Source organism: Microcebus murinus, chromosome 6 (assembly GCF_040939455.1).
Source record: "Microcebus murinus isolate Inina chromosome 6, M.murinus_Inina_mat1.0, whole genome shotgun sequence".
NCBI classification, from domain to species: Eukaryota; Metazoa; Chordata; class Mammalia; order Primates; family Cheirogaleidae; genus Microcebus; species Microcebus murinus.
In genome coordinates, this window is record NC_134109.1 from 4,460,788 (window position 1) to 4,749,145 (window position 288,358).

The 288,358-nt window shown below is 43.4% G+C and overlaps 1 protein-coding gene and 1 pseudogene across 8 annotated transcripts; one reads left to right on the forward strand and one right to left on the reverse strand.

Moving 5' to 3' along the window:
- Positions 1-3,521: 3,521 nt before the first annotated feature.
- On the reverse strand, positions 3,522-149,683 carry PPP2R5C (protein phosphatase 2 regulatory subunit B'gamma). Of its 8 annotated transcripts, XM_012746331.2 has the most exons (17): positions 149,503-149,679; positions 148,421-148,486; positions 128,549-128,714; positions 66,424-66,623; positions 43,411-43,521; positions 42,268-42,360; positions 42,052-42,182; positions 37,077-37,136; positions 34,884-34,992; positions 33,580-33,633; positions 26,564-26,734; positions 23,541-23,668; positions 21,165-21,266; positions 19,070-19,142; positions 13,490-13,606; positions 8,905-8,976; positions 6,195-6,329 (listed from the first exon to the last, which is right to left on the reverse strand). In XM_012746331.2, exons 1-16 carry the CDS (start codon positions 149,527-149,529, stop codon positions 8,929-8,931), a joined length of 1,656 nt encoding a protein of 551 aa, XP_012601785.1. In that variant the 5' UTR covers positions 149,530-149,679; the 3' UTR covers positions 6,195-6,329; positions 8,905-8,928. The 8 variants fall into 8 exon arrangements, with proteins under 8 accessions (XP_012601782.1, XP_075859827.1, XP_012601787.1 ...); XM_012746328.2 differs by lacking the exon at positions 8,905-8,976 and having other exon boundaries at positions 3,522-6,329; positions 149,503-149,681; XM_076003712.1 differs by lacking the exons at positions 8,905-8,976; positions 42,268-42,360 and having other exon boundaries at positions 3,522-6,329; positions 149,503-149,683.
- A 43,128-nt stretch (positions 149,684-192,811) lies between these two features.
- Positions 192,812-193,411, forward strand: LOC105861061 (suppressor of cytokine signaling 2 pseudogene; annotated as a pseudogene).
- The last annotated feature ends 94,947 nt before the right edge of the window (positions 193,412-288,358 follow it).

Here is a 288,358-nt window from a genome sequence, read left to right on the forward strand (position 1 = left end):
AATTAATTGGCCAACTAAAAATACATATAGAAAATTAGCCGGGCATGGTGGCGCATAGCTAGATGGGAGGCCGAGGCAGGAGGATCACTTGAGCCCAGGGGTTTGAGGTTGCTGTGAGCTAGGCTGACGCCGCAGCACTCTAGCCCGGGCAACAGAGTGACTCTGTCTAAGAAACAAAATCAACTGAAACCAAGGGATTAAAACTTTGCTGGAGGCCTAAGCGTTGCAAGGTACAGCCATAGTTAACAACTACCCAGCTCTGTCCCTGGCCTGCTTCCCTGTAATTTCTCACTGTAGGAGTCTGGCCACAGGCGTATAACATCCCTTAATGGCTTCTATAGATAACACCTCTATTGTGGAGCCTAAGGCTTCCCGTTAAGATGCTTTCCAGACCCTGCATCCCTGTGGGCCGCTGCCGCAGACCGGGTCAGTGACCCTTGCCCTCGACTGACTCAATCGGGCCTCTGGCCCCCGAGGAGGAACCAACACAGCGCATGAGCGCAGGTCCACAGCCCCGTGATTTCGCCCTGACCCAGCCAATCAGCAGTGCCAATGCCCTAGCCCCCTGCCCCCTAAAACCCATAAACCGCAGCCCGCAGCTTCTGGGGGAGGCAGATTTGAGAAATCTCTCCCGCTTCCATGTTCTGCTGCCAGATGACTGTTCTCTGCTGTCTCGGCGTGTTGTCTCTTTTCTACACAGTGGGGGGAAAAGGACCCAGTGGGTTGACAGCCTTAAAACGATGTCTGTGATGGCAACACTTACTAGACAAGTTACCGCATGCTTTCGGCTCAAGACCAGCCCCTCGACGCAGCCCTGGGCGGCCGGGACCTGCGCTGCCCGGCTTGGCTTGCACGAGGCTCCAGCCCGTTTCGAAGGAGGCGACCCTGCTCGGGCTGCCATCCTTGGGCAGGCGCGCTCACTCTCAGGGTCACTCCTTGACTGAGGACCCACTTTCATAAGCACCTAAACACCCTCTAACTAGAAATCTGGGGAGAACAGGTTCCACGAGTCCATTGTCTGCCTCCCATTAGTTAGTTAGCTTCGGCTCACAACCCCCCCTGGGCCTCGGGCTCCGGCAGAGAACCCTGTAGAAGATCCAGCAGGAGCCGAGCACGGGGCCAGCGAACGAGGCGCAGTCACCGGCTAGAGGGGCCCTAAACTTACAACCGGAGGCAGATTTTCTCACGATGCATCTTGGAGACGGAAATGAAGACTGATGAGGCCACACACCCCAGCACCAGGACCCGCCCTGCTTCACCGCACGCCCCTCTCCTCCACTCCACGTGTGTGTGTGTGTGTGTGTGTGTGTGAGAGAGAGAGAGAGAGAGAATCAAACCCTGCTGGGATGCAGGTCCCCACGAGGAGCTATCCCGCATGTCATCACAGGGCCCCCCAGGTGTAACCCTCATTCCTCCTCTGCTGCTGTCTTCCAACCACAGCCCGCTGAATGTTCACCAAAAGTTTGTTACTGGCTGCTTTTATGGGTATTAAGAGGATGGGTCAAAAAATTCCTGGTCTAATAATCAGTTTACTATCCATCATCCTATAAAAGTACACAAATCATAAAGCCCAGTTCAGAGTTCAGCCCCAGCTTTTGTTTAACTATGTATTTCTAAAAGCCCCGCAAGAGGAAAGTAGGCTGAGCTGGATGTGATCAGGTAAACCTGGGGGTAGAAAAAGATGAATTATCGGTTTTTTTAAATTCCCCCCCAAAGTTCTGTGGGATTTACTTAATGCTTCTGTAAGTGAAAGACTTCAGAGAGACAGAATGGGGGCTGGCGGAGGACTTAGCTTCAAACCAGTTTGGGCCCAGTCTTTTTACCTCTGGGACTAATTTCTTCTCTAAAAAAAAAGAGTTAAATTAAGCTTAGTGGATTTCAGAGTTTTTGGTAGTGGAACCTATTTGTTTCTAAAGAAAATCTTATGTAAAACCACATATTAAATACGGGCTGAATTTTGAAAATTTTATAGGTTAATATTAGCAACATAAATTTAATGAGAACAGAGGCTAACGTGTTGGTGGTCTCCAAAGCGCTGAATTTGGCATGGCCGTTTTAAAAAGTTAAAAGTAGTATAAAATCTAAATTTACATAAAAACAACAGCTTCTGAGGACGGTGACTTCTGAGGTTCTGTGTCGGTCTCCACTTGGCAACAGTGGGTTAGAGGGGACCTGGGCCCGTCGCGTGCTCACGGTCGCCCGGTGCCTGAGGGCCGGGTCTTCCCATGGCCCGCGAGGCAGCGAGCACGCGCTCGGCTTGTGCCCAGGGTCGTCGGGGACGCTGCCTGCGGAGAAGCGCGCGGAGAAGGCGCTTCTGCCGCGCAACCTGGTGGTGGGGTTCTGGGATCTCGGACCTCACTGCTTGTGGCGAAGCCTGGCTCCACTCTGCACCTGTATGACCTTGGGCAAGTGACTTAACCTTTGTGTGCCTCAGTTTCCTTATTTGTGAATGAGGATCATCATGGCAAGTATTTTGGTGGGTTGTGGGAATTAATTAGCCCAGGGACTCGAGACACCCCCAACAGTCCCTGGCTTAAAGGTAGTGGTAAGAAATATTGGTTCTAGCCATCATTCCGGCTATAGGGTGACACCAATTCTCATAGAAGGAGACACAAAGCCAGTTTAGTTTTTTTTTTTTTTTTGCCAGTTTAGTTTTGCTTTTAGGCCTCTTGCTGTCCAAAAATAAGAGCAGCATGTAGCTGGATTTAAATCGTAGCATGCTTCTATTTAGTAAGTTCTTTCAAGGATTCTTGTACTGTCGGAAGTCCCTAGACACTACAGCTTCACCAACTGCAATATGGGAGACCAGGAATGCAGAGGTCCAGTTGGAGGAAACAGCGATCTGAGTAGCTGTGGTTCTTAAAAATATCCAAAGTTACCAGACACTTAGGTGAGACACCCCAGCTGTCTGCCTGGAGCTCCGACAAGTGGCTCCTGCGTTTCTGAGTGTGAAGGGGTGTCAGAGACCACCCAGAGCTTACCCGCGCACACCTGCTGGCACGGCGATCAAGTGCAACAGTGCGAGGGCGAGGTGTGCAATGACGACCAGAGGAAACACAACTTTAGCCTATTTTCGTGGACTTTTCGGTGGCAGCACCAGTGAGGATAATGATCTCTCCATGAAGGAGGTGGATTAACCAGGACCCCAAATTCATATTCTCAGCAATTCTACTCTATTTTCAAGATGTTAATCTCTCTTTAAGAATTTTTAAAAACATAATTGGGGGTCAAATAATTCAATTTCTATAAATTGTATTCTGACTCACAAGTGCTTACTCAGAAAACCAAAAAATGAGAGGTGGTCTATAAAAAGTCCCTTCTGCTTTTTCCACTAAAGTAAAAAATTAGCTTACAGAATTAGCTTTGAGAAGCGTGACTAGCAGCTGACACACACGGGCATGCAAGGTGGCCGGCCGAGGGTCACCTGCGTCCGTCCTCAGCCCAGTGACCTCACGGTGACCTGAGAAAGTCGGAACCAGCTTGCCCAACTCCATGGCTAAATTTAGTTTCATGATGAGCAATAAAATCCACACATTCTTTATTTAGTCCATATAATACACCATTTTGTAGAGTTTTTTTTAAATTAGATAAAAGAGCATATTAAATGGCAAGTGTATGAAGTTTCTCTTCATAAACAATGTCAAAACAAAAAGTTTTGAATTACAAAATGTTAAAAAATATGTAGGTACTTAACATTTCACTGAAGCATAAAGTTACAGATATTTTCTAAAGAAAAATAATTGTGCCACTTACCTATTTTTGCTGTTTCTATGAACTTTTTTATTCTGTACATAGGACATTTTGTACAAAATATGAAGTCTACATTTTTATTACTTATTACCATAAAACAAAGATACAATGTATGTACAATATTAAAAGGAAGCCATACTAAAGCCACACTAAAAAGACACTCGGAATTGTGACATTTCTGATGTACAGATACATTTTGGAAAGAGTAAAGATGCCAAACGAAGAACTTTATGAAGAAAAACAGTCACCAGTTTATTTTCAATGTAGTACTTTTGAAATCAGTTTGGTACAGAATAAACAGTATATCTATATCATAACACATAAGTTGAACAATTAGCACAGGGAATCCGAGTACTAACTAGGGAAACTTTAATAGGCCAAAATATTAAGTAATACTCTTGCCAAAGAAAATTTGTTTCTCTCAAAACTTTTTTTTTCCTTTTTGGTGAGTGTTTGTCTTCAATAAAGAGCAGAAATAAAACCTAGACAAAAAGATGTTCTTATACATTGAGCTTTACACAATCACCCAAACATTGATATTTTGCTTCTTCCCGAGGGCAAAAAGAGAGTCTTCCCAGAAACCTCTCTCACAAACATACTGAACATCCAAAACCTAGGATATCTGAGAATCTATCAGCTAAAGACGGAAGTTCAAACAATGGTATATATCAAAATACATAAGACGCTGCTTTATACAATAAAAAGCACCCTTTTTCCCTCAAGAGGAGAAGGCATCTAAACATTTTTTTTAAATTATAGATTTCATAATGGTAAATGGATACTTGTCAAGTTTCTCAGGAAGTGTTCTTCTCACAAAGTGGACGTGTCCACTTCTGCCGGGGCCACCTGTAACTGAGGACTAGCCTTGTCCTTAACACAAGAAACCCCTCCCCCCCGATTTTCCTCCAAGACACAAGGAAATAAACATTGCCAATGGACGCAAATGACACCAATGGGCAGCAGGCACCACAGCTGCACAAGGAACAATGTCTGCTTTTCACAATCTTTTAATGGATACCCGAGACCTTGATTAAAAACGAGATTCTAAAAGAAGCCACATTTTGTCTTTATGCATCAAGACACTTAACATTAAGTTATATAATCTTATGCCAGAGACGAAAGAAACTAGAATCACTGGTTTAGAATAGCAGTACACATCTCAAGTAACTTTCAAGCAGGATAAATAAGTCAAAATACTGGCCACCCTGAGAGAAATAAAGAATAGACAAAGCACTAAGTTTAAAGGTTTTTCTCCTCGTGCTATTCCATCTAAAACAAAAGCTCAGTACATGCAAGGAAGTCTGTGAATATATAGCAGCATTTGAAGACTGATGAAAACTCAGACACTGTATTTTCCTTACGAGGTGCTGATAACGTGTGCTCTTTTCCACAGAAAGAGATTCACTTCACATCACCCTCATTGGTGCTTCCTCTAAGCTCTCAGAACCACATAACAGCAGTAAGCACAGGCAGTGGCAGTGCCCGGCAAGTACAATGTCATTTCTGTTACTTTATGCCCAAAGGCAGCTGCAGTCTGCATTACGCCAAGAACTGCCTTAGCTCAAAATGATCTCATTCTAACTTTCTACAGAATGTGGAATTTTTAGAGACTATAATTTCATTAATTCAAAAGTCTTATTGAAGGGTAACAATGTATAAACAGATGAAAAAAATCCCCAAATAAAAATATCAACACATAATTTTTAGATTCCAATTTCAGTTAAGGTAGACGGAGAAAGCTCTTTTAAAATAAATTTGTTCTATGAGCTCCCTCCTGGAAACCTGGTGCTGTGCCACAGTCTTGGAAATATGGCTTTAGGTACACATAAGAAGGAGACATGGTACACATGTCGTCAATCAAAGTAAAGAAACACCTTAGAAGATACCAGCGGCCGAGGATTGTCATGTCACTTTTCCCAGTACGTGTGTTAGAACATGAAAGGAAAGAGCCATTTTAGTGAGATTAAAAAAACAAACAAACAAAACCTGCTGGCGTAACAATCACGTGGAAACAATTTCAAAAGTTGTAAAATCTTAAAAAATAGGTAATATTTTTTAAAGTGTTCCTTTGATTTGAAAAACATTGATATTATCATAGAACCACCTATTTTAAAGGACCACAAATTCCATCTGGGTAGAAGATGAAGATGAGGAGCAGGGTGCTTTCCTATAGCTCTGATTCTGAGCAACAGTCTTGTTTACGACTACGCTGGGTGGTGGCGACACTGTGAGGACACCATCATCAGCCCACGGCTCTGCCAGCAGGGTCTGAGAAGTCACCATTGTTTGAACTCCTAATCTCGAGCTGAGGCGGACGCACGTTATTGCCTACAACGGGGTCGAAGAAAGCTTTGACTTTGAGTGTAACTGATTGGTATGGCACAAAAAGTATGTTTTCTACAGAATCCAGAGAGGAAGTGGCGGCCAGCCGGGAGGCGCTCCGGAGGCTAGCGTCCGTCCGGGGAGACCAGCTCGTCGGCTCTGCAGTGAGCTTCCAAGGCTTTCTTGGTGTGGGGATCCTGAGGCAGCTCGGACTTGCGGCGTGCAAGAGGACGGTCCTTCTTCGGATCTTTCTGTGCCTGGAATTAAAAAGGCAATGGAATTGGCTACAAACTAAGCGATCTGAAAAGCAAGCTCACTTCTATGTTAGAAGTCAAAGCAGAATTATGAGGCAGACGTGCATCGCCCACATGCTGATGCTTCACTGGCCGCCAGGGAAGGGCATGTTTCTTATTGTGGTAATTCCCCAAAAATACCTTGTCTCTTAAAAACCATCAATTAGTGCGAAGGACTGTGTGTGCAATATTGGCATTTTGGTCTTCTAGACTGTGTAGTGCTTGCACAGTACTCAGTACCTCTCTTTTGCAGAATTTACTTTCAGCAAATCTCAAAAATAACCTATTTCATAAAATGTTACCAAAGCCATTTTCTGGCCTTATCTATTACAGAAACATTTCAGAAGGTAGACATTTCCTTTGGAGGTAAATAAAAAGAATGGATGAAAAACACTTAGACTGGATTTAAAACCAGCAAGAAATCTAAAACTTGTATCAAATTAAAAAAAAAAAGATACTTCTTTCTCTAATCCATTGTCTTCCTGAAGTTCTAGAAAATTTGGTTTTACTTAAAAAAAAAAATTAAGTGAGTACCACTTTTGCAGGAGAATTTAGACAATCGTGTCTGCAACAAAAGGTAAACGTGGTATGGGGAGTTGACATACCAAAAGCATCCACTTCTATGAATAGTAGTATAACTCAGTTTTAAACTAGACCCATTGTGTTAACACCAGTGTTCTGAAAGAAAACAAACTATTTAAATCATCCAGAAGACTGTATATACCAGAAGATTGCCAATTAGTTAGAAACTTTTTTTTTTTTTTTTTTTTTTTTTTGAGACAGAGTCTCACTTTGTTGTCCAGGCTAGAGTGAGTGCCGTGGCGTCAGCCTAGCTCACAGCAACCTCAAACTCCTGGGCTCGAGTGATCCTTCTGCCTCAGCCTCCCGAGTAGCTGGGACTACAGGCATGTGCCACTATGCCCGGCTAATTTTTTATATATATATATCAGTTGGCCAATTAATTTCTTTCTGTTTATAGTAGAGACGGGGTCTCGCTCTTGCTTAGGCTGGTTTTGAACTCCTGACCTTGAGCAATCCGCCCGCCTCGGCCTCCCAAGAGCTAGGATTACAGGCGTGAGCCACAGCGCCCGGCCAGTTAGAAACTTTTTGAATAAAATTTCCTTAACCAGAATCAAGTCTTCCTTTCTGTTTGTTCAGTGTCTCCATCAAAAAGAAGACAGTATTAAAAGAGAGTAAATTACTTTTGTGGTTACATTTACCAGAGAAAATTTGTTTTAAGTTAATCATTTGACAACAAAAAGAACATAAGTGTAACAACTTCTCAGTTTCCAGATGCCTGATTTCAGTACAATATGTAAAATACACTTTTCTTTGCTTTGATGAAAAATTCAAGGACCTGCGGAAGACATAAATGAAAAGTTTTGCAGAGCTAAGTATTTCTTAGCAATGTTCTTTGTACATTTATCTATGAAAAAACATCAATAATGTCAAGGTTTAAAAAGAATTTTGTGTGATATCATTTTAGGATTATTTCTAGAAATGTTATTTGAATATTAACATTCACTCATGGTAAATGCAGGACTTTTTGATTTTTTTCTCCTGGAAACCAGTGTAAGATGGCTTTAGGAGAGCCACCCACATTTGGAGATAGTAAAGGTCACAGTCCCCTAGGGACTGTCGGTCACCAGTCACAGTACTTGTAAGGATGCGTTAGCACGCAAAGCACGTCTGCTTTCAACCCATGAGAAACTCAGAGGGGAAATTCTGCCCTGAATTTTATGCCCATTTTACATTGATCTGTAAAACAAAACAAAGCAAAGTAAGACCAAGATTTTTATATACTTGAAATATATGTAACTATTGCTGAAACAGGCACTCTAAAGAGAAGAAACATTTTAATAGAAAAAAAGCAATAGCAAAACATTGGAGCTAGAACCAGTGAATGCAAATTGAGAACACAAACATGACCCGAAGACTTCTGAAAGGACAGAAAACTGGTGGGCATATCTGGGCCTTTCTGCTTAGGTGTTTTAAACCAGAGTGTAAAGCAGAGGACAATTTTACAAACCACAAGGGGAAAAAAATGAGAAAACCAGGAGGCAAGGCAGGAAAGAGAATGAGACGTCATGCTGACGGAGCCCCAGCTGAGCGATGCGTGGGGCGAGGCCGTGCGGGCGCACATGCGGGCGTGGCGGTCAGGCGGGAAGGTGGACAAGCGCCGCTGCAGGCGTCCCTGTGCAGACGCGAGCTGGGAGACGGGCCTGTGTTCCGCAGCTCAGCGGCAGGCTGGGAGGCTAAATATAAGCATGAATGCTAAATAAAAGAACACCAGGGACTGGGCATACGTGACTGCAAGTTTTCCTCTGATAAAGGCAGAAATTCAAACTTTACTACTTAATTTGGGACAGAAATAACCAACATTTCTTAAGGGACCAAATTTCTTTAACTTTGTCTTGTCCATCATAAGCTGGAATGACATGGAAAAAAGGAAAATACTTCATGTACACACGTTCACTTGTTGATTCTTTTCCTAGAGAAGAGAGCCTTCTGTACGTGCTACACGGCGAATAACGAATACCTGCACTGCCCACCTTCCGTCTCTCTACACCTTCCTTACTTGCACGGCTGACACTGCTTTTCTCCCGACCAACTGTTAAAAATGAGAATTGTAAACATTTTAAATGTCTCTGACATAAACGTTATTCACGTGTAATTTACTAGTTTTCTTTGCATGTTCTATATAGGGTTATACCAGTTTCTCAAGATACCCAAATAATGGTTCTGACAGGTAAATACACAGTTGAATTTCTCCACACAAATCCAGCCCACTACATCCATCAGATCAGGGTCTCCTCCTGCTCTTCTCCTGCCATCATCTGCCTCTCACACCTCTCCCCTGACCCAACATTGAAATAATTTTCAAGAAATATAAAATTATTTTGGAAAAATAAAGTTAGCTGAAAATAAAATTAAAGGGGCACTGAAACTATTCAAATGACTAAATATAAAAACCAAAAGCTTATTTTTTAGCTATAACTTATGTCAATTTGGTCACCAAATTGTGCTCATACATTTTTCCTGCATCTTGGTACCTTCTTTTTGCTTTAACAACAGTGTTTTTAGGAATTTGAGGAAAATTCCAAACATTTTCAAATTAAGAGTCTATCCTTTCAAATATTACTCCTAAGAGACTACACTTCATAGATACCTTCATCTAGATAGGTTGAGAATCAACTGAATTCAACTATTTCAATGACATTTGATTGATGCACAGAAATCTATAACTCTTGAAATTGGGTAGTGTTGTTAAGTCTTCCAACTTTTCTTTCTTTCAGAGTTGTTTTGGCTATTCTAGGTCCTCAGCCTTTACATATAAATTTTAGAAACAGCTTGTCAACTTCTTGAGGAAAAAAGAGCTTGCTGGGATTTTAATTGAGATTTTGCTAATTTGAACTCACATCCTAATAGCATTGTCCTCCCCCACAGGAACGTGAGCCATAGAAATCTAAAGGTAAGGAGAGGGAATGACTGTTAAGCCAATTACACAGGAAACTCAGTAATAGAACCTAATTTCAAGAATCGTGAAGACAAACAAGGAAGCAAACATGCTGTAGGAGTTCTCTAAGAACTATCCTATCTACCAGTGCATTTAGAACTAACTGCGCAGACGACTACAGGACTGACTCCTCCCATCACTACACAGGTGATCGGGGAGGGGACTGGCCCCTTTCTAAGGGCAGTGGACAGATCAGCCAGTTGGGAGGGCTCTGTGGCACTGGGTAGCATACAAACACTGGCGCTGACTTTCAAAGGCAGCTTTACTCAAAAGGAGAATGTTACTTTGGTTTGTGTTCTTGATCAAGTTCTTGATCTACAAAGTATGTCCTAAATTGTAAGTATGTCCATAAGCTTCGGGTTCATTACATTTTGGGCATAGTTTATTCTTTTCCTAGCTTTAATTCTGACCTAGTCAAAGGAAATATTAAAAAAGAAAAATTCCCCAACCCTAAAATATTTAATGTGTAAGAATTACCTTGTAAACCATCAACTTCCTTTTCAATTTTGTGTGGCCTAATGCCTTTTTAAAAAAAATTGTTTTTAAAATTTTAATTTTTTTTGAGATAGGGTCACTCCTTGTTATCCAGTCTGGAGTTCAGTGGTGTGATGGTGTGATCACAGCTCACTGCAGCCTGGAACTCCTGTTCAAGTGATCTGGAACTCCTGTTTAGATCCTGCTCAAGTGATCTGCCTGCCTCAGCTTCCTGAGTATCTGAGACTATAGGCATGCACCATCATGCCTGGCTAATTTCTTAATTTTTTTGTAGAAATGGGGCTCTCACTATGTTGCCTATGTTGGTCTTGAACTCCTGGTCTCATGCAATCTTCCCACACTGGCCTCCCAAAGTACTGGGATTACAGGCCACTGTGCCCAGGCTGGCCTAATATCTTAAAAATGAATGTGTACTAACAAATTCCAAGGCAGGCTTCCTCACAACAGAGATGCTGATTTTGACTTCCTTCTGACTGTTTGCAGCACGGAGGCCAGCTCACATGTCTTTAGCAAATTTGAAGCCATAATATCAAAACTGTAATCAAAAAGGTAACCTTAAATTCCTAAATTCAAAAAATACCTAGGAGGAATGTTAACACCCTCACAAACAGAGACAAATATATGAATTTTCATATTTTTGATGAAATCTACTCATTGCTAAGAATATTGTGAAGAAAGTATGGAACTAGACAGAAAATTAGTTATTGATGTTCACCAAGTGTTCACTGAACTTTTCCACTATATTTTTAGTATTTTCAGGCTTTGATGAACTAAAAGATGTATTCATTCACATTTTTCATCTTCACCTAAGTTGAGGAACCAGCTAAGTGGGCAGGAAGAGGCAGATAAATACAGTTAACAATGGCCAGGCATGGTGGCTCACACCTGTAATACCGGCACTCTGGGAGGCAGAGGCGGAAGGATTGCTTGAGCTCAGGAGTTCGAGACCAGCCTGAGCAAAAGCGAGACCCCGTCTCTACTAAAAACAGAAAAATTAGCAGGGCATGGTGGTGCATGCCTGTAGTCCCAGCTGGTTGGGAGGCTGAGGCAGAATGATCGCTTGAGCCCAGGAGTTTGAGGTTGCTGTGAGCTAGGCTGATGCCACAGCACTCTAGCCTGGGCAACAGAGTGAGACTCTGTCTCAAAAAAAAAAAAAAAAAAAAAAAAGCCACCACAGGTGCTGGCACCCAGAGCCCTTTCCTTGCACAAAACACAATGCCAGCCATGATGTAATTCCAAATTTTCTAGTGTTCACATCAAAAAAGTTAAAACAGGCCGGGCGCTGTGGCTCACGCCTGTAATCCTAGCTCTTGGGAGGCCGAGGCGGGCGGATTGCTCAAGGTCAGGAGTTCAAAACCAGCCTGAGCAAGAGCGAGACCCCGTCTCTACTATAAATAGAAAGAAATTAATTGGCCAACTGATATATATATAAAAAAAAAAAATTAGCCGGGCATGGTGGCGCATGCCTGTAGTCCCAGCTACCCGGGAGGCTGAGGCAGAAGGATCACTCGAGCCCAGGAGTTTGAGGTTGCTGTGAGTTAGGACGCCACGGCACTCACTCTAGCCTGGGCAACAAAGCGAGACTCTGTCTCAAAAAAAAAAAAAAAAAAAAAGTTAAAACAAATGGGGGCCATTCATTTTAACAATATATTTTAATCCAATACAGGTTAATCCAAAAATTTAAAATTCAACATGCTCCAAAATCCGGAAGTTTTTGAGTGCTAACATGATGCTCAAAGGAAATGTTCACTGGAACATTTTATATTTCAAATTTTTGGATCAGAGATTCTCAGACTAGTAAGTGTACATATGCAAATATTCCAAAATCTGTAAAAACCTGAATTCCAAAACACTGCTGGTCCCAAGCATTTTAGATAAGGGCTACTGAACCTGCATTCCCAAAAGGTGATTATTTTGACATGTAATCAATACTGTTGAAATCAAACGAATGAGAAGTTTTTACATTCTTCTCTTCATACTAAGTCCTGAATGCTCGTGGGCATTCTACTCTGACAGCACAGCCCAATTCCCATGTGCTCCACATCAAGTGCTCTGTAGCCAAGTGTGGCTTGTGGCTGCCCGGGGGACAGCGTGGCTTGTGCTCTTGGTAACGTCTCATCAGGTGGGGATAGGATTTACTTGAATCACACTCAAATAGATTTAAAAAAACCCTCTCTGTGTCACTGAGCCCCAAATGGCACTAGAATCATAAACCATCTGCATACAGCATGCAGTGTGCAATGACAGGGTAATTTCAGCCTCTCTCATTTTCTGCACATCAGGATTCTGGAGCGGGATGTCTTTAGGAATTCCCTCACTGGTCAAAGGGGATTACAATTTCTAAGTGACAAAGGACAATGTCCCCACACCCACTTGGGACTACGTCTGTTTACATGTTATTTGAAATAGGGAATATACATTCCCAGTTTAGTAAAAAGAGGAACAGGAGGCTCTCTTTAACAGTGGTGACTAAATATTTATTTCCACAATAATGGAAACAGAACCACTGGAGCACTAGAGGTGTTGGGACAGAGCCTGGCCCTGCAACAGAGGCACAGAAAGACAGTGGGGGTGGGGTGGGGGGGGAGGGAGAGGAAGAGGAGGAGGAGGACGACGACCACCACCACCACCACCACCACCACCACCACCACCACCACCACCACGAGGAGGACAACCACAACAATGAAGACAAGGACAAGGCCTCTCTATCTGGTGTCCTGGGGAGGGGGATCATTAGTACTTGCTGCGAAAAGCTAAAAGGGACATCTCTGGGCCAGAGCAAAAGTCAGAGGGATGCGAAGGGAAAAGCTAGTGGTAAGATACTGCTGCGAAGCTTCTGATTTTGCTCAAGTTAACATTTAAAGAATAGTTAAGAATTGGGATTATTACTGTTAAAGTAAACGAAACAAATTCCAGGCACATACTTAACCCTTAAAATTATTCCTAGTAATTGATCACTAAGCTCTACAGACAACATGTTTCCTATATGATTATCAAAATTTAATTTTTAGTTTTAGCTTAAACAGAAGGCACAGAGACATAGCACGTCTCCTGCTAGAACTGTAAGCGAATCTATAAGGAGCGCACCCGGCTGAGCTCTGTGCGCTTTTACCTGACGAGCCTCGTCGGTCACTGTCTTTCTCAGCATCTGCACATCTTCAAATAAAGGCCCATCTGTCTCCATTGCAACCGGAAGGCTCATGCCGCTCGCTTGACTATGCAATGAGTACTGCAATGCAAAGTGTGCAATCACTCTCTGTTAGGCGCTCAGGTTGTGAACTCCGAGGGTGCTCGCCCTGGCCAGGGGACATGTCTCCCCTGTCGCCCTCCCCCAGAACCTCCTCCAGCCTGAAGCCCACTTGATGGGGAACACTCGACTACAACTGCAGCCCTGTTGGCCCTGCCATCTTCTGAAACCAGAAAGCTGTGTCCTCTGCAATCCTGGTTGCACTCTGGCCTTCTGCCGGCCCAGAGGTTGCTTCCAGGCCCTCCCGGGTCCCCTAGTACCTGACGCACGGTCAGCTCGCGCCAGGCCTGGAAGTCTCTGATGCTCTGACTCCACACAAGCAACCACACGCAAGGGGTTAGGCCATGGGATTGGTCACTGGGATCGGTTTCACTGCTGGAACCTTCACCTGTAACCTCCCATTCTTTGCATACAACCTGCTAACTTTGAGGGTGATTTCCCTTCACATCATCTTCCTCATCGAGGCACTGCCCCCACTCCATTTATCCCATTTTCTCAGCATTTTCCTAACTTGCTCACACCCTTTCATCCCATCCCCAAAGTCTTTGTTCTCTACCAAACGAGCACAGCCTGGGTTAGTGTGACAGCTCCATCTCCACTCCACCCACCCCTGCTGGCGCTGCTGGGAATGGCAGGTGCTCCCATATGCAGGATCTTCCGTGGCGGTAGGACCCCTGGCATACCCACGTGCCGCCCCCCCTCCCTGTCCAGTTCCCTGCAGGGTGGCCCTGTGACTTGTCCACTCCCCTTGTGCCCAGGCCAGGTAGGCTGTGGTTTGAACTGCAGAGGGCTCAGCAGTTCCTTGGCCCTGCTGACTTTCTGTTTCCGAGTGTAGCAGGGGTAAGACCACCTTGGAGGGTTGCCGTGATGGCCAAACAAGACAGCCTGATTGTGAGTGTCCAGTGTGTGCTCTGTGGGGGGAGGACGATGGGAGGGAGAAGCATCTGTGTCTATTGTGAACTGGGGACCACGCTAAGTGCCTCATTCTCCTTGCAGCAGACAGACACGTGTGTACCGCCACTACCATGTGGCTAATGGGGGAACTGAGGCACGAAGAGGTTGGGTAATTTGCTCAATGTCTCAGAGCACCTAAGGGGGCAGCTGGGTTCAGAGTCCCTTGCCCTGCAGCCTCTCCCCACCCCAGAATTCTCAGCCGTGGGCCACATGGTTGGCTTCGGCTCGCACCTCTCCAGCGGGGCAATGGCACCGGGGTTGTCAGAAACCTCCTGGCATCTGAGCCATTCTTTACTTTTGCCTTATCCGACCTCCCCCTGGAAGATGTACTTGAACACAGCCATCCCAAACCTCCCCCTGTCTCTGCAGCACCGGCCTTCTTTGGTCTTTCTCCTCCCTCCAGGGCCACCTAGGTTCCTATTTCCTCTGCGGTCTCTGGCCCTTTTACACACTTCCTGGCGGGCTCCCACCTCTTGCCCGTGACCCCTCCTTGTGCATGTGTGGCTTCCCCACCTCCCCGCTCAGCCCTCAACTCCAGGCCCACCCGCCTCCTTCCTCCCTCTCACGCAGCTGGAGCCACACCCTCCACCTGGCTCCTTCCTCCGGCAGGTCTGTCCTGCGCCACCTCCACACGTTTCTACAGAGCCCCCACCCCGCCAGCCCCTTCCAGCCATGCTGCCGCCAGAAGCGCTTTTGAAAATGTAAGTCTGACCAGGTCATTTTGCCCTTTCTGGCTCTTTAATATCTGCTCACATCTTTGGGGATAAAGGCCAAACTTGTCCCACCCTCTCCAGCTTCATCTTTCATGCAGACCACACCCAGACCATGCCTGCTGATGGCCCAGGCTCAGGCTGGCGGCCTCTTCACTCTTCTCTATCTCAGCCTCGGGCACCTTCCCCAAATTCCTACTGCCATGTCTGCACAGTCAGACTTCAAGAGGCCCAGCAAGGCCCCTGGTGCCCTGGGCACCTCTCCGCTGTGGCCGTCGCATGCCCACACCATTTCTTTCTAAAAACATGAACAAGCTGTTCACTGCACCTCTAGTGTAGTACCTGGGGCTGTGTTACCACTGCGCTACCTGAACTGAGCTCTCTCTGGCCCCTCTGCTCCCTCACGGGTCCTGAGCTCCTTGAGGCTGAGGGCTGTGGTCTTGTTCTTATCTTTGTACCTCTGGAAATTTCCACGATTCGGGACACACACAGTGCCTCGTACTCGAGGAGGTTCCCAGTCAGGTGGGAAGATACAGAAACATAAATGACTGCAGTGCTCATGAGATGGTGCAGGGGACTATTTAAAACCAGTATTTCAGCTTTTGACTGCTCAAAATAAAACAATCAAAAACCAAACCAAAACAAAACAAAACAAACTAAACTGCAGTGCTTTCCGCAGAACCCATCAAACAGCCTGTACTTAGAGCACAGCTCCCTGGCACTCAGGGCAAAGGACAGTCCCCTTAAGCAGGAGGAAATGAATGTCTCACAGCAGGTACCAGCAGGAAAGGATCCTTACTAGGAATAAAAACCTTCACTGAGGCTGAAGTTTGTAATAGGGTAGAAGAATACACATTTCCTTGTCTAAGCTCATCTCTCAAAGCAAAGGCAGATGCACAGCGCAGAGCCCAGGGTGCTGCGGCATCGTTCTGGTCATTGCAAAGGAAAGAAACGCCGAGGCACATCGACGCGTAAGGTTCACGTGAACAGTGACGTCATCTCACGTGACTCCCACGAAAGCCGGGGGAACCAGCAGTAAAATGGTATATGGCCTCTTCTGGAGCATCAGGAGAAACACATTTACGTTAGAAATCTTCAACATTTCATGATTTAAAAAAAATTAAATCATGTGACAGTAAAAGAACCCAATGAAGATGCCACAACTGCTAAAACAGACAAGACAGAATGCTGAAGGCACAAAAGCTTTCCCAAATCCCCAACTGCCTCACTCGACAGGCATCCTTGTCTGAGACTAGACGAAATACTTGGCCTGTAAAAAACAACGGCAGCATCAGGAGGACTTCTAAGTAGACATCAGTGAACTACTGTGAGTCACTTTAAAAAAACAAAGCCAGTAAATCCATTCTCTCTCTGTCTTTCTCTTTCTTATTTTTTGAGACAGGGTCTTGCCATAATCGCCCAGGCTGGTCTCAAACTCCTTGGCTCATGCGATCCTCTCGCGTCAGCCTCTTGAGCACCTGGGATTATAGGCGTGTGCCACCGGGCCCACCCAGTAAGTTGATTCTCAAAAAGGCAAATTTGAGATGGAAAACCAAGCTTCAAAAACCCAACTATTTTGATTATGAAAATACGCAGCAAAGTGTATTATCCACCAAATGGTTTACTTTCTGAAATGGCAAGCAGTGATCAGTATTTAGAAAAGATTTTCTCTCGAGAGAATGAAAAGCAAGTACTGAGGCCATAGTTTCCAGCTCTGAGTACTGACCCATGAAGTATTTTCCATTTGAGAGACACTGTACCATGGACCTGGAGTGTGTGGACAGGACCGTGGGGACTGAGTCACAGATGGCACAACACAGACACGAGGGCTCAGGACAGCACTAAGATCGCAGCATCACAGGAGGTCACCAAAGCTCCAATGCAAACCCACTATATGTTTATGTTATCATCATAGATGATTTTAAAGAAACCAACTAAAAAGAATTTCAAAAGTCACTTGAGAAAACTCAGAATAAGTGCAGAAAAAGGGAAAAGAGAACAATATATATTTCAGAAGGAACATTGCTTACAATACAGTAGTGAAACCAGGCCATTGTCTGTCAAAACGAACGAGCTCTTCTTCAATTGTAATTTAAAAGTTTTATGCATTTTTGATAGGTGGTGCCTATATTCTAAGTAAATAACTCAGACCCTCCGAGATCCATCTATATATATATATATCCATCTATATATATATATATATGTATATATGCTTCCCGAGGCTGTTGATATTGGTAGTGCTGGGGCCCTTGACAATGTCATTAGGGATGCCTGTCGCACTCCATCTGCACGTGGCCCTTCAAAACAAAGCAAGACATCCAGGGGCAATGTTAGGCAGGGCTGAGCCATCTAAACCTGCCCTAGATTCAAGCTTCTACTATGTTTTAAAACAAATATCAGTACTTTAACGTCACTTTTAACATAAATCCTATTCATTAAATTATAATACTTATAGCTATCTACCTCAATTAAATATTATACAGTTTCAGATAATAATCTTAAAACAGCATTTCTATGTAAGAATATGAATAAGTACTGTTAGAAAAGTGCTGGTTACTTGTTTTAGGTAGACTCGAGGACATATGATTAAGAATGTCATTCAATTTTCCTATAGTTCATGTTTCTTTTTTTTTTTTTTTTTAAAAAGTAGAGACGGGGTCTCGCTCTTGCTCAGGCTGGTTTTGAACTCCTGACCTTGAGCAATCCGCCCGCCTCGGCCTCCCAAGAGCTAGGATTACAGGCGTGAGCCACAGCGCCCGGCCTAGTTCATGTTTCTTGATTATAGTTTTATCAAAGGGAATACAGATCAATATGTTGTTATATAGGTAAAATATATACTTTAAACTTTATATTCATACATCACTTTTTATTAATTGTCAGGGAAATTTAAAAAACCTACATATTTACATAATTATTTATGCATACCTCTCACTAAAAGAAATATATACATTGTTTAGTAAAATAATTTCTTTTCTGGGGATTTGAGGAAAGCCTGAGAATTCTTAGTGTGGCAGATTCAGGCAAATGATTTTCATTATGAGATACTGTTATAACCAGACAGGCACACAGAACAAAAAGAAACTTTTGTAAGGATAATGCTCTAATCATTTAGATCAGTGCACACAAAACCAAAAGACCACGACTACGAAACTCTCCCAGGCCACCGCAGACCTGGCTGCTGGAACTGCCGGCAGCTCCAGAAGGTGCGAGCACTGTGCCCACTTGCTGGCGCACACTGGCACCTGCTGGCTAGGGTCGGGAGAAGGACCGGTCAATCACTAATATGGCAGAATTAATCCTTAGCAGTAAAAGGCTGAGCCTATAAAACCTAAGACTAGGAAAAAGGATATCAACTACATACTTAATCTATTTGAAATCAAATTTCCTTTCTTTTGGGATTAATTTGATATTAAAAAGAAAGAGAAATAGCGTTTGAGCTACAGCATCTATGACATTTGAGAGAGAAAGCAAAGTATAGTTTTGGTCCAAAATAGAGGTTACATTTTTTTTTTTTTTTGCCACAGTATATTTATAAGATTCATATCTTATTTAAAAAGCAGAGGAAAAAAGTCAATTCTGTGGTAAAAACATCATGGGGCAAAATAAGTACTTGTACAAGAGGAGGGTTACAAAGTTGAAAAGTATTTTTTATTGCAGACATTTTCATATACAATGTTAGTGAAACTGATTTCCCACCTCCCATGATGAAGACATATTCCTATTTTAGAAAACCATTCAAGTAATACCCTGGACATTTTCATATTACTCTCTTTTTTAGTACCTGGGGATTGGCTTTGGCTAGATTTTCTATTTTAACCCATGCTTCTTCTCGTTCTTTCATTTTTAGCTTCTCTCTGAAAAATAGTAAAATGTCATTTGTATTAGAGACATGACTCATAGTCAAGAAAATGTTAAAGGTGAAAAAGCACAGATATGTCCAGCAACATAAACACCTGTTTGTCCTTTGTTACTTTCTGGTCTCATTCCATAAACTTCATAGTGTTGATCGCAATGTACATAACATGAAAAATGAAATTAAAAACCAACTATGATTTAGAGGTAAAGATTTAAAAAAAACTAATGAAAAGGCTAAAAATTTATCATCTCTAAGATTTTAATTCTTAAAAAAATCTTACTCAAGTAAATCTTATGTTTCCAACCTTCTTCCCTGGGTTAGCTGCTTCTTTATAGGACCTACATATCTTTAAAAAAATTTTTTTTTCTTTATTTGGGGGGGTAGAGCCAAGAGTCTCACTATGTTGCCCAGGCTGGTCTCAAACTCTTGGCCTCAAGCCATCCTCCCAACTCAGCCTCCCAAAGTGCTGGGATTACAGGTGTGAGACACTGCACTTGGCCAAGACCTATATAATTTCGATGAAAAGCTTTATATATCCCCTGACAAATGAGACTATACCACACCATAAAGGAACAAGGTAAAAAGAGCCAGCATTCCAATTCTGACAACATTAAAAGGGAGCAGCCTTACAAGCAGGAGACCTGGGCTGCTGATTCTACCATTAGAGTTACATGACCTTCCGTAAATCCCTTAACTTGGATCTGATTTTTGGATTCATAAAGTACCTTTGGAGCTAGAAAATGTACTACATGATCTCCAAGGTCCCTTTTAGAAAGCCACGGTATTCTATGGGAGGAGGATCTGCCATGAGAAAAGCCCTGGTGCTCATGTGTTTCAAATTTGAACACTGTGTTGAGCTCTGAGATGAGGACCACACAGCTTGCAGGCCTAAAGAAACAGCTGGCCCATCTTGCTGTGGCCCTTTGCTACATTTTTTATGTTTTATTCATTGCTGTAATGCCAGAACCTAAAATAGGGCCTGGCATATAGGTATACACATATTTGTGTAAAAAAATTAATGACAGTTTTATGTGTGTGTATATATATTATATATACTGTATTTTGAGTTACAGTCATTCAGAACTTATCTTTGCCAGCTTTTTTATTTTTATTTTTTGAGACAGAGTCTCACTGTCACCCTGTGTAGAGTGCCGTAGCGTCATCATAGCTCACAGCAACCTCAAACTCCTGGGCTCAAGCGATCCTCCTGCCTCAGCCTCCTGAGGAGTTGGGACTATAGATGCATGCCATGATGCGTGGCTAATTTTTCTATTTTTAGTAGAGATGGGGTCTTGCTATTGTTCAGGCTGGTCTTGAACTCCTGAGCTCAAGCGATCCTCCCAGAGTGCTAGGATTACAGGCATGAGCCACTGGGCCTGGCCTATCTTAGCTAGTTTTAAGTGATAAGCAAAGGATAAAATCTGCCAACAGTCCACACTCAACTCTTCAAAGTGACTTTTGATAACTTAATCATATTATTACTTACATAGTCTAGGGACAGAGCACCTTGTCACCTAGACCATCCATGGACAGATGTGGGCTCTAAAGTCCTCAAAGGCATGAGAGCAGGATCCTGATTTTGCAAAGGACAGACTAGATTCCAGAGAATGCCCACATTCATGGAGATCCTTAAATTAGAATAAAGCTACACTGAAATGAAGACTCTTGCTCTCTCATAATTCAAATTCCCGCCTTACAAACAAGAAAAATTACTACACATTATAGTCTGTCAGTATCCCCTGAGAAAAGAAGAAATTCAGAATGTTAAATTCTTGACTTCACATGCACTTTTTGCAAAGAGGGTTAAACCAGTAATATAAGGGAGAGAATAGCTAACTTTAAACACGTGTTCTGTAATAAGTTATTATCATAGTTTTAACATGCTTTCTAAGTATAAGACGACTGGTTTTGCTTTAAAGTGAAAAATTCACTTTTTAGGACAAAACAGTGGAAGAGGTTTATTCAGGATTAAGGGAAAAAACCCTCCTGGAAACAGTAACTTGCGAAAGGAGCAACTTACTTCAGTTTCTCTGCTTTAAACTGTTGAGTGCAGTCATCAAATAGTTTTTGGTTCATCTCCATGAAGAGTTTCAGAGCATTGTATATCAAGCCATGTATCGTCCTATAAAGAAAACTTCACAGTGAAACTTGGGGTCCCCTCCCCACCTCTGCCGCAGCCCCACATTCCACTAGCTCCCGAGCCTCCAAATGAGAAGCCTGTTAGCTGTGATTCGTTCACTTTCGTTCCTTAGAGTCAGCGCACAGACCTGTGGGCGCTCCCCTCTCGCTGGCCGTCACACCAGCACAGCAGGCTGCCTGGCCTATAGCCTGGCTGACAGTAGCCAGGTGCCACCTTGCTTGGAAGTTGGATAAAAATGTTGAAACTTGAACAAATATAATTAAGACAAAATTATGAAGAGGACAGTAAGAGGATAACTATTTTCTATAAATGTCAGTTTCCTCTCAATCTTAATTCACTGAGAACAGAAAAATTAATTTTAATAATGCCGAATTAGAGCTTTGAAAGGTAGAAAATAAAATTAGCATGGGACAGTTTAGTCAGAACTTAGCTGTGGGGCCCTGACATACATGGAGAGGGAGAGAGGCCGAACTGTCCCAGCTGAGCCTATGGACGTCTCTGGTCCCAGATGCCACCTGATTGCAATGCTTAAGAGCCCCCAAGGGAGATAAGCAGAAAAACTGCCCAGCAGAGCCTGGTCAACCCACAGAATTGTGAGCAACAATACAACAGAGTTAAAAACAAAAAACAAATAGCTTAACTCTCAAATCACAACCACTTCTTAATCCATTTTATAATAAAACCTAAATTGTATTTAGAAAACACTTAAAAGAATACTCTTTGTCTTTGCAAAGGGTATGAAATGAAAGTCAGTTACTAACTGTGCTGGCTTTCATGTCATACTAAGTGATTCACAGGACATACAGTGAAACCCTGGGGGCCTTTGTTATCATCTGTTCTGTGCAATAAAAAAAAAAAGACTGTTACAAAGAAAAGGTTGTTGAAAGTGGCAATACTGTGCTAACAGCCATGACTGCTGTACTATTGCTATGATGGTCCCAGCTGCCGCTGCTGCCGCCCCCAAGAGCAGCACCACTGCTAGTCCTGCAGTCACAGAGCAATGGCAAACACGTACTCAATGTTTGCTTCAAGGCCGGGCGCGGTGGCTCACGCCTGTAATCCTAGCTCTCTAGGAGGCCGAGGCAGGTGGATCGTTTGAGCTCAGGAGTTCAAAACCAGCCTGAGCAAGAGCGAGACCCCGTCTCTACTATAAATAGAAAGAAATTAATTGGCCAACTAATATATATAGAAAAAAATTAGCTGGGCATGGTGGCACATGCCTGTAGTTCCAGCTATTCGGGAGGCTGAGGCAGCAGGATTGTTTTAGCCCAGGAGATTGAGGTTGCTGTGAGCTAGGCTGACATCACAGCACTCACTCTAGCCTGGGCAACAAAGTGAGACTCTGTCTCAAAAAAAAAAAAAAAAAAGTTTGCTTCAAGCATGTGCCAGGTACTTTATATATATTAACTCTACCTTAATCTGCACAACCAGGTGAAGGTTGCTGCAAAGAAAAGCAATTTATTTTCTCTATTTTTCAGATGAGAAAACTGGCTGAGAAAGACCTAGAGCTCACTTGCCTAGGTCCAGACAGACGGTTAGCCGTGGAGCGAGAACGTGAAGCAAAGTCAGGCTGGCTGTGGTCTGTCTGCCATTCTTTAGTCACCTCCTGGATGGCCAACGCCCAGAGTTCTGTGTGCTCCTGGCCTGGCTCAGTGCTCCAGGGCTCTAGGCAGGCTAATACCTGTCTGGCTGCTGCCTTGTGGCTTGCTTCTGAGGCGGGGCAGCACCCCTGCAACCTTGAGCAGGCAGGATGGGTGCACAGAGGGCTAGCCCGCGGTAGCAGGGGCGCTGGAACCAGAGAGCCGCTCACCAGTTCAGGTGGGCTCCTTGTTCCCTCCAAGAATCACTGTGCTTTTCACTTATTTTCGATAAAATAAGGGAGCAGGACTAGATATCATAGTAGCTCTGCTCTGCCTGCTTTAAATTCTGAGTTATGAGTATAATATACAAAGGAAAAAAATGAAAGAAGATGGAGAAACAAAAACTGCTACTCATATTTATATAAATAACAGGAGTATTAAATTCAGTACTAAAAAATATGGCACCCACATTGCATTGGCAATTTTCTTTTAAAGTTTCGAAAGTGTTGCTTAGTAAATTGATTTATTCATCCTCCTTAAGTAAAAATACAAAGGAATCAATATTTTTGTTTTGTAACTGATATTTAAAATTTAGATTTTCATTCTAATTGAACCATTAGCAAAATAGGCAACATTTAAAAGTGACTAGAAAAGATGAGAGCCAGCTCGTTCTTACTTGTTCCAATGGGTCTTCGAGTTGCGGTACAAGGACGGGAACATGATAGGCAGAATCTTGGCTGCGTTGTCACTGATCAAACTCATGATGTACTCGTTATTCCAATAATACAGTGCCCGCTCCGCCACCTGGAAGACAGAAGTGCATGCCTGATGCTGGTGATGACTATGCTTAGAAACGTTAGGCAGGGGTCCTTACTGTCAAACCTACAAAGAGAATAACTAATCATACTGGATCAGAAAGTTACGATTATTTCCATAAATTCAAAATATTCTAGATTATAACCTTGAAGAGCTGTCAACAAAGCAGATAATTTCTTGATGATCAAGAAATCAAGAACACTCACTTATTTCTCTATTTATTCAATAAACATTTGTGCTAGACACTGAGCTAGACCCTGAGGACCCAATCAAAGGAGTTTGTTCCATCCCGCTAGCACCCCACTCCCTCCGTCACTGCCCCATGTTTCTTAGGTCTCCAGGTGTGAGACGTGCTTCTGTACTGAGCACTTAGCAGTGAAACCAAGGCAGAAATCCTTGCCTTCACGAAGCTTCTGTTCTAGCAGGGAGGAGGACAGATGATGGATGATTCTTTAATATACTAGACATGAAAAGTTGTGCAGTGAAAGGCAGCAGGGCGGGGGATGAGCAGTGGTGGTGTGCGTGGGGAGCTGTGGCTTCAACGTAGAGGAGTTGACATCTGAGCAGGGACCAGAGGGAGGTCCTGAGATGCCAGCATGGTGGCTGAGGACCAATGGGGAAGATAGCGGGGCAGTGAATGAGTAAGGCGGGTACAGGAGGAACTGAGGTCACTGAGGCTTATCAGGAGCCCGGGCCTGCTGGCCCTGACTCATGGGAAGGCATTGGAGGGTTCCCCATATTTATTATTAAAACTTTCACACATATACAAAGCTGAAAGGCTAGTATGATGAGTGTGCACCTCCCTCCACCCAGATCCAGCAATAGTTCACACCTATTTGCTGTCTCCATAATCAACAAGCACATACGTGCACGTTCTGCAGAACCATCTGAGAGTTGGGGGCAGCCCCAGGGCACCTGGCTGGTCCCAGTCACAGTATACACTTCCCTGATAAGAGGAGCTTCTTCTACATAACCACATGCTGTCATCACACCTACATTTGCACAGATCTGACAGCAGCACTCAGACGCTCTGAGCAGAGGGGGCTGACATTTCTGCTGCCAGAAGCCTACAGCCTAGAGATTCTGAGATCGTGGCGCCATGTGTGCGGGTGGGATGCAGAGAGAATGGCGGGTGAAACTGTGCCAAGCTCAAGAATCAGGGAAGATTTCTCAGAGGCAGTGAGCTGGGATGAACTCTGTAAAACAGGAGTGAATTAGCTGAAGTGGGAAGGATGGACATATACAAGAACACAGAGTGTGAATCAAAAAAAAAGGTCACGATCACAGCTGGTAAACTAATTCTTATTTAAGAGTTCCATTCCCTGTATTTAAAAAGGCATCTCTCTATCTATCCTCAATATTTTAAGCCTGAATTAGAAAACAGAAGCTTAATATGGTTGATGGTTTAAGTTTTGAAATTTTTTTCAGTTTTTACCACCAGCAATTTTTTTTTTTTTGATAAAAAAATTCTAAAAGTTAAGAATGAACTGGGCTCACGTATGTGTGTCTGGAAAGATTATGGAAAGGACTCTGCTGATCTGAAGCAGAAGCCAGGATGGGCTCAGCCTCCGTGGGGACAGAGATGAGACAGTCAGGGGCTGGGGAGGGGAGCCTCCAGTTGATGGCTGCAGGGAGTCCTGGTGCCAGTCTCACCCTCAGGCGTCACGGTCTGCCTTGGTGTCCCCTCACACTCTGTGCTCGGCTGGGGTGGCCCGTGGGAGGCAAGGCCTCCGCACACGTGGGACGGCAGCCCCATCCCCTGGCTCCTTGCAGTTGCACAGCCTCTCACACTGTCTGCCCCACCTGGAATTCTCTTCCTTGTGTTCCTGTCACATGCTTTTATTCAAAATGACACATGACGATTTCATTCGCCTCTGTCTTCTCTTGGAAGTGTAATGTTACCTATGTAAATAGTTATTTCTGCACTTGGGGAAGGGGTTCAGGTTTCAGGAAGCTTCCAAAGACCCCTAGTCTCTTCTTGGTGCTCCAGTACCAGGTGCTCTGGCCCGTGCCCTGCGGTGCTGACGCTATAGCTTCTAGGACACCTTATTCCTCTCTGCAAACTGCTCACACTGTAAGTTTTGACAACCACTATTTTCCTTTCCTAAGTCCTCATGTGAGAACTTGCAGAAATTTCTAAAATAAGAACAACTCCATTATCTGCCGTGGAAGAGACTCCCTTCTCTGACCCCAACTCAGCCCTCATCCCTTCACAACTGCCACCCACGCTCCAGGCAGACTTCTTAGTTGTTACTTACTGTGCTTTCTTGTCTGAATTTTGTTGGTTTCAATGACCCCTTCATAACCATCCTGAAAGGCTCACTGTGGAAGACCCCTTACCTTTGTGGCCTTTTGCTGGTCACCCAGGCTCGGGGAGGTAACTCTGATGTGTTCCCCAAATCCACCCAACCCTTGCTACACAGCCCTCGCCTTCCACTGTATCACCCACTCCCCGGACAGTGCGAGGTCTTGCTCATTTTGAACCTAGATTTTTGCCTTGTTTATGACGAGTACACAATAAATGTCGCTCAACAATGCAAAAGGATGGGTGGCAGATGGAGGCAGACAGGCTGACGAGGCCCCTGGGGATGACAGCCTCCGAGAGCTGGAGAGCTGAGGCTCGCTTAAGGGTTAAGAAGGAACTTGGGAGAAGAAAGTGGAAGGCAGCTCTGGCTAATGCAGCCTTCTCACTCTGGACTTCGGTAGTGACAAAAATCAGAACTATAAATCTCTTTTAAAGGGTACGGGGAGACAAGTTTATACAATGCCAGAAATGAAGAGCTTATGAAGGGAGAGAATTTCAGAGCTAAAGGCTTCTACCACCAGACTACCTAAATGAAGATCCTGAAAGAGTGCAATTCTCTGTCCCCAGGTCCCACATACCTGGAAGTGTGGGCTGGAGACACACTTGGCTAACTGCCGGAAAAGAGGCTCCATGATCTTCACAAATTCCGATGGCTCAATTACATCTAAAATCTCTTCTAATTCGTTTAAGAACATTACTTCTTTTGGACTGTGAGTCTTTGGCCAGTATTTGAGAAGTGCCATCACCACCTACAAGAGAAAGGACACATGGAATGATGCCCATGAAGTGACAAGGTAAGAGACAGTGACCCGTGAACTCAGGAGTTAGTAAATGGTTCTTTGTAATTAGAGAAATAGGTACAATTTTATAATATATGCTTTCCTTCTGTCTCAGCCTCTGAAGTAGCTGGGACTACAGGTATGTGCCACTGCACCCAGCTTAATTCTATATACTTTAGAATCATAATTTTAATTTATGTGACCCACTCTTTCTGATTAAATAATCATTTCAGTAAGAGTTAATTGCATTAGGCCGGGCGCGGTGGCTCACGCCTGTAATCCTAGCACTCTGGGAGGCCGAGGCGGGCGGATGGCTCAAGGTCAGGAGTTCGAAACCAGCCTGAGCAAGACCCCGTCTCTACCAAAAATAGAAATAAATTAATTGACCAACTAAAAATATATATACAAAAAATTAGCCGGGCATGGTGGCGCATGCCTGTAGTCCCAGCTACTCGGGAGGCTGAGGCAGTAGGATCGCTGAGCCCTGGAGATTGAGGTTGCTGTGAGCCAGGCTGACGCCACGGCACTCACTCTAGCCTGGGCAACAAAGTGAGACTCTGTCTCAAAAAAAAAAAAAAAAAAAAAAAAAAAAAAAGAGTTAATTGCATTATAAAAAAAGACTAAAAAATAAGCAGTTAGGAGAGCATACCAGCACAAAATATTGAATTTGACTCAGTGCAGATTAATAATATCTCTAGAGTTTAGCTATCTTAGTTTTAAAGAGCACAAAAATACACAATAGGCATTTTACATGTAAGTGCATATATAGCATACACACTGGCCACACAGCACTGTACAAGTGCAACCTATTACCCTAAAGCAGCTCTCTGGCCTAGTCACAGCTGCCACACTGGGACCAAGACTGCTCTGGAATCACTGTAAGTGTCAGTTTTGGTACTGGCTGGTTGTTTTCACTCACTAGTCACACCAACTCACTGCTTAGCAAGCCGGCCTTTTAATCATTACAGTTGTTAAAAAACAAGGTGGGCATTTAAAAAACATTGATTTATAACAATTTTGTTTTGCTGCTTTGACAGTTGGGCTCCTGGACAATTTTTTACGATATAATTATAAAATTACAAAATTTATAAAAAAAGAAAGTGCTCCTAGTTTTGAAGTCTCGTAAAAATCTACAACACAACTATGTTTAAAAGGTATTATTTCTGGGCCGAGTGTGGTGGCTCATGCCTGTAATCCTAGCACTCTGGGAGGCTGAGGCGGGAGGATGGCTCCAAGTCAGGAGTTCGAAACCATCCTGAGCAAGAGCGAGACCCCATCTCTACTAAAAAAATAGAAAGAAATTAATTGGCCAACTAAAAATATATATAGAAAAAATTAGCCAGGCATGGTGGTACATTCCTGTAGTCCCAGCTACTTGGGAGGCTGAGGCAGGAGGATTGCTTGAGCCCAGGAGTTTGAGGTTGCTGTGAGCTAGGCTGACACCATGGCACTCTAGCCCAGGGAACATAGTGAAACTCTGTCTCAAAAAAAAAAAAAAGGTAGTATTTTTAAAATGCATCATTTAATGATTTTCCTCCTACTTCTAGCTCAAAATTATTTAACAGACATTTATTGCATTCCTAGTATACTACTGTATTGGAACCACTATTAAGGATATAGCAGGTGCAAATCACTTCATAAATCTACCATTCCTTATCAAGAGGAATTTTATTAGGAGAAATACAAGGGGCTATACAACACAGTGGATTTGGCTATTTCATTTCTTTGGAAAAGGTATTATATCTGGAATCAGATTCACAAACTGGATTTACTTTTCACACCACTGGAACAATTTGTGATCAATACCCAGCTATTTCAGCTGCTTTAGAGTAGGACAGTGTTTTGCGAGGAGGGTGTCTGCTCAGGGAATGCTAATCCCACGCAACAATGGCTCTTCGCTGCTGGATGCATTCCAAGGACCCAGCTTTCCTTAAGAAACTCAGGGCCTGCTGGCTCCCTGGAGAGGGTTAGCAGCCAGGGTGGGCCTGCCAGCAGCCCAGCCTCCAGTCCTGGGGGCCCATTCTCCCATCCTGGCACATTACGGAGAAAGCAGAGTTGCTTAAAACTCAATTAGCCTAAAGGCAAGCGAATGAAAACGGACAAAATGTCACTTCCCTAAGTTATCTGATGAGCCTCTACTCTTCTCACGACAACAGTGAATGTGTTTAATGTGCTTAGAAAGCTTTTGAGTACTGTGCACACAAATTTGCAAAATGAAAAATATTAATTACAAATTACAAATGGGGGCAAAAAATATCCTTTATTTCTTAGTCTTTTTAGAGGATCAGACTTCAGTGAATTCCCGAGCCTAGACAGACACACCATGACTTTAGGAGTCCCTCTGGCGTGGGCCTGAGAGACGCACGATTACACCAAGTGTCCTCAAAGCTACCAAGTGCACACCTTCATAGAGTCTACACTCTCACCTTACCATCAGCATGCTTTCGATGCTGAAGGAAGACAAAATGGCCTTTGTGTTTTCATAAAATAAGATTTTCAAAGGAAGAAATTTACTAAGATGAGGGTCTGAATGTTTTTAACATACGGAAAACAAAATCTGCTTTCTGAAGCCAGGATAGTACCATTATCTATCTGCACAGCAGGAGACAAGGCATGTAGTGATTCTAGGTGGAAAGGACGGGGACCGAACACATGGGGGCTGCACAGCTGCACGCTACACTGACGAGGAAGGACCCAAGTGACGCCGGCATACTGTCTCTTGCCTCTTTCAGACAACTGCAATTAAGAGCTCTCACTCTTGCAAATTTCTATTTGCTTTATTATTTACCATGTTAGTGGGAATTAAAAATAATCACAAACTTTATCCTCTTTCACATTACTTCTGGATGGAAAGGGGAATGGGGTGAAGCCCACTCGCTGAGCTCTCAATGGAACAGGATTAGGGCTCAGGCTTGGACAGACAGTGGACAGTGGGACAGAGATGCCATGGGCAGTGGCTCCGTGGGAGAAGCCTCCATCTGTGGTAAACACAGCATGGCACGTGGTGAGCTCTTCAGCCACTACAGGAGAATGAGAAACATGCACAAAGAAAAAGCATAATACAAGACTTTGCATACTTTCTCTCTCCTTCCATATATCTTTCTTTCTTTTTTTTTTGAGACAGAGTCTCACTCTGTTGCCAGGGCTAGAGTGTCATAGCATTAGCCTCGCTCACAGCAACCTCAAACTCCTGGGCTCAAGTGATCCTCCTGCCTCAGCCTCCTGAGTAGCTGAGACTACAGGCATGCGCCACCATGCCCGGCTAATTTTTTCTATATATTTTTAGTTGGTCAATTAATTTTTTTCTATTTTATAGTAGTGATGGGGTCTCGCTCTTGCTCAGGCTGGTTTCGAACTCCTGAGCTTGAGCGATCCTCTCGCCTCGGCCTCCCAGAGTGCTAGGATTACAGGCGTGAGCCACCGCGCCTGGCCTCATGTATCTTTCTTTTCCTTTTATTTTTGAATAGAAAAAGGTTGGAGGAGGGATAGATGGAATTTTTTACATATTACTTTTTCTAGTACTTTTCCCAGCTCTCACCCTTTAGTTTGGAGAAGACCTCAAACACAGGCAGAGGAATAAGGGTGTGTACCCACAAGAGGAAATACAGTAAAAAAAAAAAATTCCCAAAGGGCTCCTGCCTCAGCCTCCCCAGTAGCTGGGACTAGAGGCACACGTCACCACACCTGGCTACTTTTTTCTTCTTTTAGTTGCCCAGCTAATTTCTTTCTATTTTTAGTAGAGACAAGGTCTCACTCTTGCTGACGCTAGTCTCAAACTCTTGACCTCAAGTGATCCTCCCACCTTGGCCTCCCAGAATGTTAGGATTACAGGCGTGAGCCACCGCGCCCGGCCTCCAGTGAGCTTTTTTATTATTAACTCTGACTCATTTTTCTTTTCCCTACCTAAACATGTCTTTAGTCAGCTGAGGATAAAAATAACATATCCTAACTCAAAATTGAAGTAAGACCCTGGACTATGCTTGATGCTGAGGTGTGGTAACATTTGGCATATTTCCTTGGGAGCGTCCAGAATCTAACACAGAATTGTGACAGGTGTTTGGGGGGCTGAGGGGTCAGCGCAGGGATGTGGCGCTCTATGAGGGTTGGCGGGTGGGGAAGGCTGGGCACATGGCTCCCTGGATAGTAATCCGCAGGATGAGAGCTTTTCCTGAATTTTCGGGTGAGACAGGGGGAGTCTCCACATAGAATTCAAAAGTTTCAACGAAAGCAGAACCCAGAAGCAAGTTTAACTCAGGAATTCAGGATTAAGAATGTCCCAGGTAATTTCACTATACAAATCACAATCTCATAAGAAAACTGCGAAAGACAGCTGATGGCACATAAGGACTTGGAAGTGAGCAGCCCTGCCTCTTCTGTCCTGACAGTGACTTTTAAAAGAGCACTCAAACATTTAAACTGGCACCTAACAACACTTCTTTTGTTGTTACTCAATTAAAAAAACATTGAAAAATGGGAAAAGAAACAGACATTTCTCCAAAGAAGATATACAAATGGTCAATGTGAACATGAAAAGATGCTGAACATCACTAGTCATTAGGGAAATGCAAATCAAAACCACAATAAGATACTACTTCACACCACTAAGAAGACTCTAAATTTAAGAAAAAGGAAAATAACAAGCATTGGTGAAGATCTAGAGAAACTAGAACCTTTGTACATAGCTGGTGGGAATGTAAAACTGTGCAGTAATATAGTGGTTCTTCTAAAAGCTAAACATGGCTGGGCGAGGTGGCTCACACTTTTAATCTTAGCACTCTGGGAGGCCAAGGCAGGTGGATCGTTTGAACTCAGGAGTTGGAGACCAGACTGAGCAAGAGTGAGACCCTGTCTCTATTAAAAAAATAGAAAGAAATTAGCTGGACAACTAAAAGTATATATATAAAAATTAGCCAGGCATGGTGGCACATGCCTGTAGTCTCAGCTACTCGGGAGGCTGAGGCAGAAGGATGGCTGGAGCCCAGGAGTTTGAGGTTGCTGTGAGCTAGGCTGATGCCATGGCACTCTAGCCCAGACAAGAGAGTGAGACTCTGTCTCAAAAAAAAAGCTAAATATACAATACATAGAATTCAGAAATTTCACTTCTGGGTATATACCCAAAGGAACTAAAAGCAGGGACTTGAACAGATGTACAGCAACATATCAATAACAGCATTATTCACAATAGCTAAAAGGTAGGAACAACTCAAGTGTCCACTGACGAATAAATAGGTAAACAAATTGTGTTCTATCCATATGATGGAATATTATTCAACCATAATAAGAAATGAAGTTCTGATACACAATACAACATAGATGAATCTTGCAAGGCATGCTAAATGAAATAAATCAAACACAAAGGACAAATATTTTATGATTCTACTTATATGAGGTTCCTAGAGCAGTCAAATTCATAGAGACAGAAAGCAAATTACAGGTTAGCAAGGGCCAGGGGAAGGAGGAATGAGGAATTATTATTTAATGGGTAGAATTTTTGTTTGGGATGGTGACAAAGTTTTGGAAACAATGGTGATGGTTGTACTACATTATAAATGTAATTAATACCACTGAATTATACACTTAAAGTGGTTAAAATAATAAATTTTACCACAATTAAGAAATAATCCTATATAATATACAAAAACCCTTTAAATTGTATACTTTAAATGGATAAATTATATGGCATATGAATTTTTTTTTTTTTTTTGAGACAGAGTCTCACTTTGTTGCCCAGGCTAGAGTGAGTGCCATGGCGTCAGCCTAGCTCACAGCAACCTCAAGCTCCTGGGCTCAAGCAATCCTTCTGCTTCAGCCTCCCAAATAGCTGGGACTACAAGCATGCACCACCATGCCCGGCTAATTTTTTCTATATATATTAGTCGGCCAATTAATTTCTTTCCAGTTATAGTAGAGACGGGGTCTCACTCTTGTTCAGGCTGGTTTCGAACTCCTGACCTCGAGCGATCTGTCCCCCTTGGCCTCCCAGAGTGCTAGGATTACAGGTGTAAGCCACCACGCCCGGCCATGGTATATGAATTATATCTCAATAAAGTTGTTCAAAAAAGTTTATTCAAATACTTAAACTGGCAAATGACATGTCTGACTTTGTTAACCATGGCTACAACAGTATTTATAGATAGACTGATTGGTAGGCTCTCCCTCTATCATCCAGGGAGTGTCATGGTGTGATCACAGCTCACCGCAGCCTCGAACTCTTGGGCTCAAGCTATCCTCCTCGCTCGAGACTTGGCCTCCCAAAGTTCTGGGATAACAGGCATGAGCCACTGTGCCCAGCTGGCCTTTTCACTTTTAATAAAGATAAATGTTAAGAAAATTACAACCCCAAACATGGAATGGTAGCAATCTAACGTTTACTTGTGACTCAGGATCATAAAACAGTAACACTCACGGAAAGAATTTTCAAGTTAGTAAAACCTCTTTAGTATAACGAGTATTTCAAACCCTTACTATAATTTCTCTAACCGAAGTCAGTTCAATATGTTATCGAATCAAGCCATGATTTAGTGGCTACAACTATTCAATGCTTTGTACTCAAAGGAGTGCAATGAGGAATAAACTGGCAATCTCATTACATAAAATAATCACTGCATTAAGGGAACCTGCAATTAAAATGACTATACTCTGAAAACCTGTAACAAACGAATGAAATGGGTCTGTTTATGAGTATTGCAACTAAAGGTGAAAAAGCTGTCTGAGCAGTAATTTGGTGAAGTAGACACTGTGATATTTACATTTAGTGAAATATACACATCTTACAAGATGCCAGCAACAGAATGAAGGGCAGAGAGTAAACTTACTGGTTCAGTGAGGGTGCTGTCCTTTTCTAAAAACTGCACTACACAGTACGCCAGCTACAAAGTAAAAGGAGAGTGTTAACATTTCAACATGGCAATGCTGCCGTGCTTCTTCTAGAACCGCTGTTAAACACCTTCTTATGGCACGACAAGGCCTGTGGTACAAAAGCCTGGTGTGACGGAGGAGCTGCCCCCAGGTGTGCCGTCCACCCTCACAGTAGGCTCTGAGTGGGGCTCTCAGGGGGGAACCCCAGCACCTATGCACGAATCCTTTCCCTATTAATTGGTGATAGATCAGAAAGCTAAAAAACAAAAAAATCTAGCAAACAGTCTTTTAGACTAACACCACCACCAAGTCAACAAGGTGTGATGGGAATTTTTCTTGTGGTTCTTTTGGAGATTATGATGAAGCATAATCTAATAGCTGGGAAAAATCAAATTAAAATCTGGTTCCATTAAATATCTGAACTATTAACTTCTTTTATACAATTCATATGATAAACTGGCTAGATATAAAGATATTACCAGTTAATAGCAATCACAGAAAATAAGTAAAGTATTTCACAGGAAGCCACCATCATGAGAATCCATTAAAGAATGCACTGTCCGTAATTTATCCCATGCTGCCAACCGCCCAAGTGGGGCCTGTTGGAAAGGAGGCTCCTGCCTTCCCGAGCATGTGCTATGGGCGGACTACTTGGTGCCAGGCCTGCGACAGCTACAAGTGAATAAACATATCACCTGCAGCTCAAGGTGGGAGTTTTTCTGAAATAAATTGTCAATGTGTTGCAATCGGCATAGCTTTAGTTGTCTACACATAAGGGTGAAGGAAAACCAAATCTAAGTCAATCCAGTCCACTAACCAGTTAGCAAGCACTTACTGACCAATGTTTCAGTATATCTGTAGTTATATTCTGTCAGTTTTAAAAATCCATAGCTTTTTCTTTTTAAAAACTTTTTCATAGGCCATTTCATTGGCCACGGACCCACAGACTTTTTTTTTAAGGTACTGGATTTTAGATTACACTGCAGAAAACCTTCCTCTTGACTTCTTTCAGAGTTACTTCCTTCTCTATGCTTAAAACTAATTTTAAATTCTGTATTCTAAATATTTCTCTGAATTTCTTAAAAAAAATCTTTCTTTACACCTTTACTCTTTGAATTATTGCCAGAACCTTGTTACTGAAGTCACTAAAATGATATAAAAAGGAAAACACTCTTGGTTAAAGGCTGGATTCACTGTCTTGAGTTCCATCCTGCTCAAATAACAATGGCTGTGCCCGCCAGCACTTCCCTTACCCCCTTACCTGGGGATGGTAGACACTCAGAGATTTCACTTTGTGCAAAGGTAGTAACACCTTCAATAAGAAAATCTTGTGCTCTTCTTTTAGTGGTAAGGCAAATCCATTAATTATACTGGAAAAAGAAAATTTATTTGGCTTGAATATTTATACATTCTACATTTTAAGCAAATAACCTTGTTGTTTTTCTTTCAGTTTTTGTTTTCAGCATGAAAACCCAGTAGGCAAAATATATGTAAGCCAGGAGCCTATAGTCCCAGCTACTCAGGAGGCTGGGGAGGAAGGATGACTTGGGCCCGGGAGTTTGAGGCTACAGTGAGCTAAGACTGTACCACTGTACTCTAGCCTGGACAACATAGTGAGACTCTGGCTCTTAAAAAAAAAAAAAATATATATATATATATATATGTATATATATATATATGTTTGTGTGTGTGTGTGTGTTTCAAGAAAGAGAGGTTATTAGCAGAAATCTAAATAAAATTAAATGCCTTCAAAAGGAAGCACAGTCATTTTTATCTTTATAACTACAAGATAATTTTAAAAATCTGGGCTTATAGGGCATTGCCCAGAACAGTAGGAAGCCAGCTCAGCAGCAAGGGCAAAATCTTTTGCTCAAACAGAGCCAGGAAGACTGGACAGCTCAGGTGGGACCCCCCAGCTCCAGGTGCTCCCACACCCAGCACCTTCCATCATCTATCTTTAGAAAGTCATGCATCCCTAGAGTAATTCAGGCTCATTACTCTAGTGTTAGCAACAGAGTCCGGGTGTATATAGAACAGGTGTGTTGGTTAAAAATCAATCAGAAAGGTGTTCTCTTCTGCAAGGGAAGGCGGTCCTACTTAGAGCCTCCAAACTGAAGTTTTTGTCTCAGACACCCACTAGTTTATTTACTTAGTTCTATAATTAGGCAAACACAAATAGATGATACAGAGAGCCGTGGAAGCAGACAGATTTCTAACGTGGTCCTCCACTGTTCTCTCAGCACAGGGCACTGGGTAATGCAGGACGCGATCTGGAGTGGTCCTTTTAGGATGGTCTGCTCATTCACACGGGGAAGCCCTCAAGGCAAAATCCCTCTTCTAAAAGAAGAAAAATAAGCCTAGCAGTGGTGGCTGCACAGTGGCCCTTACCCACGCGATGTGGCAGGCTGTGCCGAACACCTTACATAGCTTAACCCCTCCTTGTAAGCATCTGGGAGGGAAAATCAATTATTTTTCTCATTTTATAGAATTAACTTGCCCAAGGTCATACAACTGGTAGGGGGCAGCCTCTTAACCACTCCCTACACTACGCTATACTGAGAGAGAAACCCCAGCCGAGCCTGTTGAAACTAATCAAAACAAAATTTTCAATAAGGACTAATGTTTTTTTCAAATTACATCTTAAACAGCAAGGACAGTTTTTCTCAGAACTACCATGCAGGACCATATTCCGCAGATAATAATAGCATTTCATGGGAAAAGACTCCTTTGTTCAAATGCTGTAGGGAATCACTAGGTTTAACAAGAGCACTGAGTTTCCGCATTGCAGGTTTCCGCAGAAGCCTGAGGGGCTGAGGTACACTAGAGCCCTGGAGAGAGGCAGAGGCGAAAAGCATTTTTCCAGGCTATTTGCCATGGAGCCCTGAGGTACCCTGTTTGGGAAACAATGGGTTAGGAGGTCTAATGTAAAATCTATGCATTATCAATTTAAAAATATAATAGCAGGCAAAAATTTTACTCAGATTAAGATGATGAAAGTTTTGAAATGTTAATTATCTTATAAGATACATATAAAAATTCATAAAATCAAGGACATTTGACAAATTAGCATTTACTCAATACCCCAAATGTACCATCTATTCTTTTTATAAAGTGTCTAATGTAAACCTTCTTATGTAACTATTTTTAACATTACTCTTCAGGAAATAATTTAAATTATGTTTCCATAGTAATGATACTGAGGCATACGAAGTAGATCTACAAATGGAAACATAAAAATGGGAGAATCTGTCCTTTGGCGTGCTCTAATCCACGAGCTCACCAACCCCTCTGAGCTCACCAACCCTCCGTAAGCGAAGTCTCGTTTACGTGACTTTCAAGAATGGCTTCAGTTGCCTCACTTTGGGGCGTGGGGCAGTTGAACCAAATGAACTGGATCATTCTGGCATAAGTTCCATCCACGGTCACTTGATGCCACTAACACAGATTTACTTACCTTCCCAATATTTCCAGTAATTCTGCTATGCCATTGTGATGCTCTGTTTCATAAATAAACCTAGAAAAAACAATTTGTCAATCAGAATTAGACACTGAAATAACAACTGGAAAGACTAAACTCCCCTGAATAAGAAAACAATGCTTGTAGGAGACAGTCACATAGCCGGGCAACAATGAGCATGTCTATTTGTGAAAACCTTCATGGGGCCTAGGCAGCTGCTCACTGTTACCAGGTGAACCAAAGACACTCCTCAAAACCTGCAGATATAAATGCCTTCAGAACAGCGAGCTTGGTCTTACTGATTTCTTCTCAATATTTTATTTTGAAAAATTTCAAGCATCCAGTAAAGTTGAAAGAATTTTACAGCAAACACCCGTATTTGAACCACCCAGATTCAGCGATTACCAATGTACTCTATTAGCTTGGTCACATGTACATCTGTCTATTCACCCCTCTACCCATCCATTAACTCATTTTATTTTTTCACTGCATTTCAACATAAGTGTATGTCTTACTCCATTTTAAAGCCTACCATATTTGCACAGTCCCTGCAAAGGGTAAAAGTGATTTCCTGAACACCTCCCTGGACCATCCTGCCTACTGACACTCCTATGCTTCCTCTCCACTGCCTCAGGTGCAATGTTTCTGGAACAACAGTCTGCCCTGGTTCCCTTCCCCAGAGCAGCCTCTGCCCAGAGTGCCCGCTTCTAGAGGAGCTCCTGGGCCATGTACCCCACCCCTTGTATCGACCTGTCTCCCTCCAGATGGGATCACTTCTCATTACTGTGTTCCCAGGGCTAGGACCAAGCCAGGCATCTGTTTGATTCTTAACCACGTCTGCTGAACAAACTGGGGACAGAGAGAGGGAACAGGACATGTCCTCTCCCAAGGGTTCCCGTAGAAACAAGCCACTCCTGCCTGTGGCCTTGATTGCCTTGCACTGGTCTGAACCAATACACGCAGAGTATTCTGCAGGAAGTAAGAGAGAAGTCTGAAAAAGGTTCCTGCCTGTCAGATGAAAACTATTTGCTTAAAAACAGCTCCAAGCCAAAAATAAATCAGTAAAGTTTAAAAAATTTTCATTGTAGGTCAGGTGTGGTGGCTCATGCTTGTAATTCCAGCACTTTGGGAGGCTAAGGTAGGAGGACTGCTTAAGGCCAGGACTTTGAGACCAGCCTGAGCAAGAGTGAGACCCCATCTCTATTTAAAAAAAAAAACCAAAAAACAAAACTAGCTGGGTGTGGTGATGTGTGCCTGTAGTCTCAGCTACTTGGGAAGCTGAGGCGGGAGTTGGAGGTTGCCGTGAGCTGTGATGATGCCACTGCACTCCAGGCTGGGCAACAGAGTGTGACCCTGTCTCTAAACAAATCTTTTTCATGGTGGTTTGAAACAATTAGAATAGTGGCCTTAAGGTAAAGAACAAGCCAAATTTCCACAGATGTGAAATAATTCTCAAAAATGGCCTTAACATGTCTATATTCCCAAATGACCAAAATTTACTCAGTCATGGGTGTTTTAATTGGGCCCTGTAGGAGGATTTTGACAGATTTTAAAAAATGGTTGTATGGAGCGGGGAAGAACCTGTTTGGCTGGAACGAAGGTCTGCGACACGGAGCAGCGGGGCGGGGAGGTGGGCGTGAGGCCGGACAGTGAAATGAAGTAGCAAAAAATGAATTTGGCTTTGGCCTGAAAGTGAGCAGGGAAGTTACCATGATAGAATGTGGCAACCTGGGTGTCAAGAATGCCGGTGGTGCGAATACACAGAATGCAAAGTGTTCTTGTCCCACATCCTCCTGATCACACCTGCCCTGAGAGCTTGGAAGCTGTAACTAAGCCTAAGCCCTCTGTGGTGTGTCTCCATTCAGAAGCACTTTAATTTGGGAAACCCACCCTGAAGGCTACCTTTGTAGACGGTACGGCCCCCCAACTTCAGTCTTCTGGTCCCCCTCACACGTATCCTGGAGAGCTGTGCAGCCAGCAGGTCACTGAGGCTCCCAAGGAGCCTGGGTGGTCACCTCTGGGCCTCCCAGGACAAAGATGCCTGAATCCCTTCGCATTGTTTCTATCTCCACCAGCTTTGACATGCACGTGAGGATGGGTTTTAGCTAAAAGTCATTTCATTTTCCTCAATCAACATGATTACATTCTTACTGATAAATTCTTACTTTCTAATTATTTTAACCTGATTTAAAGTAGGTATAAGAAAGAATAAGGATAGTTCTTCTCCTTACTTTTCCAGAGGAAGATAAAACAGGAAGGTGCAAAATGGGAGAGAAGCCATAAAGATCTGTTCAGAGCAGGGTGGAGTGTTTTTCACTCTTTCAGCAAAAAAGGAATTAGACACTCTAAAAACTGAGCTGGAACCTGCTTGTCGTAGAAGTTTCTCAAATCGATGTCATCAATTCCTTTCCTTCCTGCGTAATGTGTTCTGTGCCCTCCCTCTGAATCCGGGCTGTCCTAATGACCTGCTTTGACCAACATAAAGGGTGAAGTCACTTTGTCCTGTCTGGGCCAAACTCTTAAGAGGACTGGCAGCTCCTGCCTCTTCCTTCTGAGAAGCAGTGAAGGCCCTGTGCAGAGGGGGAGCCTGAGCAGGCCACAGCAGACCACATGGGGGAAGAAATCACTGTGGACATTCCAGCCCTCACAGACATCATGCAGAGCAGAAGAACTGTCCAGCTGAGCCCAGCAGCGGTGACAGAATGTGAGGATGGTAGACCGTGGCTGACTGAAGCCACTAAGCTGTGGGAGGCTGGGTACGCAGCAAGAGAGGAGGAGCTGCTGCCCACCTTCCCACCTCTTCTTCCATCCCACTGCTGGCCAAAGCGGCATCAGGGGGTATCTAAAGCACTGTTTGGCTCACGACTAAACAAAGCTGACTAGGATGAGAAACTACAGAAAGAAGCAGGAACTTTATATTAACATTTTCAGTAAGTTGAACCAAATACATGCAAAATATTTTTTCTTACACGACATAGCTGTACTGCATAGAACTTTGATGAGCTGAACACATCTCTCAATATCTTTCTCCTTATTCTACCCTCACATGAAATGAGGAGGGAGCAGTATTGACAATGAGGACCCAAACCAGTTATGGAATCTAGGTAACATTCTTGCTTTTGGTTGCATGTATCAAGATAATTATAGAGGAGATTACTAAAACATACATACACAAATACCACCCTCTAGCATCAAGCCTTTAGTGAGAACTGAATTAAATTATGTGTAATAACTTTTAAATAATAATCTATTAAAGTATTCCTGTTTTTAAATTAAAGTTTTTTAGGATACAAAACATTTTCTATTTCTTTAATACAGGCGTTCAATAGATTCGTGATTCTGCTATTTGAACAAAACTTATTGATACTAAGAAAACAAAAACACTTTAGGTAGAGCTTTAATTCTGGGCCCCAAAGACTGGAATTTAAATTGTACCTGTTTTGTGTTTCAATAATGTATATTTATTTTGATAGGTAAGTACATCAGCCAAGTAACGATCTTATTAAAAAGGAAGCATGATACCAAGAAACATAAAATAGAAGCCTAACACTCCTGATGATGATGTCACTCACTGATTATAGTTGGTGAGCCAGCGCCCCGGGCTCCATCATACAAATGGGACATGGGGAACCTACAAGGAGGTGAGAGGAATGCCACGCACAGAATGAGAGGCTCTAACATCGAAGGGCCCTATCAGGGGTGAGCATCAGGGCGGGGGCCAGAGCCTCTGGCTGCAGAGAGGCAGGCGAGGGAGCTGAGCACAGGGCTGTGCAGCGGCTGGGGCACGAGGCTGGAGCTCAGCTGCTGCCCGCCTGTCTGTCTTGGCTGGCCCTCTTATTTTCCCTTAGTCAGTCACCAGGACTAAGAAATGACCCAGGCCTAGGGTTGTCACAGTGGACACCTGGCCCTTCTCCAGCAATGGTGTGTGCTTCATCCTCACTGAGGCCCTGCAGCTAGGCGGCAGGAAACCTATCCATGTTCTTATCTCACATAGGGACACCTTCACACTGCTTCTGTCACTGCTAGTATCTGTCGCCACCTCATACCACCCTCCGGTGCCTTGGAGAGGCAAGCCAACCTGAGAAGCCAAAGTGTGTAGAATAAACTGCTCATTTAGGAAGCTTTCCAGGGACAGAGAAGAAAAACACGAACTGTTTCTTCTATCAACATTTACTTGATGACACCACAAGCTGGGGCATGTGACAAATCAGCCCACATGGTGGCTGCCCTTGTGGGGGACCAGATGCATGTGCCTACTCAGGTGGGTACATCCCTGGGGGAGGGACGTTTCTGGAAGCCTGGAAGGCTGAGAGAAGGGCCAGTGGAAAAGGGCACCCAGGCAGGGGGAACACCGGCTGCACATCCCTGGTCTGGCAGGGGCCTGGGGCCAAGCAGAGGTAGGCTAGGAAGAGGGCGGCCTCGGGGCTGCTACAGGCCTCTGCCATCACTACAGTCCCATGGCCAAGAGGTGGGCTCGATGTCAGAAGCTATCCTCCCCAACTTGCTGCTTCCAGCAGGATTCCCTTCCCCGGGCGCACAGTGGGAATCTCAGCACTTCTAATCTAGGCTCACAGATCTGCTGTTTCCTAAAAACTAATCACATCACTCCTCACCCCTTCCTCCTCTCCTAAGATTCTGTGGGGAAGAATGCACAGGTGGGAGGCAAAGGTTGGCTTGGACGGAATCAATTCATCCGTATTTCTGGGTGACTGGAAATCTCAGCAGAAGCTGAAACAGGAGGCGTGCGAGGCGAGGCACCAGGAATGTGGGGAGCAGGCGGAGGGCAGGGCAGGACAGGAGGGGGCAAGTCCAGCCGCACACGGGGTCCACCTGCACATGAAAACAGGCCGCTTGAGAGCCAGCTCCCTGGCCTCAGTCCCCTGTCAAAGGAAATGCCAGGGCAGGAGGGGGATCGAGTGTGGGAATGAACATCACCGTGCACAAAGAGAATGTCAGCCACATACAGACTTACCTATAAAATATATTATTTATCTGTTTTCTGATGTATGCTCTCAAGCCTAAGAACTTCCCATAGATTCTGTGAAGGGTGGTTTTAAGAAAATCTCTCTCCCGAGGATCTTCACTGTCAAACAGCTCTAAAAGCTTCAAGGAGAAAAACACACTTAGTGACGTGGTGTTACCGCTCTGTAGGTTAGGGCTTTGTAGTTTCAGCTGATTTGCACCTTACCTGCAATACAAACTTCTGATCAATATATTTCTTCGCTATATTAGGCTGGAAATCTGGAGACTCTAAAAATCTTAAGAAAAATTCATAAACAAGCTAGGAGGAAAAAAACAACAATGAGTCAAATAACATGGCATTTTACTAAATGGATATTAAAATACACCATGAGTTGAATCTTTATTTGCCTGGAAATATTAGCCTTTAAAAAAAGCCACACATCTACAGAATCAGCGCTAAATGACATGGCTTAATTTAATTATAACTGGCGATGGTAATTATTTTGTTTAGTAACAACCACAGACCCTTAAATGACATTTAAACAAAATGATTTCTATGGCCAACGTCACCAACACCTAAACTACACTGCCCAGAGACCGGGCACAGCTGTCATGAGCCAGGCCACGGCCACGCTCCAGGGTGGGATGTGCAGCCTGTCGCCTGTGAGCGTCCTGCGGTGCTCAAGCAGAGCCAAGGGGACCGTGAGCGGAGACGGTGCTTCCCACTCGGTCAGGCAGCGTGGCCTGCTGCCAGGAGTCCCAAGTGGAGCCCGGATGCTGCGAGTGGGCACCATGTGGCTACTGAGCCACCTGCCTTCCTGTAGGCTGCTGGTTTAGCCCCACCCCCTTCAGGCCTCATTTCCCCATCGTGCTCGGCTCGGCCCTCTCATTGGCACCTCTGGCAGGTGCTCTGCTCACTCTGTCCCCAGACCTCCTCACCAAACACCTTCCACCTTACAAATGTGCTGGAGAAGGGCAGTCACCAGCACAGGAGCCTGGGGAGCCTGGTGGGCACACATTAAATCTTAGTCCTGAAAACTGGGAAAATGTCAGCCTGAGTCCTCTAGGCCTGAATTCAATAGCTATCCACAAAGCGGTCATTTCCATTGAACACATACTGACAATTCTACAGCTTTGTCATTTGTGTAGTGTCCAAACATATATACAAGTTAACTTTTCTCTGTTCTACTGAAATATTTTCCTTGTGTTTACAGGTTTGCGAGGCCTATGGCACTGAAGATGAGAGTTCTATCTGCCACCAGCTGAAGCGAGGCCTCCGGCCAGTGCAGCTGCTCCATGGAATCCCAGGAACACCCCCACTTGTAGCTCATGCCCTCTGACCCTGTGCTGCTCTCCCAGAGCCCATTACCTGTAGATGAGGCCAGGCTGCTTCTAACGTTGGTTCATCCTCCTCTGGGTCAAATTCTGCTCCCGTAGGATTGGAGGAAGGTGGTAATGTTCGAAACATGTTAACTGCAAACTAAAATCCACATGTTCTATAATTACAACCAGGATATTTGACATATTTGCAGAGTAAATTTTAAAAAGTCTTAAATAATTCTAAGGATAGCTGTTTCCCATTCTCAAAACACAGAAGCAGCATGGGTCCCCTAAGAGAGCCTGAGCCAAAACTTTAGCAGGAGATATAGCACCTCAGACAGGTGACCACCAAAGTTGTTTTGGCTCTTAACTGTCAAACTTTAAAAGATAACCAATACTGACAAATGCTGATGGCATGGCAATGACTTCTGAGGTCTTACATCCACTGAGTACACGTGTAAGCAAGGAGAATGTTCCAAGTGACAGCAAGAAAAGGGTGAGATGGTGAAGGCAACAGCAGAGACCATGCAACTGAAAACGGTGAGAAAGCAGCACGTGCCTCATGGCACCGAGATGACCCATGTGAGAATGCGCCCGACATTCTCTGCAATCAGCAATGATGAGAAAAGCCAGAGTCAAGGTGGGGCAACTTTTGCGTGGGTGGCAAGGATCATTTCCAGGGAAGGACTGCTCAGCACGGAGAGAACCATCGGAAGATGGCCTGGCTGTGCCTCCAGGCACTGTGGCTGCGTTTCTCCGTGTCTGTTTGGATTTGTACAATATATACTGACGTATCAATGACATAAACTTAAAAGTTTAGTTTTTCCATTATCATCAATATATAACCTGTTTTTCTTTTGTGCCAGGTCTAAATTTGATCAGTTACCTTATGAAATCTTTGAACCCATCACATGCCAGTTACAGAACTGGGCTCTGGTGAACAGGTCTGACAGATGACCACAAAAGCCCCTGTCCCACCACTCTCAAAGCAAAAGATCAAAACATCTGACATGAAAGATTAAATCCAACACCACTGCAACAATGAGAAGATATCTACAGAGAGTTCAGGGAAACCTTGGCCATTCAGATACCCAGTCTTGTAAAGACCAAGCTAATACTCAGTGTTACTCCTTTTGTTCCTTTCTTTACTGTTATTAATACTGAACTCCAACTCTTAACATCATTTTCATGAAGCCATCAGCTATAAAAGCTCTGAGCACCAAACGTTTACTCTCTGCACCGGGTGAGAAAGGGCCTGATGCACATAGCAACTGCAATGGATGCAGATGAACAGGAGAGGAAAGATGAAAGGGGGCTGATAATGCAGGAACAATTAATGAAACAAAAGTTCTCAGTAAAAATATGAGTAATTGTTCCAAAGACATAAGGAGAAAGAAAAAATTTGGAATCTAAAACCCTGAGTGTCAACCTGGCTCTCACTGGTGTATAATCTCTGGAATTTTTGCTCTCTGGGGCTCAGTCCTCTCCTCTGGTATATGTCCAGGGCCCTGTCAGAGGCCTCTCACACAACAGGTAGTTCACAGGTAGATGGCCCTTCCTCAGTTGCTGGCCCTCGGAATAGACAGGGGACCAGGGAAGTGAGGAGACTGTTCTTCGCGGCCTGATCCCAAAGCCCACAGAGGAGAACAGAAGATGCTATGGGCCCGACCACTAAGGAAAGGCCACCACGGCTTTGAGTGGGCCACTATTTCCTCCCAGAGTTTGCAGACAGGCAACAGAACTGGCCCTGTCATCGCCAGCCATCACCCTGTGCTCTCCACAACTTCTGGGGATAAAAGCATGGGAGGAAGAAAGTCTGAATTGTCTTCAGCCTTTATGGGGAACGTAACATTCATGAACTGGGGATTTCTATTTTCTTCCTCAAAGCCAAATGATCAGGGCTGGGGGTGGTTTCCAATCACCCAGAGGCTAGGGTCACCTTCAAGAAAGATGATTTTAGTGGGTTAGGGCCACAGGCTCCATTTGGTGCCGACGGGAGCAGAGTGCAGCGTAGGAGGGCAGAGCCCGGGCATGGACTCTGGGTGGCAGAGGTGTCTGTGAGCACAGGCCACGCCTGGTAGGAGACTTCCAGAGAAGCCTGTGACATCAGGGCCCTCAGGAACTGTGGTGCAGCATACCTGGAAGGAAGCCACAGGTCACTGCCACTGAGGTTCCTGATGCTGCACGTCAGGGACACAGAGGCCAGGGAGGGAGCCGTGGGGCCACCCAGGAAACTGCCAAAGGAGGGGCCAGCTCTTCCAGACAGGAGGCTGGAGGTGTGGGGGAAGGGGAGATGGCTGCCGCTGGGAAAGGATCTTCAGTGAAGCTGAACACTGTGCAAAAGTCACAGACATACCATAGAAGAGGCTGCCACACTGTAGAGGCTGCAGGTAGCACCATAGCAGGCACACAGGCAGTGCCCCTGCCTCTGGTCTGGCTTTCTTTTTTTTGAGATAGAGTCTTACTCTGTCGCCCAGGCTAGAGTGTTATAGCATCAGCCTAGCTCACAGCAACCTCAAACTCCTGGGCTCAAGCAATCCTCCTGCCTCAGCCTCCCGAGTAGGTGGGACTACAGGCGTATACCACGATGTCTGGCTAATTTTTCTATTTTTAGTAGAGACAGTGTCTTGCTCTTGCTCAGGCTGGTCTCAAACTCCTGAGCTCAAGCGATCCTCCTTTCTCGGCCTCCCAGAGTGCTAGGATTACAGGCGTGAGCCAGTGTGCCTGGCCTTGCTCTGGGTTCTGCTCAAAGCCCGAGAGGAGGGCGGGCAAGAGGTGTTCGGAGCCATCCCTGCTTCCCCTCCTTTCTCACTTCAAGTCCCTCACTGGCCAGGTGCCTTCAGGGAGAGGTGCAGATGCCGCTCGGAGAGAGCCTGAGGTTAAAGCTTTAAACCAGATTGGGCTTCTATAACCACAGATGTTTAAAAAGTTAAGCAGTTTCGTCCAAGATGTATTTAGGGGTGCAAAGTGTGATTTCATAGATCATGGTTAAAGGCAATAGCTGAAACAAATACAAGGTACCCTCAGTGTGATGGCTAGTCTTATGGGCCAACTTATTGAAGCCACAGCATCCAGCTTTCATCCAACTCTGATATGAGTGCTCCGCAAAGGTATCTGGTAGATGTGGTTAACATCAATTATGAATTGACTTTAAGTAAAGATTACCCTGGCTAATGTGGGCGGGCCTCATTCAATCGGCTGAAATCCCTGCAGATTCCCGGAGGAAGAAGAGCTTCCCCCTGCACTGTGGCGCCAGCACCGGCTGAGTCTCCCACCTGCTGCCTGTCCTATGGAGTGCAGACTTGTTCAGCTGGACCCACAACTACATAAGCAATGCCTTGAAATCCCAAATCCCTCTTCTGCTGTTTCTCTGGTAGAACCTGGACTGATACACCCAGTTAGTTGAGATTTCTTAATGAACTGGTTCTTTCTGCCAGTAGTGAAGTTAGGGATTATGGTTTCAGGCTGCAGCCCCACTGCACAGGGCGAGCAGCCTCGGCCCATTAGCTATGACCACCTTGGACACCTGCACAGTCACTGACTCCTACGTGCCAAGGCAGGAGCCTGAAAGGTGACTTACGCCACCTTGCTCTAAATGAAAAAGTCCTCTTTTCAGGATCTGTTAGGGACTAGCTGTGCTTCCCCCTAAGTTCATATGTCACCCTGTGTGGCTGTATTTGGAGATGTGGCCTCAAAGGAAGTAATTAAGGTTAAATGAAGTCAGAAGGGCAGAGCCCTGTTCCCACAGGATTAGGGTCCTTAGAGAGACACCAGAGCGGAAGCTCTTTCTCTCTCTCCCTGTGCACGTGCTCAGGGGAAAGGCCACCTGAGGACAAAGCTGCCATCTGAAAGCCAGGAAGAGAGCCCTTGTCGGGAATCAAACCTGCCCGAACCTTGGTCTTAGACTTTCCAGCCTCTAGAACTGACAGAAAATAAATTTCTGTGGTTAGGCCTCCCAGCCTGTGATATTTGTTACAGCCAGCCCAAGGTGACTAAGATGATATCCTTGACCAATGACTGGCTTAGATCCAGGAAGTTTCTTTAATGGCCAACTTTAACCAATTATAAGTTATTTCTTACATGTAAGAAAAAAATCTTGCACTTATAACTTCACTGACATTTCTTTTTTTTTTTTTGAGACAGAGTCTTGCTCTGTCACCCGGGCTAGAGTGCCGTGGTGTCAGCCTAGCTCACAGTAACCTCAAACTCCTGGGCTCAAGCGATCCTCCTTCCTCAGCCTCCCAAGTAGCTGGGACTACAGGCATGCGTCACTGTGCCCGGCTAATTTTTTTTTCTACATATTTTTAGATGTCCAGCTAATTTCTTTCTATTTTTAGTAGAGAGGGGTCTCGCTCTTGCTCAGGCTGGTCTCCAATTCCTGAGCTCAAACGATCCGCCCGCCTCAGCCTCCCAAAGTGCGAGGATTACAAGCTTGAACCACCATGCCCGGCCACTTCACCGACATTACTTAACACATTACATTATAATAATTTAGTGCTCATCTCTAGAAGAGGTTAAATATATTAAAAACTAGTATTTGGGGCCGGGCCTGGTGGCTCACGCCTGTAATCCTAGCACTCTGGGAGGCCGAGGCGGGCGGATTGCTCGAGGTCAGGAGTTCGAAACCAGCCTGAGCTTGAGCGAGATCCCGTCTCTACTATAAATAGAAAGAAATTAATTGGCCAACTAATATATATATAGAAAAAATTAGCCGGGCATGGTGGCGCATGCCTGTAGTCCCAGCTACTCGGGAGGCTGAGGCAGGAGGATTGCCTGAGCCCAGGAGATTGAGGTTGCTGTGAGCTAGGCTGATGCCACGGCACTTACTCTACCCTGGGCAACAAAAGCGAGACTCTGTCTCAAAAAACAAAAACAAAGACAAAAAAAACAAAAACAAAAAAACTTGGGAAAAAAGAGGATGAGAAGGCAAACAATCTGACAGCTCAAACTACTCTTCATTTCTAACCTGGCCAACATTTCTTAGCACAAAAGCTTCAGGGGCCAAATTAGGGGCGGGAGCTGCAGGTACAGAACTGCGCAGCGCTAATGTTAGTGTACAAATGTCAGCTCCGCACTACCTGGATGTGTGGGGTCCAGTGTGAGGAAGCCACAGAAGATGATCTCTGTCCACATCATGCCATGAATGCCAAAGGGAGTCTGAGGTCTAAAAGTCTTAGGTCTCATTTGGATCACACAGATTCATCACAATCATAATAATCTCTTAGCTGAAACATACCAGTCTCGAGCACACACACTGGGGCACAGACACAGAGAAAAGAACCATGTTACACGGAGAGAGGTGGCATGGCATAGCGGGAGCAGAGTCACACTACGTCTTCCTCCTCTTCTTTTTTCAAGAGATGGGGTCTTACTGTGTTGCCCAGGCTGGCCTCAAACCCTAGCCTCACGTGATAATCCCACCTCAGCCTCCCGAGTAGCTGGGACTACAGGTGTGCACTGTGCCTATTTCCCCTACGTCCTCTTCTTACCTAGAAGCAGGACCCGATACTGAGGAGCCTACCCGACTCTCGATTTTCTAATCTGCTGACAAGAGTAAATCCTTTTTTAGCACTGGGCTGTTGTGAGGATCACATAAAATGCACATAAAAGCACTTGCATAAGCAGACTGTCACCCAGCATCTTCCACGTTTGTTGTTTCTCTGACCTCCTCAGGATGACGATAGCATGCACAAAAGCACACACATATGTGTGCACGTGATTCATGCAGCCCCATCTGTGCTATGGACTGACTCTGTGTAACATTAGGATACACCTGCTTTTACAGCTTTCTTGACATTTCCACTTTCAGTACTTTAGTCAGCCCTGCAGATGTTCCCCAAATTGCTAAATTTATTGAATTAGATGCAAACCAAATGGCCTGAGAAGCAACTTTATGGAAAATTCTTACAATTCAGCAAGATCATGCAGCCTTTCTATACCTGTATTATTCATTACTAATGGGTGAGGTAATAAAATATTTATGCTGTGACATAACTGCAGCACAGTGTAATATATAAAGATTTTGAAGATATGAAGGGATACGCTAAAAAAAAAGAACACCGATAATCCATTAATAATTTTGAAGGCAAAAGGAAAGAAAGGTTTGATTATTCGCAGTTCTCTGTTTGAAACCAGAGGGGCTGTTCTACTGTTATTTATTATCTCAATTTTATTCATGTGAATAGGATTTATAGCAGGTGGATCCACCAAAGGCAAAATTACGTTACTGCTGAACACTCTTCCTCCTATGATAGAAATTTTAAGTTCTAACATTTCTGGAAAGGGTGAGACAAGTCCCTTCATCTTATTTTATTTTAAATACAAAATTATCATTTGTTTGCAAATGATGTATCTGGAAAACAAACAAAGGCAACAGACCATCACAGCTAGGCAGCCAGATGAAAAAAGCAAAAATAAAAAACTAACAGCAAGGACATCTCCATCAACAATAAGCAACCAAAAAATATAACAGATAGGAAGACTGCACATATACAGGCACAAAAACCATCAAGTGCCTAGGAATTAAATAACAGCCTAGTTATAAGGCCTTAATGGAGAAAGCATAAAACTTCTAACCAAGGGCACCGAACACGGACCTAGTGGAGGAAACGTGCGTTCTCCAGTGCGGGGTGACACCATGTTACAAAGACGTAACTTCACAGAGCAATTTATACGTTGAAGGCAATCTTAAACCTAACTGAAGTTTTGATGAACTCAGTGACTTAATTTAACATTTAGGGGGAATAGTAAGAATCCTGGCAGCAATCTCAGGAGGAAAAACTGTCCTCTTCCTCATTTGTAAAGGGAGTTCAAGTAGCTTTCATGTTACCAGAACTCAGCTGTCATCCTGGGGAAGTTAAGCCTGCATTTTGCATATCGCTGAATCCCAGCACCTACCACAGTGCCTGGCGCCTAGTGGGTCCTCAAAAACTTGCTGAGATCTTCTGGGAAAAGCACATAGCAGTCACTTTATTAACTGTAACACCATATAATTATCTGAAAACTGTCTGATTAAACTTTTAGGTCTCAGCTGCAATGCAATTACAGTCCTAATTGGGTCCTAAATTTTAAGCTCTTCTATGATTTCGTACATTTTCTTTGGAGTATTTATCTCACATATAACTAGGTGGCTGGGGAATTCTTGGCCTAATGTGTTCCTCCACACCCCAGGACCCGGCACCCTGCCTGGCACAGAATGGGCACCAGCACGTACGTGTGGTGCGAGCAGAGCCTGCTTTTCCGCAGACCTGTGCTGCCACTTTCTCCATGGCAAAGGCTGCTTTCAAAGAATGCAATTTTACCTCCAAACAGATGCCAGAATGAAGATTTAAGAAAAGAACTACATTTAAAATTCTTATTTTGAACAACTTGCTATTTTTACAATCTATTTAAGTACGTTCTTAAACAACAGTTAAAGATACCATGAAATAAAGCCTATGAATCTTTGTAGAATACTTAACAAAGGAAATTTATTCTCAACTTTTCAAACAATGTATGTTTTAATTTTTATGACTATTTCACAACTAAATGTACATTACCACTTTACTTCAGATAAACATAAAAATATAATGGTCGTTTATAATGTGTACGAGTTTACTTTTTAATTTTTGTTTTGAAGAAAATTTATTTATACACGATAAGCAATAATTTGTCATACTTATAATTCAATTCAATTAGTGTCAGTTAAAGATAACACTGCATTTGGCAGTTTCTCTTAAGTTATTTTCTCTGGGCCAAAGTTTATTTTATATGGATTCTGAAAAATGTATTCCCCATATTTTATTATGAAAATTTCAATGCACAAAAGTCAAAAGAATATTATATTGAATAGCTAAGGAGGCAGTATTGAACAGAACACAAAAAGACTAGCTATCACCTAGATTTGACCATTAACGTTCTATATATTTGCTTTATCACATATTCCTTTTTTTTTTTTTTTTTTTTTGAGACAGACTCTCACTCTGTTTGTTGCTCGGGTTAGAGTGCCATGGCATCAGCCTAGCTCACAGCAACCTCAAACTCCTGGGCTCAAGCAATCCTTCTGCTTCAGCCTCTTGAGTAGCTGGGACTACAGGCATGCACCACCATGCCTGGCTAATTTTTTGTATATATTTTTAGTTAGTCAATTAATTTCTTTCTATTTTTAGTAGAGATGGTCTTGCTCTTGCTCAGGCTGGTTTCAAACTCCTGACCTTGAGCGATCCTCCTGCCTCAGCCTCCCAGAGTGCTAGGGTTACAGGCATGAGCCACCATGCCCGGCCGCTTTATCACATATTCTGATTTAAATTTATTTTGCAGTAAAGTATGAAAAAATTTAGGAATGCTGTAGAACAGTAAAACAATATACTCTGCATCTTACATGATATAAATAAATTGAGAAGGGAAGTTTCAGAGTTTCCCTTATTGCTTCCCAGTCATGTATGTACGAACAACCATTTTCATGCCATGTCCCCCAACCACCAACTGAAGTTGAAAATTACAGCATTATAAATTATGCAAATTATCTGTGATCACTACATTTTTTATAATCGTTGCTGGATCATGTGAATAGACAGAGTGAAATGTTTATTTATTATCTATCATAAATGAAGCAGAGGCTTAGGCTTCTAAACAAGATGGATACCAGAAATAGAGTTTACCCTACTGCCTGAAACAACTGAAAACCTGGACAAAAATATATAAAATGATGGTCTTCAAGATACTGGATTCCAGGCAATGAAGGATAAAGAGAGATGGGAACAAATGAGGAGAACCCTACAAGCCCCAGCTTGCTGCCTTGATAGATTTCCAGGTTGCAGTACAGGGAGAAAGAACTCAAGTGGAGCCCAGCAGTCAAAGGTGGTCAGTATTTCCAAGGCAGAGTCCCACAGAGGAGAGAGCTGCACACAGGGAGAACTCCAGAGATTTGTAGTAGTCCCTCTCAACTATTCAGCAGAGTATGGATCAGCATATTTGTGAGAGAAAACCATCAGAGGTTGGGAAAAGAACTACCTGAAAAGGATTAGCAGTAGTTGCTCAGTGCTGGGAACAGTGACTTGTTCCACTAACCAGACTGGAAAAATTCATAATTCATGGGGCAGTGGATTCATAATCAGAAAAATCTTATCTCAGTAGTGGGGAATAATTAGCCCTGTAATTAATATGACTTTAGTCTTGCCTAAAATATTTTAAAAGACAAGAACTAAATGGATCAAACTGTTTCCAAGTAACTTAATTGCAGCCCCAAGAATTCTCAAGAATATTAGTACAAATATGTAACTCAACAAGGCAAAATTTGCAATGTCAGACATCCTATTAAAAATTACCAGACATGTAAAGACGTAGGAAAATATGATTTATAATAAGAAAAAAACCAATAATTTGAACTGACCTGGAACCAAGACACATATTAGAATTAGCAAATAAGGATATTAAAATGGTATTCTATATATGTGTCCAAAAAGTTAAGTGGAGACATGGAAGCTATCATAAAAAGACACAAATCAAACCGCTAGAGATGACAACAACATCTGACCCAAAGGCCAGCTGTTTACTTGCTTAAGTAAACCTGATTACTTACTTAATAAAGAAAAACTACTCTGGGAGGCCAAGGCGGGCGGATTGGTCAAGGTCAGGAGTTCGAAACCAGCCTGAGCAAGAGCGAGACCTCGTCTCTACTATAAATAGAAAGAAATTAATTGGCCAACTAAGATATATATAGAAAAAATTAGCTGAGTATGGTGGTGCATGCCTGTAGTCCCAGCTACTCGGGAGGGTGAGGCAAGAGGATCACTTGAGCCCAGAAGTTTGAGGTTGCTGTGAGCTAGGCTGATGCCACGGCACTCTAGCCCAGGCAAGAGAGTGAGACTCTGTTTTGGAAAAAAAAAAGAAAAAAGAAAGAAGAACAGGGTTGGAAGATACACACAACATGATCTTGAAATTTACTATACAGTAACAGTAATGAAGACAGTATGGTATTGGCGGCCACACAGATCCATAGATGCAAATGTAACAGAATAAAGGCTTATAAACAGACTCACAAAACTGGTCAATTTGTATTATTATTATTGTAGAGATGGGGTCTTGCTGTGTTGCCCAGGCTGGTCCTCAAACTTCTGGCCTTCCTAAGTGCTACGATTACAGGCATGAGCCACTGTGCCCAGTCAAAACTGATTAATTAAATTTGGACAAAAGCAGTTCAATGGAGACTGGTCAGTCTATTTAACAAATGGTTTTCAACAAATAGAACACATAGATATCCATATGCCAAAAATGAAACCTCAGTCAAAATGAATCATAGACCTAAATATAAAATATAAAACTATGAAGAAAATATAAGAGAAAATCTTTGTGAGCTTGAGTTAGACAAAGACTTCTTAGATATGACACCAAAAGCACCACTGATAAAAGATACAAGCTACAGACTGAGAGAAAATATTTGCAAATCATATATCCAGCAAAGACCAGAGTCTGTATCCAGATACGTAAAGAAGTCTCAAAACTCAATTTAAAAAACCCCCTTAATTAAAAAATGGGCAAATTGTAACCCACCTGAACAGCTAGTTTTTTAAAAAATACAAAAAGAAAAAAAATTAAAAAAAAATGGGCAAAAGATATGAACAGACACTTCACCAAAGAAGATATACAAATGACAAGCACAGAAAAAAATGCTTAGCATCATTAGTCATTAGGGGAATGCACACTAAAATGACACAAAAGGACTGACAACACCAAATGTTGTCAAGATGTGGAGCAACTAGAACTCTTCATACACTGCTGGTGGGAGTGCAAAAATGCTGCAGCCACCTTGGAAAACAGTTTGGCAGTTTCTTAGAAAGTTAAACATACACATACCGTAAGACCTAGTAATCCCAGTCTTATGTTTACCCAAGTTATATAGAAGACTATGTCCAAAACTTGTATATAAATATTTATAGCAGCTTTATTGCCCCAAACTGGAGACAGCCCAAATATCTCTCAACTAGGTAATGGATAAAACTGTGGTACTTCTACATAATGAGATAACACTGAACAATAGTAACAAACTTTTGATACATGCAACAACATGGATGAGTCTCAAACGCCCTATGCTAAGTGAAAGAAGCCAGACTCAAAGGCTACATACTGTCTGAATCCACTTACATGACATTCTGGAAAAGACACAATGATGGGCTAGAAAACAGATTAGTGCCAGCCAGAGAGTAAGGGGAAAGCTCTGACTACAAATGTGGGACATAAAGCCATATTTTGGGAGGATAAAGAAACTGCTGCATATCTTGATTGCAGTGGGGGTTATGTGACTATATGCATTTATCAACACTCGGAGAAATGCAAATGAGCATGCATTTCTTTTATAATTTAACAACATCAAAGGAAAATCTTCTCAAAATATAAGAACAAATCTCTAAAAAATGGCTTACTGATATTTAAGGTAGAAAAAATCATTCTCTGGGTTTCATAAAGTGCTTTATTTTTTAACCCACTTGTAGCTTGTCATCAATATCAGTTCTCTGACCTATGTTATTGAAACTTTGGCAAAACAACTACTAAGTGAAAAGGGGAATATATGATTTAAATCCTCACTCGAAATAAATCTGTAGACTATTTGAAAATCCATTGGTTAACATGCTATCCTGTTTAATTCAAAACATTCTTTCCTCTCCTATTTTCAAACTATCATCGCCCTTATAACAAGTAATACTTTCCAGAACATGCTGTAAATATCAGACATAAAAATAGAAGAAGGAAAGTGTCCAGTATCAGTCCTTAAGTGAAGCACAAGACAACCCTCCTGGGGATCCAGGGTTTGAAACCTTCCCCAAGGACCCAGACAAAAGATCCTAAGAAAAACTCTCACACCAATAAAACTTGCAAGTCAATGTCTAATCATCTGCAGATGGTACAGCCTAAAATAAAGTGATGAACTCATTTTCCTTGGAAACCCTACATAAGCCCTGATAAGACCAGTACTACTATTACATACAGACAGTTTGGGGTTCTTTTTGTTTTTAGAAAGAAAAACATAACTTTATTGATTTCTGATGATGACAAATGTGGTATATGATCATTATTAAAATTTTCAAAAATTTCAATAAATCAGTCTATGGTGTGAATGATACCATAGAGTTGCGTAACTGTACAGTGTATAGTATTTCACAACTTGCTCTCTCCTGAAGTTTGATTTTATTTTTATGAATTTATTTATATGTTACAAACATGATACATTTCAGACCATGTATTTTTAATCCGCCAATCACTATTTAAACTAATCTAATCAACTCTCTGTGAAGTAGTTCCACACCATGATAACTTTCTAAATAAGCAAGCAGAGAAGTTAAGTAACTTCAAGGTATCCCGGGCCAGGAGCAAGAATTAGAACTAAGACCTATACTGATATGAAGGAAGGAGGATGCATTTAGGCATCCAGTGGGTAAATGTTCTAGAAAAGCTTGGATGCTGTCCTTTCTCACTTCTGAGAAAGGACAGCATCCTTTCTCCGGCTCACTTCTGAGGGCACTGAGAGGAGAAGGGAGAGGATACTTGAATGACAACTTTGTCATGGGGGCTATCCAGCTTCCATGTGCTTTCTCTTTCATCCTAACTGCTCTGCAAGGCAGAAGGCATTACAGCCATCTGTCTACTGCACTAATTGAAGCTTGCAGAACCAAGTCACTTGCCCATAATAACACAATGGCACATGGAAAGCTGGTATAGACACAACTGTTTCCTCTGCCCAGAAGAGTACATCTTCCCCCTTCTCTTGGGGAATTCTTTCTCCCCAACACCATGTGGCTTCGTAGGCACACGACCCAGCCTGGGCCATAGTCACAGTACTCCACCTCCCTACTTATGGCAATGAGCTCGAGGATAGGCAGGTGACACATTGGCATCACGTGTTCTGGCAAGTGCCAGCAAGGGCCACTCTTTCCTCTGTGGCTGGAAGCCACCATCATAGACGCCCGGGAGAAGTAAGGTTGCACACAGAGGGCAGGACACATGGAACATGAAGAGAGAAGCTGTCCCTGTAAGTGTGGGGATTGAGTCTAAGAGCTACCCCAGTGTCTGCCCAATTAATTTCCCTGTGAATGTGAACAATAGTGAATTCAGTGTCTGCCACTTGTAACCCAAAGAACTCTGAATAATAGATAAGATCCAAACCTAGGACTGACTTACACCAAGGCCCATGCTCTTTTCCCTAGTCAACACTGCCCTTGCCAAAGTCTGAAACCTGGGTCTTGGCTCCTCTCCCCAGATACCTCAATCAAATCTACCACCAAATCTCGTTTGTACCTTCTCACCGTGACTCGCCTTTGCCTATTTCTCTCGCCCTCACAGACACTTGGCTCATTCCACCACTGCTCCCCTGAAATGCTACAGCAGCCACCAAACCAGTCCCTTCACACCTTTTTTTTTTCTTTAAGACAGAGTCTCCCTCTGTCACCCCAGCTAGAGTGCAGTGGCGTCATCGTAGCTCAATGCAACCTCCAACTCCTGGGCTCAGGGGAGCCTTCTGCCTCAGCCCCCTGTGTAGCTGGGACCATGCCCAGCTAATTTTTCTATTTTTTGTAGAGACAGGGTCACACTCTTGCTCAGGCTGGTCTTGAACTTCTGACCCCAAGTGATACTCCTGCTTCAGCCTCCCAGAGTGCTAAGATGACAGGCATGAGCCACCTCACTGTGCCTGACCTTACACCTCCATTTTTATATCCCTTCCCAGCCATTCTTCACACCGCAGCCAGAACAAAGAGGGTGGCCCCAGCCCTCCAGGCACAATCTCAATTCCTCAGGTTTCCTCAAGCTCCCCAGAATCTGGACTCCCCATCCAACAGGGAGCTCTAAGCCTTGCTCAAACGCAAACACACCTTACTTTTCCCGGTCTCTGGGCTTTGGAGGGGCTGTTCTGTCTGCTAGGAACACTCTCCTCTCCACCTCTATTTTGCTTTCACTGAGCCAGTGAGTCCTGGAGCCTTGGCTGCCAGTGTAGATACCAATTCTCTGGGGTGCCCCAACAATGGGTTAGGGTTCCCATGCATTTGCTCTCCCCAAACCCTAGGTTGACCGCCATTGCAGCACGTGGCCCTCTGTAATGTACCTGCCTGCTGTCTCGTATCATCTCTCAAACAGTGAGGGTGGACTCTGTAAGGGTAGGGACTATAGTATTAATATCTTGCCCCCTATTTCCTAGAGGTGGCATGGTGCCTGGAATCCAGTACACAGGCAATATTAATACACATTTTTTTTATTGCGGCATATTATGGGGGAACAGATTTTAACGTTTCAATAAATGCCCCCCCCACAAGTCTGAGTTTCCAGCATGACCATCCCCCAGATGGTGCACATCTCACTCCTTATGTATATATATACCCACCCTCCTCCCCCCTCCCACCTGCCCAATACCCTATTACTGTAGTACCTATGTGTCCACTTAGGTGCTACTCAGTTAATACCAGTTTGCTGGAGAATATATCTGGTGCTTGTTTTTCCATTCTTGGGATACTTCACTTAGTAGTATGGGTTCCAGCTCTAACCAGGAAAATATAAGATGTGCTATATCACTGTTGTTTCTTAGAGCTGAATAGTACTCCATGGTATACATATACCACATTTTATTAATCCATTCTTGGATTGATGGGCACTTGGGCTGTTTCCACAGCCTTGCGATTATGAATTGTGCTGCTATAAACATTCGAGTGCAGGTGTCTTTTTTGTAGAGTGTCATTGGATCATTTGGGTAGATGCCCAGCAATGGGATTGCTGGATCAAATGGTAGATTCACTTGTATTGCTTTAAGGTATCTCCATATTGCTTTCCACAGAGGTTGAACTAGTTTGCAGTCCCACCAGCAGTGTAGGAGTGTTCCTCTCTCTCCGCATCCACGCCAGCATTTGTTATTTGGAGACTTTTTGATAAAGGCCATTCTCACTGGAGTTAAGTGATATCTCGTTGTAGTTTTGATTTGTATTTCCCTGATGATTAGAGATGATGAGCACTTTTTCATGTTTGTTGGCCATTCTTCTGTCTTCTTTAGAAAAGTTTCTGTTCAAGTCCTTTGCCCACTTTTTAATAGGGTTATTTGATTTTTTCTTGCTGATTTTTGTGAGTTCTAAGTATATTCTAGTTATCAGCCCTTTATCGGATGCGTAGGATGCAAAAATTTTCTCCCATTCTGTAGGTTGTCTGTTTACTTTCATGACTATTTCTTTGGCTGTGCAGACGCTTTGTAGTTTCATCATGTCCCATTTGTTTATTTTTGTTGCTGCTTTGATTGCCTTTGGGGACTTCTTCATAAACTCTTTGCCTAGGCCGATGTCTAGGAGAGTGTTTCCAACATTTTCCTCTAGAATTCTAATAGTTTCATACCTTAGGTTTAAGTCTGTTATCCAGCATGAGTTGATTTTTGTGAGAGGTGAAAGGTGTGGGTCCTGCTTTAGCCTTCTACAAGTGGCTATCCAGTTTTCCCAGCACCATTTATTGAAAAGGGATTCTTTTCCCCAGCGTTAATATACATTTTTTGAATGATTTAGTGAGTATACCAGGCTGCCTTCTTAGTATTATAATCTAGCACAACAGGCTTGGGTAATTCTAGAGAGGTCTATTTTGATGTGAAGTACCCCTGAGCCATTCAACTCATTCAACTGTTGATTTAACCAATTCCTTTTCTGATCTTCAGGTTATATTCGTCTGTGACTATTAAGACTAGTCTTAATGCCCAAGAGTATGCAGAAAACTCCTTATCAAATGAACATTTATTGAGCCTAGGAAAAGGCATTGTGTTAACTACATTCAGTAGAAGAAATGCAAGAGCATAATGTTTTTCTCTCAGGGAGCTGACAATCTGAAAATGAGGCAATGTAGGAAGATTATTCAAAACTGTTATTCTTAAATTTTTGGCATGCTTAAGAATGACCTGGAGAATATGTGAAAACACAGAGCACTGCAGCCCTTCCCCCAGAGTGATTCAGTAGGTGTGGGTGGGACCCAAGAACCTACATTTCTAACAAGCTTCCAGGGCTGAGGCTACAGGTTTTGAGTGGCACCATTCCAGAAGAGTAGTCCTCGAACTTTTTTGGCCTCAGGACCCCATTAAATGCCTAAATATCACTGAGGACTCTAATGAGCTTTTATTTATGAAGTTGTATCTATTGATACAGACTATATTAGAAATTAAACCAGAGAAATTAAAAAAATACTAAATCGATTATGTCTTAATATAAATAACACACATTTGTGAAAAATAACTATACTTTTTTTCTGTTTTTGTTGCAAGCTTGAAAATGAGGTTTATTGAGGAGAGAAAGATAGGATTATAGGGCAAGAGCAAGATATAGGTTTACAGAGCACGATACATACGCCACATTGATACATACGACCACACCCATTGTCACAGCAAAGGGAGAGCAAAAGGAAGGGTGCAAAAGGGCAAAAAAACCTATATTTCCGGGCCGGGCGCGGTGGCTCTCGCCTGTAATCCTAGCACTCTGGGAGGCCGAGGCGGGCGGATTGCTCAAGGTCAGGAGTTCAAAACCAGCCTGAGCGAGACCCCGTCTCTACCATAAAAAAATAGAAAGAAATTAATTGGCCAACTAATATATATAAAAATCAGCCGGGCATGGTGGCTCATGCCTGTAGTCCCAGCTACTCGGGAGGCTGAGGCAGGAGGATCGCTTGAGCCCAGGAGTTTGAGGTTGCTGTGAGCCAGGCTGACGCCACGGCACTCACTCTAGCCTGGGCAACAAAGTGAGACTCTGTCTCAAAAAAAAAAAAAAAAAAAAAAAAAAGAAAAACCTATATTTCCCAAAACAAAAACAAATTGAGAAGAGTGGCACTGTTTTACACTTTTGCAAATCTCTTTAATGTGTGGTTTAATAGAAAGCAGCTGGATTGTCACAGCTGCTTCTGTGTTCAGAACAGTGTTTAGTGGAAATATAGGAAGAACTCTGGTCTCACACAGACATGCAGTTGAAAAGGGAGGAGTATTTAATAGCCCTTTCAGATATCTGTGGACTTTGATACTACACCAAAACTTGACCAGTGTAGTTTATTAAAGGTGAGCTCCTGTGTGGATGCTATAACCTTATCAACGAGGGTCTGTACTCTCTCACATTCCAATCCAGTCGTGGGTCTTGCACTCTGAATGGCTCTCTTGCCCACAAAGGATTTTGAAACATCATTAATTGGTCATTTGGAAAATACTGGATCACTGAATTACACGGCTCTTCTAAGTCATGACTCGCTTTATCCTATTTATTAAAAAATCTGATGTATACACATCACCACAGAGCTCAGTAGTGGGTGCTCAGTCTGCAGCACTGGGAAGCTGAAGCTCACCCTGGTGGATAAAAATTTTCCAAAATTCAAAATGTTCCTAGAAAGTTGAAATTTTATCACTGACAACAAATATTGTCATTATTTTCCTTAAAGTGACACTCTCATTTTGCTTATTTTTTGGAGAAAATTCAGACTTAAATATTCAAGTCTGAATAACCCGGTTTGTCTGTCATTTTTCAGGTAAAAACAGTGTTCCATGAAAAAAGTGGCACGTTCAGCATGCTACCTACTTGCAAAGTGTTTTTCCTCCTGACAGCCATGTGAGCATGCAGCCGAAGTGCTTTATGTAAACTTCACATTGCATCGTACGGAGTAGTAAAAGGATGTGTGCCCAAGGGTTGTGATATAATAAAAATCAATATATTCTATTGCTTAACCTAAACTAGCAGTCCCCAACCTTTTTGGCACCAGGGACTGGTTTCATGGAAGACAATTTTTCCGTGGTCTTGGACCGGTACTGGGCTGTGGACTGGGGATTGGGGACTGCTGATCTAAACCAGTAAGTGCAAATGCCCCTTTGTGTTTTCTACTGTGGGTATGTGGTTGTGAACACACTAGGTCAGTTTGGTGCCACCACCTTGCTTCTTGCTAAGGTGCCAGAAATTATAGCTACTACTGATTTTGCATCATCAGTACAAATGTCAACACAGTGAAAAAGTCCAATAAAGTCTCAGTATTATTATGAAAGTAGTTTTGACTTCACAGACCCTCTGAAAGGGACCAGGAATCTGAGATCCACTGATTTGGATGAGAACACTGATTTAGAAGATAAGAGAATCTATAGTTCTTAATTTAGGGGTCTACTCTTATGGGCTCCAAGGGACGTGAATCCTATGAAATCATATGTAAAAATTGGTACATATGTTCATTTCAGATTTTGAAAGGGTCTGACCCCAAAACTTAATTCCTTAAAGACTGTTAACAAAGCAGTTCTTCTCCCCCCCTCCCACTTTTATGAGAAATGGTCTGTCACCTGAGCTAGAGTGCAGTGGCATCATCTCATAGCTCACTGTGACCTCACATTCCTGGGCTCAAGCAATCCTCCTACCTCAACCTATTGAGTAGCTCGGATTACAGGTGTGTGCTACCATGCCCGATGAATTTTGCTATTTTTTGTAGAGACAGCATCTCGTTCTTGCTCAGGTTGGTCCATGAACTCCTCGTCTCAAGCAATCCTCCTGCCTTGGCCTCCCAGAGTGCTAGATTTACAGGTGTGAGCCACTGCACCTGGCCAAGTTTTACTTTTACTATTTTGAATTTCTTAGGAGGCAGCTGAATTTCTTAACAGTTGATTTTTTTTTTTTTTCAGACAGAGTCTTTCTCTATCACCTGGACTAGAGTGCCGTGGCATCAGCCTAGCTCACACAACCTCAAACTCCTGGGCTCAAGTGATCCTCTAGCCTCAGTCTCCCGAGTAGCTGGGACTATAGGCGTGTGCCACCACGCCTGGCTAATTTTTTCTGTTTTTAGTTGTCTGGCTAATTTCTTTCTAGTTTTAGTAGAGACGGGGTCTCACTCTTGCTGAGGCTGGTCTTGAACTTCTGACCTCAAGCAATCCTCCTGCCTCAGCCTCCCAGAGTGCTAGGATTACAGGCGTGAGCCACCGTGCCCAGCCAGTTGGCTGATTTTGCTATCACTATTCTATTAGAAAAATGTCCATGCCTGAGAAGCAGACTAACTGGATAATTTTAAAAAGTTGGCTGGTTGTATTTAAAATATGTCTGAAAGATTTTATGTAATTTAGGCCTGAGAAACTAAATGCCAAGAATTATCCCCCCTGGGTATTGCTCCTTTTTACCTTCTTTTCTCTGAAGCATTATTTTTAATCTAGAAAAGAAAAGGATCAGGCTAGATGATCTGTAAGGTTCTGTTAAATTCTAGGTCTAAAGTCTATGATGTGTAAAAATAAACAGCACATGTGAAAAGATGCTCAACATAATTAGTTGTCAGGGAAATGCAAATCAAAACCACAGTGAGATACACTTCACACCTGCTAGAATGGCTATAATAAAAATGACAAACAATAACAAGTGTTGAAAACATGAAGAAATTAGAACCTCCATAAACAGCTGATAGGAATGTAAGGTGGATGGTACATCCACTTGAAAACGGCCTGGCACTTCTTCAAAATGTTAAAATTACCATTTGACCCAGCAACTCCACTCCTGTATATATACTTCAGAGAAATGAAAACATATGTCTGTCTACACAGACACTTGTATGTGAATGTTCACAGCAGCATTATTCTTAACAGCCCCAAAAATGGAAATAACCCAATGTCTATCAATAGATGAATGGATAAGTAAAATGTGGCATATAAAAAACAATGAAATACTGATACAGGCTACATCATGGACGAACCTTGAAAACATTATGCTAAGTCAAAGAAGCCAGACGCAGAAGACTACATATTATATAATTCCATTTATAGGAAATCTCCAGAATAGGCAAATCTATAGAGACATAAAGTATATCAGTGGTTGCTTAGGGTTTTGGGGGAGGGGTGTGGGGCAAGGGTAAGGATGTAGGGAAGAATGACAGTGACATTGTCTTAAAGGAGTATGAAAGTGTTCTAAAATTAGATGTGATAATGGTTGCACAATCCTATATTCATATTAAAAACCATTTAATTATACATTTCAAATAGGTGAATTGTAAGGTATGTGGTAATATCTCAAGAAATCTGTTAAAAAACCATATAGCAGTCGAGTCAAACAGGCAAGATACTTAAAAGTAGCGGCAGGAGGAGTACAACATCTGTAGAGCTTTGAATTCTTCACAATAAATGTAAATTAATGTCTCTAAGAATACTATGGCCAAATTACACATAACCCTCCCCCTCCCCCCAAGGAAACAAACAAAAGAGCAGGCAATACTTCAAGCAGGACGGCCAACTGCTGCTTAAGTGGGTGAGCCTACTGGGGGCTCGGAGCTGCAGAGCTTCTCACCAGAATGGAACGAGGCCCAGGGCTTTTCTGCCTATCACACCGGGTCCAGGCACTGCTTGGCACAGAGGTCCTCTACTGGTTGCCTGATTTCCCTAACATTCTACATCTGAGAGGGTCACAAACCATGGCCAAGTACCGCTGCCACCACATACTCCCTTTCTTCTTTTTTTATACCTTTCATCAATGCCCTCTGACTCTAAAACAAAACACAAATAAAACAAAAATTCCAATCTGTTCCTGCCCTCAATTCTACCCCCGAAGCTCCAGACAAATAAGAGACAGGGAAAGGCTGTGTTCTCTTCTGCACTTATCTCAAATCAGAGCAGAAAGGAGAGAGTGACTGTCCTTTGCTCTCTCAGTGACTACAGAAAAGCATCTCATGGGCACTTATTTTCATGGGACAACCTAATTCATCACACAGAAGTTTTCTCTCTGCACCTTTTTCCTGCCCACATGCGCACAGTCTTGCAACTCTATCTACTTAGCCTGGATTACTTTTCTTTACAGTATTACCATAAGCTAAAATGATGTGTTATTGGTTGGTTAATTTTATGCTTGTCTCCCACATGAAAATGAAAGCTCTAGAAGTGAGAAATCTTGTTCACTATTCTTATTTCCTCACCTAAAAAAGTGCCTGGCCCGTAGTGGATGCTCAGTAAGTATCTGTTAAATGCTTGAGAGCGCTCTGGGCAACACTCTTAGGGCTGGCCTGATGTTCAGGAATGGGAAGCAAAGTTAAGACAGCAGAAGGAGAGTCTAGTTAGGAAACAATTATAACAGAGAGGAGAAGCAATGCTTATTTAACCTAAAAAAATAGTCTCAAGGGCTTTTAAGTACCCTAAGTGGTGCGGTGATGCACACTGCCACAGTGAAATACAATGAGATGAGTTGAGCAGTTGGTTCAAGGGTGGGCATTTGACCCAAACCAGGCCAACTGAAGTTCTCTGCAGGCTCTGCCCTCTCAGGTTAAAGAGTGGGAATCAGAGACTGCTGGCAGCCAAGATTCCTTAAAAATAAAGATTTCCATACATGTAAATTTAATATATAATAAATTTATATACTTATAAATTTAATATATACTAAGAAATAAAAATTTAACTTAAAGAGAAAATAAAATTAACACATAATAAGAAGCATTTTAAATCAAGGGGGGAATGGAATTCAATACATCATGTAGGGACAAAACATTTTTCAACGATTTTAGAAAACAATTTAAAAAAAATGAAGTTCTAGTCCCAACCTATACCAGGAAAAAAAAAGGCTTCAAGAGGATTATAAAATGTAATGTGAAGAACAAAATTATGAAAGTACTAGAATATATTAGAGATTTTTCTTTATGATTCTGGGCCTGGGGTGGCCTTCCAAAGTAATTGAGACTTGAAATTAAGGAAAGGAGAAAAGATTACCCATGTACCCTTAGTCTGAATGGCTAAGGTTTTAGGGTATTTATTTTCTGCTCAGTTAGCACCTGTAACTATCCAGACACAAGTCTGGGGAGATTAACCCACGTGGCCCTCGCCGTCACAGTAGCCACACAGATAAATTACAGTCTTTAAGGGTTAACAACAATAAATTAAAACAATCAAATTGATTTCAACTTCTGAAACAGGGAACTGAACTACAAAAAAGAACATTACTGTCATCTTCTTTTTCCAAAGCAAACATACTAAAGTAAGAAATAAAGTATCTTATGTCAACAAGTTTAGTCAATTCTGAAACACATAGCTTTGGAAAAAAAATCAGTAACTTAAGAAAGAGTTCAATGAAAATCAGGATTTAAAATGTTACATTAAACAATGACTCCCCAAATAAGTGAAGTGTACTACTTTCAAAGACAGATAAAATATCAACAATTCAAAAAAACTCAACAGAAAACTAGAGTTCAGTGTCAAACAGTAAGAGTTTTGGAAACAGCATTGCATGAAATGTTTCCAGGTGGTACTGACTGGGGTCACGATGAGATACAGTAATAACAGCTGCCAATGACCTGGGAATAGGCTGTAAAGTATGAGACTTCAGAGGGCTGATATTTCAGGGCTGAATAAAACAAAATGCAGGATGACAGACTGTCTCAGCCAATCAGGACATCCTGTCCTGACACCAGCACTGACAGACGGAGGCCACTCCAGCCAATTAGCATGGACTGTTCTGACATCAGCTTGGTCCCATCAATATTTTAACTCCACCCCATCCTTAGAATTTTCCTGAACACATAGGAACAAAATGTTTACTTCTAAACTGTATAAGGGCACTATTATATTAATGTTTAATATGTTACAAAAAGAAGCTTAAAGAGGATAAAATAAATACAAGTTTTAACATTTTTACCATGTAGGGTAATTTGTGAGGATTAAATGAGTTGATAAATGTAAAGCACTTAGACTGGTCCCCAGATGGCAACTGAGTTCCCTTACTTATATTATCCATCATTATAATCCAGGTGATTACAAAGTAAACTTTTATTCTTCAGGGTACAAGCACAGATTTTGGAACAGAAGGATGTTTATCCTGGGTAGTGTTACGTTAGGCTCAGCTGTCTCAGCTTGTCCCAAGAATATCAGAGACCTGTTTGTAAATCAGTGTTGGAACATGTTAGTTAAACTGTAATCACTAAAGGATGGGTGTGGTGGTACATGCCTGTAATCCCAGCACGAGGGAGGCCAAGGTGAGAGGATCACTGGAGCCTAGGAGTTTGAGGTTGCAGTGAGCTACGACTGCACTACTGCACTGCAGCCTGGTCAAAAAGATCAAGACCCTGTCACAGAAACAAAACAAAACAAAACAAACAAACAACTGTAATGACTTACCATATGGACTACTTCTGGGTAAATAGGCTCTGTGATCACATTCCGATTATGGGTGATATATTCTACCATTTCACTTAAAGCAGCTCGTTTTACTTCCTTCCACTTTAGGTCACTTAGTGGATCAGAAACAAAGTCAAAGAGGACACAACACTGACGTAACTTCTGGATAAAAAGCTTCTCTTGATCAGCAGGAGGAACATCTGAAAAGCAGGAAGCAAAGTATATTGATTACAAAAATGCTTAATCCAAAGTTACCATGAAATACTTTTAAGCTTTATTCTATTTTTATTTTGAATTAATAGAGATTCAAGAAAAAAGAGATGGGGTTGGGTGAATAGAGGTTAAACATTACTTGAAGAAAATGAAAAGAAAAAAAATAGCTAGCTGCTGCTTGGATCATATGTTTAATATGATGAAGTTTCTAAGCTTTTTAACTCTTTCAAACCATATTGCAAGTACTGTTCAAAATAAATTCCCTCTAACAAGTATTGAGCACCAACAATCACATACCAGGCACTGTGTCGGGCAATGGAACAAGAGCTAGACAATGAGGCCCCAGGCTGGGGTTAAGGATATATGGGCACATTTGCACCATGTGATAACTGCAGAAGGTAGGTGCAGGCCAAGGTAAAAAAGACCAGAGGGAAGAATCCTGCCTTTTGGCTCTAGACTTACAACGGGGAAAGGGCACAGGGGTCGTCCACTCTGGTCAGCTGATAAGCACTGAGCAACTGGCATTAGTCTGAAGATCGTGAAAACTAACTGTTCCTTGCAAACATTCAAAAAGAGTCACCATGTCAGTGTTCCACCAAGCACATTTCCTTCCTTTCTTATTTATAGTCAACGCATATTGCATATGATGACTAATGATGTTAATGATGATAGGAGTTTAGAAATAGCAATAATAACAATAACTATTATTCAGTGAGTGCTTACCCGGGCCAGATATCATCCTAAAAACTTCATAAATATCAAGACTCTCCCACCCCCATTTAGTCTTTATAATAACAACAGAAATAAAGAAATAGATTTAGATAATCATAGCAGGGTAGCAAGTGACGAGACTGAACTCAAAGCTCTGTATGACTATCCAATATTCCAGGAAGTTTGGAAAACCTTTATCTGCCTGTATGAACTTGACAGCTTTCTCGGCTGAAGATGAGATCAGTGGTGATGTTAATGAATGGGATTTATTGATAATACTGAAATGTGCTGAAGATTTGCAAAATGTCTTAGGAGATTTGCAAAACTCAGTGAGCCAGTATTTTCCAAATGATTGACAAATGGTGTTACAAAACCATTCAACTGCAAAAGAGCCATTCAAAGTGCAAGGTGGACTACTGGATTTTCATGGAATAAAATGTACAGAAAGCTCTCACTGATAGGGTTTCAGAGTCCACATTGCACATTCCTTTAAGAAATTGTTAAGTTTTGGAGAAATAGCAAAGCAAATGTCCACAACTGTCTGAAAGACTGTTAAAATACTCCTCCCTTTCCCAACCATGTCTTCCTGCATTTCAACTACAGCACCATATGGCAACAGACCGAATGCAAAGCACACAAGAGAGTTCAATGATCTCTTATTAAGCTGGACATTACACAGATCTGTAAAAACACAAAATAATGGCACTCTTCTTGCAAAATTATTTAGTTTTAGAAAATATGGCTATTTTCATAAAAATCTGTTATTTCTCTTAACATGTAACATGTAAATTCTAATGAATTTAATAAACATACGCTTAAAAATTTTCTGTGCCTTAAGTTCAAATATGGTCAATATCTATAGCTATACTCACATAAACAGAAGCTCTCTGGGATCCTATGTAATTTTTAGGAGTGTTAGGGGTCCCGAGACCTGCTGCCCCCACCAGCCTCACTCCAGCGAGTGGCCGGCTGGCCCCTGGTTTTCCTTTCCTTCTGCTCCTGCTGTCTCCCTGCTCCTCTAGTCCTTTCCTAGCCCTACTAATTGTCAACTTCCTGCTTAGGTTTGTTCTACAAGGCCTCTCCTGACTTCCTAGTTAGACAAGATTCCTCACTCTGACCAAGTCATCTGGCACTTCCCATTGCTGTAAACAGTTAGCTATCTGCTTAGTGTTTCTTACTCCTTCAACTAGATGCTTTTGGAGAAAAGCTACCACGTGATTTTATCTTTTAGTTCTCTGTGTCCCCTAAGGCCCAGCATCAAGCCTTGCAAGTAGCAGGCATACAGACAGACATTGCTATTTGAATTGACCCATTTCGTGGGATACTATGGTTTCTCGATTTCTTACACTGCATGCAGAGATAAGCAGCACACAAGCAGAGTTATGGGAGTGAGTTTACTGCTTATAGGATACTTACAAGACCATGAGAGCAAAAATTTGATTACTAAACACTCTGAGTACTCAGTGACTATTCAATCATTTGAGATGAGCAATCCTCATTACAAATGTTCGGGACTCTTAACGTTCAAATACCCAGCCTTTTCCAATGAAAAGGTTAATTTTCTGAATTACCTCCTTGCTTGCCTTCAATTCTCATCAATTCTACACCTTTGTTCATACTCTAATTTGCAAGGATTACCTTAAATGAGGCTCTTATTTGCAGTCATAGCCTGTATATTTGGAACTGTTTGGCATTCTCACACTCTTGACATTACAGAGACTAAGAACCACCCTGAAACCCCTAATTCAGGACCTACTCACAGCTTGGCTTCTAAGAAGTGGCTGGTTAAATCCTTTAAGAACATGTCCTCACTGAATTCTCCTAACGGCACTATCAAGCTGGTACTGTTACACTCATCTGGAGGTAAGGACACAGACACTGCAATCCTACCACCATGGCTTCCCAATGTGTTAGGATTACAGGCATGAGCCACTGCACCTGGCCTCAAGATAAATTCTTAATTAATACCAGGAGCAAAATGTATGAACATACTCATGCAAAACCTGTAGGGGGAGAGAAGTGGAGGACAGGGCACCCATAACTGAAAGAAGGTGGAGATAAGAATGTATTATTCTTTTAAAAACTTATTTACTAAAGGGAAGCCTATTATTAATCAGTGATAAGATGCTTAACAAAGGTTACCTTTAAAGTAGGATGGGAGCACCCCATTTCTAGCTTTATACATGTCCCTGGTCCTGAGAGTGGGAGAGGGTGGCATTTTTACATTGCATGGCACCAGAGTTACAAAGGAAGTGGACCTGTTCCACTGATCACGATCTTTAGAGTTGGGGATGAACCCCTGGGGTTACTCAAGATGAACCACTAGGATGTAGGAAGAAAACAGCAGAGTGTCTACTTATATTTTTCTTCTTCTACAAAGGACAAGACATATTAATATTTAAGACACAAATTTATACACAGTGGAGGTATGTGCTTGAGACTGTTTTATTGCTGTGCAGGTGTGAACAAGAGTTTGGAGACCACTTCTAGGCAGTGAGAAGCCAGTGTAGGCTTTATAAATGAGCCCCAAATGACTAATAATATCTTAGCCAATTTCACAGATGTTGCTAGCAATGTGTGTCTCAATTACAGAAGGGACTGAGAGTTGTGACATATACATTTGGCCACCAAACCATAGAATATGATGTGATAAGGCTAAATCACCAAATTGTCACTGTGTGCTGAGAGGCATCATGTGAAGTCTGTAGGTAGGAAAATGATTTTTAAAAAAGGCCAGTCCACATGGCACATCTCGATGATTAAAAGAAACGCTTCAAGACACAAAAAAATGACCAACTTTCAGCATGGCAGCTGCAGAAAGACAGCAGAACCAGGACTTTTTGGTATACAGATCATGGCTTCTTCCAAACAAATGTTGCCCCAATGGAACAATGACACAGAGCTGAAAAACTAACAGCCTAGAGAGTGATAACTCAAAAGATGCCTCCAAAGGTGCAAGCACACGAGGGTGGCAACCACTTCCTGGTCACTCACAGAATGTTCACTAAGCAAAAAGTGGCCCAACTTGCAAACACTGAGGCCACCCCATGACACAGGCCAAGCATACTGCTCTCAGGGTCCCATGAGGGTCCGTGCAGGTCGTGAGCCCTTATGCAAAACAGAAACAAACGAGCAAACTCTCCAAAGGTAAGAGTCAGTCCTTAGCTATGGAGCCGTCTTGTCTTTCGAATATTCTTATTCTTAGTACAAAATGAGTGGGAACAAAGTTGAATTCAAGTACTAGCAATCTGGAGCAAATTTAGGATCCTTCATTAATATGTACTAAATTCTGCTTGGCTCTATGTCCCATAATAGGAAACTTAGCAGATGACAAGTTTCTCCTACTAAGAAAACAAAAACTCGGCAGTATCATTTTGTTTTTTAAAGAGAAAATTCACATGCCATTTTTAGATGTGACCATCTCCCCCACCGCTTCCACTGTTTCCTATGTCGTAGATGTGTGTCTGTGCAGGTCGGCTCTCCCTTCTGTCAGCACTGTGCAGCCTGAGTTCCTAGAGACCTGGAAGCCTTACCATCTAATTACGATTCCTTCACTGTTTCCTTTTCATGTTTTGTCTATTCATGGCTCCCAATGTATCCCATACAGACTGGGGAGAACTGAAGTCTCTGTGATACTGAGTCTTCCAATCCACACTCATGGAATAGTTCTCCTTATATGTCTCTCAATAAACTCTTCTAATTTTCTTCTTAATATGTGCTAAACATTTTTAGATTTATTCTTAGGTATTTGCTATATTTTCACACTACTGTAAATGGTTCTTGAAGAAGATTTAATTTTCTAACTGTTGTTACAATACAGAAAAAAAGATTTTGGGGTATGATTTTTATATTTAGCTACCTTGCTTAACTCCTATGAATTCTGATAATGTATCTGTAAATCCCTTTGGTCTTTCTTTCATCTGCGCAGGTCCTGACCGGAGCAGGAGGGCAGCCCCTTTGCCTCTTATCTCAGGCGGAGCTGTCACAGCTCCTACAGACTGTGATGCTTGCTCTGGGAGTCTGTGGATAACATCTACCCAAGTAAGACATGGCCCATAGATTCCATGCTCTCCTAATCCATATCCCAAGAGACACTTTTGTGGAACTGGATAAGTGGATTCTAAAACATGTGTGGAATGCAAAGGACCAACACTACCCAAGACACCCTTAGAGAGGAACGGGGTGGGAGGACTTGCTGTTCCAGAAATTAAGACTTCGCATAAAGCTTCATTAATGAAAACAGCCAAGCTCTGTGTCACCACAGAGAAGAGAGCCCAGAGATAGGCTTGTGCATATATGGACACCGGATTTGTGACAGAAATAGACTACAGAACAGGGAAGAAAGGCCAGCCTTTCAACATGTGGTGCTGCATACACTCTATTGTTCATAAAAAAATGAACAAGAATACACAATAAACAGTAGAGTCCTGGTGGGTTTCAGAGTTAAATCTGAAAGGCAAAACTCTAATGCCTTTAAAAAATAATATGGAATAAAGTCTTACATAGGGAAAGAAATAGAGAAGGATTTTTTTTTTGAGACAGAGTCTCACTCTGTTGTCTGGGCTAGAGTGCCATGGAGTCAGCCTAGTTCACAGCAACCTCAAACTCCTGGGCTCAGGTGATCTTCCTGCCTCAGCCTCCTGAGTAGCTGGGACTACAGGCATGCACCACCTTGCCCTGCTAATATTTTCTATGTTTTTAGTTGTTTGGCTAATTTCTTTCTATTTTTTTTTTTTTAGTAGAGACGGGGTCTCGCTCTTGCTCAGGCTGGTCTCAACTCCTGAGCTCAAACGATCCACCTGCCTCAGCCTCCCACTGTGCTAGGATTATAGGCGTGAGCCACCACATCTGGCCAGAGAAGGACTTTTTTAGACATAAAAAACAATAATCATTAAAGACTGATCAATTAATCCATATTAAAATCAAACATTTTTGGCCGGGCGCTGTGGCTCACGCCTGTAATCCTAGCTCTTGGGAGGCCGAGGCGGGCGGATTGCTCAAGGTCAGGAGTTCAAAACCAGCCTGAGCAAGAGCGAGACCCCGTCTCTACTATAAATAGAAAGAAATTAATTGGCCAACTAATATATATATAAAAAAATTAGCCGGGCATGGTGGCGCATGCCTGTAGTCCCAGCTACCCGGGAGGCTGAGGCAGAAGGATCGCTCGAGCCCAGGAGTTTGAGGTTGCTGTGAGCTAGGCTGACGCCACGGCACTCACTCTAGCCTGTGCAACAAAGCGAGACTCTGTCTCAAAAAAAAAAAAAAAAAAAAAAAAAAATCAAACATTTTTCTTTAGCAAGACACCACCAAGAATGAAAAGGCAAGTCAGAAATAAAACTATTGGAATAAATATAATCAACAGACTCATATTCAGAATAAACATTTCCAATAAATCAGTATGAAAACTTTAGAATACCAATAGAAAGACAGGCAAAAGACAGGTTCTATATGAAATACATCCAAATTGCTACTCCCATATGAAAGGACTGTCACTCTCATTAATAACCAGAGAAATGCAAATTAAACCCACAACAAGACACCATTAGACACCTAAGAGCCTGCCCAACCTTAAACTGCTGCGAGAAACTGTGCTGTGGCTGGACTGCACTTGCCACTTATGGGCCGAGGGGCTGTGCATTATCAAGTGGCATTCAAGACACAGGTGCCAGACCTGCACTCCTGGGCACACCAGCTCATGAAACTCACACACATGTGCACCACAACAGAGGTAAAAGAATGTCTGAAGCAGCACTGTCTTAACAGTCTAAACTGCAAACAACCCAAATGTCCATCAGTAGTGGATTAGATAAATACACTGCAGCATGTATAATATCCCAAAACTAGGGAGATGAAATATAGCTACATAATATGGATAAGACTTAAAAAAAATAATGTTGCATGAAAGGGATTTATTCAATATGATTGCATTCATATACAGTACAGAAATAGGCATCTCTAAAATTAGAAAGGACCTCCAGGAGGCTTTTTAGGGTGCCTGGCCTGGGTGGTGGTTACATGGATATTTGCTTTATAATCATGCACTACACATTACATTTGATCCATATTCTTCTGTGGGTGTTATAATTCAAATAAAAAAGGCTAGATACATACATATGGCAAAAAAAGAAAAATTAAAAGCACATAGTGGCTGGGTACAGTGGCATACACCTGTAATCCTAGCACTCTGGGAGGCTGAGGCAGGAAGAGTGCTTGAGCTCAGGAGTTTGAGAACAGCATGAGCAAGGCGAGATCCCGTCTCTACTAAAAATAGAAAAATTAGCTGGGAGTCATGGTGTATGTCTGTAGTCCCAGCTACTCGGAAGGATGAGGCAGGAGAATGGCTTGAGCCCAGGAGTTTGAGGTTGCAGTGAGCTATGATGATACCACTGCACTCTAGCAAGGGTGAAAGAGTGAGACTTGGTCTCAAAAAAAAAAAAAAACAAAAAAAACCATGAGTCTCCCTCCTCCACACCCTCCACCTCTTCTCCCCACTAGTGACCACTGTTGTTAGCTGGGGAGCTCCCCCAGGGCCACTCCAGGTGTGCAATCCAGGTGTGCACACGTTGCTTCCAGTCCAGCTTTATATGGGTCAAAACTGACAACCTCCAAACCAACCCAGGTCTACCTGGGACCAGAAAACACATGCACATACACAAAATCCCAACATGTTTTCTAACATTCTTCTATGTTATATTTCATGTTGAAGAATTTATGCTCTGAATATCTTTTATTGAAAAATTTTCCCAATCAAGATGTAAGTGATCTCTAATTTTTTTCCTATTATATAAATATTCTCTCTCATTCTCTTTCTCTTAAAGATCAGCAATCATGATGCCAAGTGTATAAACCAAAAACTGCAGTATGACTTGTTTAACAGATCTTAAGCATCTGTGTGAGTGATTGGGACATAAGAACTAAGGTCTCAGAGTGGGCCCCAACCTTGAGGACACAGCCTGTGTCACTAGGAAATCATGGTAAAATGTATCCAACACATATGTGCCAGGCACTGGACTAGGCATTGACAATAGAGATACATTAAAACACAACACTTGATCTAAAAGAAACATGACTAAAATATGGGAGAAGTGAGAAGTGCTATAACAGAGACACCATGGGGAGGCAGAGGAGGAGGTGACTGATTCTGTCAGGGGAAGAAGGCCCAGGGAAATAGGAGCTGCACAGTTAAGGAGGCTGATGCCCGAGGTGGAGGCACAGAAGGGCCCTTTTCGTCGGGAAGAGTCTCCAGAGGTGCTCACTTCTCAAATCAGAGGGCCCTGATGTTAACAGGACAGATTAACCAGGGTGCATTCTCCTGGAAAATAAATTTTCCTCAAAAAGATAGCACCTTGGCCGGGCGCGGTGGCTCACGCCTGTAATCCTAGCTCTTGGGAGGCCGAGGCGGGCGGATTGCTCAAGGTCAGGAGTTCAAAACCAGCCTGAGCAAGAGCGAGACCCCGTCTCTACTATAAATAGAAAGAAATTAATTGGCCAACTGATATATATATAAAAAAAAAAAAATTAGCTGGGCATGGTGGCGCATGCCTGTAGTCCCAGCTACTCGGGAGGCTGAGGCAGAAGGATCGCTCGAGCCCAGGAGTTTGAGGTTGCTGTGAGCTAGGCTGACGCCACGGCACTCACTCTAGCCTGGACAACAAACCGAGACTCTGTCTCAAAAAAAAAAAAAAAAAAAAAGATAGCACCTTGAATGAGGATAATATTTGATTACATTTTACATACCCTAAATTAATCACACTAGACACTTCATTATAAATTTTCATAAAGGGAGACTTTGTCTTGTTCACCGTTTTATCCTCAGCATCTAAAACTGGCTAACAAATAGTGGGACCTCAGATATTTGCTGAATGAACACATCAATCTGAGGGAAATAAATTCAGGTAATTTAACTTAGGAGTACCATAAATTCAAACATATTTATATCAAAGTTATGTATCAGAGTAGAATATAATCTACATAAAACCCAGGTCCTCAGAGAAACCCTCTTCTCTTAATAAGCATTTCTCCTCTCTGGAATCCCTGTAGTCAGAGGTACCTTGACAGAAAAATCTGAAAGTACTGAGATTTGAATCATAGAGGATTTTTAAGCAGATGAGTGATACATCTTGATCTGGGAATTAAAAAGATCTGTTCAGGGCCGGGCATGGTGGCTCATGCCTGTAATCCTAGCACTCTGGGAGGCCGAGGCGGGAGGATCGTTTGAGCTCAGGAGTTCAAGACAAGCCGGGGCAAGAGCAAGACCCCTTCTCTACTAAAAAAATAGAAAGAAATTAGCTGGATATCTAAAATATATATAAAAAATTAGCTGGGCATGGTGGTGCACACCTATAGCCCCAGCTACTCGGGAGGCTGAGGCAGCAGGATTGCTTGAGCCCAGGAATTTGAGGTTGCTGTGAGCTAGGCTGACGCCACGGCACTCTAACCAGGGCAGCAGAGTGAGACTTTGTCTCTAACTAAAATAAAATAAATAGATAGATAGATAGAAAAATCTGTTTGGAAGATGCACAGATTAACTGAAATTAAGATGCCAGAAGCAGGCAGATCTACTTCGAAAGAGAAGGGCCTGAGCTACAGCCTACACGACCAGTCCTCAGTCCTCTCCTGAGGCAATCGCCTACCCAAGCTCTGCTTTCTTGGGCGCTGGCCTGGCAGGCAGCCACCCCGAGTAACAATTATCTTACTCTATGAACCCAAACTGATACCACTTGAAAGCATGGTAAACATAACAATGAAATATTCACCTTTATATATGTGAAATGACAAGACTAACTTCTATCCTGACCCTTAGCACCTACATAATTTCAAAATCGAATTAATCCTCTTAAATTGTTCTTAACTTGATGACTTTTGAAATTTACAACAAATCTTCCTTAATTTCAAAGTGCAAGTACCAGATTTCACCCATTCTAATACATACATTTTCCATATTAATGTCCTTAATATCAAATTACATCTTTCACTTTTTCTTTCTTGATAATTCTTAAAAAATAGCTTGACTTACAATCAATAGTGTCTTAGATTTTATGAGATACGTTCATTTAACTTCATTATACATATTGTGTCTCTGCTCAAGTTTCTAAATGGATATTATTTCTTTCAAATACAGCCAATCTCTCCCACCTCCCTTCATGTTCTGTCTGTACTACTATATAAAGTTGAAGTAACCACCTGGTCATACGAAGCAGACAAGACTTTGAATGGTGATGTCCCTAGCCTAAGTGTTCATTGCTTTAAGCATGCTGTCTACCTGCTGTTTTGTCTGGTGGTGTTCTATGAGAAACCACCAGTGAGCAGCCTTTCCTGTCACTAGGATATTGAAACCGTCCTTCTTCCATTCCCTGTAGGTGGAATTTGGGCAAAATGAAAGTACTGCCGGCTAAACTATAAATCTGGTAAAGTGAGGCTGGCCTGTGGTGTCTACATTGATATTCTTGTTTAACACACATTTGGAGAGAAACCTGTAGCTTACAATCCACTATGAATGTTCCCTTTACAGATTCCAAATCTGTGGTTTCCTCAGCTTTGCTACATGTATTTACCAAGTTTATATCCTCCTTCTCATAGAAAAAGATCTGCTAACCACAGGGCACAGTCAGGGGTTCCTCCCAAATATGAGCTGCTACTACCTTAACACATATGGGTTCGTTCCTCTCTTTGGGCTTTTCCGGTTGCTTAGCCTGCCTTTACTTGCATATGAAGAAAGCGGTCATATTCACTTTCTTTACAGCTTTCTACCATGGACCCCAATCATCACCCCTTTCTCATGAAATTACAGTGTCATTTAATAAGGCAGCTGTTTTCATTTCAAAAAGTAGTGGCTGAAGCCAAGTTCTAGTTCATTCATGTTTTTTGCCTATGAGAACTGGCAGCCTCTGCCAGGGAACGGGTGGGGAAGGGCAGGGTGGGGTAGGGGACCGCCCAGATGGAGCCAGGTCAGACTGAGATAAGAGGCCAGGAGAGACTGGTTTCCTCAGCTATTAAGGTAAGTGGATTTTTCAGTGAAGGAAGTCACATGGAAGAAACTTGACTTCTAATCTAGACTCTGCCAAATCAGAACATGGTAAAGCATGAAATCGTTTTAACACTCAGTTTCCTTAAGCTATAAAATCTCTTGTGGACACACATATATATTCAGAAATGTGTGCCTACTCCTGGTACAGGCAATACATAAAAGAAATTCAATAGATACTAGCTAAATTAGAAGATTTGGCTTTTACAAAGGGGAAGATTAAGACAGGTCAAACAACTCATTGGAATGAAGATCTCAATCCAACACAGCAGTATTTGTTGATACAGGCCACATTCCCTACTTAAGAGCCTAGTTCTAGATAGCCTCCTGGGAAACAGAGGTGGACACTCAGAGCACAAATCAGTGAAGGTTCGACACCTTTGGTGTAGCCCATACCACTTCATCTTCCATTTATGCTAGCATTTTTTGTGAAATATTAAATCTTACTGCACTAGTGGCCAACAGCTCCAGCAACTTAGCAGCTCATTTACCTAAAGAACAAGAACAGGTACCACTTCAGGAAAAGCAACAGCTGTTATTACCTTTGATAAAAAGAGACTGCCAAAGAAGATTCCAGAACTTTCAATATCTTTATCAGTGGACAAAACAGTATAGAGTTGTGAAAGAGATACACCTTTTATTTTTCAGTTTTTGTTTTACATTCTCTACCTCCTTTCTCTGTGTCTCAAATGTTATTAACAGGTTATTAAGTGTGGAATATCTGATATCCTTAAGTACTAAGTCTGACAGTTGTATCTCTGACATTTCACTTTGACACTGCTTGTTTTATGTTTACCGTGAAGGCACATCCTTGGTCTTTCAAACACACATTTTGGCTTGTGATTATCCTTCAAATTCTTTTAGAGCAATTTTTGTGAAACCAGGGGTAAGTCAAAAATTTGTGTTATTTTTTAATATGAATTCTGTGGTGGAACCAATGCAGTGCAGAGCTTGAAATATCAACCAAATGTTTGGGAAAGATGTGGTTAATGAAGGCACAGTATATTGATGGTTTGAGAAGTTCCATTCCAGTGATTTTTTTTTTTTTTTTTTTGATACAGAGTCTCATTCTGTAGCCTGGGCTAGAGTGCTGTGGTGTCAGCCTAACTCACAGCAACTTCACACTCCTGGGCTCAGGTGATCCTCCTGCCTCAGCCTCCCGAGTAGCTGGGACTACAGACATGCACCACCATGCCTGGCTCAACAACTGTGTCACGTGAACTCATGTTGCTGAGGCCACCACCACTGCAGGTGCTCACAACCCACGATCTCCACGTGGAGCAGCCTGCTTCCTGTTGAGAAGCCGACTGGAGCTGTGGGGCATCCCCTGTAGGATGGGTACTCTTCCTAGACAGGGACCCTCAGGTTGGGTGGCAGGTGCCACCCCTGGGATGGGATCCCTAGTGTGGAGGGGTAAGAAAAAATTCTGAAGCATTAAATATATGGAAAACTAAATCCCACATTTCTTAAGCCTGTTATGTTACTATCTGAAGTGATAAATTATTAATATAAAGATTAACTGTTTGATATCTTAAGATACACTGAGAAAAACTAGAAGGTTCCTCCTACAGGGACCTGGACTGAGGTAGGTCTGTCCACCTGGGCCAGGTGTGAGCAGGTGCCACAGCACCACTTCTCCAGGACATTGAAACTTCCCTGGGTGAGGGGTGGACATACCTCTGCAACCTGGAGGATAATTCTGGGATAGAAAATAAGCAGGCTGCCACGCAGTGCCATGTGTACTCCATGCCAGGTGTGCCCTCGGATGGTAATTAGAGGTGACACACAGCTCCCCAATACAACACTCCCCCATTTCCTTGTCACTAGCGGGTCCAGATAGGTCCACTGATGAGAGCACACAGGTACACCACTGGGGGCCAAAATCCGGGCTGCTTCCATTTCTTCAGAAAACTACAGTAGCAGTTCACCAACCAGGAGAGCAGATCAGAAACCCGCACCTGTTGGAACCCTGCCCTGTCGTTCCTTGTCAATGCGGGCGCACGTACTAACAAACTCTGGTGACTACACATGCCATTCACCACTTTCCAAAAGCATCGTGCTCCTTAAATCACACAGCTGTAATATAGTTAGTGAGTTATTCAAGAAGTTGGCTAGAAGGTTCATTTTTCCACTAGAGAAGAATGTCACCTAAATATCTGAAATTTTTATTATTGGTTAAAATGAGAAATATTCTAGTGTTAGGTAAGTGTTGAAAGACATTTAGCCAATTCTTTTCTATGCATTTGACCCCAAATTGCACAGTAAACTGAGATTATGCTTAGTATCATATATAAATACACTTCCATTTAATCTCTGTTTTCTTGATGCAGCAGGGTTTGGCAAGAGGGAAACCTGCTGGTATAATGAGGGCCTCTGTGTGCTGTCCCTGCACCTGGGAAGAAAAGCCAGACTCTCTAGGAGGAATGGCAAGAGGGGGCATACTGCAGGCAGAGCTGACTTCCAAGGAATGCCAAGCACTGCCAGGAAGCCTGGAGGGGGAGCTGTGATCTCAGCGGTCTCTGAAGGAGTGTGCTCCTTCTTCCAGACTAAGCCTGCCTGGCTTGTGGGGGCCTGCACGCTGTCAGCCTCCTGCTGTCCACCCACCCCGGCCTGGCCCCACTGCCCCAGTTGGCCTCAAAGGGGCCCCCTTGACAGGCCTCCCAAGAACCATGGGCAATCCTTTGCGTTCCTCTCTGCTGTTCTTAGTTGAGACCTGAAGGTTTATTATAAAAAAACCACCATGTTAGCCATGGGCAACCCGGTCCTCTCACCCTACTTCCTCAGGTGAGGTCTGACCATTTGTGGTGAGCTTGGGTGTCCAGAGGCACAGTATGGGGAGTGTCTGGATATCAGGGAGCTGCCCCTGCATCCTCCAGTGCTGAATGAAGCCTCAAATCGCAGATGAATTTGGTGATCTGAGGTGGTGCCATTTGGGGAAACCTCCCTCTGTAGTCCTCTAAATTCTATGTTTCTGTACACGGTACTTCTTGTTCTTTGTGGTCCAAGTTTATAGTTAAAACAATGTAAGGTCCTGGCACTTTGGGTCCATCATGAAGCACAGTCGCCCCTTCATTTTGTTAAGCTTCTAAGACAGGAGGCAGCAGAACAAAGGCAGGAAGAACTTGGGTGGAAAGCTGAAACGTGCGGGTTGGATCCCAGCTCCACCCTTTACTATAATACCTTACTGATCCTGGACAGAAAGTTGGGCTTTTGGGGCCTTAGTTTCAGCTGGAAAATTGTGCCCACTGGGGCTGTAAATTAAGAGATGTGCTCAGAGGTAACCCCTGAAATAGAGTGTCCTCAGTAAATGCTAGTTGCTTTTGTTCTTTGTTAATCATGAGCTGAGTGACTTTCTAGCAACCACCACTCAATCTTGTTACTCTCCTGTCCTTCAAAAATGTAACGGAAGCAACATTTTTCATCCTCTCCAGGCATTTCCAAGCAGGCCACTAATGTACTGCACTAAGTAACTAAATTTGTACCTAATGAAAGGCAGAATCTCAATTTGATGGTGTCTGGTTCTACATAACACAATTATGTGACTGTCCTGACAAAGCACAGCAACAGGAGCTATTCGAGTGTTGGCTGAAAGGGGCGGAATGAAACCCAACTCCAATTATTACGCGTGCACCCAATAGGTCACGGGGTTGGGGGGCAGTCTCCTTGACAAGTTCGTTAACACCTCAGCATTGTCAGTTTGTGGCATAACTAGATTTGAATGGAGAAATACCCTTAAAGTTTGATAGGTTTATAAAGGATTGTGGTGGAGCTGGGGGTTTTTTTTTTGGGGGGGGGGAGGGCAGGTGGTGCTGAAAGCTCACATAGTTAAGAAGAGAAATAAAAACCAGAAGTGGCAAACAGACTAGGGCAGCAGGGATGCTATTAATCAGTAGTGACCAGCTGCTTGAGCTTTTGGGCCTAAGTTTCTACCTTTGAAAAAATAAAGTTCTTTCTGTCTCTATGAGACTGTGAAAACATGCTTCTTTCAGGAACTGAAGCCAGTAGCAAATCCTACAAAGGAGGAAAAATGAAAACATAACAGGGTCTCGAAACAGAAACAGACGAAAGAACAGTGTGATATATATATTTTTAAATCCAGGAAAATAACTTACAAGGTGGGTACTAGAGGGAGAAACAAAAACCTAAGGGCTTGCACCAATAAATGAAATCTTTCTCTCTGGTCTTTAAATGAAACTGCAACTTAGTATTCAATTGTTAACATATGATATAAATATGTTCACTTATTTTTGAAAAATTTTGTCTTTAGAATAATACATGTTCCCTATAAAACAAAAAGAATCCAAATATTAGTATATGCAAGAACAACCGTTTCCCTGCTGGCACTGTGCTGCAAACCTGCCCGGGGTCCCTCTGTGCACGCAGGTGCGCCGGATCCCACGAACACATCACTGAGAGTCAAGCTTTACATGCTTGTCTGTTCTCGGTCTCACTCCCTCCTATGTCCAGGATGTCTTTCACAGCAGTACACAGATCAACATCCTTTTTAGTTGTCTGAAATTTCACTGTACATATGTGCTACAACTCAATAAATCCACCAGTCTCATGGTGTTCTTTATAAAAAATTACATCTCAAAAATGCCTTACTTTATGGTTACAGATGGAGGATGGAATACATTGATCTAGTCTACTCCCTCCTAAAACCTCTCTAAAGAGATAGCGAACTGTGTAAAGGGCATACACCCGACAATGGGATCTTCAAGCTGGAGAGCAAGTGGGGAGAGTGGCTGGCCAGGCACCCAGGAGAGAGGGATGGCAGGACACCGGTGTGGCTGTGGGAAGGAGAGGTAACCTGGCGTGTGCTGGCGAAGCCCTCCAGGCTCAGATGAGGGTGGTCACAGGTGCTGGGGTGCCAGGGGGCCAAGAGGAGGAAGACTGGTGGGAAGTCACTCAAGGGCTGTCCTCCAGGCCCCTTTGCCACCTAAGATCACTAACTAGAGGGCTCCACTCAGGAAAGTGGGTTTTCTGTACTACCAGAGACTTTGTTTCTGGTAATGGCAGAGTATGTTACAGCCAATCCTCCCACTGGGGCAAATAAGAAAGGCTTCAGAAAGTATTCTTTTAAAAAAATCTTTTCAGAGGTATCAATGAACTCGAAAAACAGTGAAGACTTATAAGACCAAGAAGAAAGAATGACAGAAACCCAAAGGGAGAAGCTCTGCATCTGGGGCTGCCTTCTCCTTTCCCCAGGGCTCTGTCTGCTCTGGAGCGCCTGGCGATGGGAAGCACGGCGGCTCTCTCTTCCGGAGGGAGGAAAACGCACAAACCAACCAAGTAGCTCAGGGCCCTGAGGGTGGGGAGGGCCTGGTAAAACCCCCATGCTTATGACAACATAAATATACGCAGTGTATGAGAGAAATGACAGCAAACATGGCAAAATGTTGACAAGTGGGTGAAATCTCAATAAAGAAATTCTTTATACCATTCTTGCAACTTTTCCATAATTTTGAAATTATTTCAAAAAGCTAAAAAAAAAAAAAAAAACACAAATCAAGAATGGAAGTTGAATTTTACCAAATGTTATCCACGGATTTATTGAGATGCTCATATTTATTTTCCTTTGAGTTATTACTACTTATTACGTACCGTGATTTCTCTCCCTTTTCTCACTAGGCTGCTGACAGGTCTACCTATTTTATCTTTTCTTCTCCCCCTTACTCTGCCGCCTGCCCTACTTTCAAAACTAGCTCTTGGGTTTCATTCTTCCTCCCCCCCCCCAATTGATTCAGTTCTGCTTTGTCTTTAAAGACTACTGTAGCTAAGGACCGTAATTCTTCAATTTATTTTGGTCTTTTTCTGTATCTTTTTATTATTTAAATAACTTCTTTTCATTCTTATTTATTTATTTTTGAGAATTGAGATTTTTTTTATTGTGGTAAAGTACACATAACATAAAATTTACCATTTTAACCATTTTGTAATTTTTTTTATTTCAGCATATTATGGGGGTACAAATGTTTAGGTTACATATATTGGCTTTGCCCCACCCGAGTCGAGCTTCCAGCATGTCCACTCGCCAGAGACATTCTTATTTAATAATGATGTTTATACATTAACTCTGTAAGCCATCACCTTATTTTATTTTTTCATTCATTGGTACGCAACGGTGGTTCTATATAAGAGAGCACAGGCCAAGTCAGACAGCCTGGGCTCAAACCTCAGTCTTCCTACCTGCCGGCTGTCAATTCTGGGGCAAGTTACTGAGTCTATGCCCCAGGATGCTCCCATCTGTGAAAGGGGACGGTGACAGCACCTTGCTCAAAGGGGAGGGGGCAGTCAGGAGTGAGATAATGAATGTACAGTGCTTAGAATGGCTTAGAAAGGTGCCTGTGACACATTATTATTGTTATTATCACTGTTATTCTTTTAACGATATCTGTTCAAAGTCTACAAGTGCTAGTATTCTAGATGTTGAGAATAAAGCTTTCAACAAAACAAATTACTGTCCCTGCTTTTATGGACATTTCACCTGAGCGGGGAAGATAAGTAAAACAAAAACAAATAAATAAAAAAATTATCAATAAACAAAATAATTTCAGGAAAGAAAAAAAACCAGAGTGTGGTGCCTGAATGAATGGTTGCAGGCTGCTTTAGATTTCTGTAGGGACAACTCAGGGATGAACAGTGGATGCGAAGAAAGAAAGAAGGAACCAACAGAGCCAGCAGCCTGGCCATCGGCAACTCCCTTTGCCCAGACGGCCTCCTGGGGATGGCTGGTCGCTACCTGTGTGTTTATTTCTATTTTTATTGCATTATAATGAGAATGTGTTTTCTACCTATTTCAACTTTTTGGTAATTAGAGCAATTTTCTCTGTAAACTATTATATATTAAATTTAAAAACTTATACTGTGAGTACATATTTCCTAGCGATCAAACTTAAAAGTCTCCACTGGGTCATAGCAATAACCTGCATCCACCACATGGCCTGTCAAGGGCCGAGAAGTCGGGCACATCTCCCATCAGCACCGTGTTTATCGATTTTATCTTATATTCTCTGTACTTCTTGGGATGTTTTGATGCTAAATCATTGAGGCCACATAAGTCCATGACAGTTATGTCATGCTACGGACCATCTGCTTCAGCATGATGAAGTAATCCTATTTCATTTATTGTTTCTGTGCCTTGAATTCCACACTGCCCAGTGTTAACGTCATGACCCCTGCTTTTCTTTTGCATCTGCCTAACATCTTTACTGCCTGTTTCTTTTTAATACTCTTTTATATGATACCCACCCCCTTTTATGATTTAAAGCTGAAGTGAGAAGAACCATGTTTAATTTGTTATACACAGTAATACATACATAAAAGTAAATGTAACTTTTAAAATTACGGAAATAATCTTTAAGTTTTGCTAGCCTAGAAAAATGCATGCAAAACCCCAGATGTTTAAAACTGAGATATTATATTTAAAGAAATTCATTTAGCCTAAACAGTATTTTGAAAAAGAACCATCTTCAGATTTTGGCATAAAATATAAATTTCCAAAATAAGAGAACGACTCATTTACAATAAAAAAAAAAAAAAAAAAACAACTAGCTGTAACAGTGTGTGTGATTCCAGTGGCCATGATTTTAGTCTGAAGGTTGGCAGATCGGGAGTAGAGAAAGGAGGGAGGGAGGGGGAGCAAGGCTGGCAGCTTCGCTCAGGCTCTGGGGGCTGCTGTGTTGCGGCCTGAGTGCCAGCTCGCTCTCCCGCCTCTCCCTCGGTGGCCGTCACTGAAAGTCAGGGACTCCCAGCCTCAGCTCGGCCGAAACCCTGTCCAGCTTCACAGCCTTTACTTCAGTACTTTAGTTGCCAGGAAGCCTAAGTTTCTTATTTATTGTTGCTTGCCAACTGAGGAATTTCCTTAAATAATTAAAAACATTCAATTTCCCATTGTATTTTATCTTACTAATCTTTCCTACTATTTTCACTTTTAATTCTTTTAAGGAATAATAGCTCACCATTATTGAGTATTTTCTACATACTAGGTGTTATGGTAACTTTCTACACCTATTACTCCTCCAACAATGAGCTGAGGGGCCATGATCGACCCCATTACACAAATTAGGAAAGAGATCCACAGAGGTTAAGGTGACATGGCTCAGAAGTGACAGAGCTGGTGCCTGCGCCCAGGCAGGGTAGCTTCAGAGTCTCCTGGTGACCTGTGGGAACAAGCAGCACCCTGTGAGGGGACAGCTGCTGCCTCTGCCCTGGCACTGTCAAACTGGCAGGGCGGTCCACCAGCTACCTGCTGCATACAGGGAGAAGAGGGGTCTCACATTCCTGGTCAAGATGAAGACTCTCTCTGTCCCCCAGGTGACCTCAGAATACGTAGCAAAAATATTTCTTCTAAGACCATTAAATTCCTTAATGGCAAAATCTGAATTGAAATCAATGGTTACTAATATCACTTTGACATGGGCCAGAGTCCCCTTAGCCCATATCACAGATGAGCAGGCAGGCTGGCAAACATCCAGGGTATTGCCTTAACTGCAAGTCTGACTGAGTAACACTGTCACCAACCAAGCACCCAAGTCATCACCAACTTTTCCCACTACTTAATTCTCTCTTTTTTTTTTTTTTTTTTTTTTTTTGGAGACAGAGTCTCGCTTTGTTGCCCAGGCTAGAGTGAGTGCCGTGGCGTCAGCCTAGCTCACAGCAACCTCAAACTCCTGGGCTCCAGTGATCCTTCTGCCTCAGCCTCCCGGGTAGCTGGGACTACAGGCATGCGCCACCATGCCCGGCTAATTTTTTATATATATATCAGTTGGCCAATTAATTTCTTTCTATTTATAGTAGAGACGGGGTCTCGCTCTTGCTCAGGCTGGTTTTGAACTCCTGACCTTGAGCAATCCGCCCGCCTCGGCCTCCCAAGAGCTAGGATTACAGGCGTGAGCCACAGCGCCCGGCCTTACTTAATTCTCTTGACTACTCAGGAAGTGAATGTGGAATTCAGGCTGTGCCAGTTCCTTGGCATAACTCACCTCCCGGCTCTCCACCAGCACCCCCTAAGCTGCCCTCGCCCACCTCCTCCCATGCTGCGGCCACAGAGGGCTCCCAGCTTCGCTTCCTTAGACTGCCCTGGCCAGGGGAACAGCCCAACGCCCAGCCCGCCAGTGCTGCGCTGTCAGGTGGTCAAGGGGCTGCAACCAGACTCAACCCCCACAGGCACAGGCTGCCCTTCTCCCTCACTGCCAATGTGCTTTGAATACACTCCTGGGAGTGAGAAGCGCAGAAGAGGAAGCAAAGCAGAAGATCCAGTCAGACCTAACTTTTCCTTGAGGCTTTATTTATCATCACAGGCTCACAAGTGAGCTGGATGCAACAAAGGCAATCTTCAAGATTTGAGGCCTTTTTCTCACAGCTTTTTGGCAAAGTCATCCTGGGCGAGGAAAGAGTAGTGGCAGTCAATTAGAGGGCTGAGTTCTCATTTTCCCAGCATATAATGAAGGTTCGCTTCTCTCATCCCCACCTAGAATCTATGGGGATGAGATCTATCTAATCTTTGATCTGATAAGACCAAATTAATATTTTAATGCATAAATCCTTAGTATGAATGTCCTCGAGCAACTTGACAGCCCTCGAGCCTCAAGCACACATGACCTCATAATTTAAAAAGACTCGGATGCCAAGACTGGCGATGGGCCTGGGAGTTTCACCTCCAGACACTGAGTCTGGGAGAACTTCCTGAGCCATTTCTGCCCAAAAAGCCCCCATGCTGAAGAGGAAAATGCCTGCCCCAGTTAACGTGCTGGCGGCCTGTGGGATAACTCAGCGGCTTAGATGCCAAATCAAGGGGATCATTTGATGTCCGTTTTTTTTTTTTTTTGAGACAGAGTCTCGCTTTGTTGTCCAGGCTAGAGTGAGTGCCGTGGCGTCAGCCTAGCTCACAGCAACCTCAAACTCCTGGGCTCAAGTGATCCTTCTGCCTCAGCCTCCCGAGTAGCTGGGACTACAGGCATGCGCCACCATGCCTGGTTAATTTTTTATATATATATCAGTTGGCCAATTAATTTCTTTCTATTTATAGTAGAGACGGGGTCTCGCTCTTGCTCAGGCTGGTTTTGAACTCCTGACCTTGAGCAATCCGCCCGCCTCGGCCTCCCAAGAGCTAGGATTACAGGCGTGAGCCACAGTGCCCAGCCTGTTTTTTGAGAAGGCTTTTTGTTTAGCTTGAGAAGCCGCTTCCTCCTGAAGCTGATCCTCAGTACGGCCATCACTGCTTCTAACCTCACACATGGCCCCAGTGGCCTGTGCGTGGAGACAGGAGGACTGGCCCAAGTAAAGGGCTTCTCAGTTCCACCAACATGTGTCTGGGGTCCAAGTAACCACAGAGTACCCTGCTCAAATTCTCAAGGTGACTCTCCACACAGGATATAATCTGTCCTGGCTAGACCACATTTGGTTACCAGAGAAACAGACCATGTTAAAACTTCTGATTCAATAAAGACAAGTGGGAAGTAAAAACTCCTAGCCATATTAGAAAATTTCACATTGCTTGATTCTTACAACGCTGTGAGAAAAGTTTTGAACAGTCAATTGGGTTGGTGATTAGGAGAGGAGAGGTAGAATCCAAACTCAGGTCCTCATCCTCCACTATGTCCTCTCAAAAAGAGACTGAGTGGCCGGGCGCAGTGGCTCACGCTTGTAATCCTAGCACTCTGGGAGGCCGAGGCGGGCGGATTGCTCAAGGTCAGGAGTTCAAAACCAGCCTGAGCGAGACCCCATCTCTACTATAAAAATAGAAAGAAATTAATTGGCCAACTAATACATATATAAAAAATTAGCCGGGCATGGCTGTAGTCCCAGCGACTCGGGAGGCCGAGGCAGTAGGATTGCTTAAGCCCAGGAGTTTGAGGTTGCTGTGAGCTAGGCTGACGCCACGGCACTCACTCTAGCCTAGGCAAGAAAGCGAGACTCTGTCTCAAAAAAAAATAAAAGAGACTGAGTGAAATGCATCCTTTGCAAAACTCCAAAGGAAGGGCTTTTGAGTCTAGATGATTAGAAGCAGGACTGAATGCAAAATTAAGAACAGTGGCTCATCCAAGGTGGTAGCTGCCAAAGAATTATCAAACCACTAATTAAATCAGTCATTTTAGGCAACTTTGTGATCCTCTAACAACTTCCGCCAAACTTAGAGTCTAGGACTCTTCAGTAACTCTATCTTCTTAAAACATCTGACCAAATCAGACTGAGCTGGCCAACACATATTGGGCAAGACTCCTCCTTACCGGGATGGCAGAGGAGCTCCACCTCCTTGCTTACTCGAATTAAAACCCTGGCATTGGTCGTGTTAACAGCAGCACCCAGTGCCCACTGGCCACAGCTGGCCAAGGGGCAGACCTAGGTGCCTATGTTTTTAACACCTGGACCCCACTCCCAGGTAGCTTAGAGCAAGAATAAACAACTTGATAGACAGCAATGCTTTGGTCAAGTCTTAAGTTTTTCTCCTGAAAACTGAAGCTACCGACAACCAGTTTTCACTAATTGGAATATGAACATGGAAACATGGGAAGAACCAGGCACATCTAATCACCGTCTGTGCTAACATTATTGGTTTAGTACGTTCCAGATCCTGTGCCAAGTGCTCACATTCCCAATCGCATTGAATATCCACCGCTATGCTGTGAGGGAGAAACTGCTACTCTTTCCATTTTACAAATGAAGAACAGTTACTCAACAGGTAAGTAACTTGCTTGAGGTCACACAACTGGTCAATGCACTGTGCCACCCAGCAAAAGCACAGAGATGTGCAGAGAAATCACATAACAAGTGGGGGCTGGGGGCAGTGTGAGCAGTCGAGCCCACGGTGGCGTCCCTCAGGCCACCGATGTCCTATCACTCTGGCTTCTCTGCCTGGAGACACTCCTTTGCTGCATTCACCTAGCAAGCATGAGTGAGTCTCTGCTGCTGTAACCCTGGGGAAGAGTCTGGAAGGTGTGTTTAGAACAGTCTCTTGGAATGAACCCAGTCATGCACAAACACCTGCAAGACTTTCACCAATCTGTGCGTAAGTTGTGCCATTCTTTATTTGGTGTTTTGCTTTAAATGATATGCTTTTTATTAAGCTCCGTCCTAAGCAATAATAGCCCGAGAAATCACAGATTTGGGGAGCTAATTCAGAATTTTCAGATTCATCAATACATAATGATTAAAATGAAATAATGTTCAACTCAGAATCAATTAAAATCATCTTTTGCGCCATGAGCAGTGTTGGGCACTCACCACACTTGGAGGAATCCTGGGCTATCCCATAGTATAAAGGAAAGAATGACACAAGAAATCTTCTATTTTGCCTAATTTATAGATTTCTATGTTGGCTGTTACTTCTCCACAAAGTGCAGGATTTGAAATCTCTTAAGTATTATCCTGAGTGAGGAGCAGGAAAATCATTTTACCTCTGCTGTTCTGTTCCTTCTCATAGAGAGGACAGACCACTCTCTCTGCCTTGGCTAATTCCCTGCCAGTCTTTGGTTTTATAAATGAAATACTATTTAAGAGTCTAGTGTTAAGACTCTCTCTACAATCCCAGGCTATCAACTGATGCTTTTAAGTTTTGCCTTCAAATCCACATCATAATATTGCTGCTAAAATAAAAATGTCTTTGGACAAATTAAACTCAACTTTAGCCAGTGTAAAAACGGATATACAGTATACTTGGATATTACAGTATACTTGGGGACTGGTCCCAGGACTCTCATGTATACCCTAACCTGTGTGTACTCAATTCCTAAAGGAGGCCCTGAAGAACATGTGTATCTGAAGGGTCAGCCCTCTGGATATGCAGGTTTCACATCTTGTGTATTTGGTTGAAAAAAATTCACATATAAGTGGACGCTTGCAGTTCATACCTATGCTGTTCAAAGGTCAACTGTAATTCTTATACTTACTAAAGGAGTGTACTACCATGAGGTGGTGTGTCCATCAAACACATAGGCATCTTCCTTTAGGCATCTGTAATGGTTTTAGCACCACAAACTATTATAGAAGGAAGCTTAAAAAAGATACTACGCCCATTGGCCAATTCGTAGTGTAAAAAATTTTTCTGAAACTGCTGAGTAGCTCCATTCAAAAGTTGAATTCGTCCTCCTAACTGGCTTCTAGTTACTTTTTTCCCTTTAGTATATTGTTGCAAGTGTCTCCAGTAGTTTAAGCTATATCAAATTATTTTCTGGAAATAGCCAAAAAGTGTCATATAAAAGTGTAAGCATGTTTTATACATTAAGATATCAATGGTGACATATCATAGATACAAATGTATCAAGAAGGATCACATTTCATTTATGGTAAAACAAAAACAAAAACAAAACACAATAAGAACAAAGCAGAAAACCCCAAAAACCAACATACCTCTTTCCTCCCCAAGTACACTGTTAACATCTCTGCACAGCTGCTATTCCTGCATGTGACGCACGATGTTATCTGCATGTGGATTATTAGTTTATATTTTTCACTGGTGTATGACAAAATTGGACACAAAAGTGCTCGGAAATGTTTGCTGAATGAAAACACAATAAGGCCCCAACTCTTGCACACGCTATGCTGACAGTGACACTTATTTATCACTCTCTAACTGGCGGCAGTCTCTTCATCCCCTCACCCCTGCAGCACCATGGACCTCTAGTGGCACTTTGGTTTTACTTATTATTATAGATAATTATGTTCTTTTAGTCTGCAGACTCCCTGAGGGCAGGCTTTCTTGCTTCTCTTTATTATTTCTTGCTACACAGAATTGAACTTTCCCTTTATACCTTTAAACTGAAGTATATTTGACCCACCTTAATAGATGCTGCAAGATTCTTTTACTAGAATGACACACTCATATTAAATTGTAACTATGTATCATTGTTAGAATGGTACTTAGCATGGTCCATGACACATTTCACAGAGGTATGTTTAGAGCAGAGATCAAATCAGTCTCAGTATCTCTTCAGGTGCAGACGGGACCTGCTGTCCACAGCCCGTCCCATCCTACCAGATGCTATACCTTGGGTGAATTTTGTGTTGTTCTGATTTATACGATTTGGACCAATCCTTGCTGCTGTTAGCCTCAAAGTGGGACTGAGTCAGGTCACAACTATCAAAGCCACAACTTAGAATCTGTTTACAATTCTGAGATAGATCATCCTTTGTTAGTTTAAGTGAAACCCTGTGTCTTGTTTGGAGACAGCAGTGTATAGTTCTTAAATCCTACAAAATTCTACCTGTGATAACTGAAGCTTTCACTGAAATATAACTTTATAAGGGATGTAAAATAAGAGTTGGTAACAGGAACCTGAATTAATGAACTTGGAAATTCTCTCTCCCCTATTGACTGGAGCATATTGAGTCTTGAAGAACAAGTGGGAGAACACTTTGGCATTTTTAAGAATTATACTTCAGTTTTCCTTTGAGGCATAAAGTTATCTAAGTAAGAACTTCTGTCTTGAACAGAGGCTTATAAATCAGATGTTTTCCTTACAAAAACAATATTTCACACAATGTGGGGTTCAGAAAATACCATCCATGTCCTGATTTCACTTCTAGTTCTTACTAGTAAAAAAAGCTAAGCAATTAACTTTGGTAACAGAGGAATAAATATATACAATTTCTGAAAACTTTTTTTTTATTTGCCACTATGGACACTAAAAAACAGTGTTCAGTTTCTAGGAGTAACTGCAAAAAATACTGCAAAAAAAGAAAACCAACAACAGAAACAACCAAAGTGGGACAAAGTGGCTCACTCAAAGAAACACAATTTAAAGGCACCACTTAAGGATGCCTTGGGAGCAGGCAATGCCACCATGCTGAATTAGATGCCTCGTTCCTTTTCTGCATGATCAAGTGCTTCAGACTGCCTGTTCCCTCTGTGATCGGGATCAATGGGTGGAAACGATATGAACACTGACAAAACAACACATTTACAAGCACAGAGTCAAGGTTAAGGGGAAAAATTATCTTCCTTAAAAAACATCCAACTTCATGGACCATTATTTTGAATTACTGATCTTAATGTTCAGTTAAAAGTAAAGCACAATTAGTACTTTAACTGAAGTTAAGGCAACAAGCTCTATTATCTCAGGAAACTAAGAAACTGGAACAGTAATGAGTGCTCAGGTTGCCCCAGAACAGTGGGTCTAGGGGGGCCTTAAGACTGCCTTTACAGGTTGTCATTTCCTTCTGCAGGCCTGGAGATCAAAGGAGGCAGCAGGAGAGAAAGAAAGTGTGAAAACAATGTTGGGCTCAGAACTCACAATAAGGATGCTTACCTAAAAATAATGCAGAATTTTTTTCCTTTCTTTCTTGCGGGGGCGGGGTGGGGAGGAAAGGAGAAGAGGAGGAGGCAAGTCCCATGCTCCGATTTCAAGTTCACAGACAGAGCTCAGCTGCACTGGACTCAAAGTAAGGGACACTTTATTCAGATCTATCCTGAGGGTATTTCCGACACTCCAACTTTTCAGTGTGAACGGTTGAAAAAAATTATTGCTGAGGTGAAATAAAGAATATCTTTCAGTCCCAGTTGAACGTTAAACCTTTCTGCTGTCCAGAAAGAACAGCAGAAGAAAAGTTCTTCCCAAAGCAGAAGAAAAGTCTGCTACCTAATTAGCTCTTAACAATCACACTTAGAGACACAAAGGAATAACATATTCGTATACATGCACACGTATGCATGTGTGTGTGTGAGCACACACAGAGCGCTCACCTGGATTTGCATCATCTGAATAAAGCACTCCCCCACACCTTCCAGTCTTCTTATGTACCATTACACCATTGAATAAAATAGGCTTTCCCAAAAAACTGAGGTAAAATTCATATAAGGAACCATTTTAAAGTGTACAGTTTAGTGGCATTCAGTATATTCACAATGTTGTGCAACCCCCATTCCCCCAGTTTCAAAACTTTTTCATCATCCCAGAAGAACACCTGCACCTGTAAGTAGTCGCTCCCTATTCGTCTTTCCCCTCAACCCCAGCAATCTCTCATCTGCTTTCTGTCTCTATGGATCTGCCTACTCTGAGTATTTCACATGAAAGGAATAAAAGATGGGTTTTTAAGTTACATAAATCATTTGAAATATTATGTGGTAACTCCAAATGTAAACGGTAAAAATCTGGGATTTGTGGTCTAAAACGATGTTCTGGAGTTAAGATTTCACAGACTAGCAACATTTCACAAGGAATCTCAAGGACTGACACGGGGTTTTCACCCTGACAAATAAGGCCATTAAAAGAAAAAAAAAATCAAAACAGAAAAGACATTTTAATACCAAAAAGGACAATCTTAAAATAAAGGATGGTCCTGTAAATTGAATAAATTTAGCTTTATGGAAAACCCACATGACATCAACCTTATTTTTGCCTTGGACAGGTAAAAGTCTTAAAGCAGCACAGGTGTTTGGAAATGACTGATGCTGTAAACCACCACCTCTAGTACAACTGAGTGTGGCCAAGAACTTGATTTCCCAAAAAAGATAACTGAGGGTATAGAATGGATTTCATTCTGTCAGAGTTAAATCTTTTTGATGGCCAAGATTGATGAAATCCAAATTTATCCCATGAATCAATAGGAAAGACAGTAGTTCTCCAAGAGAAAGCAACATATGTGAGTCAGGTAAGGCCACCTTGCCCTCACCAGGGGGACATGGCAGCAGACAAACACTGTCCCTCCCACTTTAGTTCTGCTTGGCTTGTCAGGAGAGGTCAGATGGCAGACAGCTAGGAAAACCACTTCACAAACACGAGAACTCTAATAGGCAGATTTCTCCCCAAGTTGGCCTTATAAGCCGGGGTATGCATTCTGAAGGGTGCATAAAGCCATAGGATAAACTCACTTCCTAGAATATCAGCTTCCCATGTAGTTAAATAATGTTAAACATTTTTATACTAAAGTGTAAAAATTATGAAACAGAATACTAAATTCAAATAGCTTTTAATGATAAAACCTGAAACTTTAGAAATTTAAACATTTAAGGAGTTCTTAGTCAACCATTTCAGGCTAAGGCCCAGACTGTTGAGAGGATGGGTTCTCTCCTCACCCTCACAGAGCTGCTGGGGAAATGCTAGGTGGCTATGGAATTAGGGGAAACAAGAGCATTGGTAAGCTGATCCTAAAGTTCATATGGAAATGCAAGAGATTCAAAATACTAAAGCAATTTTGAAAAACAAAATTGGAGAACTCATACTTCCTGATTTCAAAGTTTACAACAAAGCTACAGTGATCAATACAGTGTGACACAGACATAAGGACAGACATATCCAATATACACCAAATAGAAAAGAATAGAAAATCCAGACATAAACCCTTCTATTTATGGTCCACTGATTTTTGACAAATGTGCCAAGTCTACTCAATGGGGGAAAGAACAGTTTTTTAAACAAATGGTGCTGGGAAAAGTGGATATTCACATGCAAATGAAGTCAGACCCTTATATCAAACCACATACAAAAACTAACTCAAAATGGATCAAAAACTTAAATGTGAGAGCTAATATTATAAAACTCTTCAATCTTCGGATGTGACAATGGTTTCTTAGATATGACATCAAAAACAGAGGTGTCAGATAAATTGGTCTTCAGCCAAATTACAAACATTTTGTTGCAAATGACACTATCAAGATAGTGAAAAAGGGCCTGGTGGGGTGGCTCACACTTGTAATCCTAGCACTCTGGGAGGCCAAGGCAGGCGGATTGCTCAAGGTCAGGAGTTTGAAAGCAGCCTGAGCAAGAGCGAGACCCTGTCTCTACTATAAATGGAAAGAAATTAATTGGCCAACTAATATATATAGAAAAAATTAGCCGGGCATGGTGGCGCATGTCTGTAGTCCCAGCTACTTGGGAGGTTGAGGCAGCAGGATTGCTTGAGCCCAGGAATTTGAGGTTGTTGTGAACTAGGCTGACGCCAAGGCACTCACTCTAGCCTGGGCAACAAAACGAGACTCTGTCTCAAAAAAAAAAAAAAAAAAAAAAAAAAAGTAGTGAAAAAGACAATCCACAGAATGGGAAAAATATTTGCAAAGCACACATGTGATAAGGGCCTGGTAACCAGAGTACACAAGGCTTCTGCTGTGACAGGCATGATCATCACCTCTGACCACACCTTTTGGGCCACCCCACCCCTTCACCAATCTTCCTTCTTCATGCTTCCCAGCTTCCCAGTCATGCTTCTCCCTCAAATCACCACAGAGGCCTCCTCTCTTGTGCCACCAGGAAAACCAAAGCCATGAGGCACTTCCTTCTTAAATTACCCTTCCTGTCCCAGAAATTTCTGATAACCTTCTCTGCTGAAGTTGACACTGAACATTCTGGTTTTCAGCAGATCTGGTTTTGACAGCCTTACCACTCACCTACAAAAAATGAACATGGCTAACCACACTGTGACAATATCTGAAACACAGCAAAACTGGTTCATTCAACTAAATGAAATGCAAAAAGGAAAGGTCAGTAAAACCAGAACAATATAATCTGAATGAGGAGCTGGTTAGGAAGTTGAGTGGTGACTGACCTGCATAATCCACCTACATTCTTGTGCTCTCTTGCCTTCAAGAATGAGGGTGTGCACTTCCAACAGGCTGGGCAGAGGCTGAGAGTGTGTACTCTATAAGGACTAGGAAAGTTACCTTTTGGCCCAGTCTCAAATCTAAATTCATGATCTTGGCCTTTTAAAACTGTGTTCTAGCCAGTTAACTGGCCGAAATCATAGCAATGACTTCTGAGACACAGAACGATAGTAACACCCTGATGCAATCACCAGTGTATGTGCCCACTTTTAATGCTATGCATTCTTCAAATTTAGTTTTTTTGAATAGGTAATACATTCACACAATTGACACATATATACACACTCAAACACAAACACATGGGGAAAACCCTTCTATCCTATTGCCTGCCCCACCAAAGATATCACTTTCTGTTTCTTCTTTATATTTGGGTTTCATCCTGGGACCATAATAGGTCTTCTCAGCCCAACTTCTCCTTGTGTGATGACAAGGGTGGCACGCCACACAACATCCTGCCTTCCATTTATCTGCTCTGTGCCACTCTCCTTCTGTTGGTCCACGCAGGCCCTTTCCCAAGATTTCTCTCACCACATAGCCACGTCCATCCTCAACATACCCCCCCAAGGTGGGCTGAGTCACCCCATCTCCCCAACTGCATTCTGAGGCCACCAGTTAGTTTATTTAGCTTCTGCTGAAGTATTTTGCTGAGCTCCAGGAAGCTTCCCTCTTCTCCTGAAGCCAGCACAGGCATGCATCTACACACCTGTGACACATGACAGATCCTTAGCACCAAGCACAGGCCAACACCAAGCTCGTGAATCAAAACCTTTAGGTGGACATAAGACAGAAAGTCAAAACTAAATTTTGTTCTTCTTTCTGTGTTAGGTATATTTCATTAAGTTTTCTTTCTGTTTGAAATGAATTCAGTTAACTAAAATTTTTTAGTCTTAATTTTAACCTTATTTGGCACAATAAAGGACATAGGGTTGCTATACCACCAACGTTTAAATTAACACCACAAACACAGAATATTTAAAAGCAAAGAATGAGGAAGGAAATATTTGCAAAATCGGGAACATGAGCTCATAGGTTTTTTTTTTTTACTACAATGTAAATATCACCCCAATTGTATACATCAAGAAATATTTCTCCTTTACAACTGTTTCCCTTAGACAAATGCCTATCCTAAAACAGAATCAGTTTTCAGATAAACAATGCCTCTCCCCCTACCCTCCCAAGAGCTCCATGCTATATCACTACCAATAGAAAGAATATATCTAATTTTACATCAAATTCTAAGAATTACTCATTAAGACTCTTTACCAATAGTAAGTTTATGTTTAGCACTAAAATACTCGCGGCAGCTATGTTTAAAATGCAGCTTGAATATGAATCTCTCAGGATGTGCGAGATTCTTAAATCAGGTGGAAAGCCAGTCACAGAGTCTATGTTCAACAGCAGCGTACAGGCTACACTAAGGAGCAGGTGGACACTGTGCCTAGCTAGATAACTTAAGGCTCAGCTGAGTTAATTTCACCCATAACCACAAACCCCCAAGGTACAGCCTTACCTTCACGACCCAGAATCTGCATCTCTTGTTTTTCTAGATGACACCATAAGATCAACTAACCTGGTTTCAGCTGCAGGGCACTCTACACCACTATAAAAAACTTAGAGCAGAAAGAGTGATAAGGAAACCTGCAATAGCAGGCTCCGATGCACATTCAGAGAGTGAGCCCAGAACAGTGAGTCAGAAAACTCAAGTGCTTGTCCTGTTTCTGTCACCAACTGCCAGGACTTCAGGCAAGTTGGGGAACTTCTCTGCTTCGGTTTCCACAACTATAAAAATGGGACCAATAATACTTGTTTACTACCTCATAGGAAAGAGAATGATGGTTAATGAACCCTTGCAAGGAGCTTTGAAGATTAAAAAGGTTCCTGGGTGCTAATGACAAACAATAACAGCCTACCCATTCTCACTTGAGTATCTATCATGCTGTGGCGGGGAATACCGAATTGCTCCTAGTAAACTGGTCTTTTAAATTTTTTTTTCTTAAGACTAAACAATTTTGAAAAACTCTAGAAGAGACAATTGGTGGTAACACTTGGGGTACCAGATAATAAGAAAGAAATCAAACCTTGGTAGCTGGTGCTTTAATTACATTAGTTGAGCTGCTCTGCCTAGGTTTTGCAGCACTGTTAACTGGTATAAATATTTACACAGGCAGCGTGTTTTAGTTACTATGGATGCCATAGTTAAGGCTATTAACTTGGCTAATTAGTCCCTATTTCCTGCCAAAGAACTCTTTACTGAACATGCTTCTTAAACTTTCCTTAATTTATTTAAACATTTAAATGTAAGTGTAGTGTTCAAAATTATTTTGGGGGTTCCAAGGTTAGCTCACATTTCACTTAAAGGCTCTCCTTTTTAAAAATAAAAGGTGAAAAAGCTCAAATAAGCAAATGCATAAGCCCATATGTTATACTAAACAAGACTGTAAGACTGCACTGGTTTTTGTAAGTTAATATGTAAACACTGTGCGCAAACACACACACACATCCTCACCAAAAGATATTTTCCCAATCTATGTAGGCAGGCTAGTCTACATTCATTTAATTGGATAATGATAATCCCAACTCACACAAAAATGAAATGCAAAAATTCAAGATTAGTATTTTGAAAGTTATTTAAAATAATGCATAAAATTTAGAAGTAAAAAATGCATGAAGTATGGCCACTGACATTGCACTATTTGAATAAGAGAAGCCACCCCCTACCCCATCAAAGTTTACATGCCTTACTACAGGTCAGTTTCAGTGCCCAATGGCCTCATCTGGAATATAAATGAGACAAAGAGAAAACGGAGATCTAAAGGGAACAAGCAGGGAAGACAGGAAGATAAGTAAAAAATTTCAGACTATTATAAATTTAACTTTGGCTTAAATTTAAGTTAACCACTGTTTACGAGTAATAAAAACACTTATCAACATAATGCCTTTTGTGGCTTTATTTATAGATTCTTGAAAAAAAAAAAAAAAACACCCATTGGACAGTCACTCAAGTTCTCTCCTGGCAGAGCATTTCCCTTAACTAAGGATAAAATAAAAGGAGAAAGTTGCTCATTCTCGTTTTTTTCTCTTCAGATATATCAGATTGCAATGTCAATCCAAGCTCCTTTCTTCAATGCCTTTGAAAATAATTTAATAAAATGCATTTTAAAACATGATATATTCAGAGATTCAGGGAGGTATGGTGACTTAATCAAGGACCCTAGTAAATGACACTATTACGCCTTTGACCTGGATCTGACAGCTCCAGATTCCTTTATGATGTGCTCTAATTAACTTAGGAAGTTAATTATGGATGGATATATGTGTGTGTGTGTGTGTGTGTGTGTGTGTGTGTGTGTGTGTGTGGTCAGTAAATTAGCAATACTTCAATGCTTTCAACATATAGTAAAATATTTTTAAAAGGGCCAGTGATGCTCTCTAAAGTAAAATGTATCCTCAGGACCAGGTCCAAGAATTGAGAAACATTTCCACATTTCTAGCAGCTTGGTGTAGCAGGAATGGACTCCATTCTAAAATTGGACAATGTGAGGTTTCACTCTGGCTTGGTCATTCTGACACCTGTAAAATGAGCACAGAGCACCTCATGCATGAGGCTGTGGACTGCCTGTCTGCAACAGCCCCTGGGATGGTCACAGATGTGCCAGATGCTCCACTGGCCTCCTCCTTCCAGACACCTGTCTAGTCCGAAAGTTTAAACCAATTAACAAAAAAACAGGGGAGACCACGCTAAGCATATGCAGTTTGTGTACACAGAGTACAATACAGCACAAAGCGATGTAACACTAGCTCAGAGCATCAAGAATTATATGAGAGCTACCAAGATACTAAAAACTTGTAAAAAGGTTTTGGTTTCAAAAACTGCTGTCATGTTACATTTTTTTCCCTTAAGAAATGAAGTAACAAAAAATACTGTATATTTTGTGAATAAATACATATTTATATTATTTATATAAATAAATAAACAGGAGAGAGAAAGAGAGAGAGAGAAGAGAAGAGAGAGGAGAGAAGAGAAAAGAGTAAACAGAGAGAGAAAGGTCTGAAATGACACAGCAAATTCCAAAGGTAGTCACTCTGAGATGTGGGGGACAGAAGACCAATTTGGGGGATAACGTCAGGGAAAATTTTCGTTTTATTTACAATTAAGAAAAAACGTAAAGGTACCTATACTCTCATGCAAATTAACTGAAAATGGATCTTAAAAGAAGATTTGAAAAAGCCAGAAGGAAACTGACCAAGGCAGAAGGGAGGCTCAGGTGAGCCTGGGTACTAGATGCTCTCACTTCTCACTAGGCTCAAGGGACCAGTTACATGGTTAAACTGATTGACTACTTACTTTGTGATTTTTTTCCCCTCTCAAGGAGGAGAGAGAAAAACCACAGAAGCCTGGTAAAAACAGGGTCAGAGACACATCCAGCCTATACTAGACAGATTTCCTAGGCCAAAGATTTTTTTGGTGTCAGAACCCACTTACACTATTAGAAAGTAGGAAGGGCTCCGAAGAGCTTTGATTACGGGGGTTATATCCACTGATACTGACTATATTAAAGAATTTAAAAAATATTTACTTACTAATTCATTTAAAATAACAATAAGCTCATTTCTTGTTAAGTAACATCATTATGAAAATAACTTTATTTTCAAAAAATTAGCAAGAAAATGGCACTGTTTTACAGTTTTACATGATCCTTAATGTCTGACTTAACAGAAGGCAGGTAGATTTGCCTATCTGCTTCTGTATTCAATTTGCTGTGATTAATATTTTGGTTGAAGTATATGGGGAAAAAACCATCACAGGCTCACACAGACTTGTTTAGTTAAAAAGGGAGGTATTTCAACAGCCTTTTCCAAAAATTGTGGAAATTTTTCTTTGAATTGGCGCTAAGATTCAACAAGTGACAGTTTCTTAAAGTCCAGGTGTCTGTGGGATCTGAAACCATCTTGATGACCTTTTCAGTGACATTAACATGCAGTGGTGTGCCTTGCACTGTGAATGGCTCTACTGCCCATGCATATTTTGTAGCATCATTTATTAGGCATTTGGAACACACTGGTGCATGAGCTGCGCAGATCTTCCACTGTACACATAGAGAAACCTCATTTGTTAACATTGCCACCCATCTCAGCGGGACAGTCTGTGCCACTGGAAGTGATCACGCTCACAACTGGCAGATACAGGTTTTCCAAAATTCAAATTTTGCTTGAAAGCTCAAATTTTATGATGGGCAAAAAATAGTGTCACAGTTGTTTCTCTTGAATTGATCAACTTACTTCATAGATTTTTGAAAAAATATGTGCCAAATATTCAAATCTGAATAATCACAGTTTGCCTGCCTTTTGTTCTGTCAAGTAAAAATGATGTTCCTGGCAAAAGTGGCTATTTTGGCTCACAACTGCATGGGAGCTTTTCTTCAAGACGGCCACTGTACTCCAGCATGCTAGAAGGGCTTTAGGTGAACTTTACATTTCATCATACAAAATTAAAAAGGTATACACAGAGCTGAGATTAAATGAAACTAATAATTTCAGTCTTCGTCAAGGACATTCTTGGGTCAGACTGGTGTCTGTCTGGCTGGACACCACTGTCTTGCTCTGTAGAAGGAGCTGTTGTACTCTCACTGCCTCTGCACCACCAGGGCAAATGTCCACACAGTGAAAGAGGCAGACTACATCTTGGTCTTCTTATGGGATAGTCACGGCCTTGCAGAACCCATGAAGGTAGCTCTGCAACTCCAGGGGCCACAGAGTACCCTAGGACCAAGGGTATCTCATGGCTTCAGAGTTCTCAGAAAGCAGTTAGCCACCCCTTGATAAGCCTTACCTACTACATAAAGCTGGGGAAAAAAATCCTAATTGTACATGTGCAGATACTGTCTATGAATGTAAATACACAAGTATGTACACTTGTGTACATACTTCCCCACCTCTTCCTTGAAGTCTACCAAGAATAAAGAATCAGCAACTTAGGAATAACTGGGCTCGTTCCCTAGAGTAAAATATTGCTATTCTCATAATTTTATAAATTAAAATACTGTAATTAGAACACATGTTCATGAGTAATATAACCAGCAGACAAAAATTCAGCTGTATTATATATAACAAGTTCACATACATCAATGACAGAGACTGAAAAAAACCTAATCAATGCCAACAGCTCAAATTCTATTAAAAATACCACAATATTAAAATTTAAAATAAGATATAAGGTTACAGTTGAGATGCCACTTGGTTCAAATGCTATCTAATTAAAGCAACATCTGCATTTAAAAACTACTAAAATGAAACGACATGTCAAGTCACCCTATTTGGGATTAATCATAGACATCTCTAACTTTTAAAAATAAAATTTCTTATGAATGCTATGTTAAAATTCTTTTCTTCAAAAGAGTTAAAAATGAGGAGAGGGCATGTATATAAATGCCAATTCTTATTTTACTCTAGTCTTCACAGACTGGACCATGAGAACAAAAACAGACTGAATGGGGACCAACCAGTAAGTCTACTCTGAACAGGGCCATGGACATGGTGCTTAGGATCCTCTTGGATAATTACCTCTTAGGTAATTTTATACACAATCTATAATACAACATAGTACAAACTCCAGGAGTACTGATGATACTAATTTCTTTCAGGTGGTGAAATGCCAAGCAAAGTGCAAGAGATGAAAAGGCTCGGTACACGAGAGAGACAAAAGGACAGATAAGCTTCAAAATGAACAAATGTAAGCAATACAGCTGTAGGAAAATAAAATAGATTGTGGTTAAGCTGCTAGGCTTCAAAGTGCCACATATGACCTACAAAAGGGATAACCACGGCCACCACTAACGCTCTGAGAGTCTTACAACACTCCAGGCACCATTTTAAGCACTTAATGTATTAACTCGTTTAACTCTCAAAACACGTAAAGAGGTCTGTCATATTATCATTCCCATTTCATATTCCATTTTTAGCACGGAGTGAACTGTGTGCCCAAGACGGCTCATCAGGCCGTGGTGGGTGGGGTGCCGCTCTAGGCCCTGCCCTTAACCACCAAGCTCCTGCCTCTCAAGTTGAGAAGGAACCTTGGTTTTACCTTCCAGTGTGCCTTAAAGGCACTCACACCCTGAAAGACCAGTAAAAATGCCCATGAACATCAAAAATGGCATACACTACCAAAACACTGTTTGGTAAGACAGACTGTATGTGCCCACCGTGAGTGTACAACCAGAGGGCCAGCCCTGCCTGGCAAAAACTCAGACATAAAAAAGACCACTTGCTCACTACTTAGGAAACAATTTCTAAGTTATTACATTTCCTTTGCACTTTTTCTAAAACAGAACCTTTTAAAAGATATTTCCCTCACCAGTAAATACATGAATTATAAGAAAGCAAAATGGTCCTATTAAAAAATATTTTCCTCAAATATTATGAAAAAGTTTAAATCTATGTAGAATTTCAATGAATAGTTGTATATCTACTTCCCTAGATTTAGCAACTGTTTATACTTCAGCACATTTGCTTTATAGTTATTTTACTCTTTACCATTTGAAGTTGCAGAGATCATGATACTTATAAATACTCCAGTCTGCATTCCCTAAGTATAAGAATAGTCCCACAAAATTACAACACCACCATTCTGCAGCATCCAGTATCATTCTGTACTCAACTTCTCCAACTGCCCCCAATAGATTTGATTTTGTATTTTTTAGAACAAGGATATGATCTAGATTCACTCACTGTATTTACTCATCATAGCTCTTTTAGTCATTTTTTTTTTTTTTTTTTTTTTTTGAGACAGAGTCTCACTTTGTTGCCCAGGCTAGAGTGAGTGCCGTGGCGTCAGCCTGGCTCACAGCAACCTCAATCTCCGGGGCTCAGCGATCCTACTGCCTCAGCCTCCCGAGTAGCTGGGACTACAAGCATGCACCACCATGCCCGGCTAATTTTTTGTATATATATTTTTAGTTGGTCAATTAATTTATTTCTATTTTTGGTAGAGACGGGGTCTCGCTCAGGCTGGTTTCGAACTCCTAACCTTGAGCAATCCGCCCGCCTCAGCCTCCCAAAGTGCTAGGATTACAGGCGTGAGCCACCACACCCGGCTCTTTTAGTCATTTTTAAAAACGAGAAGGGCTTTTGGTTTACAAATAATTCAAGGGCCTAAAATAAAACCAGATTTTATTTACTGTAGTAGTACTAGTTTGTCCCTGTAGACTTTAGGCAATGCCTTTCCAAGATTAAAAAGAAAAGACTTTTTAAAAAGTACATTAGTGGGATAAACAACCCCATTTTAAAAAGTTTTCCACTTGGTGGTAAAACTTCCGGTCTGAAAGGGAAAGGCCCAGAGTGGAGCAGTTGGTTACCTGTGTCCACTCTTTCAACACTCACCTTGCACAGCTCCTCATGAGCTTGGCAAGTACCATTCCATTGGTCAATAATTAATTAAGAAACACACCATAGGCCGGGTGTGGTGGCTCACACCTGTAATCCTAGCACTCTGGAAGGCCAAGGCGGGAGGATTGCTCAAGGTCAGGAGTTCGAGACCAGCCTGAGCAGGAGTGACTCTGTCTCAAAAAAAAAAAAACCAAAAAAACACTAAGAAATATACCAGATAGCTATTATCTGAAGGATTGCTCAGAGGAATAACTTTTTATTTTCAATCTACTGACACTGAATGAAGTTTATAATCTAGGTGTCATGAGAGAGAACAAGTTCTACAGGACGCTCATGACTTTGTGGAGGAGATAAGAATTCTAAGCCAACAATTAGTACCTGGCAGACTTGGTAAGTGAAATAGGACAGCAAGAAAGAAGATTACCAACTTTCTCTTCCGACACCAAGAATGACTTAACACTTCTATTCAAACCTGAAATGAGTTATCAACTTCAAACACTCAAATATATACCGTACAGAAAACAATAAAAATCAAAAGGTACATATGATGTAGGAGCTTTTGCCACCATCTCTTAACACTCTGATGTTTGCAGAGGAAAGAAGATGAGCTTTGCTGTCAGCCTGAGGCTCAAACTATGTCTCACTATCTTCTCTGTAGCCCTGGGCAACAGGCTCCCCTTTCTCTTCCAGGAAAAAATGGGAATAATCCTGCCTCACAGTGCCGGGCAGATTTGAAGAGAGAACAGGGAGAGGACATGGCCCTTGCCCAGCACACTAAAGGCGCTCCATAAATGCTGTTTCCCATTCTGGGATAGCCATCAGCACAGCTTTGGGACCATGAAGCTGGTGCAGAGTGGGCAGCAGCCCCGTACTGGGCTCTACAGGCTGAGTGACCTTGGGGAGGATAAGCAAGAGGACTTGTCTTGCTCACCTGCCAGGAAGGAGTGCTGGGAGGAACAAAAAAATGAGTGTTCACAAAAGCTTGTTACAATTGGCAAAGCGCTGTAGGATTAAAAAAGAACAACCTTGCAATTATATTTGACATGCGGAACTAGAAGTATGATGTACCAAAGCCACTTTGTCTTTGTTCTGTCTGTCCTTTTCCTGGGTTTAAAAACACACACCCTTTTCTTGACTAATGCCTTACCTCTTCATTTTTCTCATTCCTCTACACAGTTAACATATTTTAATGAAAAAAGTCTAGGAGACAGCTTTTGCTGCAAGGCAAAAACCTCCTAAGCAGACATTATACCCAAGTTCAAGGATAAACAAGACTAATTAACAAAAAGGTGTACGGACTTACACAAACATACACTCCTCTACTCCACACCCCCAGTCACTCTGGTTACCTTCCACACCACCAGGAATACAAAAGAAACATTACATTTGGGACCACTACAGGTTAAGGTTTAAGGGTATATTTCTACAAAGTAACTTTACAGAGAGCTACAGTCACACAGTAAATAGATGTCTGTGAAGTAAAAATTTTGCTTTGAGCTGATGCACTACTCAGAGAGAAAAAAAAATCACTGGTTTGATCTTTTGAAGGGTCTTTTACGTTTGGTCATCATTCAGACATTTTTCCTTCCTAGTTTCTCGGAATGAAGGTAACAGCAGGTACTGCGCCCTTACCAGCACTTACTGACTTCACATCATGCAGGCATGTTCTAAATTTAGTAGCCCACATGCACTGTGTAAGTTATTAATTTTATTAATATAAGTCACTAGATTTAATGCAGCAGGAAATGAAAGGCCTGACTTCCACGTTTTTCTCTGAATTGTTATTGGAAAGGTAAAGACCTTCCACAAATTGGTGCCTCAGGAAGTACTGTGAGAAAATAAACTCTCCCATAATTTGACCTCCACTTCTGAGGAAAAATGATTTGCTCTCCAGCTTTGCACCAGGATGGAGTTACTTCTGAGTCTTTTATAGGAAGCTCATCAACCAGGTAAAGTTCACTAATGATTAGAACAAGATGAGAGCAGTTAATACTTTCTTGAGACCCAGAATAAAGGCCACCTGGAAGAGGCGCAACTCTGCTCATGTCCTTTTTGGCCACTAACATCTTGTTGGCCTGGCTATCACTGCTTTAAACCCAGCTCTTGAAGTAAGTGTGAGCTGGAGAGTGGGACAAGGGCTTGGGCACCAAGTCCCCTCCCAGCATCTCACTGGACAGTGCAGGAGGAAGCATTCCAGCTGAAAGCCTACAGCTGATTAAGTTTTATCATTCTTAACAGGCAACAAAAATCCAGGGAATAGTCTAGAACAGGGTTGGTAACCTATGGCCCATGGGCTAAGTCCAGCCTGTCACCTGTTTCTGTAATAAGGTTTACTGGAACACAGTCATGCCTATTTGTTTACTATCTATGGCTCCTTCCACCCACAAAGCCAAAAATATTTACAATCTGGCCCTTCTCCAAAAAAGTTTGCCAATTCCAGCCTAGATCCGTACTGTCTATTACAGTAGCCACCAGACACGTGTGTCTATTTAAGTTTAAAATAACATTAAAAATTCAGTTTCTCAGTTGCACGTTTTAAGTGCTCCATGGTCTTATGTGGCCAGTGGCCACCTTAGTGGACAGCACAGAGAACATTTCCACCTCCTGGACAGTTCTGGGTAGTGTTGGAAGTACAGAATTTAAGGCATCAACCTCAATTTACAGCCATCAAATTCCAGATGACTCTCTCCTTGTACAGACAGAAAGATTTACACTATATTCAAAAAATATGTCCCTTTCACACTTGAACTTTTCAGGAAATACTAATTCACCATATTAATTACAAACACCAGACCATTTGCTAGACAGTAACTGTCAAATCGACTGGGACTACCACTCTGTGAAGTGATCACATTTACCCATTTGTTTACCTGGCTGTCCCCCCATTCCCTCGTGGACTGTAAACTCTGTGAAAGCTGACCCACAGCACTTGCTCATACACCAAGGTAGGATCCTGCCTGGCATGTGGTACGTACGGATCAACAAATATTTGTGAACCCAATAAGAAATGAACCCCAGGCACAAAACTGTTATACAAAAAGAGGCCACTGAACCAAACAGATGATAGGGCATTAAGAAAAAAATATGGTAATCCTGTAGCAAAATGTTCTTCAAACAGCCAAAATTTCTATTTTAAAATGAGTTTTTTTTTTTTTTTTAAAGATTCAGCTGTCTGGGTTTGGATTCTGGCTCCACCGCTTCTGGGCTGTGTGACCCCAGGTAAGCTACTTTCCCTTCTGTGCAGGTGGGAAGGACAGTGCATCTCACCCATCTGAGTGAGCCAGGCAGCCCGGGGCTGAGCCGCTCTGCATCCTTCCCCTGCCCAGCACCTGGACACCAGCGCCTGCTCTCTCCATAGCACCGTCAGGAGTTCCTGCTCTGTCCCTCCAAGTATCTGAGCTCCATGGTGGGTCTCTCCCACTGAACCACGAGCTCTTTTGTGGCAGAGGCTGTAACTTAGTAATTTTTAATGATCCTCAGCACTTGGCACACGGAAATGCTAATTGGATGTTAAACTAAGAATAAAAGCCTAGAAAATAAAATAAATTTTGCTAAATCTCACATTAACATGCTTGCTCCAAAAAGTCCTTATGAGTAAATGAAGCAGTTCTCCAAGTTTTGAAATTCAAAATTACTCCAACTGTTTGAATTAGAAGTTAATCTTAGGTCCTAAACGTTACCCCCTCTTAAAAACTCAAGTCTCTTTCAGCTTAATACACTTCACTACTTTTTCTCTCCACAATTATACAGCAAACAACCACCCACCTAACCAACAGCAAAAAAATCTACACTGGCCATAATAAGGTCTTGAAATTAAAAAAAAAAAAAGCCAGTGTGGTTTAAGATATAAAATTAAAAGATTCTATTTCAGAATAAATTCATAATTCAAAAAATGACTAGTATATTAAGTATCTAATAAAAACCAGAAAATTCACAAACCGAAATGATTTGTTATTTATAAGATACTGTAAAAAAGTATGAAAATTTACATTTTAAAGGCAATACAATTATCTTATTACTAACTAGTTGGTGTTTAAGAACTAACTTAAATCCAAGCAATTATATTCATTCTTGCACATTTGGTTCCTGCAACTAAATTATCTAAATATCTGTAGTCAATCTTGGCTTTTTATTGGGTGTATTACAGAAACATAAATTCATGGCCTGTCCTACAATTTGTGAAAGTTGATTTCCACCAGCTTCATTAGAGACAGTTTGGAGAGAAAAGCAACACCCATTTTACTCCAACAGACTGGGTATTCATATGCTTTTATCTTCCCTGGGTACACCCTAGGATTTGAAAAATCTTGCCCAGCATTTTAGTCATAGAGGCTATTAGTCACCCAGAAATCTTGCCTCCACCCTCCCTTAACACAAGTCCTTAAAGGAGATTCTGACAGTTAAAACTGTTTTGTTAGGGCACAACTGGGATATTATAAATTTTAAAGTGATTTTATGAAGTGTAAAGTCCATTTTTTCTAGTTCACCCAATTATGGTCAAAAATTCTTATAACAAATATCTTAAAATATCACCTGAGAATAAGTATGCTACTACCTTTATACCTATAGTTTAATATATAACTACTATTAATCACTATAGTAACTGTTTTTAAGCTAAGTTTTAAACCCAAAATATGTATAAACCATAGGAGAGGCAAACTGTAATTATTAAAGTCAAATGGCAATACAGAGCCTATTTAAATGCAAAATATTTCCTAATAGTCCATGAAAAAGCCAATACTTCAAAAATTATGACCCACAATAGATTTCAATATTTCAAAGCACGAGCATGTTTCTTTTAGGCTCCACAGCAAGAATGAAAACAATCCTTTTAAAGGAAGTTCTTTTTTAATCAATTCTGCATATTTTCTGACTGCAATTCATATTTAATTCAGAGATGTGTCCCCGGTGAAACCTTTGCAGCACTAAGCAGCACAGATGTAACAGAAACTCTGCGTACACACAACTTGGCCAGGCTCAGCGGCCCGCCTCTCCTCCACCCCACCCAATGCCTTCCCCGGGCAGTGACTTCACATCCTTTGACATCAGCACAGCTTTGAAAGGGGGATGGGAGAGCGAGCAGAAAGCAGAAAAACCAGCTTTGAACTATGCATGCAAGGCCTCTCTCAAGCCTCACATTCTGTAAGTAGTTTGTAAAATGCCAAACGGCAGTGACACACCCAACCTCCTCTGGTTAAGTCTGCAGCGAAATGGAGTGAATTCTGCTGGAAAGGACTTCCTGCTTTTCTTATCTGAAGCACAATAGCCATTTATTAACTACCCACGGAAGGTTCCGATTCAGTGAAACACACAATAACTTACCTCGAATATGGAGAAGGGCCACGGGCTGGAAAGGCCCATTGGAGTTGGCCGCATCCACCACCATCCTGCTGCCCGCTTTATTACATGTCAACATCTAGACTCCAGCGGGAAAGGCAATGGACTCCTTAAGGCAAGAAACCAGCCTCCATTTTAGTTTAAAAAAAAAGACAAACTGAAGCTCTCTGCAGCTGGAGGGAACTGGCTGGTTCGTGATGTCAGCAGGCATGGAGCTCGCTGATTGGCCAGAAGCTGCAACTTAAAATGACACTAAAAAAAACTGCAAACGGAAAGAGCGTTCTGTTTGGCTGTCAGAGCGCACTAAAAGCTTGGACATTTTCCGGCTTTCTGCAGTCTTCATTTCTCAGTAACTTTTAGGCAAAGATCCCATCTCTTAGGGGACAGGACTGAGGCCATAACCTTGGCGAGACTGTAAACAAATGATTCCGAGAGAGCTTCCAAAAAAAGCATGTGCGGATATGTCTGTATGAACTTTAACTTTAGCATTTCCGTAACTGGTACCCCAAATTCAACGGTATTTTATACTCTCCGGTACATCATCTACTTTCGAGTTCTAATTACTTTAATATCTGCATCATAGATAATATTCTGGCAACCTAGTTTTTAAATGCAAATGGCTATTCAAATATTATACAATTCCAGCTCATTAGTTTGGACTCTTGTTCAACTTCCTCTACTACTAATACGGCAAATTACGAACTTATAATACCCAAACACTGTTTTCTTTGGAGAATTTTTTTCCCAAAAAATTAAGTTTAGAAAAATGAAACATGAAACTGCTTTATATTCAGTAGTTAGTGCTACAAATGAAGGTAATTTATACCACCTGGCCATAGGAGTAAAAGAAAAAAAGGCATACAATGAAATGCAGTGTGTTTATTTTTATATCATAAAGATGTTGACATACTAGACACTTTTAAATTTTAGATATTTTGTTTAAATTTAAAATTAAAGATGTTTCACTTATTTTTATGGGGTTATTATTAAAAGCTACTCAGATCTTAATTTCCCATCATCAAAAAAGTTTAATGTAAAAAGCTGTTCTAAGGAGACCAAACATTCCTGAACTGGAGTATCATAGGGTCCCATGGGGTAGAGGGAGGTGAGATGAGTTCCTACAAAAAGAAGTATTATCAGGAGCTCCAAAAGGAAATGAACAAACTATAAGAAAAGTCTCTTTGGCAGGCAGAACTGAAAAAAATTTCTCACTTCTTCACATAAATAAGAAAGCTTGTCCAAACTATGGCCCCTCTTTTTAAATACATTTCTCATACTACCCCCACTCATTTGTCCCACTCACGAATAAGAATACAAAGCCGTTTAGTTCCTAAACAGAATTCAGAATAGTAAGAAACACCTGACACAAATGGGTTAGCAGTTACATCTGGGGCTGAGCACGCCACACATTCCAATACATGAATGACCTGCTACAACCATTCAGGGAGCTGGCTAAGTCCTCCCCTTCACTAGTAAGAATTTAGTTTTTACTGTGTGTATCAATAGCCATTGAAATATATAAATAGATAAGAGCAAAGAAAACCCCACCCCTGCCCTCCTTTTCCCTGGAGGCAAAAGACACCGCTGGATTCCATGGCTGGCCATGAGACCATTTCTAACTAAGCATGAGGAGGGGTTGCCACTACCACTCCCCATCACCTCCTAATCCAAGGAGTGATGCCAGATGACTCAGACACAATCAGGAACGAGGTGTTTGGGGGCTTGGTACAGAGATTCTTATTGCAGATCTGGGCTTTCAAGAGACATAAATGATTTAATATTTCACACGAGATGAGATGGGACTATATGCCTATCCTAAGACTATGCTGATGAGTTGGAATAGAGAGAAAGATGGAGGTTTACATATAATATACAGAACTGAAGTCAAAGAAACAGTGAAGACACTTTCTGATGTATTTTTCCTAATGATCTCAGATCAAAGGCTCTCTATTAATGATTTCCCCCATGCTCTTTTGAAACCTTATGCATATAAAGTAGTTCTTTAGAACTCCAAAAATATGATCTGGCTATCACTGATAAAGCATACTCTAAGGTATAAATAATACAGAGAAAAAAGGCAAATAAAGATAAGGTATATTTCTGAATTGGAAGTATAAATACCATAGATACGCTGATGTTAATTTTTCCCCAAATTGATTTACAGGTTTAAAGCAATTCCAATGAAAATGCAGGTGGGCCTCTTTACTTTCCTAGGTGCTTAACAAAACAATTCTAAAGTTCACCTGGAAAAATAAAAAGCAAGAAGAATGAGAACACTAATGAGAAAGGCCAGTCCTACCAACTCTAAAGCTGTAAGAATTAATGCCAGTGTGACGGGCGTAAGAGGCAGGTTAATGGAACAGAAGCCACGGCCCTCAAACCGATAAACATATTTACATAAATGTAACACTGTGATAAAGATTGAATGCCAAATCAAGGGAAAGGGAAAGAATTAGATAATTGCTTGGCAATCTTGGGGCAGACAATTGGTTAACTACATGTAGGAAAGAGCCAATTTAAGTCTTTTTACCTCACACCAAAACAAAATCTGAGATGGATCAAACAGTTAAATAAAAAAAAAAAATCAAGGTCAGGCATGGTGGCTAACACCTGTAATCCCAGCACTTTGGAAGGCTGAATCCCAGCACTTTGGAGGATCACTTGAGGCCAGGAGTTTGAGACCAGCCTGGGCAACATAGTTAGACCCCATTTCTACAAAAAAAAAATTAAGAAATTAGCCAGGCTTGGTGGTGCGCGCCTATAGTCCCAACTACTTGGGTGACTGAGGTGAGAGGATCACTTGAGCCCAGGAGCTGGAGGCAGCAGTGAGCCAAAAAAAACACAAAAAAATCCCCCAAAACCACACTTTCAAATCCCATAACCTTTAGAAGAAAAGGAACGTGAATATCAATTCTCAAGCTAAAAAAGGACATTTAAAAACCACTGAACAGGCCGGGCGCTGTGGCTCACGCCTGTAATCCTAGCTCTTGGGAGGCCGAGGCGGGCGGATTGCTCAAGGTCAGGAGTTCAAAACCAGCCTGAGCAAGAGCGAGACCCTGTCTCTACTATAAATAGAAAGAAATTAATTGGCCAACAGATATATATATAAAAAATTAGCCGGGCATGGTGGCGCATGCCTGTAGTCCCAGCTACCCGGGAGGCTGAGGCAGAAGGATCACTGGAGCCCAGGAGTTTGAGGTTGCTGTGAGCTAGGCTGACGCCACGGCACTCACTCTAGCCTGGACAACAAAGCGAGACTCTGTCTCCAAAAAAAAAAAAAAAAAAAAAAACCACTGAACAAAGCTGGGCGCGGTGGCTCACGCCTGTAATCCTAACACTCTGGGAGGCTGAGGCGGGCGGATTGCTCAAGGTCAGGAGTTCAAAACCAGCCTGAGCAAGAGCAAGACCCCGTCTCTACTATAAATAGAAAGAAATTAATTGGCCAACTAATATATATATAAAATTAGCCGGGCATGGTGGCACATGCCTGTAGTCCCAGCTACTCGGGAGGCTGAGGCAGAGGGATTGCTTGAGCCCAGGAGATTGAGGTTGCTGTGAGCTAGGCTGACGCCATGGCACTCACTCTAGCCTGGTCAACAAGCGAGACTCTGTCTCAAAAAAACAAACAAACAAACAAACAAACAAACAAACAAACAAACAAAAACCACTGAACAAATCCCTAAGGGATATTGCTTATATTAAAAAATTACAAATATCTGTATGTTCCCTCCAAAAAACAAGTAAAAGGAAATGTAAATACTATAAATGCAAAGAGTTAATATTACTATAATTGATTAGAAAAACACTGAGATCTCTGTTTCACAAAAGAACTATAAATGATCAATAATTGTATCAAAAAGTACTTTTTAACCTATCAGTCAACAATTTAAATTACCATTTTTTAAAACGGTATGGTAATTATGCAATACTGATACAGGTATGATGTAACCTTGCCAAAAAAATCTATAAATTGTTCTGACTCTTTCAGAAAATACTTTGGCAATATGCATCAAGATTCTTTGTCTAAGTAATTTGACTGCTGGGATCTATTCTAGAAATGCCACAAATGAGCATTACATTTCTTAAAATAATCATTTAAAAAACTGTGCTGAAACACACATAAAATTTACCATTTTAACCATTTTTAAGCATATAGTTCAGTGACATTAAGTACATTCACACTGTTGTGTAGCCATGACCACCATCCATTCACAGAACTCTTCTCATTTTGCAAAACCAAAACTTTGTACCCATTAAACAATAACTCCTCTTTTCTGCTTCCCCCTGGCCCCTGGCAACCACCATTCTACTTTCTGTTTCTATGAATTTGACTGCTCTAGATACTAATACAAGTGTAATCACTCAGTATTTGTCCTTTTGTGACTGGCTTATTTCACTCAGCATAATGCCCTCAAGGTTCATCCATGTCATAGCAAGTGTTAAAATTCACTTCCTTTTTAAGGCTGTATTCCATTGGTACATAGCACAGTTGTTTATCCATCTATCCATTGATGACACTTGGGCTGCTCCCACCTGTTGGCTATTGTGAATAATGCCGCTATGAACATAAGCGTACAAATATCTGTTCACATCCCTGCTTTCAATTCTTTTGGGTGTATAACCAGAAGTGAAATTGCTGGATCATATGGTAGTTTTGTTTTTCATTCTTTGAAGAACTTTCCCCAGTGGCTGCACCATTTTATATTCCCACCAACAGAGCACAACAATTCCAATTTCTCCACAACCTCACCAATATTTGTAATTTTTTAAAAATAGCAGCCATCCTAATGAATGTGAAGTATTTCACTGTAGTTTTGATTTTGCATTTCTCTAATGATTAGTGACATTGAACATCTTTTCATAAGCTTATCAGTCATTTGTATATATTCTTTGGAGAAATGTCCATTTAACTCCTTCACATAATTTAAAAATTAGATTTTTTGTTGCTGCAGGAGTTCTGTATATGTTTTGGATATTAACTCCTTATCCGATACACAATTTGCAAATACATTCTCCCATCCTGTGACTTGCCTTTTCACTTTGCTAATTGTGTCTTCTGACGCAGAGAAGTTTTAAAATTTAATGTAGTCCACTTCATACCTATTTTTACTTTTGTTGCCTGTGCTTTTGGTGTCATATCCAAGAAATCACCATCTAATCAAATGTCATGAAGCTTTTCCCGTTTTCTTCTAAGAGTTTTATAGTTTTAACTCTTTTGTTTAGATCTTTGAACCATTTTGATTTAATTTTTGTATGTGGGGTGAAGTAAGTGCCCCACTTCATTCTTTAGCATGTGGTTATCCAGTTTTCCCAACACCATTTGTTGAAAAGATTGTCTTTCCCTACTCAATGGTCTTGGCACCCTTGTCAAAAATCATTTGACCATCTATGTGATGGTTTATTTCTGGGCTCTCTATTCTATCCCATTGGTCTATATGTCTGTCTTTATACCAATGCTACACTGTCTTTATTACTGTAGTAGCTTTGTTGTAAGTTTTAAAATCAGAAAGTGTGAGTCCTCTAACTTTGGTCTTCTTTTTCAAGATTGTTTGGCTATGCTGATCCCTTGAGATTCACTGTGAATCTTAGGATGAATTTTTCCATTTCTGGAAAAAACACTGTAAAAGTTTTAATAGGGATTGCATTGAATCTGTTGATTGCTTTGGATAGTACTGACATCTTAACAATATTATGTCTTCTAATCCACAAACAAAAAATGTCTTTCCATTTTTTGGTGTCATCTTTAATTTCTTTCAGCAAAGTTTTGTAGTTTTCAGTGTACAAGTCTCTTACCTCCTTGATAAGTTGACTTCTAAGTATTTTATTCTTTTTGAGAGCATCATACTTTATTTATGGTTCTAAAACTACCTTAACATCAAAGGTATTATCCTACATATCCAGTGAAATATTATGCATCCATCCACCAAAAATACATTTATATAATGAAAACGTAAGTGAAAAAGGCAGTATAAAACTTTTCAGAAATAGCATGATCATAAAAAGAATCACTTCCAAAATGTCAATAGTTGTCATCATGAGGCCGGGCGCTGTGGCTCACGCCTGTAATCCTAGCTCTTGGGAGGCCGAGGCGGGCGGATTGCTCAAGGTCAGGAGTTCAAAACCAGCCTGAGCAAGAGCGAGACCCCGTCTCTACTATAAATAGAAAGAAATTAATTGGCCAACTGACATATATATATAAAAAAATTAGCCGGGCATGGTGGCGCATGCTTGTAGTCCCAGCTACTCGGGAGGCTGAGACAGAAGGATCACTCGAGCCCAGGAGTTTGAGGTTGCTGTGAGCTAGGCTGACGCCACGGCACTCACTCTAGCCTGGACAACAAAGCGAGACTCTGTCTCAAAAAAAAAAAAAAAAAAAAAAAAAAAATAGTTGTCATCATGGGGAGTTATGGCTATGAATTTTTCCTTTTTTTATTGATATATAATAGTTGTACATATTTTGGGATACATGTGATGTCTTGATACATGTATATAATCTGAAATGAATGATCAAATCAGGGTAACTAGGATATCCATCACCTCATTTATCTTTTCTTTGTATTGGGAACATTACAATTCTTCTCTTCTAGCTATTCAGAAATATACAACAAATTGCTGTTAACTATATTTCCTTATTGTACTCTCAAATACTAGAACTTATTCCTTCTATCCAACTATATTTTTGTACCTCTTAACCAACTTCTCTTCATCTCTTTCTCTCCCTTCCCCTCCCCAGTTTCTGGTAACCACGATTCTACTTTCTACCTCCACAATATCCACTTTTTTAGCTCCCACATGAGTGAGAACATGTATTTGTCTTTCTGTGCCTGGCTTATTTCACCTAACACAATGACCTCCAGTTTTACCCACGTTGCTGCAAATGACAGGATTTCACTCTTTTTTATGGCTGAATAATATTCCACTGTACACATACACACTACATTTTCTTTATTATCTGTTGATGGACACTTAGGTTGATTCTAAATCTTGGCTACTGTGAATGGTGCTGCAATAAACATGTGAGTGCAGATATCTCTTCAACATACGGATTTCCTTTCTTCTGGATACAGACCCACCAGTGGGACTGATCTATGTGATTATTTATGAAACTTCTTTATATCCTTCAATATTGCTAAAACAAGCACATATTACTTTCATGAGAATTAAATGTAGCATTTTTTAAAAATAATTTTTAAAAAGAGATATAGGTTAAATTACAGCGGGGAGAATTCCTTAATGAGTGCTGCCTCAGGTATAGGTTAAGGACAGAGAAAGGGCTGTTGATGGGAGCCGAGGAAATCTGATAGAAAAGATTATGATGGATAAATGAGATAATATATATAAAAATACACAAACAGAAATTAGCTGAAAACAGGCATGAAAAACTGAACCCACAGATTAGAGGATGTTGACGCCTTGTCTCAATCAGTTATGAGCAGCCTAATTTTTTTTTTTACCACAAGTCTGTCCCCTTTGCCTTTGAGTCTATATGCTCATCTAAGATATAGGGCTCACTCGGTCTCTGGAGTACTTTCTCCATTGATGAAACAAGCTCTTGGCAAATGCAACCCAGAAGAGGCTCTAATGCAGCCACGTCACTGGGACATGTTTTCAGCACCTGCTCAGGGAGGGACCAGACAGAGGGACAGCTCAGCACAGGGAAAGACGCTGCCTTGAATAACCCCAGGCTGAATCTTTCCTCACGTGTAAAAGGGGATGTATCCCTGCCTCCTCCCATTGTTAAGAAGAGCAAATGCCATGTATGGAGGACATTCCCCCTACGGAGTTGAAATGGACAGCCCAGGAGGGAGCAGCTCCAGCTGAAGCAGCATATAAGTAAATGTAGCTCTGGCCATTACATGCAAAATGCGGGAAGCAGTGGGTACCGTCCCACTCGAAAAACATGGGTTGTCTACCAACAGTGTTTCAGAAAGATCACTCCGGCTACAATGTGGGACTGCAGCAGAGCCACTTAAGGGATTTCTACTTAGACTAACCCCTGCTGAGCAGTCTTCCTCTTACCTCCAGGTTCTGTGGCTCTCTCCCTCAGCCCAGGCTCTAGATAATTCCTGGCACCCATCAAATATACTGAATGAATGAATGAATGAATGAATCAGGCATAGCAGCCAGTTATGATCTTACAAAACCCCCTTGCTACTCTTCACACCTCTACCCTGCGGCACATAGTTAAGAGGGTTCAGTCCAGAGTGCCTCCTCAACTGAACGTGGGCACACAGACCCACAGGCCTCTCACCAAATATCACACATACAGTAATCTTTGCATTATGCAAAAATGAAGGTTTGAAAACGAATTATTTTTTATTTTTTATTGTCTGGGTCCCCCATCACTGTTTCATTCTTTACTTAAAAACAAACTGCTGGCCGGGCGCGGTGGCTCACGCCTGTAATCCTAGCACTCTGGGAGGCCGAGGCGGGCGGATTGCTCAAGGTCTGGAGTTCGAAACCAGCCTGAGCAAGAGCGAGACCCCGTCTCTACTATAAATAGAAAGAAATTAATTGCCCAACTAATGTATATATATATATAATTACCTGGGCATGGTGGCACATGCCTGTAGTCCCAGCTACTCGGGAGGCTGAGGCAGGAGGATCGCCTGAGCCCAGGAGATTGAGGTTGCTGTGAGCGAGGCTGACGCCACGGCACTCACTCTAGCCCGGGCAACAGAGCGAGACTCTGTCTCAAAAAAAAAACAAAAAAAACAAAAAAAACAAAAAAAACCCCAAACTGCCTATAAATACATCCCACTGATATTATTTCCAGATAGTAGTTCCAAATAAAACTTTCAAATTTTCATTTCAAAATTCAACTGAAGGTTTTATTTTCCATCTCCTCCAGCAATTTTGTAGGAAACTTAAATATTTTAGTGAAGAAGTTTTACAGGAATTAACAAAAAGTTGGTTTTCTGAACTTAGAGCATCATAACCACAGTGCACTGACAGGATGCTGGCCAGCACTGTTTTTTTTTTTTTTTTTTAATTGGAAACTATGTGAGCATGGATGATGTATGCTTTGTTGAGTGAGAAATCTAACCTAAAAAATTTGGCTTCACTTACAGTTTAAAATAGACTTTTTTCTGAGACAGATAAAGATTCCTAATATCCAGCTATGTTCAAAGGTTTCCAGGGAACTTGTGCTTGTCAACAGTGAGGACCAGCAGACAGGCACTAGTGCTCTGTTAACTTGAGTCCTCTGAGAGACAAGCTTGTCCACAGAGAAGCTCAGTGTAGGGACGTGGAACAAATGAAGTTAAATCCACCCTAAGTGCTGTGTCCAGAGGCCCTGGCTTACTTCTCTACTCCCTGCAGTAAGGCTAGAAAACCTTATAAACAAAGCAAGTGCTCACACTTCTTCCTTTTTCTGAGAACACAGGAAACCAACACAAAGTATGTAAAGCATGCATACATCGGAGTGCTTTCATGCTAATTGTTTTGTTTAATTTGCCTACATTCTTACCAACCCATGTAGTAGGTCAAGTGAGTCATAAACCTCATTTTCCAAGAGGTCTGAGGGGGAGTGAGGTGAAGGGAACCTTGAGCCTGGACGGGTTCTGGGCACCCTGAGAGTGGTTTCCATATCTATGAAAACTAAGGGAGGAGGGAAAGGACAGGCTGGGGCCCAGAGGGCTTTTCATTTCCTCAGTGAATGTACTGTGTTGTTTTCTGGATCCTGGGCAGATGCTAGACTGGGAGACTCACACACAAGAGTTAACATGAGTAGTGAGTGGTATAATGTGTACATTGTGTTCTGCAACCCAGTGTCTACCACTGATATATGGGTAAGCAAACTGAATGGAATACCATTCATCAAAGTTCTGGCACATGCTACAACATGGGTGGACCTTGAGGACATTATGTTTAGTGAAATAAGCCAGACACAGAAGAACAAATACTATATGATTCCACTTGAATGAGGTTCCTACAGTAGGCAAAACCATAGAGCCAGAAAGTAGAATAGAGGTTACTGGGTGTTGGGGGAAGGGGGAGGAAAGCCTTACTGTTTCATGGAGTTTCTGTTGGGGGAAGGTGAAAAACTCTGGGGTGTAGATAGCATCGTGAATGTATTTAATACCACTGAATTGTACACTTATGAATGGTTATAATTCAGTACGGTGATGGTGCACGGGCAGTGCACACATGAGCAGTACAGTGTGGCCGACAGGCAGTGCACACTGCCGTACATAGCATAATACGGTGTGGCCAACGGGCAGTGCAGCACGTGAGCAGTGCGGTGTGGCCGACGGGCAGTGCAGCACGTGAGCAGTGCGGTGTGGCCGACGGGCAGTGCAGCACGTGAGCAGTGCGGTGTGGCCGACGGGCAGTGCAGCACGTGAGTAGTGTGGTGTGGCCACATAGCATAATAAATATTATGCTATGTACATTTTACCACAATTTAGAAAAAAGATATGGAAGGTTTGAGCCAGGGAAGTTCAGGAAACACTTGAGAAAGCAGGAGCAGCAGGATGCTCGATGGCACAGAGGATGAATTATGTCTAAGGAGTGGCCTCTGTGTATGTGAGAGAGAGAGATATTAGAGAGATATTATATATAAGCTGAATTTAAGGTGCTGGGAGAAATCCAGGCAATGTATGGGGAAGTCTGAGCTAAACATTAAAGTGAAATTACAGCTGGCAGCTGGAAACCAAACCCCTGGTGCTGCCCCGAGAGAGTTGAGCTTGAGTCCAGAGTGACGTCAAGGCCACGTTTGTGGCTCCCAGGCAGTGGAAAGAATGATGTGCTGGAGGGGCCAGGCTCAGGCTGTCTGATAGGTGACCAACTCTCAATTCATCACAAGGGGCTGGAGCTCGAATGCCATGGTGGCTCTGGGCCCTCTAGCTCCCTGAGGGCAAGGGCCACCCCTGGTCATTGTTCTCACTATCTCCCCTTACTCTCAACAGCACAGATGGCCAGTGGGAACTGGCACCTGCCTTACCAAGCCCGGGCTGTGTCTTCTCATTATTATGGGTAATCACAGAGAGATAAAAAATCAAAACACGGGAGAGAAGCAAAGACTAATGAAAGCAGAGATCCCCTGTCCAGCTCTTTCTAAGCTGACTAGAGTAAGAGCAGGCACTCTGGTAACTTCCTCACGCTCTGTCTTTATAATTCTTCAATAACAAGAGGCCAAAGCCCCTATACACATGCATAATTCATTTTTTAGCAGCCAAACCACCACTTTTATGGCAAAATTTTTACTTTTACTGGAAAATAAATTGTTTTGAATGGGGGTGAAATACTGTATTTTTACAAGAGCAAGAAATATAAAATATTTAACTGCTATTCAAAAGCCAATTTTAAAAAATCCAAATAAATTTTCCAAACAATAATGTAACAGGTTCCTTCACAAAAGGCCAAGTACTTAGCAAGTCCTCTGCCCCAGGACCCCTTGTGAGTTGATAAATGACATTATTCCACTATAACTTTGACTTCTCTCAGGCCATCCTTTCTAAAACAGGAAGGATGGCCTCAAGAAACAAAGTCCATGATTAATTTACTCCTCCCATAAGCATCTTTTAAAAAGTTGGTTTCTTCATTTAACATTTAAATGCTGTTATTGACCATTTTATGTGGGTGAAAAAAGAAAAACATTTACTACTTCTACCTTCTAGACCAAAAATGTTAAATGAAGTCAATTAATTCAGAAAAACCCTTCAATCAACAGGGCTGAAGATATATTCAACCACACTGTTAAAAAAATTAAAAAATGAAATACTATTTTCCACTTAACAAGCGACTAAAACCTTTAACCATCCCAGTACTGGAGAAGTGCAAGGGGACGAGCACTGCACACATGCGGGGTAGCAGTGGACACAGCACCGCCTCTCTGGAAAGCGTCTGGACAACATCTACCAAGGGTTTTTGAAAATTCATACTCTTTTGATCCAGTACTTCCTTTCTTTGAATCCAGCTTAAGGAAAGGTTCAAAGATGTGAACAACAATGATAACAAAATATTTCCTTAACAGCATTGCTTATAATAGCTGAAAAAACTGGGGTACCCACGGAATGAAATAATAAATGGTTTTTAAAAATCATGCCTCTCGTTTTCACTAATGTCAGAAACAAGACAAATAGTACTCTCAGCACTATTACGTAACATTTTACTGGAATTATCAGCCAACTCCAGAGAAAGACAAGAGAGCTATACAATGAAAAACAAAGAGGTGAAATTATTTTTATTGTGTAGATGATCTGATTAGATACCTGGAAGACCCCAAAAAATCAACTGAAAAACTACTGCAAACATAAGATAATTTGGTAAGTGATAGGATATGAAAGCAAGACCCCAAAATCCACAGCCTTCATATAAACAATTAATAACTATTTGGAAGACACAATGGAAGAGAAGACCCCTATTTACAATAGCAACAATAATGGACTAGCTGGGCATTAACTTAATACAAAATGTGCAAAACCCACATGAAAAAAACTTAAAAACACCCTAAAGGACATGAAATTAGACTTGGAAAATGGGAAGACACAACATGCTCTTAGATAAGATGAAGTACACATCATAAGATGCCAACACTTTCTCAGATATTTTTAAAATGTAACGGGATCCCAATAAAATGACAACAGTAGCCTGGCAATGGGGTGTACGCCTGTAGCCCCAGCAACTCGGGAGACTGAGGCAGGAGGATCCTTTGAGCCCAGGAGTTCAAGAACAGCCCAGGCAATATACAAGACCCCATCTCTAAAAAAATAAATAAGTAAAATAAAAATGCCAACAGCTTTTTCTGCAATGAGATGAGCCAAGTTAAAGTTTCAATTGTTTGCAATAATGTCAGTGTTGTTGGGAATTATTTTAGTAGAATGTAACCATAATTACATCAATGATGTTAGAAATCAAGATTTTCAGTGTGGCCAGGTGCGGTGGCTCACGCCTGTAATCCTAGCACTCTGGGAGGCCGAGGCGGGCGGATTGCTCAAGGTCAGGAGTTCGAAACCAGACTGAGCAAGAGTGAGACCCCCGTCTCCACTATAAATAGACAGAAATTAATTGGCCAACTAATATATATAGAAAAAGTTAGCCGGGCATGGTGGCACATGCCTGTAGTCCCAGCTATTCGGGAGGCTGAGGCAGAAGGATTGCTTGAGCCCAGGAGTTTGAGGTTGCTGTGAGCTAGGCTGACACCACGGCACTCACTCTAGCCTGGGCAACAAAGTGAGACTCTGTCTCAAAAAAAAAAAAGATTTTCAGTGTAAGACAAAGAGATAAAACTTTGAACATAGAAGAAAAAAGTGAAAACACTATAATATTAAAATTGAACTGAAAATATCAATATGAATGCATGACTAAAATAATTTATATTTGAGCTCCCTCCATTGAAAGCACTTAAAAGTAATGTAAGTCCAGTAGCAGTGAGCATTCTTACTACCTAGATTTTGGTCTCTAATATCATTTCCTACTGAAAGGAACCAGGGCTCTTTGAAAAATGCGATTCCAAGTTTGGGACAGGGAAAATACAATGTAAGCCTGGGGATACCTCACTGTGTCAGAAATCAAGGAATCAAAAACAAACGAGGCTATCTCAAAAGCCTCATAGACTATGAGCTAGTTTAATGGACACTCAATGGTTGAAATTAGGCATTTGAATACCAGGAAGAATAATGATTTTAGTATATTAAAACACACCTAAATCAATGACATTAGTCCATAATGTTATTAAAGAGAAAGCCAGAAAAAAAGCTTAAGTTGTCACTATTTGAGGGAAACTGATAACTAAAAGACAAAGAATTAAGCTTATCCTGTTTTCCTAGTAGGAACCATATTTTAGGATAACCAAATATCTCCAGTTGGGAAGGAGAATCACTGCTTTCAAAAGAATGCAAGATTAAACGTTGAAGTCTCTAGTGAAAGTATTGACTCAGGCAAGGCTTATCAACTGGTATTTAAAACATTAGCATATGGTTGAGGGGGAATAGACACTGGCAGGATGCCAATATATACACAGCAGAGTATCACTAGTACTTTCTGAATTGCAAAGGGAAACGTAACTGTTCAGTGGAGAGATCAATCTGTCATCGCCTTAATTCAGTGGTAAAATTTAAAATTTAGCATCTCTTTGGATAGGCAACCAGAGATTATACATCTGCCACAATATCAACTCTATCTCCTGAGTTACACAGCATCACCTTTGATGTATTTCAGCCAAAAAGATTTTCATTTACAGGACCCACAGAAAACAAGTAGGATATTCTGCAGAATGCTGGGCTAATTTAACAAGTCAGTGTTGTGGTTTAAGGTATTCCCAGACTGGCACTGCCCCCCACTGTCTGGCTAAACGAAAACAAATTTCTGTTGAAGATGATACTTTCATTCTAGGTTTCAATTTATTTCAAATATTTGAATACAATGACCAGCATACAATAAAAAAATCATCAGGTACACAAAGAAATAAGACATTATAAATGAAACATAACAAAGACTTCAGATACCGGTACTACCTGACACAGGCTATAAAACAGCTGTGCTTACAATTACTAAAAGAAATAACAAGTTTGACAGCAAGTGCAATAGAACAGAAAAATATTTTAAAACGACACTGCAGATTAAAAAAGAACCAAATAGAATTTCCAGAAATGAAAAAAATACATCTGAAATTAAAAGCTCAACAGAAGGGCTTAACACATACAGACAAACCTGAAGATGATCAATGAGGTAACAGAAATTGAGAGTGTTTAGAAACTTTGATAGTAACTTAAGACGGTAATTTTATGTCTTCTGACTATAATAATAAAAAACTGTGGGTATATTTCACATTTAAAACTTTTATAATGATTTATTTTTATTATATTTTATGATAAAATAAAGGACTCATAACTCCAAGATAAAGAACTGTTACAATTCAATAACAAGATGATGACCAACTTAAAAATAGACAAAAGATATGAATAGATGTCTCATCAAAGAAGATATACAAACGGCTACTAGACACATGAAAAGATGCTTAACATCTCCATTCATTGTCACAATGCAAATGAAAACCATAGTGAGATACCACTATACAGCCCCAGTAAAGGCTATAAGCAGAAAGACAGACAATAATAAGATTGGCCAAAATGTGGACACAGTGGAGCCCTCATACATTGCTGGCCGGCATGTAAAATGGCACAGCTACTTTGGAAAATAGTTTGGCAGTTCCTTAAAAAGCTAACATACAAGCCAGTAATTCCACTCCTAGGCATCTACCCAAGAGAAATGAAAATATATGTTCACACAAAGACTTACATGTAAATGTTCACAGCAGCATTATTCATAATAGTTAAAAAACAACCCAATGTCCATTAACTGGTGAATGGATATACAAAATGTGGTATATTCCATATGATTGAATATTATTCAGCATTAAAAAGAAACAAGGTAATCAACATGGATAAGCCTCACATACATTATACCAGGTGAAAGAGCCAGATGTAGAAGACTACGTATTGTACAATTTCCCTTATATGAACTGTCCATAAAAGGCAAATCTAGAGACAGCAAGCAGATCAGTGGTTGCCTGCAGCTGGGGATAGGAGTGGGAATTGATGCTAATGGGCATGAGGTAACTTTTGAAGGATTCTGGAAATATTCTAAAACTGGATTGTAGTGATGGTTGTACAGTTCTACGCATTTATTAAAACAATAAAAATTTCCACTTACAATGGAGAAATTTTAAGGTCTGTAAATTATGCCTCAACAAAATTTTAAAAAAGAAAAATCTATGACTTGAAAAGTCAGAAAAAAAAAAAGAAAATCAAGGGATGGGGCTTGAAGTTATACTCAGAAGGAATACATGGCTTTAAATTCTATTATTATTAAAAAGCAAACTAAAAATAAGTGAACTCTATTCAACTTACTAAATGAAGAAAAGGATAAGAGAAATAGGATAATTAAACGTAAAAGTGGAGATGAATGATACTGAACACAAACAAAATAGTCAAAAGAATATACGAACTCATAAAGAGACATCACCAGCACAGATGTGGAAGAGATTAAAAAGTTCATCAAACAACATCATGTATGAGGTAACACATGACATAGTCTAAATGGATCCACTACGGAAGAAGCTACTTTATGGGCACATTCACATTTTATTATTTCTGAAATCTGGGTATATCTTACAAACCTGTCATGAGATGGCAGCGCCAGAGAGCAGCAGGAAAACCTTATGTAGACCACGCTTGGGAGAGATCACAAAGTGCCAGTGTCAACGCATCTTAAGATTTGATAAAATACAGTAGTACAAAAAGGAAGAAAACTACAGACCACTTCAATAGTAAATACAGAAGCAAAGATTCTAAAGAAAATGAATATACCAAACTAGGCACTGTATAAAATACACCATGACAAAATTGAGGTCTAGCCCAGTAAAGCAAAGAGGAGTTCAAAACCAGAAAAATCTAACACCACAGCAATTATAACATTAATGTCTTAAGTAGAAAAATCATACAGCATTTGATAAAATTCAGCAGTAATGCACAACCATCACACACTGGCATGGCACCCACCAGCCTGCAAGAGTGAGGGTCATGCTAGTGTGGACTATGGAACACCAGCAGCCGGGTAAAGACCATTGATCAGAAACCAAGAGCCACTTTTCCATTAAATGAGGAAGTGTTGAAGCCATTTCCTACAATGGGAGAAAGCAGGAATGCATCTATGTTATCTATGTTTTATTGTTATCTATGTTTTATTGCTTCTAGCTAGTGTTATAATAAAATTAAAATAACAAGTATATATCAGTATAAATATTGGAAGAAAGATAAAAGAACCTAATTACAAATAACAGGACTACAAATGCAGATTCTAGTAAAAAATTACTAAGATTAATAAGAAAATTTGATAAGGTGATGGTATAATATTTAAAAACCAATTATCTTTTCATGAGAATAGCTAGAACCAATTAGACGCAGAAATGGAAAAATTATAACCCAGTCATCAGCATGACAAAAACTATAAAGTATTTAGGAACAAATTTAATGGAAAGTTAGAGATTTACAAAAAAGCCATAAAATCTTGTAAGTAAGAAAACAAGACCCAGAAAAATGGAGGTCATATACTATCTTCTTAGATGGAAAAAGAATATCATAAAGTGTCAATCCTCCCCAAATTAAAATATAACTTTAAGGTAATTTTAACCAATTCCTAATGTTTCTGAACTAGATGAAATTATTTTAGTATATATATACAGACACACTGTTTTAGAAAAGCCAAAAAGAATTATCAAACAAGACTAGTGAGGGGAATTAGCTTGATCAATGTGAAACTCTCCAGGACATGTGGATTTACTATGTAGAATTTACCCTTTTGGGGAACAGTGAAAAGTGTCAGTGGGAGTATGTTGCATGCCATTCTTACTAGATATAATGAGAAATGGAGGAAAAGGAAGTTGAGAATAGAAAGCAGATGTAGAACAGATGGCCTGGAGAAAGAGGCTTGTGCAGACTCCTCAGAAGAGGCAGAGGAAGTGTAGTCAGGCCTGCACTGGTACTTGCACGGGCTGTGCACTGCACACTAAAGAGGCAGGGTTCATGCCCAATGTGCCTGTATCATGGCAAGAACCAAGCTCCTGCTGGAACAGGTATCAAGGACAAGGCTTAGCCCATGAAGATCAATAATGGTTATGCAAAGCATTTTCCATCTCAGACAACCAAATTATTAGGCCTCCTGAAGGCAACCGAAGGAAGAGCTGTGCATGTATTCCTTTCCTCGCTGTCTCCCCAACTGGGCTGTTCACCCCAGGAGAGCAGGGGCTTGGTTTTGTTTAATTCTGTACCGCCAGTACCTAGAACCACTTTCATGGGTGCTCAATACATATTTGATGAATGAATGAATAGCATCAGAAAGCATGGACTATTTGGGAAGAGAAAGACTCATCAAAAATGATTTTGTATGTATATGATCTACCACAAAGGTAAACCAAATAGCCAAATACAAGCTCTGTAAAATGAAGTGAGTGGGAAGCCTGGATTTCTAGCAAGCAAAGGGCAGAAAATTCATACCCTGACTCATAAACCCACCCACCCACCCCTCCCCCCCTCCACCTGCACATCTACTTGGAGTTCCTGCTATATACGCTGCAGCATGGAAGGCATGGGGAATAAAGCTATAAAGGAGACAATCTTCCTGCTCTCATACACAATGCAAATTAATTGTAAAAGACTCATTATTATAAATTTAATGTATGAAAAATGTCCGATGTTTATTTAGCATACTAGTCTTATATTTTAGTAAATATAAAGGTTTTAAAAGGTTGACATTTGACTTTAGGTTCCTTATCTTGTTTTCTATGATAAGGTTTTAAAAGTACCTCAACCTCAAAATTCCCTAAACGAAAACTTTTAGGGATTAAATACTGTCAGATGGAAGGTAACTGTGCCATTTTGGGGGAAATTTAAAGTAAAGAGCACTTTTCCCTGACTAATTTCAAATATGCAACCCCTGAAGAGAGGTAATCCTCAAATGATTTATAACCGAGAACATCCATAAAGTGCTACAGCTATAGGTCTTACCTCTCTCACATTAGAAAAATGAAGAAATTCTGCTATAATTTTTACAATTACTCTACTTGTAATAACTCCTTTCTGAATTGATAGAGTTCTAAGACAAATGAGAGTCAATTTTTAGAAAAAAAGTTGGCTAGCTTAATATAATTAATATGAAAAGATTTTCAGTTTTTCCTGTTTTCTTAGTGTATATACCCATAACACATTAGTTATTAGATTTTTATCTTAAATAGCTCTGGAATTTCAACGGTTGGTTGAGTAAATATAAGTTAATGACATTCAATATAAATAAAACCTCTAATACAGAAGATGATTCTGCAAAATACAAACACAGCAAAGATACAAGCCAGCAAACAATCAAAACATTATTCCTTCCCCTAAACAGCCAAAATTTAACTTTTTAAAAGACAAAAGAATTACCTTTTAAAGATGGTAGTTTTTGAAGTTCTCTATTACTGCTTGCACTAAACCTTGAAGAATTTTGCCGTTTGTCTTTCTTCAGTATGGGCTGAGTGATTGGTAGTTTTATTTTAGAAGACACTGTAGACGGGACAGCAACAAGGCTGCTTTTCCTGCTGGAAATTGGCTTCCAAAACAAAAACAAAACAAATGAATATGTACAATGGTTGCATTTCATAGCACAATCAAAATATAGAAAAACCACATGCAAAAACAATCTGGGACAGTCCTCTGCACTCTACTAGAGACAACACCATTCCTTAGAGTTGCTGGAGTGTGGCGCTTATGTTCCACCTTTAGTAATGCTAGACTTTGAGAGATTTGAAGATATGCCTAATTTCTCATCGCTTCCTTCAAACTTTTGATTTCTAAATATTTACCACAAAGGTTGATGTGGTAGGCTGACCCCCCTCAAAGATGTTCGCATCTTAATCCCTGGAACCTGGGAATATGTGACCTTACTTGGCAAAAGGGACTTTGCAGATATGATTAAGTTAAGGATCTTGAGATGAGAGATGATTGGGTCATCCTGGATTATCCAAGTGAGCCCAAGGTAATCACACAGGGCCTGGGAACAGAGGGGTTGGAGGCTCAGACAAGAGAAGGCAATGAATGATGGAAGCAGAGGGAGATCTGAAGATGCCACACCACTGCTCTCAAGACGCAGGAAGGAGCCAGGAGCCAAGGAAGGTGGGCAGCCTCTGCAGGTGTGAACGGCAGGAAATGGAGTCTCCTTCAGAGCCTCCCTCTAGGGAGCATGGCTCTGCTGACATCTTAATTTTAGCCCTGTTTTGGATATCTGATCTACACAACTGTAAGATAATAAGTTTGTTCTTTTAAGCAATAGTTGAATACCCCATAAATGATGTTTTCCCTGCTAGCTCACCACTCAGCCCTCAGAAATCAGTGAAGGCTGTAGAAAAGTGCTTTCCCCTAGGGCCTCCGGAAATGCCCCACTTTCTAGCTGCTCTCTCCTTGCATTTGCCTCTAGGCTCCTGATTTGCGTGCTCATTTCCAGACTGTATCACAACTACTAGGGCTGTCCAACGACCACATGGACAACCTGAAACGCTGCCATTTGAAACACTCAGACGTGGTGGAGGAGGATCTAAGGGCACACAGTACCTGCAACAGAGCCATGGGGGTCCTGTTATCCACACAGGCCTAAGCAGTGTGCCATGGGCCCCCCAGCTGAAGGGCTCTCTGGGCAACAACCAACAGACACAGTAAACAGCTGTGTGCTGCCACCATCACCCAGCAGTAATGGCCAGCAGCTGGTGCCGCTAAGTGTTGACCATCAAGATCCTTCCAGGGGTCCTCAAACTATGGCCTGCCAAGGACATTTATGCAGCCCACTGGGTGTTTTTGCCACCGCTGCCTGTCCTGCTTAGCAGCTGACTCATCCCGGGCCCACAGTGTGCATGTGTGGAATGTGCGCCACACTCTCCAATGGCCCTCCAACGGTCTGAGGGACAGTGAACTGGCCCCCTGCTTAAAAAGTTTGAGGACCCCTGATTTAGGCAGTCTGCCCAAAGAAGAGGGGTTTGTTTCTGCACATGTGCTCTTTAAAAGGCTGCCAAACTCCATCCTGGAGACACAACCCATCACGCCTAGTTCAACTATGTGAGGCCAAGGAGAACAACTCCAACCCCAAACTAATTTGTTCTCCTTCCTGAATGAAATTTTCACTAAGCAGTAAGAGTTGCTTTATTTATTTATTTATTTTTTCATCGGTTCACACACTGAAATGCTTTATTTTTTAATAAGGTGCTTAAGAATGCTTGGAAAGAGTTTTCTAAGATGACAGACAGCCTGGAACAACAGATGAAACTCTGACTGAAGTGAGGGGCCCAGGTTCCCTTCCCTCCTGCAGTCTGTGGCTTCCTCCTCAACATGTGCTTTGTTGGGCTCTGACCTTGATGTCTGTCATTCTTTCCATCTGATCATGAAAGCATGGGTCTTTCTTTCTTAAAACCCCATCCATAACTTACCTCCTCCACGGAATCCACCCAGGGAAAAACTCTCCTGCTCAGCTTTCTCTTCATGCCCCTAGAAAAACTCTGGTATTTGTTCCATAGTCACAAAGAGCTACTACTAGGAAATGTCTCTGTTTTAAATATTAAATTATATATACATGTGTTCAGCAGATTAAAATTTCTATCTTTTTATATTTCTGTAATGCCAAACCCAGTGCTGCACAACAATGACTTTGATAAATAATTGAGGGATGAACTGTGTATCATACATAACCCAGCTCATAAGACTATGATCTGGTGAACTAACCTGTAAAACAGAATCAAGTCCATAGGTATTCACAGTGCACTGGAGGGAAACATGTCAAGGAAAGGTTTCTACTATCTGAGAAAGTAAGAAGTTGTCCCCAGACCTGCAGTCTTCATGCCACTGGCTCCCGTCCTTGGACCCTGCCATTCTCTCCACCCCCTTTGCCCTACTGGCCTGAGCAAGGCAACGACGTGAATGGATCTTCCTTTTTAAAAGACCAGTGAGGTGCAGCATAGACTGCAGACTAGAGGGGACATTTGAAGGCCCTGTCTGGTAGTCTAAACAAGAGAAGACCATGTGGCTTGGACCAGGACAGCGGCAGGTAAATGCAGAAAGTGGGGCAGAGCAGAGATATTTAGGGGTGAAATCAAGAGCACTGGATGACAGAGTGGAGGTGTGGGGTGGAGAAGAAGAGGGAATTGGTGAGAACTCCCAGACTTCTGGCTACAGCAGACAGGTAGATGGTGGCATGAGTCACTGAGATAGGAAAGAAATATGGTGAGGGAGAAGTTCGGTTTGAATATGCTGAGTCTGAGCCACCTGGATGGCAATTCCAACATGACAAGATGAGGAGTCCAAAACCACCTCTCTCCCAGAAGTGCTTCTATTTTCCTATGACATGAGTCAGCAGCTGAACTTCTTTTTCTGCATCTGCTTTCTTGGTTACTGACTGCGCTACCCTGCCCTGGAGACAGTAAGAATTGTGTGTGGCCCATCCTCCTGTCTGCCCCGCTGTGTCTCAGCGCCTAGGAGGAGTCCTGCCTGCCACCCAGTGGGCGCTTGGGAAATCCATCTGAGCTGGAGATGGGGATTTGGTATCTAAGTGGTTTCTGAAGTCCTGGGACTGAACAGAATGCCTGGCAGAGGAAGCTGAGGAATGAGAGAGGTGAGCCAGAGCAGGAACAGGAGAGGATAGGGCTGAGGAGCAGCAACGCAGCAGCAGCAGCAGCAGCAGCAGCGAAGCAAGGAGGAAGCCATGGGGAGGTGAGAATATCAGGTCCTTCCCAGAAGCAAGGGAAGCAGTTCTTTCAGGAAGGAAGGAAGGAAGGCAACTATGCCACAATGCCACTCAAAGACCAAGAGTCTCTCAGGTCATGGAACAACAAGGAGGTCATGGTGGCTGGTGGGTGAGTCAGTTTTGTGGAGTGGTGTCTGGAGAAGTGATGGGAGCTGAGGATTCAGTAGGAAGACCATCATGACCCCCAACACTTTTGAAAAATTTGGTTGGGAAGAAAAGAGAGTTAGGGTCCCAGGGGAAGGAGCAGGCTCAGAGAAGGGGCTCTGACTGACGATAGAAAGGTTTGGGGACTTCTGGATGCTGGCAGGAGGGACACTGCTGAGAGAAGAGCTGAGCACAGAGCAAGGATCTGATAGGTATGCAGTGACAAAAGAGGAAGAAAAGGATGGGTCTGATGGGAAGAGGACACCTGCTAACCTGATGGCCGCAGTCAAATATATCAAGATGCCAAGCAGGGAAGTGACAGAAGGGCTGAGGCTCGAGGAGAGTGAGAGGATCTGAAGGGGTTGCTGAGCAGAGGGCAAAGAAGGGCACCTGGATATATACACACAGCAGCTGTGGACAGACATGCCTCCTCAGCCCCCAACACCAGTGGCCAATAAGACATGCAGGGTTAGCGCTCCGAGGAGCACTGTCCACACAGATTCCTCCCGGACGCGCAGACCCTGTCTCCCTCCATGCACTCCGCAGAATACTTGTCTAGTGCCCTTCTGAGTCGTGGCTGTCCTCACGGTGCCGGGGAGCAGGCATTCCCTAACTGCATTCCATCCTGCAGGCACCCATACAAAGTCCCAGGATCCTCATCTCACAGACAGGAAACCAGGGTTCAGAGCATGGGCAACAACCTGAGATCATGCAGTAGAGCTGCAGCCAAACTTGCCTTTCTCCTCCCTCAGACCCCACACCCGAGCAATTCCACTCTTCAGTTTCTTTCAAAATTCTTCCCTTCTGCAATTTTATAATGAACAGATCAACCTGTCACCATTTCTGTGACAGAGACTATGTGATACCACGTGCTATACCACCTATGAAGTATTTTTACTTTCAAAAAGTCCAGCCTGAATCTGATCATGCCCTGAGGTCTAACCATCAGTTCATAGGAAATACAAGGGTGAAGGGAACATGTTAAGCCACAGGGACACAATATGCAAAACGCAGAACATCGGGGAGGCGACAGCAGTTTTGTCCATGCAGCAATGCTGACATTTTGGCGCAGGAAATCCTTTGTTGCAGGGGCTGTGCAGTGCCCTGTGGGATGTTCACAGCAACCCTGGCCTCTGCCTACCAGATGTAAACAGACTCCTCCTCCAAGCTATGAGAACCAAAATGTCTCCAAACATGGCCAAATGTCCCGTGGTAGGAAAAATTGCCCTTGATTGACCATCACATCCTTCAAACAAATGTGAACCACTTGATTTCTTTAACAACTAAACTATAAGGAGAAAAAAGAGGAGGAACCTATATAGATGAAGAGAAATTCAGTGTGGTATAACAGATGTTATTATTGGGATATCAGGACTCAGTTCAATTCAGGACCCAAACCAACTAAGAAAGGGAGGAGGCAGCAACAGAGATTTAAAGACTTATTGCTGATGGTAAGGAATTATTATTAATTTTTTTAGGTGTGGCAATAGTGTTTGGTTCTGCCTAAGAGTCCTCATTGAAGGCTACCACATATTTGCAACTTATGAATAAAACATAAGGGCTGAAATTTGCTGCATGATAATCTAGTGTAAGGAGAGGGCCATCTGTGTGGAGGTGAGGGCCAGATAAAACAGGACAGGCCTCATGCTGAGGACTGTCGAAGCTCTGTGGTGGGGGCCTGGGGTTCATCATGCTATTATCTTACCTTCTACTTATGTGAAAATACATAGAATAAAAAAATAATACAAACAAATTTTATTTTTTTCTTTCTTTTTTTATTTTTTATTTTTGGAGACAGAATCTCACTCTGATGCCCAGGCTAGAGTGCCATGGCATCAGCCTAGCTCACAGCAACCTCAAACTCCTGGGCTCAAGTGATCCTGCTGCCTCAGCCTCCCAAGTAGCTGGGACTAAAGGCATGCACCACTATGCCTGGCTAATTTTTTCTATATATTTTTAGTTGGCCAATTAATTTCTTTCTACTTTTAGTAGAGACGGGGTCTCGCTCTTGCTCAGGCTGGTTTCAAACTCCTGACCTTGAGTGATCCTCCCTCCTTGGCCTCCCAGAGTGCTAGAATTACAGGCATGAGCCACTGCGCCCGGCCTAAAATCAAATTTTAAATTCTCTCTGGCTTAACCTCATTACGCTTAGACCAGACAAGCGGAAGACAACTTCCCTGCTCTTTTACCCAATCATATTCTTATACTGTTACCAGATTTACCTTTCTAAACCTGTATCAGACTACTTCCTCACTCAAAAGATTTCAGTGGCTCTCTCCTGCCCATAGGAGAAAGTTCAAACTCCTTTGCATGGTATTCAAGACCAGCCACTGTCTCTCCTAAAGCTACTTTTCCAAGACTAATCTCTCAACACACACTCTTTATTTCAGGAATGCCAGGCTACTCTCCGATTCTCAAATGTTCTTTGACCATGTCCTGTTTCTATGCCTGTCCTTTCAACATGAAATGCCCTTTTCCCTTTCCAAGACACTCCCTACCCCAAGCACAAAGCTTCTGAAGGACATCCCAGCTCAAATGCCACTTGTATTTGTTTTCCTGACTCCCTACTCACGCAGTCAGATGCAGCCATCTCCCTGACATTCTTCTTAAGGTAGTTCCCTTACACTTCTCTCAGGCCTTGAATCACAAGTCTCCTACAAAGAGACGTTAGACTTTTTGGGAGCAAGGACTGTGCTCTTCTCCCCTTTATGTGTAGGCAAAGGCTCAAGGGCTTGCTCACTTTTCTTCATACTGTTGCCTCTCAGCTCCTTAACCCCAGCCTTCACACAACTGCTTCCAACATAAACACAGACTATGTTCCAGCAATAAACTACTTGTCCTCCCAGACAAAACCTATTTTTGTATCTCTTTTAAGATCTTTTCAAAGAGCATTTTTAACAAGATAGAGTGGTACTGGCAGAAGGACAGACGTATAGATCAATGGAGTAGAAATGAGAGCCCAGACCATTCCATGGGAAAAGAACAGTTTCTTCAATAAATGGTGTTAGAACAACTGGATAGTTGTGTGGAAAAGCATGCAGTTGGACCCCTACCTCACACCACATGTAAAAATTAATTTAAAATGGATCAAAGACCTAAATATAAGAGCTAAAACCACAAAACTCTTAGAAGAATACAAAGGTAAATCTTCATGACCTTGGATTTGACACTGGTTTCTTAGATATGGCACCAAAAGTATAAGTAACTAAAAGGAAAATAGATAATCTGATAATCTGGACTTCATAAAAATTAAACACTTTTGTGCATCTAAGGACACTATCAAGAAAGTGAAAAGATAACCTGCAGAATGGAAGAAAATATTGCAAATTATATATCTAATAACTGTCTAGTATCCAGAATAAAAAACTCTAATAATTCAACAACAGAAAGATAACACAATTAAAAATTGGGCAAGGACCTGAACAGACATTTCACCAAAGAAGATATACATATAGCCAACAAACACAAGAAAAGATGCTCAACATCTTTAGCCATTAGGGCAATGCAAATGAAAACTACAATAACGGCCGGGCGCGGTGGCTCATGCTTGTAATCCTAGCACTCTGGGAGGCTGAGGCAGGCGGATTGCTCAAGGTCAGGAGTTCAAAACCAGCCTGAGCGAGACCCTGTCTCTACTATAAAAAAAAATAGAAAGAAATTAATTGGCCAACTAATATATATATATATATATATATATATATATATATATATATATATATATAAAATTAGCCGGGCATGGTGGCACGTGCCTGTATTCCCAGCTACTCGGGAGGCTGAGGCAGCAGGATTGCTTGAGCCCAGGAGTTTGAGGTTGCTGTGAGCTAGGCTGACACCACGGCACTCACTCTAGCCTGGGCAACAAAGTGAGACTCTGTCTCAAAAAAAAAAAAAAAAAAACCTACAATAACTACAATAACATACGACTTCACACTCACTTCCTACGCCTATAATTTTTAAAGATGAAAAGTAACAAGTGTTACATAGAATGTGGAGAAACTAAAACCCTTGTTCATTGGTGGTGAGAATTTAAAATGGGACAGCTAATGTGGAAAGCAGTTTGGTGGTTCCTCAGTAACTTAAACATAAAACTACCCTATGACCTAGCAATCTCACTCCTAGAACTGAAAACAGGTGTTTAAAGAAAAACTGGTACACAAATGTTCATAGCAGCATTATTCACAATAGACAAAATGTGGAAAAAACCCACATTTCAAGTGATGAAACAAAATGTGATATATCCTAACTAGAGAGTACTACTCATCCATAAAAAAGGAATGAAGTACTAACACATGCTATAACACGGACAGACTTTGAAAGTATTATGTTAAACGCAAGAAGCCAGCCACAGAAGGCCACATACTGCATGATATGAAATATCCACGGTAGGCAAACCCATAGAGAGACTAGATTAGTGGCTGCTGGGGGCTGCATGAGGGGACAGTGAAGAGTGACTGCCAATGGGAATGAGGTCTCTCTCTGGGGTAAGGAAAACGCTCTGGAACTACACAGTGGCGATGGCCGCACTGTCCTCTGAGCACCCTCGAGCCTCCTGGCTTCCTGTTACCCACGGCAAGCCCCCCAGGAGCCCAGAAGGGCATGTGCACTTCCAGTGGGTCAACTGCCCTCTGGCACAGAGAAGGCATTAATGTTGGCTGAATATTAAGCGAGAAACAACAGGTGTGCTTCCTTTGGTGTTTACTTCTAGAATAAAAATGGGATATCTCTCTTTAGATTACAAGAAATCTTTGTAAAGAAGTATGATACTGTTTAGCTACCTGACTTGGGTAAAATCCAAAAAAGACTTGATTCTACCTTTTTTGTCACTCTTCTGGAATGGAGGCTACAGGTACTTTTCTTTTTATCTATTCATTCAGTGAGGTGATAGAAGCCCTAGGATTTACTTCAGCCTCTTAATGTTTGGCCTAATGATGGGAAATTATTTATCAAACTCTGTATTATTTGTCAAACTCACATCAAAATATCCCTTTACTGGAAGCCACTGAAAGCCAGTGGTCCCTGAAGACCCTGTGCGTCCCCTACCTGTCTACAAAGTAGCTGCATACTGAGTAGTTGTACAATGAGCAGCTATGTTTTCCAGGCAGAATGTGGGTGGCCCATGATCTGAAATGCTGTTTGAGATGCTTTTTGGCCATTCAAATAGAAGCTACACCAATAAAGTGCAGGCTGTCCCCTCCCCTTCCTTCCCAAGGACTCTTTACTGAAGTGACACAGGGGCCCTGGGTGAAGATGTGTCTGATGGTGTGGGGTTCTGGAATTCTGAAGTCACTGGCTAGGGGTGTATTAAGAGGAGGGAAGGTGAAGCGGCCAGCCTGCATGGCGAGGTGAGGCACTGCCCAGACAGGCCTATGACTCCACTGCTTTGGGGCTCCAGTGCCCAGCCAGATGGGTGAGCCGCTGCCCCCGGCCTGGCCCCCAAGGAGGTGCAGGGCGAAGGGCATTGCTTACCTCAGGGGTACAAGGCCCTCGCCCAAGTCCTCCCAGCAACAGCAGTTGCTAAAGTAGAGGGAACGAGATGGCAGAGGCATCCCTCGTGGTCATGAAAAGTGCCCCTTCCTTTTTCTAACATGAGACACATCAAGCCTTTATGTCCAAGTATCCTCCCTGCTGCTCCTGCCTCACAACCGGCTAGGCAGCCAGGCAACAGCACCCCAATAACTTTGGAGTAAAAAAAAAAATCTGAGCAGCAGATACATGGATGTTTGTTAGTCCCTGTACCTTTAAGTATTTCGTTCAAACAGCAAAACAGGCAACTGGATTTGTGTCAAAGCCTTACTTCTAGATGTTTTCCCATATATGGCATTACTATACTAAACAAGCAGCTCTTTTCTTTCAAACACTGCGATTCTAAAAATTCACAACTAGATGTAAGACATTTACTGTTCAGGTGGGCAGGGCCAAATCACAGTTTTCTCAGTAACTTCTGATGGTGAATGGAGTCAAACACAAAAGACACCCCTTTCATAGAGCATAACTGCTGTTAGTGTCAGATAAGGACCTAAGGACAGAAGATCAGGGTAGCAACATGCCCAGTCTCTTGTCTAAAGTTTCTCTCATTGCTGAATCTGATTTATATTCCACTAGGCCAGAACTGGGAAGCTACACTCCATGGGCTACATCTGGCCTGCTGCCTAATTTTGTAAATAAAGTTTTATTCGAACATGGCCATGCCTATTGTCAACATTTGCTCTCTTGCTACAACAGCAATTGAGTAGCTGCAGCAGAGACCACGGCCCACAAAGCTAAGAATATTTACTATCTGGCCCTTTACAGAAAAAGGTTTGCTAATACCTGTGCTACTCCAACAACTCTTGGCTGAGAGGTGGAAATAAAGGAAGAACAGGAGAGAGTACCCTGAGCAAGGTCAACCATGCACTCATACTTATGGGCACGCCTCCAGAGCCCCCATTACAAGTGATAACAAAAGCCTAGGGAAGTTTTGTCCTCCAATAATAAAAAGATCTGCATAGGCAGTCACCGGTGCCTCTCAGGATAGGAATATTTAACAGATGGAACTTCCACCTGGAAACACAGGGGCTGGGGCTGTGGAGCTGGAGGGAGAAGGCAGTTGATTTGCCAAACAGAATCCCCAGAGGCAATGGACTTGGAGACGCGGGGTGAGGCAGAGGACAGGAGTGAGGTATGGGGCTGAAGAGGAGGAGATTACTTTTTGGTCTGAATGGTAATCTGTTCATAGCCCTCTTTCTTAGAAACCAAACTGTCTAGGAAAAACTAAGGCTGCTAGAAGCCAGCCCCTCAAAGCAAAACTCTCTCATTCTAGCCACTGGGGGTCAAATGCCACAAGAACCAGCTCCCAACTAAGGGCTCCATAGCAGCGATAGGCTGGCAAGTCCACTCAGGCCCAGAGCCCACAGTCGGCTGTGCTGGTGCCCACCTCTGTGTGTGCGAACCAAGAAACCATTCATCCGAGGAAGCAAAGTCTTCCAGCCGACGTCCTTGTTCCACTTTGCCCCGTTCTCCACACAGGAGCTAGCGGTCTTTTTAAATATGTAAGTCAGAGCATCTCACTTATCTGCTTAAAACATCCCCATGGCTTCCCATCACCCTTTATTTTTATAAACCCCAAGCCCTGCTGATGGCTGCTTACAAGACCCTACTTACTCCGCCTTGTTGTGCCCAGCCCCTGACTTCATCCCTCCCACTCTCCCCACCCTTGCTTCTCTTCAGCCAACTGGTGGAGGTGGACACACTAAGCTCATGTCCTCCACGGGGCCTTTGCACTAGCTGCTGCCTCTGGCTGAATGAACGCCACTCCCCAGAGGTTTGCACTGTCGGCTCCTTCTTGACATTCTGGTCTCACCTTTCCCGCCATCTCCTTGGTGAGGCCCTCGCTAACCACCTCAATTAGCCTGCTGGGCTGCAGCAGAGGGGCTTCTGGAGTGTTCCTGCCCCACCAGGGGTATCTGGAATCATGAAGTACAGTTTTGGTTTCACTATGGTGTTGAGAACCCAGGGCCATTGCTCTGCAACGTGTGAGATGCTCTCACAGCCAATGTCACTAGTGCCCCTTACAAAAATGCCTGCATCACAGCACTCCACTTTTGTGCCCTCACTGAAGGCAAACTCTGTGAGTACAGTGCCTCTGCACCCACAATGGCACTTAGCACAGGGCAGGATCTCAGAATGTGCACGCTATATGATCGTAAATGAAGGCATCACCTGGAGGGAAGCCTGTAATGCCAAAGAGAATGGACAAGATAAAGGAGGGAAATGACACTGAGAGAGAAAGATCCCTGCAGGGGGCAGAAAGGGCACCTGACTCCAGAGCTCAGCCTCTGCTGCATAATGCTGCTTTCTGGATCAGATGGTGGGGAGGTTTATAACTAGCACACTGGTGAAGTAGGCCTGAGAATGGAAGGGGGTAGGGGAAAACTCTTGATTTCTGTACTACTTTATTTTTTAACCATGTGTGTTTTCACCCAAAAATAAACAAGTAAAGAGAAAATGTCTAAGAAAACTGGAAGGAAAAAAGGTTGTAACTCCTCTCAGGTCTCTCTTGGCCCCACTCCCATGGGGACTGGAGTTTCCTTCTGTGTGTCAGGTGTAGGCCCCCATGACCCAGGCAGGGAGCAGGGCCTCCTTCCCGTCTTACCACCATACTCCCTTTTCTTCTCACCTTCCTTTGCCTAGTTTTATCTATTTCCTCTTTTGTCAATTTATGTCTTCTTTTCCTTTATATTTAACCTTAAATTTGATTTTTCATATTAAGAAGAGTGATAGCTAACAAAGGAAGCTAAATTAAGTTAGATACACTCACATTAGAACTATTGTGGCAAACACCATTGGGTCTAAGGCAGCTCTGTCCAACAGAACTTTCTATGAAGCTGGAGAAGTTCTACATCTGCTGGCTAAGAGAGTAGCCACCAGCCACATATGGCTCCCGAGCACTTGAAATGTGGCTAGTGCAACCCAGGAATTGAATTTTTTTATATAATTAAATCTGAATTTTAATTAATTTAAAGTTAAAAATAGCCACATGTAGCAAATAGCTAATATCCTGGTCAGGGCAGACCTAACCCATTTAGAGCCTAGGTATTTTGATATTACCCCTGGGCAAAACCAGTACTCGGTCACAGCTAATACCTGTAGGCTGCAGCATGTCTGAAACTAATCTCTTTAGGGCCATGCTAAACTTTATATTAAAAAAAAAAAAAAGATACATAAACTGAAGGAAAATCCAATGTCCTCAATTAAAATCATTTTTTTTTTCTGGAGAGCTTAATTTCTAGGCTTGTTCTCTCACTCCCCCAGGTGGAGAAAATGAAGATGACAATATAGTTTGGCTCAGGGAAGCATTATTTCATTGCATCAGTTGTTCTCAAACCTGTCCCAGAAGCAGGGCACTGGGAAGTCTTTGCTTAACACAACATGCTGATAGGAAAATGCAAGACAATTAGATAGAATGTTGTACCAAACCACATATCATACCTTGACCTTTGGCGGGTACCCACTGTTTAAGGAAGCACTGGAGACCATTTTTATAATTGAAACCTTCCAGATAAATTTTCCCTGTGATTTAGGAAAACATCACCACGATTCATGCTGGTGGCAGACTGACTCACTCAGCTCCGCCACAAATGCAGGTGGAAACCTCTTCACCATCATACTGCAGGGCTACACGTTTGCGTCCACCTTGCAGCTGTGTTAGCATAGAACTGTGAGCTTCTTTCATGAACCTGAAAACTCTAGATTGTGTATGATTCATTTGATGAACTCTTTCTAGAATTGCATACAGAGTAACAAAGCTTTTAATGACAAGGGAGAGGAATGCTGACTGACCTCATCTGCTGGCTCTAACCACAACACATACCCGAGGTCCAATGCACTTTCTGGAACTCCATAATTTAATGGTGTGTGTCTACATAGATGTTTTAAAGCATCTGATTTTCTTACCCAAAGCTCCAGGTGGCTCTTCACATGAAATGGGCCCTCATCCATTCATCAGCTACAGGATTTGACTGAGTGGGGGTCCAAGTTACTCCCAAGTACACCAAATGTCCAGAAGCAACAAGTGCTACACTTCACGAAGAACAGAGACAGCCATTACCTAAGTTCTTAATGGGTTAGGGCTACCTTATTCTTTTATCTCCCCAATCCTCAACAAAGTGTTCGCATTGAACAAGAGGTGTTCAAAACAAAACTATTACCTATATATATCCATATAACTTACAAAACATATTAACAATGTATATGTAACTTATGTTCTACTGAGAAAACATTCTCAAAGTAAATTTAAATTAAGAAATATAGGCCAGGCGCGGTGGCTCACACCTGTATGTAATCCTAGCACTGTGGGAGGCTGAGGCGGGCGGATTGCTCAAGGTCAGGAGTTCGAAACCAGCCTGAGCAAGAGCAAGACCCCGTCTCTACCATAAATAGAAAGAAATTAATTGGCCAACTAATGTATATATAGAAAAAATTAGCCGGGCATGGTGGCGCATGCCTGTAGTCCCAGCTACTCGGGAGGCTGAGGCAGGAGGATTGCTTGAGCCCAGGAGTTGGAGGTTGCTGTGAGCTAGGCTGACGCCACGGCACTCACTCTAGCCTGGGCAACAAAGCGAGACTCTGTCTCAAAAATAAATAAATAAATAAATAAATAAAGCATCAATGATCATAAGGAAACATATAATCTCTGCCATATAATGACGCTTTGGTCAATGATAGTGGTCCCACTGGATTATAATACCATATTTTTACTGTATTTCTTCTATGTTTAGATACACAAATTCTTACCATTGTGCTACAACTACCTACAATATTCAGTACAGTAACATGCTATACAGGTTTGTAGCCTGGGAACAATAGGCTATACCATACAGCCTAGGTGTGTACTAGGCTATATTGTCTAGATTTGTGTGAGTCCATCCCTTGATGTCTGCATAAAGATGACATGGCCTAATGACACAGTTCTCAGAATAGATCCCCGTCATTAAGTGACACATGACTGTATTTAAATGGAAATCTTATTTTGAAATGCTTTAACTAAAATAAGATCTTATGGGACCATACTTTTTACCACTGACCTTTTTTCCAACATCTTATGAGACTATACATTTTCTATGATGTAAAAGTGAACTAAGAGAAAAGAAATACTCTACTTCTTTTTTTGGAGACAGAGTCTTGCTCTGTTGCCCAGGCTAGAGTGTTATGGCACTGGCCTAGCTCATGGCAACCTCAAACTCCTGGCTCAAGTGATCCTCCTGCCTCAGCCTCTTGAGTAGCTGGGACTAGGTGCACATCACCATGCTGGCTAATTTTTCTATTTTTGGTAGAGATGGGGTCTTGCTCTTACTGGTCTCAAACTCCTGACCTCAAGCCATCCTCCCACCTTAGCCTCCCAAAGTGCTAGGATTACAGGTGTGAGCCACTGCACCAGGCTTCTACTTCTTAAAACATTCATGAGACATTAGAAAAAGACCTTAGGTACCATAATATCCTGCTTTAGTATAATGCTATTTGTTTAAAACAAATTGTACTAGATGAAAATTCTGTATTAAAATTTCCTTACAGGATCAAAAAAGTGATAAGGAAATAAGCCACTTAATTTTTTTTTTTGATAATTTACAGTATCAGAAAAATCAGCAACCTAATTCAGTTGAAGCTTTTTTCCTGAGCATTTTTAAAATCCATCAGTCAAATACTTCTAGGCCCTAGGTCTTAATATATATGGCAAGGGCAAAGAAGAATCAAGTTAAACTGCTATCTTCAATGGCTTAATTTAGTTAAGGAGGGAAGTTGCAGGTAAGCAAAGATTGTCTAAGATGGTAAAATGACAATCTGTATAGCAAATAATTGCTACAGTAAATAACTGATATACAAATTTAAAAGATAGAAAAAATACAGTCCAAGATGGTGAGAAAAAGCTTCACTTACATTTCAGAATAGATGAACTTGGGTTCGAGCTAAAAAGATGAAAAGATTCAGATACCCAGCAGAGAATGGGAGTATTATTCTAAAACAGTGGTTCTCAAAGTGTGGTCTAGGGACCCCCAAGTGGGGTCCCTTGGACCCTTTCAGGGGTTCACAAGGTCAAAACTGTTTTCATAACACTACGGTACAATCTGCCCTATTAACCATCATTATATGGAGTTTTTCACAGGCTACTCATGTGAATCAAAACAGCTTTCATGCAGGAGCAGACAGCTAGATAGCCAGCTACCTTCTACAGAGCCAGACAGTAAGATTTGCAAAAATGTAGAGCAATGCCACTCTTCTCAGAAAATTTTTTAAAAATAGTTTTTATACAAATATTATTTATGTTCACAGATAATCAGTGTTATTGGATGAATTAATATTTTAAAGATTTTACTTTTTAAAATGAAAAATATCAGTAGATAGATATAACCCTCCTAAGCAAAAGCTCTTTGGGGTCCTCAATAATTTTGAAGAGTATAAAGGAGTGATTGATCTCCCTTCTGCTTGGGCACTGCCGTTCTAAAGGAAATACCATGCTCAGATGAGTATGTGCCAGGTGTGATTTGCAAGCAAACATACAATTTCTGTGGAGGGGTCTTTTCAGAGCAGTGGCTCAACAGGGGGTGAGTTTGTCCTCCTGGAGACATTAGACAATGTCTGGTGGCATTTTGGTTGTCACAACCGGAGTGTGTGGGGGATACCAAATCTAGTAGGTAAGGCTAAGAATGTTGGTGAACATCCTACAAAGCACAGGATAGTGCTACCACAAAATGTGTGGACCCATATGTCAAGTGCTGAGATGAGATGGGGACCCTTGGTCTAGAGCAGTGGAGGTCACATGGGAGGTACTTGGGGTCTACCAATTGTGCAGCTTGTAACCTGGGACAGAGTGGGGGCTAGAGATAGGGCAGCTTCAGGAAGAACCACTTCGTCCTCATGCCTCAAGGACAGTAAAGCTCAGGGAAGCCTCCTAACCACGCCAAAGCTCTGCGATCTGCAGCTAAGAGTCCTCTCTGCAGCGCATCCATCTTCCCTATGCACCTGGGCCCTCAGCAAAGACTATGGGGCAGCTCGGAGAAAAGTAAACCAAGACATGGCAATTAAAAGCAAGGAATTCCATATCTACATAATAATTACATAAAATTTCAAAAAAGATTTTTGAAGCACTTCTCTTGGTCATCTTTGGTCCTTGCTGAAGTTCAGTTTAGGGTTGTATGGAAAATAGTTGGGACAAGAATGATGGAAAGTGAGGCAAGCCTGGGGCTCAGAAGTAAGCTTACAGACAGTGGCTTTTGGTCTTCTGTGGGAACAGAGTCAGGGACTCTCCTCCAAGGAGATGCAGCCTAACAAAGCATCTTTCACTGTCCTCCTCCAACTCACTCAGGTTAAAACTCCTGCTGCAGAGACGGTGAACAGAAAGTCAAATACTATTTTCTGAAAGGATATTTCTCATAAAAATGTTATTTATGTTGACATTTAATGGGTATGTTATTATTAGATAAGTATTTTTAAAATTTTAGTTTTAATTTCTAAAAACTTGCTCTTCGATCTAGCACCTGTGTGACTGGAGGCAAGTCCCAGTGTCCCCAGCTCTAGAACACCAGGGGGTGGTGGCAGTGGAACGCAAAGGACAGATTAGAAAAAAGAAGTTATTACTAAAGGTGGAAGGTGTCAAAATAAGCTAACAAGTCGGAGAGAGGATTGTTCAGCTTTCTTTTCAGCAATAGATATTATGTAAGAGTTGCTGTAGAGACTTTCAAACAAAACTAAGCTGAAGCAGGATATGTAAAACACATGACCATGAGAACAATACTCAAACAACCTTTAATGTGCTTAAAACAAATCACTTTACAAAAAGCATTAACACTTTTAAAAATGTAACTTTGGACACAGTACACAAACATAAAAGAAACATCACCATCCTATGATCTGATCCTACAAAATGGACTTCAGGAATCTCCAAGCAATTTATTAAGATTCTAAATATTCATAAAATGTGCCTACTTATGTTTTCACAGATTTGAATGCTACACTGAAAAGAGATGCTGAGTTCTGTCAATAGTCACAGAATTTTCCAATTTCAAGTGACCCAAGAGCCCATTTGTAGCCTCATTCTTTAAAAATGTGCTATGAAATAAACCAGCAGTAAGTACTGGGCAGAAAAACTTTTATTTGCAGGACACATGTGCATAAGCAATAAGTCAAACTTAAACATTCTATTTGAAAGAGAATAAGACAAAAATGTACCAATACATGTCTTTCAAGTAGAAATTTCTAGAATAAGGCAAAAGGTGCACAGCAGCAGTTATGACTTTTAACAATATTCTGTTACACTGAAAGATATCCTGTCATACATCTTGCAAGGAAAATTTCTTTCAAGAAGTGTCAAGCCTAATCTGTCCTATACACTTAAAAATGGCCAAATCTTAAACTCATCAAGTCATTTTACAAATGAGGAAACAGGATCACACAAGTTAGGTGACATCCTTTATGGCAAAGCAAGGATCACCATTTTTGTTTCCTAACCTTCAGGCTGAAATATTCTCTGCCCTGTCCTTTGCTCCAGGACTTCATCTTCCTTACTAAAAAACCACGCCACCAAATGTTCCCTTGTTCTAACCAAAAAGTGCTGTGCAAGATAAGCCGGGTGTTGCTGTTTCCTATGAGGCTGGATGATAGCCAGCCAGGATTTTATTACGAAGACCTTTCACATACTTGAGGTAGTACATTAAGTCAACCAGGCCAACTTCTTAAAGGTTTCTCTGTTGGGATTATTTCAAACTACTGGCTACTCTGCCCTGGATGGGTACCTGCCCTGTACATCTGTCAAGGCTGTGAAGCCCCAGGCGTGGTAACTGTTCCAACAGAGGTGAGTTCACAGGGTAACGTGAGCAACTGCTGGTTGTGAAGGTGATATGACGTTAGAAAGGCTTGAAAGCAACATGGTAATATCAAATCCATTTAAACCATTCAGGTTAAAATATTCAAGTTAAGAGTAACAGAGAGGAAAAGGAAAAAGTGTGCAATAATGGTTTAATTCACCTGTGTGAGTCAATCATATTTGGTAAGTGGGTGGATCTAGAAGCTGAACAAGCAAGCTGAAGACTGAGGGGAGAAAAACAACAATAAAAAACGTTAAGGGTCAACTCAAAATTCAGACAAACAGAAATGCCTCAATTTGTACTCCTGAAAAGTAATTTACACAGTGATCTGCCAAATGTCATGATTAATATGCCAAGTTGCCTCTGGTATCCTTATGAGGAAGCGGTATTTTTCAGTGGGAATTTCAAGCTCTGTGACTCCAGCTCTTAGACAGTAGCACTAGAAAAAATACAAAAAGACAAGTGGGGCATCACACTCAAGACACTGCAGGCCACACCACAAGAGTCTTATGCAACTGGCAGTCTAGGAACCCAAGCCACCATACAAACACAAATGTTATATAGTAGTGGTTTTGGTATCTTTGAATTACTGATAAGATTTTTCTGATTTAAACATTATCTGTCTACATAGCCAGGTTCTTTCCACTAAAAGAGGAATAAATGACACATGCACATTGGTATTCCATTGTGACCCTAACGGTAAGAGGATATAAGTATGTTAGCAAGAAAGCTTTAGAGAGAAGAAGTCTTAGCAGTTTTAATGAAAGATCAACAAACTCCAAAAAGCATACAGCATACACCCCTGCAGAGCAACTATTCATAAATTTCGTCTCCATCTAAATAAAAGATGACATAAAAGCAAGTTAAATCCAATGCCATAGTAAAACTTGGTTGTCTGCTATAAAGAAAGAGTAGAAAGAGACTAGCACAAATGATCCTAACTACTGACATTTAAGGAACCTTTTGCATTTCTGCTTCTTGCTCTGGGGAGGGCAACAGATTTGCTGGAATAAACCACCTGCTGAAGAAGAGGGAGGCTTAGAATACACCAAATGACAGGAAAAAGATAACCTGGGGCTAGAAAAAAAAGTCTACTGCAGGTAATCACCACTTAACTGTTTCCCAGACAGAATTTAACTCATACTAATTTGGCCTACAGGAAGGAGTCTGACACAAATTAATGTCATTTGTGGTAAGACTGGGACCTCAGTGCTCCAGCTTTGGAGACCTAACACCTCCCTTAAGCTCTCTGCTACCCACGGATTCAAAAGGACCTTTTAGCTCTGCCATACAGCTCCTGGACCCTGAGCCCTAAGTACTCTAGTTCAATGACAATTAGTCACAAGGAAGCAAAGGAAAGTGGTGCCTCCACAAATCCTCTGAAGGCACAACTGTGTCAAGGAACAACTTCAACTTCATCGAGGAGAGGCAATCGTTACTAAGCATTCCAGTTGTTCCTTAAAGGAACTCAAAGTCAAGAATCAAAAAAAAAAATTCACAGGTGGTCAATGCAGAGAGAGAGAATGTGAAAGATGATAGAAGACTGTACAAAAATACCATAACTAGCTAGGCAAAAAAATACCAACATTATTGGGCAGAGTCCAAGGAACCAGACATCAACAGAAACAGGGAGCTAATCCAGGACACCAGCAGCCGAGGTGGCATGAAGGAGAACAGGGTGAGGGAAGAAAGAGAACCAACCACCTGGCAGCGTGCAAAAGAAGCGGGGGAGGATCCTAAAGCAAAAGCAACACAAGGAACTCCAGTGAGAGACCCAACAAGACCAGTTATATGCAGGTTTGAAGTGTGGGGAATAAATTTTAAAATACCAGCTCCACAGACAAGCACAATTTTCATTAAATCATTAACATTTTCCTAAAGCAGAATAGTAAATACCTAAATAACTAAAATGGAGGGTTATGAAAGATCCCACAAAAAAATCTCAAATAGAGAAAACATTTTAGAGGACCCTGGGTTTTATCATCCTCAGTGTTTCTAACCTAATTTAAAAGGTGTTCATGAAAAACAAAGTGAATATTTGAGGACAGTTACCTCTGGTTCTCCTGTGTCTTGTCCTTCTTTTGAACTTTTCCCACTTTTCCCTGCTTTTGGTGTTTCCTGGGAAACATCAAGCAAAATCAATTAGTCTTCTCCATTTTTAGAGTGCTAAACATCAGATAAACCAAATGCAGTTGTAAATTGTTTATACAATTTAAGTAGAGTTTCTGATAGCTTCAATCCACATCATCAAGAAATTCTATATCATACTGTTCAGAGATACAGTATTGCAATGCTCCCCCCTCCACAATTCAGCTTCTCCTCGTTTTCTTCCTCTGTATTTGGGGTTGAAAACTTTAAGCAGAAACTGATAAACCCAATTTTACATAGTGCTCTCGGCATTTGGAAAGAGCCACATCGCATCCTTTTCTTCCCTTCCACCCTTAACCCTGTGAGTGAGGATTTCTGGGGTGATACTGAAGCTGTAACAGAGCTCCACCTGAAGCAAAAGCATACCCGCCCCCCGCCCCCCAATGCGAACGCAGCACACTCGCACACAGCCATCACCACCGCCGCCACCCTGGATAATAACAGTATTTTGGAGCCCCGGAGCGTCCCTCTGGAGCAGCATAACATTTTTTATGAGCATTAAGCGGGGTCCCCTCCCGCCGCCTTTCTCCCCGTCCAGGTCCCTCCCCAGGCATCTGCAGCACCCCCGAAGCCCCTTCCCAGGCGACTGCGAGGCTGGGTCGGCCACCCCGGGGCCGCACCTGCCCCCTCAGGCCCGCCGCGCGCGCTGTCCGGGGGCGGCCGCCCACGCCCCCCACCCCGGCCGCGCCTCCCTCCACGCCCGGCCCGCCCGCCCGCCCGGCAGGTCCCCGCGGCCCCGGCCTGCGCCCCCGCAGCTCCCGCACCATCCCGCCGCTCCCCGCCCCCACCGGCCGTGAGGGAGACAGAAGCCCGGGGCGCTCGGTGTGGCCCGGCCGCCCTCGGGGGCCGGAGCCCGCGGCGTCGGGGCGGCAGAGTGAGGGCCCGGCCGGGACGCCGGCGCCCCGCCGCGCCCCTCCTCCGGCAGTCCTCCCGGCCGCCCGCTCCCCCGCCCCCGGCCGTCCCGCGGCCCGGGCCCCCGGACTCACTTTCTCCTTCTTGTTTTTATTCGGCATGGCTGGTGCCGGCCGCCGCCGCCCCTGTCGCCGCCGGCCGCCCGCAGCAGCAGCACCCCCGCCCCGGCCGTCGCGCCCCCCCGGCCACCGCTGTCGCTCCCGCCGCCGCCGCCGCCGCCCGGGGACTGAGTCGTTCGCTCGCTCTCGCTTCCCCTTTTCCAGGCTCCCACAGGCTGCGGCAGCCGCGGCGGCAGCGGCGGCGGCTGCAGCGGCGGCGGCGGCGTCTCTGCGCCCCTCCCCCGGCCCGCCCCGGCCCGCCCCTCCCCCAGCCCACCGCCCCGCCCCCGGCCCGCCTCCCGCCGCTCGCCCCGCCCCCGTGCCCGGCCCCGCCCTGCCGCCCTCAACAGCGCCCTGCCATTGGCCGACGTGCCGTCACGTGCCCCAACGCTCTCCCGCCCTCCCGCCCCCTCCGCGCGGTCTGTTCACACACACTGGCCGCCGCCGCTGCCTTCCGGCTCGCGTCAGTCTCGCCGGGCCGCGGGCTGAGGGCGGTGGGATGGCCCGTGTGAGCCAAGCCGAGGCTGGGGAGGAGGGTGCGTGGCTGCACCTGCGGCGACCGGGCTGTGGCCCGCTGTGGAGGTGCGCGACAGAAAGAGCAGGAGACTAGGGAAACGTAGAAAATGCATATTGGCAATCTGTGGCAACAACTTCTGTAGCCGGCGGGGCGCGAATGGCAGCCTCCCTGCCTCGCCGCTGCCTCTGCCGCCAAAGTCGACGGCGACCGAGGAGGCTCGCGGATCGCGCGAGCGGCGGTTTCGCGGGAGCCCACTAGGCTCCGCCCCGGCCCCGCCCCTCCCGCTAGGCCCCGCCCTCCCGCTAGGCCCCGCCCTCCCGCTAGGCCCTGCTCCCGAGGACCTTCCCGGAGGCCCGCCCCGCCAATAGGGTTTAATTCTGTTCTTTAATTTGGCTTGATCCTAGGCCGGCGGGGAGGTCGCTGCGTGATGGCCGCAGCCACCCGGTTTCTTCACCTCGCTAATAGCTCGGGGAGAGTTCTCCGAGGGAAAAAGCCGAACTTTTTTTTTTTTTATTTTTTTTTTAGGTAAGAAGCAACAAGAGGAATAAAAGCCGAACTTTTTAACGCGCCACTTCCGCAGCCTGCTGTGGGGCCCGGGACGCCGGGGCGGGGCGGGGCGGGCGTGCGAGGTCGCGGAGGGGCGTCAGGTGGCGGACCGAGCAGCGACCGACTTCACGGCGAGGGGCTTTGGTGCCTCGCCCGCGCAGGTTAAGGAACTGCGTCTTAACTGGGTTCTTAACTACCCCTGCGTTCCCTTAGCCCCGGGTTTTGCTCTTGAAAATTGCCGGGCAAAGCATTTTCGGTTGTTCTGTGCGCTCTGCAATGGGAAAGCTGAAAGACAGAAAAAAAGAGAAAGATCTAAAGTGAGGAGTGTTGTGGGAGGTCCTGAAAGTAAGTTCTGCCTCAGTGACAGCGTGCTCTTAGAGGAATATCTGCAGGTAACCAGGACAACCTCAAACAGCTATTTTTGCAGAAGAAATGGTTTTTTGATTAGTCTGTTAAGTGGGTTAACGGTTTCTCCGAAACAAATAGTTATAAGACATTGGGGGATGGAACAATGACCTAGTTAACTTAATAACACTGTCAAAATAAAATGTATGCTATCAATTTAATCAACCCAGTATAAATCCATATCAAAAAGGAGTAGCTCTGATACTCCTGGTTTATGGCCATGAACCTCTAAGGAGGCAGAGGGGCTTCTCCAAGATAAGTCCGTGCCACCAACATCCTTGTAATCGCATCTCCTGATCCAGTGCTGCACGCCATCCATTCAGTCAACTCACATTTGTTGGATACCCACTGTGTGCAAAGCACGGTGCAAGAGATTTCACAGCGAACAAGGCAATACCCTTGTCTTCAAGCAATTCTCTTGCTTGGATGGAAACAGAAAAAAGCCAGCAGTCGGAAGGACGTGACATGAGGCATGTCTACAAGGACTGGGGTGGGGTGATCAGGCTGGAAAGCATGAAGGAGCCCAGCACAGGGTGTCTTGTTGTGGCCAGAAGTGAGACCCAGGAACAGAGGCTCTCGGTTAAGACAGGTATGGCTTGCCTAGGAATTGGACTTTGTTTGGAAGATGTTTCAGGATGGCTGATGGGTATGTACCTGGAGAGTGATGTACTCTCATTTGGATTCTAAAAGACCATCTGTGGCGGGAGTGTGGAGAAGGGGTTGAAGGTGGGGAGAAAGCAGGAGGCAAAAAGAGCAGCCATCAGGATCTAGTGATGGTTTCCATGCTTGCTGGTGAAGTGTCTCCACAGTGACAGGACGAGGGATGGCTGAGGCGGCAGGGAGCCAGAATAGAGGACAAAAGGCTCATGTTTGTATTTTGGGCAACACAGTGAATGATGAGGGTGGGAGTGCAAGTGGAGAGCAAGTTTGCAAGGGAACGTGATTTCGATTTTCGACATGTTGACTTCAAGCTGTGTCTGCAAAATGCAGGTAGAGGTGTCCAAGTTGGCAACTGGAAATACAGCATAGAGGTCTAGTTGTGTGTTAAGTTAGGTATTTATTAGGTCATTTTGAGTTTGAGGGAGAGCATAGGGACACGATTCCAGAAAAGTTGCCTGGTTACCACCCAGTGGCCTTGAAACCATAGTAACCAGAGAAATCTGTCTCAAGGACGTCACCTCTACATCTGCACGTGTACCCTGCAGGCCCTTGAGCTGGTTTTCATTTGCTCACATTAGAGAGAGCCATCCCATAACCAATCTTAGTGGAGAGTTAGTGACCACTCACAGAGGACACTGGGTACAGCGCAATGTACTGTGTGCTGGGGCATTTACAGCAATGCTAAAGATAGATGTAGCTCCCGCTCTCAAAAGAAGGATTCAGAAGAGTTTATCTCTGCTTCTGGAAACGCTGTTGGCAAAGAAAAAAATGGAAAGAAAGAAAAAGAAGAGGTTATCAAGGGACAGTGTGTGGGTGTGCATGTACGTGTCTTTGTACTCATGTGTGTGCATATGTGTGAGCGTGTGCACATCTTCCGTGATGGCGCCACCTGTGTTCATAAAGGCATTGCTCACGTCACACAAAACTTTTCTTCAGACCCCCACCCTTAGAACCCTCCCTCAGCAAGCCCTTCCCACTGTCTCTCTACAAAGACGCCTGTGGCTCAGCTGGCCTTGCCCTTGAGGTCTCCTCTGGGGCTGGTGTGAAGCCACCCTGCCAGGCAGGCTGCAGCTTTGGTCTCCCTGCCCTAGGAAGCCTTCTGTCCAGGCTCTCAGGACACCACTGTGTCGGCTCAGCTTTCTTCATGTCCTTCCTGCCCGGCTGGGCTCCCTGGCCATGAAGGCAATCTTGCATATGTATTAGGTTGTTAAGTATGAAATGTCCAATTTCCTTAAGTAGTAAGTTTTGGCAGTTGATATCTCTGACATTTCACTTTGACACCTCTTGTTTTATTGTGAAGGCACATCCTGAGTCTTTCAAATGCATGTTTTGGCTTGTGATTTTCTTTCAAAAATTTTTTGAGAGCAGTTTTTGTGAAACCATGGATAAGTCAAAAATTGGGGGGATATTTTTGAATATGAGTTGTGTTGTGGAACCGATGCAGTGCAGACAGCTTGAAATATTAAAGTGTTCGGGAAGGATGTGACTGATGAACCCATAGTATGCTGATGGTTGGAGAAGTTCTGTTCTGGTGATTTTAATCTTGAAAATGAACCATATGGGTGACCTGAGACCAAGGTAAATAATGATGAGCTGAAAGCTATAGTGGAAGTGAATCCATCTCAACCTACACGTGAATTAGCAGCAAGGTTTGATGTTACTATTCCAACAACATTGGATCATTTGAAACAAATTGACAAGGTAAAGAAGCTGGATAGATGGGTACCACATGAATTAAATGAGCGCCAGAAGAGAAATCGACTTGAAGCTTGCTTTTCTTTGCTGTCACGACATAAAGGTGTCAAAAAGAATCCATTTTTCATCACACGTAACAATATGTGTGATGAAAAATGGATTCTTTTTGACAATCACAAGTGTTTGGCACAATGGCTAGATAAAGATGAAGTGCTAAAACACAGTCCAAAACCAAATATTCATCAAAACAAAAACAAAAACAACTAATGGTGTCTGTTTGGTGGTCCAGTGCTGGTATTATCCACTACAGCTTCATGAAACCTGGTCAATCAATTATAGCAGATGTCTACTGCAACCAATTGGATGAAATGATGAGGATGCTTGTGATTAAGCAGCTGAGATTGGTCAATAGAGATAAGCCAATCCTCTTGCAAGACAACACTCAACCACATATCACACAAACAGCACTACTCAAACTACAGAGGCTGGACTCGGAAACTCTCTGTCATCCACCATATTCACTAGACCTTGCAAGGAAAAATATTCAGTTCTCAACAAAGCTGTGGAAAGTACCTTTGGCGATTTCATCACCACTCGCTCTCCAGGACTCTCCGCTGCCAGCATAAACATAAACAAGCCACTGTGGCAAAACTGTGTCGATAGTTTAGGAGCATACTTTGATTAATTGTACTGCTTCTTGTTTGAGATGTAATAAACTATACTTTTGATTCGAAATCAGGCATTTCATATTTAATGACCTAATAGATTTTTGGCTGAGCTTGCCAGGGGCGGTGAAGGGGTGGTGATGATCATGTCTTAGGTGTTGTGTTTCTCAGTGCCTAACGTTTGAAGAAACTGATTCCGCTTCTTCTCATGCTTTGGGCAACACCCCAGACTTCTTGTTCTCTGACCTTGTGCCACCTTACTTTGGCTGTCATATCCCCCAAGTCTTGTGAAGGCCCTCTCTGTCTGTGTCTCCAGCCACCACCACCCCCACCCCCGGCTCCTAACCCCTCCTCTTCACCTCTCCTGGTGAGGAGCTACCTGGAGTGGACAGTGAGTTCCTTCCAGGCCATCCACGAGGCCTCCCCCACACTAGAAGTTCAACTCATGCACTCCATACAACTTTTGTCACTTCATTTCCACCGAAATGTCATTAAACACACATTTCTTATTGAATTTGAATTTATTTATTCATGCACTGTGTTCCCTCCACTACGAATTTGCCTGCAGATTTGGGGTGGAGAGTACATTTAAGTAAGATTGCATTTACACGGATTATCCACATATCAAATGAGCTGACCACAGGGCCAGACACGTCACGAGCACTCAGCAAGTCTCGTTGCCAGCGAGTGGACAACGATTTGATGTGCAGTGCCATTCAGTCCTGAGGAATCCAAGGAGACACTCCAAAGTTATTACTTTCAGGCCCAAGGGCTCCCAGAGAGCTCTGTTAGACTAAGCAAAGACTCTTGCTTGACCCGTGAAGAGTTTTGATAAATGCCATGAGCCAGTCAGACCCCAAGAGCTGGGCATAAGCACCCCTCACTGCTGCAGGAATGAGCCCTAGAGTACTTTTCCCATGAAAACCACAAGGTAGAAATTTGTGAAAGTCCTAAAAACTGAAAATTCTGTAGATCATTCTAAAAGCAATCTATGAAAGTTCGAAAGAAAGTTCTAAAAAATACCTTCATAAAAATTTTGTATCCAAGTATTGAAGAAAAGCGGGACCCAACACAAAAATAATTCATTTTCATATACACAGAGTAAAAGATAATCAATCCCTTTCTTTTCCCTCCCAAATCCCTAAGTCCAGTGGAGGAGATAAGATGGGACAGAAATAACCTAGCCCAAGGTAGCGAGGGATGAATACCGTAAGAGCATTAGTGCCCAGGATTACAAGGTTGCCCAGAGTGTAGGGTGCATGCGAATGGGGTGGCAGAGAGCTTGCTGGGAGAGAAGGCATTGATAATTAGCCACAGCGTGTTCAAGTGTTGACTCTTTGGTCTTTTAAGTTTGGGGTTATTGGTTTTAACAGGCAGGAATAGATGGCCCCATCAAAAGGGTGTAACTGGAAATGAGCTAATGGAAGGTCTATGTAGAGAGGCATGCAAGGACCAAGCGAAGGGCTGAGGGCCAGCTAAACACGCAGGGCCTGTGGCTGTGGGAGCTGTGCATAACTGGCAGGCAGAGGCAAAGGTGCTGCTAGAACTGGCAGGAGCTGAGCATCTCAGACCCCAGTGTGCAGGGCGGGAGGCCCAGGTGGGTGGGAAAAACACCAACCCTGCTCTTCTCCACTCCTCATCCTCACCAGTGCCTCCTGGTCCTTGACCCACCTGGAGCCAGAGGGCCAGGAAGCCCAGGGAGGCATCCCTGATGTCCTACTCCAGGGCAGGGAGCAGGGCAGAGAAGGATGGGGAGTGGCTGTCAACAGGGCCCAAGTGGAGAATGACCTGGTATCATGGTGGGATGGGAGATTGGAATTAGATGATGGGTTTGTGTCTCAAGCCCTTTCAATGAGTGGTTCTCAAATAGGAGACATTTTTGGTTGTCACGACTGGGTTGCAGGGAGGCTGCTACTGGCATCTAGTGATTAGAAGCCAGGGATGCTGCTGACCACTCCCCACTGCCCAGGACAGCCCCACAGTGAAGAATCCCCTGCCCAAAGTCACTAGTGCTGAGAAACCCTGAGCAGCCTGCCCTGCCCCGTGCGGTGGTTACTAAGAGTGTTGCCGAGGGTGATGGCTGTGAATGCCAGAACCATGCCTGGAGAAGACATTCTCCACCTGGCGGGAACTCTACGGTGTGCTGAATGCACTTCATACACACATACATCGTTATCTTTACTGCCCTTCGTGCGAAGAAAGAGAAACTTTGACTACATCTTCAGAAGGAGAGAGCAGCCGCCTGCTCCAGTGGGCAGGATTCTCTTCCGGTCCCTGCTCCGTCCCAGGAGACCCGAAAAGACTGCCTTTCTGCATGAACCAGCACCCAAGGTATAACAGAGAAGTAATGAGGGTGACTGCCTTTACATTTTAAAAAAATTGTGGCAAAATACACATAACATAAAATTTACCATCTTAACCATTTTTAAGTGTACAGTTCTGAGGCACTAGGTGCATCCACATTTTTGTGCAGCCATCACCACCATCCACCTCCAGAACTTCTTCATCTTCCCAAACTGAAATCTATACCCACCGAACAAGACTCCCTATTGCTCCCTCCCCAGCCCCTGGCAGCCACCATTCTACTTTCTGTCTCTATGACTTTGCTCTTGGTACCCCAAACAGGTGGAATTATACAGTATTTCTTTTTTTGTGACTGCCTTAGTTCACTTGGTATAATGTCCTCGAGGTTCATCCATGTTGTAGCATGTGTCAGAAGTTCCTTATATTTTGAGGCAGAATAATATTCTGTTTGTATGTATATCCATGTATTATATTGTAACATATTGTTTATATATTTATCTGTAGATGGAGACTTGGGATGCTTCCACCTCTTGGCTATTATAAACAATGCTGCTGTGAACATGGGTGTGTAAATATCACTTTGAGACCCAGCTTTCAATTCCTTTGGGTATAGGCTCAGAAGTGGAATTGTTGGATCATATAGTAATTATATTTTTAATTTTTTTTTTTTTACTTTTCTTTTTTCTTTTTTTTTTTTTTTTTTACTGAGACCCAGGCCCACAACTGATACATATTTTTAATTTTTTTAAAACCACTCTACTATGAATATGTAGCACAGAGGCTGTACCATTTTATATTCCCACCAACAAGGTACACGGTTCTAATTTCTCCACATCCTCATTAACACTTGTTATCATTATTTTTTGGTAGTAGCCATTCTAATAGGTGAGGTGCTCTCTTATTGTGGTTTTGATTTGCATTTCCCTAGTGATTAGTGATGTTGAGTATCTTTTTATATGTTTGTTGGCCATTGGTATATCCTCTTTGGAGAAATGCCTATTCAAGTTCTTTTTTTTTTTTTTTTTTTTTTTGAGACAGAGCCTCACTCTTGTTGCTCTGCTTAGAGTGCCATGGCATCAGCCTGGTCTACCTGTCAGTCTTTATGCCAATACCACACTGTTTTGATTTCTGTAGCTTTTTATATTTCAAAATCAGGAAGTCTGATGCCTCCAATTTTGTTCTTTTTCAAGATTGTTGTGGCTATTCAGTATCCCTTGAAATTCCATATGAATTTTAAGATGGATTTTTCTTCTGCAAAAGGTACCATTGGGATTTTGATATAGATTGCATTAAATCTGTAGGTCATGTGGGTAGTATTGACATTTGAGCAATATTAAGCCTTCCAAATATATGAGCACAGGATATCTTTCCATTTATTTGTCTTCTTTAATTTCTTTCAGCAACATTTTATAATTTTCAGCATTTGTGTCTTTTGCTTCCTTGGTTAAGTTTATTTCTAATAATTAATATTTTATTCTTTTTGATGCTATTATAAATGGAATTGCTTCCTTAATTTCCTTTTTAGATTGTTCATTGTTAGTGTAAGAAACACAACTGATTTTTGCATGTTGATTTTGTATCCTGCAACTTTGCTTAATTCATTGATTCGTTCTCACAGCTTGTTTTTGAGAAATCTTATCATCTTATAATAATTTTACTTCTTCCTTTCTAATTTGGATGCCCTTCCTTCCTTCCTTCCCTTCTTTCCTTGTTCTTTGCTTCTTCCTTCCTTCCTTTCTCCCTCCCTCTTCCTTCCTTAATTGTTTTGGGAAGGACTTCCAGTACTATGTTGAATAAAAGAGGCAAAATGAGCATCTTTGTTTTGTTTCTTATATCAGAGGAAAAACTGTCAGTCTTTCACCATTGAGTATAATGTTAGCTGTTGGCTTTCACATATAACCTTTATTATGTTGAAGTAGTTTCTTTCTCATCCAAGTTTGTGGAATGTTTTTGTTATGAAAGTGTGTTGAATTTTATCAAATGCTTTTTCTGTGTCAGTTGAAATGATCATGTGGTTTTTCTCCCCTTCATTCTGTAATGTGGTATGTTACATTGATTGATTTTTGATTGTTGAACCATTCTTGCATTCTAGGAATAAATATCACCTGGTTATGGTGTGTAATCCTTTTAATGTGATATTGATATCTGTTTGCTAGTATTTTGTTGAGGATTGTTGAATTGATATCAGGGATATTGATCTGTAGTTTTCTTTTGTTGTAGTGTCTTTATCTGACTTTGGTATTATGCTAACCTCATAGAATGAGCTAGGAACTGTTCCCTCCTCTTCAATGTTTTGGAGGAGTTTGAGAGGGATTGGTATTAATTCTTCTTTAAATTTTTGGTAGAATTCACCAGTGAAGCCATCTAGTTATCCTGGGTTTTTCATTGTTGTAAGGATTTTGATTATTCATTCTAAATTACCTTTTTAGAATGAATGTTATAACTTTTAAATCCCAACAGATTTCCTTTCAGAGAAATAGTTCTTCATTTAGAAGGTGATATACCTTTTACAACCATATGCTTTTCTCAGAATATTTTTATAACTTCTTTTTGGAATAGTAAGTTTTGATGACTTTATTGCCATAGTTTGTTACTATTACTTTATTGCAATAGTTAATTTTCTTCCTAAACAACAGCAAACCCCCCAAACAAACCAGACATTAACCTCTACCTTACCAAAATTGGCACACATTACTTTTGGCTTTTCCAGATATTTAATCCACACATAAAGATAAAGAAGATTTGTTACCGTTTCAGGTATGGAATAGCATGTGCTGCAGGCTTATAAATGAGTTCTAACTTACAGTAAATGAACTTAGGACTAACGACAGATGGGTAAGCTCCTAGGTAGGGGTGTCTACAGGTCCTGGCAGCTGTGATTTCATGGGAAGATCAGCAAATCAGTGTACAGGGTCCTACACAAATCCAGGTTCTGCCACTTGCTGACTGTGCCATCTTGAGCAAGTTGGCTGGGCTGAGTTTCTGTGGTTTTCCAGAACTATGAAAACCTGGACATAAAGCAAGATCAGAAAAGCTGTGAGATTCACTCCACTGACTCTAGCCCAACTACCTTCTAATGTTCTCAGGGGCATCTCTCATGTGAACTTGTCTAGTGAAAAGAACATTGGCTTTCAATCTAGAGCCATCTGCCACTTTCATCTATACATCCATTTATTCATTCATCCATCCATTAATCCACCCATCTATCCATCCATTCACTCATCCATCCATCCACCCACCCATTCATTCATTCATTTATTCATCTATCCATCCATCTATCCATTTATCCATCCATCTGTCCATTTATCCATCAATCCATCCATTCATCCATCCATCCATCCATCCATCCATCCATCCATCCATCCATTTATCCATCCATTCATCCATTCATCCATCCATTCAACCATTCAACCATCCATCCATCCATCCATCCATCATCCATCCATTTATCCATCCATCCATTCATCCATCCATCCATCCATCCATCAATCATTCATCCATTCATTCATCTATCCAACCATCCATCCGTCTATCCAATCATCTATCCATCTTTTCTTTACTGAGCCCTGCCAGCTGTGTCTTGGTCTCTTAATCACCTTGGGGCTCAGCTTCTTCATCAATTCAATCAAGATAAAAGTGTTCCCCTCAAAGGGGTTTTGTAAGATGAGAAATAATTGATATGAAGTTCCCAGCACAGTGTCTGGTCAGAGTCAGCTCCAGGGGCCTGCGACCTGTGCCGTGGCACAGGGCACTGTGCTCAGAAGGGTCCCACAGTTTGTTTAATGTTTAGATATTACCATCTTGAAATTCTCAAGATTTTTAAACAAAGGGCCTGCACGCTCATTTTGCACTGGGCCCCCAATCCTGTAGTGGTCTGTGTCTGGTGCCGTGGTAATAGCTGCAGTGGTGGTGGAGGGGGTCACTGTTATTGCCCCCTCTGTACCATCTGATACCTGCCTGTCTTTTCCACATCTACTTTCTGGGCCCTCTGAGTTCTGAGAAGCTTCTGGAAGGCACACAGGGCCTTCCTCAGTCTCGGTGGCTTGCAGCTGCACCCTGGGCCACAGCGTGCGCACACCTAGGCATCAGATGCCCGTGGGGTCCTGGACGCCATCTGTCTCTGCATCGCTCTGCTTTCCTGTTTCAGGACAGGGCTGGCTCTCTGCCTTAGGCCCCTAGAGCCTCACTAAGATTTTGGGGAATAAGTGTTTCTCATTGTTGTTTTCCTTGGGCCATGGGATGAGTCCACCAGAGCACATTTGAACTGTGGTATGACAGCAGCTTATACGAAGGCTTGGCCTTCACATGTGAGCTGGAAATGATCATAGCCAGCCCTCAGACTGTTGTAAGCCTTAAAAAGTATATGAGAATGTCTGGCATGTGTGGTTATAAGGTGCTCAAAGAACAGTATCAGTAAAACCTGCTGCCATTTAATCAATAGTTAGTGTATGTATGTGTGTGTATGTGTGGATCAGTGACTTACCTTGAAAACAAGATAAAAATATTAAAAGCTAGTTGTGTTTTAATCCATCAAAGCCATTCTGTAAACACCTTATCTGGTTTTTTTCCTTTAAATTTGTATTTGGAAATACTTTCCAATTTACAAAAAGTGGCAAAAATAAAAACAGTATGAAGAACACTCATACACCCTATGCTCAAGGGAGTCTTCAAAAAGTTCATAGAAAATATGTATCATGAAAAAACTATGCATCTATTTAAATTTATTTTGTACCAAAACAAACTCATATTAACTTGTTATAACATGTCCAAACAGGAGCTCGTTGGAGGCACTAAGAAGAATAAGACATCTTTTTGGAAAAAGCCCTATCAGAGCAACATAAATTCTACTAAATTTTTTTTTTTTTTGGAGACAGAGTCTTCCTCTGTTGCCCAGGAAAGAGTGCTGTGGTGTCAGCCTAGCTCACAGCAACCTCAAACTCCTGGGCTCAAGTGATCCTCCTGCCTCAGCTTCCCGGGTAGCTGGGACTACAGACACGCACAACGATACCTGCCTAATTTTTCTATGTATTTTTAGTTGTCCAGCTAATTTGTTTTTATTTTTACTAGAGACAGGGTCTCACTCTTGCTCAGGCTGGTCTCGAACTCCTGAGCTCAAACAATCCTCCTGCCTCAGCCTCCCAGAGTGCTAGAATTACAGGTGTGAGCCATCGCACCTGGCCAAATTCTACTTAAAGGGAAGCAAGTACAAACATCAGATTTATGGTGAAGCTTGGGTGGAATAATAGTGAAATCTCTGATGCTTTATGAAAAACTTCCGGGGACAATGCCCTCAAAGAAATCAGAGGTTTACAAATGGATAACTCGTTTCGAGAAGTGTCGGGACAATGTTGAAGATGAAGTCCGCAGTGGCAGACCATCTGCATCAATTTGGGAGGAAAAAATTAATCTTGTCTGTGCCCTGATTGAAGAAGACAGAGAGTGAACAGAGGAACCAATAGCAACCCCAGAGGCATCTCAACTGGTTCAGCTCACACAATCCTGACTTCAAAACTAAAGTCTAGCAAACCATTGCACCCAGATCAGCCGCAGACAACAGCAGAGCTTTCAACAGAGATTTTAAACAAGATCAAGGTTTCTCCAAAGACTTGTAACGGGATGTGAAACGTGGCTTTCCCAGCACGGTCCTGAAGGCAAAGCACCGTCCCAGCAACCGCGGCCAAGAGCTGGACGTGTCCGGTCCCAGCACAAGCGGAACGTCAAGAGCAAAGCTCACCCGGCGCTTCTCTGGGATGCTCAAGGCGTCTTGCTGTTGACTTACTGGAGGGCCGCAGAACAATGACCTCTGCTTATTACGAAAGTGTTTTGCAAAGCTTTAGCATCAAAACCCCTGGGAGAGTTCCGCCAGAGAGTCCCTCTCCACCACGACAGGGCTCCTGGGCCTTCCTCTTGTCAAACAAGGGCAGTTCTACGAGAGTTCTGATGGGAAATCATTAGGCATCATCTTACAGTCCTGATTTGGCTCCTTCTGACTTCCTTTTGTTTCCTAATCTTAAGAAACATTGGAAGGACATCCACTTTTCTTCCATCAACACGGTGAAAGAGACTGCCTTGGCAGGGTCAAGCTCCCAGGACCCTCAGGTCCTTAGGGATGGACTCAGTGGCTGGTGTCATGGCCCACAAAAGTGTCTTGACCTTGATGGAGCACATGTTAAGAAATAAAGTTTATGTTTTAATTTGTGTCTTGCATTTCCATTTTTCAGGGAACTTTTCAAAGTCTCTCTGTTATTAACATTTCGCCTCATTTGTTTGATCACTTTCTGTCCATGTGCATAATCTTTTTCTGAGCCGTTTGAGAGTAGTTGATTATACCAGGGCCCTTTCTCCATAAATACTTTGAGTTTGTATTTTCTAAGAATAGGGCCACTCTCTTACATAAGCACAACGTATGAACTTACGTTGAGACAAAAACTAATCTACTGCCCACACTGCAGTTGCATCAGTTGAACTAATACTACCTTTTACAGCATTTTTTTGCCCTCTAACCTAAGGTCAGGTATTAACTAAATTTTCATGTCTCTTTAGCCTCCTTCCATCTGGAACATTTCTACAGCCTGTCTTTTTGTTTTATGACATTGACATTTTAAAAGAGATCAGCCCTCCCTTCCCCTTGTAACAGAACATTCCTCATTCTTGTTGTCTGATGGTTCTTTTGGTCAACTCGAGGTTATGCATTCTTGTGTCTCTCTCAGGGTAACACATCTGGAAGCACACAATGCCCTCAGCTTTTTAAAGGTTGCCTCCAGATGCTGGCCCTGGTCAAAATCATGGATCAAGGGAAAGTTTTCTTTGGGTGAGCCTAATCTCTCTCGGCACATTTCTTCGCTACCTAAGTGGTCTCAGTGCAAACCTGATACATAAGAAGAATTTATAGCACATTCACCCCAAGATAGAAATGTGACAGTTTAAAATGTGATTTCTTTCTCCATCCTTTGCCCTCTTTCATTCTAGATTATCTCTGTCCCAAGCATCCAAACAATTATACCAATCAGCATGGTACTACCGGTTCACAGATTGCTGTTTGAATCAGCTTTGATGTGAAGGGGAAGAGCTCATTACTTTTTTCAAAACTTAACCCACTCTAAAAGTAAAATATTCACTGCTCGAGAATTAGTAAGCACAGGCAAACAAGAGAAAGAAAAGTTTAGAAAATTCACAATTCTGTCTTCTAAAGACAACCATCGTTCTCATTTTGTGCATATTCCTCCAGTTTTCTCACGCGGATATATTTTTTGATCGACGCAAATGTGACCATACTAAACCTCCAGTTTCATAAATGAATTTCACATAACACACCCAGCTGCCCAGGGTGCTCTGGGGACCCCTTGGAGGCTCCCAGGAGGGAATTGTTTTTCCTGTTTAATCTTCTGGCCCGGGTCATAGTGACAGTGCCCTTTGCAGCTCCCTCCCTCATGGGCTCCTTCCCGATCTCTACTGGACACCCTGAGACTTCTGACCCCTCAAACCACCTGGCCATGCTGAGAGGACACGCAGTCAGAAGGCAGAGGCCATCTGGCCCCACGGGGGTTCTGCCAGGGGATGCCTTAGAGCAACATCCCTCTTCTGACTCTTCCCTGGGGCTTCCCTGTTTGCCTTTGGGCTGGTGGATATGGATTTCCTGACCTAACTCTTGCTGGCCTCTGAGGGCCTTGACCTGGACTCTCCCCCTAGGTCTTTCTACCACTGGCTGCCTTGGGGAGACCCTCTGCCTTTGCTCTGGCCCCTGGGGCCCAGCCCAGCCTTCTTGGCCAGTGTCCTGGCATGGTTCTCTTACTCCTGTAAGAAGGAACTGGAGCATCAGTAGTTTTTCAAATGGCCCCAGATCTCCAATGGTTTCTTACCTGATTCCGTTCTCTGAGGAGTTCTTCCCATGAGCTGGATCATGTCACATCCCACCTCAGAGACCTTCGGTGGCACCAGGACAATCCCAACGCATCAGCATGCTGGTGGGCCCCTCTGAGCTCTGACCTCGTCCCTGCTCCCTGTGCACCCCTGCCCTAGCACCCCAGCCCCTGTGGCCCTGCCCCTGCTCTTGCCTGCACCTGACTGTCCTTCCCTGCCTTCCTCATCTATGGAAATCCTCCTTCAAATCCCACCTATCCCAGATGCCCCCCCCAACTAGTCTTCCTGCTGGAGTCACCTCTTCCACTGGGTTCCAAGGACACCCAGCACCCCAGGAAACATTTTCTTTGTCCTCTCCTGCATTCTCCTGGGCTGCTCACCTGTCTACACCCCTTCCCTCTCACCCCGTGATGCTGAGATCACCACTTCAGCCCAGTGCACAGACCTGGGCTAGGTCCACACCTGCCTCTTCCACTTCCTAATCTCAACCGAAGGGAAGCGACATGTCGCTTCTGTGAAGCGGGTGTCATAATTGCGCCTCCTTTATAGAGCAAATACGTGATTCTTTATGAATCTCTCTCCCCATGAATCTACAATCCCCTTGGGGACAGGTAGGTTGGGACATTCATCTTGGTGCCCCCACCTTCACCCCCACCCTGGCTCAGTGCTTGGTATACAGTAGTCACTCAATAACGATTGTGGATCTGGACCGTCAGCTAGGCTGTGCACTCCTTGTGTGACAGGCCCTTCCCATAGTCCCATGAGGCCTGGCGTCTCAAAGGCTCTCGGTAAGCGTGTTTGAGTCGCACACGGCCGCGCGCCCGCTGGAACTCCAAAGCCCTCGCTTCTCACAGCTCAGCGTGTCGTGGCCAGGTGCTGGTTCATGCTGGCTTCTCTGGACCCTGGAAGAGCGAAGAAAAGTGGCATGAAGGCAAAAAGGGGCCATATGCCCAGCAGATTTTCACGGAGACACTTGGCATCTATAATTATTCACTGTTTGCTGGGAAAAGACGGCATTATAATTTATGCGCTTGGCATTCTTGTTCTTGTCGTGCTGAAAGCCCTTCTGCCCAGCATCACACGATGTCCACACACTGCAGGGACTGATTTCACCCTGTCCCGGCCCGCGGGACCTTCTGTTACTCGCGGGGTCAAGGGGGACCTTGCCTGAAAGAGATGAGCGAGAGAAAGAAACGAGACCAAGCAAATGGTTGTCAAGGTCTGCTTTACTTAGATTCTTAGTAGGTTTTATAAGCATGCAGAAACAAGGAAGTAGAAACAAAAAAATAGAGTGGTGACGATGAGGCTTGGGTCTGGGTTAATCAGCCCCAATCATCGTCTTATCGGTATCCTGTTTTTGACTGGTTACTCATCTCCAACCTGGCAGGTGGTTGGGAACAATTGCAGTCAGTACTCCCTGGAGCATCCCGTGGTCAGCACGTCATGGAATGCATTCTTCTCGGAGCTATAGCTGGAATTTTCCAGGGCGAAGTCCGTGCGTAGGATGAGTCATAGGGGAGTTGAGGGTCTTTGAGGGTCCTTGCTTCTAACATCACCCCAAATATGTTCTCCTGCTTTCCTCCTTCCTTTCTTTCTCCCTCTCCCCTCAGCCCTCCCTTTCCCCCTCTCCTTCCCCTCTGCCCTGCCCTTGCCCCTCTCTCTCCTCCCCTTCCTTTCAAATAATGCAGAACTCTCAGAAAGGCCAGTTTGAAGTGACCTGCCTGACACATTGCAGGCAATGCCTGTCATCTGCAGCCGCTGCACCCCAAAAATGCAGCCTCATCTCCCCACACTCCCACGGTCAAGACCTGCACCCGTGCAAGGTGGGCTGAGGCCACGAAAGCAAACAAAATGCCATCCCTTCAGGCCCAGTGTCCCACTCGCTACAGAGCAGGGCAAGCCTGTTGTGGAGCGAAATAAATGAGGTTATTTTGGACTCAAACTATGATGCGTTTTTCTGGATGTTGCTGGAGACTATAAAATATTCAGCCCATCCACACAGAGATTTGCACATCGAATAATTTGTGGCTATTACAAATCCATATTAAATCAATGCTTTGGGCATTTACTGTGTGCTTACTGATTAGGCAGGAGCTCTGAGCACTGTCGCAGGCCAAGATGGGTTCTGCTCGCAAGGTGGCTGTGAGAAGAACCCATGCAAAGGGAGCAAATGAAGGACTTTATAGAAGTGGGTCCTGCTGACCCTGGCGCAGGCCTGGTCCCCTTGCACTCCTGGTGCTCAGCGAGTGCTCCCTGCAGGAAGGGCTCAGTGGCACTTGCCCCTCCCACGGCATGTCCATGGGCTGTCTCATTTCGGGAGGGCAACAGGCAGGAGGATTTGTTCTTAGAGCTTCTGTGACAAAGTGCTATGACTGAGGCCTTGAGTGACATTTATTGTCTCCCAGTACTGGAGGCTGGAAGTCCAAGGTCAAGGTGCTGGCAGGTTGGCTCCTCCAGGAAATCTGCTCGGGGCCCCTCCTGGCTTGTGGATGGCCGTCCTCTCCCTGCGTCTATCTCCATCGCACCTTCCCTCTGTGTCTGCCTGCTTCTGTTCCCAAATTTTCCCTATAGGGACACCAGTCATATTGCATCGCGGCCATTCTGATGAGCTGTCTGTGCCTTGATCACCTCTATAAGGCCACACTCTGAGGTGCTGGCGGTCAGAACTTCAACGTATTGTTTTTTGGGGGGACACAATTTAACCTGTACTGGGAGGTTACTTTGTATCATGGGACAAGAGAGTTAAAAGCCAGTCGCGGTCACAGAACTCGGGCCACCCACTGCAATCTTAGGCTTCCTCTGCCTCCTGAGGCCCCCATGAAGATGAAGGGGTCAAAGGGCACAAGCACTGCAGGGCAGGTGAAGAGGCATCTGGGGGGGGGGTGTGAGCCACTGGGGAGGAGGCCCCGGTGGGGCCATGCACTCAGAGCTCCAGATCCCTTCCCATGAGCCCCTGTTGAAAGCAAGACTGTTGAAACGGTATTTTTCAAGGCTGAAACGGTCTGTGGTCCGGTTCTCAAACGTGTGATTTGGGGTGGAGGGAGAGGTGAGCAGTGAAACTAAAGGGAAAGGGGAAGAGGATGGGCTAAGAGTCCAAAGGTGGGGGTGGGGGTGGAGCATACTGGGAAACAGGTCACTCCCTGAATCTCCCATGCTGGAAGTCTCGGCACAGTTCCAAGGCATGATTCTGGGCGGCTGAGAGGTTTCCCGGAGGTGAAGACACAGGAGGCAGGAGGGACTTTCCATGCGTGCTGAAGCCCTGGAGAAATGAATCCCAGGCTGCCCTCTAGGAGAGTGAGCTGGGCGAAGGGAGAGCCAGGTGCTTCCTGCAGTCCAGGTTGGCCTACGGGCCTCTTGGGAGAGGTCCTGCCCAACCCATCCCGGCCACCTGAATGGGGTCCCCAGGTGGGAGCCACAGGGTTCCTTCTTCCTTCCACTCTCCTGCACCAGGTGCACAGGCTGGAACGCAGGCAGAAGGTGAGACACTGCAGCTCTCTGCCAAGTGTTTGTGCCCCGTCAGGGAGCTCAGTTCCAAGGAAGCAGTTCTGAGTGGCACAGAGTGGCTGCTCAGCCCCTGCCCTCTCCTATGGAGCAACATCAGCCCCCCGGCTGGTCTCAGCCAGCCAGTCGCATCCACTAGGCACCGACCCAGCGTCTCAGGGGCCTCCACAGAAGTCAGGGGCCAGGAAAACGCACATGGGCCAAGCGGATTTTATGTCGATTCCATTACTTGGTTAAATTGAGTATTGACAGAAAGCTACCTTGCAAACAATTGCTGGGTTAGATTTTTCTGCTTTGCAAGGATCCCTGAGGATAAAATACCACCTGTACCTGTGAGCATTTGGGTGTCTATGCCCAGGGCTCCATGCCTTTGAGGCTCCACTTCAGCTCACCCCCTCCAGCAGAGCCACTGCCCAGGAGGGCCAAGGGACAGGCCTGGCAGGAGCTAGCACATGTCTGGGGTCCTTACCCACGGACCCTAAGCCTTTTTCCAGGGACTGTGCAGACCTCTTCCCTGGGTGTTCCCGCAGGCAGACCACACTTCTGGAATGCTTGGCCCTGGACCTGAGGTGGGGAGGCCCTTAAAGATGTGGCATCAGCCTCCAGCTGTCCTTTTGCCCCAGCCTCCCGAAGGTGTGGGGTGAGCCGGCAGGTGTGCCCAGCGACTGTCAAAAGATGGCAGCTAAGAGGCAATGAATGAAATGTGTTACTTGCAGCCAAAGAATCTCAAAAGCAAATTTAAAAGAAATCCTTTAAATCTTACAGCGCAGAGGAATTACATTTCAAGTTTAGATTGTGGTGTTGACACAAAGGAAGAAACTGAGGCAGAATTATTAATAATATAGATTGAGAGCTTATTTGGGCCAAGGCTGAGGACTGCAGCCCAGCCCCAGTGACCTTGGGAAGTGCTCTGGAGAACAAAGGAGGGGCTCAAGCTTTCAAAGAGAAAAGGATTAGAGCAGTGACGACAGCAGTTGTTTTTCAGGAAGTCCATTGGTTTGCAGAAATGGTGCTGATTACTAATTGCCTGTACCTGTGGGCTCCAGGGTGTGAGCTCGGCACCAGCCTGTGGCACTGTGGGGTTAATTTACAGCGATTTGCGCTGTCAGTCAGCGCAGAGCCCACAAAGCGAGGGGCTGCAGATGATTACTGTCCTCCGGTGGTGGGATGTGACTACAGATGATTACTGCCCACTGGCCACGGGACGTGACTGTTCCCTCATTCCAACGCCTCTCACTGGGGGCCCTGATCAGGTAAAGGGCTCGAATTCTTCAGATGAAAAGAATCTTTTCTTTCTCAGTGGGCGCATTTTAACAGGCCAGGTGTGACCCTTGCTGGGGCTCCTCATCCCAAAACTCTGAAGGCGTCATCACTCCCTCCCCGGAATCCACACCCTTCTCCCCTGGGCCCACTGCCCCCAGCAGCCAGGACCACCCATTAAAAACCCAAATCTGTGCCGAGCTCGGTGGCTCACGCTTGTAATGCTAGCTCTCTGGGAGGCCGAGGCGGGCGGATCCTTTGAGCTCAGGAGTTTGAAACCAGCCTGAGCAAGAGCGAGACCCCGTCTCTACTATAAATAGAAAGAAATTAATTGGCCAACTAATATATATAGAAAAAATTAGCCGGGCATGGTGGCGCATGCCTGTAGTCCCAGCTACTCGGGAGGCTGAGGCAGGAGGATTGCTTGAGCCCAGGAGTTGGAGGTTGCTGTGAGCTAGGCTGACGCCATGGCACTCACTCTAGCCTGGGCAACAAAGCGAGACTCTGTCTCAAAAAAACAAAAAATACCCCAAACAAACAAAAACCCAAATCTGATCAAGATATTTTAGGAGTTTACCAGACCCCCAGGGGGCCTCCAGGATGAAGTTCCACACCTCCCCTCCCCCCATGGCTCTCCAGGCCCGGCCATCTGGCTGCCACTTCCCCCTCCCCCACCCCCACTCGAGCCTCGGTAAAACCACCTGCGATGTCCTTGAACTCCACAAACCCCACCCCCTGCTAAACCCCACCCCCTGCTGCGGCACAGAGCCTCTCGCCCCCTCCACCTCACTCTCCTTGGGCTTCCTTCTGTCTTCTGGCTCAGGGACCTTTCTTGGGTTCTTTGGCCCCTCTTCTCCCCTCTGCCCTGCTGCACCCGTCCCTCCCTGAGTGATGACGCCTCTCCACACACCTGTGAGCTGTGGGCGCTGAGGATCCGACTTAGGAAAATGCGTAAATTCACAGCCCCGTTGCTGAAAGACCAGAAACTAGTCTTAAAAAAAAAATGAGCCCACAGAGTTTCCTTGGGGAGGAGAATGCCCTCGGCATATAGCCTGGTGCTGGTTACGGGACAGTCCCTGTCACTCTGGGCCATGCTGTGTGGGGCCCGGCACCCAGACAGAGCCATGGCTCTCATGCACCTGGGGCAGCTCAGTGGATCACAGAGTGACCGCCATGCGCAAGCATGCTATGCACACTCCTCCTCTCCTTTCGTGCCACGTCTCTGCTGATTTGACACCAAAATAGCCCAGGCTGTTGCTGTAGCTCTCAACTGTGCTCTGTTTCCAATGCTTACGGACAGATGTAGAAAAACGAACCCGCGTGTCTGGAGAAATGTCAAATTGTGGGGAGCGAATCTACTCAGGAGCAGCAAGAATTACCTGGGGGATGAGTCCGCCCCCAAATTCGGAACAACCACTTTCACTGCGGAAGTGGGAAGATTCATCTGAGTAGTGAAAAGTTGGCATCGTGGATTACCGTTATTCAAGAAATGCATGCTCATTCGTCTTATGTTCATAACACAACGAGGACAACTAGGTTCCCAAAGAATCATCTAGCAGGCCCCCTTAGAGACTAAATTTAAGGAAAACATAATGATTTACTATTCTTAGTTGGAAGGTATGTGTGGCAGGTTTCACTTTCCAAGGTGACCCAAGCAAGGCCTCCTATGCTGCATGTTCTTTTTGTGGCGTGACAGTGATACTCCTCCTGCTGAGAGGGGGAACTGTGTTCCCTTTCCTTGAAAGTGGGCAGGCCTGCCACATGCAAGGGACACCGTGTGACGGCTGAGGCGAGGCTGTAAAAGGCGATACACTTCTGCCCTCCTCTCTCAGGCCATGGGGGCTCAGAACCCATCCACCATGCTAGCAGGGAGCTCAGTGCACACACCGAAGCTGAGGCCGGCACCCCCAATGGGATCCCAGTTTGCAGGTGTCCCTATGGCCAGCGGGGTGGTTAGGGAGCCTTCCTGAGACTCTAACCCCAGCTGCTGACTGCCCCAGGCTGGGAAATCTGGATCCAGGACTGCCTTGCTGGGCCTAGTCACCCCCAGGGCCTGGGGAAATAGGAACACGATGCTTATTACAAAATGCTCCATGCGGTTTGGAGCCACTTAGCTCTGGGTGATCCAACAGGCAGCAGTAAGCAACTGGAACAGAATGCACATGGTGCCCGCAGGATGCAAGCCAAGCAAGCAAATGCAGGTGACCTCAGCAGTTGCTTACACGTGGCGTGCTTCAACACGCACGTGTCATTCTGCATGCCACATGTCAGCAGCTGGACAGTTACCGCTGCCCACTGCCTTCCTGCTGCACTCTCTGAGCTGGGTGCTGTAGGATGCTATAGAAACACAGAACATCCTTGAGCCCAGGCCTCGCGGATGATGTGCTGTGCATTAGTTAAGCAGCTGTTATTAGGCATGTTTACCTGAGAGAGACAGTCTGCAAAATAATAAAGCTGCTGCTGGTTTCTGTTCTGTCTTTGCAGGCTGAGTTTTTATTACTTAGATCACAGCACCCATCAGAAAAGCGCCGTGTCTAAATATTGAAATGCTTTGCCTCAAAAAGCTGCTAAGACGTGCTGGCAGAGGGAGTCCTGCACTGTGCTTTTACCCCCAGAGTCCTGAGTTTCAGGGAGAAATCCAGTGACGAGGTCCTTGTGGTCAAGGGTGAAGGCGCGTCTCTCTGGTGCTGATGTCAGGGCACCGTGGTGAGGTTGCCTCTGGGTGTGTGGCATGTGGCTCTCAGTCTCGTAGTCCCTAGGACAATCCTGCAAGGTGGTCCTTATCATCCTCGAGCCTTGGGAGTGGAGGGTCTCCTGCCCTCTTAGGTGTGGGTCCAGGTCTTGTGGGGCTTACAGCTTTTCAATTTGGCTGCTCCCTGAAGGAAAAGAGTACAAAATTGTGAATACAATGAGTTTGAAGCCTTGGGAGAGGCTGTGTAAGCCTGGGGCTCTGTAGGTGAGCTCCATTAGCTGCCCAGGACATCCGCCTCCGAGCTTGGCAATGACAAAGCTGTTGGATTGGCAATGACAAAGCTGTTGGATGCAAAATCTGAGGATTTTCTATGACACTATGGCCTTCCTGTGTGATGAGCAACGTCAGGGTGCAGAGGCCAAGCAGTGGGGGTGTCCCTTTCCAGCTTGGCGGGGTGCAGGACAGGAAATGGGTGGTGTCCACTGCTCTCTGTGTGCTCCTTGCAGTATGGCTGGCTGTGGCAACCATCGGGCAGGTCAAGGCCACTGGGAGTCTCTGTTCCTATACCCCCCTTATCATTCCTCAGGCCAATGGTCTTTTGCTTTCAGAGGGCAAAGGTCATGGTTCCAGCCTCTCCTTCCTCCTGCTCCTGGAAAGCATTTAAATGAGGAAGGTGGGGAAAACATGACAATTCTGCCATACAGGTGTTCTGAATGGGCGGCGGCTGGCTTCCCAGAGCTGCTCTGGCCTGGTCGAGGTTGACCAGTCCCTGCTGCACACCGAGGGTGCTGGGAAGCCCACCTTGCTTCACACTTTTCCCCGCCACCCCCCTGGGCTGTGACTCAGGCCAGAAATGCCTCCTTTAAGGCCACTCTTCCGTGTGTTGTTTAGCATTGCTGACTCTGGCTCCTCTAAGCCACCACTGGTGACATGATCGTGGTCATGCAGGTTCCAAGAGAGGGTTGTGCAAACATTTGTGGGTGTTAGAATCCCTCGGGAGAGCTTGTTAATAGATTTCCTAGTCTACTTTAGAGCTTTTATTCTGCAGCCCTGAGAGGGGACCAGGCACCTGCATTTGTAGCGAGCTTCCCCCCCCCTTCAGTGCAGTTGGGCCCCGAAGTTAGAGAACCCTTGTGCCCCGAAGTTAGAGAACCCTCATCTGGGCCATTGCCAAAAGCCCCAGGAGCCAGGTGTTTGTTTTTTGGGATCCCTGTCTCCGGGAGGAAGTGCAAGGTCACCAGGAGCTGCAGACGCGTGTACAGAGTGCAAGGAGGGGAGAGTTTGCCCTAACCCATGGGCAGGCTCGGGCTTGGGCCCCTTAGAAATAAGTAACTCTGGCCTTTTAACTCAAACAGCAGCTGGGCTCCAATTTCCTCCACTCCCATTCCCCCCAAACCTGCCTCCCAGACCACCTCCCCCAACTATGAGCTTTGCAGAGGGCAGCCAGCCAGCCCCCCGGGCCTCTCAGCATCATCCCTCACGTGAGAACCTTCACCAGTCAAGAACGCGAACAGATCTGGCGCCCCAGAAGTTCCCCTGGGTCTTTTCGGAATCATGCTGCTGTCAAGGGCGTAAGCTAGGGCAACCACGGGGCTCCCTTCGTTAGTTCCCGCCGTCTCAGAAATCACTGCGTTTTGTTGCCTGATATTCAGTGTCCTGAGGACTCTTGTTTCACATACTTGGTCCAGTTTATTTTGGTTATTTCCTGCAGAAGAGTAAGTCCAGTCTCTATTGCTCCATCTTGTTTGACAGTAAGAGTTTTCATTTTCTTTTAAAATTGAAAATACGCTTCCAATTCTAAAATTAGTTCACATTCATTGTAAAAAAATCAGAAAATAACAGAATCTGAAGAAGAAAATAAAAATCCCTTGTAGTGTCATCACTCATTAGTAACTGCTGTTAATATTTTGGTCTATGTTCTGCCACCCTTTCTACTGTGCATATGTGCACACGTAGCAGGGTCACCAAATCAGTCACAATATATCAGATGTGTAAAGGAAACAGAGCATCCTTATTTTACTACTTAATTAATCTGATCTTGCTTGAGAGGTACCATCAGCTGGATAAGATGGGGGGAAAGAGTCCAGTCTAGTGAGCTAGGTAGGCCTAATGCAAAAATTTAACCAGTTCTTTGAGAAACTCATGATTGTTAGGTGAAAATGCTTGACCCATCAGGTTCCTGACTGCTCCCATTTTTACTCCTCTATTCCAGATTGTGTCTGGGCATTTGGGGGTCGGCTATAGGATTCTGGGGTTCTCTTGGTAGCCAGAAAGAAGGGATCCCTGAGTCCATACACACTCGCCAGGTTTTCCCTGACTTTGGCTGCAGAGTAGCTGGCCTGGGTGGCCCCATGGAAGGGTGGCTGCCAGGGAGCGACTGATCAGGGGTGTCGGATCAGGTAGGGTCTTGTGGGCCATCGTGAGGTAATTGGCTTTTGTCCAGCTGAAACGGGGAACACACTGGAGTGTTTCACTATGGCGGTACGAGGCAAAGCCTGACTGCAATGAGTTTGAGGGAAAACGGGAGGAGAGGAATTAACGACAGCAAGAATTGATACTTGCAAGAGTCTTGCTGTAAGGGGGCAGAAAGGGTGAAAAAGAGCAAGTTTTTTTTTAAACATTTTAATTAATTAATTAAATTTTATAAGGGGAGTTAAGGGAATGATCCAATAGAGATGGAAAATACACAATGGGTGGCGGTGGGAGTGGCAGAGATGGGGGAGCCAGAGCATAAGGGAAGGGTTGGCCTGTGGTGCGGCCACAGTAGGGCGGGGCAGGCAGGTAGGCAGATGTGGGAGAATCCTGCTGCATCCCCTCGGTGGCCTCCACTCCCCAGGGAAATAGACTATGAAGCCATCCGCTGAGTGCAATGACTTGAAATGGGAAGGAGGTGTTCGGATCTGAGAAGAACAGAATGGCACCATATGATCCTCTCAATAGATGCAGAAAAAGCATTTGACAAATTTCAACACTCTTTTCTGATAAGAACGCTTAACAAAATAGGCATAGACGGGGCTTACCTAAAAATGATACAAGCCATATGTGACAAACCCACAGTCAACATTATACTGAATGGGGAAAAATTGAAAGCATTCCCATTTAGAACTGGAACCAGGCAAGGTTGCCCACTATCTCCACTTCTATTCAACATAGTGCTGGAAGTCCTTGCTATAGCAATCAGACAAGAGAGCAGAATTAAGGGTGTTCAAATGGGAGCAGAAGAGATCAAACCCTCACTCTTTGCTGATGATATGATATTATACCTAGAAAACCACAAAGATTTAACCAAGAGACTCCTTGAATTGATAAATGAATTCAGTAAAGTCTCAGGATACAAAATCAATACATAGAAATCAGCGGCATTCATATACGCCAACAACAGTCAAAGTGAGAACCAAACAAAGACTCAATTCCTTTCAAAATAGCAACAAAGAAAGTAAAGTACCTGGGAATATATTTAACTAAGGAGGTAAAAGACCTCTACAGGGAGAACTATGAAACACTGAAGAAGGAAATAGCAGAGAATGTAAACAAGTGGAAGACCATACCATGCTTGTGGGTCGGCAGAATAAACATTGTTAAAATGTTTATACTACCCAAAGTGATCTACAGAGTCTATGCAATCCCTATTAAAATACTATCATCATTTTTCACAGGTATAGAAAAAATAATTTTACGCTTCATATGGAACCAGAGAAGACCCCATATAGCAAAAGCAATCCTGGGCAATAAAAAAAAAAGGAAGGTATCAATTTACCAGACTTCAAACTATACTGCATGGCTATAGTAATTTAAACAGTTTGGTACTGGCACAAGAACAGGGACATTGACCAGTGGAACAGAACAGAGAACCCAGATATAAAACCATCCTCATATAGCCATCTAATCTTTGACAAAATAGACAAAAACATACACTGGAGAAAAGAATCCTTATTCAATAAATGGTGCTGGAAAAACTGGATAGACACATGTAGAAGACTGAATCAGGACCCACACTTTTCACCTCTCACAAAACTCAACTCACGCTAGGTAACAGACTTGAACCTTAGGTGTGAAACTATTAGAATTCTAGAGGAAAACGTTGGAAATATTCTTCTAGACATTGGCCTAGGCAAAGAATTTATGAAAAAGACCCCAAAGGCAATCACAGCAGCAACAAAAATAAATAAATGAGACCTGATCAAATTAAAAAGCTTCCGCACAGCCATAGAAACTGTCACAAAAGCAAACAGACAACCCACAGAATGGGAGAAAATTTTCACAAGCTACACGTCCAATAAAGGGCTGATAACTAGAATCTATTTAGAATTCAGGAAAATCAGCAAGGAAAAATCAAACAACCCTATCAAAAAGTGGGCAAAGGACATGAACAGAAACTTTCCAAAAGAAGACAGAATAATGGCCAACAAACATATGAAAAAATGCTCAACATCTCTAATCAGGGAAATGCAAATCAAAACTACAATGAGATATCTACTTATCTCCAGTGAGAATGGCCTTTATTAACAAGTCCCAAAACCATAAAGGTTGGCATAAATGTGGAGAGATAGGAACACTCCTACATTGCTGGTGGGATTGCAAACTAGTTCAACCTCTGTGGAAATCAATATGGAGATACCTTAAAGCAATACAAGTGGATCCACCATTTGATCCAGTAATCCCATTACTGGGCATCTACCCAAAAGAACAAAAGACACTCTATGAAAAAGACACCTGCACTCGAATGTTTATAGCAGCACAATTCACAATTGCAAAGATGTGGAAATAACCCAAGTGCCCATTAACACATCAGTGGATTAATAAAATGTGGTATATGTATACCATGGAGTACTATTCAGCTATAGTAAACAACAGTGATATGGCACCTCTTGTATTTTCCTGGATAGAGCTGGAACCCATTCTATTAAGTATCCCAACAATGGAGAAACAAGCACCACATGTACTCACCAGCAAATTGGTATTCACTGATCAATACCTAAGTGGACAATTAGGAATAACATGATGATGACACGAGAGAGAGGCCAGGGAGCAGAAGATGTGCACAAGAGGGGGGCTGCAGTGACAGACCGTGGGGTCCAAACAGGAGGACGGGACTGAGGACATAAGGTAGAGCAGGGACCATTGCAAGGTGGAGACACAAATGAGTGGAGACTGTACGTCCTACTGGGTCTGAAAGAGTGTTGGCTCGGGGTGACGGTAGCAGTGAGCTGGAAAGCTGAGAGCTGACGGTCAGGAAGTGGGGTGCTGAAACTGAGGTCATGAAAGGATGGTTGGTGACGGCAAGTTGTAGTGCAGCGCTGTGTGCAGTAGAGACACGCGAGCCACAGATGCGAGCCACATATAGAACTTAACATTTTTTTAGTAGCCACATTAAGACAGTAAAAAGAAACAAGCAAAAATAATTTAAGTAATGTATTTCTTTAACCCAATACATCCTAAGTGTCATCTTAACATGTAATCAATGTTAAAAGATTATTCATGACATATTTCACAGTTTTTCCTGCACTAAGACTTCAGAACGTACTGTGTAATTTACACTGACGCTGCATCTCATTTCGGACCTGCCTCATTTCCAGTGGCGCGCGGCCATTCTACTGAGAGGCACAGGTCTGGGGAATGACGGAGGAGGGGTGGCCAGGCAGGGGAAGATGAGCTCTTGGGAGGAGAGGAGGTCGAGGAACAGAGAGGACCAGCTCTGTGGAGATCAGAATTAGGACGGAGTGATTTAGAGAGACAGACATGAGCCAGGAGTGAACGTCTCCTAGGAACAAGGCAGAGAAGACTGAAGTCTGCAGAGAGCTGCAGCCAGGAAGGGGGGCAGAGTTTGGGGGCAGGAGCTTCCAAGCTGGAGGGTTGGGGGGCAGGGACGACAGGTCTGGAAGCAGCCATGGGGAGCCAGGAAGACGCTGCAGAGCCGGGTTCCAGGCGGAGCGAGAAGGGGCGCAGGAAAGGGGCTTTGCTCATGGTGCATCTCAAGTTCCAGAGGGCACAGGGAGGGCTTCTGGGGTGGAGGAGGGAGGGAGGGTGGTGTTGGGCTAGGAGGTGAGCACTGTCTCACGGGGATTGAGGCTGGTGTGAAGGGATGACCTGGGAGTCCCGGGCGTCTTCAGCGAACCAGGAGAACCGAGTGCTGAGTTAACAGCACTCTTCTTGGCCCGACTTGCAGCACTTGCCGATTCCCATGGTGTGAGTACTCCTACCGCGGTACATTTCAGGCTACCCGCGGTTTAACAACAGGTTCACAGAATACTTAAATAGTGGACAGTGCGTTCTCGCAAGCTGCACACACGGGTTCCTGCAGCAGACTGCTGGGTGTGGGGATCACGGGACAGGTCCTGGTGGTCTCCAAAGCAGAGGTGTGGAGGGATGTGAGAGCTGGGCGTGGGGGAGGGGGAGGGAGGCATGGGGGTCTCATCAGAATTACTCAGAACCCTAACACCTTTTGAACCCCTGGCATTGAGTCTGGAGGAAATGGGTTGCACATCTCAATGACTCATTTTTTCAAATTTTTTTATTGTGGTAGAGTGCACATAACATAAAATTTGGCATCTTAACCATTTCAAAGTGTACAGTTCATAATGCTGTGCAAACATCACCGCCAGTGATTTCCATAACTCTTTTCGTCTTGTAAAACTGAAACTCTACACCCATTAAACACTAACTATCCATTCCTCCATCCCCCCAGCCCTGGCAACCATCATTCTACTTTCTCTCTAGGATTTTGATGACTCTGAGTACCTTACATTAATGTAAGTGGAATCATGCAGCACTTGCCTTTTTGTGACTGTATTATTTTACTCCACATAATGTTCTCCGGGCTCATCCCAGTGTAGCAAATTGCAGAATTTCCTTATCCCATAAGGCTGAGTAACATCCATTGTGTGCATGGACCACAGTTTGCTCATCAATTCATCCATTGACAGACACCTTGGGTTCCCGCCACATTTTAGCTACTGTGAATAATGTTCCTATGAACATGGGTGTACAAATATCTCTCTGAGTCCCTGCTTTCAATTCTTTTGGGTATTTTCCCAGAAGTGGAATTGCTGGATCATACAGTAATTCTATTTTTAAGTTTTTGAGGCACCCCCATACTGTTTTCCACAGTGGCTGAATCACTTTACATCCCCACCAACAGAGCACACGGGGTCCAGTTTCTCCACATCCTCACCAACACTTACTATCTTCTGCTTTTTTGATAGTAGCCATCCTAAGGCACGTGAGCTGGTATCTCATTGTCGTTTTGATTTGCATTTCCCTAACATCAATGGCTTTTTTTTTTTTTTGAGACAGTCTTGCTCTGTTCCCTGGGCTACAGTGCCATGGCATCAGCCTAGCTCACTGCAACCTCAAACTCCTGGGCTCAATCCTCCTGCCTCAGCCTGTAGCTGGGACTATAGCTGTGTGCTACCCTGCCTGGCTAATTTTTTTTCTATTTTTAGTAGAGACGGGGTCTCACTCTTGCTCAGGCTGGTCTCGAGCTCCTGAGCTTAAGCGATCCTCCTATGTTGGCCTCCCAGAGTGCTAGGATTACAGGCACGAGCCACTGCACCTGGCCATCAATGACTTTTATTTATTTATTTATTCGAGACAGAGTCTCACTCTGTTGCCCGGGCTAGAGTGCCGTGGTGTCAGCCCAGCTCACAGCAACCTCAATCTCCTGGGCTCAAGCAATCCTACTGCCTCAGCCTCCCGAGTAGCTGGGACTACAGGCATGCGCCACCATGCCCAGCTAATTTTTTCTATATATTTTTAGTTGACCAATTAATTTCTTTCTATTTTTAGTAGAGATGGGGTCTCGCTCTTCCTCAGGCTGGTTTCGAACTCCTGACCTCAAGCAATCCGCCCGCCTCGGCCTCCCAGAGTGCTAGGATTACAGGCGTGAGCCACCGCACCCGGCCATCAGTGACTTTTAATATGCCTTTGTCTATATCATCACTGCGCTGAACTGCCCAGATCCCTCTTCCAGGAAGGGCTTGCCACTTAAGGGACTGCTTAGCTGCCAAGGGCCACGCTGTCCAAAGTCATGGCCCCTTCTAGGCCGCGTCATCCAATGACACATGAATGTGCGGACTTAGTCACTCGAGGGGGTGGAAAGTGCTGTTTCAGTTTGCGTCTCTTTGACAACTGGTGAGGCTGGACTTTTTTTTTTTATAGGCTCTGACTAAATAACTTCCTTTTGCCCTTGCAAATTGCTTCCTTTGCCTGTTTTTCTGCCTAGGTGTTTATCTTTCTCTTATGGGTAAGAGTGCGCATATATTACCATCATAAAGATATAATCTTTGGTCTGTGGTTCATCGCAGTTTCCTAGTCTGTGGCGTGTCTGTTATTGCTGCAGTTAAGAGCACTGACCCAGCGGCACTGCCCTCCCACTTCCTGCCCCGGGAATCTGGGCACGTTTCTTCATCTGCCAGAGCCTTCATTTTTTCCATCTATAATTAGGGATACTATTAATATCTTGTAGGTGTGTTGTGGGGATTTAATGAGTTAGTACAGTGCTTGTAACAGGCCCTAGAATACAGTGAGTGTGAGATAATTATTTGCTGTTTCTACTGGTGTCTGCCTTGTTCTTTCATATTGACCGTGCTGAGTACAGTACTACATTCGTATGGTCAAGGCTATCTTTTGTGGGTTTTGCCTTTGGAGTGATCTTTAGGAATAATTTCTTTATTTTAAGATTATATAAACATTTATCTCCATTTTCTTTTAGTACTTCTATGGTTTCATTAAAAAAAAAAAATATATATATATATATGTTTGAAACTTACATCCATCTGGAATCCAGAATGTATTTTGATGTGGGGTTTCACAGACACAAATTTCTTGGGTGTTCAATATTCCTTAGGGATCTGACTGGTCCCCATTTTATTTTCCCAATTTAAACTTTTAAATAGACCTTTTCTTTTAGGACAGTGTGGTAGCTGCAGAATTATTGTGAAGGCAGTGCAGAGAGCTCCTGTGTACCCCACGTGACTCCCCTGTTACTAGCATCTTACATCAGCACAGTGCATTTGCCGCAATTACTGAGCCAGTATCAATCCATTAAGTCTGTACTTTATTCCAATTTCCTTAGTTTCTCCCTAATGTCCTTTCCCTGTTCCAGGCTCCCATGCAGGACCCCACATGACATCTGCTCATCAGGTCTCCTTGGGCTCCTCCTGGCTGTGACGGGGTCTCAGACTTGCCTGTGGGTGAACTCGACCGCTTTGAGGATCGCTGGTCGAGCACTCTGTGAGCTATCCTTCACTCGGGGTTTGCCTCCCTTTTTTCTCGTGATCAGAATGGGGGATGGGATTTGGGAGGAAGGCCGTGGTGGCAGCGCCATCTCACCGCATCATTTTGGGCAGGTAGCGCCACCACGACTGGCTGATGTCGGCCCTGACCACCGGCTGGACGATGCTCGTCGGGTTCCTTCTGCCAAAATAAAAGTCTCCCGCGCCCTCCCCTGCCCCTTCCATGCAGCCCTGCTGGGTGACAGTCACTCTGTGCAGCTGTCTTCCCCTTTATCTATTTAATCGTTTATCAGCATCAGTACGGACACACGGATGTTCTCGTTCCCCTTTGGGCTATAATCTGATGCCGTGTCACTTGCTTTGGTCTCACATCATGCCGGCCTTGGCCATTGGGCTCCTGTGTTCCTTTGTCATAGCTGTGGGCTCTTCTTGAGCTCCTGTTCCATCCCTGTGACCTGGTGTGTCCCGTGGCCTGACCGTGGCCTGGCCTGTGTCTCTCAGCGCCTTGAGCCTGAGCCCAGAAGAGGCGCTTCCTTCCCAGGGAGGTTGCTGAGGGGGACCAGGCACGCGCTCGCTTGGGGCAGCCGGCAGCGCACCCCCCCACCCCACGTCACCCGGACAGAACGCCGGGAGGCACGGCAGCCAAGAAAGGCAGATGCGGAAGGAGAGAGAGAAGGAGCTAGAACTCCTGAGTCCTGCTGCGCCTGGATCTACTCTTGGACTGTTGAGGTCTTGAGCGAAGACATTTTCTTTTGGTTAAAGTGGTTCCATCGGGGTTTCTGTCTCTTGCAGCCACACAACTTAGCATGTGAGGCTCTGCTATGGGCGCGTTCTGTCTGCCGGGGCTGCCGTGACGCAATGTCGCAGACCGGGCGGCTCGCACGACAGAGGTCCGGTTCCGGGGGCTGGAAGTCCACGATCTGGTGGGGTGGGTCTCTGGCAAGGCCACCCCACCTCCTGCTGTGTGCTCACGTCGTCTCTTTTCTGTGCACACACATGGAGAGATCACCAGTGTCTCTTCCTCCTCCTCCTCTTCAGACACCAGCCCTGTTGGATTAGGGCTCCACCCTTGAGACCTTATTTAACTTCAGTTACCTCCGCAGTGGCCCTGTCTTCAAACACAGTCACGCTGGAGGTCAGGGCTTCGAGACATGAATTTTGTGTGTGGGGGGGGACACAATTCAGTCCATAACAGTTGGACTTGTGCCTCCCAAAATTCACGCGTCAAAGTCCCCACTCCCAGTATCTCAGAATGTGAACGTATCTGGAAGCAGGGTCCCTGCAGATGTGATGAGGTCAAGATGCGGTCGTCAGGGGTGCCTAACCCAAGCCGACTGGGGAAACTGGGCTCAGACACACACGCAGGGAGAACGCCGCGCGCACCTTGGAGTTAAACTGCCACGAGCCAAGCAACTGCCAGCAGCTCGGAGTGCGGCCCTAGACACCCAGGTCGCGGGCTTGCCGCCTCCGGGACCTCGAGGCGACACGTTTCCATCCCAGGCCGCCATATTAGTTCAGCAGGGCTGCCCTAACACAATGCCACAGAGTGGGTGGATTAAAGAACAGATATTTATTTTCTTGCAGTTCTAGAAGGCCAAGAAAAAGGGCGCCGGCAGGGTTAGTTTCTCTGGAGGCCTCTCTCCTCAGCGTGCAGACAGCTGCCCCTCACTGCGTCTGTGCTTCACCCTTCCCTGGCGTCTCTGCGTGTGTCCAGACCTCCTCTTCTCGTAAGGACGTTGGCCAGGTTGGACGAGGGCCCACCCTAAGGGCCTCACTGTAGCCCAGCCACCTGGGGAGAGGGCCTCCCTCTAGATACAGACGTGTTCTGGGGCACTGGGGGTCAGTGCATGAATTAGGGGGACACAATTCAGTCTACAACAGCCACTCGGCTTGCGGAACTTTCTTATGGCAGCCCCAGGGAGCCAGACAGCCCCTGCTTACTTGTTTCTAAGTGGCCAGCCACCCATGCCAGCTCCGTGTGTCCCAGGGGACTGTCCTTCCGTCTTGTCCTCTCTTCAGAACCTCCAGGTGACTGCCGGGCCTGTGGCCCCATTGCCAGGGCCCCCCACTGCCACCCCCCTGCACACATGGGCGCCTCCTGCCGTCCGGTTTCTGCGCTGCCACCACGAGCGGGCGTTTTTCCGGGTGTCCAGGGAGCCCACTGTGAGCAAAGTGGACCCAGCCGGCCCTGCGCGGCTCAAGGCCTAAAAGGGAAGTTGGACGACAAGAAAAGGTGGCACGTCCTGGCCATGCGAGGGGCGACATCCCCCTCTCCTAGCCCCGCCACCACCAGGCGCACGGTTCCTGGTTGGCACGGAGACTTCCCGCAGGCCGGCCGAGGAGGTGGCACTGGCCGGGCGTTCTGCCAAGGAGCGGGCGCCCGGCTGGGTTCTGTTAGGTTCCCATTTTCAGAGGCTGCTCATCAGCAACAGAGACGTGTTTCTCGCAGTCCTGGGGTGGGGGGAGCCCAAGATCAAGGTGCTGGCAGGTCCGGTGTGTGGGGGTGTGTGGCGAGGGCCTGCTTTCTGGGTCACGTGGCAGAGCGCGCAGCTCTCTGGTCTTTTCTAAGGGGACTCTCTCATTCACCAGGGTTCCGCCCTCCTGACCTGACCACCTTCCGGAGGCCCCTCCGTTGGCAGGATTTCAACAGGTGAATTTGGGGGGACACAGATATTCAGACGGCAGGACGCTCCCTCCTTTGAGCTGCTGGCGTCTTTTTGGTCGGCTTCATACACATTTTATTTGTTTTATTTTATACCCATCTAGAAGGCTCAAGGGAGGTCCTGGTGACAGAAATCTAGTGACCAGATGAGCCATTAAGAGGCAGGAAGAGCTGACCCACGGGGTACCTGTCCCAGCCCCATGCCGGGCGCCCTACGCAGTCTCTGCAGGTGAACAAGCCCAGTGGAGACTGGCGAGGCTCCCTCCCATAAGCTGGGTGCCTTGTGTGTGTATTAGTTGACCTCTCTGAACCTCCGTCTCCTCTTCCGCACAGCGGGGCAATGACACAGGCCTCACAGGGTGGGTTAAGGAGCGAGCGGGCTCCCAGTGCTCTGTCCGGCTGTGCACCTGATGTTCCTGCTGCGGCAGAGGCGGAGCAGGTGGACTCTGGGCCTCACGCTCAGCTAGGGCGGCTCTGCTTGTCTCTTTGGTGTTTGGGTCACACCTGGGGAGGAGGTCTTCCTGACCTCCGCTGGGCTCTGAGTCTATGCCCTCCCGAGATGCCTCCCGTGGGGAACGAATGCTGACTGGGTTGGTGGAAGCCGAGTCCCCGGCTGGGCCGCACTTGGGTACAGTTGTGGTTAGTGGCACAAAAGTCCCCACCTCCCGTTCTTGCTCCCCGGCTCCCTGTGCTGACTGACGGGGAGGGGGACAGGATCCACATGCCGGCCTGGCCTTCCCACGGGGAAGCTCAGCCTGGGTCACCGTCCCTCCCCAAGGGCTGTAGGCAGACCTAGGCGACCAGGCCAGTTCCTCTGTGATATACCTGGGCTCACATGTCCTTTGTCTCCTTCTCATTCATGCCGTGACCTCCCTCATGCAGCCTCAGCTGGCCTAGCAGGTCTGGGGATGGGCGTGGGGGCCGGTGTTGGCCAGGTGGGGCTGGTGTCAGATTACAGGGTCAGGTGCAGGGGGACTCAGCTGTGGGCTGCGTGTTGGCGAGTGGAACATTTTGTCACAGGAGCTTGATTTTTTTTTTTAACTCTGTTCCCCTTTCTCTTCCAGGACTGGGGTCCACGGCACCCAGGACTGTGAGATCTGAGGCCTTTGGAGTCTCAACGCGGGGCACTGGCAGGTGGCCCCAGCGTGGTCTCCCCCACTGAGGCCCTCCCTTCTGTTTGGCACGCCATCTCTGCCAGGGAGCGAGCTGTCTGCGGGGCCCTTTGCCTCCCCCAGCAGCCCCTCGCTCTCAGAGCCTTCTCCCCAACCTCAGTCCTTCTGGTCGTCCGCACTTGCTCACCTGCAGCTCTCACCTGCTCGCCAGCAATGTCCGCGTGTGCCCCTCCCAGCCACCTCCGCTGTCCACTCGGTGTGGCTGATGACTCGGGGACTTTGCACGCCCCCAAACCTCAGTCCCCAGCTTCTGCCCTGCGGCCCCCTCATCTGGTAGTGGGGCGCAAGGGAGGGCAGCTTGGGGCTGCTGACCTGCACAGCAGCCCCGGCCCGCCCGCCCGCTGCCTGCACCGGAAAAGGAGGCGTCTGCGAGGGGACTTTCCCCCAGACGGTTGTGTAGCTACGTGGCAGCAGTTGGAAGCAGAAGACAGACGCACCAGGGCCGGCGGGGTCCAGGTCAGCGGGGCTGTCTCCCGGCGGGGCATTATCTTCCTCATTATCTTCTCGTGGTGTAAACATTGAGCCCATTGTGGAAACTCTGCTCCTTGGTGCCCACTGAGAGGACCCAAGTTGGGCTGGCTTGGTCTCCGGCGTCTGGACATCACCTGGCAGCTCCTCTAAAGTACTTGGGACTCAGACACCTCCGGTGCAGGTGGCTAAGCGGCATCACTTGGATAGTACCCTCCACTACTCGGTCATCTCTTGGCTCCCCCGCCCTCAAGATCTTTTATTTTTTTTAATTTTTTTTTTTTTCTTTTTGGGTTCGTCTCCAGTTTTAAAGATCTTTTAAAAGTGCAACCTGATTGTGTTGTTCCCTACAGATAGCGGTGCACTTAGGGGTGTTTACCAGCTGACTCTGGATAAAAAGCCCCGACTGGTGGCATCTGCCAATTTCCGCGGTGTAAATATGCCCACCGCGGCCAATTTCAAACTACCAACCTGACATGGCTGAACCTGCAGTGGGGAAGAGGTCACAGTAGCACGTTGTTAGGTAGGGTTCCTATTATGCGGATACGACAGCTGGAAATAACTCCAACAGCAGAGAAAATAATAAAGTGTCATAAAAGAATATGAGTGCCCAATCCTCACCACTAGGCAACCCGGCAGGAAAATAATAAGAAAATGATTAAGTTTTGAGTATATATCACCTTTGCTTCGAATCTCATTTAATTTTTAATGATGGCCGTGCTTAACAAACCGATCTGTAGAATTCCTGAAAATGTAGCAGTCCGTTCTTGTGAGCCGGACAAGTACAGAATCGCTACAGTGTAAAGCCCAGACTCCTTCCCAAAGCTTACCCGGGTGGCCCTTTGCCGCACTTGCCGAGTCCCATTCCAGTGCCTGGAGCCACTTGCAGGTCCCCAAATGGACCTTGGAGTTTTTGTACCTTCTACCATCTGTCTGAGACCGCCTGCTGCCATCCCTTCCCTCTCCCTCTCTCCTCGTCACCTCCCTCTGCGCTCTGGTCATTATGTCGCCTGCTCCTTGGCGAGGCTTTGCAAAGCCCAGGGATGTGGCACAGCAGGGTCTTCTTGCGCTGGGTCTCCAGGACCCCATGAAGCCGCCAGACTTGGGAGAACAGGGAGGGCTCCTTGGCTGGTGCTGAGAGGCTCCCTCAGCTGGTGACGTTGCAGTGGCCCCTGGATGTGGCCCAGGACCTCCTCAGTTACCTGGATGATACCCTGTGTGTGTGCTGAGCCCCCTCTGTGGGTTCACCCTGGGACATACCTTTTCAATGGCTCAGAGGTGGAGTTCTAGCAAGTTCTCTCCTTGAAATGGGCTGTGCAATGGCTTGGGGTGGCCCAGGGTGGCCATCTCTGGCGGTCAGGAGCATGCTAGCATGAGTAGGGCTGAGGGAGCCAGGTGGTGCTACTGTGCACCACACACACGACGGCCTTCCCTCTGGGCTGCATCATGCTCGGCTCTAGCATTTCAGGTGAAAGCCTGGCATCTTATACAGGGAGAGAATGTGCTAGAACACAGACTTCAATGCATGTGGTATCATATAGGTCAAACAGGAAGCAGTACAGTGGGTGCAGAGTACAGCCTCTGGAGACAAGGCTTGGATTTGATTTTGCCTCTAAGAGTCACTGCTGTGTGACCTCAGGCAAGTTACTCAAACTCTCTGAGCCTCAGATTCTTCACCTATGTAATGGCAACAACCAATACCTCATGGGTGATTATGAGGATGAAGTGAAGGAAATGCTTGCAACAGCGGCTTGCATGTGCTAAGCGATCAATGTGGTTTTTTGTGCCATGAGGTGCCCCATCCCCTGCAGACAAACTCTGGGCCTGCCCAGTGGACTTGCACCCATAATCAAAGCCCGAGGAAGACTTGTGCAGGCTGCCTCTGGCAGAAATGCCCCCAGGCCAGCCGTGCAGCTATGCACGGGCATCCTAGGCCTGAGAAGCAGCCCCATGGGCCACCCCTGGCAGACAGGCCTCCCCAGGCCACCTGAGCAGCCCTGCACCCATATCATGGGCTTGAGAAATAGCCCTGTGTGCCCGTCCCCAGCAGACATGCCCCCGGCTAGCCAAGATGCTGTATGACTGTATCCTGGGCCTGAGAAGTAGCCCTGTGGGCTTCCTCCAGCAAACATGGCCCCAGGCCAACTAAGCAGACATGTGTCTGCTTACCCTGCTTGAGAAATAGCCCTGTGGCTACCCCCTGTGGGCGGGCATGCCCCAGGCAGGCTGAGCAACCCTGTGTCTGTGCTCCTGGCCAGAGTGACAACCCCCTAGGCCCAACCCCAGCAAGCCAGACTCCAAGTTGGCTGATCCACTGTGTGCACGCACATGCTCCATCCCTGAGAAACAGCCTAGTGAGCCCACCTTTGGCAAAACTGCACCACTATCACCACAAACTCTTTCAGCCCAAGCCACTCGGGAACTCGCAAACACCACTAGTATGGATTGCAGCTAAAGTAACTACACAGCAGTAAAAAGAGACAAAGGACATTATATGATAACAAAGGGATCGATTCAGCAAGAGAATATAACAATTATAAACATACACGCACCCAACACCAGAACACCCAGCTATATAGAGCAAATATTATTAGATCTAAAGGGAGAGGTAGACCCCAATACAATAAGAGTTGGGGACTTCAACATCCCACTCTCAACATTGGACAGATCATCTAGACAGAAAATCAACAAAGAAACATTGAATTTAAACTGCATAATATACCAAATGAACCTACTAGACATTTACAGAACATTTTACCCAACAGCTACAGAATACACATGTTTTTCCATCAGCACATGATGGAAAACATTCTTCAGGATTGACCATATGTTAAGATACAATATAAGTCTCAAAAAATTTTAAACACATTGAAACCATATCGAGTATCTTATCTGACCACAATGGAGTAAAACTAGACATCAACAACAAGAGAAACATTTGAAATGACAAATTCATGGAAATTAAACAACATGCTCCTGAATGACCAATGGGAAGAAATTAAGATTGAAATTAAAGTTCCTTGGAAAGAAATGAAAATAGAAACACAACATACCAAAACCTATGGGACACAGCAAAAGCAGTATTAAGAGGTAAGTTTTTAACAATAATTACTTACATCAAAAAATTGGAAAGATTTCAAATAAATGACCGAATGAGGCACCTCAAGGAAATAGAAAAGCAAGAACAAACCAAGCCCAAAATTAGTAGAAGAAAATAAATAATAAAGATCACAGCAGAAATAAACAAAATACAGAAGATCTATGAAACAAAAAGTTGGTTTTTTTGAAAGATAAACAAAATAGACAATCCATTAGCTAGACTTAAAAAAAAAGAGAGAAGACTCCCCCAAAATAAAATCAGAAATGAAAAAGGAAATCTCAGATACCACAGAAATAAATTTGAAAACCTAGAGAAAATAGATACATTTCTGGACACTTGCATACCAAGACTGAGCCAAGAAGAAATAGAAAACCTGAACATACCAATAATAAGTAAAGAGATTGAATCAGTAATAAGTCTCCCAATAAAGAAAAGTCCTGGACCTGATGACTTTATGGCTGAATTCTACTGAACTTTTAAAGAAAAATTAATACCAATTCTTTTCAAACTATTCCAAAAAACTGAAGAGGTAGGAACATCTAAACTCGTTCTGCCAGGCCAGCATAACCCTGATTCCAAATGTAGTCAAGGACACACACAAAAAAGAAAATTACTGGCCAATATTCCTGATGAATGTAGACACAAAAATCCTCAGCAAAATACTAGCAAACTGAGTCCAACAACGCATCAAAAAGATAATACATCACAATCGAGTGGAATTTATCCCAGGAATGCAAGGATGGTTTAACATATACAAATCAATAAATGTCATACATCACATCAATAGAATGAAGGACAAAAAAAATATGATCATCTCAATAGATGCAAAGAAAGCTTTTGATAAAATTCAACATCCACTCATGATTAAAACTACTAATAAGTTAGGTAGTGAAGGAAAGTACTTCCACATTATAAATGCCATATACAACAAACCCACAGCTAACAACTTACCGAATGAAGCTTTTCTTCTAAGAACTGAAACAAGACAAGGATGTCCATGCTTACCACTCTTATTCAACATAGTACTAGAAGGCCTTGCCAGAGCAAGAAGGCAAGAGAAAAAAAATAAAGGGCATCCAAATTGGAAAGGAGGAAGTCAAATTGTCCCTGTTTGTGGATGACATGATCTTATATATAGAAAAACCTAAAGACTTTACCAAAAAAATTCTTAAAACTGATAAACGAATTCGGTGAAATTGCAGGATACAAAATTAATATACAAAAATCAGTAATGTTTCTATGCATGAACAATGAACTAGCTGAAAAAGAAGTCAAGAAGGGAATCCTATTTACAGTAGCTGAAAGAAAAAAAAAGAGAATACCTAGGAATAAATTTAAATAAATTCAAGGAGGTGAAAAAAAGATCTCTACAAGGAAAACTATAAAACACTGATGAAAGAAATTGAAGAGGATACAAACAAATGGAAAGACATCCCATCCTCATGAACTAGGAGAATTAATATTGTTAAAATGACAACACTACCCAAGGCAATCTCCAGATTGAATATAATCCCTATAAAAATACCGATGAAGGGCGGGTGCGGTGGCTCACACCTGTAATCCTAGCACTCTGGGAGGCCGAGGCAGGTGGATCACTCAAGGTCAGGAGTTTGAAAATATCAATGAAAATCTTCACAGAAATAGAAACAAAAATCCTAAAATTGGTATGAAACCACAAAACACTCCAAACAGCCAAAGCAATCCTGAGCAAAAAGAACAAAACGGAGGCATCTCACTACCAGACCTCAAAGTATATACAACCTATAGTAACCAAAACAGCATGGTACTAGCATAAAAGCAGACACATAGACCAATGGAACAGGACAGAGAACCCAGAAATTAATCCACAAATCTATAGCCAACTGGTTTTGGACAAAGGTGGCAAGAACACTCACTGGGCAAAGGACAGTTTCTTCAATAAATGGTCCTGGGAAAACTGGATATCCATATGGAGAAGAATAAAACTAGATTCCCACATCTCACCCTATACAAAATCAACTCAAAATGGGTCTAGTGCTTAAATGTAAGACCTGAAATGACAGAAATACTAGAAGAAAACATAGGGGAAATGCTTTAGGACATTGGTCTCAGAAAAGCTTTTATGAATAAGGCCTCAAAAGCTCAGGCAACAAAAGCTAAAATAAACAAATGGGATTACATCAAACTGGAAAGCTTCTGAACAGCAAAGGAAACAGTCAACAGAGTGAAAAGACAACCTACAGAATGGAAGAAAATATTTGCAAACTACTCATCCAACAAGGAATTAATATCAAAATAAAATCAACATCTTTATAATCAATATAAAGAAACTGAAACATCTCAATGGCAAAAATTAAATCTGATTATAAAATGGGCAAATGATCTGAACATAGATTTCCCTAAAGAATACATATAAATGGCCAAAAAATATGTGCAAAAAAGGTGAGCATCACTAATTATCAGGGAAATGCAAATCAAAACCACAATGAGTTATCGCGTCACTCCAGTTTGGATGATTATTATCAAAAAGACAGAAAATAACAAATGCGGAGAAAAGGGAGCTATGATCCACTATTGGTGGGAATGCAAACTAGTACAGCCGTTATGGAAACAGGATGGCGGTCCCTCAGAAACCTATACATAGAGCTACTGCATGACTCAACAACCCCACTACTGGGAATTTATCCAAAGGAAAGGAAATCCTCATATCAGAGAGACATCTACATTCCCATTTATTGCAGCACTATTTACAACAGTGAAAATATGGAATCAGCATAGGTGTCCAAAGACAGAGGAATGGATAAAGAAAATGTGCTGTATATACACAGTGCAGTACTATTCAGCCACAAAAGAGAATGAAATCCTGTCATTCCCAACAACACAGATGGACTGGAGGACATTATGTCAAGTGGAATAAGCCAGGAGCAGAAAGTGGAACGCCCCATGTTTTCACTCATAGGTGGAAGCTAAAAAATGTTGATCTCTTAGAAGTAAAATGTAGAACAAAGGATACCAGAGGCTGGGGAGGGGCGGGGTAGGGCAGAAAGGGAGAGATTTATTAAAGGATACTAAATTATATTACATAGGAGGAATAAGTTCTAGTGTCCTATACCACTACAGAGTGACTATAGTTAACAACAGTACACGGTTTCAAATAGCTAGGAGGAGGATGTTGAATGCTCCAACGCAAAGAAACAATACATGTTTGAGATGGGCACACACTACTCCGGGGACAGACGTTTAACTCTTGTCAAGTCTTACCGCCGCTGCTCGCCGCCGTTGGGCTTACCCGGAAGCAAGAGCTCTGTCGCCCGCAGCCGGCGGCGCTGCGTGGACCGCAGACAGCGCGCGCGCGGGGTCGGGCGCACAGCCTCAGGATCCCCAGCGCGCGCGGGGCGGGGCGCACAGCCTCAGGATCCCCAGCGCGCGCGGGGCCGGGCGCACAGCCTCAGGATCCCCAGCGCGCGCGGGACCTGTCACACAGCCTCAGGATCCCCAGCGCGTGGGACTAATCGCACGGCCTCAGGATCCCCAGCGCGCGCGGGACCCAGGCGCACAGCCTCAGGATCCCCAGCGCGCGCAGGACCTGTCGCACAGCCTCAGGATCGCCAGCTTCAGGATTCCCGGCGCGCGGGACTGGTCGCACAGCCTCAGGATTCCCGGCGCGCGGGACCGGTCGCACAGCCTCAGGATTCCCGGCGCGCGGGACCGGTCGCACAGCCTCAGGATTCCCGGCGCGCGGGACCGGTCGCACAGCCTCAGGATCCCCAGCGCGCGGGGGACCTGTTGCACAGCCTCAGGATCTCCAGCGCGTGGGACTGGTCGCACAGCCTCAGGATTCCCGGCGCGCGGGACCGGTCGCACAGCCTCAGGATTCCCGGCGCGCGGGACCGGTCGCACAGCCTCAGGATCCCCAGCGCGCGGGGGACCTGTTGCACAGCCTCAGGATCTCCAGCGCGTGGGACTGGTCGCACAGCCTCAGGATCCCCAGCGCGCGGGACCGGTCGCACAGCCTCAGGATCCCCAGCGCGCGGGACTGGGCGCACAGCCTCAGGATCCCCAGCGCGCGGGACTAGGCGCACAGCCTCAGGATCCCCAGCGCTCACGGAGCCCGGGCGCACAGCCTCAGGATCCCCAGCGCTCACGGAGCCCGGGCGCACGGCCTCAGGATCCCCAGCGCTCACGGAGCCCGGGCGCACGGCCTCAGGATCCCCAGCGATCACGGAGCCCGGGCGCACAGCCTCAGGATCCCCAGCGCGCGGGGCCGGGCACGCAGCCTCAGGATCCCCAGCGCGCGGGACTGGGCGCACAGCCTCAGGATCCCCAGCGCGCGGGGCCGGGCGCCCGCGGCAGGCGGTCTCTGGTCTGCGAGGGACTTTGGCATCCGTCTGCGGGGACCGGGGGAGAAGGAACCGGCAGCTCTCTGTCCCTTCCTCCTCTGCCAGCATTTCGGACACCCCGCAGGGACTCGTTTTGGGGTTCCCACGGACTTCCAGGAGGGACAGGAGTCCTTCCCGGACCGCAGCTCGGGCGGCCACCTGTCTTGGGCGCAGGGACCCTTCTCCCATGACCCAGCGGTGCCTCGAGTCCTCCGGGCATGGCGCGGACGGGACGCGGAGCCCGTGGGGGGCCGCGGAGGCAGCAGAGGAGCCCTCCCCGGAGGCGGCGCGCCTGGCCAAGGCCCTGCGGGAGCTCCGGGAAACCGGATGGTACTGGGGAAGCATGACTGTTCAAGAAGCCAAAGAGAAGTTACGAGAGGCACCAGAAGGAACTTTCTTGATTCGAGATAGCTCGCACTCAGACTACCTGCTGACAATATCTGTCCAAACGTCAGTCGGGCCGACTAACCTGCGCATTGAATACCAGGACGGGAAGTTCAGACTGGACTCCGTCCCGAGTGTCAGGCCCAGGCTCAAACAGTTTGACAGCGTGGTGCACCTGATCGACGACTACGTGCAGACGTGCAAGCAGCAGCGGGCGGGCCCAGAAGCGCCCTGGGACGCGGGCGCCGTCCACCTGCGCCTGAGCACGCCGCTCTACGCGGCCCCGCCGCCCCTGCAGCACCTCTGCAGGCTCGCCATCAACCGACGCGCCCGCGCCGTCCGCGCGCTGCCTTTGCCAGCAAAACTGAAAGATTACTTGGAAGAATATAAATTCCAGGTGTAAGTGTTTCTCCTTTTCTGAGCATGCCTCACGGAGAGGATCTCCGAATGCAGCTACGTAAAAGAGAGCCTGAACTCGAGCGGGCTGCCGTGGATGCCTCCACGGAGTCCTTTGCAGGAGCGGCCGGCGTCAGTCCATTCCAATGCGCGGAGAGGCAGCGAGGCGTTTATAAGGGCCCCCGTCCCCCTCCCCAAATATTTTCACCATCGGCGGGAAGTTCCCCTTCCTAAGGCTGGCAGAGACCAGTCGTTCTTTTAAACTAAAAACAAAACGTCCCAAGTCAAGGCTGAAGGAGCATGTGTCAGAATGCCTTGCCTTTCTGAGGTTCCTTGCCACCAGGTCAAAGGTTTGGACCTTTGACCCCGGAGCGCTGAAGAAGTGGAAGGGGCCAAGCTGACCCAGGCTTCACTTCAATGTTACATGCCTGGTGATCAGAATCTACTTTAGGACACTCTGTATTTTGCGTTCTGATGTGCCTAGGAGTTTTGTCAGACAGATCGTGCATGTATTTATCCTTTATTTTGTGCGATTAACCAAATCAACCAAAAAAGTGACCACGAAATCCTGTATTTGTCTTTTTACTACATGCATGAACTCTGTCATGTGAATGAGTACTGCAGTAATCCATTTTAAGGGAGTCTTCAGAAATGTTTCAAACTGGGGCAAATGGAAAAGACTTTTCCCTTTCCTTTAAGGCTAAAGACAAGAAGGTCATGCTATACAGGTGAAACTCAATCTCTGTCAATAAAAACCAGTGTAGATAGACATTTTACCCTTTAAAGTAGCTGTGTCCCAACCTGTAGCCATTCGTTTTTTCTTGGAAATGGCTCTAGAAATTTCCAAGTTGCCCTTGAATTGTCTAACCATGGACATTAGCAGATGTCTCCCTTCTACCATATAGAATACTTTGACTTAATTTTCTTCCAGATATAGGGGAATACCTGCCTGCTTTCCCAAGTGTTTATTTATTGCTGTTATTATTTGATTAGAATGTATTAAATAAAAGCACTTGACTTAAAAACATGTTTAAGATGGTGGATACACTAATTACCTTGATATGATCACATTGCATGTATCAAAACATCACTATGTAACCCATGACTGTGTACATTATTATTTGTCAATTTAAAAAAATAAAATAAGAAAATTAAAGAAAAATCAGTGTTCTGCTGCTTAGAGTACATTAAAATCAAAGATGAGTATTGGGCGCCATCTGGTGGTCAGAGCCTGCCATTACACATTAGGTTGGGCCCTGCCTGGTTATTTTTCGCACTTGGCTCTAGAAGAACTCACTGGCCCTGCTGGTGTTAGCTGCCCGTGGTCCCTCCTCCCCCGTTTCAGCCGCTTGGCCTCTGCAGCAGGCAGCCTCCGTGGAAAAGAGGAGGATTTGACTGCACAGGCCTCTTCACTTCCACCCTGGCCTGCACTCTTCAGAACTAGCTCCTGTCCCTGGTCCCTAAGAAGGGGATTAGCAAAAGCGGGTCCCTCCTGGCCTGGGGACTGCAAGAGATGTGTCCAGGGTGTCCAGGTGACGGCAGGGCCTGCTGGGAGGGTCCTGTCCCGCTCCCCCGTGTGTGTGTGTGTGTGTGTGTGTTGAGGCGCCAGACCCAGACATGCACATTTTTCCCCCTGAACCATTTGAAAGTGATTTTCAGACATCATGACCCTTCAGCCCTATGAGTTTCCCCTGTCTATCTCCAACATTAAAGTCCTACATTAGAAACAAAGGAAGGTCTCACACCACTGATCTAAGTTTCTACGTTGGGAAACTAGGAAAAGGAGAGCAAAAGAAATCCAAAGCAAACCGAGGGGAGGAAATAATAAATACAAGAGTAGAAGCCAAATACATTGAAAACAAAAGAAATTGAGAACATTAAAATATATATATATTTACTGTCTCATTGTTAACATTTAGATCTGCAATCTGTCTGGACTTGATGGTTGTGCATGGTTTGAATTAGGGGGTGAAAATAATTTTTTTTCCCAAATAAATATCCAATTAACAGCATCCACCGTTGCTTGGTAACACAATCAGGTTTCCAGTGCTCTCTTTTGCCACCTTGTGGTAAATCAGGTGACTGCACGTGTGTGAATCGGTTTCTAAACTTTTTTTTTTTTTTTTTTTTTTTTTTTTTTGAGACAGAGTCTTGCTTTGTTGCCTAGGCTAGAGTGAGTGCCGTGGCGTCAGCCTAGCTCACAGCAACCTCAAACTCCTGGGCTCAAGCGATCCTTCTGTCTCAGCCTCCCGAATAGCTGGGACTACAGGCACGTGCCACAATGCCCGGCTAATTTTTTCTATATATATTAGTTGGCCAATTAGTTTCTTTCTATTTATAGTAGAGACGGGGTCTCGCTCTTGCTCAGGCTGGTTTCGAACTCCCGACCTCGAGCAATCCGCCCGCCTCAGCCTCCCAGAGAGCTAGGATTACAGGCGTGAGCCACCTCGCCCGGCTGGTTTCTAAACTTTTTGTTGGCTTATTTTTCTATCCTTGTATCAATATCCAGTGTCTTAATGACCTCTAGTTTTCTTCTCCTTCTCCTTATCCTCTGCCTCCTCCTTCTACAAGATTACCTTGGCTATTCTCGGCCCTTTTCGTGTTTAAATACATTTCAGAATTAGTTTATCTTTTCCACCAAAAATGCTTTCACCTGGAGTTTTTTTTTTTTTTTTTGAGACAGAGTCTCGCTTTGTTGCCCAGGCTAGAGTGAGTGCCGTGGCGTCAGCCTAGCTCACAGCAACCTCAAACTCCTGGGCTCGAGTGATCCTTCTGCCTCAGCCTCCCGGGTAGCTGGGACTACAGGCATGCGCCACCATGCCCGGCTAATTTTTTATATATATATCAGTTGGCCAATTAATTTCTTTCTATTTATAGTAGAGACGGGGTCTCGCTCTTGCTCAGGCTGGTTTTGAACTCCTGACCTTGAGCAATCCGCCCGCCTCGGCCTCTCAAGAGCTAGGATTACAGGCGTGAGCCACAGCGCCCGGCCTCACCTGGAGTTTTGATGTGATTGTATTAAATCTTTAGATGATTTTGGGGAGAATTGACATCTAAAATATTGAGACTTTCAATGATTAACATGGAATGTTTTTCTACTTATTAAGGTGTTAATTCTCCTTAATAATGTTTTGTAGCTTTCAGTGTAGAAGTCTCATGAATCTTTCGTTACATTTGTTCTTAGGTGTTTTATGATTTTAGTGCTTTTCTAAATTTCTCGCATTGTATGTTCTGTTTGTGGCTGGCAAGTAGAAATACAATTGGCTTTTGCACGCTGACCTGTATCCAGCAACCTTTATAAATTCACTTAGTACTTAAAATCATTTTTTGGTAGATTAATTTGGATTTTCTAATGTACCATTATGTTATCTGCAAATAATAACAGTTTTATATTTTTCTTTTCAATCTGGACCCTCAGTACAATGTTGAATAGAGTGATGATGATGGGCGTCCTTGTCTTTTCTCAGTGTCAGGGAAAACCTTTCCATATTTTACCAGTTTGTGTGATGGTTTCTGTAGATTTCTTTATCAGATTATGGATGTGTCATATTATTCTTAGTTTTCTAAGATTAATCACCAATGTTGTTAAATGCTTTTTCTGCATCTATTGGGGTGATCATGGGATTTTTCTCCCTTTTTCCTGTTAATGTGGTGAATTGGTCAGGGTTTTCCAGAGGAACAGAATTACATATATATTTCTTCAATAAATGGCTTTATTTTTCATATTACATGGCTGGATACTTCCTGGATAGAATTTATATATTTTTATATATATATTAGTCAGGGTTTTCCAGAGGAACAGAACTAATTATATATATATATTTCTTCAATAAATGTCTATATATTATATAGAGACATATATAATATATAATATTTAAATTAATATTACTATAAAATAATATGAAATAAATATAATACAAAACAATATAATGATATATATATTACTTTATATATATACATATATACTTTATATATACTATATATACATATATACTTTATATATACTATATATATACATATATATACTTTATATATACTTTATATATATACATATATACTTTATATATATGTATATAAAGTCTGTCCAGGAAGTGTCTAGCCATGTAATATGAAAAACGGAGACATTTATTGAAGAAGATACAAAACACAAGAGACGTTGTCCATAGGACAGGGATGTCTCAGTCCCCTTCAAGGCAGGCCCCTCGGGCCTCACACAGCTCTCCCGGCGTCTCTCAACCTAACCTGCACACGTGCAGCGTTCTCAGGTGTTCTGCTTCTTGCAGGCCTTCCAGAACGTGGATCACTTCCAACAGACTCTTGGCCCCCTCTGAAGCGTTTGTGCCACCCTTTTGTTTGCGCTACACGCATCGCAGCGTCCCCGAAAGCCTTCCGAATCATCCAGATGGTTCCTGTGGAGCAATGCTCAAGCCTAACGCAAAATCTGATGCGGATTTGTTGCTTTACTCGCTCAGACATTTCAACGCGACGGCCACACAGTTCACGTGCCACTAACAGTGCCCAGCACCCACTTACAAGTACCGGATGCTGTGGTTGTTCACGCATGCACATCCCGTCCACTCGCCCTGGCTGCCCGGTCACATTGATGTCGTGCAAACCCTTCTCCCTACGTTAACAGTGGCTGGATACTTTCCGGACAGCCCTCATATGCTATTAACACACACACACATGCATGCACACACATACATGCATGTGCACACACATGCACGTGCACACACACATGCACGCACATGCACACACACAGAGATTGATTTATTGTATGGAACTGGCTCATGCGGAGGCTGAGAAATCCCAAGATTTGCCTGGGCGAGCCAGAGACCCCAGGGAGCTGGAGACCCGGGGTAGCCGGAGACCCCGGGGAGCTGGAGCGAAGCTTCAGTCTGAGTCTGGGGCAGGAGCAGGGGGCCCACGGCCCCACAGCCAGCAGGCTCAAGACCCAGGAAGGGCTGACGTTTCGGTCCCAGTCTGAAGGCCTGAAAAGACCAGGGTCTCAGCCCCAGCGGTCGGGCAGGAGCGGTTCCCTCTTACTCAGTGTTCTTGCTCTGGTCAAGTCTGCGAGTGTCTGGGTGGAGCCCACACTGCGGAGGGCACACGGCTTTGCTCCGTCTCCGGGTTCAGACGTTAGTGTCGCCCAGGGACGCCCTCACAGGCACGCCTAGAACAGTATTTGGCCGTCTGAGCTCCCAGTGGCTCAGCTAAGGTGACACTTAGACTTAACCACTGCACGTGGGGAATGTGGACAGAGAAACCCAAACTCTGAAATAATCAGAAGAGGTTTTATTCTGAGCCAAATTTGAGGACCGTGACCCAGAGCCACGCCCAAGAGTCTTGAGCAAGTGGACTCCCTGTGGTTGGGTTACAGTTTGATTGTACACATTTTCGGGGGGACAGGAGTTACAGGTAGAACCATGAATCAATACATGGAGGACACACATTGGTTTGGCCCAAAAAGGGCGGGACATCTCGAAGTGGGGCCTCACAAGTCACAGGTGAGCTTAGGGATTCTTTAGTTGACAATTGGCTGAAAGAGGTAGGTTTTGTCCAAAAGCCCAGGAATCGGCTGGAAGGAATGTTTAAGGGTCTTCTATCTTTCATGGGATGCTATACTGGAGTCAGGCTGGGAAGTAAACCACGTCATGAAAACCCATTTACTGAGATTTTATCGTTTATAGGCGTGACTCACCAGGCCCCCTTAAAAAGGAAAAATTTTCTTTTTGGGCAAAGAAAAGATCACAGCTCAGTCCTCAGTCCCTCTGTTGGCCAAAGACGATGCCATGGGGTGCACGCGCAGGCCAACAGCCGGCAGGAGTGTCCGGCGCTGGGGAGCCTCATCCCTGGAGTTGTGTATTTGGTCCCAGTGTTGGTGACAAGAGTTTCAAAGTTGGTGGTGTTATAGCTTTAGGGGAAGGACCTGACTTGACCTGATTTAATAGCCCATTATTAAAGGAGCCAGAGAGAGTCAGGGTTCAGTTTGAAAAAATATCCTGGACCACTCCTATTCTGCGAGCTCTCGTGATCCGGGCCTCTGATTGGGGTTTTCTCCTTTTCCTGTATCTGGCACGGCATTTACAAGGATCGTACGATGATAATGCAGCAACAGGTGTCACAAGAATACTAGAGAGTAGGCGTCCAGGAGAGTGACGTAGAATCAGAGGGCAGGATGCAGCCTGGCCAGCGGAAGCCGCTGCATGCACCGCCACACTCTGTGATCTCACTCACAGTTGCTTACTTATCAACGGTCATTTGGGCCTGATGGTAAATTGTATCTGAGGATTGCAGCACTGATACCAATTCGCAATCTAATAATTTTATTTTTTCCTCTGCCCAATCGGTCTGCACAGGTATAATGTCCTCAGGAGGGCATAAATGGGATTTAAGGAACATCTGGTCTTCAGGGTTTAAATTATCGTAGGACGTGTTTGCAGTGGACAGATCTATTTCCCCCACACCTTTGTGTTATACCATACACTAGTGTCTGGGAGGGAAAGGAGGTTTTGTTACAGATGGACTCATATAATTCTACAATGCCATTTTGCTGTCCCTCCCAGCAAAAGTGGCCCCTTCCCGTGTACCAAATGTTATGCCCCATGGGGGCGGGTCCCAGGGGCCAAATTCGGGAGGAATCAGGGTGCCCAGTGGTGTGAGGGCATCACCATCCTTTTCCTACCTTCACAGCCCGAGAGGGAAGTGGGTGCCATGTGTCTTGTCAGCTAAAACATCCCGGCGGCTTCCCACGGGGAGTGTCCTTGCATTATAGGAGACGGTTCCAATGCCGGCTGGTGACACAGCCACCGAGTACCGCTGAGCCTCATTCAGCTTTGGCGCCTGAACTTTAAGAATCCAGCGTTTAGGGTCACATTTGCCACCTAAACATTTCGGTAAGTGTGTGGAGCCGTATATATTTCGGGTGTCCAGGCTGAGCCTCAGCACTGAGCCCTGCAGGCTGCTGTCCCACAGCTGCTTCCGGTTCCACCTGTGGGGACACAGCCAGCAGGAGCCCTTGTGGGGTCAGCGTACCTGCCCGCTCCACCTTGGGTGGGGCGAACGTCTTTGGGGTTTGCCTGGCCTGCCCATCCATTCGAGGAGAGCTGCGCTACCCTTTAGGGCGGCTTCCCGTCCCTTCCCTTCTTGGAACGGCGTAACTTCTATGTGGCCTATTGTTGAGAGAGAATCCTCTAGGGAACGTCTCTCCTCATTAGCCGTGAATTGGGCTCGTCCCGACGCACCTCGCCCTGTTCCACTTCCTCCAGTGAGGCCCCGTCTTAGTCTTCCCGGTGGCCGCTTTTGGTGCACCCCCAGGAATGCTGTTGCCTTGTACAGTGATGGCCCCGGTGCTGTTTGGACCAATGGAGTCAACCCAGAATGCTGGGTGTCCCAGACAACTGTCAGGAGGGCGGAGGTCACACCTATGTGTGCCTCTGTCTGGGGGTGCCGGAAGGCTTCCCAGAGGCACCCTTGCCTGGGGGTGGAGTTTGTGCTGTCAGGGACTTCTGTCCACCCGCTGGCTCCCATAAACAGTCCGTTGTGGGCAGTGTCCATGTGGCATTGGCCACCGTGACATGGGCATTGGCCACCGGCACGGGGCTGGGGGTGGTTCGGGCAGCTCACGCTGTGCAGTTTCCACAGGGAGCTGCTGAGTTTCGCCCTCGCACCCAGGCAACCGTCTGAGTTTGTCATCACCGATGGCTATTGTTATGCAAAGTTCTACCTGACTAGACCCCCTCAGTAATGCTCCCGAGGTATTATTTGGTACATATTCCTGCAGCGCATCATTTACAGTAGAGGTACCTGCAAAGGGGGCACCTGCAGGAATGTTTGCGGCGGAACTGTCCTTCCACTTGGCGGCTTTCCTTTCATCCCGATCTGTGTCACAGCAAACGCTGTGAACCTGGTCGCAGGGAAGTCAGCGAGCTTCGCAGTGTTACCAGCAGAAGTTCCAGGTTTGAAGAGAGAGGGAGTGCGGGTAGGCAGAGAGAGGAAATCGTGGGAAGGACGGTGACCAGGGAAAACACTTTGCTAATTTTAACGAGGAAATTCATAACCATACCCATGTAGAAAGTTATGCCAAGGGAGATTCCACAGATCCCAAACCACCTCCTGGGGGTCTTGGTTAAGGCAGCCAGGGTTTGCAGCCACATACTATATGGCAAGTGAAGTAGGAATGAAAATTATTTCAGGGTTCATGAGGACTGGCCTGTTCTGATGTCTCAGGAAGACCGTCTGCTTCAGTTGTTGCTTTGGAGGCCGGCTGAGCCTCAGATGTTTTCTCTGAAATCGCAGGCAGGTGTCAGAGACCAGTCTGGACATCCAGGTATGGTCGGGAGTGTGGTTGGGTGCTCGTTTTAGATGTGAGACGCGAATCCAAGAGGCGACTCCCTTTAATTTTGCAGCACAAGAGTTACTTACGACTACCTTATAAGGTCCTTTCCAGCAGGGTTGTGTCTTTTAGTTGGTGCCTTTTCCAGTAAACAAAGTCACCTGGCTGTAATCCACGATCCTTGGCCTCTTTGCCACCCCCCTCTCCCCCCAGCTCGCTGTGGAAAGACTGTGTTACCAGCTTTGTGTTATTCGTCAGAGTTTTAAGTAGTCCTTGACAGTAATGTAATGTTCCCCTTAAGGCCGGCTCATATAAGCCTTTGTCCAGCTTTTTAGGGCTCCCTGTTGTTATTTCATAAGGTGATAGACAGTATTTTCCAAAGGGAGTGGATCTAAGGTTAAGCAAAACCAGTGGGAGGGCTTTTGGCCGGGGGAGGTTAAAAGCCTTGGTTAACTTAGCTAACTGAGTTTCTGCTGTGCCGTTTGTCCGTTCTCCCAACCCAGACGACTGGGGCTGATAGGCACGACGGCAATGCTGTACTGAACAATTTGTCCAGCGAAGAGAGTCCCACGATCACTGTGTAGCCGAGAAGGGATTCTCCAAACTGGAACGATTCTTTCTGACAGTATTTTGCCCACTGTTAAGGCAGCAGCCCTCCGAGGAGGAAATGCTTCTACCCAGTGCGAGAACACGCAAACCACGAGCAGCGCGTACTTACGAAGCTGGGACGGCAGCACCTGGATAAGCCCAGCTGCCAAACTTCACACGGCCCCGCAGGCAAAGGAGACGGCCGGGGAGCCAGGTCGGGGCTGTGTGTGGACATAGAGCACATCGAGTATGGACCTTCTGGGGGATGGTTTCCGGAAATATTGTCTTCCCCAAGATATTGTTTTCTCAGGGGTCCAGAGAGTCATTTTGTGAGTGAGCTGAAGGAGAGGAGATTGCGCGCTAAGGGAAGTACGGGCTCTCGTTAGGGCCCGGCCGCAACTCTCTGCTTGGGTCGGATACACCTCCCTGTTGTGGCCAGATCCGTTTCTCTCTGGGGGTGGATGCCTGTCGGTCTTGTGAAAGAGTGTTCGTGAGGGTATCGGTGGGTCGGAAGGTGCCTTCTCGTATAGGACAGGCCATCCTGCCCAGGGCTGGGCCATCTGCTGGACGTTTCCCTTAGCTTGTTCAGGGTTATCCTTGGAATGCCCAGGAATTTCTACCAGTGCAAGTTGCTTTGGCATTTGGATTGCTTCTCATAGCTCTGAGACTTGGTGCCCATCTCGTACGGGTTGACCCAGATGAGGTGAGAAACCCTGTGTGTTTCCATAGCATGCCCCAATCACGGCGGCTCCAAAGGCATAGCGGCTATCAGTGTGGAAGCTGGCTACCTTCCCTCCGGCCACCATGCAAGCTCTAGTTAATGCCATTGGTGGCCGTCTGGGCTGATTTCACTCCTTGGAGCTCGGCACTTTCTATCCTGCCTGATAATGATGACCCTGAGCGTCCCTTAAATAAGAACCACCTGTGAACCAGATTCGCTCAGCGTTCTCGGGAGGAGCTTCCTGCAAATCCGCTCCAGGAGGGTGAGATACCCGTCAGCAGACTGCAGTCATGTTCTTGCTTTTGCTCACCTGGAAGAGGGAGGCGAGCAGCAGGGGAAGAGCGCCGCAACGCCGCAAGGTGATGCTAGCGGTGGAAGGCGGAAGCACTCATAGGAGGGGAGGCGACTGACAGAGTAGTGTTGAGGGTGGCGAGAATTTAGGGGAGATTCCACAGAATGGTTAGTGGGGACCCCAGGACAAATTCTTCAACATTCTTACGTCAAATGGCTGCAGCCGATACAGCGCTCATAAAAGGGGGGGGTGTCCTTTTGCTACTGGGTCTGTTGGTTGAAATAATCAATTGGCCTGCGATTGTCACTGTGTTTTTGAGTTAATACTCCAAGAGCATTTCCATTTATTTCATGTACAAAAAGGAAAAAGGGAAGGCTATCGTTGGGATGTCCTAAAGCAGGTGCCTGGGTAAGAGCCTGTTTTAAGTCCTCTGAGTGTTGTTTTCCCTTCCCCGCCCCCAGCGGATTGGGTCTGGTGGGTGACGCTTTAGTTTTTTGTATAAGGGCTGAGCCAAATTAATGAGTAATTTGGAATCCAACTTCTGCAGTAGCCTGTTAACCCTAAGAACCCTCTTAATTGCTTTTTTGTTTCCAGCGAAGGAAAGGTCAGGATGGCAGAGATTCTCTCTGGGTTTATTAGAAGTCTCTTTGCAGAAATCATGTGTCCCAGGTATTGAACCTGGGCGGGGGCAAAATTGCAATTTATCTCTGGACACTTTGTGCCCCTTCAAGGCAAGCTGCCGCAGCAGGTATAAAGTGTCTCCTCGCATTCGCTCAGGGAGGGCGGACACAGCAGCAGGGCAGCCACATACTGAATTCAGGTGGATCTATTTGGGAATGTGGTATCATCTAAATCTGCCTTTAATATTTGATAAAAACAAGTAGGACTCTCAGAGTAACCCTGAGGCAAGTATACAGGCGATTTTCTCAAGTGGAGGCAAAAAGATATCGACTGTCTGATCTACAGGTACGCTGAAGCAGGGACTGCACGAGTCAGTGACAGGGAAGGGGCTGGCGGGGGTAGGAACACTGGACAGCAAGGTGTGGGGTTAGGGACGACAGGATGCCTAGGAGTCGCTATTTACTTATGGCTCTTAGGTCCTGGGCCAACCTGCAGCCTTTCCCGTTTGGTCTTCTGACCCGGAGGATGGGTGTGTAGCCAGGGCTGTTGCAGGGTGTAAATGAAGAGTCCTTTATCTGAATCGTCCTGGATGCTTGGTTTGCTTCCTGGTAAGGCTTCAGGCCTGCAGGGGTGTTGCTTAATGTTTGGAGGGGGCAAGACCCATCTATGGTGACCTCGGTAGGAATTGCTGGCTCGATTCTTCTGCTATCCATGGAAGAGTTTACCCACAGAGAATCTGATATTTTACATAAGAAAGGCTCTAAATCCCTGTTCAAATTCTCCGTTATCCTTAACAAGCATGACATTACATGTGGGTTTTGTAAGTCGTCTGTGTCTCCCAAAGTGAGAATCGTTTCTCCTTTCTGTGTGAACGAGATGTGGGCACTACGGGTCTCTAAGAAATCGCGTCCCAGCAGGTGGCCGGGGGCACTGTCCACTGTAAGGAAAACCTGCTGCCCTGTAAGTTCCCCTAATTGACATGGGAGGGGATCAGATTTAAAAGCAATAATTGGGGAGTTTGAAACCTCTACCATTTTGGACTTTTGGTTTACTCCGAGGGAGAGGGTTTTTAATCAAGTTAGGGTTGAGGACCGGCAGTGTGGCACCCGCGTCCACAAGGGCTCTGGTGTCCTCCCCGTTTATGGATGTTTCTATTTCCCCTAGGGTGTTTGTCAGGAGTAGGGGGAAAACCCTCTCCCCTCCCTCGGAGGATCCCTATTCTGGTTTTAAAGTTCATTTTGCTTCCTAAATGCAAGCACCCATTTAGATTTCTTGCAATCTCTTTTAAGATGCCCCTTCTTTTTGCAATAGTAGCCAACTTCTTCCTCTTTGGCCTGTTGCCATCTCTGCAGGGGGCGGAACCCCTGTGACCTTCCGACTTGGTTACTAAGTTGCTTTAGCTGTAAAACTCATAATCTTAGAAACTGTTTCCTTTTGCTTCTTAACCAAATGATTTGTGGCAACTGGTCAGCTGGCGTGACTAGGTTGCTAGTGGGCAGAGAAGCCCAGGCCACATCATTTCTCTTCATTAAGGTCACTAATTCATCATCTAAGCCTTGTACAAACCCAGAATTTAGTGAAGTGTCCCTTTTACCATGCTCAAAGTTTTCGGGAGGTATCCCCAAATACTGTTCGAATATTTTTTCAAACCTGATATAAAAGTCAGGTATAGTTTCATTGGGGCATATTTTACATTGTTGCACCCTTGTCCCAGCTATAATTTTTGGGAAAATCTGTGAATTTTCAGAGGCAGTTGCAAAGCTCCCCGCATTTTCCTCTCCCATTTGCATCTACTTTGTCAAAATCTTCTAAAGGTTGCTTCCATCCTGCTACCCTGAACCATTCTTTGGCACTGTTTTGGGGACCAGTAACTCAGTTGACACAGGTCAGAGACCCCTGGATCACAGGTCTTCCGTGTTAACTCGAGTTTCCTGGCAAACCCTGGGAGGTCTTGAGTTGGGCTGGGAATCTGGACACCAGGGTTTTCCACTCTTTTGCGCCAGGGTGTACACAATATATTAGGGTCCCCTCTCTGGGTGGGTTTTATTTTAAAAGGAGCAACTACTATTTTATCTTCTTTTCTAGCTATTTCTGATCCTTTTGCAGTTTGAGGTGAGGGAATAGGGGAAGGAGTGGGACATGAAGTCACATGGACAAGGAAATTCAGAGAACAGAGTTAGGAGGAGCAGAAGGAGAGACGGTTTTTGGCTTCTTCCCGATTTCAGAAGCAGCTTTGGCTGGTTTCTTTAATTCCGAGACAGTCTCCAGTATTTTCTTATTCACTTCCTGGAGGGAGGCAAGTTTATCATTCCCCCTTTTGGTTGATTCCAAGTGCTAGCTAGAGTATGACCCCCATTCATTTTCCTTAATTCGGGGGCCCAGGTTCTCTAGTTTAGCGTGCAAGAAAACCAATTTGGGAATATCAAAAGTTCTTCGTTTTGGAAACCTCACACCTAGTTCATCCTTACTAAGATCTTCCCATTTATGCAAATACTTGCAAGTGGAGGCACCATAATTACCAAACTTAAAACCAGCTGGGGTGCCTGAAGCGGGTCGTTCTTGTTGCCTTTCCTCAATTTTAGTGGATTTGTTTCCCATTTTGTTTTTTTCTTAGAAGAAGGAGCTGAACTGCAGTCTGGGGTTTGGTGTCGTGGATCGGAGTGTGCTGATTGTGTCTTGAAAGTTTCACCACTGAGTTGGTCTCACCCTCTCATGTGCCTCAGTTTCTCTCTTCAGGGATCTGGCACCTCCGAGAGGCCTCAAAATGCCAAGTGATCAGCCCTTACGTGCGTTTCCTGGAGGAGCCTTCTTTCAATTAATTTGTTGGGGGCTTCCCTATAGGGCCACTCGCCCCAGACACTCTCACGCAGGCCCCAGTCACCTGGGGCTGCCATTCGGCTGGAAGGAGTAAACTGCCCTTCGTCTTCTCATTTATCTAGAAACAGTTCGGTTCCTTGCACAAATGGGCAGACAAGCCAAGTGAGATTGATTTTGAGAGGAAAAAGGCAACAGAGAGAGCCCTTTAGAGTGCACTTCCAAATCAAATTAGGATCCCAAACAACAACTTTCTCGGAAGAGAACCGACAGCTCAGAGTAAATCTGGACCATCAACCACAAGTGGGAGGTCCGGGTCTCAGGAGAACGCACGGTACCAGGTTCAGCGGGAGGAGAGGCTTGAAGTGGGGGGGGGCCCTCAATGGGCCTGTGCTGGCACCTTCGCTCCGAGTCCAGGTGACTCCTTCCGGCGTCCTGAATCTTCCCTGAGCCTCACGTTGGGCCCCCAGAAGTTGTGGATGGAAAAATCCAAACTCTGAAGTAATTTGAAGACATTTATTCTGAGCCAAATTTGAGGGTCACACCCAAGAGTCTTGAGCAAGTGTGGTTGGGGTACAGTTTGACTTTTATGCATATTCAGGGGGACAGGAATTGCAGGTAGAATCACAAATCAATACGTGGAGGGCATACATTGGTTTGGCCCGAAAAGGGCGGGACATCTTGAAGTGGGGCCTCACAAGTCACAGGTGGGTTTAGGTTGACAATTCTTTAGTTGACAATTGGCTGAAAGAGGTAGGTTTTGTCCAAAAGCCCAGGAATCAGCTGAAAGGGATATTTAAGGGTCTTCTCAGCTGAAAGGAATGTTTAAGGGTCTTCTATTTTTCATGGGATGCTATACTTGAAGTAAACCACATCATGAAAACCTGTTCACTGAGATTTTATCATTTGTAGGTGTGACTCACCAGGCTCCCTTAGAAACGACAAATTTTCTTTTTCTCTTTTTGGGCAAAGAAAAGATCAGAGTTCATTCTTCAGGAATCAATCTGATTTTTTTTTTTTTAAATGTTGAAACACGTTTGCATTCTTGAAATAAACCCTGATTGGTTGTTATGTATCATCCCTTACTGGTTGATTGCTATATGTTACCTCTTTAGAATGTATTGCTGGATTTGACTTGTTAAAGTCTTGCTTAGTATTTTTGCATCTAGGTTCATTAAAATGTTTGGTGATATTTTATTTTATTTATTTTTGAGGCAGAGTCTCACTCTGTTGCTCCAGTTAGAGTGCCATGGGGTTATCATATTAATAGCTCACAACAACCTCAAACTCCTGGGCTCAAGTGATCCTCCTACCTCGGCCTCACAAAGTGCTGGGATTATAGGTGTGAGTCACTGCACCTGGCTGAGTCTATATAGTTAAAAAATTTCATGTAATATCTTTGTTAGGTTTATATTGGCCTCATAATAAGAGTCATGTAGTGCTTCCTCTTTTTCTGTTTTCTGAAATAAATTGGATATTAGTAATCCTTTCTGCCTTAAAGATTTGGAGGAATTCATAAGTGAAGCCACTTGGTTCTGGAATTTTCTTTGTTAGGAAGTTAGATGAATTCAATTTCTTTATTGGACTACTCCGATTTTTTATATTCTTTTTCTGTCAGTTTGACAAAGTATATTATTGGAAGAACATGTATATTTAATCCAAATTGTCAAATTTATTGGTATGTTGTTTATGGCAACCACTTTTGTTTTTGACATCTGTGGGTCTGTAGAGATGGTCCCTTTTAAATTATTGACAACTTGGTTTTTGTCTCTATCCTTTTCAGTCATTCTTGTTAGGGCTTAAAATTTTATTCATATTTTCAAGAATCAACTTCAACTTTTTAAATTTCCCAATTATATGTGTGTTTTATGTTGCATTGATTTCTGCTATATTTTCTACTTTCTTTCAGTTTATTTACTTTTCTCTTCCTAACTTCTTGAGATTAAAGCTCAAGTAATTATTTTCAGCCTCTTATTTTATAATTTATGCAATTAAAGCTATATATTTTTATTTTGATATCTTCTTTGGTTGAAGAATTATTTAAATTATATCATTTAATTTACAGTTGGAGATTTCCTAAATATCTTTATGTAATTTAGTTCTAACTTAAATCCACTGTGGTCAGAGAACATACTCTGAATTATTTAATCTTTAGAAATTTGTTAGGACCTATTTTTAAAAAAAACACTTCAGTTTTATTTTTTAAAACTATATGTATTAAATTAGCTTTTTTTGTGTGTATGTACAGTTCTCAGTTCTAGCATATGAATGGATTCATGTTGTTATATGCTTTCTTGCATATACTGATATAATTACGATTTTTCTTTTTTAGTCTGTTAATATTGTGGATTACATTGATTGATTTTAAAATAGTGAACCAGCCTTGCATTTCTTGGTTGTTATATATTCTTCTTCTTATATATTGCTAGAATCTATTTTATAATTTTCTGTTGTGAATTTTTGTATTTATAGTCATGAGGGATATTGACCTATAGTTTTTCTTTCTTATACTGTCTTTGTTTTTCTTTTTCTGTCTTTCTTTGTGCATCAGAGTAATAACTTACCTCATAAAATGAGTTTGGAAGTGTTTCCTTCTTTCTCAACTTCTGGAAGAGATTATGTGGACTGTTCTTTCTTCTGTAAATGTTTGTTTGGTAGAATTTGCTGCTGAAACCATCTGGGCCCGATGTTTTTTGTTGGAATGTTTTAAACGATACATTCAGTTTCTTTCGTAATAGAATGCCAGGTTATCTATTTTTTTTTCTTGAGTGAGTTTTGGTAGATTGTGTCACTCAAGGAATGGATGCATTTTCATCTGTGTTGTGGAGTTTATTTGTATAGAGCTGTTCGTATATTCCTTTCTTAACCTTATCGTGCCTATGAGGTCTGTAGTAATATTTCCTCTTTCATTTCTGATATAAATAACTCTGTCTTTTATATTCCTTAATCCTTTTTAATCTGATTAGTATTATATACATTTCATTGATCTTTTCAAAGAACCAGCTTTTGGCTTCAGTGATTTTCTCAAATTTTTTTTTTTTTTGCTTTCAATTTAATTGGTTTCTGCTTTTTTTTTTTTTTGAGACAGAGTCTCACTCTGTTGCCCAGGCTAGAGTGAGTGCCTTGGCGTCAGCCTAGCTCACAGCAACCTCAAACTCCTGGGCTCAAGCGATCCTCCTGCCTCAGCCTCCCAAGTAGCTGGGACTACAGGCATGCGCCACCATGCTCGGCTAATTTTTTCTATATATATTATTTGGCCAATTAATTTCTTTCTATTTATAGTAAAGACGGGGGTCTCACTCTTGTTCAGGCTGGTTTTGAACTCCTGACCTCGAGCAATCCGCCCGCCTTGGCCTCCCAGAGTGCTAGGATTACAGGCGTGAGCCACCGCGCCCGGCCAACACGCCCAGCCAACACGCCCAGCCAACATGCCCAGCCAACACTGTATTCTTAAAGTTCAGGCGCCAAAGCTTAATGAGGCTCAGCGGTACTCGGTGGCTCCGTCACCAGCCAGCATTGGAACCATCGCCTATAATGCGAGGACACTCCCTGTGGGATTCCGCCAGGCCCGGCTGAGGAATTTTGTATCCGTGTGCATCTGTGATATTGGCTTGTGATTTTCTTTTCTTTCTTTCCTCCCTCCCTCCCTCCCACTCTCCCTCCCTCCCTCCCTCCCACTCTCCCTCCCTCCCTCCCTCCCACTCTCCCTCCCACTCTCCCTCCCTCCCACTCTCCCTCCCTCCCACTCTCCCTCCCTCCCTCCCTCCCACTCTCCCTCCCTCCCACTCTCCCTCCCACTCTCTTCTTTTCCCTCCTCCCCCTCCCCCCCTCCCCCCTGCTTTGCCCTCCCCCCTCCCCTGCTCTGCCTCCTTTTCTTCTTTTGCTGTGTCTTTGTGTTGCAGCAAGTGTACAGCTAGTGTTACAGCTCTTGACGGGGGAAAGAGCCAAGCGGCACAGGAAGAGTCGGAGAACAGTCTTTATTCTTCCACAGCAGGCTCAGCACACCCAGTGTCACAGCTCTCTTCCTGTCTTTTGATCTTCTTCCCCCCTTCCTTGTTCTCCTCCTGCTTTTATATCTTTGGTAGGACTCCAAAAAGCATCCAATCAACAATGAGCTTTAACATCCAATGAGCAACAAGCTTTAACATCCAATGAGCAACAGTGGGATCCAAAAAGTACCCAATCAGGACGACGCAGCCAGTGGGACAGGAATGCAGGCCACAGCAGGTGGTGGCTCCAGCTGGCGGTGGGTGGCAGGCCCACCAGCATTCTTCTACTGTGGGGCCTGGCCCCAGCAGCGTGCCCCCCAACGGGCCACGTGCAGCGCTGGCCCACGGAGATGCGGAGCGGCAGGCAGGTGGCAACCGGTTGCGTCCTGGCACCCGACATTTTCCGTGTCATTTGCCTAGTTTTGTATCAGGGTGGTGTAGGTCACCTAAAATGAGTTTGAAAGTATTCCTTCTTCAATTTTTTAATGAGTTTGAGTAGGATTGGTATTAATTGTCCTTCAAATGTTTGGCAGAATTCATCAGTGAATACAACAGGTCCTGGAACACTTTTCTTTGATGGGACACTTTTTTAATTAAAAAAATTTATTTTTTTGCACTAATTTTCCTTTTAAAAAATTTAGAGGATACAAGTGTTTTTTGTTACATAGATGAATTGAATAGTGATGATAAAATCAGGGATTTTAATGCATCCATTGCTTAAATAATGTACATTGTGCCCAATGGGAGTTTTTGATCCCTCATGCCCTTACCACTCCTCCCCCTTCTTAGTTTCTTATGTCCATTGTTCCTCTTGGGTGACCATATATACCATTGTTTAGTGAGAACATATGGTATTTGTTTTTCCATTCCTGAGATACTTCACTTAGGATAATGGCCTCTAGTTCCATCCAAGTTGCTGCAAAAGACATTATTTCATTCCTTTTTATGGCTGAGTAGTACTATATGATATATATCTTTATATCTATATATCATATATATATACACACACACACACTCCTCAGTTGATGGGCAGGTAGGTTGATTCTATATCTTTGCAATTGTGAATTGCACTGTGATAATCGTTTGGGTGCAAGTGTCTTTTTGAGATAATGACTTCTTTTCCTTTGGGTAGATATTCAGTAGTGGGATTGCTGGGTCAAATGGTAGGTATACTTTTAGTTCTTTGACGGATCTCCATACTGTTTTCCATAGAGGTTGTACTAATTTACAGTCCCACCAACAATGTATAAACATTGTATAAACAGTATCTATTGTTTTTGGACTTTTTAATAATGGCCATTCTGACAGGAGTAAGGTGGTGTCTCATTGTGTTTTTTATTTGCATTTCCCTGATGATTAGTGATGTTGAGCATTTTTTCATGTTTGTTGGTCATTTGTTTATCTTCTTTTGAAAAAAATTTGTTCATGTCTTTTGCCCACTTTTTAATGGGGTTATTTGCCTTTTTCCTGTTTATTTGTTTGAATTCCTTGTAGATTCTGGATATTAGTTCTTTGTCAAATATGTAGTTTGCAAATATTTTCTCCCATTCTGTAGGCTATTTATTCTATTGATTACTGCCTGTGCTGTGCAGAAAGTTTTTTAATTCAATTAAGTCAATTTATTTATTTTTGTTGTTGCTGTGTTTGCTAGAAGAGTTTTTCCTACATTTTATTCTAGAATTTTTGTGGTTTTAGGTATTACATTTAAGATTTTAATCAGTCTTGAGTTAATTTTTATATATAGTGAGAGACAGGGATACAGTTTCTTTTTTCTGCATATGACTCTCCAATATTCCCAGCACCATTTCTTGAATAAGTTGTCCTTTCCCCAGTATGTTTTGTCTGCTTCATCAAAAATCAGTTGGTTATAGGCATGTGGCTTTATTCATAGTTTCTATATTCAGTTCTGTCAATCTATGTGTCCACTTTTAAACCATTACTAGGCTGTTTTGGTTATTATCACCTCATAGTGTAATTTGAAGTCGGGTAATGTGATGCCTCTAGATTTGTTATTTTTGCTTAGGATTACTTTGGCTATTCAGGCCCTTTTTGATTCTGTATGAAATTTAGGATTGGTTTTTCTAATTCTGAGAAAAATGATGTTAGAATTTTAATGGGAAGTGCATTGAATCTGTAATTCACTTTGGGCAGTATGGACATTTTAACAATATTGATTCTTTTGATCCATGAGCGTGGGATGTTTTTTCATTTGTTTGTTTTGTCTATGGTTTCTTTCATCAATGTTTTATAGTTCTCCTTGGAGAGATTGTTCACCTCCTTGCTTAAGTATCTTACTAGGTATTTCATATTCTTTGCAGCTATTGTAAATGGTTTTGAGTTCTTGGTTTGACTCTCAGGTTGACTGTTTTTAGCGTATAGGAATGCTACTGATTTTTGTACATTAATTTTGATATTTTACCGAATTTATTTATTCTAGTAATCTTTTGTGGAAGTCTTTAGGATTTTCTAAATCTGCAATCATATCACATCATGACAGAGATAGTTTGATCTCTTCTGAATTGGATGCTCTTTATTTCTTTCTCTGGCCAGGTCTTCCAGTATTATGTTAAATAGAAGTGGTAACAATGGGCATCCTTGTCTTGTTCCAGTTTTTAGGGGGAATGCTTTCAACTTTATCCCATTTTATATGATGTTGACTGTGAGTTTATCAAATATGGCTTTCATTATTTTGAGGTATGATTCTTATATGCCTAGTTTGTTGAGAGTTTTTTAATCATGAAGGGATGCTGAATTTTATCGAATGTTTTTTCTGCATCCATTGAGATGATTGTATGGTTTTTGTTTTTAATTCTGTTTATGTGGTAAGTCACATTTATTAATTTGTGTTTGTTAAACCTTCCTTGCATCCCTGGGGTGAAACCCACTTAATCATGGTGAATTATCTTTTTAATGTGCTGTTGGATTTTGTTTGCCAGCATTTTGTTGAGAATTTTTTCATCTTTGTTCATGAGGAATATTGATCTGTAGTTTTTGTGTGTGTGTGTGTGTGTGTGTGTGTGTGTGTGTGTATGTGTGTGTCTTTTCCAGGCTTTGGTATCAGGGTGACACTAGCTTCATAGAATGAGTTAAGGAGGATTCTCTCCTTTTTGATGTTATGGGATGGTATGATATGCCAGTCTTTCTTTGTTGGTGTGGTAGAATTTGGCTGTGAATCCATCTGGTCTTGGGCTTTGTATTTTTTTTTTTTTTTTTTTTTTTTGGTTGGGAGATTTTTAAAAAATTACTGTTTTAATCTTGCTACTCATTATTGGTCTGCTAAGGAGTTCTACTTCTTCCTGATTCAAGCTTGGGATGTTATATGTTTCCAAAAACCTATCCATTTCCTCTAGATTTTCTAGTTTGTGTGCATAGAGGTTTTCATAGCACTCTCTCATGATATTTTGTATTTCTATTGGATCAGTTGTAATGTCTCCTGTTTCATTTCTGATTGAGCTAATTTGAATCCTTCCTCTTTTATTCCTAGGTAATCTAGGAATAACTAACTAGTTGATTTAGTTTATCTTTTCAAAGAATCAACTTTTCATTTCATTGATCCTCTGTATTGTTTTCTTGGTTTCAAGTTTGTTTAGTTCTGCTCTGATCTTCATTATTTCTTTTCTTCTGCTAGCTTTGGGTTTTATTTGCTCTTCTTTTTCTAGTTCCTTAACATGTGAAATTAGGTTGTTAATTTGTGATCATTCTGTCTTTTTGATGTAGGCATTTAGTGCTATGAACTTCCTTCTTAGCACTGCTTTTAATGTATCCCAACAATTTTGATAATGTGTCATTTTTGTCATTTACTTAAAATTTTTTTGACTGTCTTTTTTTTTTTTTTTTTTTTTTTTGAGACAGAGTCTCACTTTTTGTTGCCCAGGCTAGAGTGAGTGCTGTGGCGTCAGCCTAGCTCACAGCAACCTCAAACTCCTGGGCTCAAGCAATCCTTCTGCCTCAGCCTCCCGAGTAGCTGGGACTACAGGCATGCGCCACCATGCCCGGCTAATTTTTTGTATATATACTTTTAGTTGGCCAATTAATTTCTTTCTATTTTTAGTAGAGACGGGGTCTCGCTCAGGCTGGTTTTGAACTCCCAACCTTGAGCAATCCGCCCGCCTCGGCCTCCCAGAGTGCTGGGATTACAGGCGTGAGCCACCGCGCCCGGCTTGACTTTCTTTTTGATTTCATCATTGAGCCAAGGATTTTCAGCAGCTGGTTGTTTAATTTGCATGTTGTTTGTGTAGCTTTGAGAGTTCCTTTTGGAATTGATTTCTAGTTTTATTCCACTAGGTCTGAGAAGACATATGCTATGACCTCAACTTTATTTATTTGTTTATTTTTGAGACATAGTCTTGCTCTGTTGGTTGGGCTAGAGTGCCATGGTATCAGTAAGCTCACAGCAACCTCAAACTCCTGAGATCAAGTGATCCTCCTGCCTCGGCCTCCTGAGTAGCTGGAAGTATACGTGTGCATCACCACGCCCAGCTTCTTTTATTTCCTATTTTTTGTTGCCTGGCTAATGTCTTTCAATTTTTTTTTTTTTTTTTTTAGGAGAGGCGGGGTCTCATTCTTGCTCAGGCTGGTCTTGAACTCCTGACCTCAAGCAATCGTCCCAACTCAACCTCCCAGAATGCTAGGGTTACAGGCTAAGCCACCATACCTGGTCTATGATTTCAAGTTTAAAAAATTTGCTGAGACTTGTTTTGTGGCCTAACATATGATCTATCTTAGAAAACATTCTATGTGCTAATGAGAAGAATGTATATTGTGCAGTTTTTGTGTAGAATGTCTGCATTCTACACAAAATAGAATGTGTTTTGCAAATGTCTGTTAGGTCTATTTGTTCTAGAGTTGATGGGAGACTTTTATATTATGGCTTCAATCACATTACTCATTATTCATTTGTTGAGGTTTTCTATTTCTTCATGCATGGTTCAATCTTGGTAGATTGTATGCGTCTAGGAATTTGTTCATTTCTTCTTGTTTTTCTGATTTCTTGGCATATAGTCTCTTATAATATTTCTGTATTTTTGAGGTCTCATTGTTATGTCTCCTTTTTTTTCTTTGATTTTTTTATTTGGTCTTCTCTCTTTTTTTCTTAGTCTGGCTAAAGGTTTCTTGGTTTTTATCTTTCCAAAACACCAACTTTTCATTTCCTTGATCTCTTGTATTTTTTAGTCTCAATTTTATTTATTCATCTTCTGATCTCTATTTTTTCATTCCTTCTACTAGTTTTCTGTTTGGTTTGTTCTTGCTTATCTAGTTCCTTGAGGTGCATCATTAGATTACTTATTTGAAGTCTTTCTACTTTTTTGATATAGGTGTTTATTGCTGTAAACTTCCCTCTTGACATTGCTTTTTACAGTACTCCATAGATTTTGGTATGTTGTATTTCCATTTTCATTTGTTTTAAGAAAATTTTTAATGTGTTTTGTGGCCTAAGATATAGTCCATTCTGGAGAATGTTCCATGGGCTGATGAAAGAAATGTGTATTCTGCAGCAGATGGGTGGAATGTTCTGTAAATGTCAGTTAGGCCTATTAGATCTAATGTATAGTTTAACTCTACTGTTTTTTTTTGTTGTTGTTGATTTTCTATCTGGTTGATATGTCCATTACTGAGAGTGGGTTTTACAGTCCCCTACTATTATTGCATCGCAGTATCTCTCTCCTTTTAGATTTATTAATGTTAGCTTTATAAACGTGGGATCTCTGGTATTGAGAGCATAGATATTTGTAATGATTATATCCTCTCCCTGACTTGACCCTTTATCATTATATAGTGACCTTCTTTATCTTTTCTTACAGTCTTTGATTTTTAGTCTGTTTTATCTCATATAAGCATAGCTACTCCTGCTCCTGTCTGGTTTCCAGTTGCATCATTTTTCCACCTCTTCGCTTTTAGTCCATGTGTCTTTATAGATGAAGTGAGTTTCTTGAAGGCAGCATATAGTTGTGTCTTATTTCTTTATCCATTCAGCCACTGTATGCTTTTTCAATGGAGAATTGAGACTATTTACATTTAGTGTTGTTATTGATAAATAAGGACTCACTACTGCCCCCTTTTGCTTGTTTTCTGGTTATTTTGAGACTCTTTCTTATTGTTTTCCTTTGTGGATAAGTGTTTATCTCTGGTAGTACATTTCAACTTGTTGCTTTTTATTTTTAGTGAATCTATTCTAGGTTTTTGCAAGGTGGTTACCATGAGACTTACAAAAAACATCTTATAGATATAACAAGCTATTTAAAGAGATGACAACTTATCTTAGGTCACAAGTAAAAGAATAGAAACACACAAAGACAAAAACCACACAACTTCTACACTTCAACTCTGTCCACCCCACATTTTGACTCTTAATTGTCTCAATTTACATATTGTTTATATTGCCTCTTAACAGGTTATTCTAGCCATTATTGTTTTTGATAGATTTATCTTTTGGGCTTTATACTAAAGTTGTGAATGGATTAAACACCACAAAAAGTATAGAATATTCTGTGTTTGTCCATGTATTTAATTTTACCAGTGGGCTTTATACCTTGAAAAGTTTTCTTTTGCACATAGTGTTTATTTTTCTTTCATATTGAAGAAAACACTTCAGCAGTTCTTACAAGATGGGTCTGGGGGTTGTGGATTCTCTCAGCTTTTGTTTATCTGTAAAAGACTTTACCCTTTCCTCAAACTTGAATGATAATTTTGCTGGATACGATGTTCTTGGATAGATGTTTTCTTTCTTTGAGCACTTTGAAAATATCATTCCACTCTGTCCTGGCTGTATAGTTTCTATTGAGAAGTCTGTTGCCAGACAAATTGGAAATCCTTTATATGTTATTTCTTTCTTTTCTCTTGCTGCTTCTAGAACCTTCTCTTTGTCCTGGACTTTTGAGAGTTTGATTAATACATTCCTTAAAGTGGTCTTATTTGGATTGAAGTGTTCTAAGACCTTCCTGTACCTGGATATTTGTATCTTTCTCAAGTTTTAGAAAGTTTTATGTTATTATTTCTTTGAATAAGCTTTTTATCCCTTGATCTTGTTCAGCTCCCTCTTGAACACCAATAATTCTTAGATTTGGCCTTCTGAGGTAATTTTCTATATCTTGTAGGTGGCCTTCATTCCTTTTCATTCTTTTTTCTCCCTTGTGTATTTTCAAATAGCTGATCTTCAAGCACACTGATTCTTTCTCTGCTTGATTCATCCTGCTATTGAGAGCCTCTAAAGAGTTCCTCAATGAGCAAGTGTATCTCTCAATTCTAACATTTCTGTTTGACTTTTTATTATTATTTCACAATCTCTTTGTTAAATTTCTCTGATAAATTTCTGAATTGCGGGTCCATGTTATCTTGGAGATCACTGAGTTTCTTTAAAACTGCTATTTTGAGTTCTTGATCAAAGAGCTCAAAAATCACTGTCTCATTAGGGTCACAGGATTTTTGCTTTGTCCTTTTAGGGAAATCATGGTTTCCTGTTTGCTGTTGTTTCTTGTGGATATGCATCAAAGTTTTTGCATTGAAGGATTACTTATTCCAGTTTTCTCTGTCCAGCTTGTTTTGGCTTTTACTGAATGGATTTGCTTAGTCAACCTTTACTGCTTGGTCACTGCCTCCTTTTTGGCTCTAGGGTGGTGTCTTAAGCCCAGGTAAGCCTGGGCTCTAGTAAATGGTTGGAGTCTACCTGTCCCAAAGGGGGGAGGTTCCAAAGGGATTATCCTGACAGCATGGGAATTCTGGCTAAGGGTTCATACCCAGGGGGCCCACATAATGTGCCTCTTACAGTGTGGAGCTGCTGAACAGCCACCCTGATTTGGTGTCTCCTTTGGCCAAGTTTACAAAGCAGAGTTTCCAGGGCTGGGCATAGTAGTGTTGCCTGTTTCTTTTGTCTCCGCTTGTCCTCATGGATATTTCTCCCTTCAGGCAATCACAGTGTTTCCCCTGGGTTAAGGGAAGAACAGGTCTTTTGCCAGGGAACCCAAGGAGGTGGAGAAGCTGGTTGACCACTGTGCTTTCACTTCTTCCAGTGTAGAAATCACAAATTAGGGGGAGATTTTCTGTGTGCTCAATGCTGGGCAGAATGCAGGGGGAGGGGCATCACAGACGTGGATGTCCAATTCTCCTACCATCTGCTTTGAGGTTTTCCACTTCTCTGTGGCCCTGGGAACTGTCTCATTTTACTTGAGCTTGGGGTTATTGCTGGTAGAAAACCTTGGCCCTGTATATTTGTTTTTGTTTTTCTGGGGATGAGGTGGGGAATAAAGCCAGCTTGCCTCTGTGCGACCATTCACCATTTTCTTGGTTTATTTATTTATTTATTTTTGTTATCCATTCAGTCATTCTCTGTCTTTTGATTGAAGAATGTCATCCATTTACACTCAAGGCAATTATTGATAAGTAAAGACTTAATACTGCCATTTTATTAATTGTTTTTGTGGTTGTTTTATGGCTCCTTTGTTTCCTTCTTCCTCTCTTGCTGTCTTGCTTTGTGATTTCATGATTTTCTGTAGTGGTATGCTTTGATTCCTTTCTTTTTCTCTTTTTTGTATCTTTTATAGGTTTTTGTTTTGTGGTTACCGTAAGGTTTACATAAAACATCTTATAGTTATAACAGGCTATTTTAAGCTAATAACAACTTAACTTTGATTGCATAATATAACTCTACACTTTTATTCCACTCCCCGACCTCTTATGTTATTTATTTTGTTTTTTTTGGAGACAGTGTCACTCTGTTATGCAGGCTAGAGTGTAGTGGTATCAGCCTAGCTCACAGAATACTCAAATTTCTGGGCTTAATCCATCCTTCTGTTTCATCCTCTTGAGTAGCTGGGACTCCAGGCATGCACCATCATGCCTGGCTAATTTTTTTTATTTTTAGTAGAGTTAGGACTCTCGCTCATGCTCAGGCTGGTCTCGAACTCCTGAGCTCAAGCAATCCTCCTGCCTCGGCCTCCTGGAGTGCCAGGATTATAGGTGTGAGCCACCTTGCCTGGCTCCTTTTGTGTTACTGATGTCATAATTTACATCTTTTTATATGGTATATCCCTTAGCAAATTATAGTAACTATCACTTTTAATAGTTTTGTGTTCTAACCTTCATACTAACAAAATAAGTGGCTTATATACCATTATTATGATGTTAGAATATTCTGAATTTGTGTATTTACTTTTACCAGTGAGGTTTATGCTTTCACAGGTTTTTGTGTTACTAATTGGCATCTTTCTCTTTAATCTTGAATAACTCCTTTTAGCATTTCTCGTAAGACATGACTGGCAGGGCTCTGCTGTGTTGCTGCAGATTCTTTAACAGGCTCTTGAGCTCTCTCTGGGCTCAAGTTTGTAGACAGCTGTCCATGTTTGTTCTGCCGTGGGGGAATGAAGGCTGCTGCCTCCTATCCTGCCACCTTGGTGGCCTGCACATATTTTCTACGTGCAGCTATAACAACACCAACGCACATGAGAGTCTGAATGTGTTGCTTGATTTTTGTTCTTTTCCCACCTGTGGTGCTTTGCTTCCTCGTGTGCTTGGTGATCTTTGATTATGAGCTCCTTGCTTGGTCTTATTCTGGGACAGTCCTCCAGCCTGGTTGGGGATGATTTCCTCCAGAGATGTGTGGCTTCATCTTGTGCCAGTAGCCAAGGATGGCAACAAGTTGGCATCCGTGAAACTCCTGCTGAAGTTCTGCTGTCATGTTAGAATTGATTTCCAGGCTGGCTTCCTCTTCTCCACTGGCACAGACTCTACACCCTGCCACTGTCTGTCCCCAGGGCCAGCCTGTCCCTGCTGGTTGCCTGATGCTCAGGCTGCAGGTCGTAGCTTTTTTCTCTCCCCTGTCTCTGGTGAGATCAGCTATGCCTGGGAGCAGGATATTGACTTCTGCAAAGTGAATCCAGAAGCAAAACTTTGCTTTTTAGTTTTTATGTTTTGTAACTTGGCTTCTACCTCTCAGACGACATTGAGTAACAGTGGTCATACTGAGTTATCCTTCTCCTCTTGATATTTGTAGAAACAGCTTTAGGATTTTATCAGTTAAGCAGTTGTTTGTTGTTGGATTTTGGTAAATAGTCTGTCAAACTTAGGAAGTTTCCTTCTATTTCAATTTAGTTTTTAATTCTCCAATTTGTTATGTTAGCTAATTCTATCCATTGTTTTCTTAATAGTGACAGGTTCTTGTTTTCCCGGAATAAAAACAATTTGATCATTGTGTATGATTTTAATACATATTTGATTTAATGTTGTAATGTTTTATTTATTTACTGCATCTATCTTAAGAAATGAAAATTGTTCATTTCTTTTTTGGAACAAGTTAGGATAATTTTGAATCAAGGATATGTTAGCATCACAAATTGCCTTTAGTTCTGGCTTGGAATACTTTGACTAATATGAAAATTATCCTTATTTGAAGATAAGCTAGAATTAATTTGTAAAGTCATCTGGGCATGGAATGCTTTTATGGGTATGGCCATCGTTTAGACATTTTAACATTAAAATTTTAACTTTGCCTCTGGTAAGAATGACACCCAGGTAATGAGGAGCATCAGCCCTTTTGAAGACAGCAAGAAAGGCTGGATTAAAAAATCTTCTTGAAGGTATTAGGAGTATAATAAAACGGCGAAGAAATACTGGCCCCAAATTTGGCAGGGCTGACAAACCATTTTGGGCCACTTCTCCTTCCGAGAGAAGTTGCTAATTCAGTGTGGAAAGCACTGAGAGGCTGGATGATGCTTTTTGTGAAAATGATATGTCTTTTATAGTCTATTTTTGATATTTTCTCTTTTTCTTTGGTTTTCTACAGTTCCACCGTGATGTATCTAGGTATGCATTTCTTTTTTTTAAATTATTATTATTTTTTATTTATTTATTTTTTCAGCATATTATGGGGTTACAAATGTTAAGGTTACGTATATTGCCCTTGTCCCTCCTCCCCCTTCGAGTCAGAGCTTAAAGCCTGTCCTCAGTTGGTTCACATCACACTCATTATGTATGTATGTATGTACTCCTCCCCCACCACCTGCCCAACAGCTGATAAATATTATTCCTGTATGTCCACTTAGGAGTTGATCGGCTAATACCAATTTGCTGGTGAGTACATGTGGTGCTTATTTTTCTATTCTTGGGATACTTCACTTAGTAGAATGGGTGCCAGCTCCATGCAGGAAAATACAAGAGGTGCTATATCACTGTTGTTTCTTAGAGCTGAATAGAACTGCATGGTTTACATACGCCACATTTTATTAATCCGCTCACGAATTGATGGGCACTTGGGTTGTTTCCACATCTTTGCAATTGTGAATTGTGCTGCTATAAACATTCGAGTGCAGGTGTCCTTTTCATAGAGTGACTTTTGTTCTTTTGGGTAGATGCCCAGTAATGGGATTGCTGGATCAAATGGTAGATCCACTTGTATCGCTTTAAGGTATCTCCATATTGCTTTCCACAGAGGTTGCACTAGTTTGCAGTCACATAGGTATGCATTTCTTTTACTTCTTCTGTTTGGGTTTTTAAAGTTTCTTAAGTCTGTGCTTAATCCCTTTTAGCACTTTGGGTAAATTCTAGGGTGTTATCTCGTCCATTATTATTCTGTTCCATTAACATGTCTTGTTCAATCATTGTTTCGCTCATGCCCGTATGTATTTTCTTAATGAATGTGAAGAAGATCTGCGTCTGCCTCAGACCTCAGCTTCAGTCTTCCCATCTCTCGGGGTCTCTGTGGGTCTCCCTCCCGCGCCTCCATGCTCCCGGGGCTTAGTTCCGGATGTTCTCTCCTGACCCCGCAGCTCTGTCTCATGTGCTGTTCTGCCCATCCATTGAGCTCGCCATCTTGGTAGTTTTATTATTATTCCGTTATGAAATCTGTACTTGGTATCTGTCTCAGCCATAGTTCCCTAATGACACGGGTTGAACTGTGTTTCCCCCAAAAGATGTGTCGGGTTCCTAGCCTGCAGTGCCTCAGAGTGCGATCTTATTTGGAAACAGGGTCTTTATGGGGGGGGAAGGGAATCAGGTTCAGATGGGGTCACTGGAGTAGACCCTAATCCCATATGACTTGGGGTCTTTCCCTGCAAGAAGGGGAGATCTGGACACGGGCGGGCAGGCGTCGTGGGAAGAGGATAGAAACACACAGGTGACAACGCAGGTGGGGACAGAGGCAGGGACTGGAGCGAGGCAGCCACAAGCTGAGGAACACCTGGGGCCCCACGGTGGCGAGAGGCAGGAAGGGTCTTCCCTGGAGGCCTCCAATGGAGCATAGCTGGCCTGACACCTCGATTTTGGACTTCAGAGAATCATGAGATAATAAATTTCTGTTGTCCTAAGTCCCCCAGCTGTGGCTCATTACAATAGTCCTAGGAGACAAATCCACCCGGAAGGCAGAACGTGAGGCGAAGGGGTAGCACTCCTACTTTATCTGAGAGCGACGTCCAGGGAATCGGGAGTGAGGGAAGAGCAGTGGCACGGGACATGACAGGGACAGGGCTGGGGACAAGTTGACTGATTGCTTGTTCTCATAGACACATCTTCCGAGAGGCAGAGAAACGACAGATTATCAGCATGTTCTGTTCAGGAGGAGCAACGGGGAATAATTTATTTACCTGTCAGCGCCCAAATGTCACCTATCAGTGGTCCACCCCCTTGAGGGCATTGATTCCCTCACACTATTGGGTTGCACATCTGTGTACTGCACAAGTCCTGGGGCCTTTTGTGCCTCGTGGGAACAGGAAAGGACTAGGGTAGGGGACAAGTGGTGTCCAGCAGGGGCGTGACATGAAACACCGCCGTGTGGCCCCTATGTAGAGTCAGGTGGCACCATGGAGAACTGCTGACCACGGTGGCAGCTGAAGCAAAACAGATGGTTGCTACGGACTGCACGTTTGTGCTCCTCCAAATTCGTACGTCGAAGCCCACGCCGGCAACGGGAGATGATGGGATTTAGATGAGAGTGTCAGGGTGGGGCCCCACGGTGGGATTAGTGCCCTTACGGGACCAGAGCACCCTCTCTCTGCCACAGAAGGATGACACAGCACAGAGTCACCGGGACGTAAATCAGCCAGACCTTGACTTTAGACATCTCAGCGTGCAGAACTGTGCGGAATACATGTCTATTGTTTAAGCCACTCAGTCCACAGCATTTTGCTATGGCTACCCAAGGCGACTAGGACGTGGCCAAGGGCTCTTAGGACAGGTGAGGCCAAGAGAGTCTGCCCAGGTATTAGATACCTACTCTAAGAGGTATTAGATACAATTTTCTTCCTCCCTCCTGCCCTCCTTCCCTCCCTCTTGTTCTCTCTCTCTTTCACAATTTTCAGATCTCTGTCAAAATTATCAATCTTGTCTTTTATCTCCATAAACAAAGAGTAGATTTTAATATCTGGGTGTCTGTGGGCTCGTTCCTATTTTGTCTTGCTTTCTCATGCGTTCGCCTTGTCTCGTTTGCGTACTGTGTCACAGACCTGGTATTTGCCACCCCAGAGAGACGCTCAAGGTGTAGGGGTGGGAGGTGCCCGTGGGCTGTGTCAGACCCGTGCCTCCTCTCTCCCTGGGAAGGCAGGCAGGTGTCCATGTCAAGAGGGGGCCGCCACTGCTGCAGATCTGAACTTGAGGTCACTAGGACTTCTCCCAAACTCGTGTGCTGAGGACACTCAGACGTCGGCCCCAGCTCCTAGGCAGAAGCCAGCAGATCTGCCCAGGAAGAAACGTCTGCAATGGAGGCAAAGGAAAGGGTCCGCCAGCAAGCATCACCTCTTACCCTGGGCCTGGCAGCAAGGACGAGGGCAGTGTGGGAAGTCCTGTTGTCTGAAAAGCAGCCGAAAGGGGAGGAAGCAGCTGCGGATGGGTGGTGGAGAGAGGTGTCTCGTTCCAGCCCCTCCGCCTGGACACGTTGGTCAGAACCAGACCCGCTCGGCGGGCAGAAGACCAAGGGTAGGAGCTCCCAGGCGAAGGCTGCTCACGAGGAGAAACAAAGAGGACACGGTTATACCTCAGCAGCAGCTGCATGGCAGGCCGTGCAAAATGGGGGGAAGAGCAAAAATTTTTCAAACCATCAAGATTGGACCTCTCGCTGGTTGAGACCCAGCTCGCTTTTTAAATCTCAAGCGAATCTGAACTTTGCTGGGGCCACGTTCAGTGAGCCACGGTCACCGTGCTCTTCCCAGACTGCCGGGGCCACTGTGTTCCTCCTTCCTGGAATCCCGCAGATGAGGAAACGTGACATTTCTACTGCAAACCTTACTTAAAGTGCGGGTGTGAAATAAGATAAAGTACCAATGCTTAAATGTAGTTATGTTTGTGGATAGTTGTCAATTGGTCTGAAACAAATGCAAGGGGATTAGTCTACTTGTGTAGAACTGCTAATTAACATAAAAAAACATGTGTTTGATGTGTTGTGTGCGCTGGCATGCAATGGTAGTATCAGTGCAAGTTAAAGTGATTAAATTGATAATTGTGCTTGAATAATAAGTGTTCTCAGTGGATGAAGTTGAAAGCATTCACATTTAGATGCGGGAAAAGGCAAAGGAATCAACTTTTTCTGTTGTTTGTTGGGGAAAATAGTAATTTAAGATTATCATTGATGGATTGGTATATTGTTGAAAGCGAGTGAGTCAGATTACAAGCGCCGAGCTAAGATATACACGAATTGAGAACTAGTTGAACATTTGAAAGTTTAACATACTAGAAACGCCCACGCCGGTAATGTGCCAACAACATGATGCGCTGCCAAAAGCAAATGTGAAGTTTTCTTAATAGGCGCATTTTAGTAAACTGCAGTGGGGACTGTGAAGGGCACTTGGGCTTATGAGAAAGGAGGCACAGTGGACCCCAGTGGCCGTGCTGGGCAGCGGATAGGTGTCTGCCAACAAATGCACCAAAACCACTTTTTATAGAAAGAGTATTTAGTACTCATTCAATGGCTTCCAGAACACACTTCTGTACTATGGCACAGCACGAACTATTCTGACTGTGATCTGGCCCCATCATCCTTGCACATCTTGCTCAAAGTGGGGAGCTGTAAAATGTGAATGTTTTAAGTACCTGGGGGAAAGAAAGAGCTGTACAAATGCATTTGTAAACTTACAGCAAATATAAAGTTTTCTTGGATTTTATCCTACAAAAATAGAATATTTTAGCATGCATTTGCTGAGTGTGAGATAATGGACTGTTTTTTATCCTATGGCCTAATTTTAAATGGTAATAACAAAATAATTTGTTTTTAAAGTTTGCCCTTGTGCTGAGGTGCCAGTGTATGTGTTACAATTGGTTTGATTGTAAATTATGTTGCAAGGTAAATCCTAGTGTAATAAGCTTTACATTATAGCTAAAAAGGTTTAAGCTGCTAAAACACTTCTGATTTTTAAGAGATGTGAATTGCAGTATGGCACCATTTTTTTTTCTTTCATTAAGCCTAAAGATTAACTATGAAAGAGTCTTTCCAACATTAAAGATTCGCTTTGGCTTTTACCAATTCTTATAACCCATGATACAAAGACAGTTTAATATAAGGTACCATTGGTTTTTGTTTTTTGTTTGGGCAAAAATAAGTACAACTTAAGGGACCACTTTATCCTATCCAAAAGATGCAATCTCCTGCATAATACCTTGATAACATGTTTTACCAACCTTAAGGGTAAATGATAAATATAACAGCTAATGCAATAGCAAGTTAGAGTAAAAAAGTGTGTGAGTTAATTTAAAAATTCTGATTATTAATGCCCTGTTTTCTAATTTGGCATCTTTTTTGATGTTTATAAGCAGAATGGCTAATTTGTATTTCTCCAAATAGATTCAGACGAAATAATATGGCCCAAGTCAAATATTTATATTTTAAAGACAAGTTTACAGTACTTAATGTATATAATATGAATTTGAAGAATGAAAGTGAAAAATAAAATGGCCTCCCCCCTCAAAAAAAGAAGAAACAAGATGTAGGACGTCTCCCTGCTGATGTGATTTCGGTTTGCTTAGCCGGGCACCAGGGGGCATCAGAGCTCTATGGATGCCTTAGTCCAGACAGCTTCACTTCCCCACCCAAAGGGCTGGAAGCTTCTGGATTGTCCCTACTTACACCAAGTCCCCTGGTCCCCACACAAAGCAAGGGACGTCTGGGGCCTGGTGTGGTGGGTACTGGACCCCCAGCCCCTTTCCTTACGCTTACAGCAGATTTTCAGCAGAAATAAAGGCAGTCAAAGGCGTTAGACAGCATCTTTAAAATGCTGCAGGAAAAACAGCTACCGAACTAGGATTTTCTACGCAAAGAAAATATCCTTCATGACTACAGACAAAATGAAGACATTTTCAGACGGACAAGTTTGGCATGAGAAGCAGCACAGTAAAGAACTATTCACAGGTATTCCTCAGGCAAAAGGATGAGCCCTGATGAAAGGTTAGAGATGCAGTAGGGTATAAAGAACAATTAGAACAGTAAACATGCAGGTAAATGTAAATGAATATTCGTAGCATAGGAAACAGTAACATCTTGAGTTAAACGTTTGAATAGAATGAAAATTGATGGCAACTTTGGCCTACAATTTGTGAGAGGATAGATAGATTTAAAATGTTCTAAGATTTTTGCTTCGTTCATAAAAGTATCATTTAATATTAGACTTAGATATAAGTCCAGAAACATGTTATAATACTATATAGTATTATATATAGTATAATACTATATATATATACTATATATAGTATTATACTATATATACAGTATATATATAGTATAATACTATATATACAGTATATATAATACTATATACATGTATGTATAATATTATAAACATGTTAATTTTCTAAGGTAACTACTAAAATAAATACTGAAAGACTGCATAACTTCTAAGCTCATAGAGTAAAGCATAGAATAATAAAAAATTATTCTCCAAAAATGGTAAAAGAGAGAAAAAGAAATATAGATCAAGAGGAAAAGTATAAAGAACTTATTAGGCCAGGCGTGGTGGCTCACGCCTATAGTCCTAGCACTCTGGGAGGCTAAGGAGGGCGGATTGCTCAAGGTCAGGAGTTTGAAACCTGCTTGAGCAAGAGTGAGACCCCGTCTCTATTAAAAATAAAAAGAAATTAATTGGCTAACTAAAAGTATATAGAAAAAATTAGCCGGGCATGGTGGCATATGCCTGTAGTCCCAGCTACTCGGGAGGCTGAGGCAGTAGGATTGCTTGAGCCCAGGAGTTTGAGGTTGCTGTGAGCTAGCCTGATGCCATAGCACTCTAGCCTGGGCAACAGAGTGAGACTCTGCCTCAAAAACAACAACAACAACAAAAATTTATTAAACCCAAATATGTCAGTAATTGTTAGTTTATTCTAAGCCCAATATATCAACAATTACATTAAATATGAATGGTTAAGGACTTCCACTTCTAACCAGCATGGAAGAACAGGGATCAGATACATCTTCCCACCAAAGAATGGACAGAATATAGGAAACAATGGCTTTTAAAACTCCCAGAACATTAAGCAACAAGGGCTCATGGTCCCCGAGAGATGAGAAACAAACGGGGCAAGGCCTGTCATCACCCCGCTCGCTGTGTTGAGAGTTCCTTCCGTGGAGCCGGTGGACTACGAGGTGGGGGCGAAGCTGAGAGTCCCGGGAGGGCGAGGTGCTGTCTGGAGTCTGCAGAACAGAGGGCCGGAGAGGGGAGAGCTCCAGAGGTCTGCACCGGCCTCCCTCTCGCACTCAGCTCAGCACCAGCCAGTGCGTGCAGAAGCTGCTTGGGGCCGGGGAAGGAGCCCGCTGAGGCTCAGAGGCACCCTGCTTTGCGCTCACGCCAGGCTGGGAGCAGAGCTGGCTCCAACAAGCTGCACGGGAGAGCCTGGGGACTCGTGAGGGACTGGAGAGAAGACTCGGGAAGGTTTTGCCTCACTAGTGGGGATAATTAGTCCTAGACTTAGCACTGCTCTGGTCTACCTAACGAATGTTAAGAGGAAGCCCCAAAAGGATCACAGTATTTCCGAGGGCCTTAACGGCATCCTACAAACAAAGTTCGAGGCTGTTTATGGGAATACGAAAATATCCAGCACCCAGCTAGGTAAAATTCACAATCTCTGTCATCCAAGGAAAAATGACCCAAGAATCAGAAAAATAGAGCCCATAACGAGGACAAATAGACAATGAAACTCAGAGATTTTAAATGTCTTTCTCAATAATTTATGAGAGCCATTAGATGGAAAAATGAGTATGAATATGAAAACTCGAACAACACTGTCATCAACCTGAGCTAATTGACATTTATAGGAAACTCTCCTCAACAACAGGGGACACATTTTTTTCCCCACACAGAATATCCACCAAATCTGACCATATTGTGAACCATGAAACAAATCTCAATACGTTCGTAAAGGATTCAAGTCATACCAAATATGGGCATACCCCAGAGGTACCTCGGGTGAGGTTCCAGACCATCACAATAAAGTGAAAAGTGCAATAAATATTCACGTGAATTTTTGGTTTCCCAGAGCATATAGTAATAAAAGTTATGTTTACCCTATACTGTAGTTGTTGTTTATGGAATAGCATCTGTCTAAAAAATAATGTGCATACCTTAATGAAAAATACTTTATTACTGAAAATGCTAATGATCCTCTGAGCCTTCGGAGAGTCATAACGCTTTTGCTGGTGGAGGGCACGGCCTCGATGTGGACGGCCGCAGACCGGTCAGCGTGGTGGTTGCTGAAGGTTGAGGTGGCTGTGGCAACTTCTTAAAAATAAGACAACAATGAGGTTTTCTGCAACGATCACCTCCTCCTCTCACAAAGGATTTCTCTGTGTGACAATGTTTTACCCACAGTAGAAATTCTTTCAAAATTGCAGTCAGTACTCTTAAACCCTGCTGCTGCTGTTATCAGCTGCGTTTGTGGAATATTCTGAATCCTTTGTTGTCATTCCAACAGTGTTCACAGCACCTTCACCAGAAGTAGATTCCACTTCAAGAAACCACTTTCTCTGCTCATCCACAAGAAGCGGCTCCCCATCCACCCAGGTTTGACCGTGAGATGGCAGCGATTCCGCCCCATCCTCAGGCCCCACTTCTGACTCAGTTCCCTTGCGGTTTCCGGCACACCTGCAGCGCCTTCCTCCCCTGGAGGCTGGGACCCCCCCAAAGTCACCTGTGAGGGTTGGAGTCAGCTTCCTCCAAACTCCTGTTAATGTTAATATTTTGGCCTCCACCCATGAATCATGAGTGTTCTTAGCGGTATCTAGAGTGGCGAATCCTTTCCAGAAGGTTTTCAATGTGCTTCCCAGATCCACATCCATCAGAGGAATTGAAATCACTCCTTGACTCATGTGCTACAGAATGGATGTTGTGTTAGCAGGCATTAAAAACATTAATCTCCTTGCACATCTCTCCAACAGAGCACTTGGGTGACTAGGTGCATTGCCAGTGAGTGGTAATATTCTGAAAGGAATCTTTTTCTAACAGCAGTGGGTCTCAACAGTGGGCTTAAACTATTCAGTCAACCATCCTGTAAACAGATGTGCTAGCATCCAGCCTTTGTTGTTGCATTTATAGAGCACAGGCAGAATTGATTTAGCATAATTTTTAAGGATTTGGTATAATTCCCTAGGATTTTCAGAATGGTAGATGAGCATTGGTTGATGGCAGATGAGCACTAATGAGCATTAATGTCACCAGCTGCATTGGCCCCTATCAAGAGGGCCAGTCTGTGCTTTGAAGCTTTGAAGTCATCACTGACTTCTCTCTAGCTATGAAAGTCCCAGATGGCATCTTCCACCAACATAAGGCTGTTTTGCTTTCTTATCGTTCATGTGTTCGCCCGAGTAGCACTTTTAATTTCCTTCAAGAACTTCTCCTTTGCTTTCACAACTTAACTGCTCGGTCCAAGAGGCCCAGCTTCCAGCTCTCTTGGCGTCCGGCATGCCTTCTTCCTCAAGCCTGCTCATTTATAGATTGCGATTTAAAGTGAGAGATGCTCGGCTCTTTCTTTCACTTGGACACTTGCAGGCCAATGTAGGGTTGTTGATTGGCCTGATTTCAATATTGTCGTGTCTCAGGGAATAGGGAGGCCTGAGGAGAGGGCAAGAGACGGGGAATGACCAGGCAGCGGAGCAGGTGGAACACACACGACATCGATCAATTCCATTTGCTGTCGCCTATGGATGTGGTTTGTGGTGCCCCAAACAGTTACAACAGTTACAGCAAAGATCACTGATCACAGATCCCCATAATAGATAGCAATAATGAAAAAGTCTGAAATATTTCAGAGAATATTTCTCTGAATTGCCAAAATGAGACGCAGAGATATGAAGTGAGCACGTGCTGTTGGAAATTAAAAAGGCACTGATAGCTCTGCTTAATGCGGGGCCGCCACAAACCTTCAATTTGTTAAAAATACATTATCTGTGAAGTGCAATAAAGTGAAGTGCAATAAAATTCAGTATGCCTGTATGCTTTTTCACAATGGTGGAATTAAATTAGAAATCAGTAACAGAAAAATGCCCGGCAAACCCACGTATAATTGGAAACTAAATAATACACTTGTAAATAATTCATAGATCAAAGAAGATATCAAAACAGAAATTGGAAAATATTGGGAACTAAATGCAAATGAAAACGCAACATATCAGATTTGTGGGGTGCTGTAAAAGTACTACTGGCAGAAATTGGTAGCAATAAACATAAATTAGAAAAGAAGAAAATTCTAAAATCAATAACCTCTGCTTCCACCTTAAACTAGAAAAACAAGAGCATATTAAACGCAGACATGGTAGCCTAGTATACGAGACATCATGTCTGTAAGATTAATGGCAGCCACAGGGCCCACTCAAGCACCGGGCAGGGCCAATACGTGTCACTCAGTGGCATGATGCAATCTGATCTGGGGACTCCCAAGCCTGGCCCGAGGATTTCCAGGAGACAAGGCCACCTAAGCACGGATGTAACTAACTTTCATAAACCTCAAAACAAAGCTTACCCTTATAAGAATAGCTTAGGGTCCCTTTATGAAAGAAACACCTCGTAACTGACCCGGATTGAATACAGGTATAAGAAAGGGGGAAGAGTCTTCCAAATTCTGAGAAGGGTCTCCCTATGCAGACCTTCGTTGTTGGTTGTTCATCTGACCCCCGGGGCTGTGTGTGGCCCACGCCACCGGCCCGCTCCTGCAGTCAGTCTTGTAGGGGTGGTGCTAGGACAAACTGCCAGTACGTCAGGGAATCGGGGGATGGGAATCCTCCCTATCCCTGCTTGTCCAAGACTCATCTTTGATGCAAATTGAACTGAAGGGGAGAAGTTTACACCTGGGAAGACAGTTCGACCAGGGCACCCTAAATCCCTGAACGCCACAGACATGTATACATACAGTGATGAAGACATTATTTACCGTAGCACTAAACTGGGAACCAGGACAAAAACCCAACAACAAAAAAATGGAACCAAAGTTGATTTTGATACTGACGTTAGTTAGCAGATATAAACTGTAAAGTAACCATCATAAATATGCTCAAGGAAACATAAAAAAAGATCAAGAAGACCCTTGAAAAGTTGATGAATTTCAAGAGAGAATTGGAATCTATGAAGAGAATCAAATGATTCTAGAACTGAAAAATACAGTGTCTGAAATATAAGAAGTTTCTAGGAGGATTTCACAAAGAAATCAATCGGAAGACAGAATTAATGAATTAGAAAATAGATCAATAGAGTATATCCACAGAGGAAACACACAGGAAAATATAGAAAGAGCATTAGGACAATGTGCGATAGAATAAAAGGTATAATATTTAATTGAAGTCTTAGGAGAGAGAAGGGGGAAGAAATAATATTTGAAGTAATACTGCTCAAGAAAATTTTCAAAATTGTTGAAAGACATAACCACAAACTAAAGAAGCCTTTGCAAATCTTAAAGGTGAAACAATTATATGTTGATAAATCATAGCAAACTGCCAAAAACCAAGTATAAAGTGAAAAATAGTAAAGCCAGAGAACAAGAGACAGTTTTACCTCCAAAGAGCAACAATAAACAGGCAAATTCTTTATAGAAACGATGGAAACTGGAAAGTTGTCTTTAAATCACTGGAAGAAAATATGTGCTTACCCACAATTATATATTTGATAACAATTGTTCTGGTTCCCTTGAATTTCCATAGGAATTTTAGGATCAGCTTTTAATTTCCATAAAGAAGCCACCTGAGATTCTGAAGGGAGATTCCATCAAGTCTGTAGATAAATTTTGGAAGTGTTGCCATCATAACAATATTAAGGTTCTGATTCCTGAACGTGGACTGTCTTTCTATCTATTTACAAATCTCCTTTAATTTCATTCCATGATGTTTTGTAGTTTTTTTTTACATGCCTTAATCATTTTATTTTTATTTTTTATTATTTTAGGAAATTATGGGGGTACAAATATTTTGGTTACATGTTATTACTTTGCCACATCCCAACCATGATTTGAGATCTGGTCTTCCCCACCTAAAATGCTCACCACGTCCATTAGTTGTGAGTTTACCTACCCCCAAGCCCCCTACCCCCAAAGAATATTACTACTGTGTGAGGACCTTAGTGTTGATCAGTCAGTTCCAGTTTGATGGTGAGTACATGTGGTGCCTGATCTTCCATTCTTGTGATACCTCACTTTGGAGAATGGGCTCAAGCTCTATTCAGGAAAATAAAAGAGGTGCTAGATCATCATTATTTTTTATAATTGAGTAGTATTCCATTGTATACATATATCCTATTTTATTAATCCACTCATGGATTGATGGCCACTTGGGTTGTTTCCATATCCTTGCTATAGTGAATCGTGCTGCCATAAACATTTGAGTGCATATGTATTTATTGTAGAATGACTTTTGTTCCTTTGGGTAGATGCCTAATAGTGCTATTGCTGGATCAAATGATAGTTCTACTTGTAGCTCTTTGAGGTATCTCCAAATTCTTTTCCACAGAGGGTGCACTAGTTTGCAGTCCCACCAGGAGTGTAAGAGTGTTCCTATCTCTCCACATCCTTCCCAGCATTTGTTGCTTTGGGATTTTTTGATAAAGGCCAATCTTATTGGAGTTAGGTGATATATCATTGTGGTTTTGATTTGCATTTCCCTAGTGATTAGAGGTGTTGAGCATTTTTTTATATGATTTCTGGCCATTACTCTGTCTTCTCCTGAAAAGTTTCTGTTCATATTCTTTGCCCATTTATTGATGGGGTTGTTTGATTTTTTCTTGTTGATTTTTTTTTGAGTTCTAGATAGATTCTTGTTATCAGTCCTTTATACGATGTGTAGAGAGCAAATATTTTCTCCTATTCTGTAGGTTGTGTATTCACTCTAAAGATAGTTTCCTTGGCTGCACAAAAATGTGTTAATTTGATCAGGTCCCATTTATTTATTTTTTAGTTGCTGTCAATGCTTTGGGGGTCTTCTTCATAAATTTGTTGCCTAGGCCAATGTCTGAAAGAGTCTTCCCTACATTTTCTTCTAGGATTCTTAAGGTTTCATGCCATAGGTTTAAGTTGGTTATCCATCTTGAATTGATTTTTATAAGAGGTGAGAGGTGGGGATCCAGTTTCAATCTTCTGTATGTAGCTATCTATGTTTCCCAGCACCAGTTATTAAAAAGAGATTATTTTCCCCAATGTATATTTTTGTCTGCTTTGTCAAAGATTAGATGACAGTATGTGGATGGTTTCATCTCTGGATTCTCAGTTCGGTTCCAAAGGTCTATGTCTCTATTCTTGTGCCAATACGATGCTCTTTTAGTTACTATAGCCTTATAGTACAGCTTGAAGTCTGGTAGACTAATACCTCCCAGTTTGTTCTTTTTGCTTAAGATTGCTTTGGCTATACGAGGTCTTCTCTGGTTCCACACAAAGCATTTACACTAATAACAATTATCCAAAAAAGAAATCAAGAAAAAATACTATTTATAATAACATCAAAAAGAATGAAATACCTAGGGATAAATTTAACCAAGGAAGTAAAATATCTATATACTGAAAATTATAAAACATTGATGAAAGAAATTGAAGAAGACACAAATGGAAAGATATCCCATGTTCATGGATTAGAAACATTAATACTGGAGACCATTCTCTTAAGTAAAATATCTAAAGAATGGAAAAAGAAACACCACATGTATTTACTATTAAATTGGATCTAACCAATTAGTGCTCATGTGCTTAGATGGAAGTAAAACTCAATGGAAATCAAGCCGGGGGGAGGTGGAAGGAGGGGATGGATGAAATCATACCTAACAGGTACAATGATCAGTCTCTGGGTGATAGGCACATTTATAACTTTGACTCAAACAATCCATGTAACCAAAACATTTATATCCTCATAAAATTCTGAAATTAAAAAAAAAAGAAAAATGTCCAGCATGTTACCTAAAGTTATACAACAGATTCAATTTTTCACAGAAATATAAACAACAATTCTTAAATTTTTATGAAACCACAAAAGACCCTGAGTATCCAAAACAATATTGAGAAAGAAAAACAAAGTTGCACCACAAAGAAATGATAAATATTTGAGGTTATGGATATATTAATTATCCTGATGTTATAATTCCATAATGTATACATATAACAAAACATCACATTGTGCCCCATAAATATATACAATTATTATTCATCAACTAAAAATAAAAGAAAGCTTCCTATAGTCTCAGGAGAAAAGGGAACCCTTGTACACTATTGGTGGGAATGTATATTGGTACAGTAATTATAGAAAACAGTATGGAGGTTCCTTAGGATATTAAATAGAGAAGTACCATATAACCAACAATCCTTTTCCTGGGAAAAGGAAAGGAAAAGAAAGGTTTTATTTCTACACAAAGGATATGAAATCACCACCTCATAAAGATGTCTGCCCTCCCATGTTCATTGCAGTGGTATTCACAATGGCCAAAGTGGGAACAGCCTAAGTGTCCTTTGATGGATAAATGGATAAAGAAGTTATGGTATATGTACACACACACACACATATATATTAATATATACAAGTGAAATATTCAGCCTTCAAAAAGGATGAGATCTTGCCATGTGCAACAATATGGATGAACCTGGAGGACATGATATTAAGTGAAATAAGCCAGGTATAGTAAGAAAAATACTGCATGATCTCACTTATATGTGAAATCGGGGGGGAGGAGAAAACATAGAAAAAGAAATGTTTTTATACCACAGGATGTAGACATTAAGGATAATTGTCTCTCCAGTTCCATCCAGATTGTTACCAAAGGTATTAATTGTTTTTTAATGGCTGAGTAGTACTCCATGGTATAAATATACAACATTTTATTAATCCACTCATGAATTGATGGTAACTTAGGCTGATTCCACATCTTTGCAATTGTGCTGCAAATTGAAGTACTAGTGTCTTTTTAATAAAATGACCTTTTTTTTTTTCCTTTGGGTAAATACCCAGTAGTGGGATTGCTCGATCAAATGGTAGGTCTAGTTCATTGAGGAATCGCTATACTATTTTCTATAGAGGTTGTACTAGTTGGCAGTCCCACCAACAATATGTAAGTATTCGTTTCTCTCTGCGTCCATGCCAGCATCTATTGTTTTGGAACTTTTTCATAGAAGTCATTCTCACTGGAATTAGGTGATATCTCATTGTGGTTTGGATTTACATTTCCCTGATGATTAGTGACATTGAGCATTTTTCATATCTTTATTCGCCATTTCTCTATCTTCTTTTAAAAAGCTTCTGTTCAATTATGGTTATTCCAGATCTCTACTTGAATGCTGGAGGAGTGACAGTATCTTATTTTGAGTGGCTGAAGAATCTAAATCATGTCAGCTATGGCCGTTTGACCTTCAAATATGAAAGGGATTCTAATTACCACTTGCTGATGTCTGTTCAAGAGAGTTTAGAGAGAAAATTTGGAAAGCACGGTGGAACTATTCCCATTGTACCCACAGCAGAGTTCCAAGACCGGATATCGGGTGCCTCTGAGAAAGACATCGTGCACTCTGGCTTGGCGTACACGATGGAGCGTTCTGCCAGGCAAATTATGCGCACAGCCATGAAGTATAATCTGGGATTGGACCTGAGAACAGCTGCCTACGTCAATGCCATTGAGAAAGTCTTCAAAGTGTACAATGAAGCTGGTGTGACCTTCACATAGGTGGATCATGGCTGACTTCTCACTACCCTCTTCCCCTATAACTTCTGCAGACCTATCACAAGTTTACATGTAACCACAAAATCCCTTTCTTTCCTGACTCATTAGATAAAGGACACCATTCTCAACAGGTCAAACCAAATCAGCCCCTTAGAAGAAAGAAATTAAGGGTAGGGAATCATGTATAATCTGATGCATATGAAAGTAGATTGCACCTACAGAGAGCCATTCTAGGTGTTTTGCCTTTAAATAAAAATTCTCATTCTGGCTTTTCCCAATACAGTGCTGTCGCTAGGGAAGGCATGGTCAAGAGCAGTAACTTCTTTTGCTCTAGACAAGTCTGGGACATGCTGTAACTTTAACACATTTAAGAAGTAGGTGTGTGGCATTTGCAGAAGTTGGCATGGTCCTCAAGTGAGTTATTGATATTTTACATCAGCAGAATAACTCAGATTTATAGATTGCAAACAAAAATAAAAGCTGTTTCTGTTTATGCATTTTATTCTTTTAGAATAAAATAAGTACATGCTGCTGTAATAAAATTGCCTTTAATCACTTAACAAGTCTAACCTTGACTCAAGCAGTGAATGCCTATAAACATAATAAATGAAAAAAGCTAGTATTTTTATATCATAAAACACTATCATTTATAGTTGTCAGTCATGTATTGTCATCCAACAAAAACAAAAAGCCCTATGAAGAATTAAGTTATCTTCATACCTGCAAGTGATGCAGGCTATTTTTGTTAAGACTGTCAGAATTTGCTAACTATAATTATGACACGTAGTCCAAAGAATGCAGTAACCTCCTTATCATGTTAATTGATTGTTCTCTTTTGAAGATCTGTTGTGTTGACTAATTGAACAGTAATTCAAGTAGAATGTCCCAGAAAAAAAAAACCACTTGGGCTCCCAGTTTGGAGTCTGGCTGGCTCTGAGTGTTGCCAGTGGCCCCTTCTCACCTGACCTTGAGTCTCTCCTTCTAGAGGCTTTGCATTCTGCACCCAGCTGTGTTAACTTGGGGCTGAACACAACCTTGGGTTGAGTGTTCTGTTTGGGAGCTGTTTGGCCAGGGCCTTTTGAACAGTAGTGTCCCAATGAAGTGCTAGATAATATATGTGTAAGAATGAGCTTGTTTTTTTTTTTTTTTTTTTTTTTTTTTTTAACTATAATACTCTTTCAGAAATTTCTAACTACTTTGTAACTGCATGACTTAACCTGGTGATAAAAGCAGTTATTAAAAGCCTACCTTTTCCAAAAAAAAAAAAAAAAAAAAAAAAAAAGCTTCTGTTCATGTCTTTTGCCCACTTTTTAAGGGGGCTATTTGATTTTTTTCTTGCTGATTTGCTTGAGTTCTTTGTAGATTCTGGTTATTAGCCCTTTATCAGATATATAGTGTGTGAATATTTTCTTCCATTCTGTAGGTTGTCTATTCACTCTATTGATTGTTTCCTTGGCTGTGCAGAGGCCTTTTAATTTAATCAAGTCCCATTTATTTATTTTTGTTGTTGCTGTGATTGTCTTTGGGGTTTTCATAAATTCTTTGCCTAGGCCAATATCTAAAAGAGTTTTTCCAACATTTTCTTCTAGAATTCTTATGGTTTCATGTCTTAGGTTTAAATCTGTTATCTATCTTGAATTAATTTTAGGAAGTGGAGAAATATGGATTCTGTTTCAATCTTCTACATGTGGCTATCCAATTTTCCCAGTACCATTTATTGAATAGGAATTCTTTTCCTCAGTGTATATTATAGTCTGCTTTGTCAAAGATCAGATGTCAATATGTGAATGGTTTTATATCTAGGTTCTCTGTTCTGTTCCATCGGTCTATGTCTCTATTTTATGCTAGTACAATGCTGTTTTGGTTACTATAGCCTTGTAGTATAGCTTACAATCTGGTAAAGTGATGCCTTCAGATTTGTTCCATTTGTTTAAGGTTGCTTTGGCTACTCGGGCTCTTTTCTGGTTTCAAACGAAGCATAGAATTTTTTTTTCTATATCTGCAAAAAATAATGTTGCTGTTTTGATGGTTATTCCATTCAATCTGTAAATCACTTTGGGTAGTATGGACATTTTAAGAATGTTTATTCTGCTGATTAATAAGTATATGTTTTTCTCCATTTGTTTATATCATCTGCAATTGCCTTCCTCAGTGATTCATAGTCCTCTTTGTAGAGATCTTTCACCTCCTTGGATAAATATATTCATAGGTATTTTATTTTCTTTGTAGCTATTGTGAAGGGTATTGAGTCTTTGATTTGATTCTCAGCTTGACTGTTGTTGGTGTATAGGAATGCTACTGATTTTGGGTACATTGATTTTGTAACCTGAGACTTTGCTGATTTTATTTATCAATTCTGTGAATCTCTTGGTGGAATCTTTGGGGTTTTCTAGATATAAGGTCACATCATCAATAAAGAGTGATAGTTTGACTTGCTATTTGCCCATTTGGATACACTTAATTTCCTCCTCCTGCTTGATTGCTCTGGCTAGGACTTCCAGCACTATATTGAATAGAAGTGCTGACAGTGGGCATTCTTGTCTTGTTCCAGGTCTAAGTGGAAATACTTTCAACTTTTCCCCATTCAGTATGATGTTGACTGTGGGTTTGCTGTATATGGCTTTTCTAATTTTAAGATATGTTCCAACTCTGCCTATTTTGTTAAGAGTTTTTATCATAAAAGAGTGCTGAATTTTGTCATTGCTTTTTCTGTATCAATTGAGATTATCATATGATCTTTGCTTTTGCTTCTGTTTATGTGGTGAATCACATTTATGGATTTATATATGTGGAACCATCCTTGCAACCCTGGGATGAAGCCCACTTGGTTGTGGTGGATTATTACTATTATTATTATTATTATTATTTTTGGTGAGCTGCTGAATTCAGTTTGCTAGAATTTTATTGAGAATTTTTCCATCTATATTTGTAAGGGATATTGGTCTATAGTTTTCTTTTTTTGTTGCATCCTTTCCTGGCTTTGTTATCAAAGTGATACTGGCTTTGTAGAATGAGTTGAGGAAGATTCCTTTCTTTTTGATGTTATGAAATAATTTCTGCAGTATGGGTGCCAATTCTTTGTAGATCTGATAAAATTTGGCTGTGAAACCATCTGGTCCAGGACTTTTTTTTGTTGGAAGATTTTTTATTGCTGCTTCAATTTCATTGCTCATTATTGGTCTGTTCAGGAGTTCTATTTCTTCCTGATTGAGGCTTGGGAGGTTGTGTGTTTCCAGAAATGTGTCCATTTCCTTAACATTTTTGAGTTTATGTGCATACAGATTTTTATAGTATTCAGAGATGAAATTTTGTGTTTCTGTAGTATCAGTTGTAATATCTCCTTTTTCATTTCTGATTGAGCTTATTTGGGTCATTTCTTCTCTGTTTCTGGTTAATCTAGTGAGAGGTCTACAAATTTTATTTAATTTTTTCAAAGAACCAACTTTTTGTTTCATTAATCTTCTGTATTTTTTTTATTTCATTTTTCCCCCCGAATCTAGCTGCACCTGTGTTAGGTGCATAAATATTTAGTTCTGCTCTGACCTTAGTTATTTCTTTTCTTCTGCTGGGTTTGGGTTTGGTTTCCTCTTCCTTTTTTAGTTCATTGAGAAGATTCATTAGATTGTTAATTTGTGATCTTTCTGTCTTTTTTTTTTTTTTTTTTTTTTTTTTTTTGAGACAGAGTCTTGCTTTGTTGCCCAGGCTAGAGTGAGTGCCGTGGCGTCAGCCTTGCTCACAGCTACCTCAAACTCCTGGGCTCAAGCGATCCTTCTGCCTCAGCCTCCCGAGTAGCTGGGACTACAGGCATGTGCCACCACGCCCGGCTAATTTTTTTATATATATATTAGTTGGCCAATTAATTTCTTTCTATTTATAGTAGAGATGGGGTCTCACTCTTGCTCAGGTTGGTTTGGAACTCCTGAGCTCAAATGATCTGTCCGCCTCAGCCTCCCAGAGAGCTAGGATTATAGGCGTGAGCCACCGTGCCCGGCCCTCTTTCTGTCTTTTTGATGTGATCATTTAAGGCTGTGAATTTTCTCCTTAGGATTGCTTTTGCTGAATCCCATAGATTTAGGTAACTTGTGTCTTCTTTGTAATTTAGTTTGAGGAATCTTTTGATTTCCATCTTAATTTAGTTCTTGACCCAATCATTGTTCAGCAGTAGGTTGTTCAATTTTCATGACTTTGTGCAGAATTGAGTGTTTCTGTTGGAGTTGATTTCTAATTTTATTCCACTGTGGTCTGAGAAGATACATTATATCTTATATAATTTCTATTTTTTGAATTTGTTGATACATGTTCTGCGGCCTAAGATGTGATCAATCTTAGAGATTGTTCTATGTGCTGATAAGAAGAATGTTCTGAAAACTATTCAGTAGTTTTGGGGTATAAGATTCTGTAAATGTCTGTTAGGCCCATTTGCTCCGGAGTCCTTTTTAAGTCCAGTGTTTCTTTGTTTATTGTCTGCTTCCAGGATCTGTCCAGTTCTGCTAGTGGGGTATTGAAGTCCCTGGCTATTATGCTGCTGTTGTTTATCACTTTATTTAGATCTAGTAGGGCTTGCTTTATGAATCTATGTGCACCTGTGTTAGGTGCATAAATATTTAGAATTGTTATGTCTTCTTGTTGAATCACTCCCTTTACCATTATATAATGACCATCTTTGTCTTTCTTTACTGTTGTTAATTTGAAGTCTATGCTATCTGATATGAGAATGGCTACACCTGCTTTCTTTTGATTTCCATTTGCGTGGAATATTGTTTTCCATCCTTTCACCCTCAGTCTGAATGAGTCCTTGTGGGTTAGATGTGTTTCCTGGAGACAGCAGATACTTAGCTTGTATTTTTTTTATCCATTCAGCCAGCTTATGCCTCTTGAGTAGGGAATTCAAGCTGTTCACATTTATTGAAAGAATTCATAAGTGGGATGCATTTATGTTCATCCTGTTGGGTAGAACCTTATAGCTTTGTTTGCCTCTTGAGCTATTATTTTATATGGGCTCTGAGCTTTAGCTTTTGGGTGATTTTACATTGGTGGGTGTCTATCGTGCTGATCTGTTTATGATGCAGATCTGAGTACTTCCTGCAGGGCTGGTCTGGTCTTGGCAAATTCCCTCAGTGTTTGCTTATCTGAAGAAGTCTTTATTTCACCCTGACATAAGAAACTTAGTTTTGCAGGAAACAAAATTCAAGGCTGGCCATTATTCTTTTTAAGACTGAGGATAGGACTCCAATTCCCTCTGGCTTGTAAGATCTGACTTGAGAAGTCGGCAGGTAGCCTGATGTGTTTTCCTTTGTAAGTTATCTGATGTTTTTGCCTTACTGCTCGCAGGAGTTCCTCCTTCTGTTAGCTTTGGCTGGTCTTATGACTATATGTTGTGTTGATTGCCTCTTTGCAATGAATATCTCTGGTGTTTGTTGAGCTTCTTGTACCAGGATATCTAAATTTCTAGCAAGACCAGAGAAGTTTTCTTCAATTATTCCCTAAAATAGGTTTTCCCACCTTTGTGTATTTTCTTCTTCACCCTCAAGTATGCCTATAATTCTTATATTTGGTCTCTTTACATAAGTCCCTATTTCTTTTAGGCTTTATTCCTTCCTCTTATTTCTCTATTCTTTATCTTTGGCTGACTTGTTTAATTGGAAGGTGTTGTCCTAAAGCCCTGAGATTCTTTCTTTTGTCTGTTCTAGTCTATTCTTTTTCTTTATTCTTTTTTGAGACAGAGTCTCACTCTGTTGCCTGGGCTAGAGTGCCATGGCATCAGCCTACCTCACAGCAACCTCAAACTCCTGGGCTCAAGCAACCCTTCTTCCTCAGCCTCCCAGGTAGCTGGCATTACTTGTGTGCACCATCACGCCTAGCTAATTCTTTTTTCTATTTTTATAGTCCAGCTAATGTCTATTTTTAGTAGAGACAGGGTCTTGCTCTTGCTCAGGCTGATCTCAAACTCCTGACCTCAAGTGATCCTCCCACCTTGGCCTCCCAGAGTGCTAGGATTACAGGTGTGAACCACCATGCCTGGCTCCTTCTAGTCTATTCTCAAAACTTTCCACTGTGTTTTGCATTTCCTTGAATAAATCTTTCATTTTCAGAAGTTCTATTTGATTTTTTAAAAATAATTCAATTTCTTTAGTGAATTTTTTGTTCATTTCCTGTATTATTTTTGTGGTTTCTTTGTGTTAATTTTCCATTTTCTTTTGTATTTTGTTGAGCTTTCTTTTGTTCCAAATTTGGAATTCTTTATGTGTTACTTCAATATTTTTGTTTTGGTTGGTATCCATTGGTAAAGAGTTATCATTTCCTTTTGAGGGTGTTTTTTTGTTTTTTTGTTTTTTTTTTTTTTTTGCTGTGATTATGGATATTTCCATAGTTCTTTCACTGATTTCTTCTCGTCTGGCTTTTCAATTGAGTACTGGGAGTATGAGGCCTGGCTTACAGGCCTGTTCCTGGGACTACAAGGATCAATCCATGACTATACCAGGGAAAATAGTGCTGAGTTGCCCTTTCACTTGGCTCTGAGCTTCTCTGGGTTTGATCCTTGCTGATATCTTGTCCTCTTTATCTTCTTCCTTCTCAGCTTCACTATTATTCTCTGTGTGGTCTCCAGCCATCTCTATTGTCTCTCTGTGATCCACACTTGAGCTGTAACTCTTCTTCCCTATCCTCTGTCTGATATCCTGCCTTCCAACCAGGACTGTCCAATAAGCAGTGTCTCTAGTTGGCCATCTTGATGAAAGTCCACAAAGAAGTCAAACTTATCTATTTTCTTGAACAACTAATAATCACAGTTTTTTTATACTTTTTTATTTCAGCATATTATGGGGGTACAAATTTTAAGGTTTCAAATAATGCCCTTGCCCCACCTCCCCCCACAAGTCTGAGCTTCAAGCGTGACAATTTGTTCACTGATAGGTCGAATATTTAAATCATCTGTGGGTCTGTTTTAGTATGCTTCATTATTTTTGTTTGGATATCAAATGTAAGTACAAATGTAAAGAGACTATGGATAATGTTATTTTCTTCCAAACAGTGCTTTTTCTTCTAGTACGCAGAGTACCAGACCACCTTGATCTTGTTGAGCATTGATTTTAAGCTCTATTATGTTTGGCCTATTAAAGTTTTCTCTTTACTCTTAAGGTATGGTCTGTACTCCTTGGATGTACTTCTAGAGAGTTGCTCTTACTTCTAAGATGTGGTACTTCAGCAATCTCACCTGAAAGCCCAGGAGATCTTCCAATTCCCCTCTGTCTTCCAGGTCTTGAACTCCACTTTATACCTCTACAGTACTTCATGCCTCTGCTCAGCTCCTTAGCTTCCCAGGTTTTTTTTGTTGTTGTTGTTTGTGTGTGTGTGTGTGTGTGTGGGGGGTTTCTTACAGTCTCACCCTTAGCAATCACAACTTAGGACAGTGATTTTAGAAAAATTTGCACATAGAATTTCTTTTCCAATTTGTTTTGTTATGGCAAAATATATGTTTCTCATTTATATATGAAAAAATGTACTATCTTAACCTTTTTTATATATCTTAACCATAAAATTTATTATCTTAGCCATTTTTAAGAGTATAGTGCAGTGGTATTAAACACATTTATTTTTGTGCAACCATCACCACCATCTATCTCCAGAACTCTTAATCTTACAATATTGAAACTCTATACCTATTAAACAATAAATCTCCATTGTCCCCTCCCTACAGCGCCTGGCAATCACCATTCTTTTACTTTCTGTTTCTATGATTTTTGACTACTCTTAAGTATTCCATATAAGTGGAATGATACAGTATTTATCTTTGTGTAGTTGGCTTATTTCATTTAGCACAATGCCTTCAAGTTTCATCCATGTTGCAGCATATGTCAGAATTTCTTCCTTTTCAAGGCTGATTAATAGTCCATTGAATACATATAAAAAACATTTTGCTTATTCATTCATCCATCAACGGACACTTAGATTGCTTCCACATTTTAGCTGTTGTGAATAATGCTGCTATAAGCATGGCTATACAAATATCTCTTTGAGACTCTACTTTCAATTATTTTCTGTATATATGCAGAAGTGGAATTGCTGGATCATATGGTTTTAAGAATTTTATTTTTAATTTTTGAGGAACTGCCATATTGTTTTCTATAGTGGCTGTACCATTTTACTTTCCTGCCAACAGTACATGAAGTTGCCAATTGATCCACATACTCATGAACTTTTATTTACTGTTTTTTTAAATTAATAGCTAATTATTATAATAATCTAATAATTATAATAATGTATAATCTAATAATTGTGAGATGCTAGCTCATTGTAGGTTTTATTTGTATTTCCCTAATGATTAATGATGGTAAGCACCTTTTTATGTGCTTGTTGGCTATTTTTAAAACTTCTTTGAAGACAAGTCTATTCTAGTCTGTTGCCAAATTTTGAAGCAGGTTGCTTGTTTTTTAAATGTTGAGTTTTAAACTTCTCTCTATATTCTCTGTAGTGTAGGTTGCCTTTTTACTCTGTTGATTGTGTCTTTTGATGCACATTTTTTTCAGTGTTTGTTAAGTCCAATTTGTCTATTTTTTTTGGTCTATTTTTTATTGTTCCTTGTGCTTTTGGCATCATATCCAAGAAATTACTGCCAAATCTAATATGGTGAAAAATTTCCCCTGTTTTTCTTCCTAAGAATTTTATTATTTTAGGCATTATGTTTAGGTCTTTAATCCATTTTGAGTTAATTTTTATGTGTAGTTTTAGGTAAGGGTTCCATTTTATTCTTTTGTATGTGGATGTCCCGTTTTTCTAGCACCATTTGTTGAAAAGACTATCTTTACCCCATTGAATGGTCTTGACATCCCTGTAGAAAATAATTTGGTCATATATATAAGAGTTTATTTCTGGACTCTTGATTCTATTCTATTGGTCTATATGTCTATTTCTATGCCAGTACTACATGGTTTTGATTACTGTAGATTTGTATTAAGTTTTAAAATTAGGAAATGTGGTTCCTCTATCCTTGTTTTTCTTTTGTTCTTTTAGGATTGTTTTGACTATTAGGAATACCTTGAGATTCCATATGAATTTTAGGATGAGTTTTCCTATTTCTACAAAAACACCATTGGGATTCTGATCAGGATTGCATTTTATCTGTAGATAATTTCATGTAGTATTTACATCTTAACAACATTAAGTTTTCCAATCCTTGAACTAGGATGTGTTGTGTTTTCACTTATTTATGTCTCTTTAATTTTTTTCAGCAAAGTTTTATAGTTTTCATTGTACAAATCTTTTACCTCTTTGGTTAATTCTTGAGTATTTTATTCATTTTGATGCTGTTGTAAATGGAATTATTTTCTTAATTTCTATTTTGAATTGTTCAATGTTAATGTATAGAAATGCAACTGATTTTTGCCTATTGACTTTGTATCCTGCTATTTTGCTGAATTTGTTTATTAGTGCCAACGGGTATTTTTTTTTGGTGGAATCCTTAGGCTTTTGTACATATATATGATATCATCTGTGAACAGAGATAATTTACTTCTTCCTTTTTAAATCGGAGGCCTTTATGTTTTTCTTGCCTAATTTCTCTGGCTAGGACTTCCAGTACTATGCTAAATAGAAGTGGCAAAAATGGGCATCCTTACCTTATTTCTGATCTTAGAGGAAAGGCTTTCAGACGTTTGCTATTGAGCATGATATTTGCTGTGTGTTTTTACATATGGATTTCATTATATTGAGGTAGTTTCCTTCTATTCTTAGTTTGTTGAGTGTTTTTACCATGAAAGTGTGTGGATTTTGTGCAGTGCTATTTCTGCATCAATTGAGATGAACATGCGTTTTTTTTCCCTTTGGTCTCTTAGTGTTGTATATTATATCGATGGATTTTCATATGTTAAACTATCCTTGTATTCCAGGAATAAATCCAACTTGGTCATGATGTGTAATTCTATTAATATACTGCTAAATTTTGTTTGCTAGTATTTTGTTGCTGAATTTTCATCAAATGTTCCCAAGGAATGTTGGACTGTAGTTTTCTTTTCTTTTTTTTTTTTGAGACAGAGTCTTGCTTTGTTGCCCAGGCTAGAGTGAGTGAGTGCCATGGTGTCAGCCTAGCTCACAGCAACCTCAAACTCCTGGGCTCAAGCAATCCTTCTGCTTCAGCCTCCCAAGTACCTGGGACTACAGGCACGCACCACCATGCCTGGCTAATTTTTTCTATATACATTAGTTGGCCAATTAATTTCTTTCTATTTATAGTAGAGATGGGGTCTCGCTCTTGCTCAGGCTGGTTTCAAACTCCTGACTTCAAGCAATCTGCCTGCCTTGGCCTCCCAGAGTGCTAGGATTACAGGCATGAACCACCGTGCCCGGCCTAGTTTTCTTTCCTTGTGCTATCTTTGTCTGGTTTTGGTTGGCCTCATAGAATGAGTTTGGGAGTGTTTTCTGCTCTTCAATGTTTTTGGAAAAGTTTCAGAAGAGTTGGTGTTTGTTACTCTTTAAATGTTTTGTAGAATTTACCAGAGAAGCCATCAGGTTCAGAGCTTTCCTTTATCAGAAGATTTTAAATTACTGCTTCAGTCTCATTTCCAGTTATACACTTATTTATTCAGATTTTCTATTTCTTCACATTTTAGTCTTGACAGGTTTTGGGTTTCTAGAAATTTTTCTATTTCATTAGGTTATTTAACTTTTTGATGCACAATTACTCACATATAATGTTATTTATTTCTGTAGAATTCATAGAAATGATCCAACTTTCATTTCTTATTTCAGTAATTTGAATCTTCTCTTTTTTCATAGTCCCTGTAGCTAAAGTTTTATCAATTTTATTGATCTTTTGGGGAACTGACTTTTGGTTTCATTGATTTTCTCTATTATTTTTCGGGTCTTTATTTTATCTCTGCTTTAATCTTTGCTATTTCCTTCATTCTGCTAGCTTTGGGTTTAATTTGTTTTTCTTTTTCTCGTTCCTTAAGTAGTGAAGTTTGGTTTTTGATATGAGATCTTATTTTTTAATGTAACATTTATAGATACAAATTTCCCCTTTGGAACTGCTTTTGCTGTGTTATGTAAGTTTTGGTACGCCATGGTTTTGTTTTCATTCATCTCTAAGTATTTTCTAATTTCTCTTGTGATTTGTCTTTGATCCATTGGTTGCTTCAGAGTGTGTTGTATAATTTCCACAAATTTGGGAAATTTCCAGTGTTCCTTCTGTTAGTGATTTCTAACCTCATCCTGTTGTAGTCAGAGAAGATACTTTGTATGATACTTATCTTTTAAAATCAGACAAGGTGTAGTGGCTCATGTTTGTAATCCCAGAACTTTGGGAGGCTGAGGTGGGAGGATCCTGTGAGTTCGAGACCAATCTGAGAAACATAGCAAGACCCTGTATCTAAAAAACAAACAAACAAAGAAATCAATTGGGACTTAATTTATAATATAACATATATTCTATCCTGGAAAGTATCCCATGTACACTTGAAAATAATGTATATAGTATTGGTGGGTAGAGAGTTCTGTATATGTCTGTTAGATATACTTGTTTTATTGTGCTGCTTAAGTTCTATATTTTCTTTTTCTTTTTTCTTTCTTTCTTTTTTTTTTTTTCTGAGACAGAGTCTTGCTCTATTGCCTGGGCTAGAGAGCCATGGCATCAACCTAGCTCACAGCAACCTCAAACTCCTGGGCTCTAACCATCTTCCTGCCTCAGCCTCCCGAGTAGCTGGGACTATAGGTGCTCGCCACATGCCTGGCTCATTTTTTCTATTTTTAGTAGACATGGGGTCTTACTGTTGCTCATGCTGGTCTCAAACTCCTTACCTCAAGTGATCTTCCCTCCTCAGCCTTCCAGAATGCTAGGATTGCAGGTGAGCCACGATGCCTGATCTGTATTTTCTTATTTATCTTCTGTCTGGTTCTGTCCATTATTGAGAATGAGATATTGAAGTCTGCAACTATTATTGTAGATCTACTTCTTTTCTCCAATCTTGTCAATTTTTGACGTCTATTTGATAGTCTGTTAATAGGTGTGAAATGTTTATAATTGTTTGTATCATCTTCCCATATGAATCTTTTATTAACAAATGATATCCTTTTATTGTCTCTTGTATGCTTTTTTGGTCTAAAGTCTATTTTGTCTTATATTAGTATTGCCACTATTGCTTTCTTTAGGTTACATTTGCATGTAATATACTTTTATGTTCTTCACTGCCAGCCTATTTGTGTCTTTGGATTAGAAATGAGCCTTTTGTAGGTAGCATATAGTAGGATCATTTTAAAAATCCATTCTGCCAATTACTGTCTTGATTGGAGACTTTAATCTACTTACATTTAAAGTAATTTCTAATAAGGAAGGATTTATTTCTGTAATTGTGCTAGTTATTTTCTACATGCCTTATAACTCTTTTATAGCTCTTCTGCTCCTCATTACCTACATTCCCTTTTCTTTTTGTAATGAAACATTTAAATTCCCTTCTCATTTCCATTTGTGTATATTCTTTGGCTATTTTTTTTTGTGGCTACCATGGGGATTATGTTTAATATAACAAATTATAACATTCTAATTTGAATTATACAGAGAATTTCACTTCCTCATAGTCCCTTCCATATCATAATTTTATCCTTTAAGTCCCAGCTGATTTGGCCGCTCTAAACTCCAACCTCTGTCTCCTCAACCCACAAAGACTTCTGCTTTCTGCTAGGACTTTGTTTCCCTGGCCTGGGAAGTAGAAAATGCCCTTCTGGAAAATGTGGGGATATTTGTGGAATGCATATTGCGTATGACTCTGCCCTCAGCGTCCACAGCCCTTGGAGCTCTGTTGGCCTTGGCTGGTGTCCAGTGCCTTCTCGAAGCTGTCTCACGTATTTTATCATCACCGTACAGTTGTTGTCAGTGAGAGGGTTAGCTCTACAAAGCACTCTATCATGGCTAGAGGCAGAAGCCCCTTTCCCTTTAGAATTTGTTTTTAAAATTGAATGCACTATGATACACGGATGATGAAATTTCTCCAAATTTGTCAGTCAGGACCCTCTTCGAGCTGGTTGCTGAGAACTTTTGACATGCCTCCATCAGTTTTGAATGCTTTCTTACTTTCTGGCACAAGTGACTTTTCTTGCCCCATGCCTGTTACAAGCTTCTAGGCCAGTTTAGTAGAGACAGATAAAAAGTAAATTTTTTTTTTTTTTTTTGAGACAGAGTCCTGCTTTGTTACCCAGGCTAGAGTGAGTGCTGTGGCGTCAGCCTAGCTCACAGCAACCTCAAACTCCTGGGCTCAAGCAATCCTTCTGCCTCAGCCTTCCAAGTAGCTGGGACTACAGGCATGCACCACCATGCCTGACTAATTTTTTCTATATATATTAGTTGGCCAATTAATTTCTTTCTATTTTTAGTAGAGACAGGGTCTCGCTCTTGCTCAGGCTGGTTTCGAACTCCTGACTTCGAGCAATCCGCCCGCCTCGGCCTCCCAGAGTGCTAGGATTACAGGCGTGAGCCACCAAGCCCGGCCAAAAGTAAATATTTAAAATTTATTTCATACCAATACTTCTAATTCTAAGAATCCCAACATCTTGAGATTCTTCCCTTCCCCATTTCATTTTCACATTCTCTTTCTTGCCTCAAAGAACTCTGGTTTTCAAGAACATCCATATATTTAATTTGTGCTTAATCCTACAATATATAGAAAATAGTTTAAGAATTGCAGCCCCAAATCCATTACCAATAACAAACTTTACAATAAAGTTCAGGATTTAAGTTCTTCTTATCCTACACAAACAGATTAATATGTTTAAAAAAGTACTTGAATTGAAAAAATGCTCATCATCTCTAATCATCAGGGAAATGCAAATCAAAACTACAATGAGATATCACTTAACTCCAGTGAGAATGGCCTTTATCAAAAAGTCATCAAATAACAAATGCTGGTGTGGATGTGGAGAGAGAGGAACACTCCTACACTGCTAGTGGGACTGCAAACTAGTTCAACCTCTGTGGAAAGCAATATGGAGATACCTTAAAGTGATACAAGTGAATCTACCATTTGATCCAGCAATCCCATTGCTGGGCATCTACCCAAAAGATCCAATGACACTCTACAAAAAAGACACCTGCACTCGAATGTTTATAGCAGCACAATTCATAATTGCAAGGCTGTGGAAACAGCCCAAGTGCCCATCAATCCAAGAATGGATTAATAAAATGTGGTATATGTATACCATGGAGTACTATTCAGCTCTAAGAAACAATGGTGATATAGCACATCTTATATTTTCCTGGTTAGAGCTGGAACCCATACTACTAAGTGAAGTATCCCAAGAATGGAAAAACAAGCACCACATATACTCACCAGCAAACTGGTATTAACTGAGTAGCACCTAAGTGGACACATAGGTACTACAGTAATAGGGTATTGGGGAGGGGGGAGGGGAGAGGGGGGCGGGTATACACATACATAATGAGTGACATGTCCACCATCTGAGGGATGGTCATGCTGGAAAATCAGACTTGTAGGGGGAGAGGGGAAAGGGCATTTATTGAAACCTTAAAATCCGTACCCCCATAATATGCCAAAATAAAAAAAATAAAAAAAATACTTGAATTAATTATTATTTTCTTCTATTAATACGTGGTTGTGTTATCAAACTGATAAACAATTATATCCATTTGTTTCTGTTGTATTCAATTTCAGAGTTTCCCCCCAAATCTTACTGATTTACTTTAACTTTAAAATGCATAATATATTAATATGATTCAAAAGTCAAAATAGTTTAACAAGATATATTTAAAGAAGTCTCATTTTCTTCCCTTTCCCTTACTATGAGTGAAGGTGAGAATTTACAGATGTGTATGTAAGGTTTCTACTCTTACAGATAACCAATTTTATTGGTTTCTATTTTATTCTTTTTGCAGATATTTATACTTTTCTCTATTTTTGAAATTAGGGTAGTCTAAATTTCTTATTTTGCTGGGATCAATTTTGGTGAATTGTATCTTCCTAGGATATTATATCTTTTCTAAGTTTTCACACTTATTTGCATAGAGTTGTGCAAAGTTGTCTATGATTTTTGACAGCTCTTCTCAATGTGTATTAACTTCTTATTCTTATTTTGCATGTATGCGCTTTATCCTTTTTTCTTAAAAACCTAAGGGCTTGTCTATTTTGTTAATTTTTTCAAAGAATCAGAATTTTGAGGTATTAATTAGTTCTATGGCTTTTCTATTTTCTACCTCATTAATTTCTTTTTTCTTTTTCTAAATTGAGGTACAATTCACATAATGTATAATTAACCATTTCAAAGTACCGTTTAGTGGTATTTAGTGTATTCACAATGCTATGCACCCACCACTCTGTCTAGTTTCAAGAAAATTGTCATCACCCTGTGAAAATACCCTGTATCCATTAAGTAATTATTGCTCATTCCTTCCAAGTCCTATCCCTTGGTACCCACGAAGCTGCTTTCCATCTCTGTGGATTTGCCTCTTCTCGATATGTCATATGAAAGGAATCATGCAATATGTGACCTTTTTTGTCTGACTACTTTCAATTAATACAATGTTTTCGAGGTAGATCCAAGTTGTAGCATGTATCAGTATTTTGTTCCTTTTAATGGCGGAACGATGATGTTTCATTGTGTTGATGGTCCACATTTTGTTTATCCATTGTCTATTGACAGGCATTTGAGTTGTTTCTACCCTTTGGCTATTATGCATAATTCATGTACAAGTTTCTGTGTGGATATACGTTTTCATTTCTTTTGGGTATATTCCTAGGAGTGGAACTGCTGGGCCATGGGATAATTTTTTGTTTAACTTTTTGAGGAACGGCCAGAGTGGCTGTATCATTTTACCTTCCCACTACTTTTATCGCCATTATTTCCTTATTGCGCATTCTTTTGGTTTACTTTGTTGTTAACATCCTAGTTTTTTTGAGTTGATAGTTTAATTCATTTATTTTCATTATTTTGTTTTTACTCATGTAAGTATTTGAAGCTATGAATATTCTCTGATAACTATCTTATATCCTAAAGATGCTGATATGTAGTGTTGCTATTTTTTTTTAAATCCTACAATTTTGACTTATACCTGACAGTTATTTGAGAGAGGTTTTAAATTTCCAGTCAGAAAATTTGCTTTTTGAATTAGTTTTTAATTTCTATATATATATATTTTTTAAGACAGAATCTCACTCTGTTGCCCCAGCTAGAGTGCCGTGGCGTCAGCCTAGCTCACAGCAACCTCAAACTCCTGGGCTCATGCGATCCTCCTGCCTCAGCCTCCCGAGTAGCTGGGACCACAGGCATGTGCCACCATGCCTGGAAAATTTTCTCTATATACTTTTAGTTGTCCAATTAATTTCTTTCTATTTTTAGTAGAGATAGGGTCTTGCTCTTGCTCAGGCTGGTTTTGAACTCCTGACCTCGAGCAATCCACCCGCATTGGCCTCCCAGAGTGCTAGGATTACAGGTTTGAGTCACCACGCCCAGCCTAATTTCTATTTTTAATACATTATAATCAACAAGGGTTATTTATACCATTTCTACTTTATGAAAAGTATTGTGACTCAATGTGCGTGTGGGGAGGGTTGTGTGTTTTGTTGAATGTTCCACTATGTTTGAGAAGAAGGCATGTTCTCTTTTATTGTTATGTAAATTTTTATATAACCATAAGATCTCCCTATTAATTATATGATTTGGTTATTCTAAAACCTTCCTTTTTTTTTTTTTTTTTGTTCATTTAACCAAGAGCAGCATGCGAGTCCCCTGTTGGTAGTGTGTTTCTCTCCATTTTTTCCTACATCTCCCGAACCTTTGGCTTTATAAAGGTGGCTGCTGTGCTATTTGCTACCCAGGTATCCATAACTGTTAAATCACCATTGGCCTAATAATGCAACATCTTTTTCACATTTGATGCTTTTTGGCCTGAATTCTACCTTGTGTGATAGCAGAGTCAAATCCTTGCTTGTTTATGGCTTCCACTTCCCTAATTTTCAGTCATTCTAAATCATTCTGTTTAGAGTGGTGGCTTGCTATGTAAGCGGATTTGGAAATCTTTTTCTTTTAGAGAGTTAAGCTTATTCACGTTACTGCTATACTGGCCTCCTCTCTGCTATGTTACTGTGTATAATATTTACTGTACATGTTGCATTACATTTATTGTTTCTTTCTCCATGTGGTCTGTTTTCTTTGTTCTTTTTTTTTTTTTAATAGAGTGTAACTTCCTTTATTCTGCTGTTGTTTTAAAAAAAAACAGCTTTATTGAGATCTATTTCATATTACCATACAATTCACCCATTTAAAATGTACAATTCAATGGTTTTGGTTTATTCCATGATTAATTTTTTAAACTTGTGGTAAAACATATATAAAATTTATCATTTTAACCATTTTTAAGTATATAATTCAGTGGTATTAAGTACATTTATGATGTTGTGCAACCATCTACTATTTCCAGAATTTTTTATTACCCCAGAGACTCTGGACCCATTAAGCAATAATTCTCCATTTCCTCTGTCCCCTCAGCCCATAGTAACCTTTATTCTACTTTCTATCCCTATGAATTTGCCTGTTCTAAGTACCTCATGTAAGTGGAATCGCACAATATTTGTGCTTTTGTGTCTGACTTGTTTCACTGAGCATAATGTTTTTGAGGTTTATCCATGTTGTAGCATGCTTTTGTTTTTGCATTTCTTTTGTAATTAGGGAAGTTTGTGTTCTTTGTTTGAGTGACTACCTTTATTCTAATATCCTTTGTAATGTTTAATTACCTTAAGCAATACAGGACTAGCATTTTTATAGGTAAAAGATGGTCAGATACTGTCAATTTCAGACAGTGCAAAGTAATGCTATTTGGTTTGTCAGCATTAAGTGACAGCCATTGTCTCCCACCTATTATTTATGTGACAATCAATGAGTTTATTCTGTTTCTCCATTTCTCTCTCCTTTTTCCTCCCATTTAAAGTTGCATTATTTCTATTTTGTTAGAACATATAACAGTTATGTATTATTCTTCCACTCTTGTCTCTGTCTTTGTTAATCTTAGACCTATGATTAAACATATGCAATGCTCACCACCAGCCTTCTAGTTGATTCCTAGGGAAGGGCTGGTGAGTATGATATTTTCTGGATTCTTGCACATTTCAAACTGCTTTTCATAGCTTGGATAGTTGAAGGACAGCTTGGCCTGATAGTCCTTGCAATTTCCAATTAAGTTCATTCAGGTGCTCAAAAATGTCAAGTTAAGTACACCATTTTTTGAAGGCAAGTGAGAATCATTTACACTTTTCCACCCCCATTTCTTCTCTTAGCTCTTAAACTCTACAGATCTCATTCTTTGGACAGCCACTTTGGCATGGAACAGCCGAGCCCAGTATTCTGATGACATTTTTTTCACATAACGTTGAAACAGACGGTACTGTCACAGCTTGGATTTTATTAGAGTCTCCCGTTCGATCATGTAATTTAATGTGGATGTCAGATCTGCACGCAAACTTCCTATACCAGTGGCTGTGAGTAATGCCATGCATTACTTGAATCTCAGGGTTTTCTAGAACAAATTCTTGGTGTAGAGCTGTTACACCTTCCATCATTACAGCCACATCTGTACAAGACACAGTAGGGCTTCCATAATGAGCTATGCATCTCAAAGTATTAATTTACCAGTTTGAATGTTTCATTCCCAGTAATTTGTTCTGGGACTGCTCTAAAGAGCAAACAGTGTCCTCCCCAGCCTTTTCCTTTAGGGATTCTAATTAGTGCTATTAACTGAGCCCAATTAGTGATGTATTAATATATAGATTCATCAATCTGTGATGAAAACTTTTTTGGACTTAATAAACCCTTGGATCGGTGTGGTCTTTGTTGTCTGACATGTCGTCAATTCGTTTACTAATAATATTATTCGAAAATGTCACCTTTTCCATTTCCTTTGCTTCATTAGTCTCAGACACAGTGTTGACAATTTCCAATCAGGCTGTTAAAATGAGCGATTCCGCAATTATGTGAGTCATTTCGGCTTCAGCTCTTAATTGCACGACCTTGTAACCAGCTCCTATCGGGTACTGGGGCAATCGATCTCAGCGAAGAACTTTGTTTCTTAATTTGTGCTTGTGGGAAAAGGTCACAGCTTTTTCCTTTTTTTTCTGGGCAAAAATCGTGTTGCTTGGTGATGTGCTGGCGAGGTCTGCCCGGCTCCCTTGCCCGGTTGGATAATTCTTCCATCCAAATAAGACTTTTAGGCTGAGGCGGGATGACTGTCAGGGCCACAAGAATACCAATGTGTGACGATTCTCATTATGTTGCCTAATTAATGACTTAGACTTTTGGGGGGAATCACTGCTTGTCTCGTAACTGTGATAACTTTCTAGCTTTAATTAAAACATTGTCAATTATGGAGGGCATAAAAATATCTGTAAATGTACATCCATTTAGATATGAAATATTTAAGGAGACCTGAGACCTTTACAGGTTCTGAAAATCAATTTTTAAAGTGTTTTTAAAAAGGCTATCTGCATTATTAAATGTTTTGAAAAATATAAATAAAAATTAAAAAAATCTTAAGCGTGAAGTACACAAAATAGAATGAAGTGTTGATTTGCATTTTATTCAGGAATTAAATTTCTGAAACATTCACAAAATGTGGCTATTAACTATACACATGTGTAATGAAATCCATTCTGAACAGATAGATTTCTCAGTGCCATAAATGCTATGGTCCCCTTTAATGTATTGATTTGCTTAAAGTATGTTAAATCATTATTTTTAAAAACCTAAGCATTGTTTTTTTCACTTCTGAAACATCAAAACTGTTTTTTAATTTCTAAAATAATAACTCATTATGAAATTTTGTTAACAATCAGACTTTGGCTAATTGGAAATACCAGTTTTTTAAAAAAGAAATTTAAAAAGAAATCAAGAAGCAGCAGCCAAAAATTAACAAAATCAATTATGTTTTACTTGGCAATACCTAAGAGTCGTCACTATTGAGATAAAGGAAGAAATACAGACCTCTGATGATAGAATTTAAAACATTGGGGAAAAAAATAAGAGCTAATCAAAAGGAAAGCTAAATATGTTCGCGTCCTTGCAAAGTAAAGAACCTCGCTGACCGAGGTGGTGACTAGACAGGATCTACCACTGACTGATGGGAAGGCCAGGGTTGGCCACTGGCGTAGCGTCTAGGGCTGCTGTCTGGCTGAGGGGGCTGCACAAACAACCTTAGGGGCCAGAATAATAATGACTGAGCTAAGGATAGATTCCTCCCGAAGAGAAAGTCACGGAAGGAGGAGGCGTGGGAGATCCAATGGGTGGTGGCCACCACGTTGGTTCCACCTTGCAGACCAAACCAGCCCTGAGGTGCAGAGATGGGACCGCAGGGCCAGGGATGGGCGGAACCTGGGTGCGGGAGGCCGACACCAGCTGTCCAGTCAACCCACCCTGAAATCGGCCTCACCTTTGGCCCTCCCGTTACACCACGTAACACAGGTTCTCATGGTTTTCGCTTGCGTCAGGGTGTTTTCTGTTCCCAAAGACCTCTAAACCGAGGCGACCCTCAGCGAGTGTTTGCTCAGTGGCAGGTGGGGAGTCGAGGAGGAGCAGGCTATCACGGGATTAGCCCGTGCGCAGGGGGCGGCCGGAGTCCCCCTGGCACAGGTGCGGGCCTGGCGCCCGGGTGGCAGGAGCCTGCCGCGTTGGCTGTCGCCGGCAGGGACGTCGGAAAGTGGCTCAGCGTTCGCAGGAGGGCTGCGAGGGAACAAACAGTCTTGCAAAGTTTCATTATGACTCAGAAGGGAGCGACGGCGCTTCCCGTGGGGGCGGAGGGGGCGGGCGGCTCAGACAGGCTTCGTCTGGGCGTTCGATCGCCGTGAGTGGCGGCTGGGTATTAACTGCTCACCTTTAAAGGTCAGCACGCAGACAGGCGGCCGCGCGGCCCGGACGGGCGCCCCGGGTAACCAAGGCAGAATTCATTAACTTGTCACGGCGTCGCAGGGCCTGTCAGGACACACCTGATCCTCAAGGATTCCACCCTAGGCCAGGCCAAAATAGGAAGCCACACAAGCCCAGAGCCCGGGCACCCGGGGAGAGTGACGGCCGGTGCTCAGTCCCAGCCCGTCCACTTCGTTCCGGACCTTCCCTGAGCCGGACGCCGGCTGGCACTGACCGAGTGCTCACCGGGCGCCAGCACCGGCCGCGTCCTCTATACCTTCCGCCGCCCCCGCGGGAGACGCGCGCGGTGCGCCCCACTGAAAGGAAGGGAGGCCGTGGGGTGTCCCCGGATGTCCCAGGGGCAGAGCCGGGCATCACACCCGACAGTGGGGATCCGGAGCCCCACGCTCAACGCCGGGCTCAACGCTACTCACCGTCCCCCCCGACCCTCGGGGGTGGCACACGAGCTGGCCCTGAGACCCACAGACAAGTCACCAGGAGAGCGGAGGGGGCACATTTTCTGGATGTGGGTGACTGAAGCAAGTGGGGCACCTCACCTGTGAACAGAACGAGGGTGCCAGGGAGGGGGGGCTGCGCACCCCTGGGGGGGCCAGGGAAGGCGGAGGAGGCTCACTAGAAGCCCGCCCCTCCCTCCAGGCACGCAAGGCCAGGACCGCCCCGCGCGCGCCGAGACAGGCAGGGCCCCCACAGGCACCCCCTCCTCACGTTGCAGAGTCAGAGCTGGGCCCGAGCCCCCCTACAGCGCCCTGGTCTTCCGCTGGTATTTAGCACATATTCAGAAACAGCGATTGAAAAATCATGTTTTCTGACTCCAACAGAAATGCCAGTTCACTGGGAAATTTGGAAAGTGTTGAAGCGTAGAAGCTAGAACATTAAATTACTCATAATCCCACTGAGAGAAGTGCTGAAAACATTGTGGGCTATTTTCTCCCTGGCTTCCTCTCTCTGGGTCTCTGTTTCCCTCACAAACTCATTTCCTCCACAAATATTTAGTGAGCACCTACTATGCCCCAGGCGCCGCCCCCAGGCCTCTACCCCCGCGGTGGACGGGCCAAACCCCGGCCGTTTGGGGTGCACGTTCCGAGCTGGAGGAGCCCACGGGACAGGCGGAACCCTGCCTGGTAGCGGGGGACACTGGGCGGGGCGGGGGTGGGGGCTGTTCCGCAGCCGGCAGGAGAGGCAGGAAGGAGGAGGCGACGTTTGGCTGGGATCTGAATGAGGCAGTAGGGAGCCATGGAAGCTTTGGGAGAACAGCGCGCGGGGTGGAATGCGCAAGCGGAGGCCTGGGACGCAGGGCCCCGCCTGGGCCCACGGGGACGGATTGTCGCGCGCGGGGTGCCCCTAGAGGGCCAGGCTGGGGGGCCTGGGGAGGGGCCACGCGTCCCCCTTAGAGGGAAGCGGTCTCCCAACGCCGAGGGGAGTGGACCTGCAGGGACCCCCTGGGGCAGATCAGTGGCCCCCGCCAGAGGGGCAGCGGGGCAGCGCTGCGCCAGGGACCCCCGCCGGTCGACTGGCCTAGTGTCCCCTCGCCCGCCCAGCTTAGCTTCGTCCTGGCAAACGCATCCCCAGAACCTGGGGTTTCTCGTGGATTCCGAGTTCAGCACAACTGCAGACGACACTGCCTCCAGGTCCTCCCCCCTCGGACACCCACTGTCCCGGCGGGCAGCTCACACGCAGCGTGGCCCCAGCTGAACACGCTCTGCCGGCCCCGCTCCTGCCCCAGGGTCCCCTCTACCCCGCAGCCACAGGCGCAGTCGTCAGTCTGTGCGTCTCTAAGCCCCAGCAGCCCACCCCACGCCCCCACGAAGCGTCGCTCAGTGTCCAGATTTTGCGGACTCGGCCTCCTCCAGGGGCCGGGGTCTGGCCACTTTGCTCCGTCTGCCTTGGCCACCAGAGTCCAGGCAGCACCTTCTCCCTGGCTCGAACCCACGGCAGACTCCTAAGAAGGCCCCTCCCTGGGGCCCCTCTTAGCCCACAGTGTAGATGGCGAGTTCTTAAACCGCGCACTTCTGATCTCAGGGCTCTGCTTGAAGCCCTCCGTGTCACGAGTCCCATTGCTCCTAGGATAATGATCAAAATCCTCGACAAGGGTCCCCTGATAAGTGCTTTCAAAGCGCCCCGCACAGCACCATTCCTGTGATGAATAAATCATTGGTCCTAACTGCAGCAGATTAATCGTCTGTGAGTGTTGGTTTAATCTCTGTTCTCTTCTGGAGTTTAGCTGTCACTGCTGTATCCCCAGAACACAGCACAGTGACATGTTTATATGTAGAAAATCGAGCAAAAAATAAAAACAGCTAACATTTGGGTACTTATTATCTTCCAGGCAGTAAGCTAAGCATTTTGCATATATTAGCAAACCCATGAGGCAGGTGCTGTCACCACAGGACAGGTAAGAAAACTGAAGCACAGAGAGGTTAAGTAACTAGACCAAGGGCACACAGGAAGGGCCGAACCCACTCAGTCTGTCTCCAAGGCCATGCTAACAAATAAACAAGATACATTTAGTTTATTGTGGGAAACATCAGAAACTGCAGAGAAATTAAAAAAGAGAAGTCACTTATAAATGACCAGTATTGACATTTTGGTGTGCTTCTTCCTAGACTTTTTCCTATGCCTGTGAATAGTTTAGATGTGGATTTAGATGTCCTCACTATTCTACGTAACACAAACAGTGTTACACAGTGCTCTGTAAGCTGCTAATCTCACTGGGCAGTTTGGGAGATAACTTCCTTATGGTAGCATCTACGACAACATTTTTATTCATATTCCACAATATGGCTGAACCGAAATTGGCTCAACTCAACCCTTCTTGTGAACATTAGGCACTTTCCACGTTACCTATTTAAAACATTGTAGTCATACACATTACGCTAGCAGTTAAATCATCCTGTTCATCTTTGCTTATTTCCAGTGATTGATTCCTGGAAGTGGAGTTGCCGGGTCAAAGATCATGCAGGGTTTTAAGGCTTTGGATCGGTGGTGCCAGATCACCCTCCAGGAAGGGTGGAGGGACACAGATGCCCACCTCACTGTGACAGGCGTCATCTCCCAGTGCAAAGCCAGGTCTGCACCTGGCACCCTCTGCCCCACCTTGGGTTCTTGGCATGCACTTAGGTGGAACAGACCTGGGAAATTCAAAAAGAAGCCTCTCTCCCACCTTACCCCAACGACCACCGGCCTGCGGTCTGTCCCCTTCGCCCCACTGGGGTTCACACCAGCTGAATCAGGACCCTCTTGTGGCCAGGAGGGCTGTCCTAGGAGCCCGCAGGTGGCGTGTTGGCACAGAAGTCGGAATCTCTCTCCTTGCCCTGCTTCCCCCTGTTCTAAATCTGGAATCCAGCGGGGATTATGCGTGTTCCATCGGAAACCAGGGGGATCATGATTTTTCTCCCTTCTCCTTTTTCAGGTCTGGAAAATTCCTACAGCTGCTGAGTTAGGACTCTTTAAAAAGCATGGGATTCCCATTCAAGATGGGGCTTTGATTTTTTTTTTTTTTTTTAGAGAAAAGGTTTTATACGTTTTCAAATAACCTGGAACAGCTGACCACACTTAACATGAAAGATGGGTGTGTGGGGCGGGGTCTCTAAGTGGAAGCCGGTGGGCTGCAGAGGTTAGTGAAGGTTTACCCACCCCGGCCTGGAGGAGAAGGAGGCAGCCTTGGGAACGGAAAAGAATTCCTTTCCCTGAGACCCTGTACATCAGAACTAGAAAGGGCCAGGCTGGGGTAATTGCTGGCTTTAAAACAACACTGTGCTTGTTGTGGGCAAAGACTGGCAGCCCCTCCCAGGCAATGGCTTCATTGGGGGCCTAGAGCCTCCTAGTGCAAGACCCCTTTTCAGGAGTTTTGAGGGGGCTGCAGAGAAAGAGGGTAGTTGTAGTTCAGAGCTTGCTAGAGAACATGCATCAACATTTATTGCTGTTTCTATCTCGAGAAGAAAAAAAAGCACGCAAGAGGCTGATGTGGAAGGCATGTCACACACCATTTCCTATGTAATCTGTACAGGACGCCTGCCAGGGCGGCATCAGCGACTCCTTTGTGCAAAAGAGGAAACTGAGGCCAGAGAGGTGAAGGGACATGCCCAGGATCAGGGAGGTAAGGCAGGGTAAGAGTGGGAATCTGCCAAAACCCATCTCCCCAGGAGGCCTCTCCACCCTGAGATTAAACACGCAGGAGGATGCAAATGCAGCATCTGTGCTGGGTGTGTCTGCTTTCCAGCACTTTCCTCCCTTCCACAGCAGGGCCTTGTGAGGCTCAGGCTTCCTGGAAGAGAAGTGAATGTCAGCTTGAGGGGCGGCATCGCCCCTAATGACCTTAAGTGGAGAATAGGATCACTCAACAGGAGATGGTTTCTGGGGGCCTCAGCCAGAGGTCCCAGGTGAGAGAGCCAGGGTGTCCCACGGAAGCGGCCACCATTTGTTGACAACCTGCTACGTGCAACATACTTCACATATGTTGCTCCTACCCACCCCCAAATTTGGCAAAGCAGGTCCCCTTTGCTCTCCTCCCTGGTCTTACGGCTGAAGAGGCAGAGTAACATGCCTAAAGTCTCATGGTGACTCTCAGGAGAGGCCAGCTGACCCCGGAATACAAGGCTCCTGACACCAGGCCTGTGCTGCCCAGACTAAAGTTCCGGGAGCACCTAGGTCTGGGTGGGGGTGGGGCCAGAGATTGGAAGTGGAACAAACCTGCCCTGGGGCATGGTTCCAGCTGCACTGCTGTCACTTGTCCTCCAGCCCAGATCTGGGAGCATGGAGAAGCCACAAGCAGGCCTCATCTCTGCTCCTCCAATGCCTTACTTGTAAGAGCAGGACCATCATGAAGCCTGTATTGCAGGTGCACCGGGAAACTAGAGAGGATGAGGATGTGCACGAAGAGCCCCAACACATCCCGGTGACACTCAGCATCCTGCAGGTCCCAGGAGCCTGGGCTGGGTCTGGCCTGGCAGAGCTGGGGGGCACTGGGTTTTGGGGTTGGGCCTCAGAGGCCGAAGGCTGGGAAGCGTCAAGCCCAGCTGCTCCGACAGCGCTGGGGGCAGTTAGAGAAGGGCCCTGCACACCTGCGCAGGGGGAGGACACAGAGCGGGACGCTAGCTTCCCGCTGTTTGCTGGCCATTAAGACAGTAGTCAACGGGTAGGAATCTTTTAACCTGATTTATTTGTTAATAATATGTTTAAAGGATGTATGGTGAAAAGCAAATCCTTCTCCCATTTTACTTTTTTATTTTATTTTGAGACAGAGTCTTGCTTTGTTGCCCAGGCTAGAGTGAGTGCCGTGGCGTCAGCCTAGCTCACAGCAACCTCAAACTCCTGGGCGATCCTCCTGCCTCAGCCTCCTGAGTAGCTAGGACTACAGGCATGCGCCACCATGCCCGGCTAATTTTTTCTATATATATTAGTTGGCCAATTAATTTATTTCCATTTATAGTAGAGATGGAGTCTCGCTCTTGCTCAGGCTGGTTTTGAACTCCTGACCTTGAGCAATCTGCCTGTCTAGGCCTCCCAGAGTGCTAGGATTACAGGGGTGAGCCACCTTGCCTCCTTCTCCCATTTTAGACCCAGGGCAAACATTGCTAAGAGATTTTTGTCCAGAAATCTATGTAGTTGCAAGCATACATACTTTAAAACTCTCCACTGAGGCCCCACCAGTGGGGGTATACCTTTGGCACTGCTCCGTGCCTCGGAGACCGCCTTAGCGTTGCACGCACGAGGGAAGCACCTCGCCCTTCTGACAGCTGCACAGCGTTCTGGGTATGAGCCATGGTCCAGGTCTCTGACCCCTGGTGAGGGGTGTTCACGGTAAACAAGCTCAACGGACACCCCACGACCAATGCGTGTGGGTATACCCCTAGGGAACACGACTACAGGTGGAATGGCTGGGCAAAAGGCCTGTCAACTTTAAATTTTGGTAACTGATCGCAAAATAGGTGGTTGTAATTCCTATCGCCACCGGCAGGGCGCCCATGCGCCCACAGCTTCCTCTCCCAGCAGAGTATTTTTGTTGTCAACCTGGCGGGTGAAACACGGACGCCGGCTTTAAAAAAAAATTATAGTTTTTCCATTGAAACGTGACACACCCTAATTAAACACATTTGGGAAAGTACAGGAGGTAGAAATAATTGTTGTACTCCTAGTAGGTGCTCAATAAATATCTGTTCGATAAGTCAATAAGGAAAAAAAAAAACAAACCACTTGCTATGGCTCTCCCAACAAGACACAAGCTGTGAACGTTTTGGTGTGTGTGTTTTCCCTAAGCGTTTTGTCCCTACGTAATTTAGATTTGTTTTCCATTCACTGTGATCAGCCATGCAGGCAGAGGTTTTAATTTCCTTTCTTTCCCTTCCCATCACGGACCAGTCTCCCTCTGCTAAGTGGCATTTTAGACATCTCTATAATGCCCTTGCGGGTGTGCGAACCGCAGTTTATTTGCATCTTCTATTGTTGTACTTTTAGGCTGTTTTCAATTTTTCTCTTTATAAATGATGTGCTGGTATCTTCACGCAGAGAGCTGTTTCCATATTTCATCTTATTTCCTACGGAGAGAAAAAAGTACTCAGAAGAAGGATTAACTTGGTCAAAGGTTTGAAAATCTGATTTCATATTTCTTAAGAGTGATGCACCTTATGAAACAACTTTATATCTGCTGAAAAACCTGGTTAAGTTCTTTTTTAAAATATCGTTTTAAAAAATGACTTGTTCTGAACAATATCCTGTGCCTTTCAGAAAACAGCCGCGGATATGAAGGGAGATTTGTTCTCTGCGAGCTCTTAGGAGGCGATCTGGCTCAGGAAACAGACACATCAGATCCGCGTGTATCTGATGGTTGCCATGGGAACAAGTCGTTTAACACACCACTTGGCTAAAGCATTGATCAATGAGGGAGGGGCAAGATTGAAACAAATTAGTTGGTGTCTGAGTACCCCCGAGAGATAACAGCAATATCACGAGTGCTGTGTCCCCTTCCTGCGCCAGCAGCCCGGGCAGGAGGCAGGCGCGCTGGGGCTGTGCGGGCCGGGGGCTGAGAAACCTGCTCCCCAAGCCACATGCACAGGGGCGGGGGGCAAGGGGGGCTGCGACAGGGCTGGGGCCTGGGCTCCCAGGGTGGGGACGGCAGGCTGCCAGCCCTGGCCGCTCCGCGCTCCCGCGTCTGCAGGGCCGGCGGGGACGCCACGCAGCGCCCGTCGCGCAGGAGGGGTGTGGGGTCCAGAGGGAGCGGCGCACTGAACACTTCCTGTCCTGGTGTCCTGTCTGGGCCGGGGTGTGGGGGCGTCCCAGCCCGCTAGGGGGAAGGCGACAACTCAGAGCACAGGGCTCCACGCAGTTGTTCATTCGCAAACACTCCCTGAGCGGGTCGAGGGGCTGCGCCCTGGCCTGGGCAGGCAGTGGAGACCCAAGGGTATCCGGGGCGCGGGGTCTGGGTCAAATCACGGCTGGCCACTTGGCAGGTTCGTCACCTGCGCCACGTTATGAAAGCGACGCGAAGGCCTGAGAGCCGGGCCTGGGGGCGAGCGCTCAGTGGCCGCCGCCCTGCGGGCTTTCTGCGCCGTCCTCACTGGTCCCATCAAGGTCCCACCACGAAGCCCCACTCGGGTGGCGCAGGGTGCCCGCTCCGTCGCCGCGGAGTTCCGGGGCGCGCGGCCGGCCCTGGCTGGGACCGCGCGCCGGGCCAGGGCGGGAGCGGGCGAGGGGGCCGGGGCACCGGGCCGCTCTGTGGACCTCCGAGCCGCGGGAGTGGGGGCGAGGCCGCTGCAGGGTCAGCGCCCGGCCGCGGGCTGCACCGCACAGGAGCGGGCGTGCCCCCACCCCGCGGCCTGGGTCGGCTCGGGCGCTGCGGGGTGTCGGGCGGGAGGGCCCCTCTTTACAGTCCCTTCCCAGATGAGTGCGGGGCGGCAGCGCCCCCTGGGAGGCACCTTGGCGGCGGGCGCCCCGAAGTTCGGCGCCCGCCGCCCCGCCCCGCGCGGCCCGGAGCCGGTCCGGGGAGGCCGCCCAGCCCGCGCCGCGCGCCGCGCATTACTCATCACGGTAATTGGAGCAACCTCTCTGCTCCGGACCGTGTTCTGATTAATGATGATTCATTTTCTTGCTTTAACTCAAGTGATCCCCGAAGACACAGCGCTGTCGCCCGAGCCGCGCCGCTTGCTCACAGCGGGGGCGGCGCAGATGCGGAGGCCCGCCGTCTGGCCGAGGCGGGACCGGGCCGACCCGCGGGGCCCAGCGCTGGCTGCGGCCCGGCCGGCCTCCCGGCTCCGGCCCCCGCGTCCGGCCGCGGCGCCTCAGTCTACCCGTCCGCAGGCCGGGCGCGGGCCCTTTGGGCCGCCCGCGCGAGCTGAGGGCCGCCCGCGCCGCGAGACGCCCCCGGGCAGCGGCGCTGTCGGGCCGGGCCGCTCCCCGCAGCTCCGCGCCGCCGGCTCCCGCGGGCCGTGGGCGGCGGCACCTGAGGGCGCCTCAGCAGCTTCTGGAAAGATCGGGAAGCGAGCAGCGCGGGCGCCGCGAGCCGCGCGGCCGGCAGGGGGCAGGCTGTCCCCGCCGCGCCGCAGTGTCCTCGCGTCACCCCGCGCCGCCTCCGGCCTCCGCGCCTCATTAAAGGGCCACGCGGCTCGTTTCTGCGCGCAGAGCGCCCCGCGGCCCCCTCCCCCGGGAGCGCTCGCTCTCCACCAACCCCGGGCCCAATAATTTACATTTAATTTGTTAGCAGTTTAAAGTTTAATTTTAAAAACTGAATGATTCATTGCCATATTAATAAATAATAACATTTATTATTCCTCTAATGAGTGTCCAGAATACAAAAGCAATTACATGTCTTATGTATTTTCTCATAAATTGAGACAGCAGAGCGTTAATTACAGAGACTCACGCACTGGCCATGCTCTGATCTGGGGTCCTGATCCTGCCTTTGTGTCTGAACTGGCTGCCCTCCCGGGCTTCTGCAGTCCCCGCATGCAGAGGAGAGGGGCTCAGGCTGAGACTCTGCTCTGGTTTCTTGAGGACCCCGAATCCCAGACCCAAGAGGTGTCATGTGTCAGCTACCTGGTGTCCCCTCCGTGCAGGTCCCAGGCCCCAGGCCTGGCAGGGTCCCGGAGCAGGTGCTCTTGGGGTATCCCCACTCCATGCCCCTCATCCCTTCCTTCCACAAATATCCACTGAGCGTGGGCGCTGTGATTATTCTCACGTCACAGCTGGGGAAACTGAGTCTAGGAGAAAGGAGCTGGTGAGGGCAGAGCAGGGATTGCTGCTCTGTTGGCTCCCAGCATTGGTTCTTGCTTCGGCTCCAGAGCAGGTTGGAGCAGGCCCCGTGCAGACAGGCAGGCCAGGGTCTGGACAAATCCAGAGCCAGCCAACGCCCCTGGCTGCTTCTCTATGGCTCTGCTTCTTCCCCTGATCTGCAAAGTTGTTCTTGCTCGCTGTAGAAAATGTGGAAGGTTAAAAAAAATCCACGGAGAGGTAGCAAAGTCTGCAAATGAGCAAGACTCCATGATCCCTCTTCCCAAAGGCATGCAGTAAGGGCCTGGAGTTTTATGCATCAGGATGTTCCAACGAAATGGGACAGGGTGCTACCTTCCGCCCTCGCTCCTCTGTCCTTAGAAAGCCCCTTCTGAGAGGGCAGGGTTGGGTTCCCTGTCTGGCCCCCAGGGAAGGAAGTTTAGCGACAGAGGCCCACCCACGGCTACCCTTCTGTTCCGTGCCCCACAAATGCGATTTGGATAATATGGAAGATTAATAGTAAGAAAAAAATAATTTTCCCACCTAGAGATAACCAGGCATATCCATTGGTATATATCCATTGAGGACTTTTCCCATGCAAAAACTCACAAAAAGAGACCTCCCCCCAATAGGCATGAGATCTTAACTCCCCATGCAGTTTTTCCCATGTTGATATTTTTTCACTAAGTTTTTATTTCAAGCATTTCCCCATGACATGTAGTCATTTTTCAAAAACGTCAAGTTGAACAGCTGCCTAACTAACATTCCACGGTAGAGAAGTGCCCTGTGTTAAGTCCCCGTTACTGACAGCACTGCGATGGCCATACTTGCAGGTGAGCCGCTATGGGAATCCTTGATTACCTCCTTAGGGTCCATTCCTAGAAGTGGAATTACTGGGTCAGAGGGCATGAGTGCCTTGAAGGCTGCTGGCTCCCTCAGCCTGCGTGCCTGCCAGCCAGGGCACACCCATGCACACTCCCAGGGCAGGCCTGGCAGGGCCTGTTTCCCCGCCCCGCCCTTGGCACCCTCGCCAGGGCTGACATTATCCTCTGAACAAGACTTTGCAGCACTTACCCTTTTCAAGATGCTACTGTACTTCTCCTTTCATAGCGTCATGCTGGGAATCCTGAAACATAGGCAGGCTGGTCCCGTTCTGGTTTTTTTTTTTTCCTCATTATTCCATACATGGAGAGATGGGGGCCCATCAAGGTCAAGTGCATTTGGCTTATAAGATTTTAGAGTCTCTTGTAGATCTCAGGGACCATTGAAGCCTCCCTGTGTTTCAGATGATGGGGAAAGGCTCAGTGAGCTTTCACAGGGAGAGTGCTGTCTCTGGACTCTACCCACCTGCCCACCCATGAATTGTATGTATCCATTCATCTAGGAACTCATCCACCTACCCATCTATCCATCTATTTGTCCAGGAACTCATCCACCCATCCACCCATCCATTCATCCCAGAATTCATACACCCATCTATCTATTCATCCATCCCTTCCATCCACCCATCCATTCATCCCAGAATTCATCTACCTGTCTATCCATCCATCCATCCACCCACTCACCCACCCATCCATCTATCTATCCATCCATTCATCCCAGAATTCATCCACCCATCTATCCATCCATCCATTCATCCATCCATCCATCCATCCATCCATCCATCCAGCCAGCCAGCCAGACAGCCAGCCAGCCATCCACCCACCCACCCACCCATCCACCTTTCCATTCATCTATCCATCCATCTTTCCATCCATCCATCCATCCATCCATCCATCCATCCATCCATCCATCCATCCACCCACCCACCCACCCACCCATCCACTCAGTCTCCCATTCAATAAATATTTATGGCGAGCCAGTTCTGACTCAGGCTCAGGTATGGGGAATTGTGCTTGAACAGCTCTGGCTCTTGTACAGAAGGCAGACATTGAAAAATGACCACAGTTGCAATGACTGATGAGGTGCGAGGTGAAGGTTAGATGTTATGGGAAATGTGACAGGGAGCCCACAGCTAGTTGGGATGGGGCCAGAGGAGCCTTCCTGAGGAGGAGCGGCTGGGGTTGAATCCTGGCTCCCCTGGCATTGTCTGTGTGACCTCGCTCAAGCCCCCATATGTCTCCCACTGAGCCTCCTACGCTGAACCACAGAGGGAAAGCCCGAGTTTACCCATCGGCCGGGAGGAATGCGAGGCCCGGCACCCCTGCTGACACCTGTGTGGTGGCCGTTCTCAGGGGTCTCAGGAGAATTAGTGAGCGTGGACAGGGAGGTCAGTGCCCGGCACCATCCTCACAGGGCCACGCACTCTCCACCGTCGCCATTACTGAGGTTTTACCGCGGGCCAGGCATTATGCTGAGAACTTTCTTGTAGTGATTTTCAATCCTCCACCTGCCTTGTCGGGTAGGTAGAGACGTCAGGGGTTGAGCTGTGTGGCCTTGCACAAGGTCTGTCACCCTCTCTGAACCTCCTTGTTCCCAAGGGTGCTCCAGAGAAACTATGGAAACGGCGAGAGAATGCTGTGGACAGCAAAGCTCCAGGAACGCCGGCTGATGGTCCTTCCTTCCTTCGCGCACTCACTCCTTCCGTGAGTATGCATGCTCTGCCCTGCTCGGTGCCAGGCCGCTCTGGGCACGGGGGTTCCAGCCGTGCACAAGAGGGTCGGGATCCGACCTCAGCACGCTGGCGATGGACAGGAGGCAGGCAGGGAGCCATGAACAAATGGTCACCTAGTCCAGCGTGAGACTGAGTGCTCTGAGGGCATTGAGACTAGTGGGAAGGGGACCTGAAAAGGGGATGTTTAAATAGAATTAATTGTGTGGGGGAGGCAAGTTCCACGCAAGGCACAGCAAGTGCAAAGGCCCTGAGGCAGGGGTTGTGCAGTGGCTGGAAAGGGGCTGGCAGAAGATGAGGTCAGGGGCTGGGGAGGAGGGAGGGGCCAGAGGGAGAGGACAGGGGACTGAGCTGGACACTCCTGGCAGGTTTTGAGCAGAGCAGGGGTGGGATTCAGCTTTGGGTTTCAGGGTGCCCCTGGCTGCTGTGAGGAGCAGGCTGTGGGGGTGAGGGCAGAGGCAGGTGGCGCGGGTGAGAGCAGCCATGGTGGCTCAGATGCGGGCGGTGGCGGTGGAGGGGCGCTGGCTGGATTTGGGGTGAGCTTTGGCTGTGGAGGAGACAACAGAGCCACACGATGGGCTGGGTGTTGGGTGAAAGAGCTGAAGGTGACTCCAGAGTTCGGGTCTGAGCCCTGGAGGGACGGAGGTGCCATTAGTTGAGCCAGGGAGGAGGGGGATGGAGCAGGTGGGGGCGAGCAGCTGGAGATGGTGGTTAGGAGGGAACCAGGCAGCTTCCTTGGAAGTGTGTCCACCCCCCAGACTGGCCTCAGCACCTGCCTTGGACTTTGGATGGTCCTCATTGCGAGGACAGCTACACGGGAGGGGGGACGTGCAAGGGTGCTGCCGTGCACGGGGGCAGTTTTGTGTATGGGGGGTAGGACTGCTGGGCCTCTTGGTTCTAAGTGACTTCTCCCTGTGTGGGACTGTCCTTCGTGCCACTCCTGCCCACTCCTGGGCCAGAGCCCCAGCTGCTGACTGCCTATTTGTCTCCTGCCAGCCTTGGGCAGGGCTCAGGCAGTGCTGTCCTTCAGCATGCTGTTGGCCATCTGTCCTCTCCACCCACCAGTGAGTGTGACACGCTTGGGTCCCTGAATAGATGGTCCCTGTTGCTGCCATGCACAGGACTCTGAAGCAGAGGTGGAAGCTCCTCTCCCTGGGCTCTGTCCTCTTCTTTCCACATGTCCCCTGATCTGCCTACCAAGTGAGGGACCAGGCACCCCAGGGCTCCCTCCTCCCGACTGGTCAAGGGGGTCTGACTGTCCTGGCCCTGCTGGTTTATTCCACCCCAAAGTTTCCTGCGTGGACCAAGCTCCAGCCTCTGGTCTCAGCCTTCTCGGCTCTTCTGCTCAAGACCAGCAGAAAGAATGCCACCTCACCTAAACAAACAGGACGTCTGCAGATAGACACAGTTTTACTGCTTCCTCTCCAATCTCTATGATTCATATTCCAGTTTTCTTTTCTAACTGAAATGCTAGGACTTCTGGTGCAATGCCGAGCAGAAGTGGTAAGTGGACATCCTTGCCTTGTTCTCTATTTCAGGACGTCATTGTCAATATTTCAGCATTAAGAATGATATTAGCATAAATTTTTCATGGATGTCCTTTATTGAATTGAGAAAGATTCCCTTTATTCTTAGCTTTTTGGGAGGGTTATCAGGGATGAATGTTAAGTTGGTCATGTTTTTGTTTTCTCCTTTCTTCTTTTAATATGAGAAATTACATTGGTTTTCAAATGTTAAAACAATCTTATATTCCTGGGATAAATCCTGTTGGCTTTTAAAATATATTGTTGGATTCTAATTGCTACTAATTTGTTAAGAATTTTTGTGTCCACATTTTTATGAAGAGATACTGGCCTGTACCATCTTTTTTCACAATGTATTTGTCAGGTTTTGGTAGTAGAGTATTTTGGTCTCATAAAATAACTTGAGTGGTGCTCTCTTTAGCCTCTGTTTTCTGAAAGAGCTGTACAAACTCGGTATTCTTTCTCCTTCAATGTTTGATGTAACTCACCAATGGAAAGAAACATCTGGGCCTGGAGTTTTATTTATGATAAAAGTTGTGATAACAAATTCCATTTTTTGAAGTAAATATAGGGCTATTCAAATTTTCTATTTCATCTTGTGTTAGTTTTGTTAAGTTGTATTTTTCAAGGAATTTGTCCATTTCGTATCACTTCTTGAATTTCTTGATAGAAAGTTGTGTGTAGGATCTGTAGTGATAATCTCTCTTTAAATTCTGGTATTGGTAATTTGTGTTTTCTGTCTTTTTCACGATTAGTCTAGCTGCAGGTTTATCCATTTTGTTTATCTTTTCAAAAAATCAACTTTTGGCTTTGTTAATTTTCTCTATTGTTTTCCATATAAGCATTTGGAGTTATAAATTTCCCGCCAAGAACTGTTTCAGCTGCATCCCACAGACTTTGATATACTGTATTTTCATAATTATTCAGTTCTTGTGGTATCCTTGATTCACTGATTATTTAGAAGTATGTTTACTTTTAAAATATTTGGGTATTTCATAGATACTGTATTGTTGTTGGGTTTAATTCCACTGTTGTTAGACATGGTCTGATTTTAGTCCTTTTGAATTTACCAAACTTTGTTTTACAGCTCAGCATATGATCTGTCTTGGTGAAAGTGGTTTTCCATAAATATCAGTTAGGTTGAGGTGGTTGATAGTATTGTTCAGATCAACCATTTCATTTATGTCTGAACTAATTTTTTATCTATTATTCTATCAATTGCTAGAAGGGTAGAGTTAAAATCTCCAATGATGATTAAAGAGTTATCTATTCTCCTTTTAATTCTGTTAATCTTTGCTTCATATATTTTACAGCTTTGTTATTATATGAATACATATAACGTATACATATAACAATAATTTGTTATGTCTTCCTGTTGAATTAACCCTTTTATCTTTATGAATGGGCTTTAATGATCTCTAATAGAACTCTTGACCTTGAAGTCTCTGTTATCTGATACATTAAGGTAATGACCCCAGTCTCTTTACAATTCCTGTTCTTTTTCTCTCTCTCTCTATTCACATCCATTTACTTTTAACCACTCTGTCTTCATATTTGAAGAACATCACTTGTAGAAGCTTATAGTTGGTTTCGCATTTGTATCCATTCTGACAATCTCTGCCTTTTAATTGTAGTGTTTATCCATTTATGTCTCATTTTATTTATCTTCTGATTGTCCTTTTTCTTTTGGTTCCTCTGATTCTGTCTTTTTTTTTTTTTTGAGAATTCAATTATTTTTAGGGTTGTGTTTTAATTTATTGCATTTTAGCTACACCTTCTTGTATTTTAAAAATTCTTAGTAGCTGTTCCAGGGATTAAAAATACATTCTTAAGTTTTCACCATCTATGTAAAATGAATATTACATATGTAGTTTATACCTCTCCATGTCAAATGTATAAATCTTGCAACCATATGTTTTCATATTTTATGTTACAGTTGTTATGTATATCAACATACATTATAAATTTCATAGGAAAATGGGGTTTGCTTCTTAAGAGGATTTTTTTTATGTTTACCAGACATTTATCATTTTCCAGGCTGTTTATTTCTTCCTGAAGATCTACGTTTCCATCTGGTATCATTTCTTTTCAGCCTGAAGAACCCCCTTTAGGATTTTTTGCAGTGCAGGTGTGCTAGGTATGAATTCTCTTAGTTTTTTTTGATCCAAAAATGTTCTTATTTTGCCTTCATTATTGAAGGATATTTTCTTTGGACGTGGAGTTCTGAGTTGAAAGTCTTTTTCTTTCAGCATTTTAAAGATTTACTATCTTCTTTCTCCATTGCTTCTGATGAGAAGTCAGGGGTATTTGAACTGTTCTACAATATGTAATTGTGGTTTCGTTTGGCTACTTTTATGACTTTCCTTTTATCTTTAGCTTTCAGCAATTCGACTGTCCTGTGCTTAGGCACCTGTGTGTTTTTGTTTTTCATTCTGCTTGGGGTCTTCTAGGCTTCTTGAATCCTTAAATTTTTGCCTTTCACCACATTTGGACAATGTGGGGCATTATTTTAAAAAATATTTATTCTTTATCATTTTCTCTTCTTGCTTTTGTTTTTGACTCCAATTGCATTCATATTCGGCCTTTGATATTTCCTCGCAGGTTCCTGAAGCATCGTTCATTTCTTTTTTGTTCCCATTTCTCTCTGTTCTTCAGGTTGGATAATTTCTACTGGTCTGTTTTGAGGTTTACTCTTTCCTCTCTCGTTCTGTTCCATATAATGAACCAATATCGATACATTACTAGTAACTAAGCTCTGTGGTTTATTCAGTTTCATTAGCTTTACCAGTGCCACCTTCTGTTCCAGGATCCCATCCCCCTTACTTTTAACGTCTCATTAGGTTCCTGTTGGCTAGGGCGGTTCCTTAGTCCTTGTTTTTGATGACATTGTCAATTTGGAGGAGTACTGGTCAGATATCTTGTAGAATGGGCCTTAATTGGGATGTGTCTGATGCTTTTCTAATGATTAGACTGGGATTATGGGTTTTGGGGAGAAGGAAAAAACCCACAGAGGTACAGTGACATTCTCTTCACATCTTATGGAGGCACCCACTATCAACATGACTTACCACTGTTGTTGATCCTGATGCAGTGGCGGAGTGTTTACCAGGTCTCTCCAACTGTACTCTCTAAAAGAGTACGGTTACTCTTTTACCCCTTTTCCATACCGAACCTTTGAGAAGGAAGTCACTGTGCACAGCCCAGACATAGGAGGGGGAGTTTCTGCCCCTCCTCCTTGAAGCTGGAATATTTACATAAACTATTTGGAATTCTTCTACAAGGGAGATTTGTCTCTTCTCCCCCATTTATTTATTTATGCAATAATTTATTTATATTAGTGTGGACTCATGGATATTTGTTTTATACTTTGGGTTATAATCCAATAATAATGTATTTTGTTGCTCACGTCGTTCTGCTTTGGCCACGGGGAGCTCTTTCCATTGGCTTCTGTACTGCTCAGACATACCCCATTCAATGTGGATGTTTTGTGTTTTGTTTTTCTAGCACTTCCTCAATTTCCAGCACTGCAAGATGCTCCAGGGGCATCTTCCTGCCTCAGCCCTAGAATCAGCCCTTTCTCCAAGGAGCCCCGGGCGCTTTTACCGAAGAGTGGCGTTAGAAACTGAGGTCTGGCTGCTGGGTGTACCTGTTGCTAATGTTGCGTCTAGGCCGCGTCGGCTGACAGAATGAGGAGATATGTGTGTGTGTGTAGGCGCCTCCGTCTACACACGTATCTATAACCATCTGTATCTGTACAAGCTAAATATGAGTTGATACCGATGTCTCCAACTCTAATCCATTATCACATGGATCGTGTAAGCCCCTCCCCTGGTCATCTGTAAATCCCCACCCCAACAGTGAAAACCTGGATTCTACCACCCACCATCTACTTACTTAGTTGTTCAGTTCCAGGGTGTACAGCAGTATGCGAATTACTTGCCTGTGCCGCCATCCGTCAATCAGAAGCAGCTATCAGCCAGAGTACAGTGGTGACAGGCAGTTGCTTTCATCTCCAGAGTCACTCGGCTCAGTATCTTTTCCCTCATCTCCTTCACGGAGGTGGTGTCACACCTTTATTTAATAGAGTTAGCATCTCTTTTTATAGTCTACATTCCCTCCTGAAGTCCCCTGACTTCCTAAATGATTTAAAAAATGTGCACATATCAAGATTCATTCTTTGTATTGTAAAGTTCTGGGTGTTTTCATGAAGAAATAGAAAACCTCCACAAACCAATAATGAGTAATGAGATTGGAGCTGCAATAAAAGGTCTCCCGTTAAAGAAAAGCCACCAGGACCTGATGACTTCACTGCTGACTCCTACCAAACATTTCAAGAACTAATATAAATTCTATTCTAACTCTTCAAAAGAATTTTAGGAGGTAGAAATACTTCCAAATTCATTCTATGAGGCCAGCATTACCCGGAGACAAAAACCAGAGTAGGACACAACAATAAAAACAAACAAAGAAAAAAAAAAACTACAGGTCAATATTGCTAATGAACATAGATACAAAAATCCTCAACAAAATACTAGCAAACCAAATTCAACAACATGTTAAAAAGTTCATTTACCACGATCAAGTGGGATTCATCCCAGGTATGCAAGTATGGTTCAACATATGCAAATCAAATCAATGCGATACATCAGATCAATAGAATGAAGGACAAAAACCATATGATCATTTTAATAGATGCTGAAAAAGCATTTGATAAAATTCAGCATCCCTTTATGATGAAAACCCTCAATAAACTTGGTATAGAAGAACATACTTCAAAATAATAAAGGACATATATGACAAACTCATAGCCAACACTGTACTGAATGGGGAAAAATTGAAAGCTTTTCCTTTAAGATCTGGAACAAGCCATAGGTGCCCACTTTCACCACTTACCACTATTCAACATAATACTGGAAGTCATGGCCAGAGCAATTAAGCAAGAGAAAGAAATAAAAGGCATCCAAATTGGGAAGGAAGAAGTCAAATTAGCTTTGTACACAGACAACATGATTTTACATTTAGAAAAACCTAAAGACTCCACCAAAAAAAAACTATTAGAACTGATAAATGGATTATTAAAGTTGTAGGATACAAAATCAACATATAAAAATCAATAGTATTTATATATACCAACAGCAAACAATCTGAAAAAGAAATCAAGAAAGCAGTCTCATTTTCAATAGCTACAAAGAATACAAAACACTTAGGAATCAATTTAAGAAAAGATGTGAACGATCTATACAAGAAAAACTATAAAACACTGATGAAAGACATTGAAGACTACTCAAAAAACGGAAGGATATTCTATGTTCAGGGATTAGAATAATTGATATTGTTAAAATATCCATACTAGTCAATGCAGTCTACAGATTCAATGCAATCTCTATGAAAATTCCAATGACATTTTTCACAAAAATAGAAAAAAAAATCCTAAAATTTATATGGAACCACAAAGGACTCTGAATAGCCAAAGCAACCTTGAAATAAAAAAGGACAAATTGAGAACATCATGCTACCTAACTTCAAAATCTATTACAAAGATATAGTAACCAAAACAGCATTATATAGGCATAAAAACAGTCACATAGACCAACAAAACAGAATAGAGGACCTAGATATAAATCCACATATGTACAAACAACTCATTTTCAACAAAGATACCAAGAACATACAATAATAGGGAAAGGACAGTCTCTTCAATAAATGGTTCTGGGAAAACTAGATATCCATATGCAGAAGAATGAAACTAGACCCTTATCTCTCACCATATACAAAAATCAAATCAAATAGAAATGGACTAAAGCCTTAAATACAGGACCTGAAACCACGAAACCACTAGAAGAAAACATTGGGGAAACACTCCAGGACATTGGTCTGGGCAAAGATTTCTTGAGTAAGACCTCAAAAGCACAGGCAACAGAAGCGAAATAGAAAAATAGAATCACATCAGGCTAAAAAGCTTCTGCACGGCAAAGGAAATTATCAACAAAGTGAAGAAATAACTTACAGAATGGGAGAAAATATTTACAAACTATCCATCTGACAAGGGATTAATAAAAAGAATATATAAGGAGTTCAAACAACTCAATAGCAAGCAAACAAATAATTTGATTAAAGAATGGGAGAAGGTCTGAATATACATTTCTCAAAAGAAGACATACAAATGACCAGCGTTTTTCGACATGTGAAAAAATTTTCACCATCACTAATCATCAGAGAAATGCAAATCAAAACAATGAGATATCATCTCACCTCACTTAGAATGGCTTTTATCAAAAAGACAGGCAATAACAAATGTTGCTGAGGGTGCGGAGAAAGGACAACTATTGGGAGGAATGTAAATTAGTATGGCCACCATGAAAAAGATATACAGAGGTTCCTCAAAAATAGGATTCCTAAAAATAGGATTACCATATGATCAGAAATACCAGTACTGGGTATATGTCCAAAGGAAATCAATATATCCAAGAGATACCTGCACTCCCGTGTTCATTACATCACAGTATGATATGGAATCAGCATAACTGTTCCTCAGTGGATGAATGGATAAAGAAAATGTGGTGTATATACACAATGGAATATTATTCGGCCATAAAAAGAATGGAAATACTGTCATTTGCAGCAACATGGATGGAACTGTAGGCCATCATGCTAAGTGAAACAGGCCAGTCACAGAAAGACAAACATCACATATTCTCACTCATATTCATAAGCTAAAAAACTGGATCTCATGAAGATAGAGAGTAGATTGGTGGTTACCAAGGCCAGGAAGGGGAGAGGGGAGAGGGGTGAAGAGATAGAAGAAATAAGACCTGGTATTGGATAGATCAATAGAGTGATTATAGTTAACATTAATCAATTGTACTTTTCAAAGTGGCTAGAATAGAATAATTCAAACGTTTCTAACAAGAAAAGGTAAATATTTAACGTGATGGATAGCCCAATTTCCCTGATTTGATTATGTGAATGTATCAAATTATCACATGTACCGCCAAAAATGTACGTCTAGTATATATCAATAAAAAAATAAAGTTCTATGGGTTTTGACAAATGCATAATGTCGTGTCTCCACCATTACAGTGTCACACAGAATAGTTTCACTGCCCTTGTGCTTTACTTATTCAGTCTCTCCTTGCCTCCCTGAATCCCTAGAAACGACTGATCTTTTCATTGTCTCTGTAGAGTTTTGCCCTTTCTAGAATGTTATATAATTGAATCCCGCAGTATGTAGCTTTTTCAGACTGGCTTCTTTTACTTAGTAATATGCATTTAAATTTCCTCCATGTCTTCAACGGCTTGATAACTAATTTTTTTCATCACCGACTAATATTCCATCACATGGATGTGCTACAGTCCACCTGTCTACTCACCTGTTGAGGGACTTCTTGGCTGTTGCCAGCTTTTGGCGGTTGTGAAGAAAGCTACTGTCAACATTTGCAGATAGGTTTTTGTGTGGACGTAAGTTTTCATATCAGTTGGGTAAATACCTATGAGTGTGATTGCTGGATCATATGGTGAGACTATGTTTAGATTTGCAAGAAACGGCACTGCCACACTAGCTTCCAAAGTGACTGTACCATTTTGCCTTCCCACGGCAGTGAACGGGAGTTGCTGTTTCTCTGCATCCTCACCAGCACTGGCGTTGTCGGGTTTGTAGGCTTTAGCAATTCTAGTAGGTGCATAGAAGTGTCTCACTGTTTTAATTTGCTGTTCCTCAATGACCTAAGAGTTTGACCATCTTTTTATATTTTTATTTGCCATATGTATATCGTTTCTTGGTGAGAATTCAGAATTTTTGCCCATTTTTAAATTGCATTGTTTTCTTACTGTTGAGTTTTAAGAATTCTTTGTATGTTTTGGATGCCAGTTTTTTGTTTTTTTATCAGATATGTGTCTTGTGAATATTTTATCCCGGTCTATGGCTTGTGTTTTCATTCTCTTAACACTGTCATTTGCAGAGCAGAAGGTTTCAGTTTTAATAAAGTCCAAATTATCAATTTTTTTCTTCATGGATCATGCTTTTGATGTTATGTCTAAAACCTCACCATCAAACCCAAGGTCACTTAGATGATTTTTTCCTATTTTTTTTTCCCTAGAAGTTCTGTAGCTTTGTATTTTATAGTTAAGGTTATACTCCACTTTGAGTTAATTTTTGTGAAAGGTTTAAGGTCTGAGTCTAGGGCTTTTTTTTTTTTTTTTTTTTGCATGTGGACGTCCCATTGTACCAGCACCATTTATTGAAAGGTTATACTTTCTCTATTGAGTGCTTTTGCTCCTCTGTTAAAAGATCCGCTGAGTACTTTTGTGTGGGTCTGTTTCTGTGTTCTCTATTCTGGTCTATTGATCTGTTTGTCTAGTCTTTCAGCAAGACCAGGCTGTCTTGATTACTGTAGCTTTATTGTAAGTCTTGATGTCAAGTAGTGCGAGTCCTCCGACTGTCTGTCCTCCTTCGGTATTGCTTTGGCTTTTGCGGGCCTTTTGTCTTTTCAAATAAACTTTAGAATTAGTTTGTTGACATCTACAAAATAGCTTGCTGGGATATTGTTTGAGGTTGTGTTGAATCTCTAGATGAAATGGGAAGAATTGACCTCAAAATATTGAGTCATTTTCAATCTGTGAGCACAGAATCTCTCTCCATTTCTTTAGATATTCTTTGATTTCTTTCATCAGAGTTTTGATCCATCTGGATCCTGAACATGTTTTGTTAGATTTATACCTAAGCAATTCATTTTTGGTGCTATTGTGAATGATACTGTGTTTTTAATTTCAAATTCCAACTGTTTATTGATGGCTTATGGGAAAAAGCAGCTGAGCTGACTTTTGTGTATTAACATTGTGTCCTCTGAGTTTGTCATAATTGCTCACAGGTCCAGGAGGTTTTGTGTGTGTGTGTGTGTGTGTGTGTGTGTGTGTGTGTGTGTGTGAGAGAGAGAGAGAGAGAGAGAGAGAGGAGAGAGAGAGAGAGAGAGAGAATTCTTTGCAGATAATTGTGTCAACTGTGAACAAAGACAATTTTATTTCTTCCTTCACCATCTGTGTGATTTTGTTTCCTTTTCTTGTTGGAACAGTCAGGACTGCGGTGAGAGGTGAGAGGAAACATCCCTCCTCTCCCCAGTCTTGCAGAGAACGCATCCAGTCTCCCACTAATAAGTATGACGTTAACTGCAGCTTTTTTGTAGGTCTTCTTCTTTTGTTGTTGTTAAAAGAAAATTTTTTACCTTTGTTTTTTTAACTGCCTGCCGGGTAATTTTGTAGATGCTCTTAATGAAGTCGAGGAAGGTCCTCTCTATTCCTAGTTTGCCGAGTAATTTATTTTTTCACGAGCGAGTGTTGGATTTTTCTCAAATGCTTCTTCTGCTTTAAATGACAACAGTCGTATGATTTTTGCTTTTGCCCTGTGGATGTGGGGGTACGTCATGTTAGTTGACCTTCACATGTTGAGCCAGTCTTGCATAGTTGAGATAATCCCACTTGAATATGGCATATAATTCTTTCCATATATTATTAGGTTCAATTTGACAATATTTTACCGAAGATTTTTTTCATTCATGTTCACGAGAGATGCTGGCCTGCTGTTTTCCTTTCTTGTCACGTGTTTACCTGGTTTCGGCGGCAGGGTGATGCTGGCCTCGCGGAATGAGTCAGGAAGTATTTCTGTTTTCCGGAAGAGATTGTAGATCATTGATATCATTTCTTCCGTAAGTGTTTGGTAGAATTTACCAGTAAAACTATCTGGAGCTGGTACTTGCTTTTTTTGGAATGTCATTAATTATCGATTTAAGTGCCTTAACAGGCAGGCCTATAGAATAGGCCTATTTAGATTACCTTATTTTCCTTGTGTGAATTTTGGTAACTGCGTCTTTTAAGAATTAGTCCATTTCATCTACGTTATCAAATTTATGGGCATACTCCTTTATTATCCTTTTAATGTCCCTGGGATCAGTAGCAATTAACTTTCTTTCATTTCTGATATTAGTAATTAATGTCTTCTCTCATTTTTTTTTTTTTTTTTTTTTTTTGAGACAGGGTCTCACCGTGTTGCCTGGGCTGGAGTATAGTGACACAGTCACAGCTCACTGCAGCCTCGAACTCCTGGGCTCAAGCGATCCTCCCAGCTTGGCCTCCCAAAGTGCTGGGGTTACAGACATGAGCCACCTCACCCGGCCTTTTCTCTCATCTTTTTCTTGGCTAACTTTGCTAGAGGTTTGTCAGTTTTATTGATCTTGTCAAAGAACCAGCTTCTGGCTTCACTGATTGTCTCTACTGATTTTCTGTTTCTGATTCCATTCATTTCTTCTCTAATTTTTATTGCTTCTTTTCTTCTGCTAGAGTTAAACTTAAATTGTTCTTCTTACTCAGGTATCCTAAGATGGATGCTTAGATTATTGATTTTAAATTTCTTTTTCTTTTTAAAAAAATTTATTTATTTTTAATTAACAAATAAAGATTGCATACATTTATGTAGTTTTGAAATATGTATACATGTGGAGTGGCTAAACTGAGCAATTAATATGTGTTACATCACATATTTATTTGTGGTGAGAACACTTAAAATATACTCTCAGCAATTTTTAAGAATATAATACATTGTTATTAACTATAATCACCCTGTTGAACAATAGATGTCTTGAACTTATTCTTCTAGTCGAACTGAAATTTTGTATTCTCTGACCAACATTTCCCCACCCTACTGCCCAGGGTCTAGTAACAACCATTCTACTCTCTCCTTCCGTGAGTTCGACTTTTTTCGATTCCACAGGTAAGTGAGATCTTTCTCTGCCTGGCTTATTTCAGTTAACATGATGTCCTCCAAGTTCATCCATGTTGTCAGAAATGCAAGATTTCCTTCCTTTTGATTTTTCTTTTCTCATACATGCATTTAATGCTACACATTTGTCCTTAAGCATTGTTTTCACTGCATCCCACAAATTCTGAAAATTATTTTTTTCATTCAGTTCAAAATGTTAATAAGCTTCCTCTAGAGACTTATTTTTTTCAACCTCTGGGTTATTTAGAAGTGTGTTGTTTAATCTCTAAATATTCTGGGATTTTTCAATTGTCTTTCTAATACTGATTTCCTGTTTAGTTCCCTTATGGCCTGAGACGATAGTTTGTATGCCTTTTCTACTCTTTTAAACTTGTTAAGGTCTGTTTTATGGCCTAGAGTGTGTTCCGTCTTGGTGGATGTTTCATGTGTGCTTGAGAAAAGTTAGTATTCTGCTGCTGTTGGATGGACTTTTCTATAAATGAAAATCAGATCAAGTCGATTGATGGTGCTGTTCAGATAGCAATGTCCCTGCTGATTCCCTGCATTGTTTCGCCAATCACTGGAAGGGACATGAGGGTCTCCCACTGCATCAGCGGCTTTGTCTGTTTCTCCAGGTCGTTCTCAATTTTTGCCTCATGTATTTTAGTGCTTTGTTGTGAGGTGCAGACAAATTAAGGATTATTATGCCTCCCTGGAGAATTTGATCCTTTTGTCGTTATTCAATGCCTCTCTTTATCCATGATAATTTTCCTTGTTCTGAAGTCCGCTTGTCTGAAATTAATAAAGCTACTCCAGATTTCTTTTGATTATTGTTGACATGGTACATCTTTCTTCATCCCTTTACTAGGTAAAAGTAAAGTTTTTTTTTTTTTTTTTTTTTTTTTTTTACTTTTTATGGTACTTTAAAATACTTTACTTTTTCTGATACTGATTTACGTGTCATTATATTTAAAGTGAGTTTCTTGTAGACACTGTGTATTTGGGTCTCATCTTCTTAATATATGCCAACAATCTCTGTTTCTTAATTGTCGTATTTAGAGCATTCACATGCAAGGTAATTGTTGATGGAATTGTAGCTGTTTTCTGTTTGTTGCACTTGCTCTTTGTTTCTTTTTTCTTCCCTTTTCTCCTGCCTTCTGTGGTTTTAATTAAGCATTTTATAAAATGATTTCACTTTCTCTACTCTCGTAGGCATATTAATTATGCTTTAAAATTTTACTGGGCAATATAGTAAGAACCTATCTCTACAAAATGAATGAATAAATAAATAAAAATTAGCTGGGTGTGGTGGCATATGCCTGTAGTCTTAGCTCCTTGGGAGGCTGAGGCAGGAGGATCATCTGAGCCCAGGAGTTTGAGGCTGCAGTGAGCTATGATCCCACCACTGCACTTGAGCCTGGGTGACAGAGCAAATTTACTGGTTGCCTTAGAGTTTGCAGTATACAGTTATAACTGATTTAAGTCCACCTTCAACTGGCACTATATTACTTCACAGGTAGGTAGTGCAGCTACCTTATAACACAGTATTCACCATTTCTTTCTCCTGTCTCTTTTAAAATTCCCATCATTAATTTCACTTAGGCATGCTATTATCACAAAATACATTATTACTATTTGCCTCAATCTGTGTTGTGCTGCTATAACAGAATACCCGAGACTGGGTAATTTATAAAGAGCAGAGAGTTATTTCTTGCCGTTCTGGAGGCTGGGAAGTCCAAGGTCAAGTGGCTGCCTCTGGGGAGGGCCTTCTTGCTACATCTTCCCACGGTAAAAACTCATCCTCTTCTCAGGAACCCACTCCCAGGATAACTAACCCCTCCCGAGATAACAGCATTAATCCATCCGGACGGCAGAGCTCTCATGACCTAATTGCCTCTCAAAAGTTCTGCCTCTCACCACCGTTGCACCGGGGATTAAGGTTCTAACACATTCAGGCCACATCGCTGTTATTGCTTTTAAAAAACATTTATCTGTTAGGCTAATTAAGAATCAGAAAAATAAAACATTTTATTTTATTTTTGAAAAATCCTTCTCTGATACTTTTCCTTTGTTTAAAAAAAGATGTAGATTCCAGTTTCTGACACATATTTTCCCTTCTCCCTAAAGGATTTCTTTTAATACTTCTGGTGAGGCAGGTCTGCTGGGCATGAATACTTTTAATTTTTATTTGTCATGAAGGTTTTATTTCCCCTTCACTTTGGAAGGTTCATTATGCTGAATATAGAATTATAGGTTGTTGGATTTTTTTTTTTCCTTTCAAAACTTTACTATTGTACTGCACTCTCTTCTTGCTTTCTGCAGAGATTTCCCATTTAATTCTTACTCTCTGCCCTCGCTAGGTGAGGTGTCTTTCACCTCTTGTTTCTTTTAAGATTCTGTCTTTTTCTCCAGCTTGATAATGATATGCTTAAGTGTAGACTTTTTGGCATTAATATTGCTGTTCTCTGAGCTTCCTAGCTCTGGGGTTTGCTGTCTGCCATTAATTTTGGAAAGTTCTCAGCCATTATTCCTCCAATATTTTTTCTGCTTCACCCTCTCTTCTCGTGGTATCGCAATTATGTGTATGTTGCACCTTCTGATGTTGCTCCACAGTTCTCAGATACTCTCTTCTCTTTTCATGTTTCTTTCTTCTCTTTGCATTTCCATTTGGGAAGTTTCTGTTGACATATTTCCAAGCTCATTAATTCTTTCCTTGGCCATGTCCAGTCTGTTGACGAGCTCATCACAGCCATTCTTCATGTCCATTATGAGGCTCTGATTTCTAGCTTCTCCTTTGGATTCTTTCTTAGAGTTTCCATCTCTCTGCTCACATTATCGATCTGCGATCACATGTCTGCCTGCATGTGCCCTCGGCCCTGGCCAAGCCTGGGTGCACCCTGCCGAGGACTTGCACGGAGGAGCGCAGGGCCCGCCAGAGCACATGCGGCAAACGCACCCCTGCCTTTGCTGGGTGCTGCTGTGCACGTGGGAGGGGCCTGAGCAGGCGGTGCTGTGATTGTCCTTGGGGCTTAAGCAGGAGAGAGGGGCAGGGCAGGGGTGCTGTGTCCCCATGTCAGAGCTGGGGAACTGAGGCCCAGGAGACAAGCAGCTCAGAGGTAGGGCACCTGCACCCTCCTCTGACACCCCTCCCCTGGCAGAGGCTGAGGAGGGTGGGGGATGAGTGTGGGCCTGTCTCCCAGGGGCCTGCAGCCCAGGCCCTCCCAGCTCCCGCTTCTCTGCCACCTCCTCCTGCTCCTGGCTCCCAGGACTCTCACATGAGGGGGGCAGGGGTGCGCTCAGAGCAGAGCACCTGGCCAGGAGGGCGCAGAGGGCTCAGAGGGCGTGCACATCCATTGCTTGAGCATGACGTCGCCCAGCCGACTGCAAGTTTGAGCAGGAGCCTAAGGCCCAGCAGGCAGGCACCGAGGGCTGGAGGCTCCCAGGGGAGAGCCCGCCAGGCCTGCTCTCTGGCGCACCACCCTCCCGCTGCCCCCCCTCGGGCTTTGCACACGGGGTGCCCTGCCTGGGTCATCTCCGCCTTCCGGAGGCCCAGGGTCTGCGTGCAGCCGGAGGCTCCTCCCTGAGTTGGGAGAGGAGGCCGCGGGGTAGGTGGGGATGGTGGTGGCATCTGCGGGAACAGAGGGGAGGGCTTGGCTTCCAAGGAGATGCAGACACAGGAGAACCGACTTTCCGCCTCATGGTCTCTGAGTGGTGGCTCTGTCGGTCTCTAGCTGTGCGATCTCGGCAAGTTGCTTGGCCTCTCTGAGTCTCAGTTTCTCCAGCTGCAAATCCGGAGTCATGGTGCTGCCTTCCAGGGCTGTCACGAGGTGTCCGCGAATCAGCATAGGCGCAGAGCTTAGAGTGTAGCGAACACCCCGGAGTTGCAGCCCTGACTACTTTTAATGGATTGGGCTCAACTGCTGAGGCCTCCTGGGTCTCATAAGTGGCCTGGGAGGTGAGCGACAGAGCGGCCGTCAGTTGAGAGTTTCTTAGTTGGGACGTAGGTTGGGCTGCATGTGACAGACTGAAAATAACCGTGGCTGGAGCAGGGCGCATGCTTATTCTCTGCCCCAGCAGCTCGGGTTGCAGGGCCGGCTGCGCTCTGGGAAGCCCTGAGGGACCCAGGTGCTGCTGTCCCTGCCTGTCTCCACGCGGCCCAGATGCTCCCGCCAGGCCCTCGCACCCACGCCGTGCCCTGGAGAGCTCAGTGCGTCCGCCCCCGCCACGTCCCGCTGTGTGACAGCGGCACTGCTGCTGCCTGGTGGCCAGAGTCGATGGCACCCGCCCATCTGACCGCGGGCATGTGACGCCCAGCTCCCCAGGGAGCCTCAGCCTGCAGCTCGATGGCACTTCTTCTGTGTCCCCGGTGCGAAGGTGCCCTCTGGGGAGTGAGAATCTCTGACCCTACCGAGCCTGGGGCTGTGGCCCTGGGGGGCACGAAGTTCCCCAGCAGCCTGTTGGGTGCCATGATGGCTGGGACTCCTCCTGCTTCCACTCCCAGGCTCCTGGACCTGTGTCTCGTCCCGCCTGTTGGGTACACCCCACTGTATAAAAGGGCAGGTGCAACAACGTGCCCCATCCTGGAGGACAGTCCCCATGCAGAGTCCTGCATCCAGGCCGAGCCCCAGCCAGCGCTGTGACCCGAGTGGTGGGTTCCGAGGTGCGGCCGGTGGGCCTCACGGTCCTGGGTTCTCTCGCACAGCTCTTTCGCTGGACAGCGGCCCCCAGGCTGGTGGGTCACCCCCTCTGAAAGCCCTCGCACGGTGACACTGAGGGCAGGAAAGACCAGCCCCCACGAGTGTAGGTGTCTGTTCTGGCGACAAACCGCTGACCCTGTGCGTTAGTCCGTTGAGCTGCTGTCACCACCTGCTGCAGACGGGGTGGCTTACGAATGGCAGACACTTGTCTTTTACAGTTCTGGAGGCTGGAACTCCAAGGTCAAGGTGCTGGCAGATTGGTGTCTGGTGAAGGCCTGTTCCTCGTAGGCGAGTGTCTTGTCACTGTGTCCTCGCAGGGCAGGAGGGGTGAGGGAGCTCTCTGGGATCCGCTTTATAAGGGCGTAGTCCCATTCGGGAGGCTGCCCTTGTGACCTAATCACCCCAAAGGCCCCGCCTCCTAATGTCATCACCTTTGGGACTAGAATTTCCCCATGTGAATGCAGGGGCACTAAGTTTGAGACCGTAGCCCCCATCTGGGGTGAGGGTGCCCCGTGTGGCCGAGGTCCTCTAAGTGGCTGGCTCGTTTCCTCTAAGGATGGTGCCACAGCAGGGGTCAGCGGGGGTCTCCATTGCTGCCATGTCGCACACTCAGTGGTGGCAGGAGGTGGGACGGGCCGTGCATCTCCTACCGTTTGGCCACCATGGCGACCTCATTCATGGGTCTGTTGCGCCAACACTGGGGTGGCCTGTGACGGAGGTTGGCTGGTGTCAGGTCATCTTGCCGGGAGGCCTCTCCGGGGCGACTGCTCTCTGGTGGGCAGTAACCTGTGTTACAAGGTCCTCACCCCTCGTGTCCACTCCCCTAGGCACATCCTGTCTCTCCCTCGGAATTCCTTGTCCCCAGATCTTCCAAGTTTTTTCCTTCCAGGATCCCAATCAACGGGCCAGGCCACTCGTTGCAGCCCGTGAGCCCGTGTATAGTCTAACCCCTGGCTGCTTCGCTGTACACACAGACTCAGTGGCTGTCTGAAGCTGTGGCCACGGGGAGACTTTCCGTCACGCTGTCGCTCAAGCCACCCCGAGGCTGCAGTGCAGCCGTGGTCTACTTTGGCTGGCCTCCACAAACGGAACCGGCCGGTTTGTAACCACCTTGCTCCAGGCCTGGGCAGAAGGAGGGGCTGGGACAGCGCTGGTGGGAGCCGGGGACACGAGCTACCTGCTTGCTGCGTACCCTCTGGTCTTGCTTCTGTTGGATCCTGGAGGTGGCACTTCCACAGGAAGGGTGCCACTTGGCCTGCTCAGCCTCACGATGTGCCGGGATGGAACTCCTGATGGGTAGTTGGAGCTGCGTGTCCCTTGGTAGGCCATGGCCAGGCGTTCTGTCTCTGTTAGGAGCAAATGGTACTCCAGGAATTGTTCTCAAACAGTGTAATTCTCTGTTGCAAACAGCATGGCCTTATTGCAGAGCCCAGGGGCCTGTGTTGTGATTCTCCCATTGCAGCTCACCATAAGCTCCAGTGACATCTTTTCCTGAGGTGGGTGCCTCCACCCCGGTGGAGTTTGCCGGATCCCGTGGTCCAAGCCACCAGGCAGCTTGCACAGCAGCCTGAACATGCTGCAAAGCCCCTCCTGGGTCTGGGCCCTGCTCACAGCCTTTGCCTAGCCCAGCGCATGGGCTGGAGCAGGAGCCCAGGTGCTCGGGGTGCACCCGGGCCCTCGGCACCACGCTTACTCCGTGGTAGGAGGTGCAATCTGGGAAAATTTGTCTTTTCTTTGGAAGAATATCTTAGGACGTTCCTGACCACTACACCCCTAAACGGACAAGGATATGGGAGTCCCCGGACCTGTCACAGGAGCTACCTCCCGTCCTCTGGAGCGCGT

What these genes read in the sequence shown, in the direction of transcription:
- PPP2R5C (XM_012746328.2), bottom strand. Translation starts at nt 149,529, where the DNA reads ATGCCGAATAAAAACAAGAAGGAGAAA. An exon ending in ATAAAAACAAGAAGGAGAAA is followed by an intron (nt 148,487 to 149,502) that starts GTGAGTCCGGGG and finishes GATGTTTCCCAG; the next exon opens with GAAACACCAAAAGCAGGGAA. An exon ending in TTACTGGAAATATTGGGAAG is followed by an intron (nt 34,993 to 37,076) that starts GTAAGTAAATCT and finishes TTCTTTTTCCAG; the next exon opens with TATAATTAATGGATTTGCCT.